The sequence below is a fragment of the Chelonia mydas genome, chromosome 4 (assembly GCF_015237465.2).
Source record: "Chelonia mydas isolate rCheMyd1 chromosome 4, rCheMyd1.pri.v2, whole genome shotgun sequence".
NCBI lineage: Eukaryota > Metazoa > Chordata > Testudines > Cheloniidae > Chelonia > Chelonia mydas.
In genome coordinates, this window is record NC_057852.1 from 40,633,832 (window position 1) to 40,900,356 (window position 266,525).

Sequence of the window (266,525 nt, forward strand, 5' to 3'; positions counted from 1 at the left end):
TTTATGTGAAGCATCTGACTTTGGCCACTATCAGAAGGTTGCTACACTGGACTAGGTGGACCATTGATCTGACCCAGTATGGCAATTTATTAACATAAGAATGATCTGTTTTCTGCTCCCTCCAAGCAATCTGTATTCCCTTGCTGTTCAAACTGTCTGCTTTCAAAGGCTCTATAATAATTGTAAAACATAGAGGTGGACAGTCTTGACACATTCCCCTCCTCTGGCCAGAGTCCCTGTCCACTATCAGTGTCCTTGACTGAGGTTTACAGGTTGATGTGAAATGCCCAGATTTCTTCAGTGATCTAGAAGATGACCACTGAGCCTCACTGAATAGCTTTTCAGCATTAAAAAATAGTAACACAGAACAAGATTTATTTAGCCAGACTTATTAACATTAAGTATTCATCTAAGGTAGCCTGAGAAGTTATGCCCCTTCATATAACTGACTGATTTGTTCTCTTTAGTTATTTTTTATTTAAAAACTCCACTGAATATTTCTAAGTTATTTATTTAAATAAAATTGATCTGTTAAAGAACTCATTTATCTGGTTCGAAGAAATGAAATAGTGGCCTCATTTAAGATGGAGTGTGAATCACCTGATAAAACCATAGCAATTAAAGAAATTAAGTTTGAAACTGTACGGGCCAGTGGAAGGTAATACACACTGGCACTGAACCTGGCATTCCCATGTGCATTCCTCAGCTGTCTATCAGGAAGACCTTATCCCCTGGAATACCTCTAGCCAATATCACTCCTCACTGCCACCCCTAAAGCGTCGGCCTCTGAAGGGATGTGGTACTAGATGGTCATGGAGCAGAACTGTGGTCGTTACCTCCTACATCTGGATTTGACTGGTGCTCCCTGGGTACGTAGACTCAGCAGATCAGAGTTCTGCTGACATACTCAGTTTGAGGGGCAGGATTGGCCCTCAAAAATATTGTTTTCATTCTGGAACCCACAGCGCACTTTGCTTCAGAAGCAGCTCCTGCAGGCAAAATACACAACCGCCCTACCAAAAGACTCCAAGCCCCAAGCTAACTTCTTGATTTTTAGGAGTGTTTTAGTCTGCCACGTGACTGATCTTTGAGGATGTCTCCTTTCAACTGTCATGGTAAAAGTGAGAAAATAGAGCAGGAAATCATGAGACTCACTCATTCCCACTGGATTTCCCAATAATTGTAATCCTCTCTTTTTTTTCAAACTTCAGCTTGACGTTTTTTCTACATACGTGAAGCTTTAGTTCTGATGTACTTTGAAACGTTCAGGATTTAGATGTACCTCTGACGGGGCTAGGCCTTCCACTGTAAATCTTGCCTTCCAGTCCCATGCTTCCCCATATGTACAGTAGCTGAGTTGCAATGCATCAGGACCACACAGTGTGATGCCCAAATTGGTAACAGCATATGTCTCAGACATTCATTAGCCCCTATTATGAGATCATTTTTGCCATTTTTCAATCAGGCCTTCTGTTTGAAATTAGCCAAATCTTTATGTGGCTGTGAAAATCTAACACCTGGCATTTGGAAGCTTATTACAAATCTGCTACATACTTAACAGCCAGTGTTTTAAACAAGCTTGCATGCCAGTTGAAGTGCTGCTTTCATGACATATTTTTAGCTTGATTCAGTATCAAACAAGACTTAACATGTCAGAGGCTTGAGCCACCAGAGTAAGAAGAGACTGAAATATGGGTCCTGCCTAAATTCTGTTCTCTCATTTAAAAATCTTGAGGATAAGAATGAATTTGAGGGTTGCTACACTTAAAATTGCAGTGGGGTGTGCTTTACTGTTTATCTATTGTTGTCATTGATACTGTAGTCACTTCCTGAAGCAGAGTAGTTTGAAAACAAACCCCAAACTTGCCAAGGTTGAAACTAACTCTTCAATGTGATATGCTGTAGTTGAGCCAATAGGCTTAACACCCCTAATATAAGAGGTTTAATCTTAAGGCAGTGTGGAATAGACAAGGATTCAGCAGACTTTGGTTCTATCTCTGGCTTTGCCACAGGCCTTTTGGGATCTTGGGCAAGTCACTTCACTACTCTGTGCCTCAGTTTCCCCACCTGTAAAATGAGGCTAATGATACTTATCTCCTTTGTAAAGTGCTTTGAGATCTATCAGTGAGGAACTCCTTTACAAGAGAGAGGCATTATTATTTATATATTAAGCAGTTCAGTATATTAACCTTTCTTGTCTGAAGATACAGTTAGACTGGTTTCATTTGCCTGGTATCGTGTGGCTTGGCTCACCTGAAATGGTCCCCCTTCTTACAGGACCTCCCCCCCCCCCCCGCCCCAAGGCTCTCTAACAAGCTTCATACTAGCTTTTTAAAACCAACTTTCTGGGAGAGGCCCAGTGTCTTTCTACACCACTCTCGATAGCCACAGGGATAGAGCACCACACTAACAGAGAATACTCAGTGGGTAACTCAGAAGGGGTTCTTCCATCGCTGTACTAAGTCCACTTCTCTGAAAGGCAGTAGCTAGGGCAACAGAAGAATGGGGCTCAGGTTGGCTTAACACGCCCGAGTGATGTATGTAGGTCGACCTAACTTTCTAGGATAGACTCAGATAAGGCATAGGAAGAAAGAAACTGAACTCTGACTCAACAAAGGTCTTTAAGCAAATAGTATTAGTAACACAGAAATGAGGGGCAAAGGAAATAAGCACTGGGAGCAGAACCTCAGCTAGTGTAAACTGTCAGAACTTCACCAATGTCAACTGAGCTATGAACATTTACACCAGCTGAGGATCTGTCCCATACTATACAGGCGCAGTATTGATTCAAAATGTTTTTAGCTATTACATTAGACACAAGCAGCTATTCGGGTGAGTCTCCAGAATAAGAGAGCTATGTATGTAAAGTTGAGGATTATTTTGTACCTTTTTGATAAGGGGCTTCTATTTATAGAATGTTTTTACTTTTAAATAAGTTTATTTTTAAAGTGTGTGTGGTGTTTGTTCTCTTCTCCCCCCTCAGCCATAAATCCACATTCCCTATTCTCACTGATCACTTCCTAGGCTGAGGTTTGAAGATAGGTTTACCAGAGTGCTTTTCAGCTAAGAAATTCTTATTTCTTATAGCTTTGAATTTGGGCCATTAAATTTCAGTGGGATTTACTTATGCTTAAAGTACCTTGCTGAAATAGGACCTACATTAGAGAACACAAGAGATGTGCTTCACTGTTCTTCTATTCCAGGAAACAGTCTAGCTCTAATATGAGTTAGTCTTGTTAATTAAATATTTAACCTTTTTTATATAATGGATACAATTATTTCAATTTATTTTGTATTTAAAAAAATGAGAGATCGGTGAGCCTCAAACAGATCAGTGGTTGACTTCAGATCATCTTTGCTATGACAACTGGGCTGGAAAACTGACAATTTTCCCTTAAGATTTGAATCAGCTGCAAATACCTTAAAAACGATGTGTGTTATGATATTTTGGCATCCGACTTCTGTTTCAAACTGGAACCAGTAAGTTAGGAGCACAAACATCTTTAAAATGTTTGCCCCACTTTTTCCAAACTCATAAAGTTGAGTTCAGTTTGAGAGAGACAAAATCGGAGGCTAGCTTTTACTGGAGTCAGTTCACACATCCCAGATCTTTCCTTTCCTTGCTCACCCTCTCTTTTGCTCACAGCTGACCCCTTTAAACAGCAAACCTTGAGTGAGAAGTGAGATTCCCTAAAGACATATGACCACATTCTACTGTTACATCCGGGCAGCTCCACTGAAGTCTGTGGAGTTGTCTGAGCAGAATTTGGTCCACAATATTTTCTTCAATTAAATTTTAATTGAAAATAAGACACTGGAACTGGCTTAATTTTTCATTGCTAGTAAAGTCTATAATCCTGGCAGCAGTGGCCAAAAACTGGCTGATCTATAGAAAATAGAAACCATTCCTTTCACTGGTATAGCTGCCTTGTTACCCACTACTGCCAAAAATCACAACTCCCTCTTCAAAGAGAATACCTAATGAATCACAGAATCCAATGCCTCAATTTATTTGTATTATAAGAGCTAAAGCTAGCTTTGGAGCCTGGCCTGTCTGCTTCTCAGCTAATTAAACTGACACTGTATACAAAGATGGGTTTCTCCCCCACCCCACCCCCAAATAAATAAATATATATAAAATTCAACTATTTAGGCAGATAGGACCAGATCCACAAGAGACTTAGGTGCCGAAGGCCAAGCTTGAGCACCCTAAGTCTGAGTTTTAGGCACCACTGTGATCCACCAAGCCCCTGCCTGGCTGCCACCTAACTTGTTAGTGTCTAAACTTTTTTTTCTTTTAATTGGAGTGTTGAGATCCTTTACATTCCAGGAAATAACATGTAAGATTCAGGACCACTTGGCTGTGTTAAGAATTATTTGTGCTTGCACATGAAGGTGATGGAATGTTTCTGTCATTTTCTGTATTACAACGTGTCCTACTCCCTAAACAGAAACCCACAAGGCGGGGCTGGGGCTCTGAATGAAGAAATGTCTGAGGCTTATTCCACGGATTTTTGGATAACCTTGCCAGCTGCTATCTACTTGCCAGACTTGCAGGGAATAGATAGAAGAAGGCTTTGGAGCGGGAAGAGCACAAGAAGACAAGTTAAAGTAAAAACATATAACAACTTAAGTTATTACCAAGCAACATTATATAACAATGAAAAAGCAACAATGATCAAACACTTAACACTATAAACAAAACTAAGCCATAAATTCTGGAAGGGGTGGGCTGAATAGACACACTCTGTCAATCTTTTTTTTTTTTTTTTTTTTAAACCAGCATCCTATTGTTTTCTCCCATACCGCAAAGTGGTAACTACATTGGAAGGAGACAGAAAGGGAGCACACATGCCACAAACATTGTATTTCTTAACCTGAGTATATCAAAGATATGCCTGGGTATTATCCTCTATTTTGTAATCTTGTTAGTTTGCCAAACCAAACCCCAGAGTACTGATGATCCAGCCTGTACACTTGGTGACACATTGTATGGTGTGAGGATTACTCCCTTATGCTTCATGCTGCCTCCCCTTTTTAGTTTACAACTAAACATTTAGTTTCCCTTTCCCATATTAAACATATAACTAACTAGACAAATCTATCTACTCCCACAAACTGTAAATTACTGAACCAAAGAACTCAACACACAATCCAATTGAACAAATGACTCTTCTGTATTAAACATGAAGTTGTGTACTAAAGGGTTTGAGTTATAGAAGGTATTATGGAGAAGTTGAGGGAGGATGGAGCAACAAGGGGAAAGTATGGGGGAATTAAGTAGTGGAGAGAGGGTATGATAGGGAGAGGAAGGCAGGAGACATGGGGAAAGGATTGAGCAGTGGCAGGGTGAAGGGGGGGAGTAAGAGGTGATAGGGAGTACAGACACCACTGTCCATGTAGCTCATCAACCAGTGTTGGTCTGCTCCATTGTCCCACAGGGTGTACAACTACATTGCTCATCTCCTGTGCCGCGTTCCATGACACCTGGCAGGGACGAGAGCTGTCTCTTGCACTTCTAGTACATGGAATGTCAAGCTGCTGGTCTTTGAGGATGCCCTGCAGTAAGACACAACAGAGTTTCCCAGTAGCACCAATTTTAAAAACCAGTATTGGAACCCTCTAATTTCTACAGAGTAACAGGGAGCTGCACCACCCCCGATGATCTCTTTGGTGTAAATCCATGCTGACCTAACACACGGGCCTGGAATAATGCCAACCAAATGGTTCATGTTGATCTGTTCTTGAAACATTTGATAAACTTCCCTAAATGAATTCCCCATCATAAATACAGGAGCAGAGGCACTTAATATTCCTAATACACAATTTAAATAAATTCTTTCCAGTCAGTTCATCTTTTTTTAGATTAATTTTGGGATGAGGTGTTCCCTTATTGGGGTGCTGCTTTTTCAGTCATTTGATGAGAACTAATGTCCATGTCCCAAAGTTAAAGTATAAGCATGAAGCAGAAGAGAGAGCCCAAGTCAGTTAGTTAGTTACAGTGATGGATAAAAAGAAAAGGAGTACTTGTGGCACCTTAGAGACTAACCAATTTATTTGAGCATGAGCTTTCGTGAGCTACAGCTCACTTCATCGGATGCATACTGTGGAAACTGCAGAAGACATTATATACACAGAGACCATGAAACAATACCTCCTCCCACCCCACTCTCCTGCTGGTAATAGCTTATCTAAAGTGATCATCAAGTTGGGCCATTTCCAGCACAAATCCAGGTTTTCTCACCCTCCGCCCCCGACACACAAACTCACTCTCCTGCTGGTAATAGCCCATCCAAAGTGACCACTCTCTAAGTTCATAATTGGAGGTAGGCTGAACAACATAACTGGGAAGTAAACTTGGTATAAAAAATCTTCTGCTTCTTATAGTTTTTGGAACAGATGCACTTCCATACCAATCCTGACAAGAAACTCAGGTACAAACTTTATCAAATATTGGAGCCTTTGCTGCTTGGCAAGCTTCCCTTGCTCTTCTAAAGGTTGATCTGTGTTCAACCAGATCTCTTGAAAAATCATTCTTGTCTTGTTGTATCCTCCTCCCTCCCAACAGTTCTCTTTTCCCCACAAGCTAGCTGCATTATCTTTTCTTTTACGTTGTTAGATTTCTTAGATTGAATAAGTGCATGAGGTTTGGTATTTCAGGCTGGTTTAGGAGGTAGGGACCTATATGCTTTCTTTAAATCCAATTTTAAAATCAGGCAGGTTGAGCATTTCTGAAAGGAGTTGAGGAATAAAGTCTAGAGGGTTGTCTTTTTCTGCTCCTTCAAGTACTCTTAGAGTGGAGAAACCTTCCCCTGAGGTTGGCTAATTTAGATTAAAGAGAAGATAAACCTGTCTCTTCTGGGCAGAGAGCTCTTGTACCTGATCTTCCACTGATAGTCTCCCTTCTTCATTCACCCGTCTTGTCAGCTTTTGAAGAGAGAAGTTAATTGAGGTAACAGGTAGTTGTATTGTAGCTTGATATCTACTGTGTTTGCAGCACCTTTCTCTATCAGGGGCATCATAGACACAGCTATGCAGCAGCCATCTTGTTTGGAGGGTGGGGGCCTCTGTTTTCCTTGATTGTTGGTTTGTTTGGCTGGGATTTTTTTTTTGGCTACTTGTAGAGCTCCCAATAAACAAATCTTTGCCTTTTGACACGTCAGAGATTTTGGAACACCTCTTCCGTTACTGGGGGGACAGGTCAGTTGGGCCCTGGTCTCCGGCTGGAAATGGATATTAGCAGATGGCTCTGGAGCTCAAAGGATCTTCTCCATGCTGCAGAGCACTCCCTGGAGTTATATTTATCTTCAGCAAGCAGAACATTTTGTCTTCTCACTGTAGCAATAAAAAATTATCAGGACATCCCTGAAATAACTATTACCTCAGCTCTTAATATCCGTGGCACAGCCTTTCAATTTGGCGAGATTGCAGAAGAGATGAAGATGATTTCCTATATCTTGGTATCCTCTCCAGAAGTTTTCTGTGAATTGTGTCTATTTTATTTTTCAAGACCGTTATGTGAAAACATGCTATTTTCCACTGGTATTCTTACCATAAGGGAGAATTTGTTCTGTTCATAGTGGCTAGCATTACACAATCTAATACTCCGAAGATATTCAGTTGGTGGTTCAATTCCTTTCTCCACCCTTGCCTGACATTGGTCCTGATCCAGCAAGGTACTGAAGACAATACCTTCTTTGATGTCATTGAGACCAATCACATTCTTTAATGAGACTATTTACATGATTAAGATTTGCACACATTTGTATACCTTGCTGGATCAGGGCCATTGTCAAAACTGGTCTATAGCTCTGAAGAAGAAGGTATATACAACCTGCCTGCTTGTTATTTTTTCCAAAGAACTGATTATCTTTAATTTCCTTATGTAGTCCTATACTACAGCTAAATGTAATTTCACCTGTCTAACTTACAATGCTCTTGGAGGACTTTAGCTCAATTTTTAAAATAAATGTATTTTATATACTTTAATCCTTTTTTAAAATGAATATTCACATATCATTTTTGTAATATTTTTTCCAGCCACTTTTTCCTCCCTGGAGTCAAGTTTTTGACTCTTTTTTATGTGTTTTACTTTCCAAATAAGGGCTGAAATCTTTCTGAGCAATATGGTTTGCCAGGAATTAATGATGTGATAGGTTAAGCAGCAGCTGAATACATCTGAATTGCAACACTGAGCTTAGATAACCCCCAAATTAGTGATGCCTGAATGAATATATGTATATATATTTAAAATAAATTTTATATTCTATTATATAGCATGTGTGTCCACTTAGGGTTCCCAGTGCAAGTCTAGTCTGTAGACTTAACTTAAATTTGTTTTGATGGCAAACTTAGTCTCTGGCAGTCAGTACTTCACATCAGATTTGGCACAGTAGGCAGGGTCTGCTTAGATAAGACTCCATATGGGTAGCAATGGAACTGAATCACTTTTCACCCCAGTGAGGTAAAGGGGCGTCTCTCAGTCAGCGCTGAGGGAGCTGGTGGAGTTCATATTGCAGCTGCCTGCAAATGAGCAAAATGGTGAGCTCTCAAGTGCTGACAACATGTTAGCCATCGCGCGCTCAAATGTTTAGTTCCCCCCATACCCTACCAAAAAGAAAACCGAATTAAAATATATTGTACTTTAGATAAGTGAGCAAATGGATGTGGAATCCAAAATGCTATAGACTATGCATCATATGTTGACTTGGCTTTGCTGTTTTCCGTATAAGTTCATTTCAGAAATGAAAACCCCTGGGCTGTCACCGGGGCTGTCAATCTGCTACTTTTCACCAATGTGAATATCACTTAGGAAGAATGTAAAAAGAAATGACTATAACCATGGACTTTCTTGGACTATAACCATGGTTTGGGAGTAGCTAATTTAAGGCTTTAGTTTCCTGGTCCTGCAAATAGTTAGGCACATGTAATTTTATTCACCTGAGTAATCCCACATAGATTAGTTACATACCTGTGTAATAGTTTGGAGGATCAGGGCCTTATAAAGCCCATATTAAAGTGACACAACCAGGTTGAAAATCATATTTTTAAACAACAAATGCCCATGGTTTTGAAGACAATGCAGCTACTCCAATTTATACCATATGAAAATCTGGTCCATATGATGAGAGACTGTGCAATAGTAATATAATTAACCTTTTGTCCTTTGTGGGACTAGAGACATTTTCACTAACTGTATTGTAAGAATACAGAGGTTTTTTAGGAGCTGTTTCCCAGAGATTACAACTCTGATAAAATAGTTGGTTTCCCACCCACCCTCTCTCCCCAGGTCACTAAACAGCCTCATTTACATCTCACACCAACTGAAGTCAGTGGCAATCTTTGTATTGACTTCAACAGATGTTTTGATCAGGCTCTTAGGCTGCAGTGAAACTCCATCCTGAACATAGGTCTGAAAGTCATCCTAGCCTACAGCCATAAAATAACAAGGGATAGATTGTAGGGTGATCGGATAGGATATGTGAAAAATCGGGACGGAGGTGGGGGGTAATAGGTGCCTATATAAGAAAAAGCTTTGAATATCAGGACTGTCCCTATAAAAGCAGGACATCTGGTCACCCTAGACAGATTGTGACTGGCCTTCATGCTGGTGTTCCAGAAGAAAGGGCATAAGGAGCTTATCTTGTATGTCCTATGGCCAGGGACAATCTCCATATACCCAGTATGTTTCCTGAAGTGGTAGGACACTCCTTGAGCACACCAGGGAACTTGCCTAACCCCAGAGTAAGACCATTACGACCTAAGCTAACAAGGCTGGAATCAAAGGAAAAGCTCAGAATGAGGTCACTGTATTTTCAGTCCAATGGGAAATTATTTTTTTTCTTTTATGGTGTGAGTTGTGGCTTGGTTTTTTTTATTTTTATTTTTATTTTTTCTGGAAAGACCTAGGAGAAATGGGCAGCATGGACTGAGATCTGTTAAAACATTATTGAACTGCTTCTTTCCTAGAAGTTTTTATTATTACGTTTAGATCTATTACCAGCAGGCCTGCCCTGAAACTAGTCCTGGACCCATGTGAGCAGACCTATTGAGAACAATGGAGCTACTCATGTGAGTTAAGTGTGTGTTTTTCAGGACTGGGGCCTTAATGAACACAAGTCAAAAATAAAGTAACACTTGTATCGGAGATTTAGTTCTTTTATTATATGTAACAACACTCTCAGAAACTAAACAGACAGGCAGCTTTGATCAAAAATAAAATCGGTTCAGTAGTGGTAAGATGAATGTGAGATTCCTGACCTAAGAACATATGTATAGATATTTGTCAAAACATTGTTTATTGGTGAGCACTCCAAATTCAGGGGCTAATTAATAGTCCCTCTGCTATCTGACAAGTATCATTTCCAGGAATAAGGCTAGTGATCCATCCAATCTTGTCTGATGCAGTGGTGTCCCCTCTGGAAGCAATGTGACTGTGTAGTATTTTCAAGACTAGAAAGAGCTAGTTTAGCAACACCTTTTTCTCTCTCAAAGAAAGACCATTTGTTTAGGTGCCTCAATATGGACATAGGAACCTAATCTTAGACCCCCAAGTTTTAAAAAACTTGGCCTAAATTCTCTATCAAGAGAATACTTTCTCTGCACTGAGCTCATTCAGCCCATTTCCAGTTATACTAACACCACTGGACATTTCTCTTCCTGGATATCTCTTTTGCTGCTGTTACATCTGACATTTGCAGGATAAAATGAACAAAGTTGGAATAGTGAGACTATAGAACAACTGAAACTCTCAAAGGTAAATTGGGTGGGTCAGGAGAGATCCATCCAGATGCAGCTGCTGTTGCTGCAGATGCTGATATCGATGAGGGGACTGAAATGTCAGTTCAAGACAAGAGCTTGCAACAGAGTGAACAAGATGAATCCCAGGACAGTGTCAGTGGTTCTTAAATAAAAAGGACAGATTAATTTGGTTTTTTTCTGTGTTAGTTTGCATGCTTTCTTTGACAAAGAGAACGTGTTTGTTACGACTTAAATCGGTATAGGAGGTAATGCTATAAATTTTCAGTGCAGTCAACTGGATATTCATAACACTCAGGACCATTCTTGGTATCCCTGCCAGTCATCATATTGCCGTGCAGTGAAATTGATGTTTAAGAAAACTGTATTTTGGGAGAATGTAGCCCATTATTACTAGCTAGACCAGAAAAGAGTTGGTTAAAGGCATTTTTTGTTATTGATACTGAGGAAGTACTTTACTGTTTAAGGCCTTGATTCTACAGTGTGATGCATGTGGAGGGACTTCTGCACCCACACACTGAAATCAGTGGATCTCATGGGAAGGGTCTGTGCATGTGCATTACACTGCAAGATGGGGCCTGAACTTTGATTGATTCTCTAAAGGTAAGCTCCCAAATTATTTTTCTAGATCTCCTTCATTGCTGTTAAAGGGAGACTTAAGGTTAAAAAACAAAAACAAAAATTCACTTCTATGGCTGTTACACCAAAGGGTAATATAACTGAAACTCCTGAAGAGACCACCTACAAGAGGTGAGAAGATATTTTTCTGTGCGCCCTCAGGGTATGATTAGAAGCAAAAACAATGGTGCCAATTGTTGCCATTAGTGATTCAGAGAAGAAGTGGCCTGAGAGAAGTCATTTCACTGAGGCCACTGAAAAGATATCAAATAACAGGAGTGGTAGCATATGGTATATTTTTAAGGTTGCATGATAACTTGCATTCATCCTTACCCCGCCCCCCCCCGCCCATAGTGGTTTTCACTTGATGATAACTTTGAGATTTCCCTCTTTCAGGATAAATGTTTCCAGGTTTGGTCTCTTCCCAAAGGTAAATTTTTTTTTTGAAAATGTTGGAAATTATTCAGTGGTTTTGAACACAAGGATTTCAGGAAAAAAAATTTTTTTTCTCATTCTAAAAAAAGTCACCCTTTTTTTTGAACAGCCTTATTGCCAAATTAGCTGAGTATTGTGTGGTGAAATAGGATATAGAAATAGCCATTACTGAGGAATGGTACTACAGCTTTCATTGATCTGAAGAAAATTGCTTATGATTTGCCCAAGTTATAAGCCTTTGAAAATTACTTAACAAGCATACAGAGCAGTGTCCTTGTCTGTCTCAATTCTGATCCTCAGGCAGAAGGGTTAAGATTAAAAACACACTCAAATCTTCCCAATTGCTGTAGAGTAAATTCTTTACTGGCCTCAGTTGTTTCACTAAATCCTCTGCTTTCATATTAGTATCCATATGGAACTAGGGGTGCTGGGAGTGCTACCCCAATCCCTGGCTTGAAGTAGATTTCATCATATACAAGGTTTACAGTTTGGTTCAATGGCTCTCAGCACCACCACTATAAAAATTGTTCCAACACCCCTGTTAGTATCTACAGTTGCTTGCAGTTCTTATGCATTTTGAACACCAACTCAGATTGTAAACTTCACAGCATCATAGAAATTTATGGCTGAAAGAGAACTTCTCTAGCCCCCACCCTGCACAATTGCTCCCTCTGGTACATTCTCCAGTGCTACAGTGTGTTCCGTGTACTGTAGATTTAATTGACTCAAGCCTTGCACCATTTCCCTTGGAAAATTATTATGCTGTCCAGTAAACCTCAGAGTTATGAAAGCGTGTGAATTTATGCTGAAAGGTTTATTTTGAAGTGCATATGTGGTTTATGTAGGTGTTTGAACACTTCTCACCTTAGCTACACACATTGGGCAGGTGAATTATGCCTTGGTCAGGGAGAAATAGCTGATGAGAATAGTACAGGGTATTTTATCCCACTCCTACAGATAGGTTGGAGTTAAAGGGATTGGTCTAAGGAAATTTGTTGCTTAAGATGAGGGTCAGAGAAATGCATCCAATAAGCTTTCTGAGCCAGAGAATGCCAAACCTGAATTTTTGCTTTGGTACATTGTGAGCTATACAAACTAATAGGGTTACAAATCTGCCAAAACCATAATAAACTCCATTTATATGTATTATAAAAATCTGTCAGTATGCTTTGGAAAAAGTGACTTTTTCCTGCAAAAAATCATGTCTATAAAGTGTGAACCCTTCAGTGAATCATAATTGCCAGCAACATTGCTTAAGTCCCTTTCAATGATATTTTTTTAATCAAAAGAATTTGTTTCTAAATGCTGGTCTTATAACAAAACCTGGAGAGAAATGAAGTTATTCCATCTTTAGAAAAATGAGAACATGTGAATTCAAAAGCAGCCTATTTTGTTTGCATTGCAGTGTTACAATAAAATCTCTTTTCATTCCAAAAACACTGTTTTCATGGATTCATATATTCTGAACTGGAAATATATATATATATTTTTTTTGCTTCACACATTTCAAACACCATCAGGACACGATGCTCTGCTCTTTCCTCAGAACAAACTACCACTGGCTTCCATAGGAGTTTGCCCTGATTTAAGGAACCAAAGACAGCTTAAGGTAGTAGACAGCTAAACGGTCACTAAAAAGTATCATAGCAAATTTTATTGAGGCAAGTCAGCTGGTCTGCATTAAAAAAAAAAAAAAAAAAAACTTTTCTAAGTCCATTGTTTTGTTGTGCTAAATGTCATTTGCATTTGTTTGTCTCTTTTTAGGAAGTCACTACCCAAGATGAAATGTTGAGTACCTTTCCATAGGAAAGTTAAAATTTGGCTTTTGAATTAATATACTTACATACCATAAGCAGAGAATTAAAATTCTGTCTAGCACCTAGGGTAAAGTGCCTCTACTAGGAATTTCAAATGTAGCACTCAGTGACTTGGCAGACAAATATATGGGTCATATCTTATTAACTATTTCTTTTCACTGATGTCTAGGACTAAATAGATTACTAAACGTAAATGAAGTAAAACAAAGAATTGTCATAATTTGGGAGAGAAGAATAAAAATGGTCAGTCTTGGGCCTGACTAACCTTAAAGATACCCTGTTTAAAGGCAAATAATAGTTTCATTATCAGGATTAAATTGGGTATGCTGCTTTCTCATTAGGATAAAATAAACACAAAGGGTAAAATAAAAGAGAAGATTGGTTACTGTCATGTTGGAGGATCTCTCTTTGAAGGAGAAATGGGGAGCATGTATTACTCCAGAGGTAACATACATTGGGAATTTGTTTTAATGAAGTTGGGGTTGTTTTGTGTTTTGTTTTTCTTTCCCACATACATTGAAACTTTGCTGTGGGTTTGTGGGATCAAGGCCACTGCCTCACTGTGTGGACCTGGTAAATCAATTACAGATACATTTTCAGAAGATTTTTAGTGCCTAACTTAAGATACCTAGCGTCTGGTTTTTCAGTGATGCCAAGCACCCAAAATCAATAGCTACTTTTGAATGACAATGACTGTTTATCTTTTGAGAGAGTGAAATAGTCAGGATTAGAATTTAGAAGTTCCTGACTTCCGGCCTTGTGTTCTATACGGTCCACATTTTCAGCTCAGAGTTAGCTGGACTTAATTTTTGCATCTGCAAAATTGTGGACAAACTTATTTGTATGCCCATTTTAGGTCATCTAGTTGTATTTGATCTGCAGACACAAACCAGGTACTTAAAATATGAAGTTACCTGAATTTTGCCTGCAAGTATCTGGCACATGGTTTGAAACTCTTGCCCTACAACAGTTCCACTCTACTATCAAGGCCAGTATTCTGCAGCTCCAGTGCATCTAAATATTGCTTTTATTACAAAAGTACATTTAATACAAATGTCCCAGAGTACACTGGAAACAAATTAAAAATTTATCCAAATAGAGCCTGTTATCCAAATAGATGAACTGTGAAGCTGAAAGGTGTATAGCAATCCCAGTGCAGGAATCTCTGGTGAAGCAGAACAGGCCATATTCTCCTTAGTATACTATAAGCTATTAAAACAACTGTACGCTTAAACTATTAAGTCCTAAAGCTGCAAGTACGCAGAGGGTTTGGGTTCAAAGCCAAGGTCAATTCACTCGAAAAATAAGCCTGATGGTCTCAGCCTCATCTTTGTTTGTTCCCTTCTCAAAAACACCACAGAATTCAGCATGGTTGGATATCTCTGCTCAGGAGGCTGTGATCAGACAGAGCAAGGAATAAGGTCAGGAATGAGGTACATAATCACCAGCATGGGCTCCTACACACTATCTCCTTGGAGCCAGTCCTGTTAGTCCCTCACTGCTTCAAACACTGAATTTATTCAATAATGATTAGAGAAAACTAACTATAGGATCCACATAAATCATAGAAGCAGCCATGTTTCTTCACAAGGGCCAGTGTCTGAGTTTGAAACCTAAATAAAATTTTAAAACTGACTCCTTAGTTACTTGTACTTATTTTAAAAACTAAATATTCATCTTTTGGAGAAAGTGAGCATGTTCAGTGTTATGATTAAGAGATAATGGCCCTCACAGTGGCTGTTTTAAACCACTGTGATGGTGCACCACAACTGTTAAGCTGGCTTAACTGTCTCCCTAGGGATTTTGCGGGTGTGGGGAAGTTGCCAAGTAGAGCAGAGCTGGCATAGCCAGCCCACCGCAGCGTAAGGGGCGTACTGGAGCACTGCTATATTCTGGTGAGTCCTGGCTGTCAAAATGGTATGTTTGCCTGAGGCTGTCCTGCATTGCTTCCTGGGACTAGATGAGCCTCCTTTGGAGCTGCAAAAATGCCTATAAGCTGCCCTAGGCATCCCCTGGCCATTCCTAAGGTTCTGGCCAAGTGACTTTAGCATCGAATGGCAATGACATCAGCAGTCTTTTATTTACAAAAAGACCCATTGTACGGGCATAATCATACTACTGTCAGGGCTGCAATTCATAGGCAGAAATCCTCCTCCTACCGCCCCCCATTGAACTCAACTATCAAATTGTTATCGTGGTTCAAATAGTTCATGAACATGACACAGACTGACCGAATATTTGATTATTCCACATCTTTCATGGAAAATGTATTCCCTACGACTGATTTAAAGGCCTTTTTCTTTTTAGGTCAAAGGAGGTATCCAAACTAGTGATTAGAGCAAAGGCATCTAGTGTCTTACTACAAGAAAACCTGGGTCTACTCCTGACTCTGCTACTGACTCCTTGTGTGGCCCTGGGGCAAATCACTTAAACTTTCCATGGCCAGCTTTGACCACCTGTAAAGTAGGGAGAATAATGCTCAGCCACTTTTGTGAGGTGCTTTATAAATGCCAAGATTGTCATTATTTATTGCAGTCCAATGAAGTCCTAGAAAGAAAACCATTTGAGGCTATCCTAAAATTTACAGTGAGTGATGGCTGTTTCAGAATAAAGTCTCAAAGGATATATATAACCTTGTTATGCTGCCATATGGGGTGATAAAACTTTTACTTCTGTCTAGCTATGAGAACAGTTTATAGCTGTAATCTAACCACCCCAAAAATGTCTACTGAGATGGTCACTTAGGAATGGGATTCAAGTGTTCAGTGACCAGTTGAAAATGCAGCAGCTGTTACCTCAGAAACAGAGGTTTTCAGTGCCAGGGTGGACTGCATCATCCTAATAGTTATCTCCGACTGTGCTAGCAGCTTATGTTGTGGTGTGCTGTACTGATGTGAATTAATTTTCTAGACTCTGGTCTCTGTGACGGCTGATAGAAATGGAATAGTCACTGCCTCAAGTTGTTGCACAAGTGCTCTTGTTAACAAACGAGGAAATGCACATCATCGTTTTGTTTACACAAGTACCCGTGAGGCATGTACACATCTTTAATGTTTTGTTAGCCCCAAAAGACTGAGGACAAATGTCTACCATTTATCACTCAGTAATATGTTTCCAAGTGCCAAGTTTCACAAGCTGTTTTTAATTATGTGAAGAGCAAAGCCGTTTACACTGAACTAGTTAAGAGCCCTCTTTTGATTAAAAAAAATCTTAAAATCATAGAAATTAGAGATGGAAAAGTTTTTTATATTGAATCATCCTAGTCCATTCCTCTGCCAGTACATTTCCTATTGTTTATGAGAAGTCTTTGTGCCAGCATCCCTTTGTTATACCAAAAAAAAAAAAACAAAAAAACCCAACAACCCCAAAAAACCAAACAAACCACATCTCCTCAAGAAGATACTGCCATCTTTCTAACATGCTTGCTTTTAATTTGAACTAATGGTTTCCAAGTAGCTAGTGGACAGCTGGCCAGGCATATGGTACTGGCTTCTCTTCCTTATTTCCAGCTGCTAAACAGCATTAAAAGACTGATATATTATATTAAATATTTTCCTTATATCGCTTTACCATGTAGTTTCTGCAGAGATGTCATGCAATTGTGAATGGCAGAGGAGGTGATCTGAACACACATAAATAATAAGGGAGAGAGTCCATAAAACAACCTATATATTAAATTGTGGTTCTCAGTATGAAAATGTTTGGGAACACCTGATCTAGACAACCACCACCGTGAGAAGGTATGAGTGACTTAGAGGATGATACTGTTTTGTTTTGTTTTTTTTTAAACTGGCATTTCCTTCATAGAAACAAATGTGCCAATAATATGATCACCTGACAAGGAGAGACTGTACATTGCATTGGAAAAGTATCTTCTTTTCATGAATTGGCTTTTAAATGGTGTGAAAACCTTATATGGCACTAAACATTTTTAAATGGTAGGATGGCTTTGTTTAGCACTGAAAATAGAGCAGAAAACAGCAGAAAACTAAACAATGCATAGCTGGAAAAATTAAAAAATTATGCTAATAGATACACTGATTGTTGTAGTCTTGTGACTTAAGCTTGAAGACATCTGGTGTGCCACTTAAACAGCTTAGTGGTGCCATTTATCTAATATTTAGAGATGGTGAAATGCACTGTGCTATCTCTTTCTTGGCAGTTGTCCCAGGCAAGAAAACATTCTTTTTACGGGATTGACAATACACAGGATTCTGCGGTACCCAAAAAATACATGCTGTGTATTACTTCCTGGTAAATAAGAAACAAATGTCTCTCTTGTTTTAATGGAGCCATCTTTCAATAACCCTAGAATCACCCACAGAGTATATCACACACCAATTTCATTTATGTAAAAGAGGTTACAGAAGGACTTTGGGGTTGATTATATTTCTAACATTATGTGCAATGCATTAAAGTATCCAATATATACTTGGGGTATAATCAGAACAAAGCAATAATTTGTCATACTCGCTTTCCAATAGAAAGCTGGCTGAGTTGCCTGCTTTGGAAGGTTGTGGAAGCAACATCCAATCAAACTGCAGCAGCATCAGTAGCTGCAAAAGGCAGATTAATAGCAGGAGGAAAAAACTACCATGACGACTCTTTATTTTGAGTAGAGCTAGTGGGGGGAGGGGGAAGTTTTTCTTTTACTTCAAAAAAAAATTTCAACTATTTTTCAAGAAAAATAAACATTTCTCATATACGTTGACAATTTTTGTGGATGTTTTGTTGAAAAGATGAAAAACCAAAACTGACCTTTTTTACTTCTCAACAAGTGAAAAATGTTTTTTTTCTCTCTCTCTCACACACACACTCTCTCACCTGAAATTTCTTTCAGGAAAATCCCAGACTAGATGTTCACGAACATGGAAACTTTATCAAGAAAATTTTCACTTCTTGAAAAAGCTATTGTTGTTGGAAGTTCAGCCAAAAACTTTCTACCAGCTGTAATATTAATTCATCACTGGGGCATATTTTCAAGAAGGTTGTCAAGTCCCATTCATGTTCTGCACATGGAAATACACATTGATCTAATAAGGTGATATATGTCCCCTTTCCTCTCTTAATGATGAATCGTGTAGCTCTTTAAAGTCCCAGGAAGTAGTTTATACAGCACATATTTTATAAACTCAAATAGCAGGATAAAATGTAAATTTTGTACCCACTAATGAGCCATACTGATGGAGACCCATGGCAAAACTGGAGCTATGCATACACAAAGAGATGAACTCCCACACAGGTGGAAATGACAAAATCCCACGGAGGGCTTTCGTTGGCACAGAAAAGATATTCAATGTCTAAAATTTACTTCTGTTGTGTATGAGTGATTAGTACAGTAGCAGAATAGTTAATGTGGCTTTAGTTTAGTCTAACAGGAAGAAGGAATCAGGAAAGAGGATTAATTAATATCCGCTTTTGATTTTAATAGTGCATGTCAATTTGTTTGGGGTTTGGGGCGGGGGGAAGCTGTGTATGCAGTAGCTGTAGCAGTTAGGTTAATAGTTTATATCAAATGAAATGCTAAACTTCAGTCTTAAATCACAAAGGTGTGGATGGAGAGATGTGTGGTCTTAATGATGAATCCAATAAGAATACTATAGCTGCTGTAGCTGGAAAAATCTACATTAACAAGTTTGTTTGAGTTGTAAAAGTCTGAACCAATTATAGCTTTGCCATTTATTCCACAATTCAAGCTGCAGCTTCTTAGCATTAACATCAAGAATAACTTCAAATACATCTCTTAGCCTTCAGCTTTAATGGACTTGGCTTTTAATAAAATGTTTATTGAAATTTAATTAAATATAGTATTGCTGACGACAATCCCAGGCTCCTGTCACGGTTATATCTGCTAGATGGTCAGAAAAATGTCCTACAGCACTGAAAAGAAATATATGAAACCCTCAGATACAAATTATTTTATTCTTAAGAGGACAGGTCAGTAAAAAAACTGATAGATTGAGATATTAGAAGATAAAACAAATGTTGATTTTACTGAACCTGAAAAATGTATTTAATAGAAAATTTAAAATTATTCTCTCTAGAAGTAATCACTGTGAAAAAACATATGGATAACTTACTGAGTTTGTGAGCTGATTCAGGAGACCTGACTTGATTTACCACTTTTTTCACTGCACCAGTTTGACTGTTTTTAGCTGATAACTGGGGGAACAGAGATTTCATGTCATTTTCTGTTTTGGGGAGACATTCATCACATTATGAACCCAGTTCTCTCACGCTTCCTCACTTTATTCCATGACTAGGTTCATTTGAACTACTTCCTATGTAAGGTACTTCCTGATGTAAGTCGGGGTGGCTGAGTCTGGCCAGTGCCAGGCTTGAGGTCTGTGTATTTTTTAACTAACTTTTACATGTGCATTTACTACACTTTGTGTTTTGAAATCAGACATTGCCTCTCTCAAATACAGTGTATGCCTTGGCAAAAGTGGACAAGCTAATATCTGTGTAAATATATGTGGACCTCAGGTTTCAATGTATAGAAGGTTTTACTTGTATATAAATTACATACAAAATGCTACACATTAAAAGAACGTTAAGGTTGCAAGGACAAACTCTCAACAGTTGGAAAATGCTAGAACTGAGGTGGTCTGTGCAATCTTCATTTAGGTCCCTTGAGTGTATGCATTCTTATACAGGCCCAGCATCATTTAGGCAGTCTGGGGTAGAGTCAGGAATAAAACCCAGTCGTTCCCAGATCCCAGTCTGTGCCTTAAGCAAAACAAAGTTCTGTCTTTTTTTCCTGCAAGACACTGTCTCGTTCAACATCTGTCCTGTGGACTGAATGAGGCAGAGGTCCTGTAGAGCTGACAGTATGTGATAGGTTATTAAGGGCTCTACCGTTTTGGGTAGATTTAAGGGGCAACCTTATTTCTGGCATTTCCTTACTTGACTTGGCAACATTAATGATCTTTTAACACAGTGGTGGGTTTTGTTTTTGTTGTTTTTTGTTATGTGTAACTTCCTAGGTTTTCTAAAAAACAAAACAAAACAAAAAAAACCCCAAACTTGTGGGGGTTGTGGGGTCCCACAGAGATCTGTAATTGGACTTTTGCTATTTAACATTTTTCAGTGACCCGGAAGAAAACATAAAATCATCGTTGATAAAGTTCGCAGTTGACACACACCCTGTGGGAGTGGTAAATAATGAAGAGCACAGGTCACTAATACAGAGTGCTCGGGATTGCTTGGTAAGCTGGGTGCAAGCAAAAAATGTGTGTTTCAGCATGGCTAAATGTATAGATCAAGGAACATAGAATCTAGGCCATACTTACAGAGTGGAGGACTCTAGCCTGGGAAGCAGTGACTCTGAAAAGGAGTGAGGGATTATGGTGGATAATCAGCTGAACATGTGCTCCCCGTGCAACACTATGGCCAAAAGGGCCAAAGCAGTCCTTGGATGTATAAACAGGGGAGTGTCAGGTAGGAGCCAGGGGGGGTTATTTTACCTCTATATTTGGCACTGGTGCTACTGATGCTAGAAACTGTGTCCAGTTCAAGATGTCCACAATTCAAGGAGGATTTTGATAAATTGGAGAAGCTTCAGGGAAGAGCCCCAAGAATGATTAAAGGATTAGAAAACATGCCTTGTAGTAATAAACTAACGGAGCTCAATCTACTTAGTGTGACAAAAAGAAGATGCAGGGGTGACTTGATTACAGTCTATAAGTACCCACATAGGGAACAAATATTTAATAATGGGCTCTTCAGACTAGCAGATAAAGGTATAACATGATCCAGTGGGCAGAAGTTGAAGCTAGCAAAATGCAGATTAGAAATACGGTGTAAGTTTTAAATAGTGAGACTAAGTAACCATTGAAACAATTTACAAAGGATCATGGTGGATTCTCCATCGCTGGCAATTTTTAAATCAAGATGGGAATGTTTTTCCAAAGTATATGCTTTTGGAATTATTTTAGGGAAAGGCCAATGGGCTTGCATTATACAGGATTATCACAATGGTCCCTTATGGCCTTGGAATTTATGAAACTGAAAAAAACAGAAATACCGTCATGTACTAATCCCTTGCATGGATCATCAGCAGAGTGAAGCCAGGACCTTTAGATCCACAGCAGACCGCTACTATTTGAACTAAAGGAGTAACTGGTAGCAGTAGTAGGCTGCTGTTTTCTATGTGGGCCAACCACTAGAGGGCAATGTGACACATACTTTGCTAGTGGCTTGCCCAATATTTGCTAAATATCAGAGAAATGTTGGAAATCCAGAATCTTTGGTTCTGCTTCTGACTGTGAAGGGGAATGAGGTCTTTAGATTACAGACAGCACAATCAAGTGTAAAATTGGCAGTTTCATTCAGAAATGCAGGGTGGCTCAGTGAATGAGACATGGGTCTGCTATATCTGGGAGATCTAGGACCAGATTCTAGCTCCTGCTAAAGATCTTTTACATTATTCCAGCAGCATACATATTCCTTTTGGAAGAGGCTTGCAGCTCTCCCCTGGGACTAAGGAAAAAGACAGAGACAGAGCCTAAAATGGAGTCCACTACAGTTTGGCTGGTGGATTGCTCTGGTTTGGCCTGATGGACTATGTGTTAGCATTGAGAGAGAAACTTTAACCTAAGGACTTTGAGATTCTGTATGCCAGGTGACTAATAAATTGTTACCTTGTTTGAAAAGGCTGCTTACTGTTGCTGCAAATACTCAATGAGAGCATTGCTCCCTGAAAGGGTACAGTAAATGCCTCCCATTAGAGTCTGGTTGGCTGGATTCACTGCAGGGAGCCACGGAGAGTGATCAGGATTGCAGGTGCCCAAAGGCCCAGTCTTGGAGGCCATGTGCCTGCCCCGGTGGAACTATGTGGGTCCTTGGGGCCCAGCACACTAAAGAGGTTACTCCCAAGGGAATGGTTACAGGCTGAGGCATAGACCAGACCCTGTGAATCTGTGACAGAGGAGGAGTGTGGAGCACAGCCATCTCTTTCTTGGAGTTGCACTTGCCTCAGGAGAGAGCTGTAATTTCGGGCAGCCCTCACATGGTCTGCAGAAAGGGAGAGTGAGCTCTTTGTGCCCTCCCGCAAACTGCATAGCCATGCAAGGTCCAGCCACAAATTAGCCCTTAATAAAGCAGCATAGATGTAGCCTGTAGGCATTGACGGATGAATGGATTTATAACCCCAATGTGCAATCCACTCTCCTAGGTATAGACTGAAAAAAAATTAAAAGTATTGACTCCTTTGAATTTTCTCAGTGGATCGTCATGAAGCTATTTAGCCCAGATGTTTGTATAATTCTGATGCATTAGGAGGTACGGCATATTGTGGCCAAGTGTTAACGTACTGAACTATAATGTAAAACATGTAAGGATCCTGGCTTCCAGAATTATTAGGTTTTTTTATTATACCAGTTATGCTTCCTTATCCAGATAAATTTCTTCAGTGTCTGTGTTTATTATTTTAGTGCACTTTAAAACAATGCTGTCTGTGCTACAGAAATACTTATAAGAACCATAATGTTCTTTCTACACTGCAGTTAGACACCAATGGCTGGTCTGTGCCAGGTGGCTTGGGCTAGTGGGCTGTTTTTCAATTGCAGTGTAGACATTCAGGTTCAGGTTGGAGCCCAGGCTCTAGGACCCTGTGAGGCAGGAGGATCCCAGAACCCAGGCTCCAGACAGAGCCCGAACATCTACACCACAATTAAACAGCCCCTTAGCCCATGAACCTGAGTCAGCTGGCATGGGCCAGCTGCACATTTTTAGTTATAGTGTAGACCTACACTCAGATGCTAACTAGAGAGTAATGCAAAATCCTTGTGAAAGGAGGACCAAGGCTAGTTTTGAACCTCAGTCTTGCACTGCAAACGTTATGCCAATAAGCCACACAGGTGGACACCACATGAGCAAGTGAAAATATGATGGTGAGATATTTGATAACTTGGTGTCCATAATACATTTCATTCACTGCAGTGTTCACATGTGCATCTGTTATAGATTTAAGTATTTGTAGGGGTAGTTTTAAAGATATTTAAGTAGGTGCAATATCTATATTTAAATGATTTAACAAAAGGAAAGGATTGTAAGAGGGCTATGAAACGGCACAGAAAAAGATGGAAGAATGTGCTCACAAGAAGGCAAAATAGAAATGGATTGGTACACCCTTAAGAAGTGAAATGCAATAAAGCACTGTCTATAGAGTTTGTTTTATAAAACCAATTTTTACAATTATATAGAACTGTTTAAAAGAAAATATTACTTAGCTCACATCCTGGCAGATAAAAGTTTTTTGTATTTATTCCTCAAAAGCTGTTAAACTCACAAACTCCTAAATCAATGAAGTTACCACGGGTACAGTTCAAAAGTCTGAACTTTACAGTGCACTGTAATCGTAGTGTAGGTGTTCACTGGATTATGCTTTATTGGCCTGATTCAAAGCCCATTGAAGTCAGTGGAAAAAATTCCATTGGCTGACTTCTTTGGAGTAGGGGTAAGGCCTCAATTTGGAATACAGATTGTATAAAAGACAGCATACTAAATAAAGTTGTATTATTTTGTCTTGAAATAAATAATATTGGGATGTCTATTGGTTCCTTATGGTCTTGCAATATTCCTTATGTAGCCCCTCAAAACAAAAGCAGGTGAATTCTGTAGCTTTCCTTGTCTTCCGAAAACAAGCAAGTGTTAATAGGTTTAGAATGTGCATGTAAACTAAAGCTGTATTGGTGCCATCTATCATACTGCACCAGTCACCACCATGATAAAATAGCCCATGGAGGGTTTGTTTCATTTCTGAAAGATGGATTCCTTTGGCAACTAATTTCCTGTATGCCAAATGCAGGAGATAAATAGATATTTTCTGCTTACCATTAGACTGTACTTCTTAACAACTGTTTCAACTTACATCTCTGCTTAGTTTTTTAATTTTCAAAGATATTTTGGGAGTTTAAATTAGATGAGAAAATTAAACTTTTAAAATGGAGTTTTTAAAGTGACAGCAGGTGGCAAGATTTTTCCTCCCATATGCTAGATCCTAATGACCAAACTTTACATTACTTATTGATAATTCAAACCATTCCATGCAATTTTGAGTAGGATACAGTCTTGAGTAACTGTTAGACGAAAGTTGATGACATTTGTAATGGCCAGATAGCCCTTTTCTCTGAAACACAAAGAATTAAAATGTAGTTAAGGGAAAAAGTTCCAATTTTTTAATATATAGCAAATTGCTCTGTGTATTTTTTCCAAAGTGCTCCTCTAGAAACATAAGTGCTCATGGCCCAAAGGTTAAACAAAGTTAATAAATATCTATAATTCTTTGTCATCTTACTGCCACAATATGTTTTTCCTGTAAAAGAATAAGTGAACATATTCTTTAACCATTTGTGATGGGGGATACAAACCCCATGCTGGGCAACAAGGGGTTAAGGAGCTCCTCTATGCTCAGCCAGCCCTGCCCCGCCATGTTTGCAAGAGATACACAGACTGGAGGAGTTAAAAGGAGGCAGAGCAGCTCATTTGGGGACAGGCCAGGGAAGAGAGCAGACCTGCAACTCACAGCTCTTGAGAAAAGAGCTGAGGGAAGGCAGGATCTCTCCCTACAACTTCCCAGAGGGCTCTCCCTGAGGGAAGAGCGGACCTCCTTCGGATTCCCTCCCTGCCTCCTCCCGCCCCATATTAACTCAGTTTGTTTGCGTTAGTTTCCCTTGTTTCATTTATGCACTACACCACCAAGTGTCTGACTTAGAACTGATCTGGCAAAGGGCCAAGCCATAGAAGGAGGCAGCAGCTGCCCTGAAAGCGAGGTGCCTGCCATGCCACACGTGGCCACAAGGGAGGTGCCAAGTGGTGAGCTTATGCCCTGCACGCCACCTTACCACAGATGGCAATCGTAGGGTGTTAGGGAGTGGGAGGACAGCCTTAAGGTGTCCCAGGCTGTCAGATCTTTGATAGCTCTCACAGGTCCCTAGGCCGATGCCAAGGGGAGTGGGAGTGCCTGGGCTACCCTACTAAATCCCCCCCTGTGCAGGATGAAGTGCCTAAGCCTGACCTCTAGGCAATGCTCCCCATGAATGAAGGCCACTTTACCGTTCTTTTAATTAGGAAGATGGCAGACACAGCCGTGAATGTTCAGCTCTTTGTGAACACACAATTTTCCACCAGTCCATAGATTAGGCATTAGAATAGCTTTTTGTGCTAGCCCACTGGAAGTTTGGAGTCAGTCCTAAACTGTATCTTGCAAACTGTGCCGGACAACACAGGCCAGAAAGGGAAAGAACCAGTAATGTAGACTGTTTCCACTCTCTAGACTGTAACACAGTCTAGAGTACAGAAGCCCTCAGTGCACTTTTTAGTGTATAAAGGTCTAATACATAAGACCACCTCAAATTCTGACCTAAAGAAGCCTTCCCTTCTAGGTTTCATATTACAGTGCTGGAATTGCTGACTGGCGATTGAACAGTGTATGTAGTAAGGGCCACTTTGGATACCACTGTTCTGGAACCTCTAGAAATGAGGTAGATCAGTGCATTCACAGTGACGCTTAAGAGTATTTCAGTTCCTGCACGTCTCTTCCACTGGACGCAATGTCATGACCCAAATACTCAAGAGTTTCAGATTAAAAACATCATGCATCTTTGGTACTAAATATGATAATATTGTGACAAATATTCTGTCTTTGTTTCAAATAAAATCCCAAATATTGAAATGATAACTTCAATATTATAAATGTTGTTACCCCGTTCAATCCTCTCCATTGCATAGGCATTCATTTTCTTTGCTAGATAGATAGATATCAGTCGATAAAGACCTGACCACAAAATAACACTTTTATTATCTTGTTTCCACACTTGCATTTTGCAGGATTACTCATATAATTCACACTAAGATTGCTTCTAACCAACTCTAGAATACCTCCAAAGAGACCACCTTGATCAGCTACCTTTATGGTTTTTCCGGGGGCCAGTGGCTCCACTAAGAAATTTCCTGATGTCTAGCCTAAACTTTTCTTTTCTTAGTTTTATGCACAGCATATGATGTCTGAAGAAATACTAAATATCCTACTTTATTCAGCAACGGAGGCACTGGGAAAACTCCTGCATAGAAAATAACCGCTCAAGCAGTTGTGGCTGGAATTAGTCAATGGTAAGATTCTCATTGACTTCACTGGGCTTTGGACCAGGCACTTCTTGCTGAATGTGGTGAAATTCCTTGTTCAGTGAGCCACCTTGTTTTGATCATTAATGGCAAAGGGAGAAATGGTAATCTTTACAACCTCACTGAAGGGACTGAATCTTTGGTACAAGATGACTTCCACACAAATACATGCATGCACACACAGGAAAACACATGCTGGTAAAAACTGTAGCTGTTCAGTTATATCACAGTGTTAATGACATTTACTTAACACTGGTGAACATTTATTTATTTTCAGTATAAACTGACTGAAGTGAAAAATTGTCTAGCAGGAACAGATAAGGATCACCTCGAGAGGTGACATTTAGTACCCCATAGATTCTGCTGCTGATATCCTGCTACAAACTATTGATTTTATTTCTATCATTCCCAAATCTCATGTGGTAACACTTTCATCTTCAGTAGGACATCTTAGTACTTGTTAGTATTTCTAGCAACAGCATCAGCCATTTTTGAGAGAGTCTCAAGATTAATTTTTGATGGATTAGCTGTAATATTAGATCAGCTGTAGAATGCTTTAAGCAAACAAATATTATTCCACTGTGGTTCTGTGATAGCTGTTCCAATGTTTTTGTCCCAGATTCCATTAGGGAATTAGGATTATAAAATATTTCTGATTAGAGGTGGGAATAGATGTCAAAGGCCCTCCATCTAACCAGTTTTATTTCTCCCAGATGTTCTGAGATATAGATTTGATACAGTATCCTCCCCCTGGCAAATCCATACTGTACTTCTCCAATGATTTCTTAATTTAAAATATGTTTTGGGTTGGATTTATTATCGGAATTTTTGTTTCAGCTCTTGTTTGTGAATCACTTCATTTCCCTCTCATTGCCCCGATCCCACTGGGGATTTCTGTGGATCCATTAGCAAAGCTTTTTCTTTGCAGATGAACAAAGGTCCTGATGCTGCCAATGTTTCTTTCTCAACACCTCTGAGAGCTGTCCTTTTTCTTCCTATCACCACAGATACATCTCTTGTTCAAGTTCTCATCATATCGCACCTTGACTATTACAGCATCCTTCTCCCTGACCTTCCAGACACACACACACTTGTTCGTCCCACTGTCTTTAATCCATACAAAATACAACTACTCTTGTCACTTCCCACGTTGAATGCCTTCACTGGCTGCTCGTTTATCATTTAAGCCTCATGTCACCATCTTCAAAACTTCATATAATCTCCTCCTCCCTATTTGTACTTCCTTGTCAAACTTCACATTGCCCCCTGTCCAGTCCAGTCCATTCCATTCCATTGGTGCCTCCATCCTTGTCCAAATTTTATTACGGTCACCCCTTTGCTTTCTCCTATACCTGGCCTCCTATGCATGGTACCACCTTCCAGAACTCATGTGCAAGGGCCTTTGCTCTATTCACACTTAAGTCCCTTTTAAAGACCCACTTCTGCTGTGCTGCTTGCAATGAATCAAGTTGACTTATGCATAAATTGCTTATTGTTGTTCCCCTACCACTAATCTGTCTGCTTCTCTTTCTGTCCTTTGTGAGCAACTCAATTGTGAGCAATTTCTGGATGTCCGGAAAGTATCGAATGTATCATGGACACTGCTAAGAAATAATAATGATCCAGCACACATTTACTCCTGGGTAGCCCTGTTTAGTTCAGTGGAATTAATCATGTGTGCAAAGCTACCTACATATGGAAGTGTTTGGAGGTTCAAGGCCAAAATAAGGATTTCAGATTTTCGCCCAACTAAAATATTGCCTTTTTTTTTAAATTGCTCTCTTCACTTTTCTTATGGGTTTTGCAAGTACACCAAATCCCTCCATCCCTCTGTATATAAAAATGGTGAACGTGTACATGCCAAATGAGCTGAGATCTGCAAGTGTTTTTATGATGGCACAATAGAGAGCTTTAGGCAATTTTAAATTCTAGAGGCAGTATGTAGTCCTTTTGTTAATACACAGAACATAAACTGGAATGGCAAAATGGAGCACATGAACTAAAATATAGCCTGCTCTACTGAATTCCACTGGAGATCTGATATCTGACACAGATGTTTTAAGCTTCAGACCTTATCATGTTGCTTGGAGACAACGGGATACATTTAAAAGGAAGAAACCAGAGGATCTGAGACCTTTTAATAGATTTCAGTCATACTAATTGTCATCCACCTAATATGGCACCAGAATTTCTGTACAATTACTATCCATTTGATCTAATACAATTAAATCTACACACCTTCAGGGAAGCACCAATAAGCACCAAAACTAAGTAAATACTGCAGTTTTTCCACACAAAATACAGTGCAAAAATTCTGATTGTATATAGGCACCACATAGATGCGCAAGACAAAGAGGAGGCTCCAGAATAAGCATAAATAATCTATACTTGCTTGATGTTTAGCTGTCAAGATATTTCAGTTTATTTTCAGTCTTGTATTTATTAAATATGGATAATCTCTGTAGCACTTTCTATGGTGCAGAAAACATGCCACTTCTAATCAAGAGTAAACACACATTTGTTTACAGTTTACTCTCTTGTTCTTCCATTGCTCATGCTCAGCAGTTAACTAGGTGCTGTATGTTCTTTTCCTCCAAAGCCAAATTTTATGCTGCTGAAACAGTCAACCTACTGGATGGAATTCACTGGTACTGGAAATAATTGAAACAAATGACACTGAATTTTTAAAAGGTCCTGATGATTTTATTGCCACTAATCAGAGCAGTAGCTAAGCAAACTAAGATAATGATAGGATAATCAGACTGCTCACTTCAGGATCTAAGGCTTGGACACCATGTATTCTCTGATCCTGGCTGCAGAAGTGCAGCAGAATCTTCCTTTTGCCTCAAAATTATGCTCCAGAATCCAAGCTTTCATTTAACCACCATGAGCGCTGCAGACCGTTTTTTTTAACAAAAACCTTGAAAACATGAACCAAGTGTGAACCAATGGAGTTTTTAATATCCTGTGTCTGCAAGCAGCCTCAGACAATAATTCTGATAAGTGTTAATTTGTCTATTCAGCATCCTTGTTTAACTCATGAAACCTGACATTGGCAATGCCTGTATCAACATTGGGCAGTGAAACACTGTCCCCCTATCCCTGATATGCATTGACAACGTGGAGATTATAAAAGAGTATCCTCAAAATAAATAACACTGAGATGCTAATTGTGATGAATCCCATATATGAACAGAATTTTACTGTATTGTATGTATTATTCACTTTCACATTTAACTTATGAAAAATCTTGATTTATTTTTTATTTAAATGAAGTTGTTACAGATCTTCTCGGCTGCCACACGAAAATTCAACAAAATTCAGGGACCTTGCTGAAGAATGTGGGTCCAAATTGTCACAGAGTAAATGCAACTTTGCAATGGGGGGGGGTTGTCAAATAGTAATTTAGTTCTTGTGGAGAGTATTACATAACTGACTAGACGTATAAAGAGACAGAATTCCTTTCTATGAAGCATGAATTGCTAGCCACAGTTATAGAAAGGACATCCAACAAGGGAGCTGGGCTAAATGGGTAACATGGGTTACTGTAATCAATGGGAGATGCAGATGTTCAGCACCTTTGAACAACAGGCCATTAGTTTTCAAGCACAAAATGTTTGCTGAAATACTCAGTAGTCCAAAGCACGTGGAGGGAGCATGTGTGTCATATGTGTCTTAATTCAGGGGGAAAAAAGTCTTTAGGCAGTGGAACCCATCATGAATTTTTGTGAGGGCTTGCTCCATATGGAAGAGAGATGATGTATACATCAGCTGTGACACTAATGGAACTAGCTTTTCTTCAAGTTGAAGGAATACCAGGCCCATTTCCCACAAATTGTTCGTACCCTTCAAAGACTTGTAGACTGTAATCCTATCCCACTGAGCCATTGCTTAGGCAAAACAATTTAATTTTTAATTTTTCTCCATAAATCACTTTGGTTGCTTCCCTCAAAATTCCATCTCATTTTAGCAGAGCTACAGCTGGGAAGCTATAAAGTACTTTTGAAAATTGTAAATATCAATGAATAACCAGTCAAATGTTCAAGGTAAATAAGGGATATCTCGAGAGAGGTCCCTGGATTGTACAGTAGTAGTTCTTGTATTGCATAAAAGATTGCTGCAGTTCCACGGCTGCTGGTCAAATTGAAAGATGTTACATAGTAATCATTGTAGCAGAAATCTTGAAATCTGAAGAAGTAACTCTACGTGCAAGTGAAGGAACAGTTTACATTTCAAAGAATAGGTAAGAGTATAAATTAATAAGACACACAGTCACTAAACTACAAGAGGTAATTAAAAAAGCCATTATTCAATATACAGCATAGCAATTCAGAGCATCTAATCTTCAGCTGGCCTCAGTGTAGCCATTACAATGTTTTGCCTATACAACTGTTACATGCACAAAATCTGTATTTATATAAGCGGATTGACAATGGAGCACACAAGTCAAGGGTGTGTGTGTGTGTGTGTGTGTGTGTCCCCAAAAGCAACATACTAAACTTTCAGGTACAATTTTAGAAGCTGATTTAGAATACCGGGTTGTTTGTGTCAGTGTATTCTGACTGATTTTAAGAAATTCTAATTGATCTAACATAAGAAGTAACATTCAAAATGGTTGGAAACATAAGCTAAAACATTTGTGTATGTTTAACTAGCACAGGCTTCTTGAACCCACTGAGGTCTGGGGAAAGAATTTTGCTCATGTAAAGCTGTGGAAATGTTTCAAATCAGGGAAATTCTTACAGCGTTTCAGTGTGCAGTTTTTCATGGTGCAAACGTTACTTGTTTCCACCGTGCTACTACATTTCTAAGATTGTGATAAATGGGAGAACTATAATTAACTGTTCAAGGAACACAAGCCTTTTGGGGTTAGATGTCATCCTTGTTGCTCAAGTTTAAATCCACGAAGTAGAATTTTCAGCAGGCCCAGTGAAATAATTTTCCATTTGTTATGCATCTAGGTCTTAGTGTCTGAAGATTTAGCTGAGTTATATTTTTTTATGGGTTTTGTTTTGACTTCAGGCTACACAGCATGTTATACTACCCATTAGGGCTCATCCAGAGGCCTGAAGAACACTATTCTTTTCTTGCCAGATTATTCAGCCTGAAGACACTCAGGCTGCAACAGCTTGTCAGCTCCTAAAGAGAGGCAAAAATATTTTAATGTAGCATCTCTTTGCCCAGACCCGCCCCCTCTCAGTCCCCAAAACACAACATGTTTCTTGAATCAGATTGGGCAGAACCTCTTCCTGTACAGGGAGCTCAGGGCTGATTTAGTATCTCCTCGCTACAGAACAGACAACCTGTCCCTTAGTAACCATTGAGTACTGAAGTGGTTCCAGGAGGAAACAAATCTCTAAAGAATGTCAATCCTCAGCTTATACTCTCAGCCCAGTTAAAGGAATGTGCCATTCATAGTGCTGCTGTCTGTTGTAAACGCAGAGGTGGTTTCTGCCATCATGCTACATGAAATGAAAAAACATATCAGAATTTTCTAGAAGAAAAGGCTGCAGAGCCCCCTAAGTGCTATCGTGCCCTTGCTGATGAATCTATGATGGATTCTATGATGCTGAAAGGAACAAAATCCTCAAAAGACACTCCTGCAACAAACATAGGCTGCCCAAATGACATCATGGTTGGATGCAAGGTGGGAAGAATCATCTTCAGATGGACTACTAGGATAACCCATGGAACATTGCAGATGGAGCAGGACAAATAGCATCTCAAATTGGGCGTTCCTCTGAGCAGCTGTAACTTTCAATGTCTTGCTAATGGCACAAAACTAGCATCAGTGAGCTGGACACAGCACAGCAATAGAGGGAGCCCTGGAAGTTGTTAGACCATGTATTTCCTCCACTCTGTCCCCAGTCTGCCATCATTCAGTGCATCTTTGATATTTCCAACAGGCCTATGTAAAGGTCATAGAGAACTAAGAAATATGAGAATCCAAACTCTGATTCTGACCACAGGCATGAAATAGCCATTGCCATGCAATAGACTCTCAGAGGATGTGTGCTGGTCATAGCTATATGTGATTTCTGCTGCAGGGTTGTTGCATTCTTTCATTCTCCCAGCTTTTCAGGAACTGAATCCACTGCTCTCTCCAACTACTTTTCATTTTTGAGGGCACGCTGCAGTATGTTTTTGCTTCCTTGTGCATTATGGCATATCCAACTACCTACCATATCATTTTATGCAGAATGGCATCACACAATCCAGAACACACTATCAATTAACTGCATAGCAACTAGTCTGCAATAGACTATTCTGAACATCATAACGACAAAGATTAGAACAGGAAGTGATGAAACGTGACAATAATTGTATAATAGTAAAAGTGGAATACAGTACAAACCTAGCCCATTGTTCTTACAGCTCTAAAATTAGGGACAGGATATTATAAAAACATGTTAGAATATTATAACTTAATTTATATACTGCTGGAAGAAATGCATTTGTTTTAACCTCACAATCTTCTTGGCTGGATGGATCTTCAAAGGTTGGCTGCATCTTCAATCCTTATTAGCCAGGACAGCATATGTGGCTGAAAAGTTCTCTCTCTTGTGGCCAGACATTTTTGCAAGTCTGTTGTCTGTCTCTCTTCTTCAAGGCATCTCTCTGTTTCTGCTGCCAAGCTTTATGCCTTTCATTCACCAGGCATTCTGCTTCTTGATTGCCAGACCTCTTTCTTTCTTTCTTTGTCCCGAACCTCTATTTTTTTCCTTCTGTCTTTTTCTGGTCCTTCCACTTTCATTTCAAGGATCCTCTAGCTTTTTGTTTCCCCCCCACTACCCACCCCACTCTCATGCTCCTGCGCATTTACCACTCATTTTCACTGTCATTAACTCTAAGTTTTTTTTGTAATACTCTCATGTCCATGTTTACATGCTACTGTCTGTACTGTTACTCATCTACATGCTAGATTCTAAATGGGTTTCAGAGGCTGTGTGAAACAATTGTCAGGGCATGTCTATACTTACTGGGGATCAATGCTGCGGCAATCGATGCAGTGAAGACCCGCTAAATCGACTGCAGATCGTTCTCCTGTCAACTCTGGTACTCCACCAAAAGGAGAAGCACAAGGTAAGTCGACCTAAGCCATGTCGACTCCAGCTACGTTATTCATGTAGCTGGAGTTGCATAACTTAGGTAGACTTACCCCCATAGTGTAGATAAGGCCTCAGTCAGACTCCATTCTCCCAGATAACCTTACCTAATACCTTCATGAAACAGAAACCTTACAGGATTTAGCTCCTTTAAAAGCAGGGAAGTGCAAATTGATTTCAAAGCATTTTTACTATATTTAACCATCACTATTTAAAACTACAGTCTTATTTCAGGGACTACTACAAGTTGTTGTATTTTGGAATGAAACCTAATATGAATTAATTAGGGAATAAAACCTTCTATATCATTATAGATATTCTATTACTGTTCATGTTAAATAAAAATGGAGCTCTCTCATTATACTGAAAACAAATTGTATAGCATTAGGCACAGTCTCTTCTATAATACTGAATTTTTTCATTTGAAAATTAGGTAGCACCAAAATACTACTGACTTTGTAGACAATTCTTCGAAGTTTGACAAGTTTGTTTTTGTATTCATTTATTTATATTGGATAAAGAACGGCATGACACAACAGATTTTCCTGGGAATGAGTCCAAGAAATGGTGATGAAAAGTTTCTAGCCAATCAACTTGTCAAAAAGGAGTACTCCTTCAGCATGCAGCATTATTCATTTAATTTTTCATTAGCTCCTTTTATCTAACTACTCCAAAGGCAAGTAGCTGGTCTATGGAAACATTCATTTATGCCAGATCACTTGATAGTCCTAACTCTTCATGTCTGCAACAACAGACTGGAATACAGATTGACCATTACTAAATAATAACAGCTACAACACAACCACACTAAAAAGGGAAGTTTAAACTATGCACTCCCAAATACCACATACTTGCTAAAATCTTCCCTAATGTTGGGTCTCTGTTCGTATATCATAAGTGAATGTTACTCATAAAGGGTTTGAACTCCCCAAGCATATGTGTCCACTTCCACTATTAAAGTGGATTCAGGTGCTTGGCATGACTATCTCCAGACAGGCTTTCTTGAAATAATTGATAGCTTTGGTCTTATTGCCCCAATGTTCTCTATCTGGATACGCTCATGTTGCGTTGATAGAGGTTTCCTATAAGTCACAAGCTGGCATAACACGTGGTAAGGTCTCAGACTTTCTTTTATTAATGATACCTATTTGCCCATTCTTTGAGGACAAATTTCCCCCGATGAGCTTTTTTTACACCTCTGATAACACAATGAGAAATTCATATGTAAACCACAGCTGAACAGCAAACATTGTACTGCTTTCAGTAGAATGGGGCACGGAGTTGGGGAGGTTGATTACTGGAATGTGAGTATGAAGCAATGAAAGGCAGACGTCCTAAAAAATAAACATTTCAAACATATACTGGGGAAAAAAGAGGATCACTTAACTATGAACTAATGTGTTGCATTTGGACATGTATATGTGTGTGTGTGTCTGTCTGTGCAACTAGACAGGCAGCTGTGCATGATGATGGGTAGTATAGTACACTTCAGAAAATAAGTAAGGGATGGTTGGCTTGGCTGCATAACTCATGAGTGGCTCAATGGAGAAATGTCATGAAGGAAAATAATATATTAATCTGCCATTATAGGTAGCCCTCGGTAGGCAACTTCAGCCCCCACTCCACTTTGCTGCAAAACAAAATTGACATGTCATTCAAGTGACATAGCAAAATGAGACAATTTAACTAATAATATTTGTAGGCTTTTTTTTCCCTCACAGGTTAAATCTGGCCTTTTATGTTTTCATATAATTTGTTCTGTCTCACCATATTATATTCACAGTGGCCAATACAGTCTAAATCCTATTTAAATCCCACCAGAACCTGTGTGAGATGCTCACTCTGGCTCCTTCATGCTCAGTAAAAGGGAAAGAATGGCATAAAGGGGCCCTAAAAGTCCTGGTTTTGGTCAAGGAAGGATTCCTCCAGCATAGGCGCTGCAGAAGACAGCTGTAATGCTGCCTTCTGAGGACTGCCTCACAAGTCTAGCATAGGGAGTCATGCCTGGAGGTTGGAGCGGAGGGGCAGTGTCCAAATACACAGTTCTGTGGAGATTCCAAGCAGTGCTGAGACCCATAGACCTGGGAAGGCTGCCATAACTTATTAAGTCTCCCTGGGCTGTATAAGGTAGCTGGGGAGGCAGTTCAGTACTAAGAACAACCCAGGATAGGAAGGGGGCAAAGCAGGCTTAAAGCCATTATAGGCTCCTTCCCCATCTCTTAGAGGTGCAGCACAGAATCTCACTCCCTATTTTGAGGACCTGAGGGGGACTTAATTTAGCTGGCCCTCTGCACAGGATTGAATTTCACCTATTGTGCCCATTACATTGCCTAGATACTGGTTTATGTTATATGTATTTAAACAGTAGAACCAGTCTCCCCCCCCCCACACCCACCCAACACACAAATAATTTTCCTAGATGAAATGAAGAGTTATAAGATGTTTGAATAATATACAAATGTGAAAACAGAGGAGAATTCCATATGCTGTAATAGATGAGAAATTTAAAATCTCAAAAGAGCTAGCTGATATCAGACGTTTTAATGAAAGTTCATAACATTTGATAGTCTTCAAAAAATAACACTAGTTGCTCTGACCAAAACAAAGCCAATAAGCAAAAACCTTGCTTTTATCTGTTAGTTTTTAGCTACTGATTATTTTTTACATTAGTTTGACAGACTTCATCTTAATTAACTCTAGTTGGCAAAGTTAATTATTCTAGCTGATGATGATGATCTTTCCTACTCTGAAGTCCAACAATTAAATGAAATTATATCACTCATGCAAATCAGGAGGATGCACATGTTGTACTAAACAAACACACAAACCCTAACAATGAGATAATGACACATCTGTGACAGATAAAATACATATTCAGAAATATTAATGTTTAAAGCTAATAAAATGCTTTGAGTTTCTCAGATGAAAGATGCAGCATGGATGCAAAACACTATTATTCATTAAAAAGATAGCCAGAGCTTTGTAAATTTTTGTTTTGTTTCATACCTCAAAATAAAAGGAGCAAAATATCTCTTTTGAGAAATGATCAGAAGATGGTGGCAATGGTAGGATGAACTATGTTATCGGTGACAAGACATCCAGCTCTCTCTCCCTTCTTTCAGTGCTGTACTTCGTCAGGCCTAGTGTCTGTTTGCTGTGAATGGCTACTAGCCTTTTGGAGTGCTGGTATGTCCAATAAGTTATTTTACGACAAGATAGTCTGGACGTAAAGCTTCATCCTGCACTTGTTTGAAACCAGTGGGAGCTTTGTTGTTCACTTCAATGGATGCAGGATCATTTCCTCAGAGCTTGATTATTAATAGTGGGACTTGATCCTGTGCACACTTACACATTAGTAACTTTACTCATATGAGCATTTCTACTGAAGCCCCTATGGCCAAACACAACACCTGAGTGTTTGCGGGATCAAGCCATAAAGCAATAGAAGGGAGTAGTCCAAGAACTATAAAACAACTGGTTTGAAGAGTCATGTAAACTGACCCAAATGAAATTCTGGAGATTAGCTGTTTAAATCTGGACTTTGCCAGGATAAGGGCTGACATAGTAATTTTGTATCTTAGTGAAATGAGAGTTGTTTATGAGGACAGCATATCTATATTTTATGTGTTTAAGTATACTGGAAGATTTTTACACAGTCACATTGTTGACTCTGAAGGTTGAGCTTAGGACAATACAAGTAGAAAAAACTGCAGACCTGTTTGATTCTCTGAGAATAATGAAAAGACTAAAGGAGACTGAGAACCAGAGTTAGTTTACTGCATAGTTATGACATAACTGATATGAGATATGAAACGTATATAAAGTCTTGTATGTAGAAATATTGTAGACCAGGCACTTGAAAAAACATTTTTGGAACACTGATGCTATTCACAAATTTGGGCCAAATTTGGCAAATGGTTTTCGCTAAAAAAAAAAAAGTGAAAACAAAATCATCCAAATGGCTTGTTTCAACATTTCATTTCAAGTTGATATTTTTTAAATGAAATGTCAATTCTAAACATTTTAAATGGTTTGTTTTGACTTACTTTCAAGTGTTGAACCTAGCTGTAGATCTTCAGGAGACTGCTCATACCAGTAAAGAGAGAGCCAATAGAGTTATTGATGGGGGTGGGGGGAAATTCATGTAGTCAGAAAAACTGACGGGGAAGATGATCTTAGCAGATAAATTTTGAATGGATGAAGGTGAGGAAGATGAATGCTGAGATGGCCAGAGAATGGTAAGATCAGGAATCAAGATGGGAGGTGATGAGGGCCTGAACAAGAAGAATGCTGGATTTTTGTTTAGGGGGGAAAAAAAAGATTTTAGAAGCATTACTGAGAAAGAAACAGAAAAAAATAATTTTGTGACCTTAAAATGACTAGAGATAGCCTGGGGAGAACTCCCTTGGCACTTACATGGGCACACAGAGGGCTTAGCGGATTAGATTAGAGAGTCTGTCTTAGTATCTATTATTGTAAAATCACATTGGAAACCAGAATTCATGGTTTTGTATAATTTTATTTTTCATTTAGAAGTGCTTTTTAAAAAAAAGGTGGTCGCCCTTTGGCAGAAGCAATTTACACCTGCACAATTTGCTCCTGCATTTTTGAGTCTGCAATTAAATTGCAGGCACAAGTGTGAACAGTTGCACATTTAACTATTTATTCATGGGAACAAATCAAATATTTAGACATCCATGTGCTAATATCTACACATTCAGTTCATTGCAGATGTAAATCATACAGTTCACATTTGTGGAAGTAATTTTTTTGGTAGAAGTCACTTGTGCCCACAAATTTATCCTTCAGTTGAGATTTACTATTTCCAGAAGCAAGGTGGCCAATATAAAGAGAAGATTCAATTATACAGACCATCTTATGGAATCTATCAGATTTCTTTATCATCCATGTAGCCAATACAGGACTTCAGCCACAATTTGTCAGTCCTAAATTATTTCATAAAGCTAAGTGCTGAAAAACTGAGATTATAAAGATAGGGTAACATCCTGGTTTGATTCAATTTTAGTAGTGTTTTTACTCTTTTTGCCTTGCTGATCCACTGAGAATGGAACATTCAAATCCAGCTGTTAGGAGGCTTATCCATTTTCATCTCACAAACAGTGGTGACAGGTGCATCTTGTCACACTGTGGTGTACATTTCAGGAGTTCATGACTGTGTTGTTCATCATTTGATGATGAGTATCAAGCATGGGTGACCATGTCGTTGAATACAATCAGGTGCACTTTGAACGTAGGAAGTGGAATTTATTGCTGTTGACACATTTTGCAGTTTAAGAGGTCATCAGACCTTGGGCTTTTGAGGTATTTCATGCCTGTTTTTTAATTTCTAAATACAGCTGATTTATGCTGCTAGCTTTGTATGAACATGATACCTCAAGAATGTTTTTTTCACTTAATAGATGCAATAGCTAACAGATATTAATTCAACAGCTTAAATGATAAAGGTAGCACAAATATAATACCTTGTAACTGAATGCTAAGCGTAGCATATATTTTACAGAACAATATATTTTTGTACCCAGCATTTATTTTCTCTGCCACTGTGGTAAGTTATTCAGTAAATACAGCATTTAGCCTCACCAGAGTTCTCTGAATATGTATTCTCTGAAATAACATGATTTACCTCAACATCATCTTAGAGGAGTTAAATATAAACATCTGACTTTGGGCCCAAACCCACATTGCTTATACAATGCAAACCTCCATTAAAGCCAATGAGAGTTGTGGGCTCAGGAATGCAGGATCCTTTATGTAAACATTGATTTTAAGGAATCCTATTATCAAGTCAAAGCATGCCAAATTAAATAGGGAGCAGTGACCCAGACAAGATAAAAGAAGCAACCTGAATCCTTGCTCAGAACTTAGACCAAACCTTCTCTTGAGGTTTGGAAAGTTCAGTTAACTTAAAACCCAAACCCCAGGTTTGTTTATTTGAATTACAAGCCATTTTCCAAGCTGCCTTGTAAAAGACTCTTTTCTGTGTGAAAGATTCCGAAAGTGTCGTCTTCACCACCTATCTAGTCTCTGGAGGCTCTGAGCTGCCCTCTCCTATCACTTCCATTGTCAGATGAGAAAATTCTGGTTAAACAACAGTCTTTAAGAAGCAAATAGTGGACAAATTGGGTTTAATAGTCACTTTTAAGATGCACAAAACAAATCTTTTACGTCTCTTTTGTCAGTCTATTGTCTACATTTACCATCACTTGTGATTCTAAGGAACTGCATCACCAGTTTTTAATCAATGATTGATGTGGTCCCATGCACAAATGAATAGTAGTTTCCACAGTAGGAACACCCTGTCTATTTGTGGAGGTACAACAGTATCTCAGCACAAATTTCACTGATCTTGGAGGTGGTGAACCAGTCCTCATGTAGTCCCAGGATTGAGAGACTCCGATACCTGCTCATAAATACGGAAGCTTGTCTAAAAGTTTCAGCTTGAACAGAAAAAGCTTACAGACTTCACCTTAGAATTGTCTTATTTTCACTCCTCCTAGAATAAACTGTTGAAATAACAAACTGACAACTCAAACTGTTGAAATAAAATATTCTTTCAACACTTTTCTGTCATCTGCTGTTTACTGGAACACTTTGCATATCATCCCCCAGCTGTTCTTGGGAACTTGCTAGTGAGCTAAGGTTACCTGAATATCCAAAGGCAGAGAAAAGATCTGGTGGATTAGAAAAGAAGATCCTGTCAAGAATTTGAGGCTAGACCCTGCAAAGTACCTCCTATTGCTTTAAAAGACCCATTCTCATTTCCTTTATCTGAACTATTATATCAGGTCAGCTTCAACACCAAGGTTTTGATACCATATGGTGCTGAGCACCCCAATTACTACTTCTCAGGCAATTTTTGCAGAATATCTGACTGCACAAACTACAAAGCACTGGAGAATCAGGCCCAGTGTTTTTTGTACCTTCAAGCATGAACATCAGAGATTGTAACTGGAAGCATAATGTATCAGCCAAAATTAAGTGCCAAATTCTGTCATTACAGCCCGAAGCAGTGCAGCTGCAAGTAGTCAGACACATAGTAAGACCTATCTGGCACAAGAGATATCCTGCCCTCAGAGGGAAGTATGTGGAGCCATTTCAATGTGACAGAAGGATGCTACTTGCTGCTACTGCCTTCTGGAGCGAAGGTATTTGTGTTGATGAAGATGGCTGTGTTTGTTGTTGACAGCAGAATATGCATTAGCTAATTTGGAGGGATATTCTTCTTTTTGAGTACACCCCAGACTCTGGGGTCAGGGTGCATTTCCTTAGATTGTATCAGTGTGTATTTTCTGTTATTGGGATTGTATCCTGTCTGCATCCTCGCCTTCCATATGGTGTTGCTTCCCCATTATCTTTTATGGACCCCATAGGTTTGGGCATAGGTTGGATTTTCTCCAAAGTCATGAGATAAATTGGAGTACTTGTATATTATGATATCTAAGCACATATACATAAAGTAAGCATTAATCTGAGTTAATGTAGCACAGCATAGAACTGCATCAGAAACATATGGAGCGCTACATTAATTTAGATTAAAGTAATTGTCCTCTAATGTAATACCTAACTCTTATATCCCAAAAAGAAAAGGAGGACTTTTCGTGAGCTACAGCTCACTTCATCGGATTCATCCGATGAAGTGAGCTGTAGCTCACGAAAGCTTATGCTCAAATAAATTGGTTAGTCTCTAAGGTGCCACAAGTACTCCTTTTCTTTTTGCGAATACAGACTAACACGGCTGCTACTCTGAAACTCTTATATCATGATTTTCATCCTTAGATCTCAAAGTACTTTTACAAAGGAGGTCAGTATCACTTATCCACTTTTTAAAGTGGGGAAACTGAGGCACAGAAGTGAAGTAACTTGCCCAAGATCACCCAGCAAGTCAGTGGGAGAGCTGGGAATACAATGCAGTCTCCTGAATCTCAGTTCAGTGCTTTATCCACTAGGCTATATTGCATCACAGTGTAACTTACTTTCAACTGTATCTGTAATTTTTAAAAGTGGCTTGAAAAAAACTGTCAGGGCATTTACTATTCACGCTGCAATTGAATTTTACTTTATTTATGAGTATTGGGCAGACCTCACCTAGTTAAATGGGAATGTGCCAGTTTACACCCTTTGAGGATTTAGCCATACATTTCCAACACTTTAACATAGACTCATGAGTTCTGGAAATAGCTTTTACATTACACTATCCAACTAAACATACTAGTGCTACCCAATACTTTGAGCTCATATAAGAAAAGAAAAGGAAATACAACCAACACTTATTTGCACTGAACTATGACTAGTTATATCTTTTCCTTCTCTGCCATCCCACATGTGCATGTACACGCAACACAAACATCTATCCCACACACCCACACCTGACCTGTAATATTTTCCTTTTCCTGAGGCAAGCTGTATAATACAGACCTATCCGCTCATATCTGCACAGTATTTTGCTCTTCATTCAATTTCAGATTCAGCCACCGTAGGTATTCGGCTCTCCTGCCACATGCACATATATCCCATTTATGTCACAGTTCACACAATAGTACTCCAGGTGAATATAATGTGCTCCCATCAATGTCAAGGGGAAATCGGAGTACTAAACAGTGCTACCACCATCTGAATCAGATAGGAGAAACTTTGCCTTAAAAGAGCGAAAAAGAGCATCCAGCCTGGCAACAAAAACTTGTGGAAACTGTTGGGTGCAAAAGAATCATGAAGCATCATTGCTATTCACTTATTGCCACTAAATCTATTTGTCATACACCCGGAGTTTGATACAGCAGGTTGCATACTGGTTCCAGACCATGACGGATGCCTCACTATTGTGCCTGTCTGGTGGTGGTGGTATGACTCGGTGACAAAAATCTCTAATTTTACTAGTGATTAGCTTTCTCTGATCTAGCTCATCTCCCTGTCTAAACTGCAGTTTCTCCTTTCTCCAGTGTTGTTCTGAGAGAAACAGGATACACAGGCTTGGGAAGGAGGAGGAGGTTTGTCTTGGCAACATTGAAACAAAAATAGGTATGCACATTCAAATACATCCACTAATGTATATGATTGAATGCACATGCACACATTAGTTTTGAATGATGGAACCTCTCAACATTTTGCAAATAAATTAATACAGGTCTGGAATTGCAACAAGGCCTAGCTAGTTGCAAAGAGATGTCGGTTTTTTCGTTTGTTTGTTTTTTTAAAATCAGTTCTAATTTTGGCCCAAGAGTCTCAAAATCCCAAGTCTTTCATAAATCTTAATTTCAAGAAGGTTCTTCATGAACGATATATATACACACACACACACACACAGGTCATTGATGAGCCTGACTGAGAAGTACTTTTCAGATGCGCAAACCTCTTTCTTTTTGTTTTCTTTCTGGCATAGCTCAGTGGTATCATTCTAATTTGAGTACATAAATGTGTGGTAAAATGTTAAGGTTAAGAAAAAAGCCCCCAAGAAACAATGGAGAACTATATTTATAAAGTATGGGATCATAAAAATGCTACTTTTAGAGACCACTTCATTTAATTTTTTTCCTTTCCCAGTGGAATACCACATCTGGTGTGAGAGAGATAAGCTCATAGTTACACCCACAAAGGGGAAAATTTGTTATGACCACTGAACAAACATGTCATATACATACAGTAACTTACTCCAGTGAAAGGTTTTATATATGCGTTTGAGTTAAAATAACAAGACTAAATAGATGAGGATCTAGTTCTGTGGATACAGATCCTCTTCTCTGAAAAATAATTGAGAAAAATGATTAAAATAAATAGTACATAGTTATAAATAACAACAATAATAAAATTCTACTCAGCTTGAGTGAATAGAAAACCACTTCATTGGAGAACCATAAAATAATCCTTTAAAACTTGACAGTATCACAACATATCAAAGAGAAATTTGCTAATGTCTTCTCCATTTAGAGAGGCGTGTAAGAAAATGTACTTGCCAAATTGACATTTATTCTTTTTTGTGTAACTATAATTAGATTATCCTACCCAAGAGTTAAAAAGTCTTAGATTTCATTTTATAATCACTATCTGTCAGCTACAGATTTTGGCTTTAGAAAATGAACTGTATGTTGTAAAATTATCCGCATAAGCACTGAGTTACCCTGAGAGCGAATTCACTCTTTGAATGCACTAGTTTTATGAAATTCTTCTGTTCTCACTTACCTATCTTCCTACTTTAAATTTTATACTGGTAGCCATTACCAAAGTATCAAGACATCTTGCATATAAAATCAACAGCAAAAGTGAAGTCCCTAGTGAACTTCATGGAGTCTCTCTCACTTCTGCCTTGTTGGGCTAAAAACGCTGCCTGATGGGTAAGGTTTTGGTCTTGTTTTGTTTAGATTTTTATTAATTTACATTTTTTGGGTAACCTTTTTGGCAGGTGGGGTTGGTTGGTATTTTTTGGCTAGAGAAGCGTTTCTTTGCTGTGAGTATCATTCTTATGGTGGAAAAGCCTTCCAGTATCTCTCCAGTGATACAGTGTTAGATTATACAGTTAGATCAGTCAATTGCCATTTAACTAAATACTAAAAAATTTCAATAGAAGCTTAATGAGAAACTTGGAGGGTGGCAGGTTATTCATATTGCAAAATTATGGCAGTGAACTTCCTTTCTCTTTGTAGTTGAACAAATCATACATGTTCTTCCAATACAATGCTATTCTTACTGTGCAATAGAGAATCACTGTATATCAAGAGTCTCATGTAGAGTTTGTTGTGTAACTTCTAAAGCCATTTAAAGTTATTTTTAGTTAATTATTGTGTCTCTTGTTATGGTTTCCCTACAAATATCCTTACTTCTAGAATAGATTTTCTATTTGAACAAAAACAAACCAAACTACGCCCCCCCCCCACAAAAAAAACCCTGCACCCACCCAGTATAGGACTACATGGAAAATTATTTTATGCACAGGATCACACAGAAGAAAAGCAAACCAACGTGAAGGACATGTAGTACTGTCCTGTCCCTGTTGGAAAAAATATGCGGATAGTGGAACATCATTTATAATGGGAATGAAAGGCAATGGAACCATAGCAAAAGCTATTGATGAGCATGGTTAAAATATTAATTGGTATCTTCTCAGAATCTGTGTGTTTGTGTTTAGCACATTGTAAGGATACTTATTATCACTATTGCCTGTGTTAGAAATACTGAGGCTTTAATCATAATGATGATGGCACACTCTAATTATCATATTTTTGTACAGAGATAATTACTCCAGGGACTGGAACCGTGATTTCTAGGGTTTCTGTTCTAGTAAAGCAAAAGAGAAGCTCCCTTACACTAGGTCAGAGCATGTACACTTAGTTATCCATAACTTAGTTTTTAAATAAAGAAAACAAAAATGCTCTCGCATACAATAGGTTCAGTGCCCAGTTGATATGCTGAGTTTGCACTTAGCACACCAGAGGGGAGCAAAATGGAAACTGGATTGTAGCCACTACTCTGTTCCCTTGATTTTTGAGTTGGCCAAGTCCCAGAAAGCCCGCAACATAACTTAGAGCAGCTGCAGGGCTGTTCTAAAGTTACATTGCTGCAGACAGTGGTTGTGACGGGGCAACCTTCAACTGCTCGTTTAGGGCAGATTTCTGCTTACTTTAGGCTGAGCATTAAGGGGAATATGTCAAGTTCACAATTACCTGGTTTAATGTTTTATTATGTTTTTAATTAAGTAGTATTAAAGGGACAATGTGAAAGGTATATAAAATATTATGGAATAATAAAAATGAATGTGAGCAAAATAGGAGCTAACTAACGAAATAGGAACATCAGATATACCACCCAATGTCAAACCAATAATTTTACAGAAGTTGACAGAAGTATCTGATTATAATCTTCTTAATTACCTCATCCTAATTAAGAAAACAGAAATGGGCCTGAACAGTGCAGTTTGGGTAGTAACTACCTCAAAATTCAAAGTCTTCAGGAAATATTCCAGTTAAGATCCACTTCTGAGAGATGGGCCCAAATGATGAAGTGGGATCTAAATCTTGATATAAACTAGTCATTAGTTAGTGAGATGAGAATCAGGACCAGAGATTGCTGAAGAAAATGGAGAAGACCTAATAGATTCTCTTAAAGTGAATGCCTGTTTGCCATGATGAAATTGCTACATGAAAGGACATCATCTTTCTTCCAATTTGTGTCTGTTGTGAGAAAAAGGAAAGAAAATTAACATACTGCCCTTGGTTTTATTATTGGTATTATCGTATGCATAGGAGCCCTAGCCATAGACCAGCTCCGCTTTGTGGTAGGTGCTGTACAAACACAGAATGAAAAGACAGACTGACAGAGCTTACAATCTAAGTTGAAAGCAGCCAAAGTTTATCTGGTGACATTTTTCTACAGATTGTATTCTTGTCCTCAATGTAAGCTTACTTTTTCCATGAATACAACATAGAACAGCAGAATATAAAAATATACATTCATTTAAATGACTCACATTTTCTTCCAAATATGTCATTTGCCAATTCAGTTTTAATTAAAGGGCAGAAAAGACGGAAAGGGCTGGTCTTAAACTGGTCTCTGTTTAAAATAACTTATGCTACCAAGTCATTGTCCAATATAATGATAGATTGACTTACCAGAAGCAAAATTCTATCCTGAGATCTGCATACGTACATTTCCCATTGACCTAAGTTCATCAGAATACGTTTCACTGCAACGGACCCTGCTGTATGGCTCCAGGGCAGCCAAGTACTTAAGTCCCAAAGAAGTCTGAATAGATTTGTTGTCCCTTGCAATTACTTCAGTGGCACTTATGCCCTGAAGCTAAGCATGTCTTTTAAGTGTTTAACTGAATCATGGCCTAGACGTAGGTAAATGTAAAAATCAGCAGGCATTATGGATTTGATCCAAATAGAGAAGTTTCATAAGGTGGCGATAAGGTTTCCTGGTATTTTGTTTGTTTGAGGGAAGATTCCTTTTTAATTTTGTCCTTCAGCCTATATGGCATTTTGCCTTGCAGTTATATTTATAGTTAGCTGCTATAATATTAAAAACAAAACCAAAAACTACAGCAGAAAACTGAAGACAGATATTTTTAATTCTTTTTGATAAATTGCTGCCTGCATGCCTGCTCCTGCTGCTGGAGAGTCTTCTGTGGTGCAGCCAACAAACACTCCCAAAGTCAATTTTGCTACAAGAAGTCTCCCTTCTGAGATACTTTCTGTAAATCACACTCTCACTTTCTTGGTGTTGGGTGCCACTATGAATTTCTCCCCTTCACAATATCTACAATTTTTTAAATTACACCCGGATGTGTCCTCTCTCTTTTATAGCTTTTGGGCACTTAATCTTCACTCTTGTCCCATCATAATCAAATATACAATGTGATATTTGTGGTGGTAATCTAATAATAATTTAGTGTCTCTAATAACAAGGTGCCTGGAACCAGTATTGTAATTTAGCTGTTAGGTGTTATTTTATAATAATAAATCTTTGTTATAGCCCAGTAAATACGGTTTTCTTACACTATTGAGTTAGACTGCATAATTGAAAGGATTTATACATTGTGCTATAAATGATTATTTATGTGTATTCAGGATCTAGCTAAAACAACCAAATTGGTTCGATAAGATATGGACACATGATCTGCGCTATTAAATCCCTTTTTGTACTATTTATTAATAAAAAAAAAATTTACTGTGCCATTTGTTATATTGACTTCATGAAGTAGATATTAATTACTGGGTTACAGCGTTGTCATATTTTAATTCTTACTAAGATTGACCTTTTGATCAGCATGGACTCTCCTTTACTCCACCGCTCTGCTTCAAAAATATCCTAAAAGATGTATAGGTAGGGTGACCATATGTCCCGTTTTGCCTGGAATAGTCCCTTTTTTAAGCTCTGTCCCCTCTGTCCCGACTTTTTTGGCAAAACTGGGCAGTGGTCCCTTTTGCACTTGCCATCTGGACAAATGCCCAGTTTTGCCACAAAAGTGGAGTGTGATCCCTAGCGGGGCACCCTTGCCTTGGATGGGTAGATGCTGCCACCACCGAAATGCCTAGCGGGGCATGGGGGAGGAAGAGGGGGAAAGCAGCAATACCAGCCCTGCATGGGAGGGAGGGCTCTGGATAGCGGCTCAGACTGGGCCAACCTCAGGCAGGCGGGCAGTAGGGGGTCTTGAGCCAACCCTGCATGTAAGGGGTTGGAGGGAGGGGCCTCAGGCTGGTCCCAAGTGGGCAGGGGACAGAGGGGGACCTCAGGCTGGCTCCCAAGCAGGCGGGTGGCAGGAGGGGCGCTCGGGCTGGTGCTGCGTGGGCAGGTAGCAGGGCGGGCTGGGGGTCTCACCAGCCTTGGGCCGGCCCTAGGCGATGTCCTGTTTTTCCTTTGGGAAAATTACGGTCACCCCTGTGTATAGCAAATGCTAAGTACATGGTGTGTTTTTAAGCAACACTTGAGCATGCAATGGAGATACCAGTTGCAGTCTTCACCGGCGTGTTAACCTCTTTGTTGTTTATGCTTAAAAAAGGCTCTTGAACAGGACCAGCTCTGGCATACCTCCAGACCCATAAGATGAATAACTTTCCCCCGTTTTTTAGTTTAATTTGTAATTCATCTCTCCTTATGCCCTTGCTTGTTTATATCCTCAACAAATCCTTGTCTCTGGGGTTCAGTCTGCTTTGGCCAATGGTCTCTTCACCCACTCTTTTAACCCATGTGGTGAGACTTGCATCAAGATGGAGAGCTAAACTCTGCTCTTTGTTTCTCTGTTGCTGTCAAATCTGATTCCCCACGCCGGCACTTCGAATGCAGAAGGTGGGGGCCCAAAAGGATTCTAAAAATTAATACTGGCCACTCCAGGCTTGTATTAAACTCCCAAGGTTACAGCTTCTCTCTGGCCTTGGCTGGGTAGATGTTGCTACCATCCAAATGCCAAAACCTCCTTTTTGGAACCCAGGAAGGCGCCCTTGGGAATTCCTTCCTGTGGGGTACCCTCAAGCCCTTTCACACACCCCTCCAGGGAAGAACTGAGAAAGAAAACAAAGGAAATTAGCTGTTGCCCCCAGCTAATTAAACAACATATGCACAAACCTCTTAGGACACCAAAAAGAAAGAAAATACATCTGGAACTTAGGCTTTTGCTAGGTTTAAAAAAACCACTTAAAAATTAAACATCAAGAATAACCTTCTTGAGGTCCAACTTAAAGGTTACAAGCAAAATAAAAAGCATTCAGGGTTAGCACAGCGGAGTCCACAAGCCAATAAGAAAGAAATAGAAACAAACCTAATTGCATCTTTCTAAACATTCCTGGTCTACTTACATGTCTGGGTTGTTAAATAAGTAGTTCTAGATATGATCTGATGATTTTCATATCTGGCCTTCTGGTTCTCACAGCATAACTGCACCCTGTTCCCCTCTTTCCCGGAGAACAGCAGCAGCACACAAAGGGAAAGCTTTTTTCCCAATTTTCCCATTGGCTCTTTTGGTCAGGTGCACAATCCCTTCCTTTTACCTGAACTTTTTTAACCCTTTACAGGTAAAGCAAGTAGAGAACAGCTACCAAGAGGGACTTTATAGCTAACTGGCTGGCTGGGTGTCCATAAAGGGAGCTCCCCCCAACTTCGTTTATCATAGGTGCTGTTCCAGATTTACACTTGTATAACTGAGAGCAGACAGTAGCGTGTATTATCCAATAAACTCAACTCATAAATCCTTTGGAGTTTATTCAGGCTCTTGGAGCCTGATTCTGCAATCCTTGTAGTGTGCAACACTTACACACGTGAGTAATGTGAATAAGAATAGATTCTTAGAGTTTGTTACCCAGAATTCTGAAAGTTGACACGCTTTAGTTTGTGGTTAACAAGTACTTTTATTTCTTTGTCTTTTGCTTTACTATTAAAAATAATAAAATGTCCTTGGTATAAGTTCTTCAGTTTCTTTTATACAAGACAGTTAAGTGCTACACTCTTTCGTTTCAGTTTTTAGCTGAAACCTGTTGCAGTCGGCTATACCTACTCTTGTGATTTATACTTCTTAGAGAAACTATAAAAAGCTTTTTTTAAAAATTTTATTAACATGTAATAGAGACCAGCACTAAGAGTTAAAGCAGAGGCATTGTAGTATAAATCTGTTTTAACTCTGGCAGAGAAGACTGTTTCCGTGCCATCTCTAGAGTCTCTACTAAATAACTATTGTTTTCAATCCTCTCTGCTCTGACATTGTCTTCAATATAAGGGATTCAGTGGAAGAACGGGGACTCTTGGTATGTACAGCCCTGAAATTTGCAAAAATTGAAATCCATATCCAAGCCATGCTGCTCAGGTTTGTCTCTAGTGAAAACTGATCTCCTTAACTCCCTTAAGGATCTCAACCAAAAAGTTGGCCTGAGGTGATAGTTATTGCCCTCCTCAAATATGAGAAATCACCAGATGATGCCACCAGCTATCGCTCAATATCAGTCCTCTTCACAACTTGCAAGTTGAGTATCTTACTGGCCCACCTATCCCCTACCTTTGAGACTATCCTGCCAAAAGAATAGGTTGGTTTCAAACTGAGATGAAGATGATGTGGCCAGATTCTTATCATTACCAGTCACATGCAGGCTGTCTTCCAGAGGAATTGAGAACTGGAACGGCATTGACAGGAATGTCTGCGGTTTACAACACAGTATGGCAATATGGGCTATTGCTCAGGGCACAAAGGGTAATTAAAAGCTGTAGCACTATGCAGCTCCTGGCCACACTGTTGAGCAACTGTAGATAACTGCATCCTTTTAATGCATGCACCCACAATAATAGTCTACCTCAAGGATCCGTGCTGGCTCTTCCACTATTCAACATCCACATAAATGACTTTCCTGACATAATTTCATGTAAATTAATTTATGCTGACAACCTTGCTCTTGTGGCACAAGGCAAAGATCTCACCACTATTGGTGACTCCCTGTCTTCCAATCTTAATATAACAGTGGGATACTTTCATTACTGGAAGCTGCACCCTAATGCTTCCAAGACCTTGCTAATAGCCTTTCACCTAAATGATAGAGTTGATAAGGAACCACTTCTAAAGTCCGCTTGTCTGCAATGAGCACTATCCGCAGTACTTGGGTGTAACCTTGAACAGAAGCCTGACTCTTAAAGCTCATCTGGAAAAGACATGAGAAAAGGCAAAAGCAAAGACTAGCCTTGTCCAAAAACTTGCTGGAAATAAGGGGTACTGAAGCGCACACACTTCAAACAGTGACTTTAACACGGGTACACTGGATTGCTGAATATTGTGCCCTCTTCTGGGCAGGCAGCTCAAATACCAAATCTCTGGATGTTCAGCTCAATGCCATGATGAGAATTATAATTGGAATATTAAAATCAAGATTTGTTCAGTGCTTAGCCTCTCTAGAAAATATACCCCCCACCCAACTCCACAGAGAGAGAGACACACAAACACACACAGAGCTCATGAGTACAATTGAATGACTGCCAATTGAACTCACCAATTCATGAGGTCTTCCAGAACCTTCTGAAAATGCATCTGAAATCTCACAAGCCTTTTTAGGATCAGGCTAAAGCTCTTAAATGCTTTTGGAGTGAACCTCCCAACCCAGGTTGACAGACTCAGGCTAGCGGGGCTTGCATCAGTGGTCTAAAAATAGTTGTATGGACAGTGCTTTGAAGTTGCAGCTGAGGTTCTGAGGCCTGGGGGGCAGAAGGGGGTTTCTGAGCCTAAGCTCCAGCTTGAATCTCAACTTTGAAGCACTGTCTATACAGTTATTTTTAGAGCACTAGCGCGAGCCCCACAAGGCTGAGTCTGGTGCTGGGAGGCTTGCTTCAAAGTGCTGCATAGACATCCAAGGCGTTCTCCTTCAATCCTGAAAAACACTAGAAAGAATTCTGGGATAATGCTAATATCCCAAACAAATACCTCATTGCCAACCCTACAAAAGAACTGGCAGGCTTTAACTTACCTTGGACACAATAGTCATTGAACCATTCAGAACGTTGGATGGCAGATGCTGCCATCTCCTGCATCTCTGGAAGATGAGTGAATGTGAGTGTGGACAACAGTAGCAAACTAGGGACCATGTTCATTTTTGTTAGAGGCATCACAGGCTTACACCAAGCCACTTCCAAAGCTATGTAGTGGCTCACTAATCTGAACTGGTTATTTTGAATGTTGTAGGTTAATCACCTCTATTGAAAGAAGATAAACCTTGACTTCAGTGGTATTTAAGCACATGCTTAGAGTTAAATATAAGTACCTTGTTGAATTGGGGGCTTAGGACCAACTTGTGCCTTAGAGGCCCTGGCCTACATTTAAAGACATTGCCACCCAGCTGAAAATGTAGATTCAGAAAATGTTTCCAGAGAATACAGGAGATATGCTCACCCGGTACTATTCCTTAGGTTGGTGCTCTCACAGGCATCTGCATTTGTGTCTGACCACTGAACAGGGGAGAGAGAGATTCCGTATTCTTTTCTCTGTGCAAGGGCCAGACCTAATTCACCCCTTACTCTGTCTGTTAATGACCATGCAAGTCTCGTTGTGTGTGTGTGTGTGTGTTTGTGTCCTTTCCCCTCCTATTGTCTTCTATTATTATTTATTATGCTATCTAATTTACTCAGGGTCTGGCTCTTGTCTTCCTTCGAGTCTGTAAATCACCATGCACACTAACGGTGTATAAAAATAAGAGCAAACAATAATAGGCTTAGTTTTCCAAACGTCTCCTCACGGTTATGATAAATGTGAGGTTAAGTAAAATAATTCTATAGTCTGCTTGCCAGTATTGTTTTCATGTAACCTATGAGCATGAAATACTTTGCACCTATAAAGTCCATCAAATGCAGAGGATATATTCCTTTTATTACCTAGGACTGGTAGAACAGTTTGAATAGAAATTATTTACACCAACTGTTTCTTATTAATGTAAATCCAAACTTTATAAGCAGTTATTTTATATAAATAAATAAATGAAGAGAGAAAGAGGTGTTTGAATTCTCAGGGAAATAGTGAGGTCTGATTGATACCGCATGTTTTTTATTGTTTTCCATGTGGCAGAATCATGATATTCAGTAGATCATTGAATTGTGCTGAGGCATTTTGCAAGATCATCAGAGAACAAGGTTAGATGTGATGAAGGGCATGTATCAGGTCTTTGGAAAAGGGGATTGGTTCCAGTTTATCAGATAAAATCTAGAAACTGAATTTCCTGGGTTTTACGGTAACCCCTACACTAAATACTCTCCCTAACCTTACAAATCAATTCAAAGAAAACGTATGACTATGTATCACTAAATAATGTGATTGCAGGACTATCATTTTGAAGACCATATCAATCGCTTTTAGACCCAAGAGGATTCTTTGAGCTAGTTCATAAATTTGAATCCCTGCAGAGAACAGAAGACAGTTATCAGATTCCAGCAGTATAGCTGATGTAGACAGTGCCTTTCTTACTACTGTGATGGGGCAAGGCCAGATGGCTATAGAAAAGTAGTGGGAGACAAATATATTAGCCCCAGACTAAACAAATCCCTGTTACCAGGATAAGTAAATGGCAGCTGCTCCAGGTCAATTAAGACACGTAGGGCCAGTTAAGATCTTTCCAGAAGGCAGGGAGAAGGCTAAGTTGATTGGGACTCCTGAAGCCAATCGGGCTGGCTGAAACTAGTTAAAAGCCCCCCAGTTAGTCAGTTGGCCGTGCGTGTCAGGAGCTGTAAGAGGAAGCAGTGCTGTTGGAGGAACTAAACAGTACAAACCATATCAGGTGCAAGGAAGGAGGCCCTGAGGTAAGGGTGAAGGAGATTTTGAGTGGGGGCTGCTGTGGGGAAGTGACCCAGGGAATTGTACACATCCTATTTCCAAAAAGTCATCTACCATAGCTGCTACTATTAGGGTCCCTTGGCTGGAGCCTGGAGAAGAGGGAGGGCCCAGGTTCCCCCCTCCCCTCCCCAATTAATCACTGAGACTGGGAGACAACAAGAGTGTGTGAGGAAGGGTTGCTTCTCCTCACCTCCCTTGCTGGCTTATGATGAAAATGGCTTAGTAAGCTGTGACCCTTGCCTCTAGAGAGAGAAGGGCTACATGAGGGTCACAGTGAGCCTCTGAGGCTAGCAAAATTCACCAGGAAGCGCAGGACCCACTGAGACAAGGACAGAGCTTTGTCACACTAGGCATGGGCCTACACTGAAGTCTTCTGTTCACTTCCTTGTTGTTCATCTTTCATGAACATCTACTTTATAAAGTCACCCTTAAAAAAAATTTAAAAAACAAAACAAAATCCTTAGCATAGGAAAAGCTCGTTCTCACTTTTTGTATAAATCTGCACCAGAGTCAGAAATTGAAACCATTTATCATGTTCTGACACTTCTGTGATGTTGTTTTGCATCCCAGTTTCAGCTGTTAAAATACCTTGGTGGAAGGTAAACATGCTCGTTAGAATATTTGTGTCTCACACACTGAAACAATCCTGTGAACATCCAATAGGTAGAATCCTAACATGCAAGTGATACCCTCACATCTCTGACTGGAACAGAGTTTAGTACCAAGTATTACTGTTTTATTCCTTTGATCAAAATCCTTTCAGATGGGATATTAAACAGAGGCCACTTGTCTTTAAAGATTCCATCATATTTCTTGTAAGAAGAGCATTATTAACTTATTCTTTTCTTGGCGAAATTCCAACATAGGCAGTTACATTCTGCCTATGTAGAATTCCACCTGCAGTTTCAGTTGGATGAGTTACTGAGGTCCTCTTTCGTTCCTGGCCCAAGTGGTTTGTAGACTGGCACCTACAAAATACAATTGAAGTCCAGTTAAAAATTCAGGCCTCAGAATTTCAAATGAATTAACAAAAAAGAAAAAATAGAAACAAATTAACGTTTAAATTGAATCAAGCATTTTAAGATTTTTCCATTTATTATGATTGTTAATTATTTATACAGTGCTACCAGTGTGACGGTGATTTGAATATAAAAGATATGGCTCTTACTCCAAAAAGTCTGGCCATAGAGAGCCATCTAAGGCAGGGGTTCTCAACCTTTTTCTTTCTGAGGCCCAACCTGTGCCACAATAACTGGTTTTCTGCATATAAAATCCAGGACCAGAATCGGGGTAGCAAGCAGGGCAATTGCTGGGGGCCCCATGCCACAGGGGTTCCCATGAAGCTACATTGCTGAGGCTTCAGCTTCAGCCCTGGGTAGCAGGACTCAGGGCTCTGGGCTTCAGCCCCATGCGGTGGGGCTACAACTTTCTACTCTGGGCCCCAGTGAGTCTAATGCTGGCCCTGCTTGGTGGCCCCCCTGAAAACTGCTCACAGCCCTCCAGGGGTCCCCAGATCACTGGTTGAGAACCACTGATCTAAGGCATGACAGGACACATATAAAAATGATATCAGACAATGGAGATGGGGTTGGGATTATCATAAGATTATACCACTTATAAAATCATGAGGTTTTGGACATGTTTTTGCATTCTTCTCATCATCGTGGCTCCTTTCTTTTTATCTAACTAAAACTCTCTAAAATACCATAACCAATTTCAAGAAATAATTTTCAGTGGCTCAAGAATTAGAACTTTTGGTTCTCTCTTAGGAAACTAATATCACTTTTGAAAAGTGTAAGTGCCATTTTTGCATCAGACAGGATTTATAAAGAGATACAGGAAGCAAGAGCAGATTTTTATCTCACAATAGTTCTCAGGCAGGAAACTTAATTTTCCACCTTCTGGAAAGGTTTCAGTTTTAAAGGCTTTTGAATGAATACTATGGTATTGCCCTCTAAATTGATGGTTTTAAAGGAAATAATAAATTTATGGCAGGGAGTATAGTATAATCCAATATCTTGTCCTTTGCTATAGGGAGAATGAGTCTTGTGAAGAGTCATCTTTAAATTTATGTTAACGACTTTTCATTGTCAGATTAATTTGTAAAAAGAATAGAAAAGGCAACTGGGACCCATGATGGGACTCTTTACTATTTTCTGAACATCAATGGGATACAGACATGGCAATTGGGCTTTTTATTGTCCTCTCCACTTCTTTGTGTTTCAAGTTGAGGACACCTGACAAATCCAAGGATAATTTTTCATGGTTTATAAATAGATGGACATAAAAAGGTTCAGGTTATATCAGATAATAAAAATTGTGCATGTTTATCTGAACATCTTAGTTCTACAAAATTGGGATGGATACCTTGTAGGAGAAGGTTTTCTCCAGATACATTAGCTTCCTGTCCTGACCAGAACAACAAAGTGCAGAAAAACATGAAAAGGAAAAATAATGGGGCGGGGGAAAAATAGTATTTTTTTTCAAATCCTTTGAAGAGTGTATTTCAGGTTCAGGTGATGGGTCTTGTTTTGCCCAATCAAGGTCACCTATTTCTAAAAATAAAATAAATAAAAACAGCCTAATACAGTGAAGATAATTTTCCCTAAAGTTCACAGGTCCTCAAGAAACGTGGATGTTACAGAAACAATGAATATCGTGCAGATAAAGCTGCAGAAGTCACAGAATCTGGGATTTTCCTATTATTTTTCCAGAATGGACCTTGGAGCAGACGCTGGGAAATGCAATCTGGTTTCTTTACCATGATGTATGTAGCTATGTAACTGGTGTGATTTGTTGTTTTCCCTAAATAAAGTCATTCAGGCTGAAAGTATATGGTACCTCTTTGTATATAGAAAAACATAACATAAAACATAATAGTAAGATAGAGGTGAAGTGCAAGATATGTTTCCTGATTTGATTTTCCAGCCTTGAGAATTGGGCTATATATTGTGATTAGCCAACCTGATCAGTGACTGCTGCTTCCCAGTCAGAGAAATGTCAGGCACTTGACCATGCTGGCCAATGCCTTTGGAGCGGCGTAAAATATTTGCAGTATATCTTGAATCTACTCAGACTTAGCCTGAGTGCATTGTTTGAAATGTTATGCACACATGGGCAGAGGATATTTGCACAGCTGCAAATTTGCAACAATCTCCCTCCCCACCTTCAAAACCAAAGACCCATGAGGAGGCCATTTGACCTTCAGAGTAAAAAATAGGAGGGCAGGCACAGGCCACCAGGTTACCCCAGGATTCATTGGAAGGAAAGAGGTGAATGCAGGGTACAAAAGGGACCCCACTTTTCATGGTGAAATGAGTTTACCACCTGTAAATGTTGCCTCTTGCTTCTGTAAAAAGTTCAAGGCAAGAACAAAAAATACTTGGTCTGTGAAGCAGAAAAAAACATGCTTGTGAATTATTTTCTGATCAGAAGTAAAGCGATTCATCCTACTTCCCATTTGCTTTTTGCCCAAAGTAACATCCATTGTCAGAGTCTGCAGACATCCGCGGACCATGTTTGAGAATCGGATATGGATACAAATTTTGTACCTGTGCAGAGCTCTATCCATTGTATTAAAAGTTTAAAAAAATAGATATTATATACCACATTTTCAAAGATGCCTCCACCTTTATACCTCAATTTTTCATGTGCAAATCAAGCAAGTATATGTTTAACTATCTCATGTGTACACATGCAAATATTTATGGGTGAAGTTGGTCACTACTTTAGAAGATCCTTGATAATTTTCCTCCATACATTTGAAGGTTACTATGGATGCAAGTTTCTTGGTCATCACTTTTTCTCTCATATAATTTTGTTCTATTTTACTTCACCCTCCTTCCCCCATTTCATTTTTTGTGTAAATTATACTTTTCTCTTTGTCTGGCTAAAGAGATGTGGATGTTCTTGGGGAGGGGGAAGCTTCAATTTGTCTCAGTAGTGCAACGGGGATGATGTTCTTTTGCTAGGAAATTGTTACGGAAAGAGAGGATCTTGTAGGAATCTGAAGTATTTAAATCATATAAGTCCAATTCCCTGTTCCCTCAGCAGCTTACAGTCAGTTTTGATCTAAATGTGGCCTGCCCTCACTTTCAGTATGAATTTGGATGCATGCTAAATACAATTTCAGCCTCTATAAATTTAAAGAACTTAAATAAATAAACTTTTGTGAAAAGTTCCTTGTATAAGCAAACTCCAAAAGTTGGTTGGACAATGTAACCAGTCATTAGAAATGATGACTACAATGCTGAAATAGCTTTTCCAGTGGCAAATAAATTAATAAATCTTGCTGTTGTAGCCATTTTTCTCAAGATAAACATGGGTATCTTTCGAATTTCGACATGTGTACTGAGATAGGATGCTATGGATGCTGTGAAATCCCCCTCGAGGAAGCTTGTAGAGCAAACGGCCTTTGATGCTGTGTTTTGTATATACTTCCCAGCTCTACACATCTAGGATTTGACTTCTGAAGCAAAATAGATCAATCCTGGTACAGAAATCTTAGCATGTGGCTTGAGAATTGGTGATACATGTTATTTCCTTGGGCACAGTGACTCCAGGTTTCCTACCTTACCTACTGTGGATATTTCCTTGAGAGTTTCATTGTGAGGCAGAGGTTAGTGTACAGACATGTGACATAGAAGAAGAATCACAATTATACAATGCATTTCTCCTTCAAGTATATTCAGAACACTCAGTATAAATGCCTACAGTAAACATACTTTCAAACCACTAAGATGCTCTTTATTGCTGCAAGTTGGTACATGCCCATCTGGCAGGGTTGAGGGGAAACCCTGTCCAGTATGGGGCGAGTGTGCCCCTCACAGCCTCCTAAACCAGACTCAATATACCCGCCTTTCTAAGCAGGGTAATGGCAAAAGTCAATGTACTCGTCCCTAACAGCTGGGCAGTGTGGCCCAAAGTCAATAGATTTACCCTTCTTAGCAGGGCACTAAGACCTAATGGCTACATTTGTTAAATTCATTCCAGGGAGTCAGGGCGGTAAGGCTTAGCAGCCAGAATCCATAGATTCGCCCCTCTTAGCGAGGCAGTAAGGCCTGGCAGCTACAATCATTAAATTCACCCTTGTTGGCAGGCCAGTAAGGCCTAGTGGCCAGCGTCAATCAGGATGGGGGCCGCTTTGCACAGGAAGGGGGTTGGCGTCCCCAGTAGGGGGGTCTGGGCCATCCCTCTCCACTGGGCCCCAGCCCAGGGCACTGCCACTGAGATGGGGGAGGAGGAGGATTCCAACCGAAATGCCCACTAAAAATTCCAGTTCCCTAACCAGGCCCCTATCAAATTCCCCTGGGCTGCTTCCTACTGTAGTTCCCACTGTCATGGTTTGGGTGTGTCTGTTTTCTCCGGATTCTCTGATCTGTGCTGTCCCCAGCAACTCCAAATGCAGTGAGGTCACCGTAGATATCTTGGCATGTGCTTCTGTTATGGCCTCTCTGCCCCCTTTGGGCTTCGGCTGATCCTTGGCTGTCACCCACAACTGAGCTGAGCTGCTCCTTTTTATACCAGTGTACCTGGAGCATACCCAGTAGAGTGAAGGGGGTGTGGTTTCCTCAGCCCACAATGTAGGATTAACCCTTCCCCATCCCGTCCCTCTACAAACACATCCTGCAGAGTGTATTCCCACATATACTGCATACACAGAGCTCGTCTGGGAATGCTTTCCAAAAACACACAATTCAAATTGCTTTAAGAATGTAAGATCTATCATACTGGGTCAGGCCATGGTCCATCTTGCCTGATATCCTGGTACAGGCCACTGTTGGAAACAGCTTCAGGAGGAGAGTACAGAACATGGCAGGGATCCAGCCATTTTCCGCTCTTGGCGGTCAGGTTTAGGGTTACCCTGAGCATGGGGTTGCATCCCTGATCATGTTGACTAATAAATATCGATGAACCTATCTGCCATGAATTTACCCAGTTTTACTTTTGGCCATCACAACATTCCATGCCAAAGAGTTCCACGTTATGTGAAAAAAGTACTTGTTTGTATTAAACCGTCTGCCTGCGTGTATTGAACCAGCAGCCGCTGGGTGACCCCTGGCTTTTCTATTGTGTGAAAGGATAAATAGCACTTCTTTATTCCGTTTTTCCACACCATTCAAGATTTTATAGTCCTCTATCATATCCCTCTTATCCAAGTTGAACAACCTCAATCTTTTAAATTTCTTCTTCTATGGAAGCCATTTCATTTCCTCGATCATCTTTGTTGCCCTTCTCTAAACCTTTTCCAGTTCCACTATGCCATTTTTGAGATGGGGTGACCAGAACTGGACACAGTAATCAAGTTATGGATGCAGTATGGATTTATATTGTGGCATTATATTTTCTGTCATGTTTTCTATCCCGTTTCTAATAGTTCCTAACATATGTTAGCCTTTTTTATTACTACTGTGCATTGAGCAAAAGTTTTCAGAGAACAAGCCACAGTGACTCCAAGATCTTTCTTGATTGGTAACACCTAATTTAGGACGTATCCTTGTACATGTATAGTTGCGATTATTTTTCGCAATGTGTATTACTTTGCACTTATCAACATTGAATTTCATATACCATTTTGTTGCCTTCTCATGCAGTTTTGTGAGAGCCCTTTTACTCCTCTCAGTTAAATCCAAAGCAGACTATCTTGAGTAATTTTGTATCATCTGCAAATTTTGCCACTTTACCCCCTTTTCCAGATCATTAATGAATATGTAGAACAGCACAGATCATACTACAGATCCTTGGGTGACCCAACTGTTCACCTCTCTCCATGTACATAAGAACATCAGAATGGCCATACTGGGTCAGACCAAAGGTCCATCTAGCCCAGTATCTTCTGACAATGGGCAATGCCATAAAAGATCTTCCCTTTTATCCCATGGCTACTTAGTTTCCTTAAGTGCCTTTGGTGAGGTATCTTGTCAAAGGCTTACTGAAAATCCAAGTACACTATATTGATTAGAACACCCTTATCTCCATATGCTTTGTTGACTCCCTCAAAGAATTCTAATTGGTGACGCATGACTTCTCTTTGCAAAAGTTGTGTTGACTTTTCCCCAACAAATCATGTTTGTTTGTGTGTCTGATAATTCTGTTCTTCCCTATAGTTTCTATTAATTTGCCTGTTACTGAAGTTAGGATCACTGGCTGGTAATTGCCATGACCTTCTCTGGAGCCCTTTTAAAAAATTGGGAGTTACATTAGCTACCTTCCAGTCATCTGGTACATAAGCTGATTTCAGTGATAGGTTACATACCACACTTAGTAGTTCTGAAGTTTCATATTTGAGTTTGTTCAGAACTCTTGGGTGAATACTATCTGGTCCTGCTGATTTATTACTGTTTAATTGATCAATTTGTTCTAAACCCTCTTCTGTTGACACCTCAATCTGGGATAGATTCAGATCTGTCACCCAAAAAGAATAACTCTGATGTGGGTATCTCCCCAACATCCTCTGCAGTGAAGACCAATGCAAATAATTCATTAGCTTCTTTGCAATGGCCTTGTCTTTCTTGAGTGCTCCTGTCATAAATATCAAGGGAAGGTAACCACCTTTCTGTATACAGTGCTATAAAATCCCTCCTGGCCAGAGGCAAAGTCCTTTTACCTGTAAAGGGTTAAGAAGCTCAGGTAACCTGGCTGTCACCTGATCCAAAATGACAAATGAGGGAGGGACAAGATACTTTCAAATCTGGAGGGGGGGAAAAGGCTTTTGTCTGCCTGTGTGATACCTTTGCCGGGAACAGATCAAGGATGCAAGCCCTCCAACTCCTGTAAAGTTAGTAAATAATCTAGCTAGAAAATGCATTTGGTTTTCTTTGTTTTGGTTTGTGAAATTCGCTGTGCTGGAGAAAATGTGTATGCCTGTTTTTGTGTCTTTTTGTAACTTAAGGTTTTGCCTAGAGGGATTCTCTATGTTTTGAATCTGACTGCCTGTAAGATTAAGATCAGAATGGAAGATACAGAGTTGTTCTCTTAACTATTTTTGTTCTTCTAATAAAGTTCTGTTTTTTCAGAATCTGACTGGGTTTTTTGGGTCTTAAAAATCCAAGGCTGGTTTGTGCTCATCTTGTTTATTCTCAAGCCTCCCCAGGAAAGGGGGTGTAAGGGCTTGGGGGGATATTTTGGGGAAATAGGAACTCCAAGTTGTCCTTTCCCTGATTGTTTGTTAAATCACTTGGTGGTGGCAGCGTTTACCTAATCCAAGAGCAAAGACTTTGTGCCTTGGGGAAGTTTTAACCTAAACTGGTAAAAATAAGCTTAGGGGGTCTTTCGTGCGGGTCTCCACATTTGTACCCTGGAGTTCAGAGTGGGGAAGGAACCCTGACAGCTCCTTTAAGACCTTTGTTGTCTAGTAGCCACACAGCCTGTTGGGCAGGCTTCCTGCTTCTGATATATTTAAAAATATTTTTAGTTGGTGTTTGCATCTTTAGCAAGTTACTCTTCAAATTCTTTCTTGGTCTACCTTATTATATTTTTACATTTTACTTGCCAGAGTTTGTGCTCCTTCTGATTTTCTTCATTAGGATTTGACTTCCAAATTTTAAAGGATGTCCTTTTGCCTCTAATGGCCTCCTTTTTCTGCTGTTTAGCTATGGTGGCATTCTTTTGGTGGTCCTAGTGTTTTTTTTTTTTAATTTGGAGTATACATTTAGTCTGAGCCTCTTTTATGGTTTTTTCAGTAGTCTTCATACTGCTTACAGGCATTTTACCCTTGTGACTGCTCTTCTTAATTTCTGTCTAACTAGTGTGCTCATTCTTGTATAGTTCCCCTTTTTCAAGTTAAACGTTACTGTGTTCGGGTTTTTTTGTCCCCACCTCCCACCCCCTGGATGCTAAATTTAATTGCATTATGGTCACTATTACTGAGTGGTTCAGCTATAGTTACCTGTTGGACCAGATTCTATGCTCCACTTAGGACAAAATCAAGAAGTGCCTTTTCCCCTTTTGGGTTCCAGGACGAGCTGTTCAAAGAGCAGTCATTTATGGTGTCTAGAATTTTTATCTCTGCATATGCCCTGAGGTGACATTTACCTAGCTCAATATAAGGCTCAATGAAATGGTCAGTTATTATGTTTTCTGATTTTGTAGTTTCTCTAACCTTCCTTCTTATTTCACAATCACTGTTACCATCCTAGTCAGGAGGTTAGTAGTATATTCCTACTTGTATACTCTTATTGTTCAAGCATGGATGCAGCAAACATTATTCCGCTCGCCGAGGTGGAGTACCAGCAGCGCTGTAGCCGTGGAATCAGAGTGCTCTACATGCCTTGCCAGTGTGGACGGGTAGTGAGCTAGTGCGCCCAGGGCTCCTTTATTGCGCTGTAACTCGCAAGTGTAGCCAAGCCCTGAGAAGCAATTCTCCCTATTCCACTGTTCCAGGTTTAGCCATTTGGTGGGTTGCCTGATCACCTTCTAACCGGATGCTGACACATTACAGGATAGTTATGGTCAAAAATTTTGAAATTCATTGATTTTTTTTTTCAAAATTATAATTTCTTTTTTTGACCAGAACTTTTATAGGATCAGTGCTAAGGAAATGAAAACCCCTCCCCTTCTAATATTTGTATTAATAAACCTATTGCTATAAGTAACACTGTTAGATTTTTTATTTTTATTTTTTATCACTCTTTGTTGAACTAATTTTTAGATGAATATCTGTGAAAGACAGATAGAGGTGTCATTTTCAAAACTCTATCATCTGAATGAAAACAATTGACTGTGAAGCCCATATAGTCAGCATAAATAAGAAATGTAGGCTACAATTTAAAATGATTTTTTTAAAAAACCAACTACTGTCACTGACCAGAGCTAGATAGATTTGTGCAATATCTGTAAAACCTTTAAATAACACATAACTATTTTACAAATGTAGTTTGACTTCTTCAATATTGGCACTATCCCAGAGGATATGAAAACAGCTCTAATTGCACTAATCCCAGAATAGGATAAAACAGGAAACCAATGCAGAGGTTTCCAGCCAATTGCTTTCCTAAATGTAAATTGGAAAAGGTTAGCAACAAATCTTGGCTGCCGGACTAAACAGCCATATTTTCACAATTATACAGAAAGGTTGAGTGGGGTTTTATAAATGGAAGGTTAGGAGCTGACTATGTTCAAGGAATAATACAGTTAATGCTTGAAACCTAATAATCAGAACACTGCAATTGCTGTATCATAGGCTGCCAGAAAGGCATACGATAGAGTTGACTGGCCATACAGTGTCTTCCAACTATAATCAAGAAATTTGGGTTTTGGCCTAACATAAAAAAAAAGATTGAGAGACTGCACAGCAGACATTTATATAACAACTGGATGCATATCCTATTCCTTTGAGCTAAAACTGTGAGCAAGATGAGGATGTCCACCTTTTCCTCTCCTTTTTAACATTTCCTTAGAGCCACTCAGTGTCTATTCACAGTATACACATATTAGGCTTTGGTGTTGCAGATACAGCACTATATATAAACTTAACATGTATTTAAACAATTTTCTGTGAGCAATCAAAATGATTAGAATTAATACTACATCTACTAGAACCAACCACCAAATTCAGAAAATTACAGGAAACATGAGTAACAGTGGAAAATCTAGTTTGTTGGAATTTAACAATCCTTAGTTGTACATCAGCAACACTTTCTATTTAGGGTATGTAAGTAAAGTACTTATGGAATTTGGATTTTCAACATAATATATATTTCAAAAGAAAAAAGTGGCAATGACTCCTTAATTTTGTAGACTACAGATTTATAAAAATGAATATTGGTCCAAACGTTTTGAGGCTCGTATCGCTAGGAAGAACCTGTCAAAACCTTTCCAAAAGTATCATTAGTTTTATCTGTGATAACAAGTATGAATTCCAGACAAAATTTTAATAATCTCAGATGTGGACTGTACATTTGGGTCCAGAGTGCTACCCCATGGATTGGGCCTGTTCATGTCCATCAGTGTGACTAAGGGAATTATATTCTGGCCCTTAGTATTAAGTATTCTTCATTTCGTGAAATGGTTTTCAGTAATACAAGATGACTACAGAGCATATATTTGTGGGCAAATATAAAATAAAACTTCAGATCACTGCATACTTTATATACTTTACTCGAGTTAATAAAAGGTAAAAGCTTACACTGATATATTCTAAATCAATATCTAATTCATACATATATTATTCTTTTAAAACGTTACTGTGGAGTAAACCAACACTTAAAATTGAGGTGGGAGGGGTGACAATCTATTAATAGGATATAAAAGTAGAGTATAGAAATGATGAACATCTACTGATCAGCAATAAACCAGAGAGTAGATTTCAACTATTGATGTAACAAACATCGATATTTACATCTACCATTCTACACTCAACTTCCATTCTGAACAACTACAGAACCTCTTAAATAAACATATGATCCAGACTGGCCGATAACTACTTTTGTCACATGAAGAATTACTGCATAAATTGTCTTCTCTACAAAATTTGGAAGGGTAAATTTGTATAGAAAATTTAGCTATCTCATATTGTATCTGCCGTCTATAAAACAGTTCCCATTAAGTCAAGGGAATTTTATTAGTTGCTTCTATGGGATCAGAGTTAGGCCAACACTGAGCCCTGTTGAAAATCCCATCCTAAACAGGGGGGAAAAACCACAGGCCATCATAACCACATGAAGAAATATCAGAAACATATAATCAGACTGGTATCTAGATTTCTTTTTCAAATAATACCCTGATCCAGCAATGTGCTGCACAAGTAGACCTTTGCACTTACTTAGAGATCCATAGGATTGGTGCCTAGATTTCTAAACAGATGTTTATGCATTCCAAAAAAACCTACATGAGCAATGCAATCAGAAAATAAATAAATGAGGAGACCAAAAGAACTTACTACAGCAACATATCCAAAATTTTATTTCTATGAAACTAATAATTTTGTTTTGTTTTTTAAATCTTTTGATTCCTCCTTACCTCTTTCTACATTCGCCACAAAGTCACTGAGGAAAAGAGAAATTTTGTTGTTATGATAGTAATGGATGAACAGTTTTTGAGCTGTGAAAAGTGTGCTGCACAAATAAGAAAGACACAGTTATTAGTCCGAACTGTTTAAAATTTAGTTATAAGACACAACTCAAATAGTGGGGGTGAAAATTCCTCCAGGGTTACAAATATGAGGTCAGTAGAACTTGTTGGAAAATGGTTCTAAGTTTTCATGAAAACACTGAAAATAAAAAAAAACAGCTGAAAAATCAAAATCTTTCATAGAAAACAAACATTTTTTACAAAAAAAAAAGTTAATCAAAACCCCAACTTGCCGTTAAAAGATTTTTAACAGAAAATTTTCTACCAACTATATTAAGCAATTATTTCAGGATATCATGTACGTGTCTTGCTGTTACCATGATATGTGCACACATATGCATGCTTTCCAGTCGTTTAAATTTAGGAAGTGGATTTTTTTTTGATGGTGGATAGAGAATGATTTCAGCTCCGGTGACAGAAGGGAGGGAAGCTGTATGAGCGCAAGAGAGCAACAAACAAATACAGGGGAGGCAGAGAGATTGTGAGGAGAGCCCCGAAGTGAAAAAAGACATGGGGAAAAGAAGACATGGGATGGAGAGAGAATGTAAGGATCAGGTGGAGGAAGGTGATGTTCAGCAGGCAGGTGGACTCAAGTTATTGTCTGGTGTCTGGATTCAGAGATATCTGGTGCTCTATTGAATTTATAGAATATGGACTTTGATGACTGGGCAGGAAAGGCCGTGTCTGTGAAGTTGCTCCTGCTGTCCTGTGGACATCCACTGAGCACGTGGTTTGCTATCACTGCAATTAACACAGCTAGACTATTTCACCTAGCAAAGTGGGGCAGAATCAACTATTACATAGCGGTAACAGGTGGTGATAATCTGTTACCAGCCTCATGGATTTCCCTGAAGATATTATGGGAAATGAAGTTTTCACTGAAGGATCCATGCTGCTAATACAGAAAGTGAATAAACAGAGTATGTGGCTCAGCTGGAAGGGGAAGTCTGCTTCTGATTAGAGGAGGAATACTGTGTGCTCTCCATGGAGGTTCCAGTGGCAGACATCATTTTATGTCAATTCATGCAGCTTCCCTTTCATTTTACCCTTGTTGACTCTTTAACAGTTTACTATGTTTCCTGAGCACTGGATATATTTAGTGTCAGTAGTTAGGTTGAAAGCTCTGATATCCTAAAACATAGGTGTGACGGCGTGCAAGCTATCTATTGAGGAGTTTCTGTGCTTTCCAGCACCTGGTAAAAGAATGTGACAGCAGTGTCCATATGGAATTTATTTTTGTTCATCCTTCATGATGCAGGATTATCTTTTTTGCCTTGAGGTTACAGGCCTATTTCCTGCAACATATTCTTTGCTCAGATCTATGTTCTGAGAGATCAGCACAAACATGAGCATCAAAACAAATCAAGCTTTACGTTTCTTTTCACTAAAATGGACCTTGATTATATTGCTGCTCCAGTTTCAGAAGATTCAAATTGTAAACATGGGCATGGCATAAGTTCCTAAACCTGGTGGGTTTAGATGATGGGTGTTTAAAACTGGGGAATATTTCAATCTCATTTCACTGTTGCCATCCCATTTTGCATAGCTGTAAATGAGTACAGAGGCTGGTGTCAAACATTACTGCTCTGAGTTGGCAGGGGATTACACTCACTTTGCACCAGTGTGTATGACTATATAAGGGGCAGGGAAATGGTGAATCAGGTCCTCAATGTACTGTATATATTTGACAGGTCAACCAAAGGGTTGACTAACATTAAGTGCAGTATCATTAATTCATTCTCTATCAATGGATTATATCTTTCCCACGCAAGGGGATGGACTCATCTACCACAATGGTGCTTTTTCCAATTCTATCTAACATAGTCCTAGTTATGAGCCCAGTTCTTTATGATACTGAGCACCACTTGAGGACCCCATGGTTTCACCTCGAGTGTTCAATAGGAAATGTGCTAAACACATAACATATAGTTGTCAACTATGTTAATTCGCACACAATGGGTTCCTGCTTGCTAGAAGTGTACTAAAATGTGTCAAAGATCCTTTGTCCACCTTTTTAGCGGACAGTGTAGGGAAAGAAAATATTTTGGTTGCTGGGAGCAGGTAACAAAGACCCCATTCACATAAAATAGGCTATTATGTATTGTCTTTATAGGCATTTTCCCCCGAATTGTACACTGTTTTGGCATTGCATTCCAACACATCTCTTTAGTCTGGAGTGCACACAGAGACATACAGTGTCTGAAACACTAATGCTTCTACTAGGTGCCCTTAATATGTCATTTAGTTGGCTCTTTAGCTACCTTTAAGCCCTTTACATGGCAATGGATGCATTAATCCATCAAGTCACATCACATCAGATAGCTTGTCAGCTATCTTCTGGTGTCAAAAAGTTCAAATCGGTTTTCTTTATTGTTGCTAGCTGATAGCTTTTGCATTCACTACAGAAGAAATAAAAAAATAAAGTGAAAGAAGAATTTCCTTTTATCAAAGTTCAAAGGATGTTCTCAAGGAATTTCCCATAATTTTCACTTGCTATAAGATGGGGATTTATCAGTTGGAAGTGACAGAGGAGGATAAAGATTTGGGTGTATTGGTTGATCAGAGTATGACTATGAGCTGCCAATGTGATGTGGCTGTGAGAAAGGCTAATGTGATCCTAGGATGCATCAGGCAAGGTATTTCCAGTAGAGATCAGAAAGTATTAGTACCATTATACAAGGCACTGATGAGACCTCATCTGGAATACTGTGTGCAATTCTGGTCTCCCATGTTTAAGAAAGATGAATTCAAACTGGAACAGGTGCAGAGAGGGGCTACTAGGATGATCAGGAATGGAAAAACTGACCTTCTGAGAGGAAACTCAGAACTTGGCTTGTTTAGTCTAGCCAAACAAAGGCTGAGGGGAGATATGATAGCTCTTTATAAATACAGGGAGGGCGAGGAGTTATTTAAATTAAGCACCAGTGTGGACACAAGAAAAAATGGATATAAACTGGCCATCAGCAATCTTAGGCTTGAAATTAGATGAACGTTTCTAACCATCCTCCGGTCTGATTGGCAGAGACTCTGGAGGTGTCTTGCCTTCCTTTGCAGAATGGGGCACGGGTCACATGCTGGTTTAAACTGGTGTAAGTGGTGAATTCTTCTACCAGGAAGTCTTTAAATCATAATTTGTGGACTTCAGTAACTCAGCCAGAGCTTATGGGTCTATTTCAGGAGTGGTAAGGTTCTGTGGCCGGCAATGTGCAGGAGGTCAGACTTGGTGATCATGATGGTCCCTTCTGGCCTTAAAGTCTGAGTCACAGATTGCTGGGAGATTAAAATGGCTTCTTCATCCATACAGGACTAGTGCTTTTTCTCCATTGTTCAAGAACACTGGTATGGTTTTGAAGAGCTGCTCAGAAGTATGGGATTGCTGAATTTTTTTTCTTAATCATTTAAAAAAAGAGCATTTATCCCTATCCTGGGAGAAGCTGCATACAAACTTAAAGGGAAAGAAAAAGTGGGGGAAGCTTGATAACTTACATGGCATTCGTTTATAGCATTTGCTTGGCTTAAGAGCAATGAAAAACCACTTGGTGATTGAAATAATATTGGAGGAACAAGCTAATGATGTTATAACACATGGTGAGTCTGAATATGTGTGATGATGCTGGGAAAGGGTCTGAAGGGGAAACCAGGAATGGAGGTTATTGAGTAGTGCTGACTCAGAGCCCAGTCCCAGTCTTGCAAATACTTAAGTACATGAGTAACTTTCACTCACATGAAACTAATACCTATTCTGAGCAAAACTAGCATACAGGTGACCCGCATACAGGTGGGTCGCATACAGGTGACCCGCTCTGGTCTCCAGCTATGTAAGTACTTAGCTAACACCTGCAGCCTGGGCAAGAGCTTGCATCTGGCCTACCAACATCACAATGGTAGGAGCTTGTGCTATTAATATTCATTTCTCTCCTCAAATCAATACCAATTTTAACCAAAAAAGTTCATTCTGTTTTTAGTATTGTTCCTATACAAGTATTATACATGTCACTGAGGTCAGGAAATAGAGATCATTACCCATTCTAGGTCCTTATCTCAAACACCTTCTGTCCAGTCCTTTGATATGGATAAAGAGTACATGTTTCAGCCACTGTGCTCCAGTTAACTTTTTGGCTTGCTTTACACATAGCATATGTGCTGTGCTTAGAGGATTTCAGCATATTACATCACTTTTTACAAGTGACCCCATGAACTTGCACCACGAATTCAGAAGTTCAATGGGATTAGTGACATTTGCTTTACATTTCTTTGAACTTTCTTCTACTAAAGGATGGGCTGCTGAACAGAAGTTAGTCCTTCTGTTTAAAAACATATGTACCAGCATGCAAACTTCTATTACAATAGGGAATTACTTTTGATAATACACAGGACTTTGATCAGATTCTTATACTTTGCCCAAATACATTCACCCTGATTGTCTTATTCATTTCCAGTGGCTCAGCTACTTCTGCTTCAATTACTGTTGCCTCAGTCTGATAGATCAGAGTAAAGTAGTTACAGTAAATTGCCAGTACTTCTAGATTGTCTCTGCTTCCAGAGTACTGCCTGTGAGCTTGCTGAAAATTGAGGGCACTCAAGGCCCCTCAGGAGATACTCAACATTTTCACTGAAAAATGGCCAAGAGAAGATTTCCCCCCACCCCTGTTTTAAGGGGTGTGTGTGTGTGTGGGGGGGGAACAGTGGAAAATAAAATGTCATTTTTCATTTTCTGTCTTTTGGTTTTCTGATTTTATCATTTTTCCTTTTTTCCCCTCCTTTCAAATTTTGTAGTGGTGAAAGGGGGAAGGGAAGAAAATGGAAAAAAAAGGAGGAAAGGAAAAATTAAATTAAAAATTTGAAACTGAACATTTTCTCTCGTCTCTTCTCTATAAGTTCTTATACCATGCTCATCGCCCTAGTAGCTGAGTGCCTGCAAGTTGTGTGCTAAGCAATAATGTGCCCAGGCAAATTTTCACAAAACTTTTCAAAAACAAAAAATTGTTCCTTTTTCTAAACGTGCGGAATGATGAGGAAGATCTACTCAACATTTCATAGAATCAGGACCAAAGTTTTTACAATTTGTGTGTCAGATGCTGCTTCCACTGACTTTTGGGGTGTCGGATGTTCTTTGTATTCATGGGTGTCAGAGAGTGGCCTACATTCTTGTTTATTCCTATAAGGCTTTCATCTTCCACACCATTTTTGTCTTAATAGGATTATCTCACACACACTTATTTATGGCTGATTTGTAACCTTACAATCTAGCCTAAGTAAGGGACAGTGCATATCTGGGCTGCCCAAGAACCTGGACAGGAACCAGACTGAAACTCTGAGATAACTGGCATAACTAAGATTTTGTTCACCCTTTGTAAAATGATACTACTTACATATTTGCTCATCATTAGCCAAATCTTGCTTCTGTCTTACTTCTGTGCAAATTGACTTCAGACAGTGAAAATAGGAATGAACCCCCTAATATATGGCATTGTTCAATAATATCTTACTACAAAGCATGGGTGGCTACATCGTATCAGGAAATACGTATGAAAAAAGTGGAAAAAATAGAGTGTTTTTAAAAATCATTGACATCTCTTGGAAAACTTTGAAAAATATTCTAGTTAGAGCCATTTCTGCCTATGTCATCTAAAAGGAAAGATTATTTTATTGTTTAGGCCATTTGCTCCTGCAGCCTATTCCCCACCTGAAGTTATGGAGTCCTCTATTTGTGACATCACAGTTACTTGCTTTGGAAATGGCTGTTGGTGTCACAGAGACAGGATTGTGACTTCAAGCGAGGAATAAACTCCCAGAAGAAGAAAAAGCAAAGTATGTCTCAATGGTCACATTGTGCTCCCACCATCCGTTCATTGTGTCCACCTCTTGTTTTTCTTTTATTTAGACTGTAAATCCTTTGAGGCAAGGACTATCTTCTCATTATATATTTGCACAGAGCAGGGGCCTCTAGGTGCTACTGCAAGACGGATACTAAAATAAGAAAAAGAAAAAACCAGAAAATTCACAATTTAGTGTTGCACTGAAATTGTGTTTTAAATAGAATGGTTTCTCTAAACTGTCAGCTCTTCTTTAATGAAAAACTGTTTTCCATCTATTCTTTGTTTGATAACATGTATTATATAGACCTATACATTAAAACGCAAAAATTAGCCAAATGTCAAATAGCATAAGACTATAGAATATATTGTCAGTCCATAAATCTAAACCAGTCTGTAAAATGGCCAGTATTTCAGTATTTGAAATGTAGTGTGCATACTGTCACATTTGAAATATGTGTGCAATAACATGTATCAAAACCATATTTTTTTCCATATGGGGAAATTAAAATGAAAAATAATAATTGCAAAAACAAAGATAAATTTTAAAAGTTAGATACTACTCCATAAAATAATCCCTAGGCAGCCATAAATTATATGGTCTCCTCACTCAAGTAAGAAACCACTGCTGCATTTGTGGTCAGGGAAAGAGGGAGTTAAGTTGATCAAATAAACCACAATACTTAATATTGTTCAGTTTATACCATCAATGTGAGCACAGATAATGTGAACTGGAAACATTAATTCTTCTGTACATCAGAGGATAATTATATCCATTGTAAAATGTTTACTAATCACTCACACACATGACTGATGATGGGATGGGCCACATCTGATGGCTGGAGACATCTGGTAGATTCAGATCCAACTGCACATATTCCTTCCCGTCTATGAGCATCTCTCATACCCAGTGACTGCTGATTGCACCAGACAAGAGCCCTTTCCAGACAAGAGCCCATATGTACTCTGACTTGTACTGCAGCTGAAGCTTGTAAAATAAATATCAACTGCAACAGTAACAAAACAGAAGTTTAAAAAGTTGTAATGAAAGCGTGCCTGGCAGTTCTGTCCAGCTTTGAAACTATAAAGGGCTTCAGCTTTAGCATGCTAACATTTATTGCAAAGAGTCATAAAACAACGTCTGTACCATCTATAATTAATTCACTCATAGAGCCAATAAAACATATCCTGGATAACTGCCAGATCTGGAGAAAAACATTTTAAAATGTGATAACTAAACATAACACAATAAGTTGTTTTATTTAAAGTTAAAAATCCAAGTTCCTGTCTTTCCTATACCTACAGCTTTTAAGCACCTTTTCTTCTATCCTCTGTAAAGTGCCAGTAAAATCTGAAAAGTGCTTAGCTTTTACATAGTAAATTTATTTTTCATACTGTTGCACAAATATTAGTAATGTATCTTCCAACATTCTTGGTAGGTAGGCGAGGATTGTTATCACCAGTTTAAAATAAGAAAATCCATTTATTTATGTCTGAATATTGGTGACATCACAGTAGAATTTTTGGAAACCTTCGCAATCCATTGCTAAGTTTGAGAACTCAGCAGATGACTTTCCAGTGATCTGCCACACACAATTCATCTATCTCCTTTCTCTTTATCCACTACTAAAATGACCCTCCACCATTCCTTCTTAACATTATATCTCTATGCATCATGTACATAAGTACAAAGTACATAAGCGTCTGTTGAGTTCTGACATCAGTCTGCTTTTCTCCAATAGTATTTCTAATATAGGCATTTGCCTTTTCCCCTCTATCCAGTAGGTACGCATGTGTCTTTGTCAGCATCACTTTTCAAAAGCTTCAGTTTTCTTCTTGTCAGCAGCATCAGCTTCCCAGGATACATATCCAAAGTCACTCTGCTATAGATTAGGCTTTTCACCATTCACTAAATTGGGCTTTTGTACATTTTGAAATGTCACCGTTTTCCCACATTTTCTTAAGGGGGTCATAGCTGAGTGAGTCATCGCTAGTCATCTTCTGAATTCTTTGGAACACACTTCGTGTGTGTGTGTGTGTGTGTGTGTGTGTGTGATCCCAAATAATAAAATTACTACTGCATTTACAGCTTGTCCATTAATTGTGATATCTGCTTACATCCTGTTTTTGTTATTCATGTCAGTGTACATGCATTTTGTTTTTGTCGCATTCAGGAATAGTCCATATTCCTCACTAATTGTTTTTATGGACTCCAACATCTGCTGCATTGCTTCAGTAGTTGTAGCAAGGAGCATTGTGTTCTCAGCATATCTGAAGTTGGTTAAGAGGTGTCAATCAATGGAAATCCCAGCTCCCTCCAGTTTGTCAAAACCTTCCAAGGCTTGTCTGATGATAAATTCTGCATGTATTTTAAAAAGGGTTGAGGAAAAAATACACCCTTGTCTCGCATCCTGTCCAGTCGAAAACCACTTACTGTCACCTACATCTGTTCCCATAGTGATACGTTGGTGGAGGAAGTTGCAATGAGTTCAATGAGATGCTTTGGAATCCTCATGCCTGCCAGTATCCTCCGAGGATGTCAAACATTTTTGAGTAGTCAATGAAGCACATGATTAATGGGTCACGGTACTCTTAGATGTGATGGATAGTCATCGTTTGGTCGTGTGTGTCTCGTCCCAATCTGAAACAAGATTGTGGTGGTGGTAGTTTTACTTCTGTCCTTCATTTCATGCAATCCTGGATGAAATAAAATGGACCTTTACTCATGTGCAATATCAGGGAGATGGTATGATAGTTACTACACTGTTACGTCTCCCTCCTTTAGTAAGGGCAGAAAAATTCCCTTTATCCAGTTCTGCAGCCAATTTCTAGTCATGTTTACTTAGTTATAAATTTTCCACATAAGATCAGCACCACATTCACTTTGCTTTTAACAATTTTGCAGGCACATTATCTACTCTTGCTGTTTTCTCATCTCCAAGCCATTCTCTTTCACTCTGTGTCATTTTTCAACCTGCTCAACCACCTTCTCCGTTAACCATGGTGTGATCTGACTTTTTGGAAGGTGTGCTTTGGCAATTTCAAGCATAAGAGTTTCCATTTTATTTCAAAGTTCATCGCCAGTTTACACATGGGGAAATTGAGGTAGAGAAGTTTGGCACCTTGCCAAAGGTCTCACAGGAATACAGTGTCATACCTTGAATTAGAACAAATGGATTCTTGGCTGCAGGGTGGGACCCATATTTTTTGAATACGGTAATGTCTTCAGTGACATGCAGCATTTCATGGAGGTGTTACTCAGAAAGATCACTATTACTATTATAAGTATTAAGATGAAAGTTATGCTGGCTACCATGAGTTACTTTGTCTACTACAAAGGCTGATTCCTGTTCCACAGGAGAGACCCCCTTTATTATGGCCGAGCAATCTCTCCTTGGTTGACAAAAATTATCCTCTTCTTATTAGTAGGGTCGCAAAGCCAGGTCCTCAGCTGATGTGAATCAACATAAGTCCATTGAACTCAATGCATATATGTCAATTTACAACATCTGAGGATCTGGCCTGAAAACTTTGTCCATATCAGAAGTTTATTCTTTATTAATAGTAATACTATTGAACAGTGTTGGCCACTCCATAGTTAAAGATGAAGCTAAGCTGAACTTTGAATCAGATTTTCATCCTTCTTTCCCCAGTTCAATGCCCCCAAAAAGAGACTCAGTCATTAGATGGAATTTCACATGCCATATCTCATCCCAAAGAATTCTTTTTACTGGGAGCTTTGGAAAACATCGGAGAAGGAGTTTTAAAGCCATTGACAAAAATATTCAAACTTGAGTGTCTGAAACCAGGCTTCTTAATGATATTTACTTCACTGAGAGCTGGTAGGTATTTAGCACTTTTGGAAATGGCGAGCATTGTAAGAAGAGGATTGAAAGGTTGTTTGGTTTCACTATAAATGTATCTCTGCTCTCCCCTGATGTTGTGTTTGGTAACAGATTTATTTTTCTGTAATGAAATACGACTGCAGAATGAAGAAGCTGGGAATAAGCTTGAGGAAAACTGGTTTTGTTGTACATGTATTTGCATGGAAAATGTTTAATTACAGTGGGACAAATAATGTAAATAATTATAGGAATGTTTTAATGAATTCATTCAACCATGGGTTTGCATATTACAAACATTTGAATGAACACTTTTTAATCCATCAAAAGTGTTAATGAATGATAAGCAAATTTCAAAGTTGCACCATGTAAGCAAACCAAATTTTGACACTCAGGTACGTATATTTACTCTGGACGTGTTTTGTGTACCTCATCCAATCAAGCAATGGAAATAATACCATGTGACTTATCTGACCAATCAGAAATAAGAAATACAGCTTGGGTTTCAAATATTTGAGATTCATCATATAATAAAAGATTTTAAAAAGATATTAAGTAAATTTGAATTACAAATATATCTGAGGGTCCCCAGACAGATACACTTTGAGCAGAAAAATAAGCTAAATTAATTATTCATTTTGGATTATTCATTCAGCTTGAGTTAAAAAATAAATAGTCCTTGAAAATTCAAACTTTTTTTTTTTCCAGTTTGTAAGTTACTCAACATACTCATATTACATAAAGGTGCTTTTTCAGCTGGATCACAACATGGTAGCATTTGCAGATCAGTGCTGATGTTTCATTAATGATCTCCATAACAAGAAGATCATTGTTTCTTTTGCGTAAACACTGGCTGAGTTACAATCACATCCAAACTTCACTTCATGCTTTTTTGATGGCCCAGCATCACAGAGAATGTCACGCTCCTTGGCAGTAAGTGCACTCAAACCATGTGCACGTGCAGACTATTTGGCAGTGGGTCTGTTCATATAGTGATATGGGTGGGTGATGTTCATAAAAAATAAATTAAAAAAACCACCTTACTTTAAAAAGCCTTTCAGGAAAGGGAGAAACTTAGTTACCCATGTATAAATTAGGACAGAATTTGGCCTGATAAGTGAGTTACACAATATAAAAATGCAACTGCCCAGCCGCTATCAATTTTTCAAATAGTTATAATTCTCTTCAAGTGAGGGAGGTTGGCCTTAAAGTTAAGACACTTGACTTGCACTCAGGAGGCACCCCAGGTCGTGCCTCCTCCTAGGAGCTGTTGCCAGACATGTCGCCGCTTCCAGGAACAGCACAAAGCCAGGGCATATAGGGAACCTGCCTTAGCCCCGCTGTGCCACCGCACTTTTAGTGTTCTAAAATCTTCCGGATTGGTTTCAGTAGCCTCTGGGAAATCGAGCCCAATTCCAGGAGCCTCCCAGCCAAACCCTCAGAGGCCCCAATTCAACCAAGCACATGCTTAAGTCCCATTGACTTAGCACATGTTTAAGTGCTTTCTTGAATGGATTGAAGATGTCAATCAATGTACAGCACACTGCACTGGAATGAACTAATGAATCTGACAAGAGGCTGCTCACTGCATATATTTATGCAATTTTGAGAACATTATAAAAACCTTGGTTTCAAAAATCTGATTGATAGTACTTGCAGATTAGTGAAATAGTTAATCACATCCATCATACAAGTATTTAATCAGCAATTTAATCTACTCCTTTTATGACATAACTAACAAGACTTTGAAATGTGGCCCATCAAAGCCATTGGGAAATGCCACTTTTCTGACAGTTCAAACCCTACTTAATGATGGTGAAACAGACTCATGTGTGAAGTGTTGCTTTTTTTGGCCATGTGATAAATGAAAGGGTGGGTAGCTCCCTTTGTGACACTCTGCCAGCCAGTTAGCTATAAAATCCCTCTTAGTTGCTGTTCTCTACTTGCTTTACCTGTAAAGGATTAAAAAGTCTCCCTGTTATGCATAAGTAAAAGGAACGGAGTGGGCACCTGACCAAAAAAGCCAATGGGAGTGCTAGAACTTTTTAAAATTAGGAAAAACGTCCCCTTTGTTGGTCTGTTGTTCTCCGGAGAGAGGGAACAGAGCAGCGATGCTGTTAAAAAGCTTTGGGCCAGGTATGAAAAATCGTCAGATCATACCTAGAAACTACTCATTTGAAACCCCAGATATGTACGTAGATCAGGGAATGTCTAGGAAGACGCGATTAAGTTTATCTCTTTTTTATTTTTTTATGGTTGTGGACTCTCCTATGCTAACCTCAGGTGCTTTTATTTTGCTTGTAACCTTTAAACTGGACCTCAAGAACTATTCTTGATGCTTAATCCTTGTATTTGCTCTTTTTAAATCTAGCAATAGCCTGAGTTTCCAGATGTATTTTCTTTCCTTTTGTTTTAATAAAATTTACCTTTTTTAAGAACAGAATTGGATTTTTGTGTCCTAAGAGGTTTGCGCACATGTTGTTTAATTAGCTGGTGGCAACAGCTGATTTCCTTTGTTTCTCTTTCTCAGCTCTTTCTTGGGGGGGGGGGGGGCGAAAAGGCTTGAGGGTACCCCACAGGAAGGAATTCCCAAGTGCACCTTTCTGAGTTTTCAAGGGGTTTTTTGCACTTAGGTGGTGGCAGCATCTACCCATCCAAGGTCAGAGAAAAGCTGTAACCTTGGGAGTTTAATACAAGCCTGGAGTGGCCAGAATCCTTGTGGTCCCCCTTCTGCACTCAAAGGGACAGAGTGGGGAATCAGCCTTGACAGTCCATAAGGTGAAAAAAAACCTGTTTGCTTCTTTCAGTGTCTATTACATTTTCTTAGGTCAGATCTTATCCCAGGAATCAGCAGCAATGCTTGATCACAACAGTAAGCACTCTGGCAGGTGTCTCAGGAGAAAAGCTTCCATAAACACTGTGAAACATATTGGTTCAAGTTGGGGAAATCAGCAGGGAAGGCAGTGTTCATTTTGTGCTTTTATTCTTGTACTTGGAAGGAAAACAGATGAGTGCATCTTTCCAGATTTCTTGGAGGAAGATCTAAACACAGAACACAGGAGTCAGGGAACAAAGGGTTGAGACCTGAATTTTACAACAGCAACAAGATGGAGGGAAAAGGCAAAGAAGACATGGGGAGAGGGAGAAGTTCTATCGGGGAAGCAGAGAGAGGACTCTGATTTATTTTGAGCACAGTAAAGGGCTTGTGCAGTGAAGTGTGTTTCTGTGAACACAGAAAACAACTGGGGAGAAACCTTGAAAGAGGAACCGTGCTGGGCCAGCAGTCTTGCAATATCCAAAGTCCTCCCTGTTCCCCCCATTTCACATAGGAAACACTTCTGACTCATCTGTAATGACAAGTTCCCTGATCCTCATTTCCCAGCTGCTTGCTTTTCCTCTGTTGCCTTAAAGGCCACTGTCCTTGATCTGCCCAGCTGCAAAGTCCCTGCTTCCTCCAGTCATGTTAGGTGAGTTATGGAAATCTGCCTGAGGCCCCATACATCTTATTTTGCAGGGGCCCTGCTGCCCTAAACCTCGGTTTTTGGAATCCTTTACCAAGGTAACTCCTGCATCCATAACGTAACAGCCTTGATGCTGTACTTAATCCTAGCAGGATGTACTGAAAAGAAGAAAAGAAGGAAACTAAACCCATAGAAACTGTGAAGCAGATACTGCTTTTCTCCTTCCCCACAACCACTGCCCCATAAGAACACCTGGGTAGTATTTACAATCTCGCTGGTGGCTGGCAAGCTGTGGTAGGTAATCTTTGCACTGTTGATATATACTAGTGAAATAACAGCTGCAGATGGTCAGAGTGATTTCACTTGTATAAAGAGGAGATGTTATTCTGCCATTGTGCAGCTGCAGTTATATTAGCTGAAGGGTTGAGTGTGGAATCAAAAGGGTCAGGGTTGTTATTACAAGATCATAGTGTTGATGCTGTTCTTCCTCATCTTTATTTACTTGTAGCCATTTACACCTGTGTAAAGTGGGGATTAAATGCTACCTTTCTGATTTGGTGCAAGGCAATGGAGAATTAACCCCTTGATTCTATTCTCAGCTCTGCTATTGACTCACTGCATGGCTTTGGGCAGGTCAATTATAATTGTCATTCACAGAGGTCCTGAGCACCCACAGATCCTAATCCAATCAATGGGGGATGTGAGTGCTAAGTATGTCTAAATACCAGGTCACTAGTCACTCTGTGCCTCAATTTCCCCCCTCTGTAAGATGGGAGTAATGATATATTCCTTTGTGAAGTACTCGGAAATTCTCTGAGGAAAAGAGCTGTTTGAGTGCTAAATAGGACTATGCACTCTACCCTCTTGCATGCTGAATGTTTTCTTCTGACTGTAATTGTGTGCACATCAATTACTTTGTCCCACTAACTTCACATGCCACGTTAGTTGCACTACTGTGTAACAGAATAACCAGCTGTAGAACTGGTTTCTTTTTATTCACACTTTTTCCTCACTGTTACTCAAGCCTCCTGTGGTTGATTGCTCTTCCCTCTCTTGCAGCTGTGCACACCTGTTTGCTGCAGCTGGAAGAGGCTTGGAAAGCAAATAGGAAGCTGAGGAAAAGGTTATTGTTCATTAGTTTTCTATGCTTGATCATCACAAGGAAGATGGCCACAGATTTAAATCATGGATGGGAAACGGAGTGGTTATGCCTGCAAATGTTATGGTCACAAGAGGCCTCATTCAGCAGCTCTTTTACTGTAATAATATTATTGCACTGTAGTGAAATACTCTGGCCGGCCTCCAGTAATAATGAAGTCCATTGTTGTATCCCCGGTGACTCCTGGAAGGAAACTTCCTGGAGAGTGATGGGAGCAGCAGCTGCCTACTGGAAAGGGAATTCAGTGACTCTTCACTACGTGGAAACACCCTTTAGATCTTATGCCTGGGTCTGCGTCACTGATTCTCCTCTTTGACCGGCAGCAGAAAACTCACGCTCTAGCAGTATGGATAAGCAATAAATTAGATTTGGGCAACAGACTATGGTTTTTATTTTTTATATATATATATATATATATATATATAAAATGATGCATAGACAGGTTCCTGGCTAGGGAAGAAATTGCATCACTGGAATCTGCTGGCATCCTGAAAACCCTAACTCCACCGCCTAAATGGCAAATCTAAATTGGCATAAGTCAGCTGTTTAGGACTGATTAGCAAATAAGTCTTGAAGGATTCCTAGAGTATTCACAGCAAATAGCACATCCTAACACATACAGGTCAGCAACTATGTCCAGCTCTAAAGTGGCCATACATTGAGGCTGGAATTTCACTACCTTGTGGGACTAGAAAACAGGCAGGAATTAGCCAGATAGATACTGTTAACTGTTCATCCATTCTAAGGCTAGAAGCAGGGCTGGATTATGACATTCCGAGGCCTTCAGCTATGTCAAGTGTAAGAGGCCCTATACCATAAAAAAAAGAATGTATTATTTTCACAGAAAAGACACTGAATATGTAAACACAAAAGCAAAGTTATAAAAATAGAATAATAATCTTCACTATGACATCATCACAGAAATAAATTTTAGATACATTCTTTGAACTAATGGCATATTGAAGTGAAGTAGAAGTAAACAATACAATATAAAAAAGACGATTTACTAGAAGAGTTCTCAAGAAATTTTTCGTCTCTGTTGGGGCAACTAAATTGTGGAATTCCTTTCGGAATACACTATAAGATGGCAATAGAGGATACAAGAGGTAATAGAGGATATAGAATGCAGATAAGCCACAAACTTAAAGGTCAACTGTTAGTTTTATTGATATGAATTACACCCAGGTAATAAGCAAACTATCAGAAAATTGTATGCAGGTTGTATTTTTCCAATAAATTGATTTGTTTTGTTTTTATAGAAGGTTATGCTGAATTACCTAATATTGGTACTAAAATTAGTAGCAGAAAGTTTTTATTGAAACCAGTAAAATTTTTAATTTTAATTTATATATCTACACAACATATAATATTTTTTATTAATATATATTCCCCAAACCTGTGTTGTTTTACCAGGATATTTCTGTGAAAGTTAGGGCATGTCTACATTTACCGGGGATCATCACTGCGGTGATTGATGCACCGGCGGTTGATTTTAGGGGGTCTAGTGAAGACCCGCTAAATCGAACACAGATCACTCTGACATCGATTCTTGTACCCCACTGGAACGAGAAGCGTAAGGTAAGTTGACAGGAGCGTGTCCTCTGTTAACCCAGCACGGTATAAACACCGCAATAAGTCGACCTAAGCTACATTGACTCCGCTACATTATTCACGTAGCTGGAGTTGTGTAACTTAGGTTGACTTACCCCCTCAGTGTAGACCAGGCCTGAGTGCTATTTTATCTATGGACTGGTTTCCTGTCTGCTGTTGACACAGCGCAGTGAAGACACTGGGTAAGTCGACCTAAGCTATATCGACTCCAGCTACATTATTCATGTAGCCAGAGGAGCGTAACTTATGTCGACTTACCTCTGTGGTGAAGACAAGCCCTATGTTCTCACAGGAAAACAAGAGAGGATATATAATTTTTTTACACCATGAATAAAGAAAATTATCCTTTTCACATGAATAAATGGGAAAATGTTTGATTAATTTTGTTAGGGAAATACAAAGTTTATCCAGACTATATATAAAATATATTTACAAATGTTTATTCCAATTTAATTTTTGCTCTGAAACAATAAATGTAGGGATATTTCTTTTGCCATATTATAAAAATACAATGTATTATGCATATGGTATGTGATTTATAAGGCTATATAAGAATTTTTACATAGCATACTACCAATAATAAAATATTATCTTGCATGCTCCAAACCCACCAAGCAGAAAATCCCAGTCTTTTTTCGAGACAGACATCTCTCTTTGTGTTTGCTTCTCTATCCTCTGTCTCCCCCAGGACCACTAATTAATCTTGAGTAAACACCTGAGACACACAGAGTGACAACAAGCTATATGTGTGAAAAAGAAAGAGAATTTACCAGAAAAAAGACTGGTAATCTCTAGAGAGGCAGTGAGAAAAACTAGCCTATATGCAAGCAAATATAATGATTATTATAGGCTTTAACAGTCTATGAATCATATATGCACATAGTTTGAAATAACTTGCTCACCAAGTACTCAGAATATTTTGATATATCTTCCTTCACTTCTCTCAAAACCTTCTATTTGTCCTTTCGTCAGCACTCTCTGATATTTACTGTGAAGGTTCCCAAAACTGACGGAGGGAAGCCAACACAAATTTATCCTCCTTAAGATCCACTCAACCCAAGTCCATAAGACGTTCACCTACAATCACGTAAAGCATGCATAGTGCATGAAGCAGAAAGCGGCATGCGCACTAAAATACACAATTGTACTTACGTACAGATCAAAAGAACGAACAAACACAGGAATATTAGCTTGGCAGGATTGCTTCACGACACTCATATTTCCCCCATTTTACAGCAATGAGATTATTTATTTGTTTAAAGAAGTTATGAAGACATGGTCAGAATTTTATCAGTAGCAGCTGGCCAAAAAAACACTGCATTAGGAGACTGATAGCAGACTTACTAGTAGAAATACTAATTTTACAAGTGCAATCATCATTTTTTTCCCCTCAGCCCTGGCCTCCTGCCTGGCAATCATGAACAATTAGTGAAGGGTAAGGATATTTGTGTAGCCAGATGTGTATATATTTGTCATGACTCATCTTTTAACGAAAATATTCTTTTCCCCATATCTACTTTATGTATCAACTGATTTTGATAAAATTTGAAATTGAGTCAGTTTTTTCTTTTTTAGAGGCCCCTCATATTGTGAGGCCCTAAGACGTTGCTTGGTTATCTTGTACCTTAATCCGGCACTGGCTAGAAGGAACCATTTTTATCATCTAGTCTGACCTCTGGTAGAACACAGGCCATAGAATTTCCCCAAGATAATTCCTAGAGCATGTCTTTTAAAAAAACATCCAATATTGATTTAAAAATAGTCAGTGATGGAGAATCCACCACAACTCTTGGCAAATTGTTCCAATGGTTAATTAATCTCACTGTTAAAAATGTACACTTTATTTCCAGTCTGCATTTGTCTAGGTTCAACTTCCAGCCATTGGATCATGTTATACTCTTCTCCGCTATATTAAATGTGTTCCCCACATAGGTACCTACAGACTGTAAGCAAGTCACTGCTTAACTTTCTCTTTGTTAACCTTTAAGCTAAATAGACTGAGCTTCTTAAAACTGTCACTATAAGGCATGTTTTCTAATCCTTTAATCATTCTAGTAGCTCTTCTCTGAACCCTCTCCAATTTATCTACATGACTTTTGGATACCAGAATTGTACTCTAGCAGTGGTCTACTTCTACTCGAGATTGCCGGATTTATTCATCTCAGGCTCACATTTGTTCTTTTGGCCACAGTGGCACACTGGTAGCTCATGTTCAGCTGATTATCCACCATGACGCCCAAATCGTTCTCAGAGTTACTCCTTCTCAGAATAGAGTATGTATGGCCTACATTCTTTGTTCCCAGCGCTATACATTTACACTTAGCCATATTAAAATGTATATTGTGCCTGGTTTACCAAGCAATCTAGAGAGCTCTGAATTGGTGACCTGTCCTCTTCATTATTCACGACTCCACCAATTTTTTGTGTCATCTGCAATTTTATCAGTGATGATAAACTTAGTGCAGGGCTTGTCACTGACACGTTTAATTGCTGCCCAACACTGCTTTATGAGATAATCAAGGCCGTTATTTGACATTAATGCAGCAAATGAACGAAAGAAAGCTTTCCCAGAGTGCAGTAGTTACAGATTGCTTCTCAAAGGTCTGCATCAATTACTGTCACTTATTTGTCAGCAGCATCCTGTGCTTAATTGGAAAGATCCACATTTCTTCATATCTTACGTCACACGTGGCTCCGCTTTCCCATCTGTTTTCATTGGTGCTACAGACCAAAATGTTCCACTTCATGTACCTTGTCAAAGCTATATTAATGTCGCACAATGAGCCCAGGCTAGAACAACGCAAAACCCCACAGCGTACCTAAATGTGGTGAAAATAAAGATGTAAAGAGAAGTGGCTGAAAGAATGATTTATTGGACCTGCAAGATGAGATGCAGTGGGAGGCTGGTGGATTAGGAGCTATCTTTCTCCACTTAACGGAGAAATGTTATGATTACAGAAGAGGCTTTTCCAGTCAGTACTATAGTACTGGGGGATGAATTTTAAAACCCCAGTTCACACTGTGTACTACTTTACAGAGAGGCTACTTGCAGCATAAGTCACTACACAGCATGAATAAGCATGTCAGAATCCGATCCTAAGGTTCCAGTTCAGGGGAGCACTCATGCACATGCTTAACAGCAACTTGTACTTAAGTCACGCTGACTTCAAGGGAACTTAAGCACATTCTTCAGTCCTTTCTTCAACTGGCACCTTAGTGAGAACACACCTGTTTATGCAGAGAACGGAATAATAAACTCACCGACAGTGGGCCCATGTTTAGAAAGCAGCATAACAGTAGGACCTACAATATTATATTATGAGGTGATATAGTTATAACCATTGTAATCAGAAATCATCAGAATATTTAGCCTTTATAGTCAAGTCTCATGCTTAAAGCCCCGTGTAATTATGTGAGAATCTCAGCTTTCTTTCTTTTTTTAAAGTCAATTTCTATCCCTCACGTTTGGTAAAAAAAAGATCAAAAACACAAAGCCTAAAGGCTCATTGCCCAGAGGGCAAATAGAAAGAAACAAGTGTTTATTATTTTAAGTTCTTTTGTCTTGTTAGCCAGTCTCATAATTTCTGAGTGTGTGCTCTTGACCCTAGAGCAAGTGAGGAAAGTGAGGCAGAGATTAAGTGATTTGCCCAAGGCCACCCAGTGCATCAGTGGCAGAGCCCAGATTAGAACTCAGTTAAAACAAGGCTCCCAGTTTGGTGTTTGTTCCTTGAGGCCACCCAGCCTCATGTTAAAATTAGCAAATTTAGTAAAAATACATTGAGTACATAAAAACTAATTACAGACTGAAGTCTTTGATTCTGCTGCCAAACCTTCTGGCTTTTTCATTTGTCAGTCAGCTAACTACAAACAAATGTGCTCTCCACTCATAAGGCAGGTGCTGTTTTGAAAACTGGCACAATGAGAATTCAGTGACATTTCCTGGTATGGTTCCATTTATGAATACTTGATTAGCGTAACTGATTAAACAATATGGAAGTTTACAGTTTACTTTATACTAACCTTAAATTCAAGTATTAATCTGGCATATGATGTGCACTGCATTAATATTACATGTTTTGATAATCTGTATTACCGTTTGTTATAGCTTCATCTGTTAAAAATTTATCCCCAGTATGTTGAACAACATAACATATGGAAGCATGCAGTAGAATCTAGCAATCATTTAATAAAACATATATTAATGAAGTGATATTTCAAGTCTTACCCCAAAAATCATTAAAGTTGAGAAGGAAGCAGAACTATGGTTTATGAATTGAAAAACAAGCTTAGGATAGCTGCTTGTACATCATGGCCAATGAACAGCTTTGGGTAGCTAGAGATCTATAAAAAAAGGGAAACAACAACATCTGCACAGCAGCACTTAAGATTTTTATTTATAGACCCAAATGATCCTAAACAGCCATTACTGACAATAAATGGACCTTAAAGACAGTGAACAATCACCAGTTTTGATCCTAATGTCAGACTGTAGCAGTTTGTCAAGAACTTGATAAATAAGACCTTGCTGAATGTTGAAAAGAGAGGGATGGGGCAGAGGGAAGCGATTCTAGGACATCGGTACCTCTCAGTGGTGAATACTAATGAAACTAAGCTTCTGTGCAACCTAGGTATACATAGCATTTTTCAATGTGCACATTGTATAAACAGGAATGAAAATAAACAACATTGAAAGCCATGGGATTTGCATGTAGGAGATTCTGAAGAACTTTATTATTTTTTTAATTTAGTGATGTAACGTATTTTGAAGACTTCATTATGCATTAACATGTGACTGTTTTAAACCAGAGGGCCTGATTCTGCTCACATTTTCACTAAACATATAGTACACTAGCTCTTTGGCATAAGTTTTGATTTACCCTGGTGTAAACAAAAGGAGAATACAGTCCATTGAAGTTAATAATCTAACACTGAACTTTCATATATTTATTTCTTTTTTATAAAAAAGCTATAAAAATTGGACTCACTGTCCATGTAAACTCAGACTCATTCTAAAACTGAGAAATGGCCATTGGACAGTTGTTCTTCATGGGTTAGTGCATTCAAAGATCAATTAAAAAAAAAGCCTAGTTGACTTATGTGCCTAAGTCCCATTGAAAATCAATGGGATTTAAATGCTTAACCACAATCATCATCTAAAATACCAGTGAATTCGTCAAAACCATCTGTTAGTAAGGATTTGTAACAAGAGTTTACTAGGCCCTTTGGAAGACTGCTGTCTGCCTCTGCTCCAGAAAACAGGACACAGTCTATATAATGTTGATATTATATATCCCAAAAGGTGTCATCAGCACCTTGGACAGTGTGGGATTGTGAATAATAAACACTAGGTACAGAGAAAAATATATATAATATCCCCTAGCTCTCTATTGCTGACTTCCACTCCCTACCTTAATCTCCGCTTAAAAGCATCACAATATATGGGTTGTTTGTTTTACGCCTCACTCTTCTTTCCCTTATTTGCTTCCATTATCTCTTACCTTCATGTCTAATTTAGGTCCTGACCTTGACAGGGGAACCGAACCACAGGAGTGGACAACTGCAACCATGCAGAGCTCCATTGAAGTCAATGGGGCACTGTCGATGCTCAGGGGTCCACCCACATGATTCTTCCAGAAGGGTCTGGACCTTTGATGGTGAATGCTATGGGGCAGGGACCATGGCTTTTTTTAAGTTATAATTTTGCACAGCATTACACAGGACTATCTGTATATTTAACATACAGAGAAATAAAATAAACATGGCCAAGATATTTTGAATGACTAAGAACAGCCACACATTGTACTGATGCTGTTTTTAATATTCAAGCCTGGGTTTCAGATTTCCTGGCATCATTTTCAGAATTCCACCTTGTGGCTTGACATAGGCCTGATCCTGTTGGCTCTTGCTAGTACAGGGACTAATCTCTTGGTATCCAGCTTTGAAGCTTTCTTCTTCTGCACATGCAGCAAGCTTCAAGATACAGATTATATATTATATGTGAGGGTTGTGGAAGGCTCTGATCTCTTAGTGACCTTAAAAAAGTTTCCCAGGGCTTTATGAGCCTCAGTATAAGTACGCGATATTTCATACATCTCATCCTTGTTTTTACTTCTGGCTTCCTGAAGCAGTCAAAATTGGAAGAGCAACTGCGTGAGAATAGGCAGGATCAGAAATGAAGACCGCATTTGAAGTTTCTGATGAATTAAGTCAATTTTTACTAATCTGTGTCTTTCAAGTGTTTTTTTTTTTTTAAAAAAAGAGAGTAAATAGTATTTTAGGCAAATAAATCCAGCAGAGCCACAGCACACCCTAATTTCATTTTCTTTTCTCTACATAATGAAAATTAGACAACCATAAAATGCTTACAGATACTTAAATCCAATGAATATAGATCTACAGTATATATTACATTTCAAATCCACAAGAGGGCAGAAACACAGGTAAACTGGTGCACGTGGAATAGACAAAATATACCAGGGGAAAAAAGGTAAAGAGCATTACAGCATGTGCTCTATGTACTTAATGATTTGACATTATTTAAAGCAGAACTGACCACGTACTGTGGAAAACTTGTTGCTATTGTGCTTGCTCAAAGTCACAAACTTGCCATGTGTTGAAAATAGAAAGTCCATTTCCAAATGTAGTCCCAGTTTTTCATTTGTTCTGAAATCTATGACACTGATCTCCTCCAATTCCACAGGCAATGACCACAGTTTTCGTCTCACATTTGTGCATTGATTTCAACTGCAAAGTCACTATTAACTACCAGCCCTAGATGTAACTTTAAAAATGTACAGAAGCGTGGTCATCCTCTTGATTTCTTCTTTGAAACGATCCAATCTGTTGGTAGAACAGTTTCCCCAAGTCAAAGCTGGAACTGGAGAAGTTTGTTTCTCCTCTGGGGTATCCTACAGTGTTTGCTGGTAGGATTTAAATAGACTGGGTAAAATTTTCAGAAGTACTTAACACTTAGATTGTTAACAGTATTGAATCATTGCTGTGCTAGGCATTGCGAGACCTGTGTCTCATTTTGAGTGACGCAGGCACTAAGAAGCCTAAGTCTCAGTGATCATCAGTGAGCGTTTGGTGCTTGAGTGCTTTTTGAAAAATCATACCAAGGACCAACCTGCATCTTTAGGTAACTAAATACCTTTAAAATCTGGCTGTAAATCCTATTGATTTCAATGGGAATTAGGGGCCAGATTTTTAAAGGTGCTCTAAAGGGGCAGATACGTGCTTAAGTCTACCATGTAGTTGCCACTGACATTTTCAAAGCCACAGCTCAGATGCCACTAACCTCTCCTAGGTTCCCAAGTCTCTGGGGCACCTAAGTTTTTGCTGGTCAGTATTTACAAAAGCAGCCTGTGCCCTACTGCCACCCCCCACGCTAAGAAGCTGCTAGCAGCCCTAGCTGAAGCCCTGCAGGCTCTCGAGGCTGGGAACACCTGTTTCTAGGTCCAGGTATGGTGCGAGTACACCTAAGACCTGATATCTGTCAGATGCAGGCCATAATTGGTGGTGGGGGAGAATAGCACAGTACCTGCACAAAAGACTGCAAGGGACAGAGGGAAATGAATGAGTATGAGAGAGCTGTCTGGCTTCTGAAAATCCCTTTCTTTGGTGTTTAACTAGCCTCGCGCACTCCATAGGGAGCATGGGTGGCACAGAGCCCACTGGGGCTGCAAATTCCAAAATCTGGCCTTGAATGCCTGAGTTCACTTTTGCAAATAGGCTTCAGTACTACGAAAATTTTACTCATACACTAGATGTTCAGCTCCACCTATCCCACACAATTGGAGCTGTGTTGTTTCTCCCTACAGGTTATTCAATGCATCTTAATTGGAAAGGGCCCTTCTAACTTTAGTCAGTTGTGCCCCACTCGACTAAAACAAATATAAAATGACAATCAGACCAAAAAAACCAGCCTCATGTGTAGGCAGGGTTTCCATCTTCCAAAGGGATATAGGAAGATTTAGTTTTGTTTAACACTCAACATTTAAAAATTCTGAATTTGAGAAAAGCTCTTTGCTACTGTGTGTGTGTGTCTCTCTCTATGTGAACGTATTAAACATTTCTATTTTTTGAGGTCAGTGGAGTTAAACCAGTGTGAGATGAGAATGAGAATATGATTTTTGTGATTCTCAGACTACAAACTATGTCTACAAACATACTGCCAAAATCTAGAACAGCTGTGGATTCACCTATTACAAGTCTGAAATACAATAAAGACCTAAGGACTGATTTGTGATCCATTTTATTTGGATTTCAGAAAATGTACATTTTTTTGTTGTTGTTCTTTTTGTCTGGCTCTTCTCAAAGTCATGTCATGAGGGATACTGGGTGGAGAAAGAGCAGTTAAACCAGCTGCTTTATCTAGCAAGGATCTGCTTTTAGAAAAAGGCTAACGCCACAGCCGTTTGGAGCACACTAACTATGTGGGCTCTAAATTCTTTTGGAGTAAATGCCTGTAAAGGTTGTTTTTATCTCTCTGAAGAGATCTTTTGAAGCAAAACATCCAAATATTTATGCTCCATTGATGGAGAGATGAACCCTGGCTAGATGAACCACATCCTTGTGGATATGACTGTTGCCCATATCCTGACCAGACCCAGCTGGGGCTCTAATTTAGGAAACTGCAGAATCAACTAGAAGAAACTTGTTATTAGGAACAAAATTTATTGCTGGCCTTGGCTTTTATGCTCACAAAAGAGATGAGCAGGAACTATGAAAGTCAGTCTATTAGGAAACAAGTTCATTTTCAGTTCTCCAGTAGATCTTTCCTTCTTAGTGTGGATTGTAGAGCCTTTAGTATAGTAAGCACTGACTCATGAGCATAGATTCAATGGGTATGTCTACACTACGAAATTAGGTCGAATTTATAGACATGGATTTTTTAGAAAGTGATTTTATACAGTCGATTGTGTGTGTCCCCACTAAGCGCATTAAGTTGGCGGAGTGCGTCCACAGTACCGAGGCTAGCGTCGACTTTCGGAGCGTTGTACTGTGGGTAGCTATCCCACAGTTCCCGCAGTCTCCATTGGAATTCTGGGTTGAACTCCCAATGCCTGATGGGGCAAAAACATTGTTGCGGGTGGTTTTGGGTACATGTCGTCAGTCGTCCCTCCCTCCGTGAAAGCAACGGCAGACAATCATTTTGCACCTTTTTTCCACGTGGGCGCCGTATTGCTTTCAGCAGACGGTGCAGTAGGTCTGCAAACCATCGTCATCGAACGACCGCTACTGCTGCCACTCTGCTCTCCTGGTGGTCTTGCAGGTCCTCTATATGATCGTCGTCATCCACCGCAACTCTGCTCGGCTGCTCGTCTCCCCATACCACGGCAAGCGTGCAGCCCGCTCAGCTGTTGTGTCCTGGCAGCAGACGGTGCAGTAGGTCTGCAAAACTGGCCATCCAATCACCACTTCCCCTGCAACTCTGGTCTCCTGCAGACGCCATACCACGTCAAGCATGGAGCCCGCTTAGATCACCGCGGCAGTTATGAGCATTGTAAACACCTCGCGCATTATCCTGCAGTATGTGCAGAACCAGAACCTACAAAAGCAGGCAAGGAGGCGACGGCAGCGCGGTGACGAGAGTGATGAGGACATGGACACAGTCTTCTCTCAAAGCACGGGCCCTGGCAATTTGGACATCCTGGTGGCAATGGGACAGGCTCATGTCGTGGGACACCAATTCTGGGCCTGGGAAACAAGCACAGACTGGTGGGACTGCACAGCATTGCAGGTCTGGGATGATTCCCAGTGGCTGAGAAACTTTTGCATGCGTAAGGGCACTTTCATGGAACTTTGTGACTTGCTTTCCCCTGCCCTGAAGCGCAAGAATACCAAGATGAGAGCAGCCCTCACAGTTCACAAGTGAATGGCAATAGCCCTGTGGAAGCTTGCAACGCCAGACAGCTACCGGTCAGTCGGGAATCAATTTGGAGTGGGCAAATCTACTGTGGGGGCTGCTGTGATCCAAGTAGCCAATGCAATCACTGAGCTGCTGCTATCAAAGGTAGTGACTCTGGGAAATGTGCAAGTCATAGTGGATGACTTTGCTACAATGGGATTCCCTAACTGTGGCGGGGTGACAGATGGAACGCATATCCCTGTCTTGGGAACGGAGCACCAAGGCAGCCAGGACATAAACTGAAAGGGGTACTTTTCAATGGTGCTGCAAGCACTGGTGGATCACAAAGGACATTTCACCATCATCAGCGTGGGATGGCCGGGAAAGGTACATGACGCTTGCATCTTTAGGAACTCTGGTCTGTATGAACTGCTGCAGCAAAGGACTTACTTTCCAGACCAGGAAATAACCGTTGGGGATGTTGAAATGCCTATAGTTATCCTTGGGGACCCAGCCTACCCCTTAATGCCATGGCTCATGAAGCCATACACAGGCAGCCTGGACAGTAGTCAGGAGCTCTTCAACTACTGGCTGAGCAAGTGCGGAATGGTGGTAGAATGTGCATTTGGATGTTTAAAGGCGCGCTGGCGCAGTTTACTGACTCGCTTAGACCTCAGCGAAACCAGTATTCCCATTGTTCTTGCTGTGCGCTCCACAATATCTGTGAGAGTAAGGGGGAGACATTTATGGCGGGGTGGGAGGTTGATGCAAATCGCCTGGCTGCTGATTACGCGCAGTCAGACACCAGGGCGGTTAGAAGAGCACAGCAGGGCCCTTTGTGCATCAGAGACGCTTTGAAAACCAGTTTCATGGCTGACCAGGCTACGGTGTGACAGTTCTGTTTGTTTCTTCTTGATGAAAACCCGCCCCCTTGGTTCACTCAACTTCCCTGTAAGCCAATTGCCCTCCCCTCCCCCCTTCGATCACCGCTTGCAGAGGCAATAAAGTCATTGTTGCTTCACATTCATGCATTCTTCAGTAGGAGCCCACCAAAAGGAATAAGGAGTTCTCAATCTGGCCCTTAATGGTTAAAGAACATGGGAAAATTCTGCCTTCCAATGGCAAACTGGTCATATTTATCAGCTGTTTTCTTACCAGCTGCATTCATGTTTGTTACTGCATTTTAATTTGGATTAATTAGCAAATGTTTCAACATGAGAAATGCTATATTAAGCTAAGTGTTTTACCAAGAGGAGAAATCACAGGCAAATCCTAAGTTTTAAAGGCCAGTAATTTATTTAGGACTGGGGAGGTAGATATTCTCTCCTTCTTTGATAAATATCCTTGTAAGCAATCAACCTGGCTACATGCGGTTTAAGGAGGCCCTTTTACTTTGCTATGACTGCCACCCATAGTCATCAGTTATTTGGTTTTGTTGAAATTAATACACCTCTACCCCGATATAACGTGACCCGATATAACACGGGTTCGCATACAATGTGGTAAAGCAGGCCTCCCCCCACCCCAGGGTCTGGGATGCAGGAGCTGTGGGGGACACTTTTGGGGGCCCCGCAGGCCCAAAGTGGCACAGGTGATTAGCGGGGGGCCAGGAGCACCCCGCTCCCCTTCCCTCACCCCGGCCCCAGCTGTGTTGCTCGGGGGAGGGGGTTTGGGGGAAGGGATCCCCCTGCATTCACTAGCAGAAGCAGAGCAGCCCAGCTCCAGCCTGCTCCACTCCACCAGCTCCCAGCCGCGGTGCTCCGCTTCCCGCTGCTGGTGAGTGCGGGGGCATCCTTTCCTCAACCTCCCCGCACTCACTGGTGGCGGGAAGCGGAGCGCCACAGCTGGGAGCTGACTCAGTGGAGTGGGCTGGGGCTGCATCGCTCCGCTTCCTGCTGCTGCCGGTGAGTGCCTGTCAGGGGACGGGAGTGTGGATAGGGGTCGGGGCAGTCAGGGGACAGGGAGCAGGGCGGTTGGGTAGGGGGTGGGGTCCTGGGGGTGATTAGGGATGATTAGGGATGGGGGGGGGGTCTCTGGAGGGGGGAGTCAGGGGACAAGGAGCAGGGGGGCCAAAGCAAGTTCGATATAATGCGGTAAGATTTTTTGGTTCCCGCGGACCGCATTATATCAGGGTAGAGGTGTATTTAATTCACATTTCTAGAAGCTATCATGCAGCAGTAACATTATATATGTGACTCATTGTACCTGGGAATGTTACAGTTCACCTAACAGTTTAGTTGATTGTTACAGTATGATTGGTGTATCTTTCACAGAAAATTCTTTGCTAGTCCGTTGGGTAAGATCAAGTATAGCAAAAGTTTAATTACTAATACCACCTCCATCATGCACTTGCTGGGATTTGGGCTCAGTCATCAGACAGATCTTTCCAATCTCAGATTCTATTATCCTATGATATTTACAACTCAACTCTAGGTGAGGGGACACAAAAAACACAGAGTTATCTATAACTGAACAACTCTTCTCCTTCAGTATCAGGGCGTCTTCTCTGAACTCACATTTAATTCCAACCTACTTATTCTTTTCCTCTTATGAAGTAGTTCCTAACAACATTCAGTCTGTCTGTTGTGAACATGAACATGTCATCCACAGATGCAAACAAAGAAATGTCCGTGTTTTATCACAGCATAAATGACCTGGCTTGAAAAGTTAGCTCTTGCCCTGTACATGTCATATTAGGTAAAGATAAATGGACTTTCAAGCCTAGAAGATCTACTAAGAAGAGGTTATTTGGTGAAAGAATTTTGGATTCCATTGATTTGCAAGCTGATACATGACAGACTCTTAATCTGGCAGGTATAATATGTTAAAGAATATGTTAAGATGTGAAGACGTGATGCTAATAGAATAGAAGTGACCACGGTGCACCCCAAAGGGTTAACCTTGACAAAACACCGGTGCAGGCCCATAATCCTGCAGCAGCAGTACCTGTTGTAGTACTTCCTCCCAGGTTTGTTTAAACAGCTGTTAAACTGGAAATGAGTTTGTGGATTTAAGGGCTTATAGTCTTTGCCTTCATAAAAGAATAATAAGACCCCTTTTTATTAATGGTCCCCTTTTTGTTAAATGCCCTGTTTGAGGAGGAACACAAATTAAAACAAACTCCCTCCAATAAAACATTGTTTGGCCAACTGTATGGACGCTTCTTCCACTATTCAACATATCGAAAGAGAGGAATGTTATCATCATTATTTATAGTGTAGTAGTTCCTGGGGGCCCTTTGTGCTAGTCATAGTGCAGAAACATACCAAGGTATGGTCCCTGCTCCAAAGAGCTTACATTCTGAGGACAATGCAACAAAACATTTATAAATTAAATCATATTTTTCAGAGAAAGTATGTTTAATGAGAAAGAAGACAAACTTCTTTTTTAAAACTTTCTTTGGTAGCATTTATGGGGTATTAATTCTAAGCCAACAGAAACTGCATAATCTATTAAATAGAAGTCCATATAGAACAGTTATTTTCCTCTCCAGTGAACAACAGCAACAACCCCAAGAAAGGGCATTTCCTGGGGATTAGTGGCCAATTTAAATGAATAGCCCTCAACTGTATTTTCAACAATCAAGTCCCTCCCTCTAGTTAGTAACTTGGAGGAAATGCTCCTATTATTAATTATTATTATTATTAACAATTATTTGTATTAGTTACACCTGGAGACACCAACCAAGATCAGGGCCCCAGTGTGCTAGGCACTGTATAAACAGATAGTGAAAAGGTTCCTGTCCTGAAGAGCTTGCAGTCTAAATAGAGAAGATGAAAGGTGAGATGGGAAAGAGGGACACAAAAGTGAAGTGACTTGCCCAAGGTCACACACAGGTCACTGGCAGAGCCAGGAATAGAATATTGACTCAGTCAAATGCCTTATACAAGAGTGCATGCTCGGAACCTCAATTTTGCTTGATTACTACTATCTTACAATGTTTTTGTGGGCTATGTTTTTTTAAATGCAATTATCTTGATTCTCCTTTGGCAGCTATAATATGTTTAGCTGTGCAGAAATCATACTGATAGAGTAAAAGTCCTTTTTCTTACATTGCTGTGACTGTTGACTTAAAGGGTATTACTTCCAATTTACTCTGGTGAGAGATCAGATTTAAGGCCTGGCCTAAACTTAAAACAATTGAAATAGTTTCGGTGCTCAGGGGTGTGAAAAATTCAGATTCCCTGAGCGCCAAAACTATAGCCACCTAAATGACCAGTTCCTGTTGACGCGACTAGATCAATAGAACCATGCTTCCTTTGACCGAGCTACCATCGCCCAGAGAGAGAGAGAGAGAGAGTTACTTCAGTGATGGAAAAACCCTTCTGTTGCTTTAGTGTGCGTCTACACTACAGCCCTACAGTGTATAACAATGCCACAGTAGCATCTGTAGTGTAGACATACTCCCCTCCCCCAATTCAACTCTGCATCCCTATTCAGCAAAACACTTAACCTTCCGCTTGTCTTCCATGAATAGACTTAAATGCATGCTTTTGCTTAATTGGGGTTTACACCTCGTCAGGAAAAGGTGTCTTGCTTAATAAGTTACTGCAATGACAATGCTCTTTGTCTGAATACTGCTCCTCTGAATGCTTGTAGGATTAGAACCCAGATTTAACATTGTTTTCAGAAACCTAGATGACAGTTCTTCTATCTCTTACTCTTCATTTCAATTAAACAATAATGACTAAGCTCAGGGTATTTCCTGAAGATTAACAACCTGTTGGAAGGAGTTGATGGCTTGAGGCATAACTCAGGGTCATTAACTCCAAGGAGACATTTCTCCTTCAGAAATGGCCTGGGCAGAGTTTTTTGTTTCTATTGTAAGTGTGAGAGAGAGAAAAAGAGTGAGTGTGAGAGTGTGTGTGGAGGGGGGTGGAAAAGACTCATAGGCACATAGATAGTTTCCTTGGATGATGCAGTTTCAACTGGTCTGTAAAGAGCATTTGTTGAATTGTACCAAGTCACATTGCTTTCATGCCATCCTATTCAGCTTACAATGAGACACTTAAACCTCCAGCAATTAGAATCTTTTCAAAACTTAGTTGATTCCTTTGGTTGCTATTGATCACTGTGCACCTGTTTAAAATAATCAAGAGCCAGACTCTTAGGAAATGTGCTGAAGGTTTCAACTTAAAAAATCCCTTCTATTGGAATGTTTCATATCCATAAAACCCCTGCTGCACTCTCTCTGGCAGTTAGTTCAGATCAAGGTTTGTCAGTCAAAGCATTTTGCACCACTCTCTGGAAAGCCACTTTAAAAAAAAAAAAAAAAAAAAGGGCATTAAAACAAGTTACCATTAAAAAAAACCAACCAACCAAAACATTTGCTTCCACCACCAGCAAAAAAATAAATAAATTACATAGGGAAATAAAAGCAAACAAAACCTATCTTGCTGTCTGTATCATTCTGGGGTATCTAACCTTATGCCACATAGAGTAAAGGAAGTTCAGAAATGCTTTTCCTCCTATCTCAGTCAGAAATGGAGCATCTGGTCTCTCTATCTGTGCCATTCTGGGTTGTTATTTCCTCCTGGTTTCTTTCGTCGTTGGAGGGTGATGACAGAGTGCATGTCACACAAGGCCTCTGATCTCACTTCTTGTGTAACTGAAGACATAGCTAAGGTTAAGCAGCGACTTAGTAGCCTGAAATATAAATGTCACTTGAGCAGAACAAATAGAACAGAGTGAAAGTGTCAGTGAATGCTTTATGCACCACGTTCCTTGCTATGAAGCAGTATATCCATTTTGTTCCTTATTTATGTGGTATTAAAAGATCAGCTAACTTCAGTCCCAGTTTACAAAGATAATAAAGGCCTGACTGGGAAATAATACGGCTTTAAAAATATATATCTGTATTACAAATACACTAGTAACAATACTAGGAAAATATCTATTTGAACAATTAGGTGAAATTAAGAACAGTATTCACTGGTTAAAATTTGAATTGGTATGTTTTTAATTCAAGAGGGACTACTGATCAGTAACAGCCTTATGGTTTATGTGATCTGCATAATCCCATATGCCCCCTCCTTCTAGAGGTACCACAGCACATACAAATGTCCAAACTGCAAGCCAAAGCACCACATCTGATTCTTTGTTTGTTGCCCTGTCTGACTCTGGCGCCATTACACCAAAGGAGCAGTTGAATTATCCAACTGGGCCCAGTCTTTAGAAACTTTTTCTTGTGCTCAAACTTGCAACTATTCCATTTTATGGGTCACTAGAAGCTGAAGAGCCTCAGAAATAGGTTATCTGGGACAAAAAGGCTAGGGAGAAGGCAGATGGAGAGAATTTTTTGGGGTGGGGGTGGTATTGAGGAGGTAGGGGAAGCTGGATGTGGCATGTTACTTCACATGGGGCACCTCAAAATCTAGGGTCAATTCACCTGTTAACATTTTTGATATCGTGGTGTTAAAACCAACTTTTTTCAGCAAAAATTCATAAGGGATTGAGTCAATTAAAAATTGGCTTGATAAGTATAATTAGCTACAGTGTCTTAGTCAAATTCTGAACTACTCTTGGCCAAAAAGGCAGTGCTGGGCTGCGCTGAAGCTTCCATCTGACACACAACTTACAATCCTTTTCATCGCTAATGGTACACCCTTTTCCCCTACCTCCATGCTGCCATCCCCATATGCTTTGGGAAGGTCTGAGAGGCATTATGTCTCCTGCAGAGGCAGTGTTTCCTGGAGTTTCCTTTGGAGCTGTGTGACTGCATTGCTCTTAATGTAGGACAACGCCAGACTTCTGTGAAAGCCAAAAATTACAGCCTTTCAACGGGTGGCATCAGACTAACATTTTTTTCTTGCAAAAATACATTCCATCTAACATTAGCAACAGCAGAGCTGTGAACTCACCTCTCCCTTATCCTAATCCTTCCAATGAGGTGAATGTTCCAAAGCTGTCAGGAGCATAAAATACTCACATTAATATGCACAAGCAAAATCTTATTATTCTGTAAAGAATAAGTTTTAAATGCATTAAATGTATTTAATTTATGTCATGAATTTCTACACACAAGGAAAAAAAAGGATAGGGTAAGTAATCTCATGTGTACACAATATACTATATAGGTATATTTGGATATATAGTAATAGTTTAATATACAAAATACATGTCACAGATGAGAGAATTAATTGTATTACTCTGGGAACATAATATTCTGACTCACGTTTTAAAATTGCAACCTTAATTTTTTGTTTCTATGTATGTAGGCCACTATTCTGCTTAACTTACTTTACTAGGACTATTCACAGTACATAAAATAAGCATGTACAATTTGCAGAATTGATGCCATAATTTATGATTATGTAAATGATCTTGAGGTCTGAAAGAAATGTTACATTAATCTTTGGTTATCAGTGTTATGATCTGAGCATTGGAATAGGTGTCTCAAGCTTTATTTTGAAAAAACATCCTAAACAAGGAGAAACATTCTGATCAACTGAAAAGGCAAATGGTTCTTCCCTGAGAAGACAAAAAGAGTAAAAGGAACTTGTATCCAAGGCTTTATATTTGTTTCTTATGTTAATGTGCTGTACTAAAGAAGGAAAAGTTCACCATTTATTGCTGCTCTCTGATACTGCATGGCATCTTATTCAAAGAGGGCTCTTGTGTTTGCACACAGTCAGAGGGCAGGTTTCAGCCCTTCATTGCTGAAGTTCAGTAATCCAATGTGGGTTCAAATATTGTTTTACAAGCTCTGGCTTCTGTAACTTGAGATTCAGTGTTCTATTGTGCCTAGTCTTCATTGAGATGATATTCCTAAATGGACCTTCAGCTGTCAGTTGTAGCCATACCTGGGAGTTCTAGTTTAAAAGACTTTATAAATACTGACTGACTTTATTGCAACATTCCACTGGTATTTGGTGGTTTGCTCTGGCTCACAAACATTATTCTGTCAAGAGCCAGTCCAGTGTGCTGGACTATATAGTCATTGCTAAGCCATGTAATCAGGTGAAATGTGGTGGTGGCAGCGTATTTTAGATTCAGGCATAGGTGTGCTGTATTTGTCAAGAAATTGTGCTCAACTCTGAAGAAATCCTCCTCACAATGAGGTATGCATTCTCGTGACTGTTTTTCAGAATGTTACCTGTTAAGTGGACTGTAAACTACATCAAACAGCAGGAAAATGTTTGGGGAAAAATATAAGCTTCTCCAAGTGTGCCATATAAAAGAGGAGGCGTTTTCTGCAAGATGGATTTCTTAGCAAGAGTTCATCAGTTTACATTGGGATGGACTTTGCAGTGGAGAACAAAGAGAAAAAATGGAAGGCTAAGATATGAAGAAAGTTACATACTACAGGAAACATTGCAGATATCTAATTTTTTCCCCTCACATATGATTATTTGTCTCCTGTCACTGATGTTTTGTTTTGGAAGAGTTGGCTGTGTCTGACTCAAGACACATGAATCATATCAACAAATTAATATTTTTGTTTTGCTCATTGGACTATCAAAGAGCCTCCCCACACCCCCAAAAAAGCATGTGCACATGGCGGGGGGTGGCTGGAGGGGGAGCAGGGAACAACAGATGTAAAATGGCATATTTCACTCTCCTGTTACTTAAAATTGGTTGAAGGGAATTTTCTTTAGCTTAAAAAAAACCCAAACCATATCTGGTATCAGGCAATCAATGGAAAGTTTGTTTTATTCTGAAAGAACCGTTTTTTTAAAAAGTTATGGCCAATTAGAAACAGGGTTTATAATTGTGCTCTATACTGAGTTTATATCGAGTATACAGTTCAGTATTGTGAACACTGAAATATAGGTCACATTACCCCCCAAACCAGTGAAATACAACTGCTTCTTGGACAGAATATAGCAGCTCTTCTAATAGAATTACCTGCAGCTTTAAAGACAGGCATTGGTTCTGTACTGACGCAGGGCCTGCTCTGCAAACATTTTTGCCCATGAGTAAATGCATAGATTCATAGACTCTAAAGCCAGAAGAGACCCTTGAGATCATCTAGTGCATTGGTCCCAAACTTTAACAACCTGTGAACCTCCTTCACTAAAATGTCAAGTCTTGAGAACCCCCCTCCTAAAAATGAATATTTCCAGGGATTTTCTCCTTTACCTGAGTATAAATTATAAAAGCAGTGATCTTGGAAATATACAATTTGTTTTTATGACATGCTTATTACACACTAATTATTATTTATCATTACAGTATTTTTATTACATGAAAACGGCAACACTCTTCCAAGATTTCACTTTCGTAGCTTGTATCACTTTGAACAAGCCTGTTATAAGACAAGGCTCCTACGTTTCACCAAGGAGTATCAGATGTGAAACAGCATGACGGTATTTAAGAAGCCAACTCAAAGAGTTCCTCCTACACAAGCATTCAGGTCTCAAACAGTCCGGGCAAACAATACATGTTACAACAAAGCTTAAAGTTGTTCTTCATAATAATTTTAAAAACAATACTAGCTGTCTATGTAATTTTAAAAACAGCAAAAAATATCCACCTCCCTTTCCATTTCTTATAAGGAGTCTTGAAGTTTAAATCTCCTCAGTGTGATAGATATGCTTGCTTTGATCTGCTTAGCTCTTGGAAGTCCAGGGGCTCCAGGCTGCTGGCCCAGTCCTGTCCGGGGTCCCTAGGGACAGCTCTGTCCGCCATTAGGGAATTTTTCCCCGAGAACCCCCTGTAACATTTTACGAACCCCAGTTTGGGAACCACTGATCTAGTCTGACCTCCTGTATAACACAGGCCACAGAACTTCACCAAAATAATTCCTTTAGAACTCATTTACAAATACATTTTGAGACCTATCAGCTAGACAGTTTTTAATCCATTTAATGTGTGACAAGTTAACTTTGTGTCATTCTAGTTTGTTTAACCAAATTATTGTGTAGTACCAAGTCAAATGCCTTAGAGAAGTCTGTTACATCGAAACTATTACTTTTATCAACCAAATTTCTAATCTCATTAAAAAAAAAAAAAAAAGGGAACAGCTTAATTTGACAGGATCTATTTTCCATAAACCCATATTGATTGGCATTAATTATATTACCGTCCTTTAATTTTTTATTAATCAAGTCCCCATATTAACTACTCCATTAATTTAGCTGGGATCGATGTCAAACTGACAGGCCTAAAATAACCTGAGTCACTGCATTTACTCTTTTTAAATATTGGCACAACATGGGCTTTCTTCTTCTGGAACTCCCCCCGTTTTCCAAGACTTTTTGAAAGTCAAGTTCTTTGAAAACTCTTGGATGTATATTAGCCACAGCTGCTGATTTGAAAATGTCTAACTTTAATAGTTGCTCAGGATGATGTTAAGTTGGAATTGAGAGGGTGTTATCATCATATGATATGACTATCATTTGTTTTTTCCCCAAACACACAACAGATATATTTATAGTACATTTCTACCGTTTCTGCATTATTATTGATAATTCTTCCATTTTCATCTAGTAATGGAACAATACCATTGTTAGGATTCTTTTTGTTCTTAATATACTCAAACTCCTGAAGTTCCAGATGGGCATGATTACAAGATTCAGCTCTGAGGTAGGTTACAGCCTGCTGAAACTTCAGCATCACTTTCTGCAGCTCCTGCTTATGTTTTCCCTGGAGGTGTCTCTTCCAAATATTGACCATGACCATCCCGGCTAATGAAAGAACTTGTCAAACGTACAGCTGCAACTATCAGTTACAGTACATACACGTATAATTGAACTTTTGCTGCTATTTATTCAGTAGTGCTTTGACACGAAATAAAATTACTAAAAATTAATTCTTTTTCCCGTTCATGCATTATCTGTGAGCAGATAATCACATTTGAGAAAAATCACTATTCAAAATTGTTCACCAAATTATTGGTAGAAATTATTAATAAACTGAAAAGTGTTCCATGGGGTTTTGAAAAAGAACACATTTTCATCTGAAAATTAAATTAAAAAAATCAATTTTAAAAAAATATCTTTTCGGGTTTGTTTCCTCCCTCCCCCTCCTTTCCTCCTATTCTTATTTTGTCACTAAAAAGTGAGAAAACAAAAGAGGAGGAGAAAGGTAGCGGGGGAAAGAAACCAAATCCCACCCAAACTGTTTTTTATTTTATTTTTGCCAATAAGAGGAATTACAACCACCACCACCACCAAAACAGAACACAGGGTTATGTTTCTGTTCACTTATTGGCTGAATGTAACTCTTGGTATCAGATTTCTCATACTAATAACAGCAACAAGTTAATTTTAAATCATTTGTTTCTGAAAATATCCTTGCCAGTAAACTCCTTCATGAGAACTTTCCTGATAGAGTAAACATAAATCCAACTTAGTCTTTTGCAGTATTTGTCTCACACACCTGTGATATATATAATTAAAACAGACAAAATTGGTAAGTCTTCGGAGTTTCATCAGATTCTCAGACACCAAACTATGCATAAAGAAATCTACATTTTGAAGTTTCACAAAGGTAGTTGAGATTCCAAAACTAACAAAACATTCCCAATTATTCTCCTCTTCCCAAATGTACAGATGTCCTACTCAATAAAATAAGATTCAATATGTATTTCAAAAATCAAACTGAATGCAATAAAATGAACCAAACATTGTTGAATAATGAATTTAAAAAAATGAAACACATACTTTGCGCCTAAAATATGACATTGAGACAAACTGTTATAAAATATAGGAAAATAAGTTGTATTTTAATTAAAATTAAATATCATAGGTTATAATGTATCAAATATAAAATGACAACATATGCACGTGATAAATTCTCCTCAGTTACACTATTGTCAAATCTGATTAATTCAATGGTGCTACACTGGATTTACATTAGTGTAATTGAGAGTGGCCCATTATAATTACATGTTATATGTGTGGCATCATATCCATTGGCTTATTACTATTGTCTCTACTCTATTTTTATAAGCAAGTTTTTGGATGACAGATTTTAGTGTCATCCAGATAGAGCAAAGGGTCCCTTGTGACCTGGTTGGTCACATGGTGCCTAAACAAAAGGCCATTGGAATATATGGAAAAACCCATTGATTTCAATGTGTGTTGGGTCTGGCCCAAAATTATGGTGCTTCCTCCTTATTTCCAGCTCATTAATTGCATTAAAAGACAAGTAAGTACATTAAAAATCTTTCTTATAAAATGTCACCATGTAAACAATTGCCACAGTTGCCCCACAGTACTATAGAACTTTAATGGGAAGGGAGGTGCTCCAAAAAATAGTCTTGTAATAAAATATGGTGAAGACTATGGAAACGTGGGCAACCCCCTGAAATAGTCTTTTCTTCGGAACACACTTATTAGTGATATGCTTTCTTTTGAGTTCCAATAGGAACCCATGTTGTGTTCTGTTCACATTTGTGAAAATTAATAATGTTACTGATAACTACACATTTTCTCTTCAGTTTTGAGAATTGACTGTAGGCTATCCCGTGGAATAGGATCCAAAATAAAAGATTATTAATAGAGAAAGAAAAGATGATGCTTCTGGCCCCCTCATTTCCTTCCAGAATGGAAACAGTGGTTGAAATTCACCGTCCCCAGTGAAGTCAAATATGAGTTTTACCATTGACTTCAGTGGGGCCAGGATTTCACCTTCTGTTTCCTCTTGCTCATCCATCCAGTGTCTGTCTGGTCACTTGCAGTCCAGGAGGAAGTTTACAACATTTCCCATCAGCAACTGAAATAAGCTTTTAGCAGGAGCAAGGTGTATAGTTACAAATTATTCTTAACAGTATTGGTCCACGTAAACTAAAATGAATGTGAACACAGAGGCAGAGCCCTAATGTTTAACTGTGAAGACTACTGAGGAATTGTATAGGACCTCAAATGCAATCTACTGCTAGAGTTATGCTTTTCACAGTCTCATTAGGTAAAAATGAGCTCTTTGTTATACAGTAGCATACATGGATAACATATGAGAATTCTTTTTAAGAACTGTGGAATACAAATCTTAATCTAACATCTGGGAGAATTTGAATGTTACTCAGTTGTATGCAATATTTTTTTCCTGGTGCTCATTAACAGTTTTATGAAAACCAAAGCCATTTAAGGGGAATAATCAGGGCAGCTGATTTCCACAGGATAAAACCTCAGGGAACAGCATTTCCCCCAGTAAATTGAATACACATTTTTTGCCTTAACCAGACAATTGTATCTGCAGAAGCCAGGTTTTTTTCCCTCCTGGCCCTGCCAGTTACAACTGTGGGCATTAATATGTTTTTTAAACCTAATCGTTCACAGCCTTTGCTCTTGACTTGTCTCACACAATGGCAACTAGAAGTTACGCCTTTCTTGCTGATGAAGTGCGTGAGAGTCAAGACTCCTACAGTTTCTGTACCATACATTAAATTCATCTTGAGATGCCACAAAGTTAGTCAATTTTATCTAATGATTAAAGGCACTAAAAGTATGAAGAAACTATGTTCTAATAAAGCGTGGTATTAATATCTGAATAAAATTTGCTTGGATCACTGGTCAGTCAGGATGAAAGTGAATTTATCCAACTGGCTTTCCTGTGCTCCAGAAGCTTTAGATACACTGATCTACGTCCAAAATTTCAGGATAACACCACCACGATCTAAGGTACCAAGGCTGCAAATAAAATTGTTTAACTTATAAGAGAAAGAAAAGTTCTTTTATCTTCAAACAGTGTTTTACTTGATTAAAAAAACTCTAGTAACATAAACACAAAGCAAAATGAAAAAAAGATTGTGAACACATTACAGTTATTTTTCCTGACTCTGCTCAGTCATCAGGTGAGAAGTCTGGAGTTTGTACATGTACAGATGGAACACTCTTGAACACTAGACACACTTTTCTTGCATAAGCCATGGTTAGCTGTCAGTTTCTCCATGGACATTTTCCATATGCACTTTGAGGTAGTCATTTCTTGTAAACTTCTTGTGGCAAAGCTGGCATTCAGCCATTGGACGATTGGGGTTGTGAGTCAGCTTGTGTCGGATCAACATTTTCTTCAGGCTGAAGGATAAATCACAAACCTAAAGCAGGGAAAACAAGACAAAAATCAATAAATTTTCAAAAAACCTGAAAGTTTTATTTTAAATCAATGCTAGGAACTCATGTATAATTGCATTATGTATTTGCAAAACTGAACACATGAGCTAAGATTTTGAAAGATGAACTCCTAACTTCCTTTAAGTTACATTGCTCGGTTTCTTGTATCTTTGTTTTCTTAGGTTAACAGTTGGCAACATGGGCATTTAAAAAAAAAACAAAACACCACACTGCTGGAAGCACTGGGGAACTTGTTACTTTGTTCATATGCATAGTCAAATTGAAGTCAATGGCTTCCAAGTTCTTCAGAAGAATTGCACTGAAGCTGCAGGACTGCTCATGTGGGTGAAGTACTCACATGTGTACATATTTGCAAAATTAGGCCTTAAATTTATGTCTTTTGCATATTGTGAATTCATAGACCAAGCCCAATCTAATAACTGAACAAAAAAGTTAGTTGACAAATTTAGCTTTTCTGCACATTGACTGTCAGACTGCAATTTCGTCCAAATTATTTATTTGCCTTCACTCAATGAATTTTAAACTCTTTGTATAGCTCGTGCAATGTATTCACTTGTCATTTGAAACAAGAACTGTTAGTCAGTCATGATTGGTCATATTAGTCACATGGTACTATTTCCATTCCTTCCCCTCAACCCTGCACAGCTTCTACAGAGTGGCTCTGCACCCATTCCATGGTTTGGAAGAAATGCAGAGGATTTCTCCTTCCTGCCTCCCTGTATATCTGCCAATCTTCCTCCCCAGATATTTGGGTTGGGCACTGGGAGCTGGATTTGAACCTAAAAATATACTAATAGGGAATAATCCACTAAGTAGCCTATTGCTCATTCAATGTTCCCTTAACTTAGGTTCTGATTCTGTAACCCTGTCTCATATTGAGTAGTAGTATACAAAGTAAGTGCATTCATGTCTCTGCAACTAGTCAAGAAAAAATACTCCTAAATGTAAGTTACAGGATCTTTCCCATAGCCAGCAAACGAGAAAAATTCACTGTATGCCCTGACTGTGTTTGCTTGCCCAGAATTAAACTATAATGATTGATTAAATGCTTTTCATAGCACTTTGGAACCAAATTAGAATTATTGTAGGCATATCAAGAGGCAAGGTGGATGAAGAGCACTGAATTTTCAAATGTATGTACTTTAAAGAAGGACTTTCACTGTTGGGAAACCTGAAACAAAAGAACATTTGTACAGAAAGCACATTGTTTTGTCAGCAATTTCTGTATTCTTCGTGCTACTGCTGTGAATGTCTGTCAGAAGAAGATTGTTCTCCCTCATGAAATAACTTTGTGTGCATGAACGTTGAGTAGAATCACAATGCTGTGCTTATATTAGTGAAGAGGAAAAGTAACATGCAGAACAAAATGAAGGTGGCCACAAACAGAAAGCTCCCTATATATTTCTGTTAAAAGGACACTGTCAGTTTAAAACACACACACTGGGGGTCTGAACCTTACTGATGCATTTGGGCATGATTATCATAGAAATATTAAAAAAATTATAATAGGAATAATAAATTCTCTATTGTATATTTTTAAGAGTAATGTCTATAGAATCATATCTATACTTATTAAACTTCAGAGGACTTTTACATAAGGATGAAGTGAAAGGAGGAAAATAGAATTTAATAGGGGGAGTGAAAGAACAAAGGGAATGGTGGTAGCTATTTAAAGAATGGAAATAGAGAAAAGGAAAGATAACTGGCAATAAAATAGACAAAGACTGAGGAAATAGTGGCAGACAGAGGAGAAAAGGAATGAATTAATACAAAGCAGAGAAACAGAGACATGGTAAGTTTTTATTTTAATTTCATAGAAAGTTGTTGCAAAAACATTGTGTTAAAATACATATAGAGATAATCCAGGCCTTGATCTCAGAATAATGGTGGTCTAGAGTACACTTGCTATGCCATGGTACAAAAATGTCTTTCATAGACAGGGTCTTAAAGTAAGCTCCCAATATGATTATTTATATTGTAGTAGCAGGGGGTGTGGGGGGAAGAGGACATCAGGGCATCAGTCATTATGCACTCCAAATAGATGTTGAACAGTGTGGGTGAAAGAAGGTGCGAAACCACTTTCCTATTATGCCATTGACGAGAACTGCACTGCTGGCCTTGGCATACAGTTGTTTAATGGTAAGAATAAGCTTACGACAAACACTGTACTACTTCATGGTTGCCCAGAGAGCTTCGTGCCATACTGTGTCAAATAACTTCTTGAAGTCGTCAAAGATGTGGTAGATGTCCTGATGGTGTTGTAGTACTTCTCACATAGAACACGAAAGTTGAAAATCTGTTCTGGGGTACTTCTTCCAGCAGGAAAGCCAGCCTATTCTTCAGCAATGATATTCTCCACTTGTGGCTTCAATCTGTTCAATATGACTTTCAACATCACTTTGCTGGGATGGCTAATTAAGCTTATGGTCTGGTAATTTTGACACAATTGCAGGTTGCCTTTCTTTGGCAGAGTGATGATTAGTGTCCATGGGGATCTTGTTGCATATCTTGCTGAGTACCTCTATTACTATTTCTCCTCCGAAATTCATCAATTTGGCTGGGATGTTGTCAATACCTGTAGCCTTTCCGTTCTTGATTGATTTCACAGCTGTCTCCACTTCTTCACATAGTATTGGAAAGTCATCCTCCTCTATTGAATCTGGACTGTCTAAGACACTAGTATCTCCATTTTTCTGGTGGCTGCATAATGACCGATGCCCTAAAAGATCACATATGCACAGTCAGCATTGGGGGGGCGAACAATCTCAAATCTTCGGTTCGCTGATCACATTGATGGCCTGGCAGGCGGCAAAGATGACCTTGCAAAACTTGTGAAACAATTGGATGAAACCTCCGCAAAATATGGCATGGAAATCAGTGCAGAGAAAACCAAGCTGATGACAAACAAACGTGATGGGATCAGCTCATGTATCAGTGGACAAGAGCTGGAGACAGTGAAACCATTCATGTATTTGCGGGCAATCATCACTGATGAAGAATCCAAGGCAGAAATTCGGGCAAGAACTGTGCAAACAGCAGCAACAGTGGCAAAGCGAAAGCCAATTTGAAGGAATAAGAACATCTCCCTCCAATCCAAACTGAAACTGCTGTACGCATTGGTCATCTCCATTTTTCTGTATGCATGCAAGACATGGATCCTTACAGCAGAACTTGAATGGAAAATACAGGTAGTAGAGATGAGATGCTTCCGTAAAATCCTGGGCATCTGCTACTTCAACCACGTCACTAATGAAGAGATCCGCAACATCATCACCCAATGTGCTGGGTCATATGAAGACCTCCTGACGACCCTGAAGAAGCACAAGTTGAAGTGGTACAGCCATGTAACAAGATCATCTGGCCTATCTAAGATCATCCTCCAAGGGACAGTACAGGGGAAGAGAAGAAGAGGAGATCAATTGAAAACATAAAAGAGTGGACAGGAATGGATTTCGTGGAGACTCAAGCACTGACACACAATTGTCAGGGGTGGAGACAATTGGTTTATTGCTCATCAGTGATGGTGCCCCAACGACCAACGCAGTTCTGGGAGTGATGATGATGAGCCGGGGGGTGGGGTGGGGTGTTCCACCATGCTAGGCTTTATGCCACCAGTTTATATCTAAGCTGAATTGTTAAATTCTGTTGACACCATTTTAAGGGGTATCGATTTTGCATACCCATTTTCAAAATTATTCTTCTGTATGTAGGATAGCTGAATAGTTGTTTTGAAAGATTGCAGGTATATTTTCACCTACTGACTTTCATCTTGGTACACTGGTATTTGTGTATGGATTTCTTAGGTGGTAACTTTTTTTTTTTTAATCAAGTATGTCCTTGTGATGATTGTTGAGTTAAACTTGTTGCACTCTTGTAACAACAGCTGCAGTCCAGGATCACAGACATCCACCTTTCCCGCAGGAAAAGAGTGTCTTATAAGTATGGGACCTTGGTAGTAGCAGTGGAACTCACCAGCAAGAGAGGTGGAGTTTTAAAGCTGTAGTTGTGCTAACTAGTGCTGGTGCTGCATTTCAAATGGTGCGGCTCCCTTCGAACTCAATAAAACTAAATCTGAGCAGTCCAGGACGTTTATCTACATAGGTTATTCTGACCTGGAATGTAATTGCTTTATGCCAATTACGGAAAAGTCATAGGACAGTCAGAGAAAAGGGCAATAGTCAAAGGCAATATTTTGTATCCAAAATAACTTCCTTTTTCCAAACAAACAGAACAGTACATATGCTGTTGCAATGGGGCAGCGTTAAACACATGAGATGACGTAACAGTGCTGACTTCTGAATAGCAAATGTGGTGATCAAGCAATTATCCTTTTACCCCAGGCAACAGGAGAACCTTATGACCTTCTGAATATAAAAGTTACTTATAGAGGCCACTGCTCTGGTCTTATGTTGGTGCAGTGGCTTTTGCTGATCTCTTTCTCTCTCCTACACTCCCATACAACCCAGGAAGTAATCTTGTAGCTCTTAAGGCTTGAGTAAAGTTTGTCCAGCTGTGACCATTATGTTCTGCTGAAACGTATGCACATACACAAATCTAAAAATGTCAAATGTAATGGCTATTTTTGTAATAATCATGACAGCCATGAAACCCATATTGTATATGCCCACACAGGCATTACATACATACATATATTTGTATGCACACACAGCCTATATACTGTACAATAACCAATTTGAATACCTCCATGAATAGAATGCAGTATGTCAAGTTCACCTTTGAGTAAGTAATTTCTAATGAATCCCCATTATACAGTGATGACAGCTTAACAATGGCAGATTGTCTGCCATAAGAGAAGGATAAACTGCTTACAGACACAGGTTATCCAATGTTAATTCCTCTTGAAATTCAATAATGGCAACATCGCAAAATTCCATACAAAAATAAGAGTGCATTACCAAGATTAAACCTTAGAATGAGGCCACAAAATGTAGCAGTGTTAAGAATAAGATTAACCAGTCAGAAATATTGCTTGAAACTGCAAATGTAATTCACGCAAAATGAAATGCATCATTTCCTGATTACTACTATGTTTACAGATTGTAAAAATCACATTATGACAACAAAGCTTTCTGACTGGTTGAAAAGCAGTTCTGGAGTAGAAAAGCACCATGGAATGCTGAAGGAAAAGGTTTCTGAACTCGGCTGATAAAGCTGACAATTTAATTGCCTAATCCAGCAAAGCACACAAGCACATGCTTAAGTAATAACACCTAGCTCTTTTCATCAGTAGATCTCAAAGTGCTTTACAAAGGAAGCCATTTATATTACCACAGATAGAGAAAGTGAGGCACAGAGGGGGCAAGATCATTCAGATGCTCAGTAGCAGAGCTAGGAATTGAATCCATGTTTCCTGAGTTCCAGACCACTGCTTTTTCCACTAGGCAACACTGCCTACCATGTAATGCTGAATCAAGGCCTAGAACTCCAGAATAATTCCTCTATATTTTTACATTAAAAAGCTTATTACGGTTGTATTAAGGACACATTATTTCATTTTCAGTGGTCATACAATGACAGGATCTAGCATTACATGTTCCAGGCTCTGCTTCAAGCCCTTAAATCGTTCTAATTATTACCTTTTTGGAAAGGAACAGAGACCAGACGTTATAACAATCATTACTTGAATACATGATCCTTCTTGTGATGCTTTCTGTGTAACTGTAAAATTGTTTTAAAGAGTTTGCTTTTTATCTCAATTTTGTAATTAACCTGTAACATTGTATTGATTTACAAAGTCCTACTATATGCTCACTTGAACCTTGAATCTCATTACAACGATCAATGCTTTTAGTGTGGAGGATGGTGACATCTGATCACAAAGGTATGTTTAGGGTCACCTAAAAGAACAGTGTGAAGAGATTGTATCATACTGGAAATAAACCAGGATAAGCAATGCATGCCCTTCTTGCTCCTAGAGAAGCATCTGTTACCTATAAAAGCAACTACAGTTCATTTGTCTTTTTGAATAAACCGTGCATATTTTCAGAGGACAGATATCATTTAAAACAATCTCAATTCCAGTTTAGTCCACTTTTTTAGTAGATGACATGCTAAGATTTTCACTGTAGTATGTGGGAAGCTGATTTCCACGAATATTAATGAGATCTGTGCAGGATTCAACTTTGAACCGTTACTCTTATGAAGGTGAAGTAATTAAAACAAAAACTTTGACAATATTTTAGATTAAAGACTAAGCAGATTTCAAAATAAATGTAATACACTAATCAAAAGTAGTGCACGGATTACTTTGACTCACTAAAGCTCAATACCATAACATCCATCACATTTGCTCCTAGGGAAAAGAAAAAAAAAAAAAAAAGAAAGAAAGAGGGGAAGCTGCTGTTTTTATTTCTGGTTCCAGAAGGCAAAGAATATTTACACCCAAGGAGCATTTTCAAAGGTAAAGGTGCATCAATTATTTCTGTTAGGGGCAAATGAAGCCTTTTCATGAGGCCAATAAAAATGCTTTACTTCAAGAGATGAAACCTGATCTTGTTTAACCCTTTGGCACTAGAGGCATTTCCTGGTGCTAAATGCTAAAGTCATTAGTATTAACAATGGCAAAGCTTGACACCTAGAATAAAGAAGTTTCAGAGTAGCAGCCATGTTAGTCTGTATCTGCAAAAAGAAAAGGAGGACGTGTGGCACCTTAGAGACGAACAAATTTATTTGAGCATAAGTTGCATCCGATGAAGTGAGCTGTAGCTCACGAAAGCTTATGCTCAAATAAATTGGTTAGTTGCTAATGTGCCACAAGTCCTCCTTTTCTTTTTGTAGAATAAAGAGTTTATTTAAAAGGCACTGAATAGTCATTATGACTGCTCTTGATACCAGGTAAGAAAAATCAGTCATTCATTACAAGACTTTTTTTTCTCTCAATATGATCACAGAACTGTCACTGAAAGAAACTAAATTTGTCGTACCTTAAAAGGATTTTTTACTGGCCCAATCACTGCAACTATTGTAGCTCTATTGGACTAACCTCCTAAGTAAGGATTTGCCAGAACTGGCCCTATATAACATCTCAGTCCATCCCTGCATACACAAAATCACAGTATAAAAAGGACTTAATGAGCATATGTTACTCTATCCCGGATGCTTTAATGCCTCTAAAACATACATCAAAAATAGGAGTCCAGAGACTAGCAAGAAGTATGATTAGTGACATGGAGAGTCTTCATGAGGACAGACTGGGAAAAAAAAAAGAGACCATTTAGCTCACAGATAAAGCAGAATAAGAGGGGACATAATAGATGCATACAAAATAATGAATGATGTAGAGTAAAATCATGCACTCCTATTAACCCTTTCCTATAACAAAAGGACGACAAGGGGACATAATTAAAAGTGAATGGTAAGACATTTAAAACTGATCAAAGAATTTAAAACAAAAAACAAAAAACCCACAATGCATAATTAACCTGTGGAACTCATTGACTCAAGATGTCTTTGAGGTCAAGAGCTTAGTAGGATTTTTTTTTTTAAACCAGCTAATGAGAATATCTACTATTACCTTAGATAGGACTAAAAAAATTACAAATAATATAAATTTGCATGCTTCAGTGTATAAACCAACCCGTAACTGATGGGAGTCAGGAAGAAACTTCTGTGGGCAGATTATCCACTTTTGAGCTTTTTACACCTTCCTTTAATGACTCTGGTACTAGACCGCGTGCGAGACAAAACACTGGACTAGATTAACCAATGCTAGTGTTTGGTTTCTATGTTTGTAACATCTTCAGCTGGGACTCCAATTGGAAGGAAAACTCTCTATCCTCTCTAATTCAGCACGACAGAATTTTTCCATTTTGCTTCTATCACCACATAATACTCCAAAAAGGTTCCGCAAATAGATATTTTTAAAGGTGTGTGCAGGCCAAGCATATAATTACGGATGATGACATTAGCCTCAGCCATTATAGGAAAATTACAGACATTGCAAGTTGGCTGAAAAGATTGAGATGAAGTACAGCAATCTGAAAGCTGTAGAAAGCATCGACAGTGACTCTAAATTTAAGGAAGTCCTGTATAAACTGGAGTAGGATTGCTCCAACAGAATATTGTATGAGCCAGTAAGAGGGATTAAATATCTGTAGATGTGTGTACTACTTGAGATGTTGCTGTTAATGCAAATTGTGGTGGCCCAGAAAATATTTTTGTACTCAACATGGACTCACTTCTGTTTCTGTATATTTAATAAGATCATACTACGGTTTCAAATTGGTTAGTAAACACCATGGCTCTTATAGTTTTCCCCACAATTCTATAAGGATTTTGTCTTACAGAATAACAGTCTCATCCAGACCAAAATACACAGTCTCTGAGCACACAAACCGCAGCAAGTCCCACATGCTGACTCTGTGCTGGGCCAGTACATACAAAGGGCAAGACCTGACCAAATCAGGGCTAAAAATGGGGGGAATCACCACATCAGGGAGCTGAGGAGTGGCTATGGGTTAAAGCTCATGTAAATGAGCTCCTTATTTCCTGGGTACCACAAATTCTCTCTCCACATAGGGTCTGTACATCCCCATGGGAGTTATCCTCACTTTAACCCTGAAATAACCCCTATGCATTGCCCAGTCAAGGAGTTTAGGGTGAGAAACTCCCAACACTCAGAGCACAACTTTTATTTAAAGCCCTGTGATCATTGGGGGGGGTGCTCTCTTACCCTGACCACTACTGCAGAAGGGGACCAGGAGTTGGAAGTGCTCCTGTTCCTGACTGCTAGCCAGAGATGGTGAAGCCCTCAAACATTTATTACTACTGTTGGAGGGCTTCTTCCCTTTCTACAACTCACTCACTGCTTGGGACATGAAGGAAATCTTCAGCTTGATGGGGCCTAACTCATCTATTTTGGAGTTGTCAACCAGAGCGTGAGGCTCTGTCCCAAGCACCCATCAGTGTCGAAGTTTATGGAAAGTTAATTTCAGGCATGGTGGTGGAAATCCTTTAAATCAAGAAACAAAGTGTATTTATTTACTGATGAAAGGAAATCAGAAGTACTTTGTAAAGGCCAGATCATTCTAATCAGCAAACAGAGCTTTGTGACTGAGGGCTTGTTGACACAGTGCTTTAGTCCACTCCAGAAGGGTGTAAATTCTAGCACTAGCATGTCGCACACTAACTGGCCCATGTGGACCGTGCTGGTGTGCACTCAAAGTTCCCTAGCGTGCATTACAGTAGTAGTGTTTGAAATGGGACTATGTTAACATGCACTAGAGAACTTTGAGTGCACACCAGTAGGCTCCACACAGGCCAGTTAACACACAACACTCTAGTATTCACTGGAATTTACACTCCTCTGGTGTGGACTAATGCACCATGTAGGGAAGCTCTTAGGTGAGCTATCACACAGCTCACATATCTAGTTCTGAGTCATCTGAAACTTGCTCACAAACTATTTGTTGAGCACTTTAGAATAAGGAATAAATTTGTAGAGTCATGGTCTGTTTGTGAATTATTCACAAAAGGATAAAAACCACAGAATTAATGTTGCGTGCTTTTTTAAAACCACTGAGTAACGAATTTTATTAAATCCAGGCATTTAGTACTTCAGCATAAAACCCTTCCAAAGAATATTCCAACCATTTAGATGACTATCAATTTTCAAAAGTTGAGCAATACAGCACTCTCTCTGCAAACTCCACACACAGGGACTCTACACCATTTATAAGATGGGACGTTACAGATCGCAAAGAGCATGCTAGTGATATATTATAAAAATATATAACTGCATTCCAGCCATTACCGAAAATGCATAACTTTTAGAGATCATTTAACAAGGTGACCACATGCCAAAGTAAAATCAGTTTCAATTCAGATTTTGATCAGCAGAAACTGGAAATTCTGAATTTGCACTCCAGTTATTCAGCAACCGTTATATGGAAAATATATATTATAGACATTCAGATTCCACTGTAATATAGTAAATGATATTCCCATCCAGGCTAATCTCCAGCTATTAACTTGTCAAGACCTTATAAATGAACAAAAGGTATGCCGCAAATGGTAATGAATTTGCACTGCACAACATCCAAATTGCATTAAGAATGGTGCAAACAACTTTTTAGGGATAGAAGCCATAAAATAAGTGTGTGCAATGATGAACAAAGAGGCTACATAAAATTACTTCAGTGATATCTCATTAGTTAAGCAATCAAAGACCATAAAACAGCGTAAGTTTATGCTGTTACACATAACTGTAAAGTGAAAATACATATAGGCCAATACTCTCATGGAAGATAAAGTCTGACTCCTGGGTTGAATTCAAGAAGAAAAAGGGAAAGCTCAACTCACATCGCACTGGAACGGTTTCTCTCCAGTATGGGTCCTCATGTGCTCATCCAGGCCTCGCTTCTGACTGAAAGCCTTGTTGCACTCAGAGCACTGGTATGGCTTTTCCTGTAAGCAATGACAACAGTGAGTGAAAGTGAGTTAACACAGAGCGCAAGTCATTAAGTGAGTGGAATTCCATGCTGGATGGTGCAAGTTTTATATTCTCTCTAAGGGATTGCAGTCAGTGAAAACAACAGAAAATGAGTTTCAAATGATTAAGTGAAAGCTGGGAAAGCTGTGGCCTGACAGTTTCCACTTCAACACCCATTATGAATTAATTATCTGTTTCAGTCTTTCAAACACAGCAGTTTTGGGGGTCTGTTTTTCATAATGTGAAAGGTACAAAAACAAAATCCCAATGTACTTTCCTTTCCCCTCTATGAAAGGCTAAAGCATAAAGACAAGTGAGTTATCTATTAGAATCTCAGGATTTCCATCCACATTTTTCTGGGGAGTAGGTAGTGGGAAAAAAAGCCTCTTAAAAAGTTGGTGACAGAAGGCTAATCACTTATTCATCACAAGCTCCCCCAAAAAAGTACAGAATCACCAAGTCATCTGTATTTAACTATTGGTTAGTGGCTACTGTAGCCCATGATTATTTGTAACGGTTGCAATAATCTAACTGGAATAAATCATTTAAAGGACATATATCAAGAACTGCTTATATAGTTATTTTCTTCTTCAAAGCCCTTTACAACCTTCCCAAACTTAACTTAATCGAAGGCCTTACATGGGAAGACATAAGTCCTTCATTTACAGTAGTCCAAAAGCATAACAGAAAAAACAAGTGACTGAATGAATAAAAATGGCATTGCATTTACAGTCAATGGTTATTTTTAATGCTTTAAATACACAAAGGGCCTTTCAAAGTCAAATTACTGCTAGTCATTCACTTTCATGTGAGGTTTTTGTTTGGCCCAAAATTTCATATCGTTTCATTTCAAAATCTGTGGATTTATTTGAGAAAACAAAACTATCAGATTTCGTGTTCTGAATTAAAACAATAAAGAAAGTAAATGATAAAATATCAGTAAGTAGGAAGTGAATACATATTCTATGTAACCCAGTAATACGAAGTCATTGTTGTGACTTCATAGCTGAAGATGTGCAATACACAAAGTGTCATTTAAGGAGTAGGAAAAGTCACTTAAACACTACTCAAGTGTTCAGTCTCTGACAAACTCAGAGTTCCTAGGCCTCATTCATCGCGCTGTTACTCTAGTTGTACAGTTCCACAGAAATCAGTGGCAGAAAGCTATTGTAATGGAGTAGAGAATCAGGCCTTCTACATTAAGAGATTTGGGGTGACGTTTTGGTCCCATTGAAATCAATGGGAGTTTTGCTATTGAGTTCTATAGGAGTAGGATTTCACCCTATTTGGTTTAGTGAGTCATTTCTGGAAAGTTACCAAGGGATTTTATGAGACTCTTGGTTTATCTTTTGTTTGTACTTAAACAACTATGTTACAATGACCCATCTACACAACAACTGAGTCAGGGGATCTGGTTTTGACACGGTGACTGCTCTGCCTACAGTCCCTGTGTAGCTGCTGTTTAGGGTTAAAAGTGATATATTGTGCTGGCCCACAACATCAAGCATGGAATTTGTCCTTAAAGAGCATTGAAGAAACATGTTAAAGATCTGTCGCTTTAAATGTTTAAATAGCCTAGTGAGAGAAGGTAGAGTAGTTCTGACATAAACCTGTTCTGCAATGTTGTTTTTTTTTTTTGTCCCGTGAGAATCATCCATGGTTAAAATGCATTGTGGTGGAAGAACAACAAGAATTTAGTTTCAATTTGAAAACTACGCAACAAATCTTTGCATCTTTTTAAAAACAACTCCAAAAAATCATAGTGTAGTACTGGTATTTAATGAAAAAATAGAGCTTATCGAAGTATATCCAATGGATACACTTTTTTCCTGAAATAAAATGGCAAATTCCCCACATTTTTTCAATCCTTTATCATGCAGTTTTGCACTGTCTCTGGAGCTTACAGTCTTTGTGTACGCGTGCACAAACACACACATCTGTTCTACCCTCCAAAAAAAACAATACATAGACCTAAATAGACATCTTCCCTCACATAAGTACACAGAGATAAATCTATATTTATATAGCACATGGCATTTATTTAGGAACTTACACTGAATTTTAAAACTAAGTACAACTATTTAAAAAATAAATGGAGTCCAGGAGAATAAATGAGCCTGCTTAGCAGTCTGCAGTGTGCCCAGGGGGAGTTTGAAACTACTAATGCTATAAGTAACATAAGTGCCTGTGCAGTTCATAGAGATTTAGATAATGTTTCTGTCCAAATATTTTTCAGAGTGGAGAATGTAATTCCTGTTACTGGCAGCTAAGGAGGAGAAAGTGTTGCAGTTTGGTTTAACAAATCATACAGCATTAGTTCATTTTGGGAGATAAACTCAGATCCAGGGAAGTAAGGAGAAGAATCAGTCCTCCAAACTTAGGTGATGGAGTCACAGAAGTACTGAAGCTCCTCCAACTGTTGAATCCCTACCTCTAGTATGCAGGGAATAGATGGCTTATTTGTATAGTGTATTCCGGTCAGGTGCTGTGCAGTCTGGCCCCAACCAGCAAAGCACCAGAGCACATGCTTAACTTCAAGCATGTAACAAGTTTTGCCCTTACTGAGAAATATTTCTCCAGGATTTTAATTTTCAATGCACGTAAACTGAGAGAGAAAACAAATCACAATGTGGTATACAGCACAAATCCTGCTAGTAGCTCAGTCTGTGCAACCAGTGACTAGATAAGTGCGCTGTGAAGGATAGTGCTTTCACACATAGTTTATATGCTTTGTGGCTTTTTTAAATCATTATCTTACTTTTGTGGCTTGCATGATTTTCAACATACAAGAAAACATACCCATTTCCTCACAAACAATGAACTTTAAAAAAAAAAAAAAAAAAAAAAAAGCCAGTCCTGAAGTTCTTACGTCAATGGGAATTTTGCCGGACTGAGTAGCGACTTCACAGACTAGGTCCTGTAATTTTCGGGGAAGCTTATGGATAAACCATATGAAAAGCAGGTTTCCATAACACGCCCTTAATTGGTTTTGTATTGTGGTTAATGGAAACCACATTTTCTGTAAACTCTCTGAAAATAAATTCTATGCTCCATGTAGGTTATTCCACAGAAAGCTCAAAATAAAACACAGTAAACAGTCTATATATCTCTGTGGCTTATAAATACCCAATGGCAATCACTGATGTGCCAAAACATTCTTAAATTCTTAAATAGTATAAATTCCTTAAATAGTGTAAATTCTACCTGGTTTACTTGTTGCCTCTCTGTCAGGGCAGGGAACCTACCTAGTTCCCATCAGTGGAGTGTTGATGCTATCACAGCTTGTCCTGCCCATTTTACAGGTGCTCAAGGGTAATAGGAGTGGCTGGGCAGTTTGGGGGAGAAAAGGGCAAGAATTTCGCTGGAAGTTAGGACTCCACACACAGGGGATATAGCAATGGGCTGAACCCACAACCATAAGGAGCTTTCTGTTTACTCTTTTTATATTATATTAATTTACTTAGGCTCTTATTCATATTACCCCTTGAGAAGACCTGGCTGACTGCAGAGGAGCCACCTTGCACTCTTTTATACATATAAATTTCAATTCACATACGTAGTACAGGAAACATACTAAAGATATCACAGTTCTAATCTTCTTTCTTAGATCAGTTTTAAATCAATATAAATCCACTTCAGGAGACTTACTCCTGCTTTACACAAACCCCTGTACCTCTCTCTCTCCCCTCAGTTCCCTATCTTCCACACACCCCCCTTTTATAGAGACATCAGTGGGGTTGCATGTGTAAATCAGAACAGAACTGTAGCCTTTAATTTCTCTGCAAAGGAGAAAACCGTTACCTACCTTTCGTAATTGTTGTTCTTCAAGATGGGTGCTCATGTCCATTCCATTCTAGGTTTGCACATGCCCACGTGCACAGTTGTTGGAGACTCTTGCCTTAGCAGTATCCGTAGGGTCAGCCGTGGTGCCCCCTTGATTGTATATCAGACGGTGCTGGCCATATGCCCTCTCAGTTGTTTCTTGCCAGCAACTCTGACAGAGGGGCAGGAAGGCAGGTAATGGGATGGAGACAAGCAACACATCTCAAAGAACAACAGTTATGAAAGGTAGGTAACCGTTTTTTTCTTTTTTGAGTGCTTGCTCATGTCGATTCCATTCTAGGTGACTCTCAAATATTATCCCTGGAAGTGGACTCGGAGTTCACAGATGTACAGCTTGTAATACTGCTCTACCGAAGCCAGCATCGTCTTGGGCTTACTGGGTAAGCACATAGTTAGACATGAACATATGAATGGACGACTAGGTGGTGGCCCTGCAGATATCCAGAACTAGCACATGGGCCAGGACACCTGCCAATGAGCATGCGTGACCATGCATGGCGAGACGAAAAGGCTCTGCTGAGGCAATCTGCCAATACGTTCCTGGTGCCGGGGAGGTGCGCTGCCACAACATGAATGGCATGCTGCACACAGAAGTCCCAGAGACAGAAGGCTTCCTGGCAGAGGGTTGATGACCTGGCTCTGCCTTGCTTGTTGATATAAAACATTGTGGAGGTGTTGTCAGTCAGGATTTAAACCACTTTGCCTTGTAAGTGGGACCGAAAAGCCTGACAGACGAGGTGAGCCTCCCTGAGCTTCCTGACATTTATGTGGAGGGAGCGGTCAACCCCTGACCAGCACCCTTGTGTACTGAGCTCGCTCAGGGAGGCTCCCCAGCCCAGGTACGAGGTGTCGGAAACCAGAGTAAGCGACGAGGACGCAAAGGGAACTCCCTGCAACACTGATATGGGGTCCAACCACCACGCCAGTGATGATGGGATATGGTCCAGCAACTTGACTACCAGGTCGTGCCTTTTGGGGATGTAGACAGATGCCAACCATGTCTGCAGTGGTTGGAGGTGAAGCTGGGCATGACGGATCACGTAAGTACAGGCAGCTATGTGTCCTAGAAACCTTAGGCTAGTGCGGGTGGTAGTGAGTGGATGACCACTTACACAGGAGATTACATCTAACATGGCTCGGAAACGGGCCTCCAGAAGGAAGGCCCTAGTCTGTGGGGAGTTGAGGACCACCATGATAAATTCTATCTGTTGCACTGGTATAAGGGTCGATTTGTTTTCATTCAGTAACAGGCCTAGGTCCTGGCAGGTAGATCAAGACTGCTCTGCACTCGATTCCACAATCTGCCATTGATGAGCCAATCATCGAGATAAGGATAGACCTGGACCCCCCGACGGCTCAGGTAAGCAGCTATTTTGTACATACCTGTAGAGCTGAGGGGAGGCCAAAGGGAAATGCCGTGAACTGGAAATGGCGCTGGCCCACCATAAAACCGAGTAATTGTCTGTGTCACTGGAAGATAGAGATATGGAAATAAATGTCTTTCAAGTCGAGAGCGTTGTACCAGTATCTGGATCCAGGGAGGGGATGATGGAGGCCAGTGAAACCATGCAAAACTCCAATTTCTTGAGGTACTTGTTGAGTCCTTGCAGGTCCAGAATGGATCTCGGGTCCCATTTTGCTTTTGGAATCAGGAAGTAGCGGGAGTAGAAACCTTTCCCATTCATTTCCTGAGGGACCTCCTCCACCACCCTCAGCTGTAGGAGGTGTCTACCTCCTGAATGAGGAGTTGCTCATGAGAAGGGTCCCTGAAGAGGGATGGGGAAGAGGAGGGATAGGAGGGGGGGTGGCCCAGTGACAGTCTCTAGCTCCCAGCAGTCCAAGGTAACTCACAACCAGGCCAAATGGTAGGGATAGAGACAGCTGAGGAAAATATGGGGCAGATTCAGGGAGTTGACTGGGGCATCACTCTCGAGTGCACCCTCAAAACGCCCGCTTCTGGCCCCCATGGTGTTTCACTGGACCAGGCTGCGCAGGTGAATGGGAGGAGGATGGGAAGCGGTGACTAAAACTAGTATCCCTTCTCCTTGTAGATCCCTGCCAAAGCCTTGGCAGCGGGGGCAGCTGGAATTGTTTCCTTGCTGACTGAGGCGTATTTAACCCCAGGGAACGGAGGGTGGCCCGAGTGTCCTTCAGACTGTACAGACTTGCGTCCGTTTGTTCTGCAAACGGCTCAGCTCCATCAAACGGGAGATCTTGTATTGAGGACTGCATCTCCTGGGATAGGCCTGAGGTCTGAAGCCAGGAACTGCACCTGATGACCACTGCTGAGGCAACCACACTAGCCATTGAATTGGCTGCACCCCAGGCCATCTGGAGAGAGTACTGAGCCGCTGCAGTACCCTCCTCAACAAGGGCCCCGAACTCTTGGGCCACCTCCTGTGTCATGGAGTCCTTAAACTTATGGAGGGAGTCCCAAAGGTTAAAATTATATCGCTCCAAAAGAGCCTGGTGGTTTGCAACTCAGAACTGGAGACTGGCCATGGAATAAATTTTCCTCCTCAAAAGGTACAGTCTCTTGACCTCCTTATTTTTGGGATGGAACTAGAATGCCATTGGCTTGTCCTTCTCATTGGCTACCAACAACCAATGACCCCGGGGGCGGGTCGGTGTATAAAATATTCGAACCCCTTGGCGGGGATGAAATACTTTTTAATCAGCCTTCTTGGAAGTGGGGGGAATTGAGGATGGGGTTTGCCAGAGGGTTTTGGCAATCTTTAGGACCCCTTCATGCACCAGAAACACGACCTTTGTGTGGGTAGATGTGGAGAGCACATTGACCGAAGTGTCTGATTGCTCCGCCATCTCTTCTGCTTCTAGGCCGAAGTTAGTGGCCACCCTTTGAAGCAGGGCTTGGTGCTCCTTAAAGTCATCTGTTGGGCTAGAACAGGAGGGCGACAACTGAACCATCGGGGGAGGTCCGGAGCATCATCTCCCCCAGGGGAAGGGATCTCAGAGTGGGCACCTGTCCCTCCACCTCAGCGTTGGCTAGCACTTCGCGCACCGAGTCCGACATAACCAGCACCTCTGAGGTGGATGCAACCTCAGGAGCCCAGTCTGGCCAGGGTGGGGCCGTCAATGCCTGAGTTTGGCGGCTAACTGTTGCCATGGGTGACCTGTGCCTCAAATAGTCAGACCAATGCCGTGAGTAGGGGGAGCTGCACTGTGTTGGGGAGCGTCCCCATGGTGTAGGTGATGGTAACTGTTGGCGCGGAGAGGGTCGGCGAGAAGATGACCGGTACCAACTATACAGTGACCAACGGTTGGTTCCCTCTGGGTGAGGCCCAGCGTGAGGGTAGAGACCGGGAGCACGGTGCTGGTGATCTGTGGTGGTGAACTGGTGACCTGGGCTGATGCGGAGACCGGGGCACGACGATAAAGGGCTCTGCCTTGGCGCCGGAGACCAGCGGCATTCACTCGCCTTCTGGGAGGCTTTCATGGCTGGCTTGACCTTGTAGGGAGCCTTTGCTGGGTCCATCGCTGCATGCAGTGCCAGCTGCAGTGGGAGAGTCCTTCGCTTTCTGGGAACTGGGAAGGCATTGACTCCACCATCAATGGGTCCCCTACTGCTCCCTGGCATCAGTGGCGGATCCCTTAGGGGGGTTGGAGGTCCCCTTGGGGATGTGCCACCTTGCAGCTCCAGCGTTGGTGGGCGTTCCGAACAGGCCCCTTGGTCCTTCTTGCTTGGTGCCAGATCTCGCTTCTTTGGCTTTTTCTTGGGCACTGGTGAAGGGGTCTGTGTTGGGCAAAGCCCAGTGCCAGGGCTGCACTACACACCGAGGCCGAAGTGCTGGGTGTTGCATCTTGCAAGGCCAGCCCTGAGGCGGGGTCAAGAGCGGCCTCCATGTGGAGGGCTTCAAACAAACATCGCGTTCTTTCTGTGTCCTGGGATGAAAGTTCTTACAGATGCGCCAGTTTTCTTTAATGTGGGATTCCCCTAGGCACTTTAGATAGTTGCCGTGCGGGTCACTAACAGGCATAGGCCTATTACAGTCAGAGCAGGGCTTAAAACCCTGTGCCTGGGGCATGTCCTAACTGACTAACTACAGTACTTCACAGCTACTTACTAACTAATCTACAATAAACAAAACTATTTACAGTTGGAACATGAAGTCGAAAAGGAAAGAACGTCTGATCTCTTGCATGGCAAAGGAGAGAGGTGCTCAGACCAACTACCACAGGCGGTCAGAAGGAACTGAGGGGGCATAGAACCGGTGGCACCTGATATACCGACCCATTAGTGCGGCACTCTAGGGGGTGCCACAGCCAACCCTACAGATACCACTAAGGCAAAAGTCTCCAACAACTGTGCATGTGGGCACGCACACACCTAGAATGGAATCAACATGAGCAAGCACTCAAAGAAAAGCTTTTGTCTTGGAGGAAGACCGCACATTATAAAGAACTGCTTTTTCAAAACAAAACCAATCACACTATGGAAAAAAAAAAACTAACCAAGTTTCTATTACAAGAAACATATTTGGAGAAGAGAACATTTATAATGTGGAAAAAGAAGATGGCGCTTGATGCAACCTCCCCTCTAGAAAATCTGCAGGGAAAAAAAATATATTAAAAACTAGTAAAAAGTTGGAAAGAAAATACGTGTCATTGGAAAGAACAATGGAGACACTGAAGAAATTAAAAGATGGAAAGATTTAGAGCATAAAGCAAAGGAAAACATTGCTAACTATTAACAAACAGAAGGTCGCTGGGAAGATGACAAATCTGACTTCACTTGAGTCTAGGATTGCTAGCGTTATAAATCCAGATTGTCTAAATGCAGCATGAGTCCAAGCTACAGCAACCATGGCAGCAAAGTTATGTATTTTTTGTACTGATTAGATAAATTAGAGATGAGACAATCACAATGTAATTAACATCAAAGTGATTTAGTATTATATGTTTTAAGTATATTGGGCATAAATAGAAACATCTGTGCTAAAAGAAACAGGATTTAAAACTTTCTTCTTACAAAACATAAAGAGGCCAAAGGGAGCCCAACTGGGGGCTCAGCCTTGTTTGCAAAAATCAGGTTGATGTCTAGCTATGAGATTTAGCAGTCTAACTTTAGGCTCCTGTTTTTGAAAATCTTGGCCTTATCAAAGTAAACACTTAGAGACATTTAGTTTTTAAACTGATAGATTTGATAGACAGATGCCTCAAGATTACTGGTCTCAAAATTGCAAATTTTTTTTTGTCTTTGAATTAAGGAATCATGGGTCATGACCCTGACTTCTAAGCAACTGCATTAATGTCTTTTATTAGATTACAGCTCAGAGCTGTGCATGAATACTTAAAACTACCTCCCTTATGTCATATTTATCAAATAGATGTATGTGTCCAGTCTCTTACAACCATGATGGATGAAAATACACAAAATCAGAAATACTTGCTCGTATGGGTGCTTATGTCTTTCTTACAGAAAATACATACCATATACAAATTAACATATATGGTTGCTTGTTCTTCCATTTTGATGGTAAAACTACCAGGCTAATTCCTATTGTGTTGTTTAGGTAAAGCTTGTGAACAAGAATCTCAAACCCCGGGCCACTGATAAACAAGTAAAGCATGGTTGTGGTTTTGTGTGAAATGTCTCCAAATAATTTTCTAAATCCTCATAGGAACTGGGAATTGTTTAGCAAAACTGAACATGTAAAATACTAGCTCTTCAGTAAAGAAGCTCTTCAGATAGATCGATACTTGTTTTTCCAGAAAGCCTCTTGAAATTCAAATAAATTAGACTGAGATAAAAATACATTTCATAGACAAGGTGGCAAGTACAATTCACATATGCAGCATGTAAAGCATACCAGAGAAATCTAGGACCTAGTCTTTCTAGTTACATTGATTTTATACCAGTGTATCTCCATTGACTTCAGCAGTTAATCCTGATATAGGCACCGACTTCCCCACTTTCTCCTGGGTGCTCGACCCTCCCTCTGCCCCTGGACCTGCCCCCACTCCACCCCTTCCATGTGGCCCCACCCCTGTCCCGCCTCTTCCCACCCCGCCCTGCCTCCATTCCAACCCCTTCCCCAAAGTCCCCACCCTAACTCTGCCCCCTCCCTGCCCCTATTGTAACTTCTTCCTCAAATATCAGCCCTGGCCCCGCCTCTTCCCCTGAGCACACCACATTCCCACTCCTCCCCCTCCCTACTGGAGCCTGCTAACACCATCAAACAGCTGTCTAGCGGGGGCTGGGCGGGAAACGCTGGGAGGTAGGCAGAGGAACGGGGACGCAGTGCGCTCGGGGAGGGGAGAAGGAGGTGGGGCAGAGGTGAGGGGAACTTGGCTGCCAGTGGGTGCAGAGCACTCACTAATTTTTCCCCAGGGGTGCTCCAGCCCCGGAGCACCCACAGAGTCGGCGCCTATGAATCTTGATCATCACCAGCTCCCAAACCTCTCTACACAGAGTTCCCCATCCACCACTTGCACCTCTTTCTTGTATAGGCCACACATGCCCAGGTTCACACATCTAAGCATACCATCCACACATACATTAGAATTATAGTTTTAGGGTAGGATCTGCAGAAGTGCAATGTGATAGCCTAACTGCTCCCATTGTAGTTAATAGCAATCCTTCCCGTGACTTCAGTGGGAGCTGAGTTAGACCAGCTGAGTGCTTTTGAAAACACCGTTCCTTAAATTGCCTGCCCATGGAAGTGCAGAGGGAGGGGGAAGAGAACATTCTCCAATTAGTGCACACAAAGCCTGATTCTCTGTCACCTTTTTCCCTTTGTAAACATTCACATCTATGCCAACTGAATGTAAAATGGCTGTAGAAAGGCACAAACCACAATTTAAGGCCAAATCTCCACTTTTCCAAACCTTGTGCAGTAAAATTGCACACTCTAATGTAATTTAGACCAGCGTAAGGATATAAAGTGGTCAAGTCCAGGGGCAAAACAGTATGTGGTTAGGTAAAAGTTACAGTTTGATTCTTGGTTCCAATACGTCTATGTAAGACTGTCAGATGTGGCTGGTTAGAGAGACAAAGTTGGTGAGGTAATATCTTTTATTGGACCAACTTCTGTTGGAGAGAGAGAGAGAGAGAGAGCTTTCAAGCTTACACAAAGTTCTTCTTCATGTCTGGGAAACTAACTCAAAGTGTCACTTGCTGAATACAGGATCTTAACAGAATGCTTAGCATAAGTAGTTAACACATATTTTAAGAGGCCAAGGTGAAGTGGCCCATTAATACCCCTCCAGTCATAGGGAGGCAAGGAAAGAGGATGGGGGACAGCAGCTGGAGGGTTGTTAGTGGATAACAGATCATTGTAATAAGCCACAAATCCATTCAGGCCATGTTTTTTAGTGTCTACCAGAGTTATGAATTTAAGCTCCTTCACTTCTCTTTTGAAAGTGTTGTTTCTTTAAGGAGGAGGGCTAATAGGTCAGATGAGTGATTGCTTTATGAAGAGTGTTCACCCACATGTGATTTGGGGTTTTTAGCTTATCATTTCCTGTGTAAGTTCATTTCAGAGCATAGTGTTTGTCTGGTTTCACCCACCTAGTTGCTATTGGGCATTTAGTGCACTGGATGGAGGTACACCACATGTTGTAGGATCCATGGATCTTGAGAGGTGTTTTGTGGGGGATGTTTATTATCGTAGCAGTGGAGATATGTCTGTAGGTTTTGCATCTGTTGTTCTGGCAGGGTCTGGTTCCACCTTGCGTTGGTGTGTCCTGGTCTGTGGGGAGCTTCCTTCTGATTATGAGCTTGGAGAGGCTGGGGGGTTGTTTGAAGGCCAGAAGAGGGGGTTCAGGGATGATTTTTTTTTTCCAGAGTGTGGTACCCATCGAGCATGGGTTGTAGTTGTTTGATGATATGTGGTTGGTGTCATCCTGATCATCTCTAAAGTTCTGTGCAAATGTGGTGTACAGTTGTGCTTTTGCAAAAATGCATATTCACTCACAATGGAAGAAACACATTTAGAGAAAAAACTATGAGCCTGGACTTCATGAAAGTGACTATATTTTTTTAAAAAAAATCAATTTTGTGATAGGGCAGTCTTTAAATAGTATGTTCTGATTTTTTTAAAAAAATGCTTTATTATTAAACTAAGGTGTTATCTTTTCCCTTGTTGGTAAAACACCATGAGCTGTCTGCATGAGATACTATCTGCATTCAAAGATGTATTTAATATTGTGTAATCTATCATAACAGAACAACTATCATCAAACTACTTCACAGTTAAGCAGCCCACCAATGAAAATCTTACAATCTACCTCTGCTTGATCTAGAAACCCCTTGTAGACATTACCAGATGATGCAGCGTGACATGGCTATCGGGTAGTTCTTCACAAGCAAACCTATTGGTTTAGCAGCTGTGGTAACAGACCTTTGAGCCTCTGTGGATTCCAGTGGCAGTGACAGGGTGTTTTTCGGTTTTGTTTTGTTTTTTAAACACATAAAAAGGAGCTAAGGATAATTTTACTACCAATCAGATGGTAACACAGAATGTATTTGTCTATTTTTCTTAAAGGACCAACTCTCCTCTTGATGAAGGATTTGAGGGGGAAAGAGGGTAAAGGCAGAATCATGTCTGCTGCTTATCTAGCTGATTTTTATACAGTTACATTTCAGACTTACAGAAAGCATTAAATTGATTAATGTCTCAAGAACACTGGCAATATTTTGTTAGGTCCCCTCCACCAACGTAACACCCCCTGTTGAGAAGAGAGAATAAGTCACCTAGATCACAGATGGTATGAGTTAATGAGGTCAAGTTTTGTACTAACATGAAAAATCTGAAAGAGGTAATAAAATGTCTTTTCAACCATTGGAGATTGCTTAGAAATCAGAGCAAGTGTCTCCTTCACAGACAGAGGTCTATTTAAAGTGTCCAACACATATACAATTATCAGTGTAATATTTATTCAGGAAATAGGCACTTAGATCAAACACTGATAGGAATTCCTAACGCTTGGAATGGCCAGACAGAAATATTAAGGGTTTGTGATTTAAATTATTGTAAGATTCATAGACAAGAGAACATTACATTATGAATACCATGTTTTCTACTATTAAATTAATAATAGTATCTGCTGCTGTCAGAATTTAGCAGGAGAAATCGATCTTTCATTTTACTTGTACTGTACTGTATATGTAATAGATCTGATTGAAAATTTTCCATTGAACAAGTATTCGATGGAATATGGCTTTTATAGCAAAACAGACATTTTCACAATACATGTCAGTTTTTATTCAAATTTTTTTTGGTCACAATTGAAAACCAAAAACATTTTTGGGTTTTCAGTAACTGAAATGTGAAAATTTTCAGTTTTCAACAAAAACCTGAACATTTTCAAAGAACATTTGATAAAAATGAAAAAAAAAAATTCATGTTGAAATTTTTCACACACATACACCCCCACACTCACCCACCCCGACCAGCTCTAGTATATACTGTAGCTTGGTTTTATTATCACATTCACTTCTTGTATTGCCTGTTTATGGTAATCTACTGCAAAGAAGTTCTGTATAACCTGAAATAATTTCTGTCCTTGGGATTTAGTGAAAAGAGGCTTTATTTAACCAATCATGACAAAATGTGAACAGATATTGATCTATCCGTAAAAGAGGAGCAGCACCTACATCAAAATATATTTTCCCTCTACTTGGAAAAAAATCAGTCAACTCCAGAAACTAAAGGAAAATGTAGGCCCTGTGGGATTCATACCTTCTATCTCCTGTATACAAACAAAGAGATTTCACATACAGCAACCACAGCACTTGCAAGAGCATCATCTTCAAGAGGACAGATGTTTGGGAACTCACTCATGTCTCACCAATGGGAAAATATAAACAGAAAAAACGGTTACCTGCCTTTCGTAACTGTTGTTCTTTTGGATGCGTTGCTCATGCCCATTCCAAGCTAGGTGTGCACGCGCCCATGCATACAGCTACTGGAGATTTTTCTCTTAGTAGTATCTGTAGGGCTAGTCCTAGCATCCCCTGAGCCCTGCGCTTATGCATCGATATAAAGGGGCACTGACAGCCCCCCACACTCTCAGTTCCTTCTTGCAGGCAACTCTGACAGAGGGGTAGGAGTGTGGGGCATGAGCAACACATCTTGAAGAACAACAGTTACAAAAGGTAGGTAGCCATTTTTTCTTCTTCGAGTGCTTGCTCATATCCACTCCATGCTAGGTAACTCCTAAACAGTATTCCGAAGGTGGACTCAGAGTTCACAGACGTGCAGTCTGCAACACAAAGCTGGCATCGTCCCAAGCCTGCTGTGTAATGGGCGTAGTGGGAGGCGAAGGTGTGAATCGAAGACCAAGTAGCAGTTCTGCAAATGTCCTGGATCAGAACCTGCACAAGGAAGGCCACTGGTGAAGCCTACGACCTCGTGAAATGGGCCTTCACGACTGACAGAGGTGGCACCTTCGCCTGCTCAGAGCAGAACCTGATGCATGCGGGTATCCAAGACAACATTCTCTGGGACGAGACCGGCAGACCTTTCATTCTGTCTGCTACCGCTAAAAGGGCGGTGTCAACTTGTGAAAAGATTTAATTCTTTTGAAGTAGAAGGTGACGATCCGCCTAACGTCCAAGGTATGCAGCCAGTACTTGTTGGGTCTTATGAGGCTTTGGAAAGAAGACCGGTAGAAAGATGTTCTGATTAGTGTGGAACTGTGACAGAACCTTTGGTAAGAAAGCTAGGAGGGGCACAACTGTATATTGTCCTTGTAGAACATTGTATAAGGGGATTCTGATGGCAATACCCTAATCTCAGAGACCCTTCTTATCAAAGTGATCACCACCAGAAAGGAAACTTTCCACAAGAGAAGCAGCAGAGAACAGGAAGCCAGCACCTCGAAGAGCAGACCAGTGAGTCTCATCACCACCAGGTTCACGTCCCAGAGGGGGACCCTATTGCAACTTGCAGGTAGAGCCTCTCCAATCTTTTCAGGAACCTGATTGCCATCTCGTGGGAGAAGACTGATCTACCATGCACTGAAGGATGGAAGGCCGAGGTGGCCTTTAATCGACAAAAGAGCCAGGTCTCGATGCTATAGGTGGAGTAGATAGTCCAAGATGAATTGTAGCAATGACCAGGAGGGAGAAAGACCAGTCCTGTTGTGCCTCGTGGCAAACAAGTCCAGTTGGGGGTCCCCCACCTCTGGAAGATGTTGCTGATCACTTCCATGAAGGCTCATGTTTGGTCCATCCACCTGCAAACGGTCAGGGCACACCCTGACCGTTGTGAGGAGCAACACATTGCTCCGTCCAAGGACGAGGACCAGATATGAACCCTGGGAACTTGATTAAAGGACAGTAATCGTGGGAAGCTTCCTTGGCTTGGCCTTAAGGCCTGAGAATTAGGATTGTAGTAGATAGAGGCTGAAAAACAAGAATATTAATCAATGTCATGCATTCCTTTGCGGTGAAAGTAGGTAGTGTGCAGGGGGGAGAAATATAATAAAAGAGAAGGTGGAAAGCTGACAGGCAGCAGCCCATTTCAGCTGACCAGCTTGCTTGCTTGAATAAATCTGTGTTCTGTCTCATCATTGAACCGCCACAACTGGCGCCCAAACGTGGGGCCCTCAGCACTCACCTCGCCCGGCAAGGGTTTCAGACGCGTCACTCATCCACTTCGTGGATCCCGGTGAGTATTTTTCGTTGTGGTAAGTATGGGAAGTTCCCTCTCTGCTTTGCAAGTGCAACATCGCACTGAGCTACAGTATTTGCTGCGTAAGGCTCAGCATGTCTGCCCCACTCGAGAACTCACTCTCCTGTTACAGGAGGTGAGTGCCCAGTGCCCGTGGTACCCTGAAGCCGGAACCCTTAAGCTAGCGGACTGGGAGCGGTTGGGCCAGACATTGCATGAAGAGCCTCGGGCGCCCGTGCAGGCTTTACATGCCTGGCACCTCTGCCGCGATGCGATACAGCGTGTCGCCTCGGACAGGCCCTCCCTCGCGAGGCTGGTGATCTCGCCACGCCCGTCGGCTCCTGCAGTCACCCCCCCTCCTACCGATGCAACACAGTGTGTCGCCTCGGAAGAACCTTCTCTCGCGCCAATAGAGGGGCTGCCAATCCCGCCACCGCCGTCGGCTCCTGCAGCCATCCCTCTCCCTGCTTCGCCCCCAGTGCCTTTATTACCACCGCCTCCCTTACCTTCCCCACCGGAGCCGGTGTGTGATTACCCTCCCCCCCTAGGACCCCATGCTTCGGGGCCCCCCGGGAGGTCGTCTGCATCTGCTCAGAGGCTTTCGCTGGTGCAACAAATGGTTCACGCAGCGAAGACTCGCTCAGATCTTACAGCAGAGGAGCTGGCTGAGCTGGTCTCAGTTTGTCCGGTGACCTGGCAGAATGACGACCAGGGCAACCCGGTGGGAACCTGGGTTTCATTGCCTTACTCGGTGGTTAGAGAGGTAAAGAAGGCGATTCGCGAGTTCGGTCTGACTAGCACGTTTGTGCGTGGTCTCATTGAAGGGCTAGGTACTGGGTACTCCTTGATCCCTGAGGATTGGAAGGCGCTGATGCGCATGATGCTGTCACCCAGTCAGTATGTTATTTGGGTCAGTGAGTATCGGCAGGAGGCGGACCGTCAGGCCCAGATTCATAGAGCAGCAGGTGTTAATGTTATTTATGAGCAATTGGCAGGGGAGGGACAGTTTGTTACCATTGAGGTGCAGACTCAACTCCCTCAGGCCCTCTTCCCCCTCATTTCCACCTGCGCCCAGCATGCTTTCCGGAAGGTCCCGGATTCAGGCAAGCCTACAAAAAGCTTTGTCAGTATCCGTCAGGGTGCATCAGAATCCTATCTGGATTTTACCAACAGATTGCAGGAGGCTATCCTCCGACAGGTGGATAACGCTGCGGCAGCTCAGGAGATCCTGTTAAAATTGGCGGTTGAGAATGTGAACGAGGATTGCCGCCGTGCTCTCCAGACGGCGCAAGCCTCTGGCATTTTAGAGCTCTCAGACATGCTACGGGCGTGCCAGAACATCGGCACACAAGCCCATAAGGCTGGAGTTCTGGCTGCCGCCCTGAGAAAAACCGGGAGGGAGGGGAAGCGTTGTTACCGCTGTGGTAAGGAAGGTCACTTTCAGCGGGAGTGCCGCTCATCAAAGGCACCCGCTCGACCCTCAAAGAAGTGCCCCAAGTGTGGGAAGGGCTATCACTGGGCTAATCAGTGTCGTAGCGGGTCGGGAAACCGCGCGACGGGTTCCCCCCGAACCCAGGGCCAAACGGGGGTGTTTCCCACTCAGACAACCATTCCTCTGCCTTAAAATCCATAGACTCTATGAGGGCGGCGACTGCTGGAAGTGCAGGGCTTGATTTGATCATGCAGGAGGACACTGATTTTCGGCTGCCAGGGGAGGTCTGCGCCATACCTACCCAGGTGACGGGACCTCTCCCTGCTGGCTTTGTGGGTCTCGTTCTCCCTCGCTCTCATGCTGGGAAACAGGGCTTTTTTGTCATCCCCGGAGTCATTGATGCCGATTACACCGGCATTATTAAGGTTCAGGTGTGGACTCATCTTCCACAGTCGCTCCCGCGTGGACGGTCAATTGCACAATTGATTTTAGTCCCCTATCAGGTGCCAGCTGCCGAGGATCGAATTCGGGGCGGAGGCGGCTTTGGATCAACGTTGTCTCACTCGCCGTCTCACAGCACGTCCTCTCCACTTGTTGCTCTGACAATGTCAGTCCGCCCCTCGAAACCTCAGTTAACACTTCTCTTAAATGATGTTCCCTTCACAGGGCTGGTGGACACTGGAGCTGACGTTACGGTGATTCGTGATCCGGAGTGGCCGGTTAGTTGGCCTACGGTTCCTTCTAAAGAGTTGTGGGGGATCGGGGGTAGTAAACCCGGGCGACAGAGTTTGTCTTGGGTCACGGTCTCTAAACCGGGAGGCCGTGCCCTTGCTACTATCCGCCCTTTTGTGCTCCCTGTCCACCTCAATATTTGGGGCCGTGATTTACTTACAAAGCTGGACACCACCCTCGATATTAATATCTGATGGCTCAAAACCCTCCCTCACCCACATTGCCCTCCGCATTACCCTTGGTATGGCGATCCTTAGAGCCCGTCTGGATTGACCAGTGGCCCCTCCCTCTAGAAAAACTGAAAGCGCTTCATTCGCTTGTGCAGCAGCATTTGCAGGCACAGCGCTTGGAGTACTCTACTAGTCCCTGGAACACCCCGGTGTTCGTTATTAAGAAAAAATCTGGTGCTTGGCGGCTGTTACATGATTTAAGGGAAATAAATAAATGCATCCAACCTATGGGCCCCTTGCAGTTTGGCTTACCAAATCCAAATTTAATTCCTCAAACCGATCAGCTCTGTGTGTTAGATTTAAAAGATTGTTTTTTCACCATCCCCCTTTGCCCGCAAGATCGCGAAAAATTCACGTTTACGGTGCCACAATATAATAATCAGCAACCCTCTCAAAGGTATCAGTGGAAGGTCTTACCCCAGGGAATGCAAAATAGTCCAACCTTGTGTCAGCTTTTTGTGGATCGGGCCCTCACCCCTTTTCGTGCCCGGTACCCTACGCTAAAGGTCTACCATTATATGGATGACATTTTGCTTAGTGGTCCCCAGGTCACGGAACAACAGATTAACTCTTTGTCTCAAATTCTCGGCCAAAATGGCCTGTTGGTGGCACCAGAAAAAATCCAACGCTCTTATCCCTACCACTACCTCGGCCATAAGGTTTTACAAACCTATGCTGCTCCGGTTCGTCCGGCACTAACTCTACCTCAACCCCTAACCCTTGTTAAATTACAACAGATTTTGGGTCATTTAAATTGGATTCGGCCCTATTTTCGTCTCCCCACCTCAATGCTGCAGCCGTTGTTCGAGCTCCTACGTGGAGCCCGAGCACCGGGTGCAGTTATTGCCATCACTGAAGAGCACATTGCCTGCATTCGACAAATTAATGCAGCATTGAGTCAGCAGTTTGTGGACAGACCCCCTGAGGTCCGTCCCCTACGGTTGATTCTTCTTGCCACCCCTCATACGCCCACTGCGGCTCTGTTTGTACCCCGTACGAATACAGCCGTCTCTATCATAGAGTGGCTGTACCTCTCCTCCACTCCTCCTCGGAATATTTATCCATATTTAGATGCCCTGTCTGATCTTGTTCGTAAAGCCCGCCACCGTGCAGTGCAACTCACTGGCACTGATTTAGTTGATATTGTGTTCCCCTTGTCCCGTAGTGAATTTGATTCCTTATGCCACACCTCTTTGGCTTGGCAGGTTGCTCTTTGTGATTATGTGGGAGAAATTTCTTATAATCCCCCAAAAGATCCTCGGTTGGTAATTACCCAAAAGGTGCCTCTAATTGTTCATCGTCTTAGCCACTCTCAACCCATTGTTTCTGCTGTTACTCTTTTTACTGATGGCTCTCCACATCGAGGTGTTGTCACCTATCAATCCGGTGACCCCCCTTGTTGGCATTCTCGTTTTACACTGCCTCAGCGTTCCGCGCAGCGCTCGGAACTGGCTGCTGTTATTTTGGCCTTTCAACTTTTTGCTGATTGTCCCTTTAATTTAATTGTGGATACCCATTATGTTTATCAAGTGATTGATCATTTACCCCTTGCCCTCATTACCCCTCAGGTCGATGCGGACCTCCTTCGCCTATTTTTGTCTCTGCAATATCTTATCTCCACTCGTAATTTTCCTTATTTTGTTGCTCATATTCGCAGTCACACCCCTTTGCCTGGGTCACTCACTGAGGGCAATGCGCGCGCCGATCGCGCGCTACGTGGTCAGGTAAATTCCCTTTTTTCTGACCCCATTGAAAGCCATGCCTTTTTTCATCAGTCTGCCTCTGTTCTGGCCCGGCAGTTTCACATTCCTACTGATCATGCACGTTCCATTGTTCGTTCCTGCCCCCACTGTGCCGCTGCTGCCCCTACCTTTTCTTATGCCGTTAACCCTAGAGGTACCGCAGCGAATCAGCTGTGGCAAATGGATGTCACTCACGTGCCACAATTCCGCCCCTATTCCTTTTTACATGTTTCTGTTGATACTTATTCGGGATTTCTCTGGGCAACCCCGCAGCGTGGGGAAGCCACTGCCAAAGTGATTCACCATTTGCTAGCCTGTTTTTCTGTTATGGGTCGCCCAAGCCAGATTAAAACAGATAACGCCCCAGCCTACTGCTCCACAGCTCTCTCCACCTTTTGTGCCCGATGGGACGTCCGTCTTAAACACGGGATCCCTTATAATTCCACGGGCCAAGCCATTGTTGAACGTGCCAATCGCACGCTCAAAACCTTGCTTGATAAACAATTAAAACAAGGGGAGCTGCGTCTCCGAACCTTAGGAGACATTCAACAACAAATGCATATCCTTTTGTTTACTTTAAACAATTTAACGCTGAACGCAGATCAGCAGACCCCCGCGGATCGGCATTTTCACAAATCTGAGGTACTGGAAAGACCGCGTGTCTTTTACCGTCAGCTGCCTGATCCGCAGTGGCTGGGCCCAGTACCTCTAATCACTTGGGGTCGGGGATATGCTGCGGTGTCTCTCCCTGCAGGACCGTTGTGGGTTCCAGCCCGGTGTGTGCGACCGGCACTGAAACAGCATGGCATGGCGCCAGGGGCTGCCGAACCCCATACCGGAGTTTCAGCTGACCTTGGAGGAGAACGCGGTGCCTCCCGGGTCAACAACGGCGGGACGGAAACGGAAGAGGCGTAGCGCCCCAAGCCAGCCCGTGACATGGGGAGCAGTAAAAGCATTGGTCGCGGCGGCTCAACGAAGATTGGCAGCAAACCAACAGCCAGAGACTCCTGAGACTTTGTTTGTGGCGATTCTCGCCCAAATCACTGCTAACTCTGTACTGATTGTATGCCTTTTGTGCCTGCTATTTCCTGTAGGGGTTGGCTCGGAAGCGCATCCCCCGTTACGGGCCCGAATGACGTATAACATATGGGAAAGATTGGCTTCAATAGCAAATGTTACCCACTTTTGCTTGTCTAATTCTGTAGAAGCCGGAGAATTGTTAGGTACATGCCTTATTCCAGTATGTCATCACCCTGAGGAGATAGGGAATGAGACGATGCTCGCTGCTTACGCGAATCTCTCTTCCCAGTACTCTGGCATGGCTAATTGGGGCCCGGCCTATTATACCTTGCCTCGCACGGCTATATCCCTCCACACACCGTACCCGGCCGGGGCCAACGATGTCACCTGTGCGCGTGTGGTTAATTGCACTAGTACAAGCCATCTCTAGGCTGGCTGCGACAACTTTTTGGTTATGCTGTGTTTATAATCATTGGGCTTATTTTTTGCTGCTGCTGTGTACAATGTATTCCCTCTTTGCTAAGGCTTTGTAGAGATTCGCCCTGGCAAGCTCCCCGAGTTATGTCCTTGCCTATTTGGGAGTTAAATTGCTCGCAAAAGCAAATTGACGGCTCCCATGAGAGGGCCGAGTATAATTAAACAAAAAGGGGGAGATGAAGGCTCATGTTTGGTCCATCCACCTGCAAACGGTCAGGGCACACCCTGACCGTTGTGAGGAGCAACACATTGCTCCGTCCAAGGACGAGGACCAGATATGAACCCTGGGAACTTGATTAAAGGACAGTAATCGTGGGAAGCTTCCTTGGCTTGGCCTTAAGGCCTGAGAATTAGGATTGTAGTAGATAGAGGCTGAAAAACAAGAATATTAATCAATGTCATGCATTCCTTTGCGGTGAAAGTAGGTAGTGTGCAGGGGGGAGAAATATAATAAAAGAGAAGGTGGAAAGCTGACAGGCAGCAGCCCATTTCAGCTGACCAGCTTGCTTGCTTGAATAAATCTGTGTTCTGTCTCATCATTGAACCGCCACACTTCCAGGTGGAGGGACCACTCATGGCGAGAGGAAAAGGACCTGCTGAGGTGATACACCAGTATATTCCAGTCCCCTGAAAGGTGCGATACTTTGAGACGAACTGCATGTTGGACAAGAATTCCCAAACCTGTAGCGCCTCCTGAGACAGAGCCGAGGAACAAGCTAATCCTTGTTTGTTGATACAGAACACTGAGGCCATATTGTCTGTGAGAACCCGCACAGCCTTGCCTGACAGATAAGGAAGAAACACCTGGCAGGCCAAGCGAATCACCCTGAGTTCTGTGCCAAATGAGAGCCCTGGAGACAGCCCTTCCCACATTGTCCTGCCAATAAAATGCAACTCTGATTTGGAGGGAATTCCTCAGCGGGAGTTTACTTAGCCTCCATGCTCATTCATGGCTTGAACTTCTTCCCACTGAAGTCAGTAATAAAACTCCAAATGAATTAAATGTTAGAGAAAGAGAGAGAGAGAGGAAAAACAAACCTCTCTCTCTCTCTCATATACACACACACACTTTCTGCAAACAAGCCCTGAGTCTTAGCCTCTAAACTAAAGCTACCAAAGGCAGTATCAAATATGGTGGCCTAAATGTGAAAAACTAGATGGCCTCATTAGCAATCTTCTGCATCAGCAGTCCCCTGCCTGGTCATTGTCTAATAATTATACAGGCTAAAAATGTCAAATTTTGGTAAATAAAGTTAGGCACCTAAATAACTGGCTTGATTTGTAGAGGTGCTTGCACCTATTCTTGCATTCATTCAATGGGAGAACTCCTGAAAACCATGCTACTTGTTTAGCGTGCCTCAACATTGATTTAGATACCTAACTTCAGGAACCTACGGAGGTAACAGAGTGAACCAACACACATTATACTGTAATTTCTCTCTGTATTCTTAACATTATAGTCAGCAGTATTCAAACCACTAGTAATTAGATTTAAAACGAACTGCAAAAGTAACACGTCTCATTGTTATGTTTTCAATGGGCATATATATATATATAATATTTAATACAAGTGATGAAACAGCATTTGGGAGTGCCCTTCTCTTCTTTCTGTTTTCCATTGTTGCCATGTACAATCTGGAACTTAATATATTAAGAGTGTTTTAAAAAGAAATGAAAATGCTGATTCAACACAATGATGGCTTTTGAGTACACATATATGGTTACATTTAAAAATAGTCAAAAAATGTATTTGAGTAAAATGCAGTAAGCTATTTCTTCTCAACAATTAAGCTTCGGGCCCTGCAGCAAGTAACATCATGGTATACACTGTACATGATTTTGGAACAAACCCAAAACCTACTTCACTGGGTAGGTAGGTAGAACATGATAAAATATCTCCTCAAAGCTAATATGATTTGTAAGCTAACTACATCAAGAACTTCTATGTATTCCCCTTTAGAAGCACCCAAGGAATTGTGATTTTTCCTTTTAAAAATATAGTAGGTTTTATTAAAACAAATCTACACTTATTTAAAATTTTAATGTCAAGTTTGACGGTATTTTCTCCTCATTTCATTGTTGGAGGAGGTTTTGACTGCTCCTCCGTCTTTCCCTTTCTGTTTACTCCAGCATTGGAACTGACACCTAGGGCCACCCACAGTGTGCACTATTTAGCAGCTGCCAGATCTAAATCAAACTCCGCAATGATTTTTCCTGCAGCCTTTCTTGTTCTGTGGATGGTTTGCCACCTAGTCCCACTGGTGAAGTGTACGCTGGTGAAGTGCATGACTTGTTATTGCATTTAGTAGACTTTACAGTTTTTCATTTTAAAGGCTTAAGCAAAACAGTGTGGCATTGTTTTCATTAGAACCATGAATAAGGCTTTTGAATAATGGTGCTAAATGATTTTTTTTTAATTCCACATTTCTGTGCTTAGCTTAAAATACTTGACTCTTTAGACTTTTAGCTATCCCTGTCCTTGGAGTTCATGAAAATAATTGTGCGTCAATGTGTGTGAGAATCAACTATACTATAAAAATGTGTTTGAAGGTGGGGTGGAAGGTGAAGAAGGAATGGGACATAAATCACAGATTGAAATTTGTAATCTTTTGTGATATGCCTGAAGTTAAATTAGAATATTAGAGATGAGGTAACAGAATTTAGACCCCTCAGTCTTTTATAGTGAATTGTGTGTATTAAATTAAACCTAGAACTCTGTTAAGCCACCTAACCCAAAAAGTAACTCCAAGAAATGTTGCCACTTAGGAATGTTTATTGGTTTATTTATTCTATTTTTATTAAAATATTAAGAATTACTGGAAATGCAAAGCTAAATTTTGATTTTGGCCCATTCATATAAATTAAGAGAATGTCCAATTTTCTGCTTTTCCTTAAGAGTTATAAATTGCCTTTGAAAGAGTAATTGTTCATGATCTTGTCTTTTTTATTTTTCAGTTTCCTAGAAACAAAGGAAAATTCATGTATCTTACACTTTTACTTAAACTCTTAAATGTGCTTTTACGTAAACTCTGAAAGGATATCATTAAAGGATAAAGATAACAATCATAGCTAAGCAGAAATCAGTCAAAATGTCAAATACTTCTGCAGTTTTATTTTGTGTGAGGCTGAAGATTGCTCAGTTTTTCAGGAAACCCAAATCCCCAACCTGCATCTGTGCACACCTAGGGTCTAATCAAGTTTTGACTTCAGTGGGCTTTGGATTAAATCCACTAGGACCAAAGGCAAGCTGAAACACAGCCTTGTGGAGAATCCATGCAATGGGACTCTGTCATATGTTTCCACAAGGAACTTTGTAAGGAATAGAGAGAAGTGGCCATGCTGGGGGCATGGACAGTGAGGGAACACATTGAACAAAGCCGTAAGGATGAAACCTGATGTTAAAAACTAGCAATTAGACTGGACACCCTATTCCCAGAAGAACCTAATCAGAGACAGATCATATGGAACAGAAATCTTTTTCTTCCCTCAGCCCTGCTGTATTTCATCTCATTTTCAGTGCAGCAAAGCCTTTCGACTCAGGTTTTGCTCCACAGCACTGTGAAAACGTATAGAAATTTCTCTATGGAGAAGAATGTATAGAGGGCAGCAACAAAAATGGCAATTGCTAACATTCATAAAAGTATTCTGTTTTGCAGTCATGTTTTACTCTCAACACAGCAGAACTTACACTTTGGAGGGGGAGAGGAAGAGGATAGAAATGGTGGTCATACTAGACGGTCAGTATTCATTGTACTCCTTTAGCTGACTGGGTAAAAAAGTCTATTTCTCTATAAAACTCAAAATGATGTTTAACAAAATATAAATAAATAAAGAGAAAAAGGTTTTCTTGAATACCAGTTAGTATCACATTCTAGCTGAGAGTTTATAAAAGATTAGATTTCAGAAAGGGTTGCCCTGTTTCTATAAGTAACTAAGGCAATTTTTTCAGCACCATTTTTTTTTTTAAATGCAGAACTAAGCAGAACTTAATTATTTCATTTGTGGGATGTCTTCTACATCTCTTAATATCAATTCAACAATATACACTGTATGAAAAATAGGCATGCCATTACTACATGGACACAGCCATGAATCATTTTATACCGCAAAATACTGTATACAACATCAGTATACATTATTTGTATGCTTAAGTATCCAGGCCATATTTAAATTGTTCAGATGAGAACTGAATAAAAAGTTTCTCCAAATAAACAAAAAATACTCAGCTATTGGTCACCAGTGACTGTTTAAAATGCTTTATACATGTTTGTTGACAAGTTTTCATGGTTTGCTATGAGTGTATTTCTAACAATGTAGACAATAGTAAGGTCAAAGTGTAGATGATGATATTTAGTCAAATCTTTTCTAAGGTCATGAAATTTCAATTTGGAACAAAACCCAAAAATGTTGAAAGGGAATGAATCCCCAGCTCCAGGGCGCTTCCCTGGGTAGGCTGCCCCTGAGCCATGGAAGCCTTGGGTGCCCCAGGGTCCCAACATACTAGAACACTCATATCAGAGGTGAACCCACATCCCAAATGCTCAAACCACTGTACTGAAGGTTATAAGGGAGGGCTCCTCTTTTGCTTGCCCCCCACTCCCACCAGCATGAGGTTAGGTGTGCTCTGAGAATGCCTAATGGATGTTGGCTCCACAGGCAATATAGGTGTAGCAAATCCTAGTCTCAGCATCCCATTGGGACTTAGCCGCCTGGGTGCCTAGACTGACACAACTGTGTGTATGCCCACTGGCAGAGATTTAGGGTATGTCTACACTGCACACTATGCCTACGCTCTAATTCAGGTGTGAGCCCAAGCAGCCACCTTCTGTCCACACACAAATTCAGTCTGTTTCATGTCAGTAAGCACTCAGTACCCTGCTAGGAAGGTGGGTCATAGCCTGAGTCTTGCTGTGACTTGGGTCGACGCCCTGTCATTTTACAGCGTAGATGTGGCCCAAGTCACAGACCTGAGTCAGAAGGTCTGTGTAGTTCTGTACAGACACGGTAGCATGGCTATGAGACCTGTACCTGGGTCTAGGAATTGTAAACTCAGGTTTTCAGTTTAGTCTGCATGCTCAAACAAGGGCTTGGAAACACCGTGTCCACAAGCCCAAGTCCCACAGTCGTAGGTTTACAATGCAATGTCAACATATCCTTGAGCACCTATGGGACTTTAATGGTGCTCTCTCCAGGATTAAGGAATTTTAGGTGCCTCCAGAGTTAGTTGTCAGCTGAGCAGGGGTTCTGAGGATCTCAGTGGCAGCTAAGTGTTGGCCTTAAACACCTAGATCCCTTTATGTATCTAGGTCCATATGGAACTACAGGTTTAAAGGTATCCAAATTTATATAAAAGTTTGTAAAAACATATCAACTAATATCCACATTAAAACCAAATACGTCTCAATATTTTGGCCTAACCTGAATGTATTTGAAATTTGAATAAAACTATTTACTGTTCAGACTGGGGTTTGCAATGCGTAACCCTCGGAATGCAGAAGTGGTTTGACGGCGGAGGGAATGTTGAATGGTCAAAATTTCTCTAAATTTTCAGAAGTGCTCAGAATGGAAGGTACTTTCATTAAGAAAAATCACAATTTCCAATGTGTTTATTATACTATTAGTTACCTTTCAAACAATTACACCTTCATGGAAATTAAGTTTTCTGCTATCCAGATGCAAATATGGAGTTGGGGTATGAAGGAGAGGGGAGCATGAGAGCAACTTAATTATAGCGATAATCTTATTTACTCAAAACATGCCAGTACTGAGCCCCACTATTTTGAAATAAAAGATCCCTACTCTGGTGTGAGCTTATATAAAATGTCACTCATATATAAACAAACTTGACTTTTAAACTTCAGAACTATGGGTTAAGTGGTATATAAACAACCTGACAGCACTAAAGCCAGGAATTCAAACAGAATTCTGTGTCTGCCCACAACATGGCTGCAAGGATTTCCACTTATTTGCTTGTCAAAAAAGAGGAGAAATCGGACATTCCAGCCTCCTGTTAAGCAGTCTTGACATCTCAGATGTATTAAAGGTTACTTACCTGTCCAATAAATTGAGTTCTTTGAGGTGTGTGGTCTCTATTTGTATTCCACTCCAGGTAAGCATGGACATCACGTGCCTGAGACAAGAAGAATTTTGCTAGCGGTGTCTGTTGGTATAAATGGCAATGTGGACTGACCGCCTCTTCATTTACCTTTCTACCATGAATAGCCCCAGGATAAGACTCCACAGCAGAGACAAAGGAGCGTGGGTAGTGGAATATAGATAGGGACCACAGATCTTGAAAAATTCCAGTTTTAGCAAAAATCTTCTGATCTCAGGCACATGCACACCTCAAGCAGAATATACGTAGAGACCATCACTTGAAGAAGAACTTTATCATGTTCTTTAGCAATAAACAACATTTATAGAAAATAAATTTCTACTCAGTAAAATCCAATTACCAATGTCTCCTTGTTGCTGCAGACTGAATAGTTAGTGTGGCTGGTTGAGCTATTCTCACATGCAGACACAGAGCTTGAACCATTTCCTTTTTCCTCTTACCCTCATATTCACGTAAGTCCTTAGTCCATCTTTCATTCAGCCCCATATTTTACATGTCTTTTAAAGCCAGCTGGCAAGTTTCAAAGGTGTTAATGGTGTTTTGCTTACATACAACAGTGGCAATGTGGAAAGACATATGGGAATACATGTAAGCAACATATTATGTAAAAGGCTCTAGCGAGCTGCCAGACTGAGGAGACAATATGTATATATATATATAAATTCCCTACAGAAGTGCATTATTATGGCTATCTAAGTGCATAAATAACAGAAGAAAAATCCCAATGAATTACACTTCTCAGAAGAGCAATTCTGTAAGTATTCCAGTTCTGGCAAATAAAAGCTTCTTACTTCTTTGAAATGACTAATTTCCTCAGATTGTAAAATAATGTGCATCTGTGAGCATTTCATTGTCTGCATTATGCAGATGATCAAGATCTATCCACACAAAGTGAAATTTACAATACTTTTCTATTCCACAAGGGGTGTTTGTGCACACCCAGCCTAGAATCTGTCTCCAACATGGTTTCTTCGTGGGGGTACGGGAGACCAGAAGTAAATAGCAAAAGGCTGGTTATGACGACTTTACATCACCCAAGTAGCGGAAGACACAGTGAAGATGACTGAATGTAGAAGCTGCGGCATGTACATGATCCTGGAGGGGGTACCTGAAAAGAGTTTCGTCCGCATGAAGTGCCGCCTGATAAAGCTGATGGAAGAAAAGACCAGAGGATTGGAGATGCAGGTGGAAACTCTGGTTGAGTTTAGAAGGGGGTTCGAGCGGATAATGGAGCAAAGACATGAGGAGGCTGAAGGGAAAAGCTCAGACTTGCAGATGGAAGCAGGACCAAAGAACTCTGAGGGGATACTGCTGGGTGAGAAAAGTGGACAGTGGAAGCATATGACTAAGAGAACCAGGCAGAGGAAAAGATGTGGCAGTGAAGGAGAAACAGAGCTCAGGAACAGGTTTGCAGAGTTGGAAAATGAAGAAGGGGCACAGCAGGTGGTCGCTGAGGGTGAGAGGGCAAGGAAGAAGAGAAGAGCAGCTAGTTCTATAGGAAGAGGGCAAGAGTTAATGGAGATAACACCAAATATGAGCCCCAGGAGGATGCGGAATCGGTTGCAGAGGATTGCAAGGGACAATAGGAATCGAGAAGACTTGCAGCCAGAGGGAACAGGGGATAGACTGGAAAAATCACACCATCACCAGGAAAAGGCAAGTCTACGTGATTGGGGACTCCTTACTGAGAAGGCTAGACAGGCCTGTAACAAGAGCTGATCCAGAGAACAGAAGGGTGTGCTGTCTGCCGGGTGCTAAGATACGAGATGTGGACCTGAGGCTGAAGAGGATCCTAACAGGAGTGGGAAAGAATCCCCTGATTTGTTCCCACGTGAAGGACAATGATACAGTAGATTCTCGCTGGAACATATCAAGAGAGACTATGCCAGGCTGGGGAAGACGTTTAAGGAAATCGAGGCTTAGGTGATCTTCAGTGGGATTCTGCCTGTTCCTATAGAAGGGCAACAACGGTGTGACAAGATTATGATGCTCAACAGATGGCTTAGACACTGGTGCTATAAGGAGGGCTTTGGGATGTATGGCCACTGGGAAGCATTCATGGACAGAGGACTGTTCTGTCAGGATGGACTTCACCTGAGTAAGGAGGGAAATAGACTTCTAGAATCGAGGATGGTACAACTGATCAAGAGAGCTTTAAACTAGGAATCTGAGGGAGATGGTCGGGAGATGTCCAGGTAATCTCCACGCCGGATTTTAACACTGAGTGGGAAGAAAACCAAGTAAGAAAGGATAAAGCCGTGGGTAGTAGAATGGCCATAAGGAGGAAGGGTAGTGTACATACCTGTCTAATAGGTGAGACTGGCGGTAGAATGTCTGTGCCTAATCGGGTAAAGAATGTGAGCAAGACCAAACAGCAAAAATTAAGATGTTTGTACACTAATGCGAGGAGCCTAGGTAACAAAATGGAGGAACCAGAGCTACTGGTGCAGGAAGTGAAACCAGCTATTATAGGGATAACAGAAACATGGTGGAATAGTAGTCATGACTGGACTACAGGTATTGAAGGGTATGTACTGTTTAGGAAAGACAGAAATAAAGGCAAAGGTGGTGGAGTAGCATTGTATATCAATGATGAGAAGATCTGGATGACCTTGTAAACTGGAGTAATAGTAATAGGATGAAATTTAATAGTGAAAAGTGCTAGGTCATGCATTTAGGAATTAATAACAAGAATTTTTGTTATAAACTGGGGACTCATCACTTGGAAGTAACAAAGGAGGAGAAAGACCTCGGAGTATTGGTTGATCACAGGATGACTATGAGCCGCCAATGTGATATGGCCGTGAAAAAAGCTAATGCGGTCTTGGGATGCATCAGGCGAGGTATTTCCAGTAGAGACAAGAAAGTGTTAGTACCGTTATACAAGGCACTGGTGAGACCTCATCCGGAATATTGTGTGCAGTTCTGGTCTCCCATGTTTAAGAAAGATGAATTCAAACTGGAACAGGTATAGAGAAGAGCTACTAGGATGATCCGAGGAATGGAAAACCTGTCTTATGAAAGGAGACTCAAAGACCGTGGCTTGTTTAGCCTAACCAAAAGAAGGCTGAGGGGAGATATGATTGCGCTCTATAAATATATCAGAGGGATATATACCACGGAGGGAGAAGAATTATTTAAGCTCAGTACCAGTGTGGACACAAGAACAAATGGATATAAACTGGCCATCAGGAAGTTTAGACTTGAAATTAGACGAAGATTTCTAACCATCAGAGGAGTGAAGTTCTGGAACAGCCTTCCAAGAGAAGCAGTGGGGGCAAAAGACATATCTGGCTTCAAGACTAAGCTTGATAAGTTTATGGAAGGGATGATATGATGGGATAGCCTAATTTTGGCAATTAATTATCTTCAACTATTAGTGGTAGATATGCCCAATGGCCTGTGATGGGATGCTAGATGGGTTTGGAATCTGAGTTACTACAGAGAATTCTTTCCTGGGTGACTGGCTGGTGAGTCTTACCCACATGCTCAGGGTTTAGCTGATCGCCATATTTGGGGTCGGGAAGGAATTTTCCTCCAGCGCAGATTGGCAGAGGCCCAGGGGTTTTTTTGCCTTCCTCTGCAGCATGGGGCACGGGTCACTTCCTGGAGGATTCTCTGAACCTCCAAGTCTTTAAACCACGATTTGAGGACTTCAATAGCTCAGACATAGGTTAGAGGTTTGTTACAGGGGTGGGTGGGTGAGATTCTGTGGCCTGCGTTGTGCAGGAGGTCAGACTAGACGATCATAATGGTCCCTTCTGACCTTAAAGTCTATGAATCTCATATGCAAGCAGAATTCACAGCTGGCTGTTTAAAACCATCCCTTTTGCTTGACCGGCACAAGGGGGACAGAGTGGGGGCAAGGGTTGTCTTCAGTACATAGATATACATGACGAGCCTTTTAAACCAGAACAGATGACTCCGGGGATAGCTGTAATCCTAAAGTCAGAGAATAATCTTCAGAGACATCTTCCAGCCTGCATTACAGATATTATTCCTACCTTCTTCACAAGGTTGTTTTAAGACTTAATTGATATTTGTAATCAATTAAATGGGTAAAAGCACTGCACATGCACAGAGTACCGTTGTTGTTATTAAGACAGACCGAGTTTGCCAGAGAGTAGATTTGGAGGTGAGAGAAATACAAAAATGTTGGGCATTTAACTCTCTTTCTCTTAATAATAATGATGCTTTTATAGAGACACTAACCTATTAATTGATTTTAAACATTGAACAAGTCCCAAGACAACTTTGTTAGGAAGATAGGAATAATTCCCCCTTTTTATATGTGGAAAAATGAGGCACAGAAAAATCAACCAACTGGTCCAAGGTCACACACAGTTCACTGTAGGAATCAGAAATAGAATTCTAAGATTATTAATTTTTATGCCCTTTTCCTCTGTTTTGAAGCACAAATAATATCGTTGAAACATCCTCCCTCTCTACAAACAGCAATAATTTATTTCCCTGCATTGTCCGTGGACAATCATGGTTCTTAAGTAACAATTAAATTAAAGTAAAGTAACGATTACCCTTGTATGAGTGCGAATGTGCATCTTTAGTCCATCATTCTTGCTGAAAGCCTTGTCACAGTAAGGACACTGGTAAGGGCGCTCACCTGAAAATAAGATGAGCATCAGAGTCAACAAATGCAGACGGCGGAAAGAAAGCATTGCCTCAGTACATCAAGGCAGCCCAGCATGGTTGTGTGTCAAACATTCTGTTCTAGTGTTCATGTGCAGTTCAAACAGAGTGAAGAGATCTGAGCGTTAGGGAAACTACATATAAAGAACAAAAGATCTGTTTGGACAGCATGCAAGGCTGGATCAAAGTATCACTTTCAACTGCTTGATTTTGTCATAAAATATGAATACATGCAGAGAGGGATTTAAAAAAAAAAAAAAAGCTGCAGTCCTGATGACAACTGGGCTAGGATGAATTCTATTGTGGCTAGTACATGGTCATTTTTACAGTTAGCCATTAACTGTTCTCAAAGTACAGTACATTTCCCTCACTTCACATCTATTCATCATTAGAGCCATTTGGGTGTCACAAGCCAATTTAATTATAAAACCCACTTCTGTTCGTTTGTTGCATTTAACTAAAAGAATGCCAGCAAGATCTGCCCTACGGGAGGTACAGCAGCTTCTGTGAGGTGCCCAGTGACCTCAGTGGGAGTAGAGAGCGCTCAGCACCTCACAAGAAGCCCTCTGTACCTCACAGGGTTGAACACTTACATTGATGTAAATCAGGACAGTTTCTGCTGACTTCAGTGAAGTCACTCTGAATTTATACCATGTAACTCAGAGGCTGGGCCATTCAGATCCACTCAGTAGAGGTTTTCTGTAGCAAGTCCATAATTTAAAACTAGTGATAAAGCTTTACAATTTCTTACATACATTTTTCTTTTTTGAGTATTTTAGGCAATGTACTGGAATAAGACTCCAGCATCTAGGCTAATTGCACACAAAAGGCTAATCAACAAAATCAGATTGCTTCCATCACCAAACATATTTTTCAACAAGCTAATCTCCACGAACTAATTTTCTAACTAAATGGAATCTGTTCCGGCTAATCACATTGATGCCTGGACAACACATCTTTATGTGCAGATACAACAACCCCCTTTAAGCCAATCTAGGAAAACTCAATTGTTCATAAAAAAAAGTCTTTGCATGCATGCAAAGCTCTGACAGGTTCCAAGCACTATACAAACATTAACTGACCTTCACAGCAATCCTGTAGGGTAAGCAAGAAAGATTATCGCCATTTTAAAGATGGGAAAACTCAGGACAAGTTGCAATGATTTGCCCAAGGCCACAGAGTGAGAGAAGGGAAGGGACAGCTTTATACTTTCTGGGCTTTCTGACTATGGAGACATTCATTCTGTCTTGGAGCAAGGCAGACCTCCCCCGCCCCCTTTCCAGTCTTCATTTCACTGTTTGAGGTGCTCGTCCTTGAGGGCTTGACAGAAAGATGTTCTATATTTTTTTCCGAATGAACAAAAAGTTGAGGAATTGCAAAAGTGCGCGGCCTAGAGAAAGAGTTTTTTAAAGTGACACACTTTGATTACATTACAGCTGACCCACTGGGTTTCACTGCTGCATGTATAGCCTTCTCGGAGCCATTGACTTCATTCATTCGAGTGAGGCCAACTCTCAAGTAAGGGTTGTACAACTTGGCCTTTAATAGGCTGGCCCATTCTTTAATGCCTGTGGGGAAAGATCCCACCTAAATGAAAAAAAAAACAACAGAAATAAAGGCAATGGAGTACTTGTGAAATGCAAACACGCCCCTCTCCTCCACCCTGCCTTATCTTATTAAGTACAAATATATGGACTTGGCAAAGTATCTTTTAACAAGGCTGCTGTGTGATTCTGTGTGTTCTGAATTAGAAGTTTCACATCTGTTTGAAACATGACACTATCTCTCATGACCCCGATGTCCCTAATTTATGCCATGAGCCTTCGAACTCTGTAGGAGCTGCTGGTGCTCAAACATTTAATTAATCCAGCTGACATTTTTATGTTTTAAAGCTTTTGTATTTTGAAGGTAAAGTCTGCAGAGGTCTGTAAGCAGATGAGTGCTGACAGCTAAGTGCTACCCCCCATTCTTCTTACAGAGGAAGGCTTTTGCTTACAGAGATCGCTTACAGCTAGTCTGAAATCTATTAATACTGTCCTTCACAAATCTATCATGTTGTTTATGGTTCTTGACGAATAGATGTTTAACAGCTTTCAGCAGATGCCAGTAGAGGGCAACACTGTGACTTTATATCAGCATGTTGTACCTGATAAAGCCTGCCTATGATCAGCCATCACATACTGTAAATTTGCAACTTACAACTCTCTGGTATGCAGCTCAGAATTCCCATCTATTTTTTATCATTCAACAGACATGGAGACTGAGGGTTGATGGGGGGGACAAAGTCATTAAGGCCTCATGTTTTACTGAATTATAAAAGTGTCTTCTCAACCATAACTATAGCATCAGTGATGACTGATAAAACATCTTTAATAAGATCCTAACTCATTTTATGCTTATTCTTATTTTTGTTGTTTCTTTACCAGTTAAATTTTCTAAAACATGTCATGTATGTGCCCAAAATGTGAACATACCTATGTTTATTTGCTCTTATGTGAGCAATTGGCCCTTTTAGGCATGCAAACTGGCTGCATGGACTAAACTGTAAGCATGTAGTTACCTAGTTTATTTACATGTATCCCTCTCCCACAGATATCCTTAGGGTTCTGCATGATTAATGATGGGTTCTATTCAAGCCAAATTTGGATCTGCAACTACAGAACCTTTAGTACAACCCAAAAATCCTAACCTCTTTGTAACTGACGCAGAAATGAGTGTGTGTGTGTAAGTATGGGTGTATGGGGAATGAAAAAGTATTATATCAGCTTTTAAAATTATTACATGCTTCCCCGACCGCCCCCTCACCCCCCCGGCCCTTGAATAAATGAAACCTGATTTGGATTTCAAGACTTGGCATGCAATCCTCAGTATACCTGCCCAAAATTTCCCTTCCTCGCTTTGGATTAGATAGTGCTACCCTTATTTACATCAGTGATCACCTGCTCACAAAAGAATGCCAATAGTGGATTCCTTAATGAGACTATCTGAGTGAACAGGTGCTTTCTAATGTTTGTACAGATTGCACAATAAAGGCCATTTTTGGCCCTACTGGCTAAATTTCAAGTTGTCCTAAAAGAAGAAAAACACCTTTGTTCCAAAGCATATTCAAAAATAATAAAAACTATACATTTCTTCTGTTTGTTCCTGTTAAGTTTTTGCCCAGAGGGTGTATTTCATACTGGAATATATCTTAAGTCTTGAAATAAGAGGTTCTCTCACTCTAAGAAAGTCAAGAAGTATTAGACATTAAAACAGGAGGAGCAAGTGCTATATAATAAATGCTGCTGGGGAGGTGACATTATCCCTCTATGCTTTGGGATTTGTCTGTGATCAACCAACAACCACCAAAAGTCAAATGTAAAAATTGGAATTCCAAGCCTAGCTTCAGATCAATTCAGCCACAATAAATACTTGGGGATTTACAGGTGTAAACCTTCTCTGATCAGGAAGGGACCTGATCTGTTGTGTTTGTGGAAGAGATTAAAAATAAGATCAATAATGTTAAGAAATGAAAATCTTCAGCAACTCATGTTTGCCCAGATCTTGCAATATCCACCTCTTTTCTCCTCTCCCTACCAAAAAACCCCCCACAACTGTTACCAACCTTATTTGGAATATTTATTTTTAAGCACATTTTCAATGTTTATTTCATTTTTTTTAAAATGTTCACAGTTGTGCAAAATTTTGGGTTGTAAGCATTTTTTAATTTTTATCTATTTAAATTTTCAGTGGGAAAGTATGGGTGGGGGTCAAATGACAATTATTTAATGTAGCAGACATTGAGATTAAAAAAGTTAAAGTTTATACCTGTTAAAGCACAAATTGTCCACATTACAGGTCAAAATATGCAAAGTAAATATCCTAAAATCAAACTCTAGTTCTCAAGCAGCATTGTTCTTACTTTGCCTATCTGTAAATTTCAATCATCATTAATGGAAAGTGAGTGAGTGAGTGAGTGAGTGTGTGTGTGTGTGTGTGTGTGATTCAAGTACAGTGAAATCAATATGTACCAATAAAAATCAAATACTTCCAAGCCTAATTACATTGCACTGGCATTCATTTTGTTTAATTTCACTTAAAAAAAAATTAATATCCATCCATGAGATACCTCTAATGCGTAGCTTGTTCTCTCACAGATAGGTGATTCCTCGTTACAATTATTAGTGTTATATGTGGTTCATCTAGCCTTGTATCATGCTGTCTGATTTTCTACTGGAGTTTCTTTATATTAGTTAATTTAGAATTTGACAGAGTTAGAGCACTAATGTATCAGATAGTATGTTTAAAAGTATGTGAGCCCTGAATGCTGGTTCAGTTGAAGATTTTGCACAGTGGGTCGACTGAAGTCAGAGGCAGCCTTTCCACTGATTCCAGTGAGCACTGGATCAGGCCCAATGGGCTTAGTTTAAAATAAATTTTTTTTTAATGATCTTGCAGAAAATTATTTTTAAGGAGCCAATCCTGCTGAGTGTTGAAGACGCTCAGAACCTTCCATAAGGCACTTAGCATCTTGTAGGATCAACTCATATACATGCAATGAACTTGTCTTATAAAGATTACTAAAGGCTCGAAAGAAGGGGCATTTCAAGTGTAATATTTTTAAAAGGTGATTTTCAAAGGGACATTGTTGAACTGCAGCTCTGAAGTTTCTTGGGTTTAAATCCCTGATTTGAGAGCAGCCTAAAGTTGATTAGAGTTAAAAAAAAAAAATAAAAAATAAAATAAAATCCATCACCACACAATTCTGGTGGAACGGAGACAATTCTCCTGGGGAGAAGTGGTTAAGCAACAGGGACATCTGGATCACATATGCAACACCCCCTACCAGGTGATCAATAGGGCAGCCCAGAAAGGGAGTTGCAAGAGCCCCTTTTAGTCAGAGATAATGTGGGGTGATGACAGCATTCAATAGCAAGTTGAGATGGACAAAAGGTTAAAAGATAGAACAAAATTATAATGTGTGGCATATGCTTAGAATTTTATCTGTTCTGGAGTGCCTCATTCTTTATACATTTACCTTATACTGCTACTGTTCCACACATTGAACTCCCACTAAAGTAAACAGGAGTTTTATGTTCATAAGAATATAGAGCGTTGATTATTATTTTATATATGTACATACAGAGGGAGAGAGAAAGAGAGAGAGAGAGAAAACAACAGTCACTAAGAAATTATTGTCTACTGAAATCAACGGCACAGTTCCCATACCGGGGATACTGGGAACAAAAATCACCACACAGGTGGATTATCTTTTGAAGATTAAATACTTAATATTGGTTTCTCTAGCACTTTTTCAACTTCCAAATACTGTAAGATAATATTCAGTTAATTATTTATGCCTAAGTGCAGTATAAAATTATATATTGACTCAGAGGAGACAAAAATCTCATTGCAAACAAGATGCATTTTCCATTTCCCCAGTTTTACAGTTATGGGGTCAAATTTTCAAATGTGCCTATGTGGTTAAGGTCAAAAAGGCACTTTTGAAATTGTTACCACTGGATACTAGCAAGGCCAAACCGGGTAATATCAAATGGGTCAGTATTCAAGCAGTGAGCTTGGCCAACTACTGTAGCTAATGTTCTGTTTACAAACCCGACAAGTAGGCTCAATGGATAAAGCAGACAATAAATAAGAAGGGTATTTTTACCCTTTCCCTTCCCAAATATATTTTTCATTTGGTTTAACATCAATCATTTAAATGTACTAATGTATGTTCAGGGCTTCAGAAGGGATAAACGAAACCATTTAGTAATAACTTAAATTTCTCTCATCGAAAGCCAAGCTATTTTATAATGGTTTGAAAGATACAATACAGTTTTTCCAATATTTCTGGTTTCCAATTGGGACCAGAACCATAAAAGCCAAAATTCTTGTAAAATTATATACACTGAACTTAGCTGGATATGAGGGGTGAGGTTATAGTCCTTCACTGGGGTGAGAGAACAGATCTTGCATTGAGACATAATGATTCCATTACCTGCCAAAAATGGAGAAAAGGTCTTCAGCTGTGGTTCATTAAGAGGTGTTTCTTGGGCTGGAGGTTTCTTGTTGAAAGGACCTATACTTCCTACATTCTAATCAGGACTCTAACTGGACATGATCTGAACACAAGTGGCCAAGTATTTCTGTATTTTGTTTTTGCTCCCCTGATTATAAAAACAGAACCTTTGTGTTTGTGGATGTTCCCTAGCCAAGAGGCAACACTTGTATACCCTCGGCTACGAGGGAGGACCATAACGGCTTTTCTGTGATTCAACAAAATGTGTTTCCTACTCTCAAGCAAAATTAGAACTACCAAAAGGGAAATTCTGAAAAACTGTTCTTTCCAAAAAAAGAAAAGGGATCAGATTGTTTTAACCAGATCTTTTAGTATTTTTTCATTTTTACATGCTCAGCCATCCCTTATTCTTGGGCATTAGAGCGACAATAGAGAAAGTCTGTTCTTGGAGATTTCTAGTTTAACTTTGCAGAATGTAGAGGTTTGAAGAGTCTAGATTAGTTTCAGATAAGCATCCAACCAGGATGGACCATCAAAAGCTTCATCATATGGTAGGAGTTTTGTCTGTTTGTTTTAAAAGTCAAAGGCCGATCAGAAATTACAATTCTGCAAAAGTCAGTAAGTTATTTGAATTGTTGCAATAAAGGAAGAACCAAATTAATAATCAGACATAGAACATTACTAGTTTTATAATCAAATAAATAATTTTAGCCATAACTCTACCAAACATTACTTAAAACAATGAGAACAGCTCAAGTTTGATTCTTTGCACCTATCAATGGAATGGAATGATTTTGCTTCCCCAAGAAAGGAGCATTAAAACCTTTGACCTCAGTGAACCCACTGCTGGTATTCTTTTAAACTATACACATTAATCAAACTATTAGGTGTGTAACTCATTTGATCTAAAGAAGTTTCTTGCATTCAAGAAAACTATTCTAAGAATACATCTTTCTCATCCACTACTAGTAGACAACAACAAGCTGACAGCTTCATGAGACTTTACAGGTATTTTGAAGATATAACTCTTGAATGGAGATAAATAGAATAATGATGTATAAGCTGAAAGGTTTAGGAATGCAGAGTCCTTAGCTTTGGGTCTTCTCTTTTTTTTTAAATCTATTGGTTTTAAAAAAAAAAAAAAGAGATCATCTCCAGGTTATTGAACAGAGACAACCTATTTAAAGACATTTGGAAGCTGTTCAAGGACAAGACATTGATGCATAAAGATACTGATATGCAGAGCCAATTCTGCTCTTAACATTAAAGAAATAAATACATTGGGACAACATTTAGGGCCTGATCCAAAGTAACTGGGAGTCCTTCTATTGACTTAATTGAGCTTTTGCTCAGGTTCCTTGGCTAAAAGTGGGGGGGTGGGAAAACAGAGAAAGAATCAAGCCTATCCCTCTATGCTTAACTCATCATCACAGGCATGAATATCTTCAAAAATCTGATGTGCAAGATCATTGATTGTCCATCACCAGCTCCCAAACCCTGCATATTGGAATTGGTAAAGAATGGAATGACTTTACACTTAGCATGTCCTTCCTACTATGTATTGAAAAAAAGTAGCTGTAAAAATAAACTCATCATACACCAAACCGTGATGCACAACTTCAAATATGGTATCCTAAGAGTTTCTATTCTTTATTTAGATGGCATAATCAATTAGGAGACGAGCCACACAATTAGTTTTTTTTAAATATGAGACAGTGATTTATTATCACATTTAAATAACTGTGTGTAAAGCTAGACCCAAGAAAGCACAAACAACAGCCGGTATCTGTTAGCACTGAAAGTTGGTTGAAACTTTAGGCAAATAATTAACCTCCTGGCCCTTAGCTTTAAAACCCCAAAAAGCAGTTCATAGAATTTCTTTCACAATTTATGAACAATCAATGGAATTTATGCCACAGTCAGAGGATTCTTTTGCTGAATTAACCCCAGCTCCCTCTGACCCTGAGAAGCCATAAACCAACAGGATATAGCAGGGAGAGAATGTGCTATAGTGTTTCGGCTGACCTACAGAGCGCTGTCTCTGTCATTCCAGAGCTGGAAACCCAGATGATGAATTACAGAGCAATATGCCAGCCTCAGACCCAAACATCCACCTTCTTATACACATGCACACACAGACGGCTTCACTCACCCCAAACTGGCAGTTACAGCTGAAAGGGCAAGTACTGTTAGGCCTCATTTACAGAGTCCTATTCTAAGATAAAAGAGAACAGAAAATTGCTTATTGAGGAAGCGTGCACACATCTGTGAGTAACAACATTTGAGAACATGTACCATGTATTAAATAACAGTGAAGACGTTTACTTTAAAATTTTAAGAGATGGGTTACTGTGCTTGTGAAAGATACTTTTTAAAGCAGGGTCTTTCAAACTGTGGATCATGGTGAGATTGCAAATGGGGTCAAGGTGGGTCACAATAGGTCATATAAATTCAATATATCATATGGTAATACTGGATCCATAACATAAGACTTGTAATGGTATGTCTCTTTCAGGCCAATGTAGTGTTGTAACCTGAGCATTCCATGTAGGCGTTCAGCTGGATTGGTATAGGATGCTAGAGCCCCTACTAATAAATGAAAATTTGAGCCCATGTGTGCCTGGATTTACCTAAGACAAAACAGGACAAGCCCCGCTGAATATAGTTATATACAACATGAATCACCAGTACCCATGCTGAGAGAACACGACAACCCACGTCACTGAATTGGGACACCAGCCACGTCCGCTGTAATCACTAAGGCCTGAAGGCATTTCTGGGACATTCACAACTGTGATGTTCAGTCTTTGTCAAAACTCAGCTCTGGCTGGGGAGGGGTGACCCAGAAAGATGGGATTGTTTCATTCATAGCTCAGAATGAAATGAGATATGCAGAAATGTGATGACAAACACAGGAGGGTATAATTTTGCATTGATTTAATTCAAAACCACAGTGTTTAATGGATGCCAACAGCATGAAGTCTTCAATATTATTGCAACATTTAGAAACGATGGCTTCATGTTTAATACGCAGCCAAGCTCTCTTCCTGCTCAGAAAATCTCCTAAAAACCTGTCAGGTCTTTCCCAAAGCAGTTAAAAGTAATAAACTTTATTTATTAAAGGCCATCAAAAGAATTCTTGACTTTTTGCACTGCTTTCTGATGACAGGGATTCCCTTCACTGGCAACTCATATTTCCCTTTGCAGTGATGTAGCCCCTCAGAAGGTGAAGCACGACTTTGACCCTTTCAATTAACTGGAGAAGTACAGATTGTCCACAATGAACAGCAATCTCCCCTTTTTGACATCTTCAGTAATTCATCTTGGTGGCACACATGGTCTAACTTTGCTGACATCTTTGGTTACCAGGGAAAGCTGAACTCTTCTCTCTTCCTGGAGAGGGCAGAGCCTCCACAGGCTCCTTCCACCCACAGCCCATTTGCTCCAAGATTTTTTTTTTTTTTTTGGGGGGGGGGGGGGTTGGGGAGGAAGGGGTTGCTGCCCTTCACACCTCAGAGAACACCTGAAGCTCCCATTGGTTGTAATGTTGTGGAAGAAACAGATATGGAGGACAGAAGAAGAAATACAGATAAATTAGGGGATAGAAGGAGGAAGAGATATGGGTTGAAGCTTGTGGATGAAAGTCTTGCAAGGGTTTGAAAAGTTGGGTTGTCAGTGAAAGAACAAAGAGAAAGAGAGGGAGGGAAGGAGAGGTTGCACTGCAGTTCTTTATTATGCCTACCCTGACCTTAATTTCCTTTTGTGTTTCTAGTTTGTTTTTTTAATTTTCTTTAGCTAAACTATATACAACTATTTCAGCAGAATTCTCTTTTTTACACCTGCTATGAGGGATAACTTTCACATTCATTAGAGAATAAGAGCTAAACATATAAATTAATTTCATCCTTTTAGCCAGTCCATAAAAGATTTTTGTCTGGCTACATGATCAGATATGGGACCATTGAAATTACCAGTATCCTGCACTGGATGCATTTAGATGTGTAAACTGTATCACAAAACAAACAAACAGCTTTTATCTTAACAGATAGCCATGGCAGAAGAAAGTGATTAAGACTTTTACCAAACATAGTAGAAAGCCAAGTGATTAAACATACACATGCTGTCATCTTCCTGCAACCCAAATTTGTTTATGCAAAAGTGAACAGACTGTCACAGGAAGCCTATTTGTTAACAGCAGCTTTGCATGTCAAACTCAAACCTACATCCTTTCATGCTGGAAGCAAAACATCACTAAAACTTTCAGCTACATGCCAATTACTTGAATTAAATCTGTAGTGGGTGGTAACTGAAATCCGCCAATATGACTGATTTGTTTTTCAGCATGTTTGTATAAATCCTGTGTACACTGAAAATAATAATATGGTTTGGGTGCAATTATGTACACAAGATTATGTGACACACACAAATGGGTATCAGGACATTATAATGAAAGAGACTTTGTGACAAAAACAACTTTGAGTAGAGTTGGGCTTAGGAACAGAATGTTTGGATCTGGATTAGATACAGGATAGGGTTGGAATCTGAGGCTGGATCAAGACTAGGGTCTGAATTTGGATTTTATACTGTTGCAATTTTGCAAGTTTCTTGGGAGATTTCAAAGCCATATCAAAACTAGAACTGGGAAACAGGCCCCTTGTCGTTCTGGATTCAACCCAGAAACCAAAAGATAAGGGTGAAGTTCAGATCTAGGGATTCAAACCCATACTGCTTGATCTGACATTTGAAAGGGTGCAGATTTGAGAGACCCTGATGTTGGCACCCTTTTGTCTATGAAGATTTTAAAATGGTCGCAAGAAGTTGCTACGTTTCCATTTTCTCCCGGAGTCATTTGGGCCCGAGAGAAAGTACAAGCTTTAGAATCACTCTATAGTCTGGTGATTAGAACATTCATCCAGGAGGTGGGAGACCCAGGATCCAGTCCCTCTGCTCCAGTGACTATTTATTCAGAAACCAACAGCTTCACCAGGAGAGCTTGAGGGAGCTTCACACCAGAATATCCCACAGCCCAATGATTACAGCATTCACCTGAACAGATTCCAGTGTAAATCCCTTTTCCTCCTCAGGTGGAGAGGGGACTTCAGCTGGTGGTCCCCTATATCCCAGCGGAGTACCCTACCCACTGGGACCTGTTCCGGCCGGCCCCCCCACCAGCTATTTTGTCTGAACTCACCCAAGGGGACTGATCCAGTAGATGCCCTCTGAGCATGCTTACTGGATTGAGCCCTGCACTCAACTTAGGTGGAGGAATGCCTGCCTTCCCCGGTTTGTGAATTGCTGTGGGGCTTAGGCAGGAGATAGGGGCCCAGGTACCTACAGGGAGGCAGCATGCTCAGAGGCAGAAACATAGACCGCTAGGGAACTTTTACTTTGAAAACTTAGGCATCAAGTGAGTTTAGGCACCTACAGGGTTCAGTGGGAGTTTTGTGCATTGCAGTGATCCCAAAACAGGGACTTTTGTAAATTCAGACCAAAGAGTCTTAACAGGGCAAGAGTGACCCACACCCACTCTCCTAATGCAGCAGGTAAGACCCCAAAAGGATCCTTCCACTTGTCCCTAAAAGACAGCCTTAGTAGATTCTAGAATTTGTCTGCAACACATGCCCCTCAATGCACACCACCTTCAAAAGACAAGCTGGGGAACTTAAATGCTGAATGCTGCTAGACTCTAAAAACCATGGACTGAACAGAGTCACTGGTTTTATGGCTCATGACAACAATTTGTAACACATCCTACTGCCTGCTAAAACTGCCCACTCCATTTTAAGTGGTCTCCTACAGCATGTGTGAAACCTTTATGCTCAGAATTCTCTCTCACCTTGTATTTAGCTCAGACACTCTGGTTACCTTCCCCAGACCTGAAGAAGAGCTCTGTGTAAGCTTGAAAGCTTGAGAGAGAGTATCTCTCTCAGAAATGAGGACCTCCAGCTGCACCTGCCCAGTTGTCAGGCAGCCAATAATCGCAGCTAGGCCACAGCAGAACCACCTGATTGGTTAAGGCAGTCAGGTGGCTTGCTATTAAACCCAGCAGCTGGGAGGATCAGTGGCTGCATAATGCACACACCCACAGATTGTCTGCCTTCCTGTGCTCACCTTACTCCAAGCCATGCTCCTGCTTACTCCTACATTGCTCCAGCCTAGACCCTGTCGTGCACCCAATCTTGTTCCAGTCTTGTCCCAGCCTTGCTCGTGCCTTGGAACCAGCCCTGCTCCTGCCTCCCTTGACATGAGGTAATCTGGTTCTGACCCTTGGCCCTGGTTCTGACTCTGTCTCACTCCTTGGTGCTGGCATTTGGATTTTGACTCAGTTTTGACTTTTGGCTCCAGTCGCCATCTCTGACTCTATTTTGGCCTTGTGCTCAGGCATTTGGACTCCGAACCCTAGACCTGATTCCTGCTCCACACACTAGACTGCCTATGAGCCAGTCTCCTGCTACCTTGTCCCTTCCACCAACAGAAGCTGATCCAATAAAATATATTCCCTCACCAAAGTTGTCTCTCACGCTAATATTCTGGCATGTGTGAAGCGTCTCTCTAACTTCACCTCATCTTGTACTGCCCACAAGAACCAGAAATCACTAACATGGTGATACATTTATAGAATCAGTTTTTGCTTCCAAAGGCGAAAACAACAAAACTGACCATCTAATTTATATGCAATAAATTTTTAGTCAATCAATGTGATTGCATCAATCCCATATTTGATAGCACGATATTCTTTACCATCGGAACTATGGTGATGTCTCAAAACACTAAGGGCCATATTCTGCTTGCTTACTTATGGGAGTTGTTCCATTCAAGTCACTGGGGAAGATCCTCAACTGGTGCTAACTGTCATAGCTCCACTGAAGTCATGTGAGGCTACACAAACAAGGGTAGCAGGATTTGGCTCCAAATTAATCAGGCCAGAACAGCAGGCTGATTAGTAAGAAAAGTTCTTTCATGGACAAACAGATGGGTAATCAGATAGTCTAATGGGATTTTTGTAATTGTTATGTTTGAAGCATGGTAGCTGTGGATCTTCAAGTTAATCAGGCAAAAAGAGCACTAAAAATTTCAAAATGCTGTGTTAAGTCACTCAGTGTGTAAAACGGTAGTTAGATTGCTAGAAATATTTTTGTAATATAGTTATATATCTAAAGAACTAAGTTCTCTTTACCACATAAGCTACTGTACCTGTATGACTCCGAATATGAACTCTTAATGTTCCATTGCTTGCAAACTTCTGTCCACAATATGGGCAAATTTTCTCCTTTTCCCCTGTGTGTGTCTAGATAGGAAGGAAAGAAAAAAAAAAGTTAAGAAGAAAAGAAGATTTTGCACAGCTTTAAAGAATGAGGATCCATAGAAGATTCAATAGACTTGACATTGACCATTTTTCTTTTGTTTTTTTCTCTATTTTTTTTTCTTCCAAGCTTATATTTCCTTCCACAGTCATTCCATATTTGATTCCATGCCATCAGGCAGAGATTCTAAAGAATTAATCATAGATGTTCTTTTAGTCCACAAAATAGCTAAAGTTTCTAAACTAATCTCATTACTGATGATAAACAGGTTTATTTTACAAAATCTAACTACAGTTTCACTGAGTTTATAATTCCTTAAATAGTTTGGTTTATAAACATTTGATTAATTTGTATGTGCTTTTGGAAATATCCAATGGGGGGGAGTGGGGTGACAGGGGGCTAAGCAGAAAACTGCTTAGCCAACCCTCTGTCACTCCAGCTCCAATTAAGAGAGGTGAATTGTAGGTGGGTAGATCACCTGGCCCTGATTGGGAAAGCTGGAACAGCTGCTGCCTCATCAGGCTGGGGCTGGATAAAAGTCCCAGGGGAAGGAAACCAGGGGAGGAGCTGGACAGGCTGTAAGCTGCACTAGAGGGAAGGCAGTGAGGGGAAGCAGAGAGAGCTAGCTTGCCCCCTCTCTCCTGCTGGTGGCCTGTAAGAAGGGGACTATGTGTATGGTGGAAAGGTGGTAGGAACACAACCTGTAAATAAAAGCACCAGGTGAGCACTGCACCAAGGTCTCTGTGTGACTTTCTCAGCCCAGCGGGGGCAGGAGCCAGGAAGGCCCTGCTGGGACCTCATTAGAGAGGGGCAGGATATTTTCAATGCCAAATACTATTTCCAGTACAAAACAGGAAATAATGCCTTCATTTCTTCAAGGCAGCATTAACCTCAATAAAATGAGCCCACTGCTTAAAAGCTTGTGTTTTTGTCTAGTCTTATTTTATTTTATTACAAAATAGACTAGCGTTTGATTTGTCCTTTAGATAATTTTTTCTCTAGGAAAAAGAACTGGAATTGGTGTGTGAGGGAACTTTCTCCACAACTTCTGGTTCTAACTGGCTTATGAGATCTAATTGTAACATAATTTGGAGCAGAGTTTAAATACAACTCAACAAACAGACAGTCCTTCAACATACAAAACTCTAATTCACTTCAATGCATATGGGTTGCAAGATGGACCCTATGTATTTAATGCATAATAAATATTAGATTAATCAATTTATGGAAATTTCTGTAAAATATTTTTGTGCATCCCATACTTTGATAAGGAATCTACTCAAGTGTATATTTCATAGTATGCTTGTGTTAATTGGCAGCTTTGGAAGAAAAAAAGTCTGTTGCAAGGCAAGAATTGCTATAAACCCATTATGAACATCTGTGGACACAATTTCAAATTCAACACAGTTATTTTCATATGTATCTCCATTTGCAAGACAAACCGTGAAAGACTGTGTTCTTGTGGTATTTCCAGTTTGAACCAAATGATGCAATGCTGGAGATCTTATAAAAATCAGACTTTCTTGCGAGATGTTCATGAACCCTAAAAAGTTGAGAACCACTCAGCATCTTTTGAGGTTAGACCATAGTTCGCTATTTTTTATTCAGAACATTTTAGTCTACATTTTGAATACTCAAAATTATTTGGACCACTATCAGCTGGCTTAAACAGCAAGAAAAACCCCTTAATTTGGTCCACATTTTATGTAAAAAGATCAGCTCTATCATTTATGTATGTCACCTAAATTTACTTGAGTGACATACATAAATTAAGGTTTCAGAGTAGCAGCCGTGTTAGTGTGTATTCGCAAAAAGAAAAGGAGTACTTGTGGCACCTTAGAGACTAACAAATTTATTTGAGCATAAGCTTTCGTGAGCTACAGCTCACTTCATCGGATGCATTCAGTGGAAAATACAGTGGGGAGATTTATTAAGAAATCAGATTTGAAAAATACAGATTGCCATGTTTAGGCAATATTGTAGACAAGAAATTATAGCTATTTGGAGTTATTTTTGTATGCAGTTATATTTTCAGACTGTACTTCCTACTCCAACAGCTATATTCCAGGTTTACCGAGATAAGAGTTAATATTTTTATTGTATAAATAAGAAAAATGTTAGTTATAGTTAGTCAAAAGGCTATGTGCGTGTGTGTACGCACACACAGTAAATTCCCTGTGGATAATAGAAGAGTCCACTCCTCCCCTGGGTAAACTGCTTTCATCATTATCTGAAAGAGCAGCACATTTCTTGAACTTCAGCTTTTCTGTATCTTATTATCAGATACATTTTACCATGAAAACACTAACTTGTCTTCTTAAACTTAACGTAACTGATAATCTAATTAAGACTATAAAATTCACCATCAGTCATACACAGATAGAACACATGACTTTCTTGAGATCTCTTTGTCCCTCCCAATAATTTTATTCCTACAATGATTAAAAATTCAATTTCTAGGTTTACTTTCCTTATTAAAAGCCTTACTGAGATATATAATGTTGACATAGCTCAGCTTATCAAATGCATCAGCATAGAAACACAGTTGGATCAGAAAGTTAAGACTGTGCTTACTGGCCAATACCTTTACCTATCAACTATAAAAACCAATCTTGAGTGATGTACTGAGCATTTGCAACTTTCACTGACTTCAATGGGAACTAAGAGCATTCAGTATTTTAGAGGTAGTGTTCAGTACCTTTGCATAATTGGCCCTTTAATGACTAGAAAGTCATACTGGCATATTGTACAGCTATTCTGAAGGAACAAAACTACCACCCTGAACATAAAGGTAACGAAAGGACCGCTTTGCAGTGAAAGCTGTGGGCGTGGATTCTTGCAGATTTTCACATATTGCTCTGAGGCCCCAGTTCAGGAAAGCATTTTAAGCACGTGCTTAAGTATGTGCTTAATGTTAATATGGATATTTTCCTTAACTGGGGTCTAACAGTGTAGCTCAAACTAACCTGGAGAAGATGCTCTCCCATTTGGTTCTAAACATTCTATGTTGCTGAAACTAACAGCACAGATTGATTTACATTGAACAGCAACTTATTCCACACCTAAGCACATTTACTGAACGTGACTACTCATGGTGGAAGGTACTACTCAAAGACAGTAAGGATGTCAAAATCTGGCCCCTATTTCATTTGTTACTTTATCAATTATTGACGGTAACAATTACAGTCACTTGAAGTTATTTGACTGTACTTGCGTCTAAACTGTGTATTTACTACGCATGATATCAGGATTATCTAGACAAAAATGTTTTCAATACAAAAATAAAAGGTAACATCAAAATATTGATTGTGAAAAAGCAGAAAACATTCAATAAGCTCAAACTGATTCTCTTCCCACAATGAAAGGCTGAAATATTTGAACATATATTGTGAAGCTTGTTGGAATTAAAAGGGATTCTACCTAACAGTTACAATGTGATCACCACCATGTTATCTTACGAATAACCTCAACACTGAGAAACAGCAACTCCCATCTCAGGGCTACCTCTAGCCTTCTTTTCTGAATAAAGATTTATCAGTCTACTGAATTGTATACACACAGGATGGTGTCTACCCTTCTCTGGGGAGTTGTTTGAAAACATTAACATTCTTCATTTAGGATTACTGACTGTATTTCAAATGGGACAGCAGAGGTAAGATTACTAAACCATTCATCCCACTGACAAATTCAGTTTTTAAAACTTTGCATTTAATTCTTCGCAGGTCAGAAAATTAATTCTCATTTTGATTGAAAAATCCTCAGCCATTATAAAGTTATACATTCTTTATTCTTCAGTAAATACCTTAACTCACATGGTATGCATTATACTGTAGTCGAAGTTAAAGTAAATGGGATACAATTTCAAAATCCAACAAACACGCACTTTTCTCTCCATGGCGCCAGGGATATGAATGTTAAATCCATCTTGATTAGGATAAGGTTGTTTAGAAGTTTTATATATCTTCTATGGCAACATTGGGGGAGTCCAGATAGACAACTACTAATTCATTCAGAACAACCAAAAAAAATCACAGTATTCCCTGAAGCAATACGTAACTTCCGCAGGAGTTCTTGGTTGCTCAAATACATGGCCAGTCTTATTTGTAATAGCAGCTCAAAATGGTAGTGGTTACAATAGAGAACGAACCAAAGAGACCAATGGGATAAAGGATAGGTACTTCTCATTTTTTAAAATAAAAACTAATTATCTGGTGTTTAGTTAAAAAACAAATATTTTTAGGAATACGTTTAAAGTCTGGTATTTATTTAATATTTATGATCCTCAGATCTTATGATTCATCCTTAGCAGGATCTCTTAACAAGGAAAAAAGAGAAAATTAATAGGAAAGCATTAAAAAGAACCCAAACCCTGCAATCTGGATCTTAGATACACTATAGATCAATTCTCCATTCAAGTTTGTGTGACTAATACATGTGGATGAAAAGAAAAATAAAGAACAATAAGTCCCTTCTTTGGGACTTACTTGGCTTCTTACATTTAACTTCTTCGTGTCATCTGGGGTTAAAATGAGAGTGCGTTTTTAATAATTGTCTTAACAATAAAAACTGTTAAAATTACGGGTCACATGCCCTGAAGTTCTCACTCAGTCCTTACTGCAGCAAAACTCCATTGACTTCAAAGGAATATTTGCTGGAGTGAGGACTAAGCTAAAACTTTAGAATTTGGCTGTTTGACTCTTATACAATTTTCTATTTTATGATACACAGAATACTTAGTGATAACAGTAAGACAGACACTCTTTCAGATCAACCCAGTTCTTCAGAAGGTAAAGGACTAGTTTGGATGGGGGGATTTATAGTTAGGACAACAGTTCTCTTTGGGGACATTGGGCCTTAAGGTCATGGCTATAGTGTAAAGTGATATACAGCTGTCACAAGGACTTTATTCACCTGGTAACAGTTACAAAGTTATTATTAGAGATGGGCTTAAGTTTGGATCTAGATTCAGATCTGAATTTCCTCAAAGTGCAAGGGGCTGCGGGAAGGTACCTTTAGACAACGGGCTTAGTACATGTCTAATTATTATGTAAGCTCTTAAAATCTTATATGGTGTTTTACTGGCTACCACTTGGTAGATCCTTCAGGATTTTCCCCTGCATAATTAGACCAACGTTGCACACACAAAAATCATCATCCAGTGACCTCGGTTTGACAATAGTATTTATATTTCTCAAATAAAGGATTTAATGTGCTTTTAAAACAAATGTTATATGCAGATTATGAGAAATATCTTCCATCAGACATCAATGCTGTAAATTTGTACCTACAGTTTTCATTACTGTTAACTGCACCCATAAAACACACAATTACTTCAAACATCTGCATGAGCACAAGCTGAACAGACAGACATCTCTCAGATTTGCACACAAAGCAACTGCATTTTGCAACCACAAACTGTATCTTTTGAGGAGGGACATATGATTATGTCCACAAAATTAGAAGCCATTTTTCAAAATGTTGACTCATATATAATTATGTCTCTGTGTGCACATTATACAGATATATATACATACATACATATACACACATACATACACAAAACACACAAATATATAAAAGGTGTGTATGTGCAACCTATATAAGTATTCTTATGACACTGATCACTGTATAGTTAGTATCAGAGTTCTTAGATAAATTATACAGATTCAAATCTACATGCACAAACATACCAGCATAGATTCATATTCATCAAAGAAGGAGCAAATATTACCATTTCATTCAAACTTTGAAAAGATAAAAACTAAGATTAATTAAATTCTGTCATCATTAGCACATCTCTGAAATGTTTTTGTAGCTTCAGAAATTCAGTTAAAAGCAATTAAAAGAAACAGATGCCATTATCTGTAAGTACCTGAGATATTTTGTATGATGTATTTACATCCTTAACATTTTCCATTTTTTCCACAAACCATATTAGTGTGGGGATCAGAATTCTATACTACTTGCCATCTCAGCTATTTTAAAATGAAGGCATAACAAACTTAAAAACAGAAAGATACATACTATACAGTAGAGTCTGATTCTGAAGTCACTTCTCAGGCTTTACACATGCAAAGCTCCTATGAACATCAATAGGAGATTTGCCTGCAAAAAGACTTAATAAAGGACTTCAGATCAGTGTTGAAGAGATGCATTTGAAATTAAAGTTAATCTTGTAATAGAAAAATTAATAGAAAATAAACCAAAAGCTTCAAAAACAGTCACAAAGGCATCTTTTTAGGCCATGATCCTGAGATTTGTTTAGTAGCCTTGTCTCCTACTCGTTCCAATGGCAGTTAAGTGGTTCAGCATCTTGCTGCATGGGGCCCTTAATAAAGAAATGACTGATCATTTGTAAACAGTTACAATAGACATAAGAAAGGAATAGCTAAGAAGCACAATGTATTTCTACACTAGCTATTCACCTTTGGACTCCTGTGTTCAAACCGTGTCTGAGACTAGTCACGGGTGAAAAGGAGTTTGGCAGCTTTTTCTAGTCTTCAAAGAGAATTAGTTACACAAAACAAAGCCATTCCATAGTTTGCAGGATGTCCATCTTCATCTGAAAACTGCTTATAACTGGAAAGCAGAGATGTTGTAGGCCATACACAGAAGTGACAAGGAAGGTCTACACGAATAAATGCTTACAACATGCCTCGCTCTAGCCAGTACTGCAGATGTACAAAATTAAAGAAAAAGAGCTGGCATAATGCTCTGTGAAGGGGAAAAGACCTACATATTAAAGAACATTCTGAATGATGACATTGTTTTGCCAAGACAGAACTGCAAGTCTGAGGTTCTGCTTGGGTAACAGACAGGAAGAAACCAGGAGAAAAAGACAGCAACTGAGACACAGCATTTGCCTACAGCTAAAGAAAAGATGTGATGACACTGGGTTTTTTGAGAACCTGAAACTCAGAAGTCACTTTCTGGAAGTGGGACTGGAGTTCCATCATTCATCAGTCCTACTGAGCATATCAAGGAGTTACATTCTTTCCAAGTATAATAGTAGAAGCACGGGCTGATTAAGGGAAGAAATGGATTGGTCAGGTTATCCCAAGAAACTTCTAGCAGTGTGTATAATTAATAGGAATAAACTTATTTCCTCCCTTATGTTTTGACAGTGTTAAGGGCAAGTTTGCATTTTCATAGCTACAGCTATAAACATATGCGCGCTGTGTTTTAGGTAAATAGTGTCCCCAGAAGTGCTTTTTTAAAGACCCTTCTATTTGTTCCTTAGATTTAGTTTACATAAATAATATTTATGATATAATATAAAGTATATTAATTTAATAAGCTAATAAATTAATAGATTTAAAGTATTAAATATTTATTATTTATAATATTCTTCCTTTTAGAAATTATTTCCATACATTTAAACATAATAGCATATGTTAGAGAGAATAAAGTAGCTTAACTTTGATCTACCCTCAAACTCTCTATGCAATTAAACAGTACCTATAAAGGGATCAGGGTTTCCAGTCTGCTGAACGACTACATGCATAAAGGATTGGACAGTGGCAGCATAAACTATTCCTATAACCCTCTTAGGCCCATCTTTTTATAGGTGCAGTCTGCTATTTTTGTAGCATTCCATGAAAATCTTATTTTAAAAATAATTTTTTCCTGTACTCTCAAAAAACCAAAACAAAACAAATCACACACAACCCTGATGATACATGGTAAATGAGAGAGGTCACAAATTCTTTTTCCACACATTTTCGGTCTCATTCATTAAAATGGAAAGAAAAAAAATGGAAAAAACTACTTAGATTATTTTTAGATTTTACACACGGTTTTACAATCTATATATTTATTCTTAACCACAATAATATGAACTTGATTTTCTTGACTAGAAGATCACAATTTTAATTTACTTTGTTTACTCAACATATCATTACTAATTAAAAATCAATCGGAGATATTGAAAGCAATCCATTTGGTTGTGGTATTTCAAAGTAGTGTGGTTTCAAACAAAAATCTAATTAAGTAGCCATTTGATGAGCATGATGATCTTTGTCGGAGGAAGAGCAGATCATCATTGTACTGAAGAATTAATATCTTATTCTACTATTTTAATCTGCTCTAAAACAGTAAATTACAAGTGAAGCTTTCAGCAACCGTGCTTCATTTAGTCATCATAACCACCTGACTATAAACCAGCATTAACACAAAAGCATAAAAAAGCATACACACACACTACACTATTCAGCACTGGGTGAAATTGGTTAATGTTTTTTCAGAAAAATCTAGCATCCATTTTCTTGAGGGGGCACGGCTGGCCAAAGTTTTTAATGTTTGATAGGCACATCCATGGATCCTCACAGGATGTGACTCTTTAGGAACTAGAACCCAAGTTTGCAGAGCCTGGGACAGCTGACATTCCCACATTGCCAGCAGGAGGTCATACAGAGCCACGTCTGAGGAACACTGTGGAGATTGGGTGGTACTTCCTGCGGAGCCTAAAGGAGATCTAGTGATAGCATCTTGTGGCCTTCTGATTGGCCCATGCCCGCTATTTAACCCTGGAGGTTTCCCAGGAAGTTGTCCGGACAGCAGCACAGACTTCTGGCCTATTGTGACTTCAGATCTCACCTTGCTTTCTGATCTCCAGTCTCTGACCCAGCCTGACCCTAACCCTGACTCTCACTGATCAATCCTGGCTCTAGTGATTACTCTGATCCCTGCTTGCTGACTACACTTTGTGGCCATCTTTGACTTGTGAATACCAGCCCAGCCAGGACCATTAGGCCAACTGCCTACACCCTGTCCTTTGCACATCCCCAAAAGAGGGAAGATGGAGCAGAAAGAAGATGGAACCAGATACAAGAGGAAGAACTAAACAAAGATAAAATGTGGAAAAAGAACAGGAACTCTCCAAACTCCCCACCCCCAGCTCTGTTGAAAAGCTTAAATATAAGATACCCATCATCTACTAGTTTTCACAAGTGTCCCACCCGAGAGATGTGTTTTTCTAGTGCAGCTTTCTCTCAGTACCGCTTTCTGGCTTTGTGTTAACAAGCCAATTTTATTAACCCTAATTCTTCATCGGTATTAGCAATGTGGAAGCTATAGTGTAGTAAAGGTTCAGATGATTTTGCCACTACGTCCATCAAAGGTAACTATTAAAAAATACTATTTTCTCATCTATGCACTATTGTAATATAAATTTTAAATATTTTAATATAAATATTAAATATGAAATAGTAATACAATATGTATTTAAATGTGAGTAAATGAGATAACTGTGACTGCAAAACAGATACCAGTAAATTAAACAAATGGAGATCATCAATGCACTTAAATTATTTAAGAAAAGGTTAAAACTGTAAAAAACACAAACAAAAAAAAAACCACCAAAAAAAATCCATTCTATCCTTAACTGGCCCCTTTACTATTTGTAATCTGTGACTGCGTGCTTGGTGCCATACAAAGCTAAGATGATGATGCAATCCACTATGTTCAAGAATTCAGAGGTCTGAGATCAAGCCCAGGCTCTGAGGTGGGCTGAAGGGTGTGTGCTAACATATACACAAGCACTGATTATAAGACAACATAAGGACAGAGTGGCAACAAACTTTAAATTCCCTTTTGTAATTAGTTTGTATACGCATCCTCAATGCTGAACTCACTAGCATGATAATTAGGGCCCTACCGAACTCACAGACATGAAAAACACGTCACAGACCGTGAAATCTGGTCTCTCGCTTGTGAAATCTGGTCTTTTGTGTGCTTTTACCCTATACTATACAGATTTCATGGGAGAGACCAGCGTTTCTCAAACTGGGGGTCCTGACCCAAAAGGGAGTTGCGGGGGGCGGAGGGGTCACAAGGTTATTTTAGGGGGATTGTGGAATTGCCACCCTTACTTCTGTGCTGCCTTCAGAGCTGGGGAGCTGGAGAGCGGCAGCTACTGAATGAGACCCCAGCACTGCAGGCAGCAGCGCAGAAGTAAGGGTGGCCATACCATACCATGCCACCCTTACTTCTGTGCTGCTACTGGTGGTGACTCCGCCTTCAGAGCTGGGCTCCCGGCCAGCTGTTCTCCAGCTGCCCAGCTCTGAAGGCAGCGCCACTGCCAGCAGCAGCGCAGAAGAAAGGGTAGCAGTACCGCAACCTCCCCCTACAATTACCTTGTGACAGCCTCCCCCTCAACTCCTTTTTAGGTCAGGACCCCTACAATTACAACACCGTGAAATTTCAGATTTAAATAGCTGAAATCATGACATTTACTATTTTAAAAATCCTAGCACCGTGAAATTGACCACAATGGACTGTGAATTTGGTAGGAACCTAATTATAATGTAAATAATCAGTGCTTCACATAGTCTCACGGTTAAATTGCTGTACATAAATACCACAATTACACTTGGTTTTGCTGTTAATCTATAAAACAAAGTTATAAAGGTTTGTGTTTTATACATACATATACACAAGCGTGTGGGTGCCAATTCAAACTGTCAAGTTAAGAATACATACACAATGTTTTTTAGCAGATTCTCTCCTATTCTACATTTGGTGGCAGCACTGGAGACCATTTATTATGGCTGGTCATTTTGTTCAGTTATTTTCTCCACATTCACTCCTAGTAACATCTACTTAAGTTGACACCTTACCTCTGGCCAGGAAGGTGAGCAAGTGGCCTCTTCTAAAGCTGACACCAATGCCGCTCTATGGACTGGTAGATAGGAGTGCTGTAAGAGCAGTGCAACAAGTCACCTCTGCAACACACCCAATGCTGGAGTGTTTAGAAAGGACTTTTACCTATGAACCTTCTAGACTCTGGATGCCACCAGCAACCCCAGTATTGAAATAAGCAAACATTATGTTTGTTCTCGTTAACAATAAATGATAACTTTTAACTGAAAAAAAACACCATACAGGAACATTGAGGGATATTATGTTTAGTCACAGTCTTGAGGGTAAACAAACAAGGAAATGAATGAAAATTCAGTGGAGTTGATTATACTCACTTTTTTATGACTCTTAAGCACTGAAGGTGTAACAAAGGCTTTGTCACACAGATCACATTTATATTTCTTATGTCCATCATGCACAACTTGGATGTGAACATTTAACGTGTCCTTCCTTTTGAAGGTAGCATCACAGTGATCACACTTGAAGGTCCTCTCACCTTATAAAATAGAAAAGCAAGGTGTAAACACACCAGCTAACATCAGGAATCATGTTAACTCTCTAATCCCTTGAGAAAGGGAACACAGTGCACAAATCTGCCACATGGAGGAAATTGTACTGACATATCTCCCTGGAACAAAAACTGAAAGAACACCATATCCAATATAAATTTCTATTTAAGAAAGCAGAATGTAATCACCCAAATAATTTAGCCAGGAAGTTGGGATTAACCTCTCTACCCTTGCCGAAACTGTATGATTTTGAATGACAACACATGGTCAGGACCTTTTGGTTTATATCTAGTCTGAAAATCAGCATGCCCAACACCATAAGTCTCTAGCTATTACTGTCGCAAAGAAAAATTTCAAAATATTAAGTTATATAACTGATGCAGAGAAGCCTGCTTGAGTTTGCAAAGAATCCTTAACAATAGCTTTGAGATTAGAACAGCCTCATTCATTTCCATGAATGCTAACTCAGATGCCGGTGATGATATTTTAATTGTCATCAAAGCAAATAAAATAAAGGAGAGGAAGTATCATATTATGAAAATCTACACAGAATTTTTGATAAAAAAAATCCAAGGTGGTGAAACTGGAGATAAACAGTTACAAAATCTGACTGTTCTTATTACCTTAAATATAGAAGTGAATTTCAGGTTCCTACTGAGTATATTACTACGTATTGAGCTATAAAATGAAATTCATTCAGAAACCCATCATACTTAAAACATCTATAGGCCCACAAAATCTTGGTAAAAACAGGAAATCAAGGCGCATCTGTCCTGAAATAATTTCCATGCATTTGCATAAAAAACAAAGAGCAGTCAAAGTGAAAAGAAAGGCAAAGGAAGTCATCATCCCCTGGAACTCCTACTTCCCAATCCAGTTTTTTGATCTGCAGGCTCCTGAACCCTGGCAAGGATACTTTCTCAATACCACTTATTAGACAATACAGCCATCTCAGTTCCACTAGGTTCCGTTTTCCTTGTGCATTCTGGGCTAAGTCCAAAGGCCAATGAATGGAAAGTCTCCCATTTACTTCCATGGCCTTTGGGTAAAGACCACTCTGATAGTACATGCCAATGGTGCTGAAATACTCATTTCCTTATCGCATAACTTTACCTTTCTGACACCAAATTAACCCACCTCTCCACTGACATTGCTATTTAAAGATGTAACTATTATAAATGAAACATTTCATTTTTCCATTAGCAAATTTTTCCTCCCTCATAACAGACTCTGTCATGGAAGTAGATCTTGTACCCATTCTCTTCTGGTAAGCAGCATTATCCAACCCATAGAGCCAATAAAGATTAGAACTTCTTTTAATGGTTCAGCAAGTACACTTGGGCATCCTTCAACTTACAGAACCTCAGTTTCTCTTTCCAATAACATCAATCGTTAAAAATGTATTCACTTTGCAGTTGGGAGCAAAAGCAGCATCGTCCGAGGCAAATGAAGACAAGATTTTACACCAAAACTGCACCAAAATATTGAATGAAATTCTTCATTCTCTACCTTTAAAACTCGTGGCCTGATGTCTCTTTTGGAATCCCTTTCCTTTAGTAACATCAACCTGTGTTACGTGCAAGTAAAGTCAATTAACATTCTGATTAAAGTAATTTGCAAGCTCTTACTGCTTCATTAAAGAAAAAAATACTGAAAACATTTAAATGTAATCACTACAGTCAGCTTCAGTTCTGTATTTCCACAATGTTATAACAATTCTAACAAATACAATTCCATTTTAAAAATGTTTTAATGTTCTTTTAAGGTTCTAAAGTGAAGCACCCAAAAGTTAGAAATGCCAAAACTGAGGCTGTGGACACAACCTTAACTCTGTCCCCTTGTGTGCACACTTTTATGATACAGTCAAGTCTTTAATTGCATAGACTATATACTATTTTTTTTCCAAAAGACATTAATGGATCCTGTAAGGTGCTATGTACTCACCTCAATCCAGTAAAGCACTTAAACACACAGAAGTCAATGGGTCTACTAACAAGCTTAAAGTTAAGCACATATTTTTAAGTGTTATGCAGGGTAAGAGCCAGAATGTACAAGATGGATAGCGCTCAGCGAACAAAGAAGCTATTCAATAATTTCTTCTAAGCCTCATTATTCAGTGTGTGGCCCCATACTTCATTAACTGCATGCCATCCAAACAGTGTACTGAATAGGGAATTTTTCCCTTTTTTTTAAATAGGCTTTTCTCTACTTTATTAATCAATTTATCCTCACAACACACCTTCATTAATCATGGAAGACACAGGAAAACTTTCCTAACCAACATACTCCTGCACCAAAGCAATAGAACATTGGTAGACAGTCATGGAGGAGATTTTCAAAAGCCCCTACAGGACTTAGGAGCACTAGTATAACTGATTTTCAAATCGGACTTATGCACCTAAATCCCTTAGGTACATTTGAAAATCTCCTACTAAATATTTGCATTACAAAATCCACTGTGCATAGTATTTTCTTTTACAGTACACAAAGTATTACCCCTCATTACTTTGATAAATCACAAACGATTTTCACTAGACTACTGTAAAGCAGGTCTGCAGGCTAGGAACTCTCTCTGAGCCAAAATTTCTTCCACCTACTACTTATGCTCTAGAGCTATTAAAAAAAAAAGTCACTTCATACATACAAAATGGGGAAAGTATTTCCATTCTCTATTTTCAAGTCAATAGACGTTGGCTCTGTTGGATTGAGGGGAAGTCAACTTTAAAATTAAAAACAAACATACTAATCAGGATTTTCTGCCTTTAACCCAGAAAAAGCTAGAGAATAAAAGTGAAAATGCATCTTACTTTCTTGTGACAGTGCACAGGGAGGGGAGTGTTTCTCACACAGCTAGAACCCAAACTGCACAGAGCTTTACCATGCAAAATCTGTACCTATAATTGCATCCAAAAGCAAAACAGGAAACCAATGGAGCACGGTTATAATATACCCAAAAATGTCTTTCCCCAAGATGTACTGATCATGTTGAATGGCTTACATGGGACTCACACCTCATGGGCTTTGCTCTCCCCATTTCTGTGCTCTCCTTCTGGTACAGATTATAAGGAGCATAGGCCTCATCTTGTTTTTTGGAGAGAAGCATTCCCCAACTTTCACTCCTACAAATTCTGCTGCTGGACACAGTAGCAAGAGCTTTTTAATTTTTTATTATTATTATTAGGTATTTACAAGTGTAGTTTTCTACTCTGGAAAGTGAGTATGCTCAGTGGATCTTCCTATGTATGTATGTATGTAGAGTCCTACCTGCTTGCTTTAGCAACCAAAGTAAGTGTTCACTGATATTAATTCTCGTTGGCTCTGAGGAGCATAGCATGGATTATATTCCTTCTCATGTATTATCAACAGAATCGTTACTAAATTCTATAAATTACATTGGTGTAAATCTGTTGAAGTCAGAATGGTTGCACAAGTGTTAGTGACAGCATAATTTACAGGGTGAATAAAAATCAATGAGTTTTAAAAAAAAATTGGATGTTTTTTATTTAAATAGGCTTTTTCCTCAAAAAGCATTTTATCAAAAAAATCCAATCTAAAGATAGTTTTCATTAAGATACATTATAGCTCAAAGATATCTCATCATGGAATAGGGATTATAAATTCTAATTCTATAGTATGAGACAATACAGTAATGTAATGTTTAAGAAAAGTTTTATAAATGAGATCCTATGGGGCCTCCAGGGGCTTCTATACAGATTATTTAGATTAATCTTTCTATCTACCCAATGAGACTCAGTGCTCAGTCTACAAGATACCATCAGAGATGCTTAGTTTTGCAGTTCTCAAACTGTGGATTTGTGTCTCCAGAGAGAACATGCTTGTTAATGGCAAAAATGTTTTTAAATAAAATAAATAAATAATACATAGAGGTGAGAAATAACAGACCTCAACCCTATTGTCCCTCTGCAAATTTGTGCACACAAAGTCAATCCCTTACCTCTCTCTAAAAGTGCAAAGTTTCAAAAAGTTCAATGAATAGAAGATTGTGGGGGATCTGGACAAGGAGGAGAAGTCTGGAGATAAATGTGAGAAGGGAGGGACAGGCAGTAAGAACAAAAATGAAACTGTTTGAGCAACATATTCCAGAAGTCTTGAGGTCTTTCTGAGTGTAGCCTTCATTGATTTGAGATCTACCATACCATTCTCTCACTAGAAAGGAAAACCTATAAGGGCAGCAGGCCGTAAAAGAGACCCCGTTTTGGAATATTTTAATGACGTTCTTCTACCTGTGTGTAAGACAGGCATGTGTGCAAAATGCAAACAGTGCAACAAAGAAATGCAAGGCCTGGATGCCCAAATGAAACATCATGAGAAGTGTTCCTTCTCAGGAGAAAGCTGTGTTGAAGATGATGAAAGGAACAGGTCTGAACATGCAGGATCTTCAGGATGGTAAACTTTTTTATTTCATACTTGTTTCTTAAGGACTGCCTGTCTTCCTTCTGGACTATTCTTGAATTCTCATGTTTGACCAAAAAATATAGTTGTTATTCTACGGTACTATCATTTTAGATGCAGCTGTGATAAAAATAAATAGCTGAAACAGGCACATCTCCCTTTTACAATTTCACTTTTAAAGTAGTACTGAGTGTCAGTGAACGCAATGAGTAATACTAAATGAGCAGTATGGTAATAATACTGCATTGACTTATTTTGTTTAGGAGAATCCATCCTCAACATACAGGATTCTGAAGACTATCCACCTTCAAGATCACCATAATTTTCCATAGTTTCAGAGTTATCTCTTAATGATAGCGTTTCAGTCACATCATGTATGTCACATAGCCACAGTATATCACCTGTAGCAAAAAGAAAAAAAAAATCTCCATCATCCAAGAACAACCTTGGATAACTTTGTGATAAGAACCAGCAGATTACAAAAAGAGGTAATTGATGAAAAAATTGCCCGGTTCATTTATGCAACAAACTCTCCTTTCTGTATGATTGAGAACCCACACTTCATTAACATGGTTCAGTCATTAAGACCAGGATACAGTCCACCCAACAGAGCAGACGTCACAGGCAAATTGCTGGATAAAGTGTATGAAAGAGAAATTGAGCAGTGTGCAAAAGGTCTAGAGGGTAAAATTGTTAACCTGAATCTTGATGGGTGGAGCAATGTCCACAATGATCCTATTGTATGTGGTTGTGTGACAACAGAATAAGGGAATGTTTTCCTTACAGAAACAATTGATACATCAGGAAATGCACACTTGGCAAAATACTTACAAGAAGTAGCAGTAAAAGCTATAACAAACTGTGAAAAAAATTCAAATGTCTAATACACAGCTTGGTCCATGTATCCAAGATGTAAGAAGAAATTATTTAGAAGAGAGTCACAAGCTAATAACATATGGTTGCTGTGCTCATTTGATGCACCTCCTAGCCAAAGACTTCAGTGTTCCAGAAATAAAGGCTAATGTTGTTTGAAAGTGCAAAATACTTCTGTAACAACCACTTTGCAGCAGCTGCTCTGAAAAAAAGTGGGAGGAACCAAGCTAACTCTCCTACAAGACATGCGATGGACTGCAGTAGTGGACTGTTTGGAGCACTATATCAAGAACTGGCCTAATCTGATGAACAAAATTGTGAAAAAAATTGTTTGTGAATAAAATTGTTTGTGAAGAAAATCATGAAAAAATAGATGGCACTGTCACAGCCAAAGTTCTCAACATTGGGCTTAAGAGAAATGTTGAACACATGCTGAGTACCCTGAAGACTACTTCTGTAGCCTTGAACAAAATGCAGGGAAATAGCTTTTTTGTTACTGACGCTGTTGAAATTTGAAAGGAACTGAGTGAGATCTTAAAAAGAGAAATATGCAATGACAGAGTTAAATTACAAGCATTAAAAAAAATGAATGGGACAAGCATGATCTCCAGCTCATTTTCTTCCAAATATTCTCAATACTCGGTACCAGGGTCAAACCTTAACTGCTGAAGAAGAGGAGCTGGCTATGACATGGACATCCAGCAATCATCCCTCCATAATGCCAACTATAATAAACTTCAGAGCTCAGCGTGAACGATTCAAGAAATATATGTTTGCTGATGATGTTTTAAAGGAAGTCACACCAGTGAACCGGTGGAAGTCACTTAAGCACTTGGATTCAGAGACTGTTGAAGTGATAATCTCTTTTTTAACAGCAGTAGCTTCTTCTGCCGGCGTAGAAAGAATATTTTCTTCCTTTGGACTAATTCATTCCAAATTGAGAAATCGTTTGGGACCTGAAAAAGCAGGAAAGCTTGTTTCTCTTTTCCAGATTATGAACAAACAGGAAAGTGAAGGTGAAGACAACTGAGTTAGCTGCAGAAGCCAATATTTTAAGTTTCTCATGTTGACCTGGCTGACATAGTCAACTTTTAATTTTTTTTTAAATATTTTATTTAACTGTTTTAGTTAAAAACAATTTTAACAAAAACAAACCTGATTTTAAAAAACTTGAATGTTTAACTAAATTCAAAAATTCATATGCTTGTTTTGTTAAAATATTGTATGTTTGCTTTGAAGAAAAAAGATCCAGACTACATAATGTTGTTGTTTTAGTTAAATAAAAGAATTTAAATGTCTGTCTGGTGATGTTCTCCTCCTAATACAGCATGGCAAGAAAAATCGTCCAAATATTAATGATTAACCTGTTGAATTGGAGATAGTTCACCTCCCAATGACTTCATAAATATCTGCTTCAATTACCTTTTGGTAAATGAAATAACCAAACAATCATACATTTTCTGATATAGCTGTAAAACCTAACCTGAAAAGTTTTCAAAATAAATCACTTAAAAAATGTATAGTGTGTACCTTCTAAAAATGAAACCTACATCTATTTGAGTTGTGAAGAAAATGTATTAAGGTTATAACAACCAACAAGAATGCACTTTTATGTAGAAATCCATGATTAAAATCGAGTCTTCCCCTGACTAGTGATTTAAATCAAATCCACCCTGATAATTTAGCATGCAGGACCTAGTCATCTTGCAGGGATATGCAAGAATAGGGATGAACTCAGCTTTACTTTTAGATCCCAGATTGAATTTGCAGAGCTGGCAGTTGGGGAAAGGTGGAAGTCTTTTACCTCTAAACTAAACACATTTGATCTGGAATCCTGAAAGACCGAAAAAAAAAAATCAAACTCCATGATACCATTTTTCATAGATCCACTTTTCAGAGTGGAATCGCACTTTCAGGCATTCTTTTATTAAATATATTTATTTTTGTGCTAATATAACATTATTTTTAAAAGGTTTAAGTATGATCGATACCGTTGCCTGCAGAGCACCCCACTTTTAAAGTAACAACACTGTATATAATTTACATACTGATTTCAGATGGAATTTATGAGGGAGGTTAAGCCTGAATTCTGAGTTTTCCATGCTTTCCTGAATTTACTGCTCAGTGGTGAAGAAGTTTCCCACACAATTCCTTCCCGATGACACCGCGTTGTCAAACTGGACTAGCATTACTTGGATTTTGTTTTGTTTTATTCTTTCCTCGGAAGCAGCTCATATAGTTCAATGCTGGAAGAGGGACCACTGGTCTGCTCTAGTATGACAATGCCTATGATTCTCAGTTATTTTTGAGTTATTAAATAAATGGCAGGCTCATGATCATGACCATAGCAATAGTCAATCTCAGGATGAGGTCAGAAGGGGTGGAGTTTTAATGTTCTTTACCTGGAACACAAGCACTGCTCTTACAACAGCAGGGACCCTTGTTTTAACCACTATCTTGTATTTCAACTATTTCTTACTCAGTACAGGATAGTGATGACTTTCACTTTGCTAAGGGTCTGTCTGCACTTCTGTTATACGGAACTATACAGGAAGAGGGGAGGTTGTAACAACTGTAAAAAGTTTGCTTTATGCTTTTTTATATATTCTATATAGTTCGTGTTGGTCCTGAGGCCAGGCGTCGGAAAATTGTTTTAAATTAAAATTGGCATAAAAGTGTGTTTTATCCTCCCCCCTCCGAAGATGTTTAAAGCACAAAACAAAAAGAATTTTTGAGCTCTGGGAATTTGAAAGAACAAAAAAAGATATATTTTAAATAGAGATTCGCAAGAGCCTGTAACTCAATGTGCACTACTACTTTGGGATATTTTGGAGGTGAGGGGAGACAAAGCCTACTGAAGTCAATGGAAAACAATTATTTCAATGGGCTTTAGATCAGTCCCTAAATTAGTGTTTAAAAAAGGGGTTTCTATGCAGTGGAGTGTATATATACACACTGAATAAGGATTTTTAGCACTCTGGCTAAGGTTATCAGGAGACCAAGATTCTACAAACTTAAGTACTCACTGAAAAAATAGATCCGAGCAGCTTTGAAAGCCTTAAAAAAAAAAAAAAAATTGTTCCAAGAATTTCTTTAATGCATATTCACTTAGCACAAAACACTGGTATATTAAATTGCAGTAAATAAAAGTTTGCCCCCCAAAATAGTGCTGTTTTCAAAGCTACAGTGATCTTAGTAAAATAATGAGAAATTTCCATATACTCTTATAAAGGTATTTTTAATTAACTCATTTAACAAAATATAAAAAAAATAAAGACTCTCACAAGTGACTAACTCCTGTCTTCTGCTGAAGAGGTAAAGAGGGCACCTCTACCCCAAAACCTCAAAGCAAGGCAAAGTCTCTTAATGATTGAGAAGACTAGATTCAGGTCCAAGAGGGCTAAAGGAGACACAGGGACTTGTCCAGTCTGCTGGCATTTATGCTGCTGACAGAAAGATTTGGTTTGTGGCTAAGGGTCTGGACTGGGACTTCGGAGCTATAGCATGGGTTCTCAATTCTGACACAGACTTTGTATGTGACCTTGAGCAAGTCATTCAGTTCTCGGGGTTTCAGTTCCACATCTATAAATGGGCATAATACAACAACTTAATCTGGAACCTGCAGGAGTCCTTTGTCAAAGGACTTCGGAACAACACTGGATTATCTGTAGCCTCCATGTTGTGCAGCAAGAGGAGTCAAGGATAAACTTTCAGACTTTACTGAATTTCCTGGCTCTTGTGGGTTGAATTTTTATAATAATAATTGAACACAATTTAGTGTATTTGGGAGCAAGACAGAACGAGAATGTCCTTTAACTTTGTACTGTGTAACAGTGCATTTCCTCCCACAAGTCAGTGATGTGAACTGATGAAGCCCTTTGCCTCTCTGAATTAACACTTACTGTTATGTATTAGTAGGTGTCTCTGCAGAGAGAATGGGGTGCGGAACAAAGCCTTGCATTCCTCACACTGGAATGGTCTCTCTTCAGAGTGGGTCTGCAGACGAAAGAGAATGAGTCAGGGGGAAGGATCAGGGAAATCAATTAGGTGTTATTACAATAATTGTAGCTGGCAGGCTGAGTTCAGAAGGGACATCATGGCAGTTCCGCATACTAGGTGACAAAGGATTCAAATAACCATCATGCTTCATTTAAGTGGAACTTTGCAAGACAACTTGGCAACTATTAAATAGGTGTACATCACAAATCCTTGGAATTCTGTTACGTAAAAGGTGTGTGTGTGTGTGTGTGTGCGAGCGAGCACTCATGTGTGTCTGTGTCAGTCTGTACACATACAGAGAATATCTATATTTTGAAAGAAAGCTACAAGCTAGAATTTGACGTTTCACCAAATAATACATAACGTCATCAAAATTAAGTGCACCTCAAAAGCACATTTTCTCAGTTAATTACAGTCTACTCGTAGCCCACTGCTGATCTGCCTATTCTCAAGACACCAATTTAAAATTTAGCAAAATAAAATCTCTCAAATCTAGAACCTATCCCCTAGTCTCAGCTTCATTTGCTAATCTGAAACAGAAGACAGAAGTATTGTACTGAGAGCCTTGCTTACCTCAGTAAAAATTCACCATAGCTGAAATAGCCTCCTCAAAGTCATAAACAAGACAGAAAGCTAAGCTTGGCTGAATCTTGTAAACAAACTTCACAGCTGCTGATGCTGATCTCTGGAGCTTGTGAAAGAATCAGCTTTTATCCTACATCTGTAAATTTCAAATCACTTCCTCTGGTTTTTTATTGTAATGAAGTACTATCCCACTATTGCCAGTAAATGAAGCTGTACAATATGTTATCTAACCAAATTGCCTATAATTTTCTGATAAAGGGAAGTTTTAAAGAATCCGCTTCTAAATACTGCATTTAGCTCACAAGGATCTTAATTGAAAGCTATTGTGCCCCAAGGGAAAGGGGAGTGACTGGAAGTGTTTTATCACACACACGGATTATGGTTTATAAAATTATGTTCATTAAACAGTGAATTTCATAGCCTGAGGGTAAACATGAATATGGTATATAAATGCACACTCTATATTCTCCTCGTGGCAGGGAAATCCCTAATGTCATAGGACATTCATAGCTACTCCACAAACAGGGTGGGAGAGTGGTGGAAAGAGGGGCAGTGAAATTATTTACGTGCAGCCTGTAGCCCTTTTGGGTCACATACTCACATTCATTTTTAACCCAAATGTCCTTTCTCATGGCTAGCAATACCAAGATGTTACAGTATACTAATAGCCATCTGTAGTGGATTGCAAAAACCACAGCCAGAACAATGATCAGATAAATAAATCAGCACAGGACTCTTTCATTCATAGATACTTATTCTTTCAAACATTCCTTTGTTATTAAAGAACAAAGCCTTGCTACTTTACACCTATTTATTGGTGTATGTCCACAAGAGAGAGGGGGGGACTTTTAAGAAGGTGCCTTGAGACTGCATGGCTCAGACAGTGCAATGACTGAAAATGGGATACAGAGGCTTTCACCTCAGTCTGTAGCTCAAATCCAGCCTAAGTCACATATAGCAGAAAGGCCACTGAATGACCCTCAAATGGCTATGTAAAATAAATTGATCATTTCAGTCTGGTTCTTAGTGGTTCACATCATAATTAGCATTAGTTGATATCCTTAGTGACATTCTCAGCAGCGAGGCCAAGGATTGACTGGGCGTGAAGAGACTGAACTACCTTCTCACCTCAATAGGTGGTTCCTCCAGAACAGGGTTGAGACATATTGATGAGACACTGTGGGGAAGCTTGCAGTGCTGCTGTCTGTGCTGTACCTGTTCTGTGGATAAATAGAAGGGTTCAGTCTCCAGGGCTGTCAATCTGGCACTTTTCACGAGCGCAAAAGTCACTTCCTTTTATTCAAAACACCCTACTCTAGAATGATTTTCTGTTTGTTAGTTCTATGGGTGCAGGACCCATCCATTGTCACTTAAAAGCCCTTCGCAGCTTCTCTCAGATACGGCCTTTTAGCTACAATATAGGAGTCCACCTGTATTTCTAAAGCTCATAATTGAGACAAAAACCTAAATGTGTAATAGATGCGAAAGTGCACCTTGAGATGAATGCATCATTGTCATCATCGCACACTTCTCACAATCACATGTTCACTTGCTCACACCATGCGTTCTTTGGGTTTGTTAGAAATGCACATGGGTTCTAGAGTAGGAGACTCCTAACTGGAAAACTGGCTTAGTATTTTTGATGTGCTCACATGAAATTTGAAGGTTCAACTAATAACGCTTTAGCTGCTGTTACAAAATTACATCTAACTGTATAATAAATATACAAAATACTGTATAATAGTACACACACACACACACAGTATATTGTATACACCAACTTTTGTATTTTAAAAGATACGATTAATATACATGCAGTAGCAAAAACACTGAGCAGGATTTAATCATACAAGTGTAGACTATCATATATCCAATCCCCCCGCCACACACACACACACACACCCCCAGGTGATGCCCCTAATTTGAATGTAATAGAACAGATTGCAGCTGCTTTCATAAGCAGCTGACCTCCACTGGGAGCAAGCTGAAGCAGCAAGCACCAAGGCCTGTATTTTCTGCAGTCAAAAGGAGGGTGCCCATTATCCTTATAGAACTCCTTGGGCTGCATTTACCAGTTTAGGCTCTGATTCAGCAAGGTACTTAAGCAACTGCCTAATACTAACAATGTGAGTAGTCTCATTGACTTCAGTAGGACTATTCACACGCCTAAATAAAAGCTAAATATCTAGCAGTTTTCATCCATAGACCTCACAGTGCTTCACAGTTGTTAACGTACTTATCCTCAAAATACCCTTGCAAGGTAGGAAAGTATTATCATCCTCATTTTTAGAGATGGAAAACTGAAGCACAATCAGACTGAGTGACTTGCACAAAAGGTCGGTGGCAAAGCACGACACTGAGCATGGGTCTTCCAAGTCCTAGGCTAGAACCTGATCCACAGGCTTGAGTACATTGCTGAATCAGGGCCTTGGAAAAGTATCTAATCCACTCAGTTGTTATCCAAAGCTCTTTTCTACAAAGTCAGTGGTTGAAAATTTGGATACAGGACTGAACCCAGGTTTTTGGAAAGCGTATCAACACAGAAAAGGTCTATCTACACTGGGAATATTTGTAAGCATTTTACTGCATTAGTGCAGCTCACACAGTAATGTAAATAGAGGAAGGTGCAACACAGGCAGAGATGCTTGAAAATAATTTTCCTCATTTGAATTTTATCCTTATTAGGAAACCACTGCTTATACATTCCAGTGTTTTGCATGGCATGGAAATGCATATACTATAGACTTGATTCATTCAGAATCTGGGCCGGCACAGGGCACCTTGTGTTGCAAAGTCTGCACAGGGGGAGGATGTGGCACCCAAGACACCCACAACTCTTATTCCGACAGGGGGGTTGCAGCTAGCCATTGGCATCTGTTCTGGAGGATGATGAGACCAAGGCAGCTGGGAAGGGGCTGCTATGCAACATTCCCTAGGAAGCTTTAACTAGCATGGGTCTTGTAGAATTCTATTCTCAACCCCAACATACAGCTGCTTATTCTAGTAGAACCCCCATGGTAGTGCCATCAGTACAGCTGTCTATCTTTTCTTGAGTGAATACCCCTTGACTAGCTCTAAGCCCTTCTGCATCTTGTGTCTGCTGAGTTCGTCAAGGATCTTAACATTCTCTTCCCTGACAACATCTGCAACATGTAGTCAACAGGCAATGAAAGGGTGGGGGAAACAAAGCCAGATACTTCTGCGTACAAAAATAATTTGTACTATATGCCCACTTTCATCAGGTCTGATCTTCCATCATGAAAGGTAACAGGGTTTCTCTCCAGCACAATTCCAACACTGCTCACCTCCACTAAATACTACTGCTCTCCTCTTCCACAGAAAGGAACTGTGCATATCAAGTGCCTATTTAATTCTGTAGACTAGGCTTTTCAGAGGAGCCTAAGGATACATCTATACTGCAAAAAACAACCCCATCCCTGTCTTCCCCCAACCCCACAACAAAAAGAAACAACATAGCAGCAGGTCTCATAGCCCTGGGTCAACTGACTCAGACTCACAGGGCTTGAATCACAGAGCTAAACAACAGTGTAGACATTTGAGCTCGGAATTGAGTCCGGACTCCAAAACCCTCCCCCTTCACTGGGTTTCAGAGTCCGGGATCCAGCCCAAGCCCGAATGTCAACATTGCTATTTTTAGCTCCCAGCGCAAGCCCGGGGCAGTTGACCAGGCTCTGAGATTCATTACCATGCAGTGGTTTTTTTTTTGCTGTGTAGACTTATCCCAAGTGAGTTAACTCCCATCTCCCACTGAAATTCCATGAGAGCTGGGCACCTAATTCTCTTCAGCTTCTTTGAAAAGCCCAGTCTTAACCTGCACAGTGGGCAGCACTCCCCAGAACCTGAGCCGTGTTTAAAAGTACTACTTTATTCTGACACTTCCCCACAACACCAACTTAGGTATCCTCTAAACATTAATCAAACAAACAAACAAAAAAACCTTCATCCAAATGATACATATAAAATTCAAAGAGGGGAAAACACTTCCATCCTGTTTCTTATTATAAATGAAAGTCTGTCATATAATGCTAGATGCAGTGAAAAAGCCAAAAAGGTTTTTCAAATCTGACAATACGTTTTCCATTACATACTGTTTATTTGTCTGTTTTTTAACCATAGCACACACCATTCCTACTGCACATTTATAACCAAGCTGCTTCAGTACAGTAAAAGTATTCTGAAACTGGAAAAGCGCCATCAGCCGATTTGGGTGCAAACATTTACTTTCACCCAAAGAAAATAAAACAGATACAGTATTCCCATAGGATTACACACACACACACACACCCCCAATCAGGAGGATGTAGATTAAACAAACAAAACCACGAAAAAAAAGCATAAATGAAATATGTGATAGAGTAGGATGGTATGAAGTTTTAAATTTCCATCTCATTGGGATAACTACATTGTCAACAAGTCACTGACCCCTCTACCTCTTGTGAATAGTGCAGTCCTCTTAAATCATGGCCATACAAATAGACTAGCACCCCTTCTATCATATAGTTTGTGCCACGCTGTTTGTTCAACGTACACAGGGATTTATTGTGTTTTAAAGAAAGTAAGTTGCTTGGACTTGAAGAGGTTGACAGGACTTGTCGCTGTTGTGTCATTAAATGCACAGATCTTTTTTTTTGTTGTTTCTCTGTGCATTGTCTTTATCTAACGGGACTAAGACAGTCTCTGCATTACTAGCATACAGACTCAAGAAATAAGTATTATTGCAAAGTGTGGGAATAATTATGACAAAAACTAAACAAGATATTTACCAGATGATCAACTATAAAGTTTGCACATTTCTCTCAGTTAGCAGAATCTGTAATCTTCAGCAAATATATGATCCGATCTTGCAAGGTTTACTCAAAGAATCTTTACATGAGCAAAGCCACTGACTTTAAGTAAGGGTTGCAGTATGGGGCCAAAAGGATATGGTAGTTCATTCATTATTCTTGCTTGATTCTGAAGTTCTTATTCAGGCAAAACTCTCTATTGGACATCAGATCAAGGTTATTATAACAAAATGTGTAGATTTTCTTAGTTTTTAGATACAGAAGTAGCTGGCCAGATTAAGTATTTCAGGAATTTTCATAAAACTATATCCACTTGGTAAGGTCTTGTTTTTTGATGGTTGTTTTTTTTAAAATGAAGTTACACATGCAAGTTATGATCATAATATAAATGGCAGCTAGCTTTGTCTTTCAGCATGCTTGTGCATACGTTCTGTTTTGGAGGGAGTGGGGGGGGAGTCATCACTGTTTCATCCTGTAAGAGACATTATTATTACTTTCATATGATTTATGACTGAAAGTACAAGAGATGGTGCAAAGATCCTGTGCCAAATTCCCAGATGGCATATAACATGAGCCACACTGTGAAAACCTTATAAGTATAGGTATATCAGTTTCATCAAAGTGGAGGGGGGAAGCAAGGAGTTCCAAAGACTGGGCAGGAAATCAGCCAGATAATTTCTTTTTTTACAGTCTTGTAATTCTGAAGCAGCAGTCATGGGTAGCCTTGCCATTGAAAATGTAACGTAGGGTTAAAAGTAATGACAGGCATTACAGAAATTAGGACAGGCAGATTTGAGTTTAAATCAACAGAAATAGAGCATCCTTTCACGTGTACATTCTTAGGGTAGTGTTTCTTCTGATGTTTCAGTAATGTATTATTTAACACTACCAAATGCAAATAATATATTGTTTGAAAGTATCTCCTGATAAGTACGATTAGGAATGACTGCAACAGCATTATTGCTCATTTTGTTCAAATATGATCATTCTTTTTTAAGCCAAAAACTAGAGACCTTTTAGATCAGATAAATATTTGACTTGATAACATATAAAAACAAACCAGAAGACTCAAAATAGGGATTTATTCAGTGCATTTAGCAGAAGAATCATTTCTGTGTGTTTGTATTTTACTGGAATTCATTTAGTATCTTGAGATCTTGGTTATAACAAAGAACACTAGAAAATACATTTTCCAATACTTTAATCTCATGTTTATAAGCATGCCAGAGCTTAATGATCAACCATTTAAAAGAAAAATAGCTGCATATCTGAGGCTGGCAGACCTGTAAACAACAACAGCAGAGTGCTTTACCTTCTTGTGATTCTTGTAAACATTTCTGTGGGCAAATCCCTTTCCACAAAGCTTGCATTTATAAGGTTTATCTTCACTGTGTATTATTTTGTGTGCAGTCACTTGATCAAGTCGTTTGAAGGACTTATTGCAAACCTCGCAGGTGTAGGGGCGTTTTTCTGCAGAAAATGAGTGGGGGACATTTAATCTCCTGTTTATACAGGGGGAGAAGATGAAAGGCAGAGACAGTCATCTCCTCAGAGAGATTTTTGCAATTAAGTCAACCCAATTAAGATTAAACCAATTAGAAAGACATCTAATGCCCTTTATGTTAGACAGTTAAGTCACTTCATAAAAGATGAGCTATGGTGTATCTCAAGAAATTGGCACATTCTTTGCAATAATCATTGCTAACACTAAATTCTGATTAATTAGCTTAAATCAAAAGAGAATGACTTCAAAGAGGAAAAGCCTGTTTCCAGATTACAAATGTGAAAGAGGGCATGACAGTTTAAATGTTTTAAAAGTTAATTAACAATATACATATCATATTAGTTTCGAAAACCAAAAGTTGCTATGCAAAAGCCTTTCTGCTTGAACTGGTGACTCAAACCCAAGCCCTGTAGTCTCACCCAAAAGCGTCAAAAATAAGCTAAAAGCCTCTGGATAAAGCTTATTTTAAAATAAATGTGATTGCAGTATGTTGAAACCAAGAAAGCAGATATGTTAAAAGGCTCCGCTGTTACAAAATCCTGTATGTTTAAACTTTAATGTATTTGACAGAACTAAGTTCGTGCCTCCATTGTGTTGGCTGATGTTTCTAATTACTGGATGAAAGATCTAGAAATGCCAGGTTCCAATGATCAAAAACGCTGGCAGTGTCAATTCATATAATGCTGCCAGACCTGCAGATACAAGATGCTGCCAGTCACGGTGACCTGCTCCACCAGCCACCAGGCAGGCTGATATGTTAATGTGTGGTCTACTGCATGGTGTGGAGTATAAATTGCTTTATTCTGACTAGGAGCTCTGTGCTCAAAATGCGAGTCCAATAGAGAATCTGAACATCTCTCCTTTTACCACAGCCCTGCCTAGATCATATCCCAGTTCTGCACCCCTTCCATTCAACCACTAGACACCTAAACCCCTACAGAAAGCAAACAGCAATGTTATTAGTTCCCCAATCCCCATAGCATTGCACTCTCCCATCCCAGCTAGCCTGAAGGAGAAGCTTGAAGAAGCTGCCAGGAGCAGGAGGTTGCACCATTAAATTTGGACCTTCCACTGGTGCAAAGAGAGTTAGCTGGCACCAGATTTACTTTAACTAGCTCCCAAACACTGCAGAATCCATCAGAACATCTATAAAAAAAAATAACATATGGCAATATACCTCAAGGACCAATTCTGGTATACAAGAAAAACCACAGGGTTTTTTTTTTTTACCTGAGTGAGTTATCATATGGCGTTTTAGCTGGTTAGCTGAAATAAATTTCTTGTCACATTCCTGACACTCAAAGATCTCATGAACCTGCAAAATGAGTGTTTAATGATAATTAAATATGTGTCTCAAACAAGATCACACATCTTAGATATACAGAACATCTCTAACAGACTGTAATTATTTCTTAGCTTGTAGCTATGTTAATACTCATGGATATATTGTGATTTCTTCCTTAATTATCCCATGCTGAACAACAGTGTCTCTCAAAAATCAAATCTTCATACTTCTGAACAAACATTTATCACTAAGACAACACACAGGAACAAAGATTATGTAAATATGTAATATCACATTCATTTTAAATCTCATCAATATGGAAACATGAAACAAAAAATAAATACATGTAGAATACCTTGCAAAAATATTTTCAGTTCATTTATTTCCAGTAAGCACGGGCTTATAAATAATAAAAAGGGCTTGAAAGTTTGTCTCTCTCACCAACAGAAGTTGGTCCAATAAGAAATATTACCTCAACCACCATGTCTCTCTAACAACAAAATAACACACATCTAATAATTTTCAGAAAGCGTAATAAATATGAAATGCTATTGGAGTCCACTGTAAATAAAAACATATTTCAACATTATCAAGAATATCAGATTACTAACATCATCATTGATTAACAAAATAAAAACAATCTAGATAAGGATAAAATGACTTAATCCACAATTAAAGAGCTAGCCTTCAACTATTGGATCATAAGATCCAGATATCAAACACTAGCCTTCTTCTCCCTAAACTACATTAATAAATGCAAATGCATTCCATACTATGCACACAGCCCCAGAGGTCAAAACTTTCTAGAGAGTTCTAGCAAAGATATCAAATGTTCTCGTGCACCCAACAGGATGGATCTGTCCAAGCAATCATCTAGGGCCTGGACTTGATGCTGCACTAATGACTGAATTTTGAAGCAAATTAAATATTTTAAATTGTCTCAAGACCAGTTCTAATACTCCACAAGGCTTCCATGCCCTTCCATTTACGTACTATTCAATGTAAACAGGACAAAAGTCTTATTTCTCCAAAAAACCCTTATCCAAAATTAGGTTATGCCCCTCAGTGGACATCATTTTTACTGAAAAATTCCCTGTTTATCCAGATAAATTCCATATTCCCTTCTCCCTATTGATTCATATGGTTTTACTGTATTTTTTTCAGCTTCATTGGTTTTTCTTCTTCTGGGGTTGAAGTTCAGATCTGTATAATTCCACAGACCTGCCACCTCACAATATAGTAATTCCTCCCCAAATATTTCAGACACCTTATTTCAGGAGATGAGTGTTTTTCTTTAGAGTAGACTACTATTTAATGTATCAGAGTCCAGATTGCTCTCTAATTCCATGTAACTGTCTGATTTCAATTTATGAACTTCTATTACACACAATTTGCTTTTCTCCTAAAAAAGGAAATGGCGGTCTTAGTGGGTAAACAAACAGAGGGAAATATTTCTACACATAGGGAAAAAAAGCCTTTTTTTGCCTCTCCCTATATCAAGAATGACTTCACTCAGAAACAGTTTAATTATTTGGTTGCACACACAGCCCTACGATGGTAGATCAAGAGGGATTAAAAAGTCAGACACATTTTTAGAATTGTGATTATCTGACCAAGGTCTATGCACCCTCAACAAATCATATTTCCTCATTTTAAAAAGTGATACTATCAGAAATCTTCATTTGGCCTATTAAAAAGGACAAAAGTTCTTTGAATAACTTTGCAGAGGTGAATCTGAGGTGTATTAACTTTGCAGGGTATAGTTTTAAAAAGGCTACGCTTCTGTTAAACTTACTCACATTACTTCACTCCTGTTCCACTGGGATCAGTGAGACCACATGTGGAGGAAGGGTATTACTTACCCTGAGTTAGGGGGTAAATAACCAACATGGATTTTCCTTTTTAAAGACAAGTATTATATTTGCTTTTCTCCAGTCCTCTGAGACCTCACCCATCCTCCATGAGTTCTTCAGGATAATGGCTAAAGGTTCTGAGATTGTTTCGGCTAGTTCCTTAAGTACCCTCAGATGAATATCATCAGGCCCTGCTAACCCGTTTACAAATAACTTATCTAAATATTCTTTAACCTGTTCTTTCCTTATTCTGACTTGTGTTCCTTCCCTCTTGCTGTTAATATTAATTATGTTAAGTATTTGGTCACCATTAACTTTTTTAGAGAAGACTGAAGCAAAATAGGCATTAAACATCTCAGCCTTCGTGATGTCATCCGTTATTAACTCTCCTTCCCCACTAACTAACTGACCTATACTTTCCTTCATCTTTCTCTTGCTCCTAATGTATTTATTCAACCTCGTCTTATTGCCTTTTGTGTCCCTTGTGAGTTTCCTTGTACTTTAGCCTCTCATTTTATCCCTACACGTTTGCGCTATTCCTTCACATTGGGATAGTTTGCTGTTGTGCCCTTAATATTGTCTCTTTGAGAAACTGCCAGTTCTCCTGAACTTCTTTTTTCCTTAGATTTTCTTCCCACAGGACCTTATCTTGTTAAAGTCTCTTTTTTCAAGTCCATTGTGCTTCTTCTGCAGCTCTCACTCCTTCCTTTACTTCAAATCATGAAACCTATCATGTCATGTTTCAGAGTAACAGCCGTTTTAGTCTGTATTCGCAAAAAGAAAAGGAGTACTTGTGGCACCTTAGAGACTAACCAATTTATCTGAGCTCACGAAAGCTTATGCTCAAATAAATTGGTTAGTCTCTAAGGTGCCACAAGTACTCCTTTTCTTATCATGTCATGATCACTTTCACCTAAATTACTTTCTATATTCACAACCACTTCCTCCCTTTTAGTCAGAATCAAGTCTAAAATGGCTGTCTTCCCGATTACTTCCTCCACCTTCTGAAACAAGAAGCTGTCCCCAATACATTTCAAGAAATTATATATTTTGTGTTTTGGCGTATTAATTTAACTACCCAGACATCTATTGGAAAAGTCTCCCATAACTACCAGGTCTTGCATTTTGGATATTTCTGTTATTTGTTCTAGAAATGATTCATCTACCTCCTCCTGCTGATTTGGTAGTCTATAGGGGACCCCTGCCGTGACATGGCCCTGCTTTTTTCCCTTTTTATCCTTACCCAGAGACTTTCAATGGTCTGCCTCTCGCCTCCTTCTGGTGTATATATTCTTGATGTATAATGCAACTCCTCCCCCTTTTTGTTCCCCCATCTCTCCTTCCTGAACAAGCTATACACCTCTTTACCAATACTCCAGTCATGAGATTTATCCCACCCAGTCTCAGTGATGCCAATTAAGTCATAATTTATCTTATGGACTAGTACTTCCAGTTCTTCCTCTTTCTTCCCTATATGCCTTGCATTTGTGCACATACATCTAAGATGCTGAGCAAATTACCCTACTATTTTCCGTCTTGTTGTTCCTATTGTAATTTTCCATGTTTGACAAGCTTGATGGTGGATCAGCGATAAATAGACATTCAATCAATCTGCCATTAGTGCCACAGGCAAAGCTTGTCAACGGATCCTTTGACTGGCAGGATCTGCAGGAATTTATAACAACTGCGACAAAATAATGATCTTATCTATAAGCCTAAATGATATGCCTACAAAAGTGGGACGTTCCTGATTTGCAGCATCACATGGCTACCTTAGGTTTCAGAGTAGCGGCCGTGTTAGTCTGTATCCGCAAAAAGAAAAGGAGTACTTGTGCCACCTTAGAGACTAACAATTTATTTGAGCATAAACTATGTGAGCTGTAGCTCACGAAAGCTTATGTTCTAATAAATTTGTTAGTCTCTAAAATGCCACAAGTACTCCTTTTCTTTTTATAGCTACCTTAATGTGCAATGGTTTGTGGGTACCATGCTAAAACAAAACAGGATGCATTTTGATTAGGTTTGAGAAGGCATGGTAGAATTGGTAAGTCTTTTTCAAGAAAAAGTACAGAAGAACATTAACGCTAGCAAGTAAATCACAAAAAGCTAGTACAAGGGATTACCACTCCTCTTGCAACATCTTATTTTAATTGATACCATTTACATCCTCACTGGATTTAGGTTATAACTGGACATTATTAGAGACTTATAGTTAATCTGATAAACATTACAATGTAGGTTTTTGTAGAAATGGGCCCTCTAAGGTTCTGGTAATTTATCAAATTAATCTTGCTGGGTCTTCCTTTGGGTAGAATGGATTCCAAATCTCATATTCATAACCTTGTATTTCCATACTTACTCCATTATTTTCAGGATATTAACTCTTTCTGTACAGGTTATTAAAGATCACATTATTTCAATGTATGCACAAAAATTATTATTATTTTTTGGTAAGTGGCACTTTTTATGCTAACCAAATAACTCAAAAAGATTGCATACAACACCCTTAGGACTGTGATGTTATTTTCACAAAGGGTGGTAAGACAAAACTTGTTTGCATTTTTGCATAGGAAGAAAGATTCACAGATTTACTTTAATGGCTAAAATACACTTGGATTCACTTCCCTCCTTGTGAACTGCAGACAAAAAAATAAAAAAATAAAAAGCAGACAATTTTGTTTTAGCTTGGTAATGTGAACATGACACACACATGAAATTTTATATTTGGTAAAAGATACATTAGAATGAAACCAGGATTTTTGGTTTGATCTACTGTGGATACAAAAATAAATAATCATACTCAAAGAAAAGGCACTGCTTTTGTAACCACAAAAAAGACTACCCAATAGTTTGTATTACAGCAGCTCTCAAGTGACTCATGCTCCCTGGCCTTACATCTTGGTGAAGTCAAAGCCTGCTGTGGGTCAGCTTTCATCTTACTGACCTTTCGATGCTCTTGAAGATTTGTAGCTGAGGAACACTTCTTATTGCACACAGAGCACATCAACTTCTTCCTAGAATTTCCTAGGACAGAAACAAAATACATCTTAACAAGAAACATCTTAAAAAGGAAGTGCAAAGAAAGAAACCAAATGTTTCTACTGGGTGTGTGATTTTTCACATGTCATTTGACTGACAGAAAATTTTACATTTGTAACCCATCTTCATGGTATTGGGTTACGGGAGTTCTCTGTAGGTGTCCTATAAGCTATTTTTTCAATGGAATGTAAATCAAGAAAGGTTTCACTTTTTTTTTTTTAAGAAAAGAATGTGATAAAATTGAAATATCAATCTAATATCAATCTTCATGTCACAACTAAAAAACGTTGTTATTCAGAAGCCAAAACAATTATCATCCACAAAAACGTCATGTCACAGGTTAAGCAGAATGTTTGGAATCAGTGAAACAACGAAAAATAATACTGAAGTCAACACCAAAACTTCCATTTTCTGTAATGACAGCCTGGCCTAAAAGTTGTAAGCATTCTACCCTGCTAGGTGTGCAGCAAGAAAGAGAATTCCATTAACACTTTCTTAACTTAGGGCATTTGTAATAGAACTGCTTCATGAATACAAATCTAATCTATCATGCAAAACTATAAACCCAGTTAAAGGTCAGCTACCAAATGTATTTCTCTTCCCTTTTCACAGTTTGTTTAAAAAGTGACAGAGCATTTAATTAGGGTTGTCTACTAATTACCGTGGTTTCAAGTTCATGTTAGTACCGCACAGAGCTGTTGTAATGCAGGGCACAATTACTACAAACTTAGTTCTTTGTTTGTAACCAAAGGCCCATGTGACATATCTCCTGATATATATCCAAGAATTACACTACATTATACTAAAAAGAAAGGGCACAATGCTAAACGGTAGGCAAAATGTTTCTTGGGTGTTTCTTGGAAGAGCAATGAAGCATAGATCAGAAATTAACACATCAGAAGGTTTCCAGCTCAAGATTTTTCCAGGCTTCCAGTGTCTGATCTTCTCTGCACTTGTCCTCCTGAAGATTGTACATTTTTTTTGATTATTTATTTTTCCAATTTCCACATATTTTACAAATAATTAAATCAGCTTTTGAATTGGATCTGATCTTTATCCTCCCTGAAAATTGTTAAACAAATCAGTTTAACAAGAATAATAAAGACTCACCCCCCATCCGCTTATTCATTCAAATATTTAAAATACATGAGTGGTTTGGGCCCCATCCCATAAATTAAAAATTACAACATAAGCACAGACAAAGGACTGCCCATAAATATACCCCACCTCAATCCCAATAGCCTTAACAATGAGGGAATAAAGATGGGCTTTACAGTGTGCTCAGAAGGTTAACAAATCTGGACTCTCATCCCAAAAAAACAGAGGACGCCTCACAGAGAATACTCTGCCTGCCACTCCCTCTTGCTTATAGTGAGTGACCTCCAGTTTCAGCACCATTGCTGTTCTCAACTGTGGCAGTATATCACAGGGAGGGCCAATCTCTCAGGAAACCAGGGGTCACACCATTTAGGGCTTTATAAGTTAAAATCGACATCTTGAATTCCTCCAACAATCTTACTCGAAGCTAGCATAGATCATGGGGCACTGGTCTGAGTCAATCTGATCTTGAGGCAACAAAGGCCTGGATAATTGTGTCAGTCTCACTCTTGCCTTGCCAATGCTTAGGGATTGCATCTAACCTCTATTGCATTCAGGTCTTTATCAGTCACTGAACACAAGGAATTGGTGGATGAAATAAAAAGGGCTTGTTTCACTGACACTGATTTCAGAGACAAATGGCATTCTGTAAGCCAAATTCTCACCTACAGATGAGGGCACTAAAAGCTAATTATCCAACAGTCAATTTATCTTTGGACCTTGAGGCAGACTATTCTCCTCTAAGAGCTGTGCCATGGTCTCCTGATAAGTTAGCATGATAAACTTTTTAGTGACTTCCATTGCTTATGTAGCAAGACTACAGACAGAAGCCTCTGTCAAAATGCAGGTGTGCTAATATGTTTAGATTATAGCCAAGTAGGGTCAAATTCCTTGAATCTGTATACTCAGTGAAGGCCACCAGGCTGCTGCAGAGAACTAGGGATTCCAAGGTATGACACTTTGCTGGCAGAATGAGCCTTTTTCTCAGTGCCCACTAGGGCTGAAGGGCACAAAGCCATTTGTGGAGCATACACACGTTTACAAACTATTTTGCCTTATTGGCATTTTGCCCATGCTTCTCTCCCCCACCTCCATTGTATACTGTTTCCTTCCACGCTTCACCCTTTAGTTATATCTTTACTCTGTTTCCCCCATTGCCTTGCTCGTTCTGTATATTTTACTACTTCTCTTCCCACTTCTCCTGGCTTCGAGTCCTCCTTTATTTCTTATTCTTCTAGTGATTTGTGTGTGTTTGCCATCCTTCTGTTCTTTCATTTTCTCTTCTTATCTCACTTCTACATCGGTCTTATGCCTTTTCCTGTCTCCAGTATCTTCTCATACTCTTCCTCTTTCCCTCTCTTCCCCACCCCTGACAGGGCCTGGACAAAAGTTAAGATCTTTTTCCTGACAGGAACTGCTTCACTCCTGCTGCAGTCTGCTAGCTTCTAAGCTCCAATCAGGAACAGAGAGGACTTCCATCTTTAACATTCTCCTTTCTTGTGGGGCCTATAAAACCATTGACCTTGACAAAATTCTCTCCTCCATTCCAAAAACAGACAACATAATCCTCTTAGGGGACTTTTAACACAAGAGTTGGCTGAGACTCTAACATATGGAGCAGCACCAGTGGGAAGAAAGGAGTGGGTAAGACCAATTCCAATGGCATCCTTCTACTTAGCAAATGCACAGAGCACGGCCTTGTGATCACAAACACAATCTTCAGACAAAGCAACAAGTAAAAAAAAAAAAAAACTTGGCAACACCCCCGCTCAAAACAGTGGCACCTCCTAAACTAAATCATTGTAAGAATGTAGGATCTAAGAGACATCCAAGTTACCCAGGACCAGACGATTGCTGGACTCACCACTGTCTGGTGAGGTCAGTCATGTCCCTCATGATAGCACCAAAACACAGAAAGCAATTCAAAATCACACAGATGGCAATACAACATCCAAAAACTTCAATCCTCGGTTCACCAAGAGAACTTCAAAGCACACCTCAGTGAAAAACTGACCACATGCATACCTGGAAACAACAACACAAGCGTCAAAGAAGACTAGGAAGTCCTAAAATAGACCATCCATGAGGAATCCATCTGCCTTGCTACTACCCACTGCTATCAGGACTGGTTAGATGACAAGAACACTGAGATCACAGCCCTCTTGGACCAGAAGAGGAAAGCTTGCTGCGACTGGCAAAACCATCCATTATCCAGTCAGAAGCAGAGCTCTTTCCACCAGCTTAAAGCTGAAGTACAAAAGAGGATCTGAGAAATCAAAAACAAATGGTGGGAGGACAAAGCAAAAGAAATCCCAGCATTCACTGACAGACATGATATGTAGATTTTTTTTTTTTTTTTTTTTTTTTTTTGAGACAAAGACCTTGTACGGATGAAGCTCACATGGCCTCACACCACTGAGATCTGAAGAGGGTAGCACTCTTCTGAAAAGCCATGAATACATCAACGAGCACTGGAAGGAACTCTTCCAAAAGCTTCTAAATCAAGAATCAACTGTGACTGACAACACCACTGACTCCATCCCTCAGCACCCAAACTGGGAAATTCTTGCCAACCCACCAACACCTGAGTAGGTCTGCAAAGCAATTGTGCAAATGAAGAACAATAAAGCCCCAGGTCCTGATGGCATACTAGCTGAAGTACTGAAAGCGCGGGGGGAGAAACACTGACACACAAACTTCATTTTCTGTTTCTCAAAATCTGGCGTACTGAAGAAATCCCTACTGACTTACATAATGCTAACATAGTCACCATTTTCAAAAGGGGAGACAGGGCCAGCTGTGGCAATTACTGAGGTATTTCCCTTCTTTCCATCACTGGAAAGATTCTTGCTAGAATCTGTCTTAATCGCCTGCTCCCTCTTCCAGAGTCCCAATGCAGTTTCAGACCATCACAAGGCACCACCGACATGATTTTCGCAGCCAGGCAGATCCAGGAAAAAATGTCAGTAACACCACCAGGAGCTGTATATGGCCTTTATTGATCTGACCAAAGCCTTTGACTCTATCAATCGTGAGATTCCATGGAAATTCATGTCAAAGTTTGGTTTCCCAAGCAAATTTACCACTCATCCACTTATAACTGTAAGACTCATCCATGACCAGATGACTGCCTCCATCCTGTGTAGTGGCTCTCCCTCTGAGCTCTCTGCATCTGAACTGGCGTAAAACAAGATTGAGTACTGGCACCCATCCTCTTCTCCATTATCCTAGCAGCTCTGAAAACGCTAATCCAAGACCGTGCAGTACAGGGCACCGGCATCCAATATTGGACTGATGGCAACCTTTTCAACCTCTCTTGCCTCCGTGCCAGAACTAAAGTATCATCAAAAACAATAACTGAACTCCAGTAGCAGAAGATTCTCTACCATCCAGCTCCCAGTCAATCATCAGACCTAGCAAGGAAGGTCTACACTGATAGAGAAGAACTGGAAAATGTAGAACACTTTGCCTATGTTGGCAGCCACCTCTCACAGAGGGCATACAAAGACATTGATATTCAGCACAGAATCCACTTTGCCAGACTTGATTTTGACAGACTGTCTCGACTGTTGTGTTCAACAACCATGACATCAGAACATACACTAGACTTTTAGTTTATAAACTGGTGGTAATCTCAGCTCTATGGGTGAGAGACTTGGGTGATTTACAGAAAACACCTCAAAAACCTGGAACACCAGCACTAGCACTTTCTCCGGAAAATTTTCAACATAAAGTAGGAGTATAGATATTGTTTAAGCACTGTATGAAAATATACAATTGTATTCTCTTAAAAATGCTGAAAAGACTTCTAATCTCAAATAAGCCGCAGCCACAGGTAGCTAGAAACTGGAACATTCCATAGCCTGTGGGGACTATGTTTAACAAAACATGTCTTAATCCTCGATGTTTCAGTCTGCAGAAGATTGATTAGGATAAAACTAAAGAAGTTAAGCTAGAAAAAAAAAGTCTGCATATATCACAGCCATGTACCAAAAACCTGTAGTTAAGAAGGGAAGTCTACAGTGTACTATCATTTTCTAGACCATCTTTCTTACTCCACAGTTCTATTTCAAAGTAAACACTAATACTTCCCACCAGTAGTAGATTACTTTCTCTTGGACATTTTTATCACTTCTGCTTTCCAGTATGGTGGAGCAGCAGAATCAAGGCTCCGCCCACTCCCCGCCTACCTAAGCAGGCAGAAAAGTAGCAGCCCCTTGGTGACTGCTCCCCACCATGCCTGAAGTGGTAATGCACAAAGGCAATGGGAAAGTTTGATACCTCTGCATGACTGTATAAGGCTGGCCCTATATGCAATGCCAATAGAAAATGGAAGGTTCTGCTCTCCCTGAGCAGCTGCTGCCAGCCTACTTCCTTTTTGTTGTACACAGAGAATTTTAACTGCTTAGTGTTCTTTTGATCTCAATCTCTGGCCCTTCTGGCAACAAGCAAGTAGGCATTTCCCACTGGCTAACTCACCCAGTGTTTCTCTTAAGGACCCTGCATATTCTCCTTGTACATATCTCATCTCTGTCATTGTTTCATTTCCTATTTGCTCCTCTCTAATAGCCTCCTTTGATTTAACTCCCTGCAGTCAGCCAGAATATATCAAGCAGGTAATCTGAGCACATACAAAATGCATACAAAATAATACAGCTATCTCCCTGGTTCTGCAACATCCAAGGATCGCATTAGCCCTCTTTGCTACAGCATCACACTGGGAGGTCATGTTGAGTGCTAGTCTACGATGACCCCTAATCTTTTTAAGAGTCTCTGCTTTCCAGGATACAGTCCTACATTCTGTAGGCATGGCATACATTCTTTGTTCCTTTGGTTTTACATTTTGCTGTATTGCAACAAATTTTGTTCAAATGGGCCCAGCTTACCAAGTGATCCACATTGCTTTGAATGACTGCTCTATTCCCATTGTTATTTACCACTCTGCCAATCTTTAGGTCATCTGCAAGATATATCAGTGATTTCTATGTACTTCCGGATCACTGATGAACATATTCAATAGTGTTGGACCTACTACCGATCCTTGGAGAACCGCAGAAGAAACAACCCCATTCAAAGATGATTCTTCTTTGACAACCACCTTTTTTAGATCTGTCAGGTAGTTTTAATCCATTTAAGATGAGCTTTACTGATATTATATAGTGCTATTTTTGAAATTAAAATGTCATATGGTATTAAGTCAAATGCCTTCAAAAATTATAAGTATATATATCTATGAAGTTATTTCAAATTTGGTTGATAAAGTTATCAAAAAATGAAATCAGGTTTGTTTGATAAGACCCATTTTCAGCTGAAGCATATTGACTGATGTTAATTATATTCTCATCCTTTAGCTCTTTATTAATTGAATCCTGCATCAGTTTTCCATTATTTTGATCAGGATTCATGCTGGGCTAACTGATTTATTAATTACTTACCCAGGTCACCTTGCTAATATTGAGAAGGGCTAGGCATACATTAGCACTCTTCCAATTTTCTGGAATTTCCCTGATATGCCAAGATTTACTCAAAATTAACACCAGGAAGCCAGACATCTCAGCCACCTCTTTTAAGACTCTTGGGTGCAAGTCATATGGGCCTGCTAATTTTAAAACGTCTAGCCTAGTAAATGCTAACATATTCCTGAGTTACTAATGGATATAGGAGTAGTTCATTATCCTCATCAGAGATGAGTACATCATCTTCTTTCCTTCCAAATACAGAACAGACATATTATTGGACAATTCTGCCTTTTGTCCATCATTTTTAACAATTTTGCCATCTCCTTCTACTAATGGCCATTTACCATTCTTAGGATTTCTTTTGTTCCTGATATACTTAGTTATATCCACAGCCTTTGGAAGAAGTGGGAAGGTTACATTAATTTTACTCAAATCAAAACATTGCAGAAACAAGATATACAACTAAATGAAAATGTATCAAGAATACCATTTGAAATGGAATGAAAGATGGTTCTTGCTTTGGTTTGTGAACAAAATGTGGTCTGTTAGGCAACAGATCAGCAATCCTGTTAAAAATATCATATTCAATCATTTCTTACCAGTGTGAACATTTTCCTTGTGCTTTTTCAGCGCGTCCTTACTCTTGAACCTCTTCCCGCAGCTATCAGCCTTGCATATGAATCTAGCATCCCCTCTGCATGCCTCTTTGTGCTGCTCATAACTACATTGGATAACCAGCAAAGGAAAAATAATACATGAAGACATAGCTAGAGAACACAGACTCATAGCAAGCACTCTGAGCTTAACACATGCCACGCAGCAGAATTCCAGGGCCACCTCATGCATTACTTACAGCTGGTAGGAATGAAAGTATTTCACTTCTTTCACTGTTAGGATTCACATAAACTAATAAGCTTGAAAGCAAACATGCAAAGGGAGGCCAGCAATGCTATGACAGCAGTCCAGTAACTCAGACACAAAACCTCGACTCTGAGCTGAAGGACGTATTGCAAACAGAACACTGAAAACTTCTCGAAGTGTCTCCTGGATTGATGTTCTCTGTGCACTGAAGGACGCTAGGGGAAAAGATAAAACAAAATATAAGGCAAACAACATTTTGACTGTAACAGAGAAGATAGGCCCAATCTTGCAAACACTCAAGTAACTTTACAAACTCTGAGTTCACTGGGACTACACACATGCATAAATATGAGAGACAAGGTGGATGAGGTAATATCTTTTACTGCACCAACTTCTGTTAGTGAGAGAGACAAGCTTTCGAGCTTACATGGAGCTCTTCCTCAGATCTGGAAAACATACTCAGAGTGTCACAGCTGAATACAAGCTGAGCAGATAGTTTAGCATAAGTAGTTAATTCATATTTCAAGGGACCATTCAAGGTGAAGTGGCCCATTTACACCCCTCCAATCAAAGAAGGGAAAGAAAGGTGGTGTGAAAGCAGCTTAGGAGTGTTATGGGGGTTGTTATTAGGTTGACTGTTGTAATAAGCCATAAATCTAGTGTCTCTATTCAGTCCATGATTTTTAGTGACTAGCAAAGTTATGAATTTAAGTTTTGAGGCTCATCTTTGGAGGTTCTACTTCATATTTAGCTATGACATACTGATTACCTTTTCCAGACCTTAAGAAGAGTTCTGTGTAAACGTGAAAGCTTGTCTTTCTCATCAACAGAAGTTGGTCCAATAAAAGATTACCCATCCACCTTGCCTCTCTAATATCCTAGAACTCACATGGCTAAAGTTTGGGGCCATAGTATAATATGGAAAGGTATTCTCCATTACCAATGCACTTGTCTTTTTCTCCCCAAGTGCTGTGTGTGTGTGTGTGTGTGTGTGTGTGTGTGTGTGTGTGTGTGTGTAAATAAATAAATAAATAAATAAATAAATATAATAAGATCCCACAATTGTCAGTTGAATCATTGGGAAGAGCTAAAAGCATGGTTGAGAGCTTTTCTTATTTTGAAAAGTTGTTCAATCAGGTTCAGTCATCACCGGGATTCACAGTCTGTTACCATCCCATTTTTAAGTTCTCAGCCATTTTCGGCTTTTTTTACTCTTTGCAAATTACACCAAGACGACAGCACAGGCTTTCACCTAGTTTTTAGATGAATTTAACTAGTCACCTAGCACAAATCAAATGCCAAATTATAGATTAGAAGGACGAAAGTTTATTTTTACTTGAAAACATTTTGTTCCTTCTACAAAATACTACTCCAGAAAAGCACACAGAGCATTTGCTTAGAAGTAGAGATAATCATTTAAGAGATTAATATGATGTTATCTATGTGAAAACAGATCACTTCATTACAGAAACAGTTTAATGCGGCTATGTAATATTATTTTACTCTTTTTCTGATATGAAACAATTAGATTAAATGGGGTACCCTCTATAACTAAATCTACAATAAAAAAAGTGGCACATCCATTTCATTTACAATTTGATTTACTTACAAGCATTGTGTATTAGAAGAAAAACTCAGGATAATATCAATTAAATTAGGAAAGTTTTCATGTAAAGTATACTGTACATGACTTTAAAGGATAAATATACACAATAATGGACAGAACTGAAAGCGATTTGCTTTTAAATCTTGCCTCTTTTTCATGTTTCAATTTATTTTTTGTTCTGCCCACAAAGGTTTAATAAAATCAACATGAATTGGTTTTTATTTATCTTTCTTTGTCCTTTTACATCTTCATCTCCCTACTTCAAAGTTTTATTCTAATTCCACAATGTCACCCGCTGGAGATAGCTGAGATGCCATCTGTTTCCACGAGGCTCCTTGATAAAATAGTCCACTGATGTAGACCAAAGTTCCAGCATAGCAAAACAGCTCTGATATGCAATACAATACATGAATTACACAGCCTTTTTTCCCCCCACGAAAGCCTTCCTAAAGGCACCAATTATTTAAATATTAATGGCACTAGTGATTCAAACTAAATCACTGTATGAAATACAGCAAGTCAATATATTCAAAAATTAATGTACTGGGCAAAGTATGAAAGGCTAATTCAATTACTAAAGGCAATGAAATTTAGTGCAACTCCAGCCTCTTAAATCACACCACCATTGGAAAAGAGGCATGAAAGCTGCAGGCAACAGAAACTGTAGTTAATGATGTGACTAAGCTTACTGATTGGTTTAAAGGGTTATTTATAGAAAGCACTCTTGTGTGTACGCACTGTCTTTGTAAGGCTTGTTTAACTGGGAATTTCTTTCCACAGTTCCTGCACTTAAATTCCTTTTCCTCACTAGGTTTTTGGTGCAGCGTCTGAAGGTGTTCAGCTAGGATCTCCTGGCTGGCAAAACTGGATTCACAATTTGGACATGTGTGGTCCTCTTTGCAGCTGAGAGAATCTACACAGTTGGGGGAGAGAAAAAAACATTAGTAGAGGTATAGTTTCTAGGCAATTATATTTCTGATTACTTTAAAAGTGAGGTCCTACTCCGAAAAGTGAGGCCCTACTCCAGCGAGAGGGATAGCTCAGTGGTTTGAGCATTGGCCTGCTAAACCCAGGGTTGTGAGTTCAATCCTGGAGAGGGCCATTTAGGGATCTGGGGCAAAAATTGGGGATTGGTCCTGCTTTGAGCAGGGGGTTGGACTAGATGACCCCCTGAGGGGTCCCTTCCAACCCTGATAGTCCCTTTTTATAGAATCATAGACTATGTAAAATGGCCTCATGGGATTCACCAAGCACAGTGGGTCCACTGTTTCTCAAAGGATTATCCATACCAAATCCAAGGACAAGTAGGGTTACTTTTGCTAAATTCCAACGTTGCAAACAAACTGGATTCCTTCCTTCTTGGTACATCATCATATCAATCAATGGTCTGCAGGCCAAATTCGGCCTTCAGTTATGCCTATGCAACCTCATTCCCTTCAGTATGGTTGTGCAGACTACTGAAATTTGCTGATGCTCCACAATAAAGAACAGAATCCAGCTCACTCTCCCTCTGCTATGTTGCCTTTACTAACAGGGAGTAAAAAGTAATATAAAGGTCGAGCCCCACTTCATCGATGCTCTACACACTTTTGGCATTTGCAGCAGCGAATCATTCTGCTCTAATAGCTTTACAACCATTTCACATTCTCTTTCAATGGAGGTAGTAAATGACTCCACAAGCACAAGGGAGCTGAGGACAGGGCCCTCAGTTTTGCCACACAAATGAGTAAAATATGTGTACAGACATCTTCAGTTTCTCACTAGTCGGAAGTTTTAGTTTCCTTGTTTTGATATTGTTTTTAACATAAAAAAGCTACTTTAGTTCTCACACGTCTCATCTGTACCTTTCTCACCAGCTTGTTGTAGTTCTTTATTGCTGTTGTTACTATTATTATTATTATTATTATTGTCCTCGTCTTCTTGGTTAAGGATCACTTCCTCCTCCTCCTCCTCTGCTTCTTCCATATCACTATCAAGGTAGCCAATCAGCAGCTCTGTATCTGTTTCAATATCTTCAACAGCCAGATAGAAAATGTTTTCACCTTCCTATTGCAATGAGTAAATAGAAGCCATGAATCACCATGACAGAAAAATAAAACCTTAGAGCCAGGTCCTGAATCCTACTGGCACAAAGCCAACTTAAATAGCTACGGAGGATTCAGGTGACACAGTCAATTCTCCAAGTGGCACCAGCTGGCATAGCCCTTCTCAGCTTTCTCTCCTGGTGTAGAGTGTGTGGATGGAGGGTCCTTGCACTTGGGTGAGGCTTGGATGCTGGAACATCCTCTGAGGATGATCTATAACCTCTGCTAAGGGATAGGCTTACGATAAGGGTGTGTAAAGGTGATGTACCTTTGCCCTCCTCTACCATCATCCTCAGCATACCAAGAACTTTAGGGCTGGAAAGTGAAGCACTCAAAAATTAGGAAGTGTTAGAATGAAAGTAGCCTGTGCAACCCGAGCTATGTAGCTTTTGTGTGTCTGCATGCATTATAATACAGCCTTCACTTACATGGTTACATAGCGCTTTTTTCCACAGGACCCCAGCCTTCTTATTGAATAGGCTTTCTACTCTGATCATAAGCTTAAACTATAGAATTACAACAGACACACTCTTAATACACACTTTCACACACTAATTTTAAAGTCAAATCCTCAGCTGGTGTAAATTACTGTTGCTATGCCGATTCATACTAACTGAAGTTCTAGCCCAGATACTGTACCTGGTTTAAAAAATTAAAAGCCCTAAAATTACTCTGTCTCACAATGTTTACTTAACCAAAGCTTAGATAGATAGATAGATATTTAACAAAAGCAGCTGTCTCCTCATAAGCTGATTTACTAGGCTGCCTTTTCTGCTGTACATAAGCCAAGTGCTTTGGGTGCTACTCAAGGCAACTAAAGGAGAATCATGTTTACTTAATGAAGACTTCCAAGTGTTGTCATAAATCTTAATGCTTATCTGATTAACATCCAGTAAAATTAATTGAACCTTCTGTACAGTATATCTAGATTGTAGGAAGCATCATAACACAAGGACAAGATAATGCTTTTTAATTTTGTAATATGCTAAGATTAATTTAAACTGTCAACAGGAATATAGTATTTCTAATACTTCAGAAGGTCTGTAATATATTTAAAAAGTAATTTTCATACAACAGTGAAAACTATTTAATTCAATAAACTAGATGGAAGCAGCAATCTTCAAGGACCAGCGTCATTTTTTGCCCTTATATGAGTGATGGCATTTGAAAAGAAATCTAATTACACATTTTTTTTTTCCCCAAGATCTGTATTTCAAAGTGCAATCTAGATAGCTATCCATTTACCACCCTAACTCTTGCCTACATCTAGGAGGGTGCTGGTTTTTATATGACACTGTCATGTGCTTCAGAGAACTTTAATTTACTACAATGTAAATTAAAAAAAAATTATCTTCTGTAGCTTTGATCTGAAGTAAGGTAAAAAGGGCTCTCTCCACTCATTGTCAGCAAAGACAGGCTGCAAAGACAGGCAGATGCTGTCTTTATAGCATTGTGCAGCGCAGCACATTCTAAAAGCAAGGCAATTTTCTACATGTAGGGGAAATGTACCCGCTGTTTCTTAGAGGGGAAAGTATACCACCGGAAAACAAAAAGAAAAAAAACACCCACAAACAAAGTAAAATATATGATTTGCTCACACACCAAGCATCTAACACAGTCATATGAAGGGTCTGGTATTGTGCCTTTAAAGATTGTATTCCCACTGAAGTTTACTAAACATACAAATACTGTGGACTAGAAGACATATTTTAAACTTCACCATTCAATTGCAGTAACTTCCTCCATCCTTTGCTTGTTGCCTGTTTGGATTGAAAATTCTTCAGGGCAGGGGTTCTGGACCAGATTTTTAAAGAATGTAGGCATCTAGTGATGCAAATAGGTGGCAAATGGGAAACTCAAAACCACCCAAATGCGTAACTCCCATTGAAATCAACCATTAGGTACCTACGTGGTTTTGAAAATCCTACTAGACATCTGCATCTTTAGTCTCCTAAATACCTTTGAAATGTTGGCCTTTTATCTTCTTATCTATCTGTAAAGCATCTACCACTCTATGTGCGAGACAAATAATTATTAGTACAAGTAACAATACATATTTGGGGACTTATTCTGCAGCTGCTCCACATACAGAATTTCCTTGGAGGTCAAGGGTGTAGTAGGAAAAGAGCCTGAAAAATAAGCCCTTGTTTCAAAGGGCTGCCCTGGTATGAGGCAGGACCTGCTCGCACAATCTGGCAAGAACAGGGCTGATATTGCAGAAATACACATTCCTAAAAAGTGCCAGTCACAAAGTACTCACACAAACACATCACAATATCAAATGGTACCACAACATCCCGATATCAAGGATAGTACAAAAACATTCCCCAAGGATAACAGGAACACAATGACCCTTCCTAAAAGATAAGGTCAGGATGACAATATGTAATAAAAATGTTTTAAATAAACTAACATGTACAACAAGGTAATGGGTGATAATTAGCCACATCAGGAGGCAGTAACTATGTCAGAGGGGCAGTACTATCTTGTTTGTATTGGGGTATAAAAATGTACCTCGAAAAACGTATTTTTGTCTGGCCTAGAAAAAATGAAAAGTCCCGCCATGCACTAAGCTGGTCCACTGTTATGGGCATACACGTATTAGTGGTCCGGTAAAGTCTGCAGGATACTAGTACCATGCTTCGTCAACAATAAACGTGGCTGGATGCCTTCGACCCTTAACAAATCTTGTGGTCATCACGCTGTTTGCTCAAGGTCTGCTGTGCCAGCTTTCTGTGCAGGGCTGGGGCGGCACACAGAGGAAACACACACACAGCGCCAAACGTCTATCAACATCGAAGGACACTGGTGACCCACGACTGCTGATCTGGTAAGTAACCGAGCTGTCCTCTGTACACTTTAAAAATGGACTGCACTTTTGGAGCTATCACCTAGTTTAAGACATTGCTATGTGACTGACATGATGCATGGCCTCCTCTACCCAGGATGGGAGCCGTGGTGCATCTGGGAAGTGTAGTACAACAAGGAAGCCTGGCCCATAGATAAGACTGGGAGCACAAGGAACCCCAATTCCCAGCAGGCACCACAATGGCATTTCTGAATCAAACTAATTCAGTTTTTGTTCAAAATATTTGGGGTTTTGATTTTTTTACTCTAAATTTTCTGTGGAAATTAATATCCATTTTCCAACTTGCTCTATACATCACCCTCTTCTCTCTCAGGTAGGTTCTCTCCCATAGCATTCTAACAGGCTGGCTAACCTACACCCACTCCATGTGGAACTCTGTCCCCCTCTAGCGATAGCTAGGACACCTGTAGAGGTTGCTGAACTTGCTAGAGCCTTGGCTAACCAAGGTCTTTTACCCAGGTACAGAGGTTCATGCTTTAAGACCCAGAAGTCCCAGGCTCCATCTACACTGCTGATGACCATGCAAGGTGCCATGCTTCATCTTCTCAGATACACTATTTGCCTGTAGATTTCTGGGTGGCTGGTTTGAAGTCCCTCTTCTCTACCTATCTTTAGAATCCCTCACTTATAATTGCACCCAGTCTTTAACGTCATATCCATGTGCACATCAGGAATACCAGGCATTCTTAACATGGATTTGGTGAGATTATGCTGCTTTTTGCAGTCATATATTTCTAAGTAAGTTGACCAACATTCCAGTAATAAAGCAAATATTAATGCTCAGGCCAGTCTCTATTCCCAGGGCTTGCCATAGGAGATCTGACCTACTTTTTCCTCCTTGAAAGAAGAGAGCATGTAATTTTTATTTTTTTAAACAAAAAAACACAGATGAGGCAAAGTCATGAAGATTAGCTCTGACTTTGGGTCTAAATCCAAACTCCCCTCAAAGTTCAGGGATGTTTGGATTTGCTGTTCCAGTTTGGATTCATCTCTGATTAAAAGATTTTATTATTTAATTTAAGAAAGGCTGACTTACTAAGACATAAAAAGTACAGGGAAGCTGGAACACATATATGGAGTTCAAACCTAAAACATTCACTGCCACAGGAACCATCAAAAATCAACAATTTAACAAGCCTTAAACGGAATTAGATCTTCACGAGTTCAAACCTGCAAGGTGCTGAGCATCTCCTGGAAGTGCTGAGTGCCCCAGTTCCCATTCAAGTCAATGGACATTACAGGAGCTCAGCACAATGGCACCTCCAGGAGGTACTCAGGATCTTGCAAGATTGAGCCTTTTAGGTTGGATCCAGTCCCTACTGAAATTAATGGAAAGACTCCCACTGACATCAGAGGCAGTTATATAAAGCCTTATATGAACCAGAACCGCGTTTGAAGCTAGAGAAGGGAAGATCAGGTCACCGTGATTCTTTGGCTGCCAAAACGTGTTACAGTTTATCAAGGATTTGGCTCCCAAGAAGCAAAGACAATACATGAGACACTTGGGCTCTAATCTAGCAAAGAAATTCAACATATGGCTGTCTTTAAGCACAAGAGAAGTCCCATTTACTTTACTGAGATTGCCCATGTTCTTAGTTACACATATGCCTAAGCGTTCTTGTGCAACAGGGCTTTAATTCCAAATGGTAAATGTTACCGTCTCCCCCCAACTCCCATAACTGACCAAAAAGTCAGGTTTCAGAGTAACAGCCGTGTTAGTCTGTATTCTCAAAAAGAAAAGGAGTACTTGTGGCACCTTAGAGACCAACCAATTTATCAGCATTTATCATAAAGTACCAACCAGATGGCAACAGTTTTTCCAAACAGTTGAGAGGAAATTACTGTGGTAACTGTAGTATTGATTGCAAAAGGTTTTTGGTTTTTTTTTTTAATTTCTACCTTGTAACACTGTACCTCAGCAAACAAAACTATTAACCAGTAGCTAGACTGACTGACAAATAACCACCTACAGGCTTTTGAAAGCCATAGAGTAATAAATATTTGGGGCCTGATTCTCATTTACACTAAGGCCCCCTTTGCATCACTCTGGCAGTAAAAAGGGGTCTTAAAGTCGACATGAGTTAAACTGATAATCACCTTAAGACTTCTCTAATAGCCACAGTGCTGCTAAGCGGCTTTACCATTTCTCAGGCACATACTCATCAAGTTTAACCCAAACTTCTATTGATATCAGACTACAGTGATAATGCAGCTATAGTCTGCAAAACCTGTGGGAGAAAAATAGCTACTTCACTCTTCCAAAGCTGCCCATTTTGTTTGCTCATTTTTGTAAGTAACAGAATATCTGAAAAGCACTAAACATGCTGTGTTGCCAGCGGGGGAGTGGGGTGGGAGGAAGTTTTGTTTCATGGTCTCTGTGTGTATATAATGTCTTCTGCAGTTTCCATGATATGCTATGCATCCGATGAAGTGAGCTGTAGCTCACAAAAGCTCATGCTCAAATAAACTGGTTAGTCTCTAAGGTGCCACAAGTACTCCTTTTCTTTTTACGAATACAGACTAACACGGCTGTTACTCTGAAACTTGATAAATGTGTATGACCTTGGAATTAAATAATTGCATCTTTTTCCTAAAAAAAATAATAAAGAAAGCATCAAGCAGCCATTTTAATTCGGTCCTCTGAGCATCCAGAGTGTTAACACTATGTTCATTTTACTACTTTTATTGCATAACAAGTTAATCTTGCCTTTGTAGTTAAGACATTAGTAGATTTCAGACTTTCACAAAACTGTCCTGTAATATGTAAATTTATTAAGCAGCTTATCAGTTTGTCCTTGCTTTCCTTGTGTTCTCCCCCCAACCCCCTGGCTTCACTCTTGCCTGTTAGACTGAGATAGTCCAGTTGCACTATATTTATTACAGTGTTGACTGATTCTCAAATACTAATCTTCCAGTATTACATTTGTTAAGTATGACTTTAAACCACTCTACTGCTTCACAGTAAATACCTCCTTTCACATTAACCTTTGCCATTTCATTATTCTAACTCATAGTTTGCTGAGTTAGTCCAGACCACCGCAATGTCTGGTTGTTAATGAACAAAGTACCTGAATTTAAAGCTCTGGTTGGCTATGATTCTATTTATAAAATAGTTTTGACATTAACAACCAAGTGGCTTTTGCTGCACAGTAGTCTACAGCAGAGATCATTTCACAAAATGACAACTGGCAAACAGATAAATGTATGTGCACAGCATTAAGAATATTGAAAATACAATACTTTTCCAGACCAATTTGTTTTTAAAGAGCTCCTATAAGATATTTAATAGCAGCCCTTTGCTTTTGATCATGACAAACACAATGGACTGTTTAGATTTCACAGGTCACATGTGTGTGTCAGTTGCAAGGCATGGCCTAGATTTCAGCTCACAGCATCAGGTGTCACTGTTGACGACACTGATGAAGATTTGCCCAGATAAATGCAATCCACGTGTAATGACTCCATAGCTGTATACTAACAGAGGTTAAAAGTTGTAACTCAATTGTCTACTGAGATTTTTCTGTGTTGAATTTTTCCTCTTTGGGTTCAGGGTAATGGAACAGACCACACTTCCTCTATCACAAGCTCATTTAATGGAATAAGTGAGAAAAGCCTCCCACAATTCAATTCAGATTTGTAGAGTACACAGAAATGAAAATTGGTATATCCAGAAGTAAACCCCAACCTTTCAGTCTGTTCCTAGTGCTCGCATGCCAGTATTAGTTATGAAACAAGTATTTAGAAATATTTTCTGGTTGTTGGACTCAAAGGAGTAAGTATCTAAGCATCCTGTTTTATTACAGAATCTTAAACTCCAGCAATACCAGGAACAGCTTTTACCTGAGCTATCAAATCAGGTACATTGCACAACCAGCTTACTTCAAAAAAAAAAAAAAAATGGATCTTCAGCCCAGTAAGCTCCCTTTATATGGCCAAAAGGAAGCACACTGTACAAATCTTAAAACCTAGACATCAGTGCTCTTAAGCGTGATCCTTCAACAGAATCATCTCAGGATGAGTTATTCTTCTGAACATATTCCAGTCCACTCAGTGATGTGGTTCATTTTATTTGTGTGGGGGGGACATATACACACTTCATCCCCTTTTAAATCCAAGACCATGAACTGCTCAACAAACACTGAATTGACTGACAGGCTTATTCTGACACCCTTATGTTGAGTAGGGCCTTATATGATACTACTCTGCAATAATTATGGTGGCAGAATCTGGTTCTGTGGTTTTTCCACAGTCTAGATAGAGAAGTTCCACCTAGATTCTATGATAATTGAAGAGACACGCTTTGTCAGTGAAGGGAGATGCAATTTAGCATCTGTTTGGGTTTCTGGTCATTTGTGTGGGGAATTTGTAATGGACTTCAAAAAAAGGTACTGTAAAGTACCCTTAGCAATCAACGTTAGGATGAGCTTGTAGCAATGATGATACCAAGAGAGCATTCTGTCCTAAGCCATCTTTGCTCTCTAATTACCAGTATTCTTATATTTTATAGCTCATCGTAAGTACCAGTAACAAATCTTTATTCCTAACTTTATGGTTTGAGGTGATGAAAATCATCGTTAGAGCATTTACCCACAGCACAATCTGAAAACTGAACAATGGGTTAGAGAGACAAAATTAAAATCGAGTAGTAGCTTTATAATCCCAACAAACTCCACAAGAACCCCTCCTTTTCATACAATAAAATGTCTTGAGAGGTTAACCTTATGGGAATTTCTACGTTTCATGAGGGTAATTACAATGTGCCAGTTAGAACAAGAGGTCTGGAACCCCATCTGAATTTAAATATTCCATTTTCTCTTGTTAATTAGAAAATTAGCCCTGTACTCTATGTAATTATGATGACATATTCCACTTTATTCAATTGAACCATTAAGATTAGGATTCTCTTGTGTTTCATACAGATAATCTGTATTATGAATGAATTTAATGTTTTAATTGTTTTACTGCTTTTTCAGCAATGTAACTGAATTAGTAATTAGTAGCAGCAGCAGCAGCCAAGTAACTGGAGTTAATGATATCAAAGTTGAAATCATTTTGCTGATGTAAATTAAGAAATGTCCGATTTGCAATGATTGCAAAACATGGCTTAACAGAGTATCATTGCAGCATCTTTATGAAGTCTGCCACAGTTCAGGGCAACCACACCTGTATTTACCCTCAGTGGTTCAGCAAAGGCACCCACTCTCAGGTTTCCAATTCCCTGACCATTGCCTTTCTGCCTTCCAGGCTGCACAGTTCCCTGACTTCACTGTGTATTTCCCAGCACAAACAGGTTGCCCCAGGACACCTGCTTGCTCTTTATTTAGAGATGGATAACAACTGTAGCTGCTACAAGTACAACACAGACTTCCTATGCAAGCCTACTTTATTCTTAAGCTTAAAAGCACTACAGAAAAAACATATTAAAAACAATAAATCTTCACACGTGCTAATAAACTTACCAGAATTAACCTTAACCCTAACATGAATTCTGGCAGGCTCAGTCCTTCCAACCGTACCCTAAGATCAGTGCTGTCTGTGGACTAGGGGCCTTGTCCATTTACTGGACCAGGAAGAAAGCCCTGAGTCAGTTTAAAAACCAGGCTACTCAACCAAAAACCTTCTTTGTCAGTGGGTCCCTGGAGAATCCAGTTTGAACTAGTAGATGCATACCTTTCCCAGGGGTGGCTTCTATGGAGATATAACAACATGAGTGAATTTGCCTAATGTCCCCCTGCTGTTCTCCCATTTACCCTTACCATGGAAATATATACAATTGTACAATAACACATACACAATTACATTTTTAGTACAATGAACTCCAAAGACTAATTCAATATGGTTTAACTTAATTCAATAAAGTCCATTCAGGATATTGCAGGAAATTGTCAGTCTGTCACAAAGGCTATACAGGGAGATGTTGTATTTAGCTTTAATAATAAATAAGGGTTCCATTACTAGAGCCATTCCACAAACAGAACTCCCATTGATCCAGTGCCTGGAGTAACTACAGAAACTGGCCCAAAATTTGCATAACAGTAAAAACATCAGACTACCAAAACATTTCCATATTAAAAGGAGTATCGGTTGGTTTTTGTTAATTACACCGAATGTCAGAGCTTTGGCATCCTATATATTAAAGAAGGCTCCAATGCTGCAAAGACTCATGTATTTAACTTTATGCACTGAAGGTAGTCCCTCTGACTACTCACACTGTGTAAAGTTAAGCACATATATGAAGTGCAGTACTGGCGCATTAGGTTATAACAAATCAGTAAAACATCTAGGATTTTTAGTATATCATTACTGATGATGCCCAAAGACCTATAAGGCAACTTGAAAATACAAGCGCTCAATTTACCTGTCATTATTTCCTATACCTCTATCATGTCCACTCTGTCTCCTCACAAACTTAAACACTCCCTATCTTTTCAATATCTCCTACTGTGGGGGTCTTTCCATGCCTCTCACCATTCTTGTCACCCATCTTTCAACTCCTTCCATTTCTGCCTGGTTTTGGTAGAGTGACCAAAACAAAAGCCAATATTCAAGGTGAGGGTGTACAGTTTGCAAATGGTATAATACTTTCAGTATTATTTTCTATTCAGTTATTTATACAACCTAACACTTTCTTAGGATGTTTTGTTTGTGTGGCTGGTTCATTTAAATGTTGTATAATGCAGCCAGCTCAATTAAAATAACATGAAGTGAATGGTAAGAATTCAACAAATTTACCTGGATTGCAGCCAGGTTCTTTTGTTCCTGCGATGGTGCCTCATGGACAAAACGCAGCCAGTTAGAATATCGTGGATTGCTGGCATCCAGAACATAAAGGACCTCGCCTTTACTCCCTCGAACCTGAAATATTAAAAACCATCGAACAAAATGAACACCAGAAAAACAGTATCTCAGAGAAAGCGGAAAGATTAAATCTTATCTAAAATGCTGGATTAATTTTTGTTGTATGTTTTAAACACAAGCACAAAGACATTTAAAGTATCCAGTCCACCTGGTGTTTGGCAGGTGAATCCTGCTTTCAGCACATATGCTCAGATATTGGTGAACATTTTTTTTACCTTCAGGCACACGATGCATTATCTGCTTATGAGATCTCGCAGTGCATGTAGTACTCAGAACTCCAACAACTGTGTCAGCTTCTTCCACTATGTTTACTCTCTCTGTTCTCAATCTCTTCCTTACTGAACCCAACGTCTCTGTTTCCTGACTGATACCTGTGCCTCCATCACCCATCAGCTTCTCTCTCTGACTCTCTGCAAACACACTTCCTTCTATTCCTTCTTTGCTTAGGATCTTACCAAATATTTCAAAAACAAAAATGATACAATCAAGAGGGCACTTTCCTCTTCCTCCCTTGATACTCCATCCTCCTCTTCTCCCACTCCACCTTCGTTCACCTCCTTCACCTAATTTCCCTCTAAGTTGCGTGGCCAAGCAGCAGTCTATTAAGTGCCATGCAGGTACTCATGGCTGCAGCAGGGAGAGAGACGTCTCCCCCAGCCCCAGACCTGCCGCAGCCAAGGGAGAGGTGCCTATCTCGTGGCCCCGGCCCTGGAGCTGCCGAGGTGGGGACAGGCGCCTCTCACCCCAGGTGCTGCTGCGGGGAAGGAGGGAGTCCTCTCTTCCTGCCATAGCCCCAGGGCAGCCTGCACCTCAAAACCCTCATCCTCGGCCCCACCCCAGAGCCCAAATCCTAACCCTCTGTCCCAGCCGTGAACCCCCTCCCACACTCTGAACCCCTCAGCCTCATCCCCACCACATAATTTTTATTATGTATACCAATATGGAGGTGATGTGTAACAAAATTCATTCCACACGTGTGGGGAAAATTAGAGGGAACACTGTCCCTCACATATCTCTGATGCCAACATTTCATGCCTACTGTCTCTTAGTTTTTTGGCCTCCCTCCTGTCTCTTGTCCCACTCATTCCTTCTCTCGTCTCCTCCCTACCAATTTATTTTATGCCTGCTTGCCTCCCTCTGGCTCCTTCCCATCTACTTACAAAATACACATGTTGTCTATCCTGATTTTTCCCCCTAATCTAATCTAATCTACCCTACCCCATCTCCCTCCTCCCCTTATTCTCCAAGACATCTGAGCAGACTTCCTCCTCTAACTCATTTCTTCATCCCCTCTGATGTAGCTTCCAGCCTTTCTATTCCACGGACACTTACCTCACCGAGCCCACCAATATCTTTTTTCTAGAGAATCTAAAGGAACATATCACTGTTCTCATCTCCCTTCACTGGTGAGATCCCTTCAGCACAAATGATCTCATTCTCCTCCTCCCTGAGCTTTTGTTCCTCCTATTGCCATATTGTTCTTCCCATAGTAGCTCTTCATCCTCCCCTCTTCCCATAGTTGCCATCACTCCAGATTCCCTTGCTGTTCTCCCATTACATTCTCTCTCTAGGTAATCCCATCCTGCCCATAGCATCACAAATCAACCTCTCTAGCTCTGTCCTGTTTTGCATCTCCAAATACTTCCCACCTTTGAGCTGAAGCCTTCTGTCCCCCTGAATCTCATCTCTCCCACCAACGTATCAAATGCCTTTCATAAAGTCATATTCTTCTTGTAACACATCCCTCATCAAATCCTCCAATTGTATTTTTGTCTTCTATCATTTCCAGGGCCTTTTCCTCAGTCAAGGCCCAAGTAAAAACATACTCTGCATCTCCTCTTAGTCCCTTTACTTCCTTAAGCTTTGTTTTCTATACTATTCTTGACAGAAAGTATAAATATGTGGCCCCAATGCTCACATTCAATCTTAAATTACAACTGGCTGAACCTTCACCTGAGCAGTGGAGGATCTGATAAAAATCAAATTAATGTAGTATGCAGGGGAAAGGCTGTAAGTTATTTAATTAGAGTGCGAAGGAAATGAGTCTTTCAATAACTGAAGGGGCTACTTCAAAAGACTGCACTGTATCATGAAAGGTACATTTTACCTGCACACGTGCAACTGATGAATGAGTGGTCATCACACTCATTCCACCTTAAAATGCCAGTGGTGGGAAAATCAACCTCTCTACCAAGGTTTATTGATTTGTAACCATGCCATCTTGTTTGATTTTCTCAGGTCAGGAATGGTCAGTATATGGATGGGAGAAACACACAGAAGGTATAGTGCATGAAATGTTCTTATCCTACAAAACCAAGCACTATTAGAGATCACTAAAGATTCCATAGCATTTTTTTCCCCATAAGCATACCTGGTGTTCTGTCCACATTCCAACTCAGGTTAGCAGAATGCAAATACCTATGTTTCCACCTGTAGTTTCAACTGGCTATGTTATTCTTCACTCCCCATTCTAAAAACACATCTGGGGGGTCTGGTGACAAAATATGTCTGCTTGGATTAAGAATATAGATGGAATTTACATAATCAAACTTTACAGGAAAGCTCTGTATTTCCACAATAGCACAAGTTTATGTTGTACTCACAGCCTAGAAAGACCTGAAAGCCGTAAGTGAGCACCACAATAGTTACGTTGCTATGCCCACACTGTTCTAAATATGTAAGCTACAGAACACAATCTCTGTATGAAAATGTTTAACAGCACAGATTTACATCTTTGAGCAATTAAAGACAAACTAATGGCTTTGGGATTTGGCAATAACTACCAAAAGTGGAAGTGAGGGAGGCCCACCAAGCTGGTCCTAGAAAGGTTTTCATCAGATCTTGACTTAGGTTGCAAAAGAGAAACAATCAAGTTCCTACTATAAAAGCCACATGTCCTTCTACCTTCCTTTTAATCTGTTTTTTCATTTGCTTAATCCTCAAATTATATTGGAAGAATTTATACTCATCTCAGTTTTACAATCATCTCAGTTGGGCACTCTCAGTGGCTGCCAACGCATGAAGAGTTGGCGAATGTGCATCAAGGATTTAACACATAAGGAAACTATTGACCAAAATAATCACATAAAACCCTTGAAGACATGTTAGATTTTCTATTGCTTTTTTTCACCTCATAAAGACATAACGGTGCACTAAATATACAGATGTGAAACAGAGGAAAAGTTAAGAAAAATATATTCAAAACATTGTATGTTACACTGGACTGGATAAGTGACATTTACGGACGCCCTGTTCCCACTGATGAGCCAGCGGGGGCTCATATGAGCCCCTTCTTAACAGACTTAGCCTCTGAGCCCCATGAAAGAAAACAACTTTTATTTATAAAAGAATGCCTCCTTGCAAAGACAGTCCTAAAACTGTAAACTAATGCAAATCAATCACAAGGAACAAAGAGCTGGACTCCAGTTCTACAGTTTGAGGCATGGAGAACCTAAATGCAGACGCTGTAAATGTCAGTAATTAAGTTTGGGGTATACCTCCAAGAATCATTTCACTAAAATCCTTCGACTGGCCCCCATGCCTAGTGGTGTGATCATGGAGCACAGGAGTAAGTTACGTTTGGGGGAGTAGGAGCCATTCAAAGACACGTTTCACGGATATGTGCTAAAATCCTATGCTCAGATGTGCTGGTAAAACTGTTCAGCCATCCAAGGGGACAGAACCAAGATGGCTGCCACTGAGACAGATGCTGTATTGCAGGTGTGCTCATAATTGCCACAGCTGCTGCCACTGTAGCGAAGGGATTTCCCCTCCTTTATACCCCACCAGTGCTATTAGGAAAGCATAAGAAATGTACTATGTAATTTCAGTACCTCACTCCCACCACAGCAGCTCCTCCAGCTGTGCTAGTGAGAAAGCAAGACAGGAGATGGTGCCAAGCAGCAGTTGGGCAACAGTCCTGAAGATGCAGCAGCTTGCCTCTCTCCTCATCAGGCTGGGGCCTGGCAGGCAGGCAGGCAGGCACTGGAGCCTCAAGAGCCAATACTGGAAGGGAACATGGAGCCTACACTTGCCCTCTCCCCACCACTACCCAGGGGAAAATGGCTCCCACTTATAATCCCCCACAGCTAGGAGATACTCACTACCCTATCCCCAACCCTTTCTACACAAACTACGGTTTTCTGGCTTTCCTGGCTCCAAAGGACCCTATACCCACCCACCCATGATGACACACTCCCACACAAGACTTTGTAATCAAGCCACCCCTTGATCCTTAGTCTATAAGTATCTACATAGGGAACAAATATTTAATAGCTCTTCAATCCATCAGAGAAAGTTACAACATCATCCAATAGCTGGAAGCTGAAGCTAGACAAACTCAGACTGGAAATAAGTCATACTTTTTTTTTAAAATAGTGAAGATAATTAACCATTGGAACAATTTACCAAGGGTCATGGACTGGAAGTTTTCCTAAAAGATATGCTCTAAGAATCATTTTGGAGACGTTCGATGGCTTGTGTTATACAGGAGATCAGACTAGATGATCACAATGGTCCCTTCTGGCATTGGAATCTATGATCAGAAGTGATGTGCTCCCTATACTTCGAACCATCCCACAGCTAGAGGCTGCAGGAGAATCTGCCTGCCACTACTATTGTCAACAGGGAATTGTATGGAATCAATGGATTTTTTTTTTTTGAGGGGAAAAGAAGGAAAGAATATTTAACCAGGGAAACTCACATGTATCACAGACTCAGGCTGGATGTGTTTGAGGGAGATTTTTGCAAAGAGTCTAACAGCGCAGCATTGCCTATTCTCCACACCCCCAAATATATATCTAAATACTGGCCATTCATAAGAGATTGTAAAAAGCCTATTTAAAAGAAGACAACGTTTATATTGCTAGTGGCAATATGTTCATGTTCCCTACCTTGCCAGTAAACCGTGTCCTGATACCTGACTGCATGAATCAGTACATATATTTGAAATTATATTTTCCAGCTTGGTAATAATGGGTCTAGTCTGTGTCCAGCAAAATGATATGCCCAGTTTTAAGTACAATTCCTGAAAATCAGCAACTGATATTTGGCCTCGCAGTCCATCAAGAAAGGATTTTAAAAACGATTCAAACAACTGTTGGCAATTATTTCAGCTGAAATGCTTTTTTAAAATGGTTTCCTAACAAGGCCAAACTTTAAATGTTTTAAATCTCACAAGACCCCTGTGAGGTAAATAAGTATTCAGGCATCTATAATATTACCCATGAATAAAATGAGGCCCTGAAAAATTAAATGATGTGCCTGAGGTCACACTGAAAGTCAGTGTCAGAGCTGGAAACGGAACTCAATAATTGAGCCAAAAAACATGTGCTTTCACTATTACATGGCAATCAAGCAATGTTTGTAAAATCATTGCTCTGACTGAAATGCCTTTCCATGAATGAGTAGAATGGACTTAATTTAACAGAGAGAGGACGTGATCCCCATCCTCCCCGCCCGCAGCCCTCTAAACAGAAGGGCAAATCTGCAGACAGGTGGAGCCTCATGTTCTAGCATCAGCAGCAGTTAGGTAATATGCTAGTAGATCATTATAAATAATTAGATATCTAAAATGTGTGAAAAGAAAAGGAGTACCTGTGGCACCTTAGAGACTAACAAATTAAGGTGCCACAAGTATTCCTTTTCTTTTTGCGAATACAGACTAACATGGCTGCTACTCTGAAACCTACACTGTGCAGTGGATGATAGAACACTTTTCATATTAATGTCTGTAAAATAGCTATCTGAGCTTGAACACAATGGTGTCAAATACATTACTGAGTTAATTCAGTAATTATTACTGAATACATTACATTTACAAACAAATAAATTGCAATTCAGTAATTATTACTTTTTACAATAAATGAAGTAACTGAGACTTATGGGGACCTCATACAGGAGGGTTTTTTGCACTCTGACTAAGCTGGAGATCATTGAATCCTGCAACAACGTTTCAATCACAGTACCACTACAAAAAGTACTAGAAAACACACAACTCCAGCAACTGTAGAAGCTACCAGATGCAATTTTTCAAAGAGCTAAATAATAATGCCCAAGCTGCTTTTAACGCCTTTCCACAGCATGGTCCTTGCCATTTGCTGGATGGCATTATTAAGCCTGCAATGAAGTTACCTCCAGTTTTTCAAATTTTATTTGACTTTGTCGTGCATTCTGCTACACTATTTAAATATGCACATGAGCTCAAATGCAAATACAGTGCTGTGTGCACCTGGCAGGGAAGGAAAAAACAAACAACACCTGTGACAATAAGCAGACTGTTCTCTGCATTGCATGCAGTAAACACATTAGTTGGGATACAGAGACCATTTTTTGAGATTTTATTAAGTGAGAATGCAAAGACCTATATTTCCATATAAACAGTGAGATCATGAAAAATACTGTTTACTGCACTCTGCTTTAAAAAAAAAAAAAAAAACAACTACAAAAAACCACCCAGAATTCCTATTGTAGATAGTATGAAGCAGCTAGAACAAGACGACACCCTTGTACATTAGGAACTGCACTGAGTTCCGGAAACATATGCCCTTACAGAACTGATTGCAGGATCCAGACTTAGCTTTTTAATGTTGCTACAGGAGATATTAGATTATCAATTGAGAGCAAACTTGGGAACACCTAATCCAGTGATTCTTGGTTTGCTTGCAAATGAGACACAATCGCATCTGGAGGAGATTGCTCATCATTCATTTCCCCCCAATGCATGATATATGCTATGCCTCACTGCTTGTCATTCATAAAATTCCAGCTTTTGATATCAATGAAGTCTTATGATACAACACTACACAGATATTGGACACTTTCAGAAGGGAAAATTCTCTGTAATAAAAATTACAGTTTAAAATGTGATCTATTTCATTTCTCTAAAAGAAAATTCTCAGCTTTCTATTAATATCTTGCTGATTCTTCTCCAGAGAAAGGTAAGGATGTATAAGTAGGGCCCTTCCAAATTCATATTCCATTTTGGTCAATTTCACAGTCATAGGATTTTTTAAAAACGTAAATTTCATGATTTCTGATATTTAAGTCGAAAATTTCCTGGTGTTGTAATTGTACGGGTCCTGACCCAAAAAGGAGTTGTGGGGTTTGCAAGGTTATTATGGGGGAGCAGGAGTTGTGGTACTGCTACCCTTACTGTACTGCTGCTGACAGTGGCTCTGCCTTCAGAGCTGGGCGGCCAGAAGCCCAGCTCTGAAGGCAGAGCCGATGCTAGCAGCAGTGCAGAAGGAAGGAGGGCATGGTATGGTGCTGTCACCCTTACTCCTGTGCTGCTGCCTTCAAAGCTGGGCTCAGTCAGCAGCTGCCTCTCTTCGGCTGCCCAGCTCTGAAGGCCGCAGTGCAGAAGTAAAGCTGGCATGGTATGATATTGCCACCTTTACTTCTGTGCTGCTGCTGGCAGGGAGCTGCCTTCAGAGCTGAGCGCCCGGCCAACAGCCACTGCCCTCTGGCTGCCCAGCTCTGAAGGCAGCCCAGACATAAGGGTGGCAATACCGTGACCCCCCCTAAAATAACTTTGCAAATCCCACACACACAGCGCTCCTCTTTTTGAGTCAGGACTCCCAGTTTGAGAAACACTGATCTCCCCTGTGAAATCTGTGTAGTACAGGGTAAAAGTACAGAAAAGACCAGATTTCATAGTCCGGGACACATTTTTCATGGCCGTGAATTTGGTAGGGCCCTATGTATAAGGATCCACTTAAATGTATTGTATGATCTACTATAACAAAGTTTAAATTGGAGTACTAACACTTAATGCAATCAACTCCTGATTTTTAAAGCCATTTTGAAAACATTTAATATTTTAAAGACGTTTAATAATTAAGGGCTTAATTCTTCACTCACAACAAGCCACACCTCCTCCGAGAGTAGTCCCATAGAAATCACTCAACTAAATGTGCAGCAAGGTGCTACTCAATGGGCCTGTTCCAAAGACCACTGAAGTCAATATCTTTTATTAGAGCTAAAGTGAGTAAGGGTGATAAAAATCAAGCTTAAACCAAACACTTAATAAAATACATGAATCTATACTAAATAACTAATGAAAAACTGCAGTAAGAAAAATTATTACTGGTCAAGTTAGGATGGCCATAAAACCCCACCGAAAAGCATTTCTGTAAGTTTCAAAATTTATGCCAAAATTTGAAAATTAAAATTAAAATCAGGGTAAGGGAAAAACAACTGCAAACTCTATTTCCAATGTTTGAGCTTGGATGTGGTGGTAATTTTAAATACAGGCACATACATTTATGTGCGTGATTGTGAGAATGGCAGAAAAAAGAGTTAGATAACGAATATTTCTGGAAAGAAGAGTAAACAAAGCTGCCTACAGAGCCATTAAATCAAACCATTTTAGAAGATGCCTTAAATGTAAAAATTCTCTAAAGAATAAAAGCATCAGAAGAAGATTCCATCATGTCGCAGAAGAACTGCAGACTACATTGCTGAATCACAATTCACTGACATTGCAAGCATTAATCTCAGAGCAAGAAAACAGAACAAGCTTCAGTTCAAGATTTTTTTCTTCTTTGAAATCTCAGAACTATTGTGAGCTGTTGCATTGTATATAAAGAGCACTCCTCCCATTCTAGCTCACATTTCTGATTAGCAGGAAAGATAATATAATTCTACCAAAGATTAATTAAAAGCTTTCAATTTTTCATACCTTGAACAGAAACATTATGGGTCTGATCCAAAGCCCACTAAAGTCAATGGAAGTCAGGTCTTATAACTGTAACCAATTTGTCACTGCAACAGTGTTGAGGGTAAGTAGCAAAAACAAAAGGTCGTTTCATTCTCTAATATAAATAAACATAAGCAGTAGCTCCCATAAAAAGACTGATTTCTAGCATATGTCTGCTCCTCTCATATTTAATTTGCAGCATTATCTTGGCAGATAGACAGAAGCCAAACCTAAAATATATAATGTTCATTGTTATAAGTGTATTATGTGCCAGCTTACCCTGACCAACATTTCTTCATGGTTTGTCAGGAAATTTGGAAAGGACTAAGTCCTTCCAGTCCTCTCTGCATTAATGTTTGCCAAAAATCAATATTAAAACAATGTTTGCCATATTCCAACATTACTCAAAATGAAAAGCCACTTGCTTGGTTTTGGGAAAATGAGAAAAACATATGCAAGAGAACACCTTCTCCCCTCTCGCCCCCCCCCCCCCAACCTGCAGAAAACAAATACTGGGGGTAACATTAAAGTAGCCTCCCGAGGTTAAAAGTTATGTAAAATAATACGATGCCCAAACAGTATTCTGTTCTGCCTTTATTTTCCCTTTGGGCAAATAAAGCAAAGTTTAAAATTGCCATGCTTTGGATTATATTCTAAATAAAACAGATGGACTTCAGCATATGAATGTATAAATGCCATCAGGGCATTTGTGTGGCCCTAAAAATTATGAGGCCCAAGCTCTCTTTCACAGATCATCATCAAAAATTAGTTGCATCTAAACAGTATGACATGTAGTTAGTCCAAGAGACTGATGACCTTCGAGAAAAATGTTTGAGTTGTATTTTTTTAAATGATTTCTAACTACTTGGTTATCTAACCTACATTTTTTTCACCCCCTTAACTCTTCAATAATAAATTGCAAGCTGTAGCTTTTACTGAGTTGAATTTGACAGCTGAATCCAGGATGCTCTTGTATCAATCCTTCAGAGAATCTCTCGAATGAGCAAGTGTAAACGTTTGACTTTTTCAAAAGAGTACAAGTCACATAGGAATTGCAGGCAGAATAAGGACATTCTGCTATATATAACAATCACAAATACTGATATTCTCAGAAAGTTATTTAACAAAATTACTGCAGATCACTAGAATGTTAGAATATAGATATTCAGGCCTGTCTGCAAAGGCCTGTACTTTAAGAATTTAGGTGTATTCTTATCACTTGGCTAGTTCTAGAGGTATAAAAGAAAGAATCAAAATCACTGTCTGCTGGTGTAAGGGCCTTCTCATACTGTCACAGTCTGAGGCCCTGTTCTTAGGCTAAGGCCTTTGGCTAAGCAACAGAGGCAGCCATAAGCTGGGAAGCAAATGGTCACATCCTCACATTCCAAACTAGTCACATTGAAAGAAGGTGCTATTGGGCTGTTAGGAATACAATCCTGTCCTGAATACAATCCCGTCCTGATAATGCCTATCACCTCCAGAGAAAGGGAAGTGCCTAGAAAATGTAAAAGGAAACAGCATCCTGTCTGGCAAGAACTCACTTATCAATACTGGGATGTGAAATCCTCACTTCTGTATTGTTTTGTCATTATAGTTCCCACTTTGCTATTGTTTGTCTGTATAATCTCTGCCTGGTTCTGTGATTGTTCCTGTCTGCTGTATAATTAATTTTGCTGGGTGTAAACTAATTAAGGTGGTGGGATATAATTGGTTACATAATCATGTTACAATATGTTAGGATTGGTTAGTTAAATTTCAGGAAAATGATTGGTTAAGGTATAGCTAAGCAGAACTCAAGTTTTACTATATAATCTGTAGTCAATGAGGAAGTGAGTGGGCGCGGGCGGGAAGGGGTGGGTGTGTGTGGGGGAGATGGGAACAGGGAATGGGGGTAAGGAAATTGGAATCATGTTTTGCTAAAGGGGGAGATGGGAATAGGGAATGGGAGTGGGGAAACTGGAATTCTGTTTGGCTAAAGGGGGAAATGGTAACAGGGACACAGATGTAAGGCTCTGTGGTGTCAGAGCTGGGAAGGAGGATACTAAGGAAGGAAACTGGAATCATGCTTGCTGGAAGTTCACCCCAATAAACATCGAATTGTTTGCACCTTTGGACTTCGGGTATTGTTGCTCTCTGTTTATGCGAGAAGGACCAGGGAAGTAAGTGGGTGAAGGAATAAGCCCCCTAACATAGAACACAGAAATTCTTTAAAGTACTATATTTTACAAAGACCAAAGAAAAACATGGAAGTATAGTTCTGTCTCAGTTTGACCTTTTAAAAAAAGCTCATTCAGAATGTTGTTCTCATCACAGACCAAGCACAGACCACATTACAAACCACTACGTATGGTGCAACACCGGAAACGTATCTTGGTAATATTTTTTCAGGTGAGCCCAGCAGAAAGACTATTTCCCCTGAATTTTCTAGAAGATGATCCCACTAAATGGAGGCGAAGATCACATGTGACACAGTGAGAAAACATGTTCTGTCAATGTCCATATTTATCCAATCTATGAAAAAGTAGAGCATTTTCCTTCTTAGTCTCATATGTAAAGGTGTCCTCTCCAAAAATGCAGTATTTTGATTCACAGATTTACACTTTAAAGTAATTTTGCCTTAATAGTCATTAAAATATGTATTCATATTACACTTGGTCCAAGTAAATGGCTACTAACTTAGCAAGCTATAACTGCCCTACAGAGTTTCTGGAAAACCATCTATTTGGCCTGTACAGCTGCTTTTTACTTTATACATTCCTGGCCCCAATTTTCAACTCCTGGCTACTCAGCAGGATTAAAATTACATTATAGAACTTGTATTCAGATCAACTCCAGTAAACACGAACTGCCTGCATTCAAACATCCAGGAAATCATAAAATTTGGTATGCAGGAATCTTTTCAAGACTCTCAAAACTAGGTTGGAGGAAGATGTCATGCAATGGGGTTTTAGAACAACTCCAAAAAAACCTCATTTTCTGGTTTGCTATCAATGGGGTCATAGTAATGTTGTCAGTAAACACATGTGGTTGGCTTTTATTTTTTGCCTTATAAAGAAAGGATACATTCAATATAAACATCAGCAACAAGGAATTTAAAAGGTTATTGCACTCCATGAGCAACCTAAATTAGTAGGTCTTCATCTTGGTGCCTTTACCTACGCAGTGTGTTCTAAAGTCTACCCCAGGTAGACTCTCTTATTGCTTGAAGGTAACCTATAGAAATGCAGTGAAAAAGTGAGATAGTTGTATGATACCAAATGTAGGGCATTCAGTACACAACTGACATCAAATGTATACTTTTTTAAAATTGATGAAGGCCAATGAAATCAAGCCAGTTGTCATGACACCACAACTATCAGTTGTTCTCCTGGAACACAGAACCAACTCATACAAAGAAGGAGCACAGGTGTGCTTGCACTGCATATATTCTCTCATAACAGTCAAAATGAGAACCAGTCACTGTTGAAGGCCTTCACAGGCTTGAATAAACCATCCAATTGTGAACCTTTTGCTGTTCCCACATCACTAGTTTTATACTGATTTGGGGTATAATGAGACTGTCTTTTAGCATTCTCTCTCATGTTGTTTAGCTATGCAGAATCTGATTCATAGTGTGCTTTTACAGATAGCTTGACTGTGGTGAGACCAGGTTATAGTGTGCATGTAGTCTGGCAATGTTAATACTAATTTTTTTTTTAAGCCTCATTTCCCTTTTAGTAAGTGCATAGATAATTTTTTGAATACATGGTGGGAAACAGGACACCTGTTGCCTGCTGCCACACAATAAACAAGTGATAGTAGAGTAACCTTTATACCTCCAACCTCATAAGGTGAAAGCCAGTGGAGAAATCAGCCTCTGTTGTTCTATCCCTCCCCATCTTCAGCCACAAGCCAACCATAATACTGAGGCATGACAACTGGAATGTGTAAAATCCTGTTTTCATTTAGTAGTGAATTTTGTAAGCTATGCTGAAAAAAAAAATAAAATAGGGAATTTCTGAGCTTTACAAATTCAAAAGAAAATGAAATTTTATTGAAAACTACATGGAAAAAAACTAGTGACAATTTCCGTTTAACAGGAACTTGTTTGCCTGCCTCAGCCAGGCCCAATTTTAAAATTTTAAGTTGATTATGGGTATAAATTCCTTAAAAGCAGAACTTCAATGGTATAAAGAAGCCAAGCTTCCAAACCAAGCTACACTGGGTCTAGTGTATAACAAGACTAAAATCACTGAACTTTAAAAAAAATTCTCTCCATGTAAATGGTTAGCAAAGAAATATTCAGGGAGGAAGCACCCATATTGTCACTTTGAAGGGCACTAACAGAGAACAAGATCAAAACTGCAGAATAATATGCACTGAACAGAAGAAATTTTCTCTTGCTTGAGTTGGGGGGTTTTGGGCTGGATTTTCTTGGTAGAAGCCCTATTCCTATAATTGGATCTATGCCAGCAGAATTTAACTCCCTTCTGGATCCCCTGGAGCCCTACTGATATTGTTAACTTCTGTAGGGCTTGTAGCCCATAGGATTATTTTGCTAGCTATTATATCCTACTAATCCAGCCAGCAGTATCAATTAATATGTTTCTTTTTCTGAAATTAATTCATTTTATTCTTATATTTTATCAGTATTAATTCCTTGGAATTTAGGATGTGTTGAGGCATGTTTCCCCTAATAAGAAGTTTTGCTGAAATGCAAGAAGCCTACTGGCCTGTAAGATCCAGTAAGATCTGCTATATAGCAAAAAGTATAATCAGTTATGAATATGTCAGCATAAAAGCTGGCAACCTTTGGCATAGATAAGAATGGCCCTGAACTTAGGGGAACCAAAGGGAGCTATCCACACCACATCACAGGTTTATCTTGCATCTACAACCGGTTGGTAACTGCAGGGTACACCACAACTTAGAGGTCACCAAGAGAGCCTAGGTTGTCAGTTTGGGAGTGATATAATCCTTATTAATATATTTAGAAAGTAAGTGTCATAATCCACTAACCTATAGGAGAAGGGTACCCATAAATTTCTTAGGGCATGGAAATAAAATTTGGGTATAGTAGGTTGGGCCTGAATTACGTAGGTCGGGCCTGAATTACGTAGGTCGGGATCCTATAAAATGCCTTGTAAGAGAGCTCTTCTAGGTTCTTCTAGCTCCTGAAGCTTCAGTTTCTGGGAGTGCTTTTTCCAGTTTTCCTATATTCTATAGACTATCTAGTCTATCTTCTATCATGCTATCAGCTCAGCTTGTGCAGTATAGTATAAACTACTCAACATTCCTAACCATTGGAGAAGCCAGAACCATTGCGTAATCGGGCATGCCAGGAATGAGGCTGGTCCTTCATCTCCTATAACCGGGTCCTCAAGGAAGGGTGTGAGTAGGTTAGGTTAAGGTACTTAAAATAGAAATGTTACCACCAAGAGTTTTGGAATTCTTTTACTGTTTTGCCATTACAAGTTTCATAGCATTTATTATTCTTATGTTAATTTCAATAAAATTTTTATCAATTTGGTATTGTCCTCAGTGTACATGTTCTTGATAAGCACCCTGAAAGTCCTCTCCCGATATAGAGCTCTTTGAGTTCTTGAACTCTGTAGTCTGAATTGGATAAGAACCTATAAATCTTCTGGTCAGATACAATCAGTGGTGAGCCATAAAAACTACCCCATCAAATTCAGGTCTACAGGCTGCATATGCGTACAAGGTTCTGCCTTCATGGATCTGATTACAAGATCAGGGCCTAACTGTGTACTACTTACATTTGAGGAATAGTATCAGGGGAGCACAGAGTGAATCTGAAAACTGCTGCATTTGTGTGTCTGGCTGCAGCTCAGAGCTTTCTGTCCTGCTGGACTATCATAAAGCTATTGTGACACCCTGACACCCCAATATTCACCATCATGTAATTCGGATACGTCCTATACAAAGTATGCCTTGTGAGGTGTCATTCTAAAAGTCTTGATCTGCTAGACAGTAATATCTAATTGGATTGTATGTGCTATCGTCATGTGTGAAGTTATGAAGTTTGGCTATTTATGTGTTGCTGAAATATGTCCTGAGGTTGAAAACACCCACAAGCAGTCTTTCAGGTACGACAGTAAAAAGGCCAAATAATGTTAATGGCTAATTGAGGAAATGCACACAAACACAAGGATTACCCCAGGAACTGTGTACAATAGAAACGTCTCAAAGATAGCACTACACAATGGGAACTATTTGACCCAGGTCACAGCAAAAGAGCTTTCCAGCAAGTGGGGAGAAGATATAAAAAGCAGGAAAATGACAGTATGTGGGGGGGGTCCTCACTCCTCCTACAACACCACACCTGGAAACACCTGAGGAACAAAGACTGAACTGTGGAAAATGATGGTCCCAGGCTTGAAAGATTTTTAGCCTGTGAATAAAAACCTGGGAAAGCCAAGGCAACTTGTGCCTTAAGAATCTGCCAACCTGTTTATCACTCAGGGTGAGAATTTGCTAATTTATCTTTTACCTATCTAGTGTGTTAAGCTCAGTTTGTGGTTTTTGTTTATTTACTAAGGTAACTGTGCTGTGCACATCTCTCTCTACACTGAATTTTTATGAGCTTGCGCTGTGCAGATCTTTCTGTACAGTGCAAGACAGGATTATTTTGGGTTTATCTCCCAAAAAGATTGTGCACTTGAGTGCTGGCTGAGTCCCCTCACACAGAGCTGACTTCAGTCTGTATCTGCATCTAAGTGTGGCCCCACCTCTGTGTGTGTGCTGCAAGAGGCCGGAGAGCCTAATCCAGTAAAACAGGGAGAGGGAATCCAGACTGATGGAGCAAGAGAGGCTCAGTGAAACCCCAGTACATCAGGTGGCATCCCAGATGGGGGGAGTCCAACCTGTCACAGCTATATATTGTACTGCAATTGTCGTTTAAAAAAAAAATGGTAGCCACCTGTATAACACAGTGCCCAAATCATATCAATGAAGATTTAAAAACATTTCCAGATTTATTGAATATTGCTTTCAAATATCCGTACTTAAAACACCCTGAACATGGAAAGTGCTATGTAAAAGTAATGCAGTTTTTCTGTAGCAACCTGTGGGATATTGAGGGGAGCATGCCACAGAGTAGCTGCTCCATGGCTCTTCCTTACCATCAGTCCCACAGAGCTCCACCCATCCAGCTAAGCTTTTCCAAAGCTTGAGGAGATTGTGCTATGCAGCCACTGCTCCTTCCCTTCTGCAGTTTTTAGGCCCTTTTACAAGTTCCTTTCCTTATCCTCCTCTACACTTGCAGAATAGAGAGAAGAGAGGAGCTAATTACCCACTAACCTACAGCACAGATCTACAATACAACTGGAACAGTTTGAAAGCAGCATGAGGCTGGGGCCCAAAAAAGGTTACAACCATGTTAGCAGGAGAGTGAGTTTGTGTGTGTATGGGGGTGAGGGAGTGAGAAAACCTGGATTTGTGCTGGAAATGGCCCACTTTGATTTTCATGCAGGTTGTAAGGAGAGTGGTCACTTTGGATAGGCTATTACCAGCAGGAGAATGAGTTTGTGTGTGTGGTTTTTGGAGGGGGGTGAGGGGGTGAGAGAACCTGGATTTCTGCAGGAAATGGCCCACCTTGATTATCATACACATTGTGAAGACAGTGGTCACTTTTGATGGGCTATTACCAGCAAGAGAGTGAGTTTGTCTGTGGGGGGGCGGAGGGTGAGAAAACCTGGATTTGTGCTGGAAATGGCCCAACTTGATGATCACTTTAGATAAGCTATTACCAGCAGGAGAGTGGGGTGGGAGGAGGTATTGTTTCACGGTGTCTGTGTATATAATGTCTTCTGCAATTTCCACAGTATGCATCCGATGAAGTGAGCTGTAGCTCACGAAAGCTCATGCTCAAATAAATTGGTTAGTCTCTAAGGTGCCACAAGTCCTCCTTTTCTTTTTGCGAACCATGTTAGACTGTAACAATGTTTGAAAAAGTTTTCAAACACTAGCAAATACAGGACCTAATCCTAGGTAACTCAAACCCAATGATGAGGCCACAAAGCTGCTCCCTAATATAATTTTTTAATCTCTGCCATTGCAATATGTTCAGCTTTTAAAGGGGCACTGTCAGGATAAAATTTTAATAAAATAATAAGAAGAAGAAGAAGAAACAGTTTCTTAACTCTATCACTAACTTATGTTTTTGTTATTTTTTTTAAAAAGGCTGCAGTGTTCATAATCAGCTTTTCACCTTTCTTCTTGTTTACTTTTTTCATATTCCTCAGCATGGATGGCAATCAGTTTCATTCTTAGGGTCTCATAAATTAGCAGAATTTAAGTCTTATTCCTTATTCCCTTAAAAGGAAATGGCTTCCCTTAAAATATATTTTAAAAAAAATCACAGAAACATTTATATTGATGTTAGGCTTTGTAAAAACTCCTACTTGGGGTCAAAATAGTCCCTCGAAGTTAAAAACAAATTATTTAATATAGTAATTAAGAGACTAATTCTGCAAATGCTTTCTACTGGGTGTAATATCACTTTGGGATTACTCATGGTAGCAAACACTACACGTGATAGTAAGTGTCTGCAAAATCAGCCCCACAGATCTCACCTCCCACATCAGTCTGCAGTCCGTGTTTTCATCCAGTTCTTGAGGCATTCGCTTCTCTCCTGCAAATGGGCCAAATTTTTCACCCTAAATAATGATGACACAAAGAATGCATGAGTTACCAAACTACAATCTTTTGTATCACCTTTAGCTTCAGAAGAAAAAGACCATTTTGTTCTATCAGCCTCCCATCCTTCTAAGGAGCACACATTAAACAGGGCTGCAGCTGAGAACTGGATGGCTAAAACTTGAAGTTCATACACCACTTTCAAAAGTGTCTATCATGTAGAACGACAGGCATTATTGTACAATGAGCTAATATGTTTGGGTTTTTTCTTTTCATATTTTGTGACATTGTTATTTTAAAACAGTTTTCCCTACTACATATATCCTCCATTTGGCAAATAATATTTTTCTGTATTTCGAAAGAGGCTGAAATTCATGACACATTTGTTTAATAAAGAACTACAAAAGTCTGCACCAATATTATCTCTGCATACGGTTATATGAAAGTATTTTACAACAGGCATCCTTATAAAGGGTAAAGTATTTGGCAGCGATAGAGTTTACATTAGATTTATTTGCATGATTACAGCACTGCTTTTTGACGTATCAAATCAAAATGCTCCACACTGATGTTTTTGAACATACAGAAAAATCTGTATAAGTAGCACTGAGCATGTACATGTCTCTAAATTAATTCAAGCCTATGTAAACAAAATAAAAAATGTAAAATATTACCTGTTATTCACAACACATGCCATGAAAGTTTGAATTGATATGTTCCCCCAACAGTTTTGTCCCAAACATACCACATTAGCAGCTAGGTCAACCATTTAACTAGGACTTTATTATAATAAATATAGTGTTGTGTTCAGTTTGCAGCAACAGAACTTGTATACTGTTGGGCTGCAAAATACTTTTTTGTTGAAAGCATTATCCCAACTGAAATGCTTTATGTTCCTTGTTCTGTGGCATAATTTTCTGTTGTTCAATAAAAAAGTGTTTTTATGTAGTACGTGTTCACATTTTTAAATATACGTTCTTGTCTACCATGTCCCCTTCCTGCCTCCCTACACTCAATCAGATTTGGTGGCTTTTCAGCTTCCATGCTCTGTGACTTTCTCAGACTAACTCACAGAAGGCCAACGGGGAAAAAAAAACAAGGAAAGTTCAGAGACAAGGTTTGTTCGAAACGTCAGAAAAATACAGGTGATATACGGTCACCTGTATAAAATGGTAGGATCACTAGGAGAGAGATTAAAAAGATATCATGAAAAGTCCTTAAGATTTGTAATTCATGGTAGAAACTCTTCAATTTACCTGATACAGGTCACATTTCCACATTGCATAATACCCAGTCCCTCAAAATTCTTCCAGGTAATCACAGAATCATGGAACTGGAAGGGACTCGAGAGGTCATCTAGTCCAGTCCCCTGCACTCAAGGCAGGACTAAGCATTACGTAGACCATCCCTGACAGGTGTTTGTCCAACCTGCTCTTAAAAATCCCCAGTGATGGAGATTCCACAACCTCCCGAGGCAATTTACTCCAGTGCTGAACCACCCTGACAGTTAGGAAGTTTTTCCTAATGTCCAGCCTAAACGGCTTGTGCGGCTCCTGTCCTATCCTCAGAGGTTAAGAAAAATAATTTTTCTCCCTCCTCCTTTTCTTTACAAATACTAGACTGTCTCTCTCTATTGCTGCATCCCTAATACAATGTTTATTCTTGGAACTGGATAAAAGAACTGCAGAAATCTAAAGTACAGTTCTAACCAGAGATAAAAACGTATCAACACAACCCAATTAAATATCTAAGTATTCTATGTATGAGTGCACTTTAAATAAAGTTACCTTGACAGACAGGTCCTAACAGCTAAGAAGTCACTTTTATAATTTAGTTCCTGTAAGCAAAAAGAACATAATGCCAGATTCTCCTTTACATACAAGATAGCACTACAGTTCCAGAAAACATACTGCTAAACCTTAATATCAGCAAGCACATTACTACACACAGTTAGGCCTTGTCATCACTCGGAAAAATAGTGTGGTATTTTTAACATGTGCTAGCAAACATGTTAAAATTCTAGTGTAGACAAGGTAGCTGTAGCTTTAACATGTGTTTCTTGGATGAGGTAAGGGTTTACTTTACCAGTCAAATCATGTTAAAACTGTAACTGCTTTGTTTACACTAGTTCATATGTGTTTGCTAACACACATTAAAAATACACTTCCTCCCCTGGTGTAGACATACGGATTATTTTATGTTATCTTATGTTCTTATTTTGTTACTGTTGATAAACATTTGTATAGCTCCATAACTTTGGAGGGTCCTGAACAGAGATCTTTAAAAGTTCACTAGTCAAAAGAATTTAACACATAAAGATGGGATTGTAACTTTACAATTTGCCCACAAGTAAAGGGAAGTGTTTAATAATACCACCTATCTCTTACATTGCATAGCTGCACTGTCCCGGGAGCAGGCCAGGGTGTAAACTGTGACTGTCACAATTAATTCCCTGGTTTCTCTCTTGATCCAGAGGCAAAGTAGTCTGTGATTGTCCTTCTCCAGCAGCAGATTACTTCTCCTTTAATGTTGGCTTAGTTCCACTGGCCAGAGAATTGTGAGGTAAGGAGAATCACGGTTCTGCCTACCTCCCCAATTCCACCCCACCCCTCATGGCCCCATCCACCACCCAGTCCTGCAGTGCCTGATCACATCCTGCTGCCCCAGCCTCCCCATCTCTGTAAGTGGCAATAAAGGTAGCCCATGCAGGGCAAGAGACAAACATGTAATACTAAGATAACAGACAAAGGAAAGGTCCTGGAAAAGGATGGATGAGGGTTAAGAACATGGGAGAAGGAAAGAGATTACACAGCAGGCAACGTAAATGCTTATATTTTAAAATAAAAGCTGCAAGAGAAATGGACAGCAGGGGAAGAGAAATCAGCAGTGGAAAGTAAGGCAAATGGAGTGCAGAAGAGAGATTTCAAAGAGGAGAGTGAGGACACTTGGTGCACACGGAGGAGGAGGTCATTGCAGACAGCTGTGTGGAAAGAAAACACAATGAGAGCAGGATGAGACAGAGCAGCAAACAAGAAGACTGGAGCCCAAGGAAACGATGGAGATGAAGATTAGATGTACACACAGGCAGAACCTAAAAGTGACCGTGTAAATCAGGGGTCTCAAACTCCGTTTGCCTCAGGATTGGGCCAGTCCTCTAATCCTCCCAGCGGGCCAATAATGACACTGAAGATGGTGTTCAGAAAAGAAAACGTTTATATTGTATTTTTTATTTTCAATTTCTTAGAAATAGTAAAACTGTCATACAACTTTATACAACTGTCATAAAATTCTTCGCCTGCCAGAGAGTTTTTAGTGTTTGCCGGGACACCTGGCAGTGCTTCAGCTCTGTCCGTTTGTTGATGTTTGGCCTCCTTGACTGAGCAGTTGAAACCTTCAGGATTGCAGCAAGGTGCGCATCAGATAGGTGTGTTCGGTATTTTTGACTTGTTTATATTCATTGCGGAAAAAAGTGATGCTGCCTCCATGGCTGACTCTGCCCAGCAACTAATGATGATATCTCTGTCCCTCTCCCCCAGCCAATGGGAACTACGGGGGGCAGCGCCTACAGCAGACATTGACAGCTGCGTGTCTGCCTGCGTCTCTCCTCCACAGGCCGCAGCGGGGAGGTTCTCGGGCCGCAGATGGCCCGCGGGCCGGGAGTTTGAGACCCCTGGTGTAAATGCTGGCATTCCGAGGCTCCATATTCCCCATGCCTCACTTATCTCCATAACAAATGTCCTCAGCATGCCATCCTTGGCTCTGAAACCCAAATTGGATTCTCTTCCTCTTGCACCACACCAGTAATGGAAGTTCTGCAGGTCAAATTAGGCACACAGCTACACCCATGCAAACCTCATTGTTTTCAGATTATGCCCTCAATGACACCCTACCAAACCTACATAAATCTAATGGTGCAGTGTTACAAAGGGCATAATCTGAGGGCAACGGGCATTATCTGCCACATCGTGTGCTTAGATGGAGCAGAGCGAGGAGGCTGGGAGTCGGTTGGGGTTTCCTGATGTAGGGCAACCCATTCTCATAGCAAGTTAGCTTCAGTGCAGTGACTGTATGCCAGTGGCGGCTCAGATGTAACAGAGCTCATCCTTCCTCTTATGAGGAGTGGCTGGCACAAAAGGCAGTAAAGATACTTTAGGCAACTTTATGCCAGTGAAGTTCCCTTTTGTAGGAGAATTCTCCACTGGGCCTTTTCCAGCCACTTACATAGCACAAGATAGCCTTAGCAGCACACAGAATCCAGCCCAAGGGGGCTGCATGGCTGAAGGTGAGGACATAATTATTGATGGCAATTTACAAAATGGAAAGTTTGACTTTCATGACCAGGTTTGTTTTGTGAGGATGACAGTGAGAAAACAATCTACATTCAGCTTCTCATCCTCCCTTTGAAAGTTTGCAAGTACCTATCTCAGGTACTTCTACGGCCCCCATTATCACAGTATCTGATCACCTCACAATCTTTAATATAATTATCTGCATAGGTGTGTGAGGGAGGGAAGATTAGACAAACCTTCAGTTTCCCATGCTACATATGTTTTGCCATCATACCTATACCAGCAGCACCCCCTTGTGGAGGCATTAGCCACAGAAGGAATTCCGCCACAGCATTAGCCACAGAAGGAATTCCACCGGCATGGCTAAACCACCTCCCTGAATGACATTAACTAAGCTGACAGAAGAACTCATTCTGTTGGCATAATGTTGTATACACTGAGGATTTTGCAGCACAGCTATGTCAGCATTGAGCCCTGTCATAAATATAAAGGGAAGGCTAACCACCTTTAAATCCCTCCTGGCCAGAGGAAAAAACCCTTTCACCTGTAAAGGGTTAAGAAGCTAAAGATAACCTCGCTAGCACCTGACCAAAATGACCAATGAGGAGACAAGATACTTTCAAAGCTGGGAGGGGGAACCAAAGGGTTCTCTCTGTCTGTGTGTGTCTTTTACCGGGACCAGAGCAGGAATGCAGGTCAGAACTCCTGTAAAAAATCCGTGAGAAATCTAGTTAGATATGCGTTAGATTCTGTTTTGTTTAAATGGCTGATAAAATGAGTTGTGCTGAATGGAATGTATATTCCTGTTTTTATGTCTTTTTGTCACTTAAGGTTTTTCCTAGAGGGATTCTCTATGTTTTGAATCTGATTACCCTGTAAGGTATTTACCACCCTGATTTTACAGAGGTGATTCTTTTACTTTTTCTTCAATTAAAATTCTTCTTTTAAGAACCTGATTGCTTTTTCCTTGTTCTTAAGATCCAAGGGTTTGGGTCTGTGTTCACCTATGCAAATTAGTGAGGATTTTTATCAAGCCTTCCCCAGGAAAGGGGGTGTAGGACTTGGGGGGATTTTGGGGGGAAAGACATTTCCAAGCAGGCTCTTTCCCTATTATATTTGTTAGACACTTGGTGGTGGCAGCAATAAAGTCGAGGGACAAAAGGTAAAATAGTTTGTACCTTGGGGAAGTTTTAACCTAAGCTGGTTAAAATAAACTTAGGGGGTTTTTCATGCAGGTCCCCATATCTGTACCCTAGAGTTCAGAGTGGGGACGGAACCTTGACAAGCCCTTTTTGTGTTTATCCTCATTCTAGACACCCTCACAAGGAACATACAGAAGGCAGCACCTTGGTGCACATGATATTCTATGCAGTGAGGAGAAAGATAGGTTCTTGAAAAATAGAGATGTGTTGGAAAGACATAGGCTCAAAATAAGCAGAGAAAAAACAGAATATATGGCATGTAATTTCAATAATATGAACACTGAAGAATTATCCTTGAAACTGGAGAGGCAGACAATTCTGAAAACACAAAGCTTCAAGTATCTGAGTTTTAGAATCCAGGAAAATGGGGAAATGGAAGATGAAATTAGAGCTAGGATAATAAATGTGTTGCCCAAATGGAGAAAGCTAAGTGGTGTAGTAAGATACCAATAAGATTAAAAGATAAAAATCTACAAAAGAGTGGTCTGTCCACTTTTAATATATGGCCCTGAGTGTTGAGCAACAAAGAAGAAACACGAGCAAATGATCTGTTCCACAGAAAGGCGAATATTGAAATAGATGAATGGTGTATGAATGAAAGGCTATGTGAAGAATGTGTATGTAGAGAGAGACATGCTCAAATCAATACCAATAAATGCAAAAATGAGAGAATGCAGGCTCATTTGGGTTGGTTGTTTTAAACGCAGTCCTGACAACTATGTGGTAAGAGTCCAAAAGATCAAGACTGAAGGAAAAAAAAAAATCAGAAAGGCCAACCCAAGAAGAAGTGGTAGGATGTCATAAAGGAAGATGTGGTGTTATAGACGATACAGCACTGAACAGAGCACCTGTATGGGGAAATGAGGGGGGCAATACTCGTAGATTTGATGGGATTAATGCAAGGGAGAAGAAGAGCTATGACAGTGCTGTGGGGTATGATTTTTTTACACTCTTAGCTGACATATGCAAACAAAACTTTGTAGTGCAGACTAAGGACAGGTCTACACTACAGCCTAAAAATCAATCCAACTTACATTGCTCCAGGACGTGAACCCTCCCACCCCTCCCGTGCTGTCCCCACTGGCACTATGTCAGCAGGAGATGCTCTCCCGTGAACATAATTTCTGCTTCTTGCCGAGGTGGAGTAATTATGCCAATGGGAGAGCGCTTTCCCGTCGGCATAGCACGACTTCACCAGACACACTACAGCAGCGCAGCTGTGCCGATGTAGTATAGACTTGACCTGGGACAAGTTAGCTCCACTATTTTATATTTATACAAATCCTGTCATCCCAAAGGATCCCCAGGCACCTTACAAAGTACCTACAGGAATCACTTCACCAACCATCAGAATGCAGACATGGGGTGGAACGCAGCACTAGTATAGAGCTCTCCCAGCGCTATAAAAAAAAACCCCACCTCCACAAGGGGAGTCACTCCCAGCACTGGTGCACTGTCTACACTGGCACTTTACAGCGCTGAAACTTGCAGCGCTCATGGGGATGTTTTTTCACACCCCTGAACGAGAAAGTTGCAGCACTGTAAAGTGGCAGTGTAGACAAGGCCTTTATTGAAATACTTACATTGGTGCAGCTGCAGCGTTGTAAGTGAAGACCTGCCCAAAGACCTGAATTTTAAAGTGATTTTTTTTTTAAATTTGCAGGCATTTTTAAACGTAAAAATAATTTTCTCAGCCTTGGAGAGGAAACAGAAGTTGCAGGCAGCTAGCCAATATGTTCTGCAACACAAAGGTCCCAGAGGCAAGTAACGTTTTTTGAGGACTATAATTATCTTTTCTTCAGATATATACACATTTACCCATTCTAGCAAACAAATATCCCATTATATGCCAATATATATTAACTAATACCAGATTCTTACACTTCATTTCCTCTCAAGTCAATAAAAAATAATGAATGAAACTATACACGAACATCTATCATAACAGTGACTAAAAGGAGACATAAACTGCCCTATCACTAAAAGGGCAGAAAATACAGTAGGGATCAACTTTAAAGAAAATCAGGCAGCAACAACTGATCTTGTTCCATTTCCAGCAAAGCACTGAGAAACCAATGTTGCCAATGCTCATGACTGTATCAAGAGTTTTGTGATTTGGGTGTTTGAGTTAAAGTCTAGATGACAGAGAGAAGAGATTACATGAGAATCTCAACTTTCATTTAAAAAAAAATAAATAAAATACGAAGTTTCTAGCCCTTGTGGTAACAGAGAAAAGCTTGAAAACATGACCTGAGTGCAACCTAAGGGCTCACATCCAAAGGCAAATCAAAAAGGAGGCAAAATGGGATTTTTTTTTTAAAATCACTCGATTTTTGAGGGGGCCTGCCTCGTTATTTTTGAGCAGTTGGGGTTAGCAATAATAATGATAACATAAGGACATCTGAAAGGAACACTAACCACAGGAAAGAAAGATACATTTAAGATGTCAGACAACACAGAGTACACTACAGAATTTGCTACTCAGAAATATATGTCTAATTTCACATTCAGCACCTCCTCCCAAAAATTGTTAATGGAATTACTTTGGTGGCCATTACAATAGATGGCTATAATATAGTGTAATTAGTATTGTTCCCCCTCTGCTGAGGTAGGCTTCCCAGTGACATGGAGTCTGGTTACATCCTATGAACAACTTATTTTATTTATGCATGTACACCAGTCCTGGCACAGAGGTGGTCACAAACAGCATGCAGTCAAATTCCTTCTTTTAGGAATCTCAGCCATACACCAATGCTTGGTTCCCAGGAAGTAACACTGGCCTCCATAGACCAAGGAAGAGAGCAAGGCCTGCTGCTCACACAGATACCTCTACTCAGAGCGTTGCATAACAAAGCTAACAGTAATATTTAACATGCCTTCCTAACATTGAACATTTGCCACCAAACTAAGAAAAAGTACTTGGAAGACTGTGTGTAAAATCACCACCTGATGACATCTGCCTAAACAGTACGTAGGAACTCTGGCACTAAGTGTAGGCAAGTTCTACTTTCCTTTTTCACCAGTTTCACACCCATGAAATTTATACTTAAGAGAAAGGGAAATCAGGCCCAAAACTTTAATGACTGTTGAAATAGGTAATAATTTTGATGAATTTCACTGTATTCTGTGGCGTTAGGTGAATTGCACACACAACAAGATAGTCCAAATAGCACCTCTCTCAAACCAATAAGATCCAAAAATTTGTTAGTCTCTTATGTGCCACAAGTACTTCTTTTCTTTTTGCGGATATAGACTAACACGGCTGCTACTCTGAAAAGTGGGACAGACACACAAAACAAAAGATCCAAGAAAAACAAAAGGTAGAAGCTTAAATTAATGTGGGATTGATCATTTTAGTTCTGTACCACTTCAATTATGTAAATATAATGGGGGACACTGAATATTTCTGGATAATTGAAATTGTGGATAATCAAGACAATTTTCAATTTAATTAACAGATGTCAGGGGATGTGACCTGTTTTGAATAAGAGGGATTTGTACTTAATGGAGGTTTCAGCTGTATCACATCTTTCACAGCCACAGTTTCATTATTCTGCAAAGCAAATTAACTCATTTATTCTGTTAAAAGTAAGAGAACAGCAGGAGTTTGGTGGGGAGGGAGGTATATTTAGATTGAAAATGAGATGGGAATGGAGAAATAGGTCAGGACAGGGGCACTGCCTGAGTTTTAAAAAACAAACAAAAACGTAACACCAAACCAAAATAAAAACCTCCTACTAACCCCTTCCTATGCACACGATTAACCCACTCTTTGCTTGTGCATGTACAGGTGCGGGGAGCTGGGCTAACCATTTTATGCCACTCCCCAAAGAAACAAAGCCCCCTAGGGGACGGTGCTTTTTTGTTGTTGTTTTTGATCACGGTTTCAGTCCTTGCGTGCCAGCAACAGATTCTGTGAAATGCACCAGAACATGCTTCAGTTTAACGCTGGGGTTTTTTTCATTTCAGCAAGACACTGCCCGCTGCAAAGCAGACGTGGAGCGAGCTCTGGCAAACGGGGAGTTTGGAATTAAGTTGGAACTCGAAAGCCCTGCAGGCAGCGAGAGGAGAAGGCGCTGCAGTGAACTCCTGTACTACGTGGCAGGCTTTCTCTGGAGAACCCAGCATTTTGGAAACTAAGCGGGGGGGCGGAGTAGCTTGCAAGCTACACAGCTGCCCTAGCTGCTTCTGCAATACACTCACCAGGCAGCGCACAGCCCCCTGGTCTCCCCGTCATGCCGACCCCATGGGTGCCGAGGAGCAGCGGCGAGATCACCCACCTTTTTCACTCTCCGGGCCGTATAGAGCCCCATCCCGTCCTGAACTTTAGACGACTTCAGGGCAAACCTGTCCGGCACGTACATGCCCAGCATTTTGCACTGACTCGGGCCGCCTGCTAAAGAGGAGAAGAGTTAACAGGGACTTTCATTGCAAAGGGCAGGAGATGGGGGGAGGGGGCAGGGACGGAGGGGCCGGTTGCAGGATTACCCCGGCGAGCTCCTCGAGGGGAGGGGAGGGGAGGAGCCAGCGGCGGCCGCTGGGCAGCGGCTTCAGCAGCTGGATGGGAGAGCCAGGGCTCCAATTGGCTGAAAGTTGGTCGGGGGAGCGCGCGGCAGAGAGAAGGCGCCGCGCCTTAGGGCAGCGCCGCGGCGGGGGGTGGGGGGAGCATTTTTTCAGCCGCCCCAAATTGCGCACGGCAGGGCCCAGTCCCAGAGTGGTCGGAAGTTCAGTGATGTTCTGATCCAGCGCCGCTTGTTTCAGCTCGCTAGAGGCCGGCCGGCCGACGCGTTGGGTCCCGGACCTTTGGCCGTCTTCAGAGAACCGGGAGAGGGAACTTAGGCTGCTCCTGACCCAGTTTAGCTCAATAAGTAAGAACCTTAACTTTCAGAGTAGCAGCCGTGTTAGTCTGTATTCGCAAAAAGAAAAGGAGGACTCGTGGCACCTTAGAGACTAACACATTTATTTGAGCATGAGCTTTCGTGAGCTACAGACCACTTCATGGGATGCATTCAGCGGAAATGCATCCGATGAAGTGAGCTGTAGCTCATGAAACCTTATGCTCAAATAAATTTCTTAGTCTCTAAGGTGCTACAAGTAATCCATAACTGTGAGATCCTGCATCATATTGGACAGTCCTTTGCCAAAGGCCATGCATGGAGGTGACTGAAGCCCTGCAACGATGAACGCACTGCCACTAGAATTCATGGCACTTGATTATGCAAGTTATTAATTGTTATCCTGAGGCGGCATTTCGATTTCAAATATAGATGTGTGGAAAATCCAGCACTCAGGACAAAAAATGACCCCAGTTCCTGGCTTTGATTATCCCTTTGTAACCCCAGTGAAAGCTAACCAACAATTAGTCGCTCAGGGCGGAGAACATTGGGAATACACAGTTTACCTGCTACCCTCCTGTATGCCCTGTCTCATTTCCACACAGGAAGCATCCTGCTCTTTATCAAGGCCAAGGCTAAAACCTCTATTCACTCTTTATTGAATCTATGTTTATTTCTCTTTAATTTGTGCTGCATAATACTCAAACACATTTCCCAGCTGCAGTGGAGACATACTCAAAAAGTGGAAACATACTCTTCAAGTAATGAGAGACACCTGACTTCACTGGGACTCTGCACAGGTGCAAGAATCCATCCAAGCAGATCTTCTTAAAGTATTGGAGCCACAATTTCCCCCTCCCCCTTGTGTTCATGACAAATGTGTTGCAGAGTCAGAAATACAAAGTGTCAGAGGGGTAGCTGTGTTAGTCTGTATCCACAAAAACAACAAGTAGTCCAGTGGCACCTTAAAGACTAACATATATATTTGGGCATAAGCTTTTGTGGGTAAAAAACCACTTCCACTTCTATTTCTCCTAGGTCCCCAGTCTAATGCCTTATATACAAAGGAACTTCCTTACTCTTCTAGCACTCCTCTTCCTCACTCACATGCCATCCTGTGCACTGAATGACACGGGTCTCAGAACAAATAACATGTGATCATGTAATTAAGACTATCATAATGCATATACACAAAGGGATCATATTAAGCAACCTTAATTTTGGCATTTCCTTACTTCTAAGTGCTTTAAAACTCTTAATATTTGTAACTTGGGGGGGTTGTTTGGTTTGTATATATCATCTTAGGTTTCTGGTCTTTGTAAATCAGAATTTACATCATGTGGAACTAGAGTGACCCCTGTGCATAGATCATCAGCGCATTTGGAATCCAGTACACAGCACAGACTTCTACAACTTGAGCTGAAGATACTACTGGTACCAGTAGTAGACGCTATGTGGACCAGCCACTGGAAGGGAAGCAAGACAAATGCATTGACTTACACAATTATTGGTTAGCTAATAGAGGAGTATTAGGAACCAGAAGCCTTGAGTGCTAGTCCTAGCTTTGGAAGAGAGAGAGGTCTAATGGTCACGGACAACATAGTCAAACGTACATTTGGCATTTTCATTCTGAAAGGCAGGCTGGCCGAGTGGCTGAGACTTGGGATCTGCCCTATTAAGCACATAGGCTTGATTCTAGTGTCTAGTGTCTTTGTGCTCCTCCTGTACTATACAAGGGACATAGAGAGACAGAGGAGCCCTGGAAGGAGAACCCCAGCACCAGGGCCATTTAAGGTGGCACTATACAGCTGTCCCCTCGCAGCCTGCTGGGGATAAGAAGAGGCAGTCAGCACATTGATTTGGAAAGAGAAAAGAGGCAATGGCCAGAGCACTCTGAGCTCTGGTAATTCTGCACTGTGGAGAAGCCCACAGTCAGTATGCTGTAAGTTAGAGCAGACCCCCAAGGCTCCTCCAAGTTATGCTGGGGGGCTTTAAGTCACCTTTGCAACCCCTTTCCGGGTCAGTACCTTCTGTGCTATACTTTCTGAGAGATGCAGCCCAGAATCTGGTCCTTGTTCTATTCCTAACCCAGCCAGAAGTGACCTGGTGTAACCTCTATGTAATATGCCTGTGATTTTAATCACAAGTCTTGCAGTATTCCATGTTTCTGTTAAAAATCCAGCTGCTGGAGTCAAAGATTGCATGAAAATCTTAGCTTTCACTTTAAAAGAAAAACTAAGTTAATTCTAGGCCTCATGGTTGCAGAGAGAAAAAAATAACTTAAATCACTAGCTGAGGTCACCCTAAAGGCTCATAAACCAGAATGTGAATAAAAAGAACCATATATATATATATATATCTCCCATGGAAAAAAAATCCAAACTCATGATTTTTGGGGTCCTAACTCATGATTTTTAATGCTTGTGGTTGGCAATATTGGTTATGAGGCCTTATTCCATTTTAATTCTGTGCATTTCACAGATTTATTAACCCCAGTCACTGGAAGAGATGAGGCTAGAACTCATGGTCATAGCCTCTGGTAAACTCCCCCTTCCATAGACCAAAAGGGTAAAGGTGGCAGCTGCTGCCACTGCATCATTTCCCCCATCCAGAGCTCTAGATCTGTGCCAGAGAGCATGCTCAGTGCATTTGACATGTTAAAAACTGCTGTAATGGGCCTCTACCTTTGTTAGGATTTATTTTGTTCCTTATGTACCTAAACTCCTTCTCATGGTCTTTGGCCTTGCCAACCAGGGAATTTTCCCTAATGTGTTATGCTTCCCTTTCCTTATCAACTAACACTGACAAAACTACCTGTTTCCCTTATCCCATTTTTAGAAACAGCTAAACTATTTTTGTTGAATCTTTCAAAAACAAAAACAAAAAAATCAGTCTGAAGCACAGACCAAGTATGGAAGCTTTCAGCCTGGCCTGCTAAAAGTTTGGCAATTGCTTAACACTTTCTGTTATAATTCTCTGTTTTCAGCCTTAACTACAGAAAATAGAGTTGGGGGGGGGGGTGCGGGGGGAGTCACAGAAAATGTTGACTTTTTACAGAAAATCCTCCAAACCAAAATCTTGTCAGAGCTTATGGTTTTCTGGTGAAAATAATTAATCAATTTTTTCCAAAGAAAGCAAACACTTTCCACAAAAAGTTTTGTTTAGTTGAAAACCCAGTTTTCTGGTGGAAAAAGCTGATGGGGAATTTTCAGCCAGCCCTAATGCTTTTAGCTCTGCCAATAATGTATACATAAAAAAAAAATAACTGTTTATTTTTCCTTGCTTTTATGTTTTTATATAAAAATGAAGCCAGAATCTGCATGTTAGCAACATAAAGACATATTTTTCTTCTTGCATAGATAAAAGTTGAAACAAGTACTAATATCTTCTACAGCATCTCCGAGCCGATATTAACTTGTATGGCTGCTGCCTGTGCTGTACTTGATCTATGAACAGATTTCATTCTACATGGTCTGTCAAGCCACTACCTTTTATGAGCACGACATGTCCCTAAACATTTTTAAATAAGGAGAGATGCTTAAATACCATTTACCAATCTATGTATTAGTCCAAATTCACCCCTGCTATAAACTCACTGCATGAATGGTAAATTCTGACTATTACCTTCACTTTTGACATCAGTTAATGCTACAATTTTAGGCACTGCTGTTCAAAGAAGTTTAGATAAAATCTCAGAAACTTAGAAAGCATGACCAAAAAGAACCAAAAACATCTGTATATTTTTCTGTACAGTAAAATTAAATATATCGTTAAAAATAAAGCACAAACTGTGACATTACATTTTGAAAAGTACTGTACACAGTCCTAGTTTGAATACTAACCATCTTAACAGTTTGATGATATAATAAACTGTAAGACTGCAGTATTACAAAGGACAGCAGGACCTGACAGTGAATTTTCATTAATAAACAGATTAAATTTAGCTGTGAATTCAATCCAGAATGCATATATAGTTGCCTCAATATATAAACAATTTACCAAATGTAGTGAAGATTGTAACTGGCAAAAGAACATTATTTTTCCAGTGGAGCGGTTGATTTGTTTAAATCTGATTATAAAGTTAAAAGGAAGTGTGAAGGCATTTGAAGCAGGCAGAAGGGAAGGGAAAAGATAAAAAAAGTTATTCAAATCACATGGTATTTTAGACTATATATTTAAAATTCTGTGTTCATATCTTATACTTTTAATAAGTAGGCCACTTGTTCTTTTGGATTATGCTGCCTTGTGAAGGGCCTCACTAACATAGCAGCCCTTGTGAAGTATTCCATAGAGTGTAATTTCTTTATTTTCCTTGTAGAATTTAGAGACTTCCACAAATTAATTTATAGATGGGAGAAAGTTACAAGGAGTTGAAAGTAGGGGATTAGAGTGCCATCCAACTCCCATTAAAGTCTGTGAAAATACTTCCACTGACATCAATGGAAGCAGGACTTAGCCCTTAGAATGGAGGTGACTTCTGAAGCTTAATTGCCACATTACAATACACAGAGTGCCTTTATTTATTGTACTGTACACAGATATTCTATCATACTCTTCCAAATCACTACAGTAATCTATACTCAAAACAGTACATATTACAAAAGTGACAGGCATTTAGATTGCAGTCAATCGCTTCTTAAAAATAGCCATCCTATAGTTTGCATATGGTTTGTTACAGCCATTTAAAGAACAAAGTTTTGCTTTTATACTTTAAATTACCTGTGTGACAGCTTCTTTTGATACATGGACAAGAGCTGTAATAAGTCAGATGTGACTCCTGACTAGATATGCTTTTTACCTGATAGCAAAAAAGAATAAAAGAACTGACAGAAATAGAATCATAGAATCATAGAATCATAGAATATCAGGGTTGGAAGGGACCCCAGAAGGTCATCTAGTCCAACCCCCTGCTCAAAGCAGGACCAAGTCCCAGTTAAATCATCCCAGCCAGGGCTTTGTCAAGCCTGACCTTAAAAACCTCTAAGGAAGGAGATTCTACCACCTCCCTAGGTAACGCATTCCAGTGTTTCACCACCCTCTTAGTGAAAAATATTTTCCTTTTTCCTAATATCCAATCTAAACCTCCCCCATTGCAACTTGAGACCATTACTCCTCGTTCTGTCATCTGCTACCATTGAGAACAGTCTAGAGCCATCCTCTTTGGAACCCCCTTTCAGGTAGTTGAAAGCAGCTATCAAATCCCCCCTCATTCTTCTCTTCTGCAGACTAAACAATCCCAGCTCCCTCAGCCTCTCCTCATAAGTCATGTGCTCTAGACCCCTAATCATTTTTGTTGCCCTTCGCTGGACTCTTTCCAATTTATCCACATCCTTCTTGTAGTGTGGGGCCCAAAACTGGACACAGTACTCCAGATGAGGCCTCACCAGTGTCGAATAGAGGGGAACGATCACGTCCCTCGATCTGCTCGCTATGCCCCTACTTATACATCCCAAAATGCCATTGGCCTTCTTGGCAACAAGGGCACACTGCTGACTCATATCCAGCTTCTCGTCCACTGTCACCCCTAGGTCCTTTTCCGCAGAACTGCTGCCTAGCCATTCGGTCCCTAGTCTGTAGCGGTGCATTGGATTCTTCCGTCCTAAGTGCAGGACCCTGCACTTATCCTTATTGAACCTCATCAGATTTCTTTTGGCCCAATCCTCCAATTTGTCTAGGTCCTTCTGTATCCTATCCCTCCCCTCCAGCGTATCTACCACTCCTCCCAGTTTAGTATCATCCGCAAATTTGCTGAGAGTGCAATCCACACCATCCTCCAGATCATTTATGAAGATATTGAACAAAACGGGCCCCAGGACCGACCCCTGGGGCACTCCACTTGACACCGGCTGCCAACTAGACATGGAGCCATTGATCACTACCCGTTGAGCCCGACAATCTAGCCAGCTTTCTACCCACCTTATAGTGCATTCATCCAGCCCATACTTCCTTAACTTGCTGACAAGAATGCTGTGGGAGACCGTGTCAAAAGCTTTGCTAAAGTCAAGAAACAATACATCCACTGCTTTCCCTTCATCCACAGAACCAGTAATCTCATCATAAAAGGTGATTAGATTAGTCAGGCATGACCTTCCCTTGGTGAATCCATGCTGACTGTTCCTGATCACTTTCCTCTCCTCTAAGTGCTTCAGGATTGATTCTTTGAGGACCTGCTCCATGATTTTTCCAGGGACTGAGGTGAGGCTGACTGGCCTGTAGTTCCCAGGAGTATAGAGTCTCTTGTGCATTGTAACAGCGTGGCTTGCCCCATGGGTTGGAGAACCTGGGGCTAAGCCCACCCTGATTCACAAGGAGCTCTACCTGAGAGGCATTAGGTGATTCCAGTATAAAAGAAGCAGGAAGTTACAATGAAGGGAGAAGCACAAGAAATTGTAATTATGGTTGTAGACAGTGTAGTAAGAAGTCTCCTGCAGGGCCCTGAGTCAGCAGGGTAGGTAATAGCTAGGGAAAGCCTATGCGAAAAGAAAAACTACAGTGCAGAAGTAGTGGGAAAGAGGCAGACAAGCCTTCAGGGAGGAGGGGCGGTGCCCAACTGAAACTGGAAGAAGATTGTGAGAATTAGTGTTCTGGTTTTAAAGACTTTGTGTTATTTTGAATTATCGAGAGAGAGAGGCTGAACTAACCTTGGGGCCTGGAGGGCCAGTTTACCCCCAGAAAACTATATAAATGGGACCACTTGAGGGAATAGTGTGAATTACCTGTGGTCTGTGGTGTTCTCAAGAGTATATCTACACTGCCCCTACCCAAAAGTCTCAGAGCCAGAGTCAACTGACTCAGGCTCATGGGGCAGGGCTAAAAACAGCAGTGTGGACATTCCTGGTTGGGCTCTGACACCCACTCCCTCTCACTAGGTTTCAGAGCATGAACAGGAACATCTATACTGCTATTTTCAGTCCCTTAGTGTAAGCCTGAATCAGTTGACCCTAGGCTAGGATACTTGCTGCCCTGGCCTTTGTGCGTGTGTGCGCAATCTAGATATACCCAAAGGGTATGTCTACACTGCAATTACATACCCAAGCTTGACCCGTGCCAGCTGGCTTGGCCTAAAAGGCTGTTTAACTGCAGTGTAGGCATGCCTCAAGAGAGAGACTGCTGCAAAGGGAAATCTGGACTTGGGAGAAGGGTGTGCTTTGGAGGTGGCTGCTTCTGTTATATGCAGCATGTCTAGAGAAATGAATTTTAGAACAGTATTTGAGGACACCCAAGTTCTAATTCTAGAACTGCCACTCATTTGCTGTCAATAGTAAGCAGAATTTCAAATGTGTGTGTCTAAATCAATTTAAGTCAATGAAGCTGTGGCTTCTCAGCACCTTTGAAAATAAGGCACGTTTTTAACTACCTAAACATGGATTAAATACTGGCGCTGCTCTCACTGAAGGCAATGGCTTCATTCTTATTGCCTTTATTGGAACCAGGCCCAATGATCCCAATTCAGTAATGCACTTAAGCACATGCTTAATTTTAATAGTAATCCTTAGCTCTTATATAGAGCTATAATCAGATCTCAAAAGGAGGTTACTATCATTATCCATTCTACAGCTGCAGCTACTGAGCCACAGAGAAGAGAAGTGACTTGCCCAAGGTCACCCAGCAGGTCAGTGGCATAGCTGGGAATAAAACCCTGCTCTCCTGACATCCAGTCCAGCACTGATCTCATCAAGTAGGGATACTTTCTTGAATTGAGGCCAAAGTGCTTACCTTTAGTCACCGATGTTTAAAAATGTTGATCTCACTTCCTCTGTTCCTAACTTTTTTGGTAGGCTAATAATAAATACTTATCCATCTTGCCATTAGTGTTAAGTAATTAGGGTTGCTCGGCTACCTACACACAACATACCTGACACAAACCTGATACAGATGCAAGGAAGTGAAAAGTTAAACCACCTAACAGTACATTTCTTCTTTTCCTTCACCCGCAGGCACCTCATCATGCCATGACTACTATGTACCACCAGCCAGACGTTGCATCCTTAACTCTGCCTCCCTCAAGCTTCTCTTCTCCATACACATGTTTACCAATCTACCCCCGCCCCCCCAACCTAACACTGTTACACTATTGGGAGTAGTGGTTTTCTGTGCTAACTGCTAAGGCCAGTTTGGTAAACATGGCGATGGAAGGCTGGCATCACTAAGTGTTTCAGCCTGAACCAAAGTTCTAACCCTTTCTATTAAAACATGAGCAGAAACCAAACCAAAATTACTCAGAAAATTCAAAGGGTCTAAAAATTTATCCTGTGTACAAATTCACACCAAAAGGCCACCTACTTTCAGAGGAAAGACAGTGATTTATGTACCCTTTTAAGAATATTTTAGAACACAACCCAAACTACAAGGGCACTTCCATCATGTTAAATCTGGAAACATTACAACTCAGAGCAAATACGCTGCAGACCTTCTGAATCTATGTAAAAACCACAGCATATACATCGATTTTTATTTTTTTTAAGTTCTCTATGGAGGGGAAAAAATGTGGTAGTTGAGGAGCATCCATCCAGATTTGATGGATAACTCTTAAGGAAGCCAAAAAGCCGTTGTTGGGATCAGAAAACACCTGACTGAATAGAGGTATGGCTTGGCAAAAAGTCTTATCTGTAGGGTAAGCTACAGATTCTCCTGAATCATCTTCTGCAGTCCAACTGCCATGAATCTAACCCAGGTTTGGGCATCAAAAGTTCCTGTGAACTTAGACAATACAACCCCCCTCCCCCCCCACACACACATACGCACCCCTCCTGACTAGTATGGAATAGTTCATTAGCACTCTCCACTTCCCCGTATTGACACTGCTAAGAGAATCAAGAAGGGATAGCAATGTCAGCCCACTTGCAAAGAGTCTCAGAGTGAAAATAGGGAAGGACAAAGCACATTCTGTATTTATTCCTGACCACGAGTATTTCCAGGCTCTGGATTATGATTCACTTTGCCTGGTTGTTTTCATCTCACAAATGAGACTGCTCAGACATGTAGTCTCTCTGCTGGCAAGATTTACCAGTTCTGTAGCATTCAGTAATTGCCTTCACCCTCCCCCATTGCTAGTGGTCTTCATGTTTTTTCAAGGAATCTACTGCTAAGCAACTCATCTTGGCAACCATAATTTGTCTGTTTCTTTCCTCCATTTTTCACGTATTCTTTTCTTGGCTCTTAGATCAACAGGTGCAATTGAGTATAGAGGTATATGTGTCTGTGCTTTATTACAGAGGAGGGAACTTCCTTGCATAAAAATAGAACTTGTTATGTAGTCTGTTTAATTAAACTAATGGGTGGCATCCATGCCCTAATCAAGGTCCTGAAAACCGGTGAGTGAGCATAACTCAAACATACACCCACAAGACAGACAGGAGATCATGTGCAGAAGGTGGGTATGCTGAAGGAAGGACTTACCTAGAACACTCAAATGACTATTTTATTTCAGATTGCATGCTTGTACTTAAAATGTGTGCTATCATTAATTTAGCTCTGGGCTATTGTCATTATTTCTGGAAGTTTACTATAACTGAGTTACAGTAGATCAACTTCAAAAAATAAAGACAGTGGCTTTTGCATCTGTGACGCTCCCAACGGTGATGCAAGAGCATGAGAACCAACTTAAGGGCAGACTGTTAAAAACCAGGGCACAAACCCCTAATTGGTTCTAAGTTCTGAACTCAGATTTCACCGATCAACTGCACTAAGTGCAAACGTTTCTGGCACTTTTACAGACTCAACATGGAGTCACAGACAGTCCCGTTGGGTACTCCAGTTCTTCTTGCCACCCAGCTGAGCATATCTCTGTGATAAATGGCCCCTTACACCAAGTATCACAGCAAAATTCAGGTTACTCCTAAGACCAAAGGACCAGTCACTTACCCTAGGTCCATTGCAATTTAGGTCTCACACCAAAGCAATGCTTATAGGCAATCCTAGAGTAAAATATATACAGATTTATTAAATAGGAAAGGGAAATTAGAAAGTTATTTACAAGATTAAAGCAAGCAAATATAGACAAAAAACTAGTTACAATCTTTGGTTTCAAAAAATAATAGAGGCTTCTATAATCAGAATGCTCTATTTGTCCTTTAGGTCTAACCAAGGCTAAGCAGCTGGGGATCTCTCAAAACACTTTGTCCCCTCTCCTTTCCCCCTCCCCAAGTGCAAGCAGCATAGGAATACCTAGTTCCTTTTGTTTGAGGTTTTTATCCCCCTCCTGCCAGGCGCTCAGAGCTGCAAACTCAGCTAATGGGAAGGGGCCACTTGCATCACTCATCTTCAAGGGGAGCACAGCAGAACACTAGGAGTTATTAGTCCTTTGTTGAGGATTCCTGAATCCAGGTGTAGGGAGTTTCCAGTTGTAAGATCTACTCATGGCCTGTCTGGTATTAATGAGTCTCCTCTTTCAGGATGGGCATAACAATTTCTGTAGAAGAGCAGCACTTCATACTAATGCCTCTCCCGTGTGGCGATTCATACAGCAGTGGAGGCTCACAATACACCTGCTCAAATATTACATTACAATATGGTATTCAGATTTAAAATTTTTATTAAAGCTAATAGTTAAAAAAAATATATAATACACAGGTTAAGAAAAGAGTGTCTGTAAATCTGGGTATAGTGCTTAGATTATCCACAAATACAAAGTTTGTTTTTAAAAGTCATAAGATACATATAGTGCATAATCAGCAATAACCCAAATTTAGGTGAATAAAGTTAACAATACAATTTTGATGATAGCATCCAAGTATTCAGGTACATCACTCATGAAAAGTTATACAGCAAGTTGGTTTTGGAAAGCAAATACAACGAGTGAAGATTTTCCCTTAGTAATTGAGAATTTAGGGTAGGCTGTCCATTTAGAAAATACAATCCATGAGGAAAGTCTTTCAGTTACTTTCCCCATTGCGCTTCTCATCGGCACTCCAGCTCATCCCTCCTGGTATTGCCGATGGCCGGTGATGTGTTCTGTGTAGATGTCCCTCTACCTATTACAAGATTAATGTATGCAGCAACTCACAAGCATTCAACAGAATCCAAACACTACACAATTTCTTATAATTCTAATACCTATTCTACCAATACTGTATTAACCCATAAGAGAGCCAGAAAGATTTCAGCTATGTATCTGTCCATGTCCAGCTCAGACATGGGGACCTTAGCCTGGTCTGCCAACATCGCGGCATCTACTTAAGGAGAGATTTTCATTTTGTATAAATAAGGTAAAATGTTGCATAGGCATACACAGAAAAGAACTACAGGAGTTTCTGTAATCTATGATCTCATTGTATAAAAGCCTTCAAAACAGGCCAGAACTAGAGCCGATACTTGTTCAGAAACAATGAGGAGTACTTGTGGCACCTTATAGACGTTAATACAAATTTGTTAAATAAATTTGTTAGTCTATAAGGTGCCACAAGTACGCCTCGTTGTTTTTGCTGATACAGACTAACATGGCTATCACTCTAATACTTGTTCAGTTTGTAAAGGAGTATGCATGCACACACACGCATGCGCATACTCTCTCTCATACACACACAAGTTTTACCCTATATTTCATGTTGAAATGAATCCACAATATCAAACCAAAACAGATGAATGTTTGAAACTGTATGGAAATGGGGGATTTTACTTGGTTCTCATGGAAAGCCTTAAAACAACTCATGCTTGCTTGAAAGTTCTGTGAACCTTTACATGAACCTGATGGGATTTTCATAACAACAATACGCTTGGCAGCGAGGGTTCATAGCACCGAATGGCCATGGCCACATTGTATGGCTTTATTCCAGGCATTTAAAAGTTCCACAAGGTTATTACTGAGCTGGTGTAGCCAAATTAAACATGGAGGACCATGAGGGTGGCACCTGTCCATGGCAACATCCCCTCTTGACCTTAAGTTCAATCTTCAGGGCTCAATGTGCAGGGACTTTATCTCTTAGGCAGGCTATATGACCAAAAAGTGCAAGCTGGCAGTGAACAATGAGGACTTCAATCCTCTCGAGGCCAGTTCTCAATAATACATCCTTATTACTGATAAAATCAAACCATTAAAAATGCCCAACGGTCTCTGTTGGCAATGCATATGAAATGCCTCCAGCCTCCTGCTGTCTTGTTTAAACAACATCCATGTTTCAGATCTGCGTAGGAGGACCAGAAGTACCCAGGTCTGATAAATCCATACTTTTGTATGTAGGTCCTTCATGGTTGAGGCTGCTAAACTGATTCCCCTGAGGATGTCTGGCTTGCTGCACCCATTTGACGACAATTTACGGCCTAAAATAGATGAAGTCATCTACTACATCCACAGTTTGTCCAGCAGCACAGATCTCTTGTATCACAACTTTTGCACCAACACACTGGATTTTTCTTTTTGCCCAAGAAACTCTGTAACCCAATGGCAGCTGCCATGTGCTGGAAGTGTATCTTTAAGGTCATTTGCATCTTGGCCGAAGAGGACGACATCCACATAATCCAGGTCGGTAAAAGGAGTTGAACCAAACAGTTATGCCAATATTTACGGAGATCTGTTCAAGGAGCCAATCCACTGCCTAGCAGAAGAGGCTGGGGGCCAGAAAACATCCCTGCTTTATGCTTGATCTAGTATAGGACCTATGGGTCTCATATCACATCTGTGACCCTGAATCATTATTTTGAATTAACCCCAAGAGGATGTTGGGAATGCTGATGCCTTGTAGGGCCTTCCACAGGGCAGCTCAAGTTGCAATGGGGGAGGTTTAGATTGGATATTAGGAAAAACTTTTTCACTAAGAGGGTGGTGAAACACTGGAATGCGTTACCTAGGGAGGTGGTAGAATCTCCTTCCTTAGAGGTTTTTAAGGTCAGGCTTGACAAAGCCCTGGCTGGGATGATTTAACTGGGAATTGGTCCTGCTTCGAGCAGGGGGTTGGACTAGATGACCTTCTGGGGTCCCTTCCAACCCTGATATTCTATGATTCTATGAGCTCTATCAACAGAGTTGAAGGCTGTCTTAGATCTACATATGCTGCTGTTGAAGGACAAGTGAATTTACAATGAATCTCAGATAAAAGACAAAGAGCAAGCAGAGTGTCCATTACAGATCACCCAGTAGTGAAGTCCAATCTTTCTGGGTGATGGTGTTTTGCAAGGAGAGGCTGAAGCTGAGCAAGTAGAACATGTGTAAAAACGTTTCTGGGAATAGATAACAAAGTTATTGGCCTGTGTCTGCTGCACTCAAGTGCATGGGGCCTTTCCCCTTATAAAGTTGGATGATGATCCCTTCCTTCCACTCCTCTGGTATCTTCCCAGTAGTCCAATCCTGGACAAAAAGTTGGAATAATGCTACCCTTATGGGCTCTATAGCACACCTGAGAAGTTCAGGTGTTATGCCGTCAGATCCAGTAGCACACCACTTCACAATTTCTTTATGGCACAGTAAACCTCTTCCAGCACAGGTACATTTACACAGGCTTCAGGGTCAGGGATTGTATCTACTACTAACATGTCCAGATCTGGGCATGGAGTCACTTCAGGATGGTTAAGTGCAGTCTCATAATATTCCTTCCATCTTTGCAGGACGACTTCTTGTGTTGAGGATTTTCATGCTCGAAATAAAATATGAAGACGGAGGAGTTTCATGTGGTTTTGAGTTTCCTTGTGCATATTTCACTTGACTCTGGTCATAAGAACATGCTTACGCTGAATAAGGCATGTGTGTAAGCATGTCCCTAGTTTAGATGCATATAACATAGACCATTTCATGTATCTGGCACTTAGGCTTCCTGAAACAGAAGCATTTCTCAAACTTAGCATATAGCAGAAAATAGTCCTGGAATTCAGATATGAAATTTAAAAGCAAACACCTTTAAAAGTTGCTTCCACCAGCCATGATAACCTAGGTTTCAGTACAAAGTCCTAGGAATGGGTTATACCACTCTTTTCCCAACTGTTAATGTCATGCTACCTGTGGTTTTTTTTCAGATTTTATCATTCATGTTGTATTCATTCATTATTCTCACTTTTTTACTTTTTATTAAGGCAAAATTACAATAAAACATTAACTACTACATCATACATTACCTGTTCAGGAGCACGATAATATTCAAAGAATCTGATTTAAAAGAGTCTGGCTTGCTGGCTGGTGAGCCCTCCTCTTCTGAGTATGCTAGAAAGGGTGACGCAATTTCTAGATACCTATCCTGTTTCTGGTGCACATACTTGGTGTGAACACTTTTCCATTACAAGAACAGTCCATATTTTACTATACTACAATTACGTAGGAGAAGGGGTCAGATATTTCCAATAATGTACAATACAGATCCTAGCTGCTAGTAATAAAGAAGAAATTAATTTGTCATTCTGTTTAAAATGCAGATCCATTAATGGAGATTTAAGCAGGTCAGGGAATATCTAGGAAGCTGGCATGGTGTCTAAGTTGAGTATCTATTAATTTTCTCCCAAAACCAACTAATTACTGGACACATCTACCACATGTGCAAGTATATTCCCCTCTCCCCGCCATCTCTTCAACAGAGTGCCTCCCTAGTAGCAAAAATATGATGGATCTTAACTGGAGTCAAATACTCTCTATACAGCAATTTATAAACATTTTCTTCATGAGCTACAGAAATTGAAGATGTATATCCCCTTTCCCATATACAGACCCACTCACTGAGATCAATTTCTTTGTCCAAAACCCTCTCCCATTTTTTCATCTGGGCTGTTTACTTAACATCTTTTTCAATCAAAATTGTATCTATCTTAGAAGTCACTATTTTTGTTCCAGCTTGCTCCTTGGTCAACTCCTCAAATGTGGTTAAACATTGATATAGAGACATCTCATATCCAGATTTCAGAATAAAATGTTTGACTTGTAAATATTGAAAATACACATATTTTAATTGTGATACAGAATAAAAATAATAAACCAGATTAGGGAAAACTAGTCTTCCCCACTTTGTAGGGTGATACAGATTTTTTGAACTCCCCATGTCTGTTATGTTTCCATATGGATTTTAATAGCACATCCTGTCATATTTGTGATGTCATGTCAGGGATATCAACAGGGTGTTATTTTCAATTTTAATTTATTTTTTGCCACTGTTAATAGGGTCATCTCTTTTCTGCCAGTCATTATTTCAGCGAATGTCAAGCCTTTTTTTGTTTGAAATAATCCAAAGCTAATTAAAAAAAACCAGCTATAAAGATCTCAATAATCTGTTTAAAAATACCATTACACAAAAAATGGAAACAAAGAATCCCTAGTATACTATGTATAATTGGGGCAATAGGATGGGATTTGCATTGGCCTAAAACTGAAGCTAATGGGAGCTTTACCACTGATTTCAGTGAGAGCAGAGTTAGGCCAATGCTGAAGATTTTTGAAAATCCTACTCCTTGAAGCACAACCAAGGCTTAAATTCAGCCGAAGCTGTCAAGAGCAGAGCTCCGGTAAATATTTTCAAACCCGCAGGAGCACCTCCCCGTGGTGCCCCCAGCTAAAGCCCTAAGCCATGGAGCACACAGATTTTTAAGCATATAATTGGGTTTGGTACATGCTGCAGGAGACCAGCTAAAATGAAGTGGGAAATTAATGGTTAGTAGACAGTAGGGTATGTTACACTGATTTTTATGGCTCATGACAATTTGTATCTCTTAAGTTCACGGTTTTTAGGGTCCAGCACAGTTATGAATTTAAGTTCCTAGGTTTGTCTTTTGTAAGTGCTGCGCAGGTTTCCTTTGAGGATGAGGACTGAGAGGTCAGATATTGAGTGATCACTTTGTGAAAAGTGTTTGCCCATGGGAGATAGAAAAATAATAATAAAACAAAAACACCCTGTGTGAGTTCATTTGAGAGCATAGTCATTGTCTTGTTTCAGCCACATAGTTGCAGGGGCATTTGATGCATTGGAGTTGGATTCTGAAGAAGTCTATTGCTTTCAAAGTATATAGTGAGATGGATGAACAAATGTTGATCTATAATTATTTGTTTACAAACACATGGGACATTTATCAAAATTATGAAGGAAAAAGAATAAAAATACAAAAGCATTCAGCAGCCTTTACATTTTAAATCTAATAGGCTGTGTCTATATCTATTTGTGTAATTTTCTTGGAAGGAAAATAGTACACTTGAGTATTGTCAGGATAAAGCTGCTCATGCAATGATCAAGACTATTATGTCCTAAACTGAAATATTACAGGGAAGGAATATACAATTTGTGTTAGCAAATAAAAATAATTCTCAAGTTACTTGCTCAGATCACTGTCCATATGTTCCAACACCAGAACTAGAGCTGGTCAGAGCCTTTGACAAAATATGCTGTTTTAATCAAAGCTGAAACATTTTGGAGGGGTGGTGATTTTTACCAAGGTTTTGTCTGGAAGATTTTTTGGGTTCTCTAGTCATTTCTGAGGCCTGACCTGAAAATCTGAACTTTTCTATTCAAAACCAGCTGTTTCGACACAATCCTGTTTTCACTAAAATGTTCAAAATGTTTCCATTTCATTCCAATGCAGAACAAAAACAAATTTGAAATCTTTAAAGTTGTCATTAAATAGAATTGTCTCCCTCCAGCCAGCTTTAATTATAACAGAGAAAAAAGTTAATTATTGGTCAGATTTATAAACAAGCATGTCAAAATGTAAGTAGAAGTAGAAATGCTTTAGGCAGAATCATCTTTCAAAACTCCGGGAGAAAATTGGCCAGCATCAGAAGCAAATTTCCAGTGTCATAAAGACAGAGTGTGTCCCAAAAGAGAAATTTCTTTTTCATAGATGACTGTTCTGCACAGTATAGAAACATCCTGAAAAGCTTGTTTGAGTCTTGACAGCTTGTTCCTCCCCTTTAGGTAGTTAGAGTGAGATCAGGGAAGCAAGTGCCCTTGTCCCTAAAATGATTTATTGAAATGTTCAATATTTATACCTTATCATCTCTTGATGTCTGAGATTGAAGCATTCAGAGAGTTCCCATTTGCAGGTAGCTCCTTCCTGCATAGGGATCCTGTAGGAGTGTTTTAGATGGATAAGGTCAGCCTGATGCACTGCTCTACAAAAGCACCTATTTCTTCACTGGAGCCTGTAATGATGTTTAGTGCATTTGTGAATTGTTTGGGGTGGCTCTCTCAGAACCTGACCTCTCCTTGACCCTCCTCTAGCTCTGTGCAAATGGAGGCAGTATCTTCTGGGCAGCTATGGGCTAAGCTGGGAGTCACCTCGAATAAACATACTCCTCAGTCTCCTGAGTATATGTTTCCTTCTGACAGACTTCACGAGTGTAGCCCCACGAGTGTAGTTAGTTTTCAGCCCTCACCAGGTTTGCAGCAGCAGCAATCAAATGTTCTCCTAGAGCTTAAAAAATGAGCTTCTTGGGGTTGTGATCACAGTCATTATCTTTGTTTGAGATCCCTCAATGCCTTTCACTACAGACCCTTTATACTGTAGATTTTGGATTTGCTTTCTTTTCCCATGCAGAAAACACGCCTTGCATTTTATATCACTGTGCATTTAAGTGTCGGATTAGTCACGTTTCTCCAAAATAGAAGGTTCTGATGCATACAATGTGTTAGAGCTGGGAGGGCAATTCGGTCCTCCCTGTGGCATGTTTACACTGCAGCGGGGAGCAAGCCTTCCAGGCCAGGAGACAGACTTGCACTAGCAAGGCTTGGGCTCTCAGACAAGTGCACTTGACCCCCTAGGGTTGAGAGACTGAGCTCTAGCCCAAGCCACAACATACATACTGCTATTTTTAGCACACTAGCTCCAGCCCCACCATCGCAAGTCTGTCTACCCAGACTGGGAGATGCACTCCCAGCTGCAGTGTAGACATGCCCTCTGTGCTTTGTTCACTGCTCAGCCAGGCAGAGTATGGTTTAAAACAGAGTCCAATTTTTTTCATTTTGTCTTAATTATTCCCCACAATCATACTGGTGAACAGAAAAGGGTTTGCAGTCAAATACGTAGAGTAAGAACACTCTCTAGACCAGCAGCAGAAGCTCTGGCTGAAACGTGTCTGACTAACTGAACGTGAGGGCCCTGGAGCCCAAGCCTCTGCCCAGCACGCACACACGATAGTTCTTTTTCAAAGATATTAGCTTTTAGAAAAGAAACTTTTACAAACAGAAGACTTTAAGGCAAAAACCACAGCTTAGATAGAGCCAATTTCTGCCTTTCAAGCACTGCCCTGCTTTGGGGCTAGTCAGACTCTCACTGTCCCCGGGAACTCTGGCAGTAACGGCCAAACACAGTGTTTCAAGGATCTAAATACAACAGTGTCTGATGAGGAAAGGGGTTAGTTGGGAGGGATTCAGCTGAATGGAAAGAAAAGGGAAAGGAGAGAGGACAGACAAAGGAGAAGAGGGACAGTTGTGGAGTGAAGCTGAGGTGATGAGACTGGGGGGGAAGCAACCCAGGGCAGAGAAAGTCCAAAGGAAACTGTAGAACATTGTCTGAGTGTCAAGGTTCCTGCTTTGGCTGTTTCTGTTCCGATCAACTTTCGTCTCTGGTTGGTTCCTCTCTGCAGTTTTCCACTTAAGGCCACAAAGCGTAGGGGAGACTGACATAGGGTGACCAGATGTTCCGATTTTATAGGGACAGTTCCGATATTCAGGGCTTTGTCTTATATAAGCACCTATTACTCCTGTCCCAATTTTTCACACTTGCTTTCTGGTCACCCGAGACTGAGATCATGTGGGTCCCAGTGTCCCCCTCACAATTCTAGGTCCAGGGAGTGCTGCGGGAAGGAGTAGCCCCAGCTGGACCTTACTGTACCCCCTTTTCCCCACCAGTGTAGCAGTACCTGCTTTGGCTGTTTCTGTGGCTGCTCCTACTGGCTGAAGTCTCTGGCTGTGTGACTGATCCAGCTACTATTGACTTGAAGGTGAAGGATCAGGCCCTAAGAGCATATTTAAGAGCTCCTCCCATCATTCATGTTTCCTTTCTCACACATTGACAGAGAGAACTAGACACATCCTCTACAGATTAGATATACAGTAGAACATCAGAGTTACGAACACCAGAGTTATGAACTGACTTGTCAACCACACACCGCATTTGAAACTGCAAGTACACAATCAGGCAGCAGCAGAGACAAAAGAAAAAAGCAGCAAATACAGTACTGTACTGTGTTTAATGTAAACTACTAAAGAAATAAAGGGCGAGTTTAAAAAAAAGATTTGACAAAGTAAGGAAACTGTTTCTGTGCTTGTTTTATTTAAATTAAGATGGTTAAAAGCAGCATTTTTATTTTCATAGTAAAGTTTCAAAGCTGTAGTAAGTCAACGTTCTGTTGTAAACTTTTGAAAGAACAACCATAACGTTTTGTTCAGAGTTACAACAAACAACCTCCAGTCCCCAGGTGTTCATAACTCAGGTTCTACTGTATTAGCAGAACTGAGGCAAAGAGAATCAAGGTAACGTAGTCACTTCATTCACAGCCAAGGTTGGTGACCGTATGAAATATTGTAGAACTGTTCTTAACAGCGCTGTAAATAATAGTCTGTTAACACTCAAATTATTCCCTTCAGCGTAGGTTTGTGATCCAGACCACGTAAAATCAAAATCACACAATTTTTTTAAAAAAAGTCAGAGAAGTTGTAAGCATGAAATCAGCAATTGTTTTAAGCCTACTTTCAAAGGAGAAAAATTAGAGCCAGACACATTTAAGACAGCCACTTAAGTAAAGAGAACAGAGTATTTGGGGTAAAAAAAAAAAAGAGGTGAGAACATTGCATCAGTGGGTTAGAGTTATGGCAGTGTCCTCACAGTTCCCAGCTGAAGTGACAGTGCCCCTTTATAGTAATTACTAGTGATTCTTCTATTCATCTCTTTGCACTAATTATTCATGATGGAGGATTCCCCCTGCATCATTAGGAGGGGAAAGGGTTAAAAGCTGTGGAATCACTGCAGGGCACAACCAGGAAAGGTCACATGAAGGACTTTTTGTGCTGAACACTATATCTTTTAAGTCACCATTTTGTCTCAACTCCTCGATTTCTTTTCTTCCGTCTTAGTCTGGTGTTGATAGCAACAGGACAGTTATAGACAGGAGACCTGGAACAAATTGTGTTGACATGAACTCAACACAAACCACATGTTACACTACTGATTCTGAACTCTGAATCCCATAAAAGAAATCAAAGACGTAATCTACTTTCCTAAACAATTAAACGCGCCTTTTGTCAGGATTCAAGCAAGGCCCTTCTGCCCTAGGGGGAAGTGTCTCAGTTTTTTCAGATCTATAATGTTGTTTGCTTTGTCTACATTTTTGGTGATTTGAAAAACATATGTTATTCTTTCTCTACTATACTTTGATTTGCTAGAAGCAAATGCCTTTTAAAGATTTTTTGTTTAAAGAGTTGCATTTTTTTAAATACTTCTTTCGAAGCCTTTTGGCTTTAATTAACATTTCACTGTAGATTATCACCCTCAAAAAATCCCTCCCAATCAATCAATGTGGGTGTTTCTTTTAAAAAAAAAATCACTGTGGACTGCTTATTAAACCGGTGTTATAATATCATTTGCTACCTCACATGAAATCCAAAAAAAATTAGTTTTCTGCTTTCAAATCACTTGCTTTCACATTTTCGTTATAGCTGCATGAAGTTTACTGCTCAGAAATTTGAACTTTTAAGAGGTTCAGATAGGCTCCTAGAACATACATTGACATTCTTTTTTTTTAAATCAAACGGTTACATCAAAAATATAGCGACTTGCCCTTTCAATTCCATGCTGTCTGCATGCTAGGTTTTCATTCATGGTGCTTCCTTCTAAAGTAAGACTTGAGGGGTTTTGTTTGAGTTTTATTTTTGAAGTTATTGCTAGATTCAGTTATGGTCAGTCATCAAAATTATGGTTTTATATTGGCGTTTAAAATAATTGTCTCATGTATCTACACCCATCTTGGCTTTGGTGCAAACACAGCACCAGAATGAGAGTCTCTTGAAATGGGGCAGGAGGGGTTTATCTTAAAAGGGCAAAGGCGAGGGGAAACTGAATTGGTAATGTGAGGTCAGGTATCTGGCTCACATTTTGCTAACTTTCAGATGAGAGCCTTCAGGAAATTGCAGTGATTTGTGCAGAGAATTTCATGTCCACAAAAGAAGTGGAAGACTAGAGTATAAATTATTTTGCACACTCTGGATGTTTCAAAAGTTTCCAAGGTAGCTTTTTCTGGGAAATTTCAAATGTTGAGCTAGGATGAATTACATAGTGGAAGTCACATGGTATTTCTTTTGATCCTTTTTTTGGCTTACCCTACTGCATATAATTAGGTGGGTTAGAAGAAGCAATTTGGACTCATTTTCTTAGAGGGTGTTGTTACATTTTGAGTGTTTTCTTTAACCCATTCAGAAAAAAAAATAGTATCTTATTTTTCCAGAAACATAACCCTTGGGTTTACCTAGCAACCATTTACAAGGGCTTACGGAGCATCTCTGTACCTCAGCTCCCTATTGCCCAGCAAAACCAGGGAGGATTTTCTGTTGCTTTGAGCAGCTGGTTACCACCCCCAGCCCTTTCCAGACCATTCTGGGTACAGGATGTACAGGCCCTGCAACTCTACTGTTTGGCAAGTCCACCAAGAACACCAGATGGCAACAGTGGAATTGCTAACTCGAGCAAGTCTTTCAGTTCTGGTGTTTTTCTTAAAGCCCCCACTGCTGGAATCAAGCGATTAGAGATTTTCAACTTTCATTTCATTCATGGTTGTAGAGAAAAGCCTGAAAATGTGACCCTAGAACAACCTAAAGGCTCAGAAACCAGAAGGCAAATAAAACTGCAAAATTCATTAAAAAAAAAAAACACTCAGAAAAGTTAAGCTGGTCTCATGATTTTTGGATGCTTACGGATGCTGAGATTACACAACACCCCTGCAGCTGGTGCCACACAGAATAAGAATGAGAGTCTCTTGAAATAGGTCAGGAGCAGGTTTATCTTAAAAAGGCAAGGCCATTCTTTCCTTCTACTACAAGTCCTTGGGCCTGGAACCCTAACACCATGGACTGTCTGCCCTCAGTTCAAAACTACCCTGTTTCTGTTTCCGAGGGACACTGCCTACAATGCCCTTGTCCTCGTTTCCCTTACAGCCCCTCCTGGGACAAGGCTTCCCCCTCTCTTCTTTAGTGGAAAGCCATACAGCTGGGCTGAAAACAGTTTTTCTAGCCCATCAGTAATTTTGATATTTCAAAACATTTCTTCCAAACCTTCCTGCTGTATGCCGATCACATTAGTGTTGTCTGTACGCACCCTCCACACCAGAAATGCAACAAAACAGACTAATCTTGCAAAGCTTGGATTCAAAGGGAATATGCCCAGAAATGGAAATCGGAAGCAATGAAAGACAGTTAACTCTGATGTTTCTTTATGAAGTGTTTAATTCATATCTTTCCATAATATTTGGTGTGATTTTGTTGTTGTTTTGTTTTTAAATGAAACACACAACAAAAATCCGGTAGCCAAAAACAATTCTGTGCCTCCTGGTTTGCAAGCCTAACTCTCTCTCATTGGACTTCAAATGTGCAGTATCCAAGAGCATAACTGAGTCCTTGGATTTTTTAGGGCTATTGGAATCCATGTTCTCAATATTTTGTGGTATAACTTATCCAAGGCAATAAAGCTAACCAATTCCAGAGCTGGAATTAAAATGCAGGAACTCCTGGCCAGTCCCATGCACACAAACTACCTATAGTATACTCAGTACCACTAACCACACTAAGAGTGGCAGGAGAGTCAATTTTAGTACAATAGCAATTCATTTAAGTGTTGCTAATTTTTAAAAATTATATGTTCCATAATTTGCATTTACATTAATAGATGTAGATAAAGTTTTATGCCTTTACATGTCACTGTGCAACAGCAACTTTAATACTGAGCCCTGCTTGTACTACAAGTTAGAAGTTGCTCCTGTTCTGGTCTCATTTCTGATCTCTCATGTCAGCTTTCTAACTCAGAGTAGATTCTTGTTGTAACTGTACTATCTGTTGAAGAGACAAGGTGGGTGAGGTAATATCTTTTATTGGACCAACTTCTGTTGGTTAAAGATAAGATTTCAAGTTACATAGAGCTCTTCAGGTCACCATGTCTGTTTCACCAACAGAAGCTGATGCAATAAAAGCTATTACCTCACCCATTTTGTCTCTTTAATATCCTGGGACCAACACGGCTACGACAACACTACAAACTATCTGTTGAAGTCAAGACCACAAATAAATGATTTGAGGAAAACCAACTCAATCTCTGTTTAGCAGGAGCAGATAGGTATTTAAGGAATCACTTTTAAGGAATCAGCATCTTTTTTCTTTACAAACAGAAGTCAGTGTTTTTGTATTCATATAAAGGTCTTGTCTGACCATTGGCCAAAGGCAAAATTCAAATCCTCCTTAAAAAACGTATTTGTCCAAAATCTGTATAAATCAAACTTCCTCACCAGCCAGACTTCTGGTTTTTCATGATTT

At 39.9% G+C, this 266,525-nt stretch overlaps 1 protein-coding gene across 6 annotated transcripts; it reads right to left on the reverse strand.

Moving 5' to 3' along the window:
- Nucleotides 1-101,169: 101,169 nt before the first annotated feature.
- Nucleotides 101,170-242,754, reverse strand: PRDM5 (PR/SET domain 5). Of its 6 annotated transcripts, none has more exons than XM_043545536.1 (17): nt 242,557-242,754; nt 232,722-232,805; nt 215,325-215,447; nt 205,493-205,685; nt 204,378-204,552; nt 202,156-202,248; nt 201,772-201,893; nt 194,521-194,600; nt 189,669-189,753; nt 188,247-188,404; nt 181,448-181,541; nt 172,086-172,246; nt 171,729-171,806; nt 161,003-161,096; nt 147,696-147,781; nt 115,801-115,905; nt 101,170-105,443 (listed from the first exon to the last, which is right to left on the reverse strand). In XM_043545536.1, the coding sequence occupies exons 1-17, from the start codon at nt 242,647-242,649 to the stop codon at nt 105,279-105,281; spliced, it is 1,989 nt and encodes a 662-aa protein (XP_043401471.1). In that variant the 5' UTR covers nt 242,650-242,754; the 3' UTR covers nt 101,170-105,278. The 6 variants fall into 6 exon arrangements, with proteins under 6 accessions (XP_043401471.1, XP_043401470.1, XP_043401473.1 ...); XM_043545535.1 differs by having other exon boundaries at nt 205,484-205,685; XM_043545538.1 differs by lacking the exon at nt 232,722-232,805 and having other exon boundaries at nt 205,484-205,685.
- Nucleotides 242,755-266,525: the final 23,771 nt, after the last annotated feature.

Bases quoted from the DNA above. Each gene is read 5' to 3' on its own strand.
- PRDM5 (XM_043545535.1), bottom strand. From the start codon at position 242,649: ATGCTGGGCATGTACGTGCCGGACAGGTTTGCCCTGAAGTCGTCTAAA. The intron at 204,553-205,483 runs GTACAGATGAGA...CCAACTGTGTAG, and splicing joins ACAACAAGCTGGTGAGAAAG to ATTCTCTCAGCTGCAAAGAG. The intron at 202,249-204,377 runs GTGCGTACACAC...CTTTTCCCCTAG, and splicing joins AAACAAGCCTTACAAAGACA to CGTCCTTCAGTGCACAGAGA.